Below are 287,100 nucleotides of genomic sequence, written 5' to 3' on the forward strand. Positions count from 1 at the left end.
AGATTTACCTCACTATTCTACATTAGTAAATTGTATTTTACCGATGCAAAGACGTTAGAAATGATGTATTCCGAGTTTATTCCAGATTGTATCTGGCGCACACTTTATTAAATCGGGGCAGTCACATCGTGAGCCTTTATAACGCCGCACCGGCGCGAATCGGTGAATCTTACCATCCCTAATTTCTATGGTATTTTTTAAACGTTATTTCTTACAGACTCAATCCATCCATCCACTCACCCTTTCATCTTACAGTCACATATTACTGCGGGGTTTCTCTGCATCATGTCCGCAGGTCATCTGCGGCTTCTTTCCGGAACAATGACCAACTGTTAATATTTTCATTAATAAATGGAAGAGTGGATTGACCATTACTTTCCGACTGAGGAGCTGATCTTTGACTCTGAGTGTTGACCGTAGCAAATTATACATTTCAGTCAGATTCCATTACGACATAGAAAGGTTTTTAATGGATTTGGAATGTTAAAACTGGTGACAGCATCACTTTATTAAATAGTAAAACAAACAATAAAACATTGTTCCTTTACCACTATATATTAGCTCGTATGAATATGTTCTTAAGGGATTAATCAAGTGTGACTGTTGTGTTTATTCTGGTTTTAATGCATTTAAATTGACACTTGCTATTATTTGCCTAAAAAGGATTACAAGAGAGGAAACACCACCACTTTAAGAGACGAATGTCAGGAAACTTGATCTCGTTCTCATGCACTGCCAGACAAATGGGTACAGCCCTGGTACAATTTTGTTCCCCAAGGTACAAACAACATTAATGTGCCGCCTATGGTAAAAAAAAATGTTCCTCAGAGTCTATTTCTGTACCTTAAAAGGTACATTGACCCACAGCTACAGCACACAAGTGATTGTACCCTCAAAGGTACAAATTGGTACTTTTTCCCTGATAGTATGACGTTGCATTATCATAAGACTAAAACAAAAACGACCTGTGCATTAAAAAAAAAAGTTTGCTCCTCTGTGTGACTCCCATTGGCTGATTATTAAACTTTAAATAAGCGACAGCAAATACGCAGGACGGTTTCTGGCCTGCTTGGCATTTCATATGAGTGCACATTGCAGTCTATTTAAAGCTCTGCTGCAACTAAGAGCTGGCTAATGACTGTAAACAGTCTGCGATGCGTCAGGAAAGTTTTAAGCGCTGTTCTCCATTGCTCCATTGCCGTACGTAAATAAATGCGATGCCTCCTTCGTCCAACAAAGACTGAATGACCACGAAAACAAAGGAAAGGCTGGTAGGGTATGCTTTATGTCCCGCTCACCTCACTGAAGCATGCTTGTAGTGCCATACTTTATGTTCTTATGCCTCTTACTTTAACATAGAACGTGCCAGGATTCACCTCCCCTGAATTGCCTGGACCAGCTCCTAACACAGAGGGACACTTCAGTTCCATGCTTTGTTTGGGGGCTTTGTCTGGCATTCGTTAAAGGGGCCACTGAGATCAGACCCCCATCAAGAACTAAATAAAGCATTGAGAAGCTAACGATGACATAACGTTACTAAAATACTCTTTTTGTGTCGCTAGATTTGCTGACAGTCTTACACTGACCTTGTTCTCTTGCAGGCCTCAAAATAGGAAATTCTGTATTGCTTGGTCTAAACAACTTGCAAGACTGGTATGTCCTTCAGGCATACGTTAGTGACATTTGGATCATAAATTATTTGTTTACATTCTAGCACATTGACAGTGAAAAAGCTGTTAGATATTAAGTGTAGAAAACAGAAGAGATCAGACAGTTGCTTCTCTACAGGCAGTTCTTAATGATCGGTGAAGTTGGGGATGTTTATAATAAACCATAAAGTGACCTCAATTTGACCTGGTTTTAGATTTCCCTAAAGAGGAGCCGATCTCATTAGGTGACCGAGCTGTGTAGAGAATGTGCTCAATTGTTTATTTTGTTTATTTCAGATTTTTGAGTATTTTTTTTGCTGCCGTGAGCCATGGATCCCAAAAACAAGCACGGCCTGGCGCTTCTGGAGCAGCTGTGGACGATGCGCGAGATGGGCGAGCTGACCGATGTGGTCCTGGTGGTCGAAGATGTCTATTTCCCTTGCCATCGTGTGGTCCTGTGTGCCTTCAGCCCCTACTTCCGGGTCATGTTCACCTGCGGCTTGAGCGAGTGCAGCCAGCGTGAGGTGGTGCTGAGGGACACACCCGCCGAGAGCCTGGGCCTCCTGCTCGACTACATGTACCTGGCAGAGCTGCCCCTCACCAACACCAACGTGCAGGGCGTCTCCACCGCCGCCTTCCTGCTGCAGATGGACGATGTGTTCAAGCAGTGCCAGCAGCATATGATCGACCACATGGACGCCTCCAACTGCCTGGGTGTGTATTACTATGCGCGGGAGCTGGGCGCTGAGGAGCTGGCTGATCTGGCGCAGCGTTATCTGCGGCAACACTTTGCCGAGGTCTGCCTGCAAGAGGAGGTGATGGAGCTGGAGGCGCACCAGCTGCTGCCACTGGTCGGCTCAGATGACCTCAACATCACACGCGAGGAGAGCATCCTGGACATGGTGCTGCGCTGGGTGGACCACCGGCGGGCAGAGAGGGCCACGCACCTCGCTGAGCTTCTGCGCCGCGTGCGGCTCCCTCTAGTGGCACCCGACTTCCTGCGAGAGGCAAGGCGGAGGAGCACGGTGCTGCTGGGGGATGCTGAGTGCCTGGAGATGGTGGAGCAGGCCCTGGAGGCGGCCCGGCAGCATCCTGCCGCGGCACCGCGGCGTCTGAAGCTGCGATACGGCATGGAGACCACTGACGTGCTGCTCTGTATTGGAAATGACGGCCAGGGCATCAGGTCACGGCAGGGCAGCTACTGCGACTACAGCTTCTGCTACGCCGCCAGCACTGGGCGCACCCTCTTCATCACCTCTCCCCGCTACGGCGAAGTGCTGGGCTGTGTGTGCGCCGGCGTGGTGACTGAGGACAACCAGATTGTGGTGGCTGGGGAGGCAGGGGCCCGCAGAATGGCCCGGCAGAAGAACAGAACCGTGGATATCTGCAGGTAAGAGTGAGCGCCCCGGCAGACAGGAGGTGTGACCGACATACTGAGCGAGAAGGTGACAGCGACAAGTAATGAAGGCAACAAAAGGACCAATTCGGATGAATTAGTGTCCAATTCAGGAATGGACTTGCTTATGAGACAATCATGCTGATAGTGAATTGTCACAATCGCTCATGGTTAGAGATACTTGGACAACGAAGGTCTAAACAATTCAATGAATGAATGAAGTAATTACACCCACTGTCACATTTACTTGCCATCGCAGGTACAAGGCATCGGCACAGGGCACCTGGGAGAAGCTCTGCTCAGTGGAGTATCGGGATATGTACGCTCTTGGCACTTTGGGTGACACTCTCTACCTGTTGGGGGGCCAGATGAAGCTGAAGAACCACTACCTCATAACCAATAGCGTGGAGCGCTGGTCCCTGAAAGGCGGGCCCTGGAGAAACTCCGCCCCACTGCCAATGCCATTGGCGTGTCACTGTGTTGTCAGCTTGAAAGGCTGTCTTTATGTACTGGGAGGCAGGACACCACAGGTAATGGCTTGAAATGGAACACTCGGTTTATTTAGTTATATCTGTGGTACCTGATTTGAACTTTTATTATCTGAATGAAAAATATCAATCCTTTGGGTAAATTAGATGAAACCCGGTTAATTTCATTTGTTAATGCCAATTCCAGGCTTCATAATTGCTTATATCAAATCAGAAGTTCTATAATTAACTGTAACATGAATTATATAAGATGAATATAAAATGAAGCAATGATATGGAATCATATTGTGTATTATATTGTGTGCATGTTTTTCCAGCTTTGTTTAAATGTGTTCGTTAATTTAGAATCTGTGCTTTTAACTGTGCTGAGAAATAAGTACACAGATTTTTGGAGCATAACTATAGATCCATTGAAACATTATTGAGATGAATCTGCATTCAAGGCTGACTCTATTCAGACCCTAATCAAGCCCCCCCAACCCCCTTCCTGTTCCACACCTGGTTATCCCCGTCACTGCCCCGTTCCGGTCCTGTCCCTGCAGTGTGACAGGCCGGATGACGAGCCCGACCGCTTGAGCAATCGTATGTTCCAGTATGACCCCGAGGCAAACAAGTGGGAGGAGCGTGGGTCCATGAAGTTCTCCAAGTACCGCTGCAGCGCGGTGGTGCTGAACGGGGAGATTTACGTACTGGGTGAGGAGGAGGACTGGGGGCTACAGTGATAAACGTCTGAACTTAACAGAGTGAAGATTATTTTGAAGTGTTTTGCATGAAGATATACAGCTTGTGTATATTCCATTAGCCAACTTCCATTTGCACATCTTTTTTTGTACTATTTCACCATAGTGGTACACCGCGTTGCATGGTTTTGCTTGTTTATTTATTGATTTAGTGCCTTTTCCCTTGCATATTTATCATCTTTTTACATACGTTATCTTGCTGTATTTATTTCCTACGTACTTTATTCATTGTTGTATTTCTTTCTGTGCTATTGGACAAAGAAATTTCCCCCATCTATCAATGAAGTTCAATCCTATTTTACAGTTCACTCTGAAAACGGGTCGTTAGATATCAATAACTGAGGGGTTTGATCCCTCTCCAGAATCACAATCTTTTTTGCCATGGCTTTAGCTTTGAGAAAGACATCTAGGTCCTACAGCTTCTACATTTTATTTATTGATCATATGTTGTTACCCAGAGTGACGCACAATTGATTTAGTAGGGTCAGAAAGTCTCTGGAGCAGTTGGGGGGGATTAAGGGTTTTGCTCAGGGGCCTGATGGTAACATCAATCTGCTGACAGAGGGATTTGAAACAGCGATCTTCCAATCACAGGCTAGAGAATCCTAGCTCACTGAGTCGCACACCACCCCCAGTTTCTCTGGCAAGAACACCTGAATGACAACCAACCCCTATTGTGCTGTTGCCCCTGTAGGGGGCATTGGCTGTGAAGGAGCTGACCGTGGACAATCACGCCGCTGCCTTGATGTCGTGGAGATTTACAACCCAGATGGGGGCTTCTGGAGGGAGGGACCCCGGCTGCCCTATCCGCTCCTCTCCCTGCGCAGTGGGGCATCCAATGCAGGGGCTGCAGGAGGCAAACTCTACGTGTGTGGCTTTTACAGGGGGGCTGGTAAGCACCGTGCCATACAATCACCACATGACCCCAGGCACCACCTCCATTGTGAGCATATCCTTGATAGTCTAACACCCCAGTGCTGCAGACTAAATATTGATCATTTCACCTGCTGTGGAACAAGATTTTACTAATAATCAACTTGATAAGTATCAACGAAAGACATAAAATGCATGTCTATACATGGGATTAGATTTTTTAAATGATAAATTATAATTGTATTAGCTCAGTTCAAAATAAACAATTCTCCAGTGTCATAAAGGTCAATGTCACAAGGTCTTGATGCCCAAATAGGATGTTGGGTTACATCTCTAAGTGTGTGCAGTTTAAGTCAAGGGAGGTGATGCTACAATTATAGAATTGTACAATCCCTTGGTAAAACCCCACTTAGAATATTGTGTGTAGGTTTGGTCATCATACTTTAAAAAGGACTTTACTGCCTTGGAAAGGGTGCAATGTAGGGCTACGAGAATGATTCCTGGTTTTAGAGGAATGTCTTATGAGGAGGTTAGCTGAGTTGAATCTGTTTAGCCTCGAGCAAAGGAGACTAAGGGGGGGACATGATCCAGGTATATAAGATTCTAACAGGTTTGGATGCTGTTCAGCCAAATAGTTACCTCAATATTAGTTTAAACATTAGAACTCGAGGCCATAGGTGGAAATTAGCAATAGAACATTTTAAAATAGATTTGAGGAAGCACTTCTTTACACAGCGTGTAGTTAGAGTATGGAATAGTCTCCCTGCTAGTGTAGTGCAAACTAAAACCCTGGGTTCCTTTAAATCAGAGCTAGATAAGATTTAAACAACTCTGAGCTATTAGTTAAATTTTCCCCAAATGAGCTTAACGGGCCGAATGGCCTCCTCTCGTTTGTAAATTTCTTCTGTTCTTATGATGTTCAGTTTTAGTGCTGGAAATCTACATTTTGGGGAAGTTTGATATCGTACAGAGTGTACAGTGAAATAGGGAAATATTTACTTTAGTCAAGTCTAATACAGCCCTTAGTGCTGAGGTTGCTGAAGCTTTGGTCAGACAGTATTCCAAACCTTTCCTCTTAGATCGGCATGACGCCATCATCAAGGACATCATAGAACTCGATCCATGGGAGAAAGTGTGGACTATGGTGGCACGGCGTGTCCTGATGCACGACAACTATGACGTGTGCCTGGTGGCCAACCTCAACCCTCGCAATCTTGTGGCCCCACCCTCGGATGCTTCAGATGAGTGATGCACCTAAGAGTCAATCTGAACTAGCATAAAGGCGCCCTTGTTATACCAAAGCTGGCACCGTGTGCAACATCCATCTGGACAATCGACATTGCTTTGGCTCTGTGCACCCATTAGCTTAACGTATCCATCCATCCATCATTCATCAGAGCATGGAAGCAGCAAGAGTACATGGCATGCAATGAGTACTTGTACCGGATTTAGAGGTTTGTTACGTTACTAACACTCATTGCTCAGTGCTGCATAATGTAGTTAATGGTAGTTTAGTGTTAAAAGTCATGATTTTTTATGGAGGTCCATTCACTGGATTCCTCATTGTGAAAGCAGCATAAGGATTTCTGGTTGCAGTGAATCCCACACTGCACCCTCAAGATTTCTTTGCAAAGACTTTTTTAGGTAGAACTGGCTATACATGTACATGGACTGGGCTGCCCAATTTTGGCAATTTAAAATGTACTGTTGACTGAGGGGACAATTAAATTATTATGCTGTTTTGTGTAAAACATGCTTGGAAAAAAAATCTTTGCTCACAAATTTTAGTTCTAGTGATTAATCTCAATGATGAAAGTGCCCTTATAATGTAGGCACATCTTGTTGATGTCTAGTTTGTCCTTGGCCCAGAGGTCTCAGAAATGAAGAAAGTAATATTTCACAAATGAGAGAATGTCTTCTTGACAGAACTTCAAATTCAGTGCTGATAAAAGTTTACTGAGTTTAATGAGTAAGGTTGATATAATACTGTTTTTATCCTGCCATTGCGGCTTTAAAATCAAATATTTTCAATTTTTTAAACTCGCAAAAGAATCATTTTTACCAATCTTTGATTTAGCTGAAAAATAACCTTTCATGTCACAAAAATCTTCACTTGAATAATACAGATTTAGCAAAACTTCATTGGACATAAACTCTGCCCATTAGCTTTTTCATTTAAGTGCAGGTTATGAAAAGAGAAATGTTCCCCTAAGAGGATATGGCTGATACTATACAGTTGAGTAATTGCATGGTGTACATTCTTAAGTTTTTTTAAGGAACATTTATAGTCAAGACTCCTATCTAATTTTTCATATCTACGTCTTGAAAACCTTCTGCATCCATTCTAGTTTGGCCACCGCAACATAGGAGCCACTGATAATCAATGGTCATAATGGTGGATTAACCTAAAATGAAGTATTAACAAAAAAGAAGTTAGTTCTCGTTTCATAGTTATACGTGTTCATGTATTTATACACGCACACACAAACGCTGTTCTCTACTAACACTCACTATTAAGGATTGCTTTTATAAAGTTATCTGTGATTTCACAAACATGATTTTGGAAGCCTATAACAAAACTTTGCTTTTCTTTGCTAGTTTGTTTTGACGTTTAAAGAAATCCAGTGCACCTGTTAGGCAAGATGTGCATCTTGTAAATGTTGATTTATACTTCGGTGTTGAGCCTAAACAGAGCTTATGCCATGTTCTCAGTCTCCACACCAGCACCAGTGTGACTATGAGGTAGGCTATGGCGTTGGGTCTACGCCATACCTACATCCTATTGACAGTGTAGAGGGAAGCAGCCTGTTCTAACAGCACATTGCTGCACCCACCACACAACAAACCACCTCAGGGATGAGAACCAAAGTGAAAGTAACTTTTTTTTTCTGGTGATTGAATTGCCAATCCTGCCACCAACACAAAATTTTCCTGTAAGTTTGGGGACTGCTTTGCATGGCTGGATGTAGATTAACATCATACCCAGTACAAAGCAACTGCAAGTTAAGGGCCTTGCTCAAGGGCTCAACAGAGTAGGATCACCTGACATTCTCAGGATTGGAACCAGTGACCATCCAGTTGCTGGCACAGATCCCTAGCCTCAGAGCCACCACAAAAGTATAAATCAGCCTTATGTCCTCACTGATTGTAATGTTTTAATAAAACCTTACTGTTCAGTGGTAAACTTTAGTGTTCCTATGTAAAATTTTGGGAATTTCAGAAACCGAGACTGAGAAACAATTTCTGTCTTTTAAAGATTAATTTTTAATACCAATAAATGACATTTTCCATTAGATTTGTAGTAACTGTGGCCACATTTTTGTATTGTTTGCACACTTTATACTTAACATACTTAATTCTGCAACTTTTACCAGCAGAGAGCTAAAAACCTTACCAGTACATTTCTGAGTGTATACAGAAGCAACACATAGTGGCGTCAATAAGTATTAAGTACTGAGACTGTAACAATCACTGTCTAACTGGTGACTCGTATTGAGATTGAATATCAGATCTCCACCTAAATCAATCAGAATCATCGCTGATGCTAAACAGCTGCCAGAGACCTTTATTTTGCGGTGATGTCTGTAGAGTGTGTGGTTTTCCTGTGACCCAAGTTGCCGTCGCCATTGAGTACCCAGCATGGCCTTGTACCGCGTTCCCTTTTTTCGGCTGAACACCCCCCTCGCCAGCACCTTGGCACAGGCCCACAGGCTGTGTGGTAGGCAGAGTCCATGTCATTTCTGTCTCAGAAGGGGTGGCTCTGGGGCTTCTCCTCAGGGCTCGCTTAGGTCTGTTTGCCTTTATATGTCCACGTCCCATCTTGTGGACACCTGCTTGTTCATCCTTGCAGCTAAAGCCCTGTGGACTCTTCTTTTCACTTGGGGGGGCATTCTCCTTACAACATCTCGGGATACTGCCGGACCTGTGCTTGTTCTTCCTTTGTGCACTGGCAGAACGGGTACAGTAGAATTTCTGCAAGGGTTCCTTGCTTGCCCCAACTGCCAACGTGTTGGCCAAACACTCTGTGGGTATCTCTGCCTCGACAGCTTTTGACACCTTCTCTGGGTCTTCCATATCCCCCAGAGCAAATGGTTCAGGACCCCAGAAACGCATACCCTCCTGGTACTTGGTCTTCTTCGTTACTACATTTTCAAACGGGCAGGGTGAGGTCTGCATTGCTCTGTCTGTCACCTGCTCTGCAAGCCTGTGAGAGGAGACCAGGGTGCAGAGTTGCGATAGGATGTCTCCCATCATGCACTGTTCTTTGCCATGCTCTGCTCTCAGGCTCTCTAGGTCACGATGGAGGATCTCCACAGAAGAATGCAGGGCACTCACCTCCACACTGATCTGGGACACAAAACACATTTAAACATACTTTACTGCACACTGATTTTTGTGTCACCCTAACACAGTAAATGGACAGTTTGATGTTTCTGTTCCCACGCTTTCCTCCTTTAAGTGAATTAGATTCATTGTTCATTATTCTTCTTGACTATCAATGATTCATACAGTATCCTAATTTAAGTGGAATGCTGATAATCTTGATTTTTTTTTAAATGTAATTTCTTCTCCCACCTGGAATTCTTTGGTACCACAGGACGAATATAATAAGAATTATTTCTTGAAGTGACATATCTATGTTGGTTGACTAACTTTCATGAACACGTTAACAAAAGTAATTTAACACAGCAAGAATCTTCTAAAATGCAGGTTTATCTTCCTTCAGAAACATTACCCTTCTAACCCGGCTCGGACAGCACCATGTTCCCTCTCCCCCAAGATTTCCAATCTAGACCTTTATAACAGGCCTTGTGTAGACCAATAGCAGCAACACCCCACTGGTAGTTATTTCCACAGACTTTTTCAGCTTGCCTGTTAGAATCTACACACCTTTGTCTCTCTGTCCTCCACGTCTCTGAGCTTTTGTGCCAGGGAGGCCAGTTCATTAAGAAATGATTCCAGAGGTGACACCACACTCTTTTGCACCATTGTTGCATGGTCTTGAACTAAAGCAAAGAGCCCAACATGATCTGTTATTTAGGTTGAAGGTTGGACACATCAGGGAGAGCTATCACCATTGTCTGTATATTGACCCATCCCCCACTGCTCTATCTTATGCGTCACTTATGTTCTTGCTGCATCATTGCAGTTAAAATGTGAGAACTACACATACTGCAGAACTGAGACTTAATTTTGCAGAAACCTTACTTTTACAACTGGTCAACCAGCACAATAGCACCACCTACTGGACAGAACAAGTCATTGCTGAGAGACCGAGTTATCAATAGGAGGCAGGGAGCAGGAAGGCAGTACCCAAGCAATGAACCTTGATGTTCACTTATTTACCAAGCAAAGAAAATCTACTTTTCAAATAGCAACAAGTGAATAATTTTGAATGTCCCGCCCATTCACCCCTCTATTATGGGGATAAAAAATTAATATTTTGAGAGAGAATGTCTGATTCCATCCCACAACCCCAGGCCGGGCAGGAGCCAGAAGAAGGGTTGATGAATGGATGAATTGATGTCTGTCAGTAAATCAGTAGAAAAGCTACACACCTAAGAGTGAAACATTCCAGTACGCATGGAGTATTTCTTACATCACCAAAAACAGATTTTGTACACCATCATGGATCAAGTCTTCCAGTGAAACCTACTTGTTGTTGTCAGACTATCTAAATGCTCTAGAATAACTCTCTTGGCAGATTCTATGCTTCCATCAATGCTATGAAGAGTAAGCTTCATCTGAGAAAAAAAACAGAAGCAACCCATTAAGTTTCTTCCAAAGAACATGTGTTGCATCAAGCTGAAACCCTCACAAGCCACAGGGCTTTCTGGTTGTTGTTTCAGGGCGGTGAGGACATATGTGAAACGGAGTTTCACATATGTGAAGAAAATTCTTTCTGTTTTGCTGCCCTACAGCACTTACATTTTCCATAGTGTTTCCCAGTTGAAGTACACGGTCTGCCAACATGCTAAAAAAAAAAACAGGATCAAATGAAATTTGTTTTTCAGTGAACAAAATCACATGCATCCAAAAGTTCAAACAAATTAAAGACATCAATGTATTGAAGTTTGTCAAAAGTCAGTTTAATATTCAGTTACTGCTTTGACACTTGATATATTCCTTATTAGCGATTCAAAAGGAGTACTACAAAAAATCCAATAAACAAGAACAATCTCAAATTTAAAGATATAAGCCCTCCTGAACCTTTCGGACACCACAAATCTAGATCAAAGCTAAGTTTAGTTTTACCTCTCATCCCTCTCTTTTGCTTTCCTCTTATCTGCCTCAAACATCTCCAGTATCCCTTTGTTTGTACTATCTGTGAGAGTCGGCACTTTGGTTTTGTCCTGAGAATCTCCCCCAAACAGGTATGGCTTGATCTGATAGCTTGTAGAAACTCTACATTCATTAACCTAGAAGCATGTAAGTGTCAAACAGCACAAACAGATGGTGTTTAGCAATAACTATTAGTCTAATAATGTTTATGCTTCTCAAACTTCCCTCCACCAGGCCTGTAACCCGAAATAAATTTCATGGGGTGTCTGGCAACCCTACTGACAAAACTCCCTCGAATGACAGTGCAGATGTAAGGGGGAGGGACCCTCAGCAGATTATGATTCAAACACGTGATTTTGCCAGCTGGCTACGTGCCTGCCATAAAATAACCAAACAAAAGCACCTGCAAAATAAGGCAAAAACAATGCACACTGGCCAGAAAAACCCAAGGAACGGGACACTGGAAAACCTCTGAGTTCTGCTGTGAGGTTCTGGATGGGAAACTCATCTCTACGGACAAGCCCTGCGACTGATCGGGCCAGAACTGTGATCCAAAGAGAAACTGGGAGTCTGTCAGGCTGGAGTAATCGCTGGCAGCAGGGATTACACTGGATAACTTCTGAGGAACCCTGTGAGAACAGTGATTGACAATAAGACCCAAATAACATCACTGCTGTATATGGTCACCAAACTATACAGCACTGTACTCACCGACAGACCTCAGGAATAGGTTAAACACGTGACCTCTACGTCCTAATACCTATGAAACCTACTTAGTCCCCGTTATTCAGCATGCTGCCTTTTCAAAGCACCCGTCATAGTAAATACAGCAATAGTATCTGAAAATTGCTTCATATAATTTATTTATTACAGGTAAGATATTAGGGTATTTTAAATGATATTTAAATATGTATGTTTAGGACTACTTACCCAGATGCGGGCGGAATGCTTAAAATCTCTTTTATGTTCCACGTGTTAGGATTCATTTTTGAAAATCGGTTCTAATAAAATAAAGTAGCCGACTTGGTATTTTCTATATACAATACACGGGTGAAGAATAAACAACGTTAATTATTAATACACCGGAGTATTACAGCAGCTAGCTGGCTAGCTAATTATATCTCTGAGCAAATACAACATTTGGGCGGGGACCTTTGTGAAAAACGACGTTTTCAAAACAAAATTAGACGGATTCCTTTACATTTCCCGTACTTAGCTTTGCGCACCATGCTTTAATAATAAGTTTTTAAATGGTAAACCTTTCGTTTTGGTTCTGAGGCCAGGTAATTGCACGTGAGATCGGCGAGTTGTCACGTGGGGCTTATCGTAGGCGGGAATTTTAGCCGTAACTCCTCAAATACCCGGAGTGAGTGCGACCATGCTGCAAAGCTTACTGCCCTTTTTACACTTAGCCGACAGCAATCAGCACTGTTCGCTTTCTCCATTTCACGTATTTTTTCGACAGCCATTTGTACATTAACATGCAATATGTTATGGATAGTCTGGCTTTAAAATGAGAACATCATTTATTATAAAAATGTAATGAAGGTTCGTAATAGCTTGATGTAGTAATCTTGATGGACCTGAATGGACATTCGTTAACAATTTTAAATGTCGTAATACTTTATTACATTATTAAAATATTAATTCAGCTAAGTTCTTTTTTACATATAATCATATTGCTTCAAAGATGTAAGAAATTTGCCCGACTCATGTGAAGTAACTAATCTGTTACAAAATATCTGCTTAAGCTCTGCTACATTTAACCCGTGTATGCACTAGATTGCTATCAGTAACAATTCAGAATAACAGAACGCGATTAGTACTGCTTACTGTTTAAGTACATGAAGGGGTTCTGGTTTTCTTGTCCTGTCGGTTTCCAAACAATTTCCACGGGCATTTCCGCTCCAAATTCCGGAATGACTTCCTGCATATCCTACCGCCATGCAGTCTGCTGCAGAGGCTTAAGGTGAGCCTAGATCAGTGATTCCCAACCGGGGGTACGCGTACCCCTAGTGGTACGCGAGCACATTACAGGGGGTACGTGGAAAAAAAAATTATATTTAATTTCCCTGATGATGGGTAAATATTATCAGCCATTCCATTAGCTGTGCCCTGGTATAGAAAGAAAATCTATCTGGGATGTGTTGCTTAATGAATTAAATGTTCAAGTTATGGAGATTTAATAAAATGTTTTAAATTTGATAATCAGTTGTACGTTCTACTTTTATTGAATCATCAACACATTTGACAAAGGGGGTACTTGTGGTATGAGAAAATCTCTCAGGGGGTACACAATTCAAAAAAGGTTGGGAAACACTGGCCTAGATCATCCAATAGCCTCACTGTCCACCGACCTTATCTCCACAGTTATCATACAGGATGTTGCCCATAAGAAAGTTTATGAAAGTATGCAACTGAATTGGTGTTTACAAGAGCATTCAGTGTCTGCATATGTGAATCATTACCTAGACTATTCATGCAATTCAACATAAAATGCTACCCACTGTAGAGTAAAAGGCTACATTTTGTGCATTGTGAAATGCATGTGTGTTTAATTTTCATGTGTTCTCTAAATAATTTACAAAACTATATATTGGTGAAGTTTCATACATGACACATGCTGCCTGTTTCAGGAGGGCCCAACGGAAATGGCATCCTCAGATGAGACTACAGTGCTGCTAAGAGCCAATCAACACCCCAAGGTAAACCTCCAGCGTTCCAGCTCCTAGGCAAGACCCCTGACTGTCTGACTGCCCTGAGTGGACACAAAACAGCACAATGACAAAATATCCCTAATTGGGACTTGGTGTTTGTTAGAGACTGGGTTTGGCTAATTTGATATTCCCTTACCATTCATTCCTTGCAGTGTTTACTCAAAAATCAAACAGTATGTCAGTTTCAACACCAACCTTTTGGTTTGATTTATTCTGTACCATTAACATCATGCCAGTATGTCAGTCATTTTGTGTCTTGGTTACCATTATTATTAAATTTATAACAATTGTAATTTCAATATTTACAGGCACAACTTTACAGGTGATAAAATGTTAAATCTACTGAAAGGAGATATTAAAGGGGAACACACCCCAGCCCCCCCCCCCCCCCCCCCAAAAAAAAAGAAACAAAGATTGAATGAAATATGCATAATTCTCTTGCCCCTGTTCTGTCCTGGAATGTCTGTGAAGAGCCCAGACATGCAGATCATATAGACTGGTAGCTGGTGTTTGCCTGGTTACCACCTGTGGGTATGCATTAGTGGGGGTGTAGGAGAAGCTTTTGAATATGCATAAATTACAGCTATAAATTATCACTCGAATACAGTTCAAAACACAGGGCAATACGATGTTAAATCCTTACTCTTCAAATACTGTATTTGCATGAGTTCAAAGGCATGTTATAAAACTGTAATCTTAAGTATACAAAATTTCTCTTCTGTTTGAGAAGGATTATAGAATAACGTGACATTCTCCTGAAAGGTTCATAATCCTGCCAGGTTCAGTAGTATTCAGCTTGGCTTTACAATTTGACTTCAAAGGAGATGCAGCACCTTTTCTGTAAATTAGGAGCCTAAATCAGGACCCCTTTGACACCACAGACACTTTGTGATAAGGCTTCTTTTGCCATGTGACTTGTGGAAAAAGACTGCGGTGAAGTCTTGAGGCCATTTAAGCACAGCAATATAATACTTCCTTGGGTCACAAGTTCTTCACATGACATTTTATTGGTTTTACTTTAATCTGGCAGCTTTTTTCTAATACACAGGCGTTCAGCACGTAGGTCTAATACCTTACTGTGTTGGTGTTTATTATACTGTGGTTTAATTTATCTGGGCCTGCCCAGAATTTGTTTCATTTATTAAACATGAAGACTTTTTTTTCCCCCAGACTAAAGACCTTGAATATGGGAGCATTTACTAAAATGCATTAAAACAGTACATCAGAGTTAATTTTATTTCAGCCTACAGCAATATTCAAGAAAAGTAACTACTCTAAGTGATGAAAGTTCAGAATCTGATATGTAGCTCCTGAAAATTCTCCTGCAGAAGGAAGATACTAGCATTAAATCTAATGTCAGTCAACTTTATTTCCCCCCATAAAAACAGTTCATGGCATTATGTGTGTACTATTTTGGCAACCAATTCAATGGCTAATTACATATATACCCAAAGTATGGTGACAGATCGATTCCATAACTGAGCGGCTATAAACATATTGTAGAGGTAGACTAATGACTACAACTAATTTACAGTGAGAGTTTATTTTCACAGTAAACTTGTAGGCACATGACCGTGGAAGCAATTGATATAAAAACTGGTTAAATATTCAGTCCCAAATTCTCCATTTTTTTTCCAGTGTCAGCACATGCATCAGCACCATAGATACATAGTTAAAGTCCAATGTCTTGTGTATACCAAAAGAAAGCCCTCGTTTACATCTGGCTAATAATTTCGGAGTCCTCCTCTATGTACCACTGTATGGGCCTTCCGTCTGAAGGTCTGTGGATGATTCTTGCCTGAGGGACCTGCAGGAGAGAGGAGACAGATGATCATTCTTGATCCTATAAAAGGACACTTGCATGATAGAATAGGCTTCTATGTCAGATCTGACAATCATATACAGGCAATAGCTTGTCACATGGCTCTTCCTGTTGTGTCAAGTGCAGCAATGGGGCAGTGTAGCAATAATGCAGCCGGACATTGTGTTGGTTTTGGTGTCTGACTGACCTGGGCAGCCCAGGTTAATAGAACCCTTGAGCAAAAGTGAGTTCCTGAAGAATTCATGTATACCTCACAACATGCAAGTAGGAATCCATCTACTGGCCCTGATTACAGACAGAGAGAGCAAAGCGAAGCCTCCAGGAGCAGAGCAGATACATACATCCACCACTTCTGCAGATAAGACCGTTCAGCAAGAAACTCATGGGTCATGGTGTTTAAAGTTCACAGATCTGCAGCCGTTGAGATGGGGTGAACTGAGCGATACAGCCAGTACATTTCATGACATTGCATTACATGATAATACTTGCTTAGCTAATGCTTCGTTCTAAGGCAACTTCACACAGTACGTGTTACACTTCTAGGTACTTATTCAGAGTGACATTGAGAACACCGCTCACAGATACAACCGCACCACCAGCCCCTAAGTCCCAGGTGGGGCTTGCTGACGAATGGGAAAAGCTGTTGGGTGACTCAGTGAATGACTTTCTGCAATGTCTCGTTTTCACAAGTTATTTTGTAAAAGGTGGGATTGGGAAATGCCAGGTTTTGGCCAGGTGTGTCGTGCAGGAAGCCAAGGTGAGATTCCCACGATACCTTGGCACCGGCTTCTGCCCATCCTCCTCATTTCTCCCTCCTATCACCACGTCATTTCTATAGTTTTGTCCTGACAGGACCAGGCGAGGAGAAAGATCTGCAGTAGATGGAGCAAGCAGATTCCAGCCAATTTACCCAACACTGCAGCACTTTGACAATGGCAAGTGCATCCCTCTCAGTAACTTTACACACAGCCTGTCTCCATCCAGGATAATGAGAGAGAACGGCGGCTGGCCACCAAGATAAGTCACTTCTGCAACAAGGAGTGCACTCTGACACTACTACACTGGCTTTCCTTGTGCTAATAAACTGACATGTCCAAGACAATGTGGCGATTATAGTGGTACGCATTACCCACATGGGCATCATCGTGTAATTACACTGGTATACATTTCTCCAGTTTCCTGACAAATACCAGATGTGTCTCAACAGACCCCTTGATAAGCATCAAATAGACGATGTGGAAAAAACCAATGGCTCAAAACAGCTTTGGTGAATGGAAATGATGCCTTGCAGCAGTTATGTCATAAACACAGACAACTTGGTGACAGATACAGACACACAAGATGTAACGGAGTAGCACTTTAGGGGGAAAAGTTCACTGTCTCCACAAATGCATGTCATTTCACTGACTTCATCAGGTATTGTTAATCATATTACTCATGCACATAGATATCATCCTTTAAAAACACAAAATGTCATTTAATTCAGAAGACGAAGGTCAAATGTACTATGTAGAACTTATTAGCATTTTAAGAAAGAAATATTTCTATTCTAACAAGAAGATTAATAATGTAGTTTCCATTTCTTGACTTGACTGGCACCATAATCGGTCCAGTGAAGACTGCAAAGCCTAGTTATTCCATTCCAATTCATCACATTTAGTTTTTGGTTTGGTTTTTGCCAAATGGACAAATAACTAAGCTGATCACATCCATGATGGAGAACATAACTGATTTACTGCTTTTAACTGGGTGGAGATTTTTTTAAGCCCTACATTTTAACTGTAGTGCTGTGACACTTGCACCATGTGGTGTCATCATGAGTAGCTCCCAACCCTTCCTGTACAATTTTCTAATGAATATGGCAAAATACTGGCAATTTATCCAAAGGCAGAATTAACACTTTCACACTTACTCTGGCTGTAGCCTGTTTTGAACAGACTGCCAACCTGGATTTCCACATTCCAGGAGTTCCTAGTACGTGGTTCATTAAGTACCTATTTAGTGTACAATGTGTCGATGCTTTTACCGTAATAAATCGAAAGCATTTCTAAGCATTCTTCTGCTTCTCTAAATGGTCCTTTCTGCTTTTCTTTTTTAGAAACCCTGGAAGCACAATGATTCATATAGAGGAAATTAAAATGGCTCCGAGGACTGTATTGCGAAATACAGAAACATTTATAGTTCTCCAGGAACAAGGTAATAAAACTCCATAAAATGTACCTGAACCACAACGAACTCCCCCTTCACTGGCAGAAGCTGAAACTGTAGATCATGAAGTTGGTTAGGCCTGGCCCAATGGGGCGCTGTCAGGACACGACTGACAAGGAACTGCCTTCCCTGACATGCGCACATAAACGCAAGCCTCCTACACCCTTATGAGATGAGTCTGCAGGCAACCTGCAGGCATCACAACAATGCAATAGATATTTACTTAAGGAGCCTAACCCTGGAAACGCAGGATACAAGGCAGGGAGAGCATTAGGTGGGGGCTTGCGGTTCAGTTCCTGTGGTTGGCAGAGTAATTTCACCCTTGGACCCTAAAGCAAAGCCCTTAACCACCACCCCCCAAATAACCCAGGGACAAAAAAAACTTTTAATTTCTTTGGGAAAAAAACTAAATGTGCTCCTAAATGTGCTAAATAAATAATAATAGTTCCATGTCATTCCTATGGGGTATGATGCATCAACTTCTCGCATTTCTAACACTTAAAAACTTAATTCATCACTGTCATGGCAAAGTTCAGTAAGCAAGTACTGTTGGATGAAACCATGCAACATTTTTATATAACAATCAAAATTATAATAAAGCCTATTGCCCTCCCATAAACATTTAAAAGCAATGCCTTTTTTTTAGCAGTATCCCCAAGCCGGACTGCAGCCTTCCCACTCTGCCAATCACAGTTCTTCCATGGCCTGTTACTTGTAACACTGTTCAAACATGGTATATTACAATCTGACAGGCCAGGACATGCCAGTATAAAGAAACCAGACAGTCTTGCTTCACACCTCAACAAGTAAAAACATCTTCCAGCAGAAACCATCCAATAGCAGGGCCTCTTCTTTTTTTTTTTTTTTTACTTAAAGGAGCCCAAGTGAAGATCTGACCGCAGGTAGAGCAATACCTAAAACATCATGTACACTGATATACGAGCCCTACTGCTGTGATGCCCCACAAGAACGCCACTACAGATTAGTTGTGTACGTGTTGTTGGTTGTTAGGCAGATTAAGCTCCATGGCCATGGGTGGATTTGGACGTGAAACCCTGTGACGCATTCTAACAGTATGTCCTCAGGTGTGCCTGAGCTCCACCTAACTTCCATCCTGTATAAATATCACAATAGCTGCGATGTGTCAGTTCTCAACATGTCTGTTTATTTGTTGGGCAGTTCATAGCAGATTTACTGGGATATATTTAACTACCTTTAATGACCTTGAAGTATGCTGAAGCGGAACTGTAACTCTCTTGGAAGCCGTTATGAAAGTTCTTTACCTGCTCAGGGAGCTGGTGCGTCATTGGGGTCAGCGGAGACTCCCGGCCCTGATACGTCCTGATACGGACTGCGCCCTGCCGGTCCAGTGAGTGAGGCCGAGGCACAAGCATCTGGTTCCGCTGGTGCCAGAAGCGTAGCTCGTCTGATACAGCCTCCTGGGGATGGCTCATGTGGTAGTGGTAGGAGGAATAATCCCTGAGCGAGGGAGTCCGTGCCAGTCTGGCATTCGCAGGGCGGGAATGCAGCACCCACTGCTGAGGGGGGTCCTCATACTCATGCCAGAATTCGTAGCGGCTGCGCCCATTTGAGTGGGGCACATACGCAACATCCATCTCGGCTGGGTAGCCAATCCTCTCCTCCACGAAGCCCCGGTAGAAGCTCGGGGTGGAGTGGGGGTGTTGGGTCTTGTAGAGGCTAGGCCCACTGAAAGCCAGTTGCCTGGGGTAGCCCAGTGGTGGGCTGCTGGTGTGGGGGGCATAGCGATGCCCGTTTGGCTGCAGTGTCTCTGCCTGGGCCTCACGGCGGGGTGAGCCGGTGTGGGAGGAAGCCGAACACTCCGAGCCGCTGTCCTCGGAGTTGTACTGGTACACTGGGCCCCCAGAGGTCCCCCTCAAGGCCAGGTACTCGGAAGCTGCCCTGGCTAGGTCGCCCCTGTCAGTGAGCCGCCTGTGCGCTAACGGGGAGCGTCTGCGATCTTGATCCAAGTCGTGGGGCGGCACGGCACTGGGGGCTCTGTAGGGAGAACAGAACGTAAATGAAGCAGTACTGGCTGATACTAATTCCTCATATGATTTTGTAAAATTTGTTTGTTCGTCAAAGACCTTTATCCAAAGCGAAGTACTTTTTTTTTTCCAGGAAGCAAGTTACAGGACTTGATCTGAAGCTCAATGCTGAAATCAGTCTACAGACCATAGGATTCGAACCGGCAACCTTCCAGTCACAGGTCAGAGTCCTAACCTGCTGAGCTACACAACGCCTGTATCGCATGTTTCTGTGCTATTTTCCTCATTTTTTAGCCATTTCCCATAAGCCAATTAACCTCAATGTATGTGGGGTAAGGAAGGGGTGAACAAGCACAAATTCTCTCCTATCGGTGCCTTAGTAGCCACAGGATTTTGTTTTCACTCGCTATCAAGTGGTAAAAGACGTGCTGAGGGGGGTCACCCTACCCACAGCCCGAGACCCACCACACCAAAACCACACTGATGTTTGTATGAAACTAACCTATGTCAACCACATCCTAGGTTAACCAAATGTGAATTTCCAGAATTAGTAATGGCACCACTCAAAACGTGCATTTGCGTGGAGCCCCTGAAGTTTGGAGCTTTACAATGGGGCCCCAGAAAAAAATAATCCCTACATAAACCTCCAATAATAAAGCCGTGAAGTTCTGATCTTATAATGCTTTACAAGTGGCGACCGCATGCTGGCAAGACCAACCTGAGGGAGTGGCGACGACGCGGGTGTAAATCTGGTGTCGAGGGGGCGCTAGTGACCTGGATCTGAGGCACTGGCAAGTTCTTGACTGGGGTGAACTGGGGTGGGAGGGGGGCTTCTCCCAACCTGGGCTCCACTGGGTTCGAAAGAGCGCTGATGGCTGAACTACTAGAGAAAGAGAGATATATTATTGATGAAGCAGTCATGTTACCCAGGGGGTAATGCAAAATGTAAACAAGGAGCACAGACAATGGGTCCTGTCAGGACAACACTATAGAAACTGCAACTCTAGTTTTGCATGAAGTGCTATCACCGAAACTATAGAAAATAAAAATGGCTCTGTGAAAAGAAGGCTACTCCCTCTCAGCATGTGCAAGCTGCTATTCATAAGGAATTAGCTCATAATAAATAACTTAAAAGGGATTAATTTCCATGCTTTGATAATGACCCTGGCCAGGATGGGCATTTCAAAGATGGATGGATGGATTTATTTACCATGACTGGCTACTGCTAGACCAATGAGACCTTTTGGCCTTCTCGTAGGGCTGGTCCAGGCTAGACTCCTTCCAGGGGGAGTTCTGAATAGGAGAGCGCTCGTAGGCGGGGACCACATGACAGCCCGGTTTCAGTCCCTCCAGGGTCTGCGGGGGCTGAGGGCGCGAGAGCTCTGAGGGTGGGTGGAGCTCCATGGTCTGGTGGGAAGAATCTGTGACTCCCTCCTCTGGAGAAAACAATGACATCAGCCACCTGGCACTGAGTTTTCACTGTCTGTCATCTGCTGCCGAGGGGGCTTTTGGGTAAATGTGCAACACTATACACACACGATCATGGCGGGAGGGAAAGGGGCAGTGGGGGGGGGGAGGACTACCCTCACCTTCATCCAGCACCCCAGCATCTGACAACGAGCTGTCATCTGAAATGGTGGCCAGTTCTGCAAACACAGAGCGAATTCAGAGTTAGCAGCCATGCAAGTCCATACGCCCAACATATGCAGTCAACGGTCACACGCTTCATTCATCATTCAGTCCCATGACCAGCCAGTCAGTCAGTCAGGGATGGGTTAGTTGCTTCCCACTCAAAAAGCCCCCCAGACATTTTAATCTAAATAAACAGCAATCGAATAGAATCAGAAGATGCTAGCCAGCTAACTGCTTAGCAAAACACGCTGCTTCAACAACTCCTAAAATTTAACCTTGTTGAGTAGCGAGTTTGTGGCCAACAAGGAACCCCCATACAAATGTGTACTTTGAGTGGTGGTAAACAGCACAGCTGCGGCAGGCCTAACGGGGGCAGGGTGGTCACCTTTCTGCCCAGGCGCAGAGCGGGGCCGGGGCGAATTGCGGCCCATCTTGAGGCGCAGCTGAAAGAGCGACTCCTGCAGCTCCTTCATCTTCCTCTCCTGCAGCTTGCAGTGCTGTATGCGGCTCCTTCGCACCTGTCTGCTCAGGTGCTGCTCCCGGGAAAGCCGACGGGCCGCCTCATAGATCTGCGTCTGCAAGGCCAGGTCGGCCTCCAGGGCGTGCAGCTCTGAGTCCTGCGGGGGTAGGGGGGTAGGGGCATGATGCTGGTCCCATTCCGGCAGGCCAGACCCAGGGCTGATTAATTATTACAAGACAACCACCATCTGCACTCTGCTCAACTCCCCCTTTCTAAATCTGATTCCTCCTTGGTCCAACCCCTCTGCTTTCTATTGCCTGGACTATTACTTTAAAAAAAAAACCTCACCTCAAAAATACAGATTTTCATCACATAAAAAAGTTGCTATAATTTTCTCATGTTGCTATGCTGATGACTCTATCCAAAAGAATCTTTGTACAGGATATGGTAACATATTTGTGGGGGCTTGTTGAGTAGTTCTGGGATATCCTTCCCAGCATGCCAGGCTCTGAGATATCCTACCCACCAGGGTTTTGCAGTGCATAATTCTGCCCGCTGTTAACTTGATCTGTTATAGTCTTTATTGGGTTCATCTTAGGGTTTATTACAATATTTTACTATACATTTATAATATTTTGCTATATATTTAATATCCATCCATCCATCCATTTTCCAAACCACTTATCCTACTGGGTCGTGGGGGGTCCGGAGCCTATTCCGGAAGCAATGGGCACGAGGCAGGGAACAACCCAGGACGGGGGCCAGCCCATCACAGGGCACACTCACACACCATTCACTCACACATGCACACCTACGGGCAATTTCGCAACTCCAATTAGCCTCTATATTATCCATATATTACAATATTTTACTATAGTACTCTAATACTCAATGAAAATCCAAGTACCTCACTGAGACCAAACACCCCCAGGAAACAGCAGCACAGCCCCTCCCAGGACCTGAACTTAGCTTTTTTTATTTTAACTCCAGAGACTAGCTAGGGCAACAATGGAGGGCACTTCTCCATCTCCACCCGTCTCCCCAACACCGTACCTCTCCATTTTTCCGCAGGCTCTCCTCGTCCAACTTGAAAGCGGCTCCGATCCTTCTGCGAATGCGAGGAGGCTTCTCCCCGGGCAACAGCGGGTAGTCTGAGGACAGCTCTCCAGTCAACTCCTGCGCAGGGAGCAAGACGAAACAAGATTAAAGCTGTACGTGCTTGGGACATTTCACGACAAGAGACGGCAGCATATTTATGTACCTGTCTAGTAATTTTTTAACCAGAGTACATAATTACCAATTTCAACAAATCAATATTTTTATTAATCTTCAGCAGGAACTACTTAGCAAAAGGAGACTTAGGCACACCTCCAGCTCTGAAAAGGGCGATTTAACCAAGAACGGACAAGTTCATATCAGCCAAGACTCATAAGCCAGTTAATCTTTACAAGACAGCCATAGCAGGTTAGGCGTGACCCTGTGCTCTGGTCTCAAAATTTCACTATAACCTCTATTTGTGTGTAAGGAGAGAAAACGGGATGAGAAAAAAAAAACCCGTTCCAATGTACCTGTACTTGTACAAAAGGCAAAAAACTAGCAATGGGCACCAGCACGGGTCACAGAGGGTGCCTTTCTGGTACATTTCTTTGGTACAATTCAGTCCTTCCCAGCAACTATGTCAGTTCATTTTACCAGAAGTATCTCTGGGACACATAGCAGCTCTGTAGCCTGTGAGTAACATGTCAGGGCAGGGCTCTCTCTCACAGCAGTTTCTATTGAGCAACGTTACGATAGCCTCTCAACCTTGGTTCCTTTCCCACCTCCTACTCCATGACATAAGCCCTCTATCGTTGAGGTTTAACTGAGGTTTAACCCTTAATCATTAAGACACTGGATCTGAATCCAGTGGAAGCAATGTAATCACAGCCCACCTCCGGCATGGCAGGATGAGTTCCGGCGAGCAGGAAGCAACCACTAAGAGATCCAGTTTGGCAACCTGATATCTCACTCAAAGTTCAACCATTGTTGCTATGACACCAAAGAATGTCCATTAAGATCAGTACAGGTTGAACCCCTGACCGGCTATGAGGTGGCTATAGGAAGATCTTACCGCCTCTCGGATGCACAGCTTCTTCAACTCAAGCAGACACAGCTCCAAGCGGTCCTGCAGGGACTGCTGTTTCAGCTTCACTGCCCGTGTGTGTGTGGTCACGTCCTTGATGGGGGGTGTCGGGCTATCAGGGACTTAAAAGAGCAAGACAAGAAATGGCTCTAAATAGGCAGATGTGTGTCACATACAAGCATGCTGTTTTGGGGCACCCTAGGATGGGTTTTAGACAATATCATTGAGGCATATGGCATATGGTGCCATCTGTGGAGTCTTGCGTCATCCTCAATACCAGGAATTACCTCCAGGGTCCTAAATGTGACCCACTAATGATGCTAAAGCGGGGTCATCAGAGACTGGGAAAGGGTCATGCGCATAAAAGTGTTGTCCATTTTATTTTTTTTCTCACCATTGGCAAGGCCAGTCATTCATCTCTTTTGGTGGACATGCATGTCTATGTGACAAGAAAGTTCAAATGTTTGTGAGCTGCTGCCAGTGCCGTCACCATGAAACTCAAGCCCCCTGGCCAGGTGCGATATGCTAAATGTCACCGAGAGGCAGCCGGGAGGGAAGGTGTCCTGTAACCATAAATGTCGTGGAATAAAAACACTTGGGTTCAACTCCGGAACTAGTTATACCTGCAGGCAAATTGCCGGTGTACTAAATATTTCTGAAGTAACCTGTAGCATCCTTTCAGCCATAGGTGTGTCTGGGGACAAAGGGGCTGGTTGTTAGACAAGTAAATTCAAGGTTAATGGCTGTCTGGGTCAACCGTGACAATGACAAACCGTCAGGAGAGAATGACATTACACTTAAGCTTACCGACATTGGCAAGAACGGATCGGGTGACATTTGTAATAGCTGTTTTGGTGTTAACAACAACAAAACATGTGTGGTGTTAGCCTAACTCAAAATAGCATAGAGATCGGGGTAAGAGTAAAATCCTTAACCAGTTGTACTTGAGTGTGCACATAAATTTCACCGGTGATTATTTAGACAGGAATCTAGGCCTTACTGGAATGCAGGATAATCCCGCTGTCTGTATCGCTGAATTCTTCTCTGCTGCCCATGTCAGCGATTAAGGAGTTATTCCACAAGTCCGCAACAGTTGTGCTCATGCAGGACGATAGGGGGGTGGGGGGGGCAATCATCCGTCAGGATAACCTAAGAACAGAAGCAGTTGTTATCACTCATCTGATGCATTCCCTTACTTTGCGGTCACCCTCGTGAAGCTTAAGCATTAAAGTTTACATCCAGAATGGGTGAAACGGGGGCACTGGCTGAGGCCGACCGATGCAGAACAAGCAAGATCTGTCACTCACCAAAAACAAGGAGCAAAACATGTAAACAGCAGCTCACATAGCCCAGTCTGCCTCAGCAAGTCACCCAACCCCTCCCTGTGACAACCAGTCTATTCACTCACATTAGCACCACTCTCCATTGCAGCCCGTTTACTCATTTATCACATACATTCATCCAATGCAACATACAACTGAGAAAGTAGGGTCAGACAGTCACTGGAACAACTGGGGTTAAGGGCCTTGCTCAAGGGCTCGATGGTTACATCGCTCTGCCAACCCTGGTATTACAATCAGTGTCCTAACCCGCTGAGTGACGCAGCATGCCCATCCTATTATATTCACCTTAGCTGTCTCAATACCTAAGAAATAGGAGCATATCAGAAAAATTCAGTCCGTGGCTCATAGATGGACTAAAATGATTAATGAAACTGTTATCAACAATACAATCCAGAAGTAAATCTATTGTGACATTCGGTATCAGCTGCATCAACGGAAATAACTGGAAGTAGGAAAAGTACAATAAGGGCATGTAAAATTACAATGAACCTCAGTGCATGGGCGTCGCCGCCATTAAATCAGAGGGACGTGTCCCCCTCACATTTCATAATTATTTGTTTGCCCCCCCCCACATTTAACATAAAATATTAGTTTTATGCCAGTATGCCCCCCCCCCCCCCCACACACACACACACACACACTCAAAATGCTTCTGACGCCCCTGCTTAGTGACAAATGCATTCTTCCTGATGGATGCATTCAAGCAAGAACCACTGCGAAGAGCCGGAGAGAAACATAAAGCAAACTCAAAACAACAATTGTGAATTAAAGTCCTATACAGAAACATTGTTAAACCCAGCTGATTTCCTGGCGAACTAAACTCCCAAGAACTGTAAGGCAAAACGAATTACTGCAATATCACTGAGACACGAAGCAAGAATATGTTTTGTTTCCATTTCGAAGGAGCCGATCGTTTGCTCAGGTCAGAATACTTTTAATCCTTTGCTAATGCAGTCTGTGTGGGTCCAATACCTGATTCACAGATATTATGGAAATGGAAGAAACAAAATACTCCTAGTATGGTTAATTTACTGCTTGGAATCTATTGCAATAACCACAATGTAATGCAATATCTGATACAACTGAAATAAATATAATACAATATTTTATATACCAAACCTACATTTCCACACAAGCGGGTTGGTTACCAATTAGTCACATATTAACAAATCCAGGCTCATGGGGAGTGTGAGTTTCCCGAATCAATCACATTTAACCACCTGTATAATTAAAGTGGGTTTAACTGAAACCTTATTCCTGATCCCGAAGGATATGACCCAGCAGTTATTCATAACACCAATTTTACACCATCATCCAGACAAACACAATCATCATCATCATCATCATCATCGTCGTCGTCATCATCGTCATAATCACATGCACACGGTGGTGAGGCATTCTGACACAAAGCAATCCCTACAGGCTATCCCCGCGGTCTGCAACGTTTCCTATTTATCAGAGTACACTCACTATGCACTCAGCCCCACCTGGGAGGGTCCATAAAAGCAATCTTTGCCCGTGAACCGGTCCACTAGTACGGCAGAAAACGAAATTGTGATGCAATACTTAGTTTTGGGTGTGTTTGCCAGGCCAACTTTAATTACACCAAAACTTAAACATAGCCCACATATGATTATAGCCGTAATAGTTACTCAGGTTTCTGTTTACCGACTGTCTTCTGATTACGGCAAACAGTCGTAAGTGCTTACGATACAATGAATTTCACTGTGCTGACTTTAAACACTTGACTGAATGTGCAATACTAATCAAATAAGTCGATTAGGAGACTGTTTTCTCCATAAGTAATAATAATGGGTCGCTGATTAACCAGGTCCAGGTAAAGCAACCCTGCAAAAACTTGAGTTCTAGCGACAAAAACCTTCCATCACAGCCCGAACACAGTAGGGTGCCCGGGACTCGGATACCCCCCACAAAATACCACCATTCTTGTCGGGGAATGAAGCAATTTAATGCCAAAATGCTCCGCTTGATTCATCTAATTGTCCTCTGCAGTTTCAGCGTCTTGGGCTTTTTAGTGCGTTAATATTTTATTAAAATGTTAAGAACGATTAATACTTAAAGTACTTAAAAGTAAAAATCTTTTCCATTATTCATGGTTTGAATCGCGGAAAAGTAATTAAAAATAAATATTTAGCTTACTATTATTCGTCGCTTTAAATACAAATAAATCAAGGGGAAACATTTTAAATAAACTCACTTACATGTGACTGTGTTGCTTCGGTATTATTACGCGGCACCCCAGAAACCTGCTCCTTCCCCCGACCGAAGCGTACTGTGGACTGGCGCCCAGTGCAGGGAGGAGCGACTGAGTTTACCCAGGGAGGGGGACAGGCGAGGCTGCGGTGACTCCTTCAAGGTGGCGGGACGGAACAATAGGCTTCCCATTTTAATTCAAATTTTCTTTCCAGATTGAAAAAACAAACAAACAAAGATGATTGATGGAGATTTAAATAACGAAAACGAAACTGTGACGAAGCTAAAAACAATAGCAAAATCTGCTTTTAAAAATAATTATTTTAAAGTTTACTAGCGATCTTCATCCAAACTTGTATTGTATATGTGACCCTCCAGCACAAAACCGTACGGAAGTCGCATGGCCGTATTTTTAGTGCTCTTTCATTTAATACCATAATCCTAATTAATCATTTTTGACCCACGTGTACAGTTTTGTGCCGGAGGGTCACATATGTCATTGGAAAAGTAGGTTTTTTTAAATGTTTTATTTGTGGTTATATCTTACTACAATTAATTTAAGATGCCGGGCACGTACAGTTCAGTTGCCTCACCTGCATACGCCTTTAGAAAGCTGCAAAGTTGCTTAGCAATGTTGAATTGCTGACGTGAGACCAGCGTTATATTTAAACAAAATAATTTATTCCAAGTATTGTTGTTCTCTGTTTTGAAGTTTTGAGGGCGCGGCGGCCAACAGTACGTCACTTCACCAGCCTGTCAGTCTTGCGTTCAAGTAGTAGGCCTACTTTTCGGCGCTTGATCTACGTATAAAGTCTGGTTTTCCGCTTTAGTTTTACATTTGTAGGGTGCATTGTATTCCTGTTCACTGAGGATATCTACTGAGCAAATCTAGCCTTTCGTTTATCAGCATCAACTATTGGTAGACTATGATTAAGAATTGTGCACTCCACAGCTGGGATGCTTCAATGGAGTCAAATGTTGGTCTCTGTTCAATGATTTAAAACTGCCTTTTGGCAAGCATCAATGGCGATTATTCATTGTTAGTCACAGCCACGACAGTCGGGTAATCTCATCAAGTATTTTAAGACTACCTTTCTTTTATATGCCACCTATATGATCACCCGGACATATTTTCAATCAGATATTAATCTAATGCTTGTCTCTGTTATTGTGGAAAGATTTTTTACTTGCCCACATAAGTGGGCTGGGTTGGAATGATCGGTGAACCATATTTAATAAGTTTGCCTGTTTCTCTTTTTTTTCCTCCAGATGCGATCAGAGCAAGCAAAAGTCAGTGGCCATTTATTTTCGGGAATCAATCAACCCTTCCTCTAAACCCCCCCCCCCCCCCCAGCTGAATACTCTCCGCAGAGCAGCAAATGGGATGTGAGCCCCTGCTGCAGGGCATGGAGCTGGTAGAGCAGTGAGCCCCAGAATGGGTCAAAAGCTGGTGGGGTGTCTCCACAAACCCCAGGGCTCACATTTACGAGGAATTCATGGAGCCACTGAGGGTCCTCTGACGCAGCAGGGAAACCTGCGTGGGGGTTTGCAGTGCGCAGTGTCTCCTGGGTCACACCAGCTAACCCTCTAGTAAACGTAGGTGTTAAACGCCACAACACAACAGAAAACCAGCCATTTGCCTTTGTCCCTTCCAGTCATAGAAATATTGGTTCCTTACTAGCAATACTAACTGCCTGACACGCAACAGTAATACAATTGGTCCACCAGAAGAGGGCGCCTTATACATAGGCCGAATACAAAATGAGCCTGTATAAACCAAGGGATTTATGATGAGATAAAATGCGCAAAAGCTTCAAGCCCCACAGTTCCTGCTTCATCCTGATTTTCTATAGCAGGCTACAGTTTTGCCTCAGCCCTGTTCCTGGGTGACAGGGGAGCGGATGTGAGCTTGACCACGAGAAACCACATAATGTTGTTTCAGGCACGACCCAAGCAGCTCTCCCATTCAGCCAGGCAGCTCATGTGCAGTAGCCCAACACAAAGGAGCGGAGATCCTTTCCGCACCGAGTCAACACTAACTCAAAATAGGCAGCAAAAACACAGTGGGGCACAGACACCCCCAGGCCCGGTCTTCCCCATAGACCTTCTGATCAGGACAGTCTCTACTCACGGTTCTGATTTTGCTTCTGAATGCCATGTGGACGGATGAGACCTTTGTATAGACATTAAATCTGAAAGGGGAAGGGGGGGTGCATGAGAAATCAACAAAAATCTTCAGTCCGAAATCTGATCAATATTACATTAATTTAGCGGTGTGTGACTGAGTGGGTTAAGAGGACCCAAGGCCCTTAACCCCCACCTGCTCTGGGGACTGCAGGACACTGTTCTCTCATGTGTATATCTCTTTTGATAAAAGCTTATAACTAAGCTAGTGATTTTATCAGCATCCAGCTCAAGTTAGTCTAGTACAGCTTAGCCTATAAATAATTCAGGTAGCAGTAATTTCAAGGTCCATGGAAAATATTTTTGGAAAATGTGTTAGGAATCTGTGCTCCCTGCAATAATCTGATTGGCACAAGTCGCAAATGCAGAACAATAACCAGAGGTGGAGATTTCAGTTCCACAGAGTACAAATCCAGACCAGGATTTTGTTTCAACCAACCGGTTGAGTATAAAGAGTCATAGTCACAGAGTACTCAACTGGTTGGTTGAAACAAAATCCTGGTCTGGATTTGTACTCTCTGGTCCTGAAATCTCCACCTCTAATGATAACTGGATAATTTGTCATGTTTTTTCCTAACTTGCAACAGATGCAAAGCATGCTGGGTATCACAGTCCTCCTCTGCCTCACTTCTGTATGACTCTTATTGCACAAAAGATTCCCGCTTAAACTGTAAGCGACATGTTGCCTCCTCATTCCTGTCATCACCTGACCCACAGAGCCTCACTCATCCATCCCCAGTTGTAATTTCGCTAAATTCCTTTTCCCAAAATACTCAGCTGTGCTCCTTAACATGACATGTATTTATCAGATGCTTTTAAAGCAGCATACATTTTTGAGAAAACGGGGTCAGATAGTCCCTGGAGCTGCTGGGGTTAAACGCCTTACTCTCCGGCTCAACAGTAAATTCATTCAGCCAAGCATGAGACTTGAACCCACGCCCTTCCCTCATAGGCATAGTGCCCTAACCTGCTGAGCCGCTGCTGTTTCCCGTACTAGCTGTCATTATTTAATTCGCCTTGATTAAGATGTTGGATAATGTAATATTAGATACAAATGGATGTGTCATTTAGGCAGAGTCATGAGTTTCATTTACTCAACAGCTTATTCAGGGCTGAAATGAAGCATAATGACCTCAGTAGTTCATGGGCAAATCCCAGGAGAACAATGTTTTACATTTTTGTCTCCGCCTAACTTGTAATTGCCCCAAATTATTTCTAATTTAGAACTGGGTATTTAGAAGACACTTCCTCTACCCTCTTCCAGGAGCATGGACATGCAAGCCTTGGCCTCGAAACAAAGATATGAAAGAAACCCCTCAGTGAACCAAAATGAAAAGAAGTTCAGACAGTAAGTCTCTGGCAATGAGTCGATCAGCCTCTCCACTGTCCCCAATCTATACCCCCACCCCCACACTTGGAATTGCATATCCCCTTCCAGAATCTCTCCTATCAGATCCACCAAAGAGGGCCAAACATCTTAGTAAGAAGTACATGACACGAGACCTTTCACTGGGTCAGCATTTAACATTCCAAGAAAAGGCTGATAGGCGGGTTCAAAGCGAACTGCTTTAAGGAGTAGGTCTGATTTAAGAGTCTGGTAAGCAGCCAAAATGCATTTGGTCACACAGATCCACATGCACACACATCAAACGGCAGCAGTGAGATAATTTGCTAAAAAAAATCTATGAAAAAAACCTATTGAAAATTCCTGTTAACCATCACTGCATCATTACATTGTCTACATTCAGTAAATTCTTCAAAAAAAGCCATAAAGCACAGAAAGAAAAATGAGGGCATGCAAAATTACAATAAAATCCTAAAGCACAAAGTAATTGCAATTGATATGAAAGATGTTTAGTGTAAGAGTAAATTACGTTACTAAATATATCCTCATCATTTCATTCTCATTACCGTAACACATAGATAATGTCCTTGATATCTCCCCTTTCTGGTCTGTGAAAATAACAGTACATCACAGCCAGAAGACAGTCTGGTGTTGGCTGTTCCTGTTTAGTCTAGATGGCTGCAAAAAAATAAGTCATATGATGGCCAATTACATCAATGCAGGAGCCAAGAAAAATGATGTCATCTTGGTAAAAGACATTTAGCTAAATTACTACTGCAGATGGGTTATAGGATGGAAGGGGAATGAAGAGGCAAAGTATCACTTAGAATTGAAGAGAATAGATAGTGGAGTGAAACAGCCGTGGTGGGAAGCTAAAAGCTAGCTAAGAGCTGCAACTCAAGCAGGAATTTAGCAATAAGAGTCATACAGAAGTGAGGCAGGGGAGGATTGTGATACCCAACGTGCTTTGCATCTGCCATCAGGTAGGATTAGAAAAAAGCAAATTATCCAATTATAATTCTGCAGTTGCAAATTTTGGCAGGGAGCATAAATTACTAACAGATTTTCTTAGAAAAAAATATTTTTCCGATGGACCTTGAAATTACTGCTAACTGAATTATTTATAGGAAAAACTAGACCAGGGTTCCCCAATTCCAGTCCTGGAGGGCCAGAATCCAACACAGTTTGCAGGTTTCACACCTAAAAAACCGCAGCAATTAGCTGAATAAGATCTGAGCAGGGAAATTGTGTTGGAGTCTGACCCTCCAGCACCAGAACTGGGGAACCCTGAGCTGGCGTTTGTCACTTTTCCCCGTCTGATCTATTCATTACTAACTACTAACAATTTTCAACATCAGGCACTTTTTATTCTTGACTGCACTTCACACAGCTTTATCCCACTCGGAACAACCAAAGACATATGCGACAACCTAGTTCTGCCTTTAACGCTGTTATCCTTCACAAACTGGTCAATAAACTAAGCAGCTTCTCTCTTCTCCTGGGTGTTGGATTTTCCCACAAACAGACCACTGAGTCTCAGGACTGGAATGCACACGTCATCCACTCTAATCCTGAACACAGGTTGCCTACAGGACTGTGCTGAGCCCAATGCTCTTTACCCCCCCCCCCCCCCATGACTATACCCCTACGCACCCATCAAAAGCCATTGTGAAGTTTTCTGATGACACAACCGGAGTCAGACTGATCTCTGATGGTGATGAGGTGGCTTACAGGATGGAAGTCACACACCTGGGTGAGTGGGGCTGTGACTTGACTATAAACGCCAGCCAGACACAGGAAATCGCTGTAGACTTCAGGAAAACAAAGACAAATGAACTCCCCCTCCACAATCATGGTGATGAAGTGGAATGTATGAAGAGGGTCAAGTTCCTGGGAGTCTACATAAGAAAGGATCTCACCAGGTTTCCTAACACCACTCACCTGGTGAGAAAAGCCCAACAATCGCCGTCGTTTCTCAGGCCCACTGATCAACTACCGCAGTACCGCTGAATTTATCTCCTCCTATGGCTCGCGTCTCTCGACTGCCAGCTGCAGAGCGTCTGACCGAAGAGGAAGGCTTGCAGCATCATCAGAGACACAACTCACCCACGACATCATCTCTTTGACCCGCTTCTGTCTGGAAAGCAGTTCAGGACAATCAGATCTCAGACTAACAGATTGAGAAACAGCTTTTCCCCCAAATCCGTGGCCTTCACTACCCCCTCCCAAATAAAGCACCTTCTTGTTCCCCAAGGACTGTCACCCACCCCCCCCCCCCCCCCCCGAACATTTTATCACACAGTACCTTGGTGTTTCCCACATCCAGGCATGGTACGCATTTTATACAAAATAATAAAGTTTGTATTATATTTAGCTGTTTTGCCTTGTGTATAATGTAGAATTCTCAGGTACAGCACCCTAACCTGCTGATCCACACACTGCCCTGCAAAAAGCAATACATTTATATTTCAGATATTCAGGACTATCTACGGATTATTTAACTCTTTCAAAACTAAAAAATCTGAATGTTAGCAGAGCATGAATCCAAGTCCTTTCTATTGAGGATAAATCAATCCTGCCTGTAATATAATGTGAGATTTGTGCAAAGACAATGCACACAAAAGAAAAGACGTAAATGAAAATGGCAAATTAAGCAGTTTTGCTCCCCTGAATGTCACTGGGGCCATAACTAAAAACAATTTGCACATCTTTGCATCTCTGTGATGTCGATACACACAAAGAAAGATGGAGGTAAAAGCCCGGTACACTTCTCAACAAGCGAAAATTAGCATAGCAATTACAGGCCAAACATTCAATGAATAGAAAACTGGTTCCCATGAGTCCCCGGGGAGGGGGGTACTTTGAACCCGTACACATTCACTCTGTAATGATGGAAAAATAACATTTGCAGGCATCAGCTAAGTCACACATAAAAATAGTCACGCTTGTGAAGACTGACTGTCCATATTCCCAGACATATTTGGGTGGGTAAATCAAAGGAGATTCCTGCCACCTGTACATAAGCCCCAAACAATGGCCATCCACAACATCTCAATGCATACCAACCATTGTCATGCTCCTAAAAGGGGTTGGATTACCCACTAAGACGCAAATATCTCTAAGGTCAAAGGATGCTCTACATTCCTCCCAGTGTCTCCTGCTGAAATGCTGAATTCCAAGAAACCACCAAGAATTGTGTTAATGGCTACAATTTACAAATGTCATGCATAACAATTATATCAGAGGCTGTACAGTAAACCTGTTTATTGTCCGTGGGCCAACCTGAATCAGATTTTAGTAAGAATTACTAAAAAATATAGTACTAGAATTACTATAAAACTATATTTAATGTCACAGAATAAATACTAATAGTTAATTCCTATGTGCCTTTTCCCGTTCTGATGTGTTACTTTTTTCCGTCTAATAATTTCTTTATTGGTCGTGCAGCTGAATGCTTGGTGTTGCCGGTGTTAGCAACATCAATTGCTTGCGAGGATTAAAAAATATATCTAAATGTTAATCCATCCATCCATCTACGATAAACGAAATTTGAAGACGAGGAACAGTGAACCAGTAACTAAATTATAGCATTATTACACAGTTACTTGGTTTTTATTTCATTCTATGCCGTGTTGCTTTATGCTCCATAACAATTTAATTATTTCATATGCATTTCTTCGTGTGTGATTTGAACTGTCTACAAAATACTATGCCGTAGCAATTATCGGAATTAATAAATACTTACTTAATTCGTGAAACTCGTAAACTCTAATCCTAATAGAATGGCATTAATCAATTAATCATTAATCAACTGCAAAAGAAAAACGCATATCAGCAGTTCTGCTCCTGCGAACTCAGCTATACCTCTTAATTATTATAATTAGTTAACATTATAAGTTGACATTAAAAACGGCATCCGACAGAGCAGGCTGCGAAGTTTTTTGCTTGGCAACCTTAAGTTTTTAAAAAGAATATATATGGAAATATCATCATCGAAATGAACAGGAAAAACAAAGGAGCAATGCCACCTTTCTCATTATTAAGAATTAATATTATAATATTAATCCAACATCTGTTAATTTATTTAATCTTAACATCCGCTCATTGAAATATGCATTAATACAAGTTTTCCAAATGGCACGTCTGTATTTTTCTCTTTCATGGGCTCCATACTTTGAACGTCTTTACGACTAAGGAATAACCGATAACTTACCCACTTCTGTTTTGATTTAACAATCTGGACGAAATCAAGAGTAATACGGATATTTTTTGTTAATCACCATCTCTGGAGTAATACAATATTCATCCACGTTTTCTGGTTGAGAGGATCCAGACTGGGACGTTTGCTTATGGGTCATACCATTCTCGACGTGAAAGGGGAGTCTAATGACTAAATTCAACAATAATTTCGGAATATTTTTATTATTACAATGAAAGGCGATAATTTTGAAAAGAAATTGGAGTTAAATCGTATTAGTTCATGTCAAAAGCGGACTGAGATCCGAGATATATACGAGTACACATAGTTGTCAGTCGGTTTCCCCTGCGTTGCAGTTGTGAGAAATTTCGTCCCTGTTCGAGCAGAATGCGACGTGATCTCAGAAAATCAAGTATTGCTGACTCGAGTTTAGCAGTAAAGTCGTTTTAGATGAAATAAAGAAATACGCATCAAAAATCAAAAGCTTGTGTTCTGCATGCTTGGCGATTAAATATTTTAAAACCCTACAAGCCTTTGCGGCGATCGGAGATTTTAATTTGCTTTCCCAGCATGATAACGCAAATAGTCGTTGGCACATATATACATTTACTGTGATTTAAAGATGTCTGCTGGTGATTTAGGGTACCTATAAACAACGTCAAGATATATAAACGAAAACTTAGCTGGGTGTGTATTTATTACTATTTTAAAAGCTTTATCTTTATTTTACGTGAAGTATTTGAAAATAGCAAGTAATCAGTCTGGGAAGTAACTTAGTTTCATTCTTAAGTAAAAGTTCAGATACCACACCAAAATGCTTCTTAGTTGAAAGTCATTCAGTGAAATACTACTCAAGTAAAACTAAAAAGTGCCTGGTTATGAAAGTACATATGTGTGAAAAGTAGAAAGTACTGCACATATATTGATCTTACTAAAACCAATGTACCTATCCTTTTAAATTATATCAAGACAGGTTCGAATACAGCGTTGTGAGAGACAGTGCAGCATAGTAAAATGCAAGAAGATTTTTTTCTTTTATTTACTAAATAGGATGTTTGTAGATAAATTGGATTAAATCTCGAAAACTGGTTGTTCAAAAGAAATAAAGCATTCTGAAGTCAGATTAGATCATGTAATTCAGTCTTGGTTTTGAGTTTGTGTTGTTCAAAAAGTTTTAGTAGGATTGGGAAACATAAATTTGATCCAAGCGATCAGGATTCCTGGTGGATTCATGGTGGATTTCGGGAACAAAATGTAGGCCTAATAAAACTTTAAAACTGGTAAAATAAATAAAAATGCTTCTAAGGTGAAAGTCATGCAGTGAAAGCGTTGGATCGTGTATTGAATACATTTATTTATATTTGGCCCTTGAGCCATTGCAGTGATGGAGTAGACCTGAGGCTGCTTCTTAAGATCAGTACATTAAAGATAAAAAGGGGATTTTGTCCCCATAAAGTAGTCCCCCAAACAGCCATCAGTATCAAACAAAACTAATATATTTCATTGTAACTGTCATTTATCATGTATATTAATTACAAAGACACAATCAGAGATGAACCAATCAAAAGTAGTTTCTAACAATTACATGCTTTATTATTGCTAACAATTGGACATTTATCCTTTTTATGATTTAAATCAGGGGTTCAAAATATTTCTGAATAATGCGTATTTGTTTTTATTTATTTATTGTGGGTCACAAGAGTGGTCTAACAGTTTAAAAGAAATTGAAAATAAAAGGGGATGTTTGTATTATTTTGTTGTGCTATTGTCTGTCTCTTGAAATGACAAGACTTAAAGTCACCTCACACCTGCAATTCTATCTTTTGTTCTTTATTTAGCTAGTAGCCTGCATTGTAATATGTCGTCCCATTTAGAACACTGGTAATTCGGATTTGGTAATCCTGAAAAGTTTGTATCTGGATCAGGGTGATCCAATCCAGTGTTTCTTTGAAAAAATGGCATAATAGTAAGATGGATTACCTGATCGAGGATAGTAAATCATGGGATTTCCAAACCAACAAACAACTGGGCCTTTGAACAACTGGGCCTTGGTCATAGTTGGAGGCCATTGCAGTGCCACATGATGATATTAGCCTTCAAGCAGAAAGAAAAACACACACACTGATATTTTCTTAGCTACTCATATGATACGTGCAGGTGGGCCTATTAATGTATGTAAACATTGGTCATGATGATGGTGCGTGGCTTACAGTCACCACCCATGACAACTTCTTCACACACATAATGCTTCTGAGGTGCTACACAGTGTGAAATTTCTTTCATGTTACCCTTTGATCATTTTTCCATTTTTTTACTCTGTAACAGAGTACAATTCCCCAAATGAATTATACTTAAGTAAAAGTACTGTACGGCTATTTAAAATACTTAAAAGGTTCTATTTCAGAACAAGTATTAAGGGAAAATTTACTTTCCACACCTGCAACTAACCTTTTAATTGTTGGCAACTAATAGTTCACCTCTGACCATGTCTTGCAAGAAACAACAACTCCATTTTATTTCTTTATTTCTAATACTGGTATTGTAACTGTGCAAGATTGTAACAATACTGGACTCGTTTTTATATATAACTGTCACTGCTTCCAGATAGCATTTGCCAACATGATCCACTTCACAAAAACATTGAGTTTGTTTAGTAGCCTACGTCATTTCCTGGAAAATTGTGAAGGTTAAAGATGTCATAACTCCCTCTTGCATTTTATCTTAAATCATGAATTCCATTAAAAGGTGAAATTTATTAAATGATGAACAAATATGTAATACTGGCAATCAGGTGCTGCTGAATCGCCAGACCGAACGTCTTATAATCTCTATCAGCACAGTCTGTCAAACAGGCCTCTATGTTGGTGGTGTTGCCATATTATGCCGACATAAAGTTGTGTTGACAGTCACTTGCAGTGACTTGCACTCAATATTTCCTCTATGGAATCCAAAATATTTCCATATAGTGGAAGACGAATATCTGTTTGTTGACCAGTTCTTGAGTGATTTTCTACTCCTCCTAACTCATCATTGTAAAAGTTCTCACAAACACATCTCACTGACAGTAAGGATGAAACTGATTATGATTATATATCCATAATTCCATTGAAAGGCAAGATACAATCACGTGATTAACAAATATGTAATACCCCCAATCCTGATCAAGACAAGTAGTTGCAAGATCAATGGATGGATGGATGGATATATAATGTGAAATTGGAAAATAAACATTAAATGGTAGTTTTAAAATATATTTAACTGCAGTTCGTTATACTGCTTATTTCATGCATGTTTAATTTAAAACAAAAAGAAAAAATGTCTGTAAACATCTATACAGTGTAAACAAGCTTCTACCCAATTTCTCTAGTTTTTTTCCTATTTTAGACGCTAGGTGTCAGTAGAGTGAATAAAATAAGTTGGGTTAGTTTTAGGAGATGTGCATTTTCTTTCCCCATACGTGTTTCTCACCATTCAAACCACAGATTTGCGTGGGGGCCGCGAGTTTGGCAATAATGTTATGGAAACACTTGCGGAACTAAGTTGCAGATCAACGGATACAGTTGATCTATACAGTAAATTCTAAGAAGTCTATTATTATAGCTTCCCTGAGCCTTGAAAATAATAATAAAAACATGGCTTCTGTTGACATGGTGAAGCTTGGATTTGGCCCCCAAAGAGAATCATTGCACAGACCTGATACAGAACTTTAAGATTTATTTGTTATTGTTTCCGAACTAAAATATATGTGATTATTTGTATGCATTTGTATAAGTTGAAAATTTTCATCCCGGTACTGCACTTCTTTTCACACTCACTCATTTATTTATTAACATCTGTACACATTTGCCATTTATTTTTATGTGGAAATTGTTGTGTTTAGCAGTGGTTAATGTCTTTGTTTTTTATCAGCACCGGACAGTCCGTAACTACAAACGATTTCCTCTGGTATAATAAACGTATTCTGATTCTGATACCGCAGGGCAATGGATGCAAAGTAGTTAATGAAACTAATGTATGGTTCATCCACCTTTGCTAGAGCCTATCCCAGGCAGTATACAGCATAAGGCTGGGGAACTCCCTGGACAGGATGCCAGTCCATCACAGGACCCATGCATGCACACACATAATTATAAACTCCAAACAATTTAGAGAAGCAAGTTGGCCTAAGTGCATGTAATCTGGAAATCGGAGAACACATGTACGGAACATTTGTGAGATTCAAATCTCAAACACCAAAGGTCTGAGGCAACCCCAGGGCCACCATGATGTAAAGTTGTGTTATATAATATTTTTGCATATATTAATTAACCTGATTTCCGTTGATCTGCCAAACATGTATCCTGGGCTGGATCACAAGGTTAGCGTGATTTATAAATACAATATATATAAAGAAAACTTAAAATCGCTCCCGCATACACATTTGACTGTATTTAATATATGTATTGACCGATGTTCAATATATGCAGTTTAATATACAGGTGAGTATTAGTGACAGGCAATGAGACGCATGAAAATTGTATGAAGGGATATAGTGCACTTTCTATGTCTTTCAAAAGACAATGGGGGATTCACAGCTCTGTTAACACTTCTATATGTTATCTGGCTCAGTGCCAGCCTGAGCTTCTCACACAGACTTTTTCATGGGGGCCACAGAGGATGATGGGAAGGATGTGGGTGCACGTCCAGTCACGTAGCACCATATACATTTTTTTTTCCACACACTCCAGCCTGGCTCTTCCTTGCTTCTCACTGATGAAGGAATCCTACCTTGCCTTATGGGTCTTCAGTCACGCCTGCACTTAATGTTTCTCATTCTTTTTGAAGGTCACTCTAGATCAACCTCCAATTTGACAATTATCTCTAGCATTAGAAAGTCACTTCTGCCCTTTACCTGGCTGGTTTCTTTCCAGTGTCTCCTGCTTTACTTTCTTCTTGTGTACTGCTGTCGTAGAAACATTGAGTCTGGAAGCAGCCTGCCTCGCAGTGTCCTTCTGCCAGCACAATCACTGGTGCTAACTTGAGCATAATGTAGAAAAGAGATAGAAGTTATGCTGCAAAAAATTGAGCAGATGGAATTATTTTGTATCTCAATCAATGAATACCATTTTTGCTTACATGACCATATTTCTGAATCAGAAAATTCAGTAAACGAACCTAACATCACAGGTGCTGGCGATGAAACCTGCCAGTGCTTATTGGTGGAATAACACTGCGTGATTTTTTATACTCTCGTAAAAGAAAAGTTTGATCTGCTGGTCAGATCAAATAAAATATAAATAAAATGCTATGGCTGGTTGCGAACCAATATGGGACGTGATATGCCCTGTATTTTCAGACTGTGCAATCAATGCCCCAATAACTAACAAAATGACTTGTTCAACTTCTGTTGTTTTAGGGTTGCAGTGTAGCTTTGTATGAAATTGTCACTCCCGGCTTGTCCGCTCCTCGTGTGTGCCACGCCCCCTGGTTACCCACGTGTGATCCCCTGATCGTCTCCAGCTTTTGTCCTCTTATTTTGATTAGTCTTGTCTTATTTAAGCCTTGGTCTTACCCGTTTCCGGTGTCCATCGTGTGGATTCTCTGTTTGTCCCTGTCAGATGTTCCCCAACCCTCGTTACCCCAATAAATCCCCTTTATTTCCCGTACCTGGTTTGCCGACCCGATTTCCTGCCCGATCGCCGCTACCGCCGATCGACGGTCCTGACAGAAATTGTGTGAAGTGCAGTTAACCTATGAGCAGTTTGCACCTGTGCAAACGTGTGCTTATTTAGCATAAAGGTCACAATTCCCGTTGTGCAGTAGCACGTGAAAGTGGCCAGAAATTACAACAGATCCAGGAACTAGGTTCCTAAACTTCTATGGGAAAGCGTCTATTGAGCAGTTGGCTGATTATCAAAGTGTCATACACAGTTACACATGATTTAGCATAATTTAGATAACAAGCACCTGGCTCCACAGCCGTGGCCAAAAGTTTTGAGAATGACACAAATATTAATTTTCACAAAGTCTGCTGCCTCAGATTTTATGATGGCAATTTGCATAAACTCCAGAATGTTATCAAGAGTGATCAGATTAATTGAAATTAACTGCAAAGTCCCTCTTTGCCATGAAAATGAACTTACTCCCAAAAAAAAAAAACATTTCCACTGCATTTCAGCCCTGCCACAAAAGGACATCCTGACATCATTTCAGTGATTCTCTCATTAACACAGGAGAGAGTGTTAACGAGGACAAGGCTGGAGATCACTCTGTCATGTTGACTGAGTTAGAATAGCAGACTGAATGCTTTATAAGGACGGTGGTGCTTGGAATCATTATTCTTCCTCTGTTAACCATGGTTACCGGCAAGGAAAATGTGCAGTTATCACTGATTTGCGCAAAAAGGGCTTCATAGGCATCTAAATCAACCATTTATCAGATCATCAAGAACTTAATGGAGAGAGTTTCAATTGTTGTGAAGAAGGCTTCATGGTGCCCAAAACAGTCCAGCAAGCACCAGGACCGTCTCCTAAGGTTGATTCAGCTGCGGGATCAGGGCACCACCAGTGCAGAGCTTGCTAAGGAATAGCAGCAGGCAGGTGTGACTGCATCTGCAGGCACAATGAGGCGAAGGCTTTTGGAGGATGGCCTGGTGTCAAGAAGGGCGGCAAAGAAGCCACTTCTATCCAAGAAAAACATCAGGGACAGACTGATATTCTGAAAAAGGTACCGGGATTGGACTGCAGAGGACTGGGGTAAAGTCATTTTCTCTGAGGGTCCCCTTACATTTGTTTGGGGCATCCGGAAGAAAGATTGTCTGGAGAAGAAAAGGTGAGCGCTACCATCAGTCCTGTGTCATGGCAACAGTAAAGCATCCTGAGAACATTCATGTGCTTCTCAGCCAAGGGAGTGGGCTCATTCACACGCAGCCATGAATGAAGAATGGTACCAAAACATCCTCCGAGAGCAACTTCTCCCAACCTATCCAAGCCTATCACAGACCAATGAGCTTAATTTTTTTTTCTAAATGAATTGGCCTCCAAACCTTCCATCTACTAGAGCACCACATTTAAATTATAATCTGTTATAAGAGTTATGCAGCTTTAATGCCTATGACATGAGGTTATCTGGCCAAGAAACCCCATCTATTTCCTGGCAAAATGTCTACAACCTCAGTGGCAGATTCTGTTTGGCCCAGGGATTGGAATGTTTGGAGCTTATGCTCCTGGACACAGAGTGGGAGAAATATTATTTTCCTGGTAAATGTGTCTATTCCAATAGCTGACATCTAGGACTGAAAAAATAATTCCTTAGGTCCCAAAGGACAGTTGGTTGGACAGGAAAGAAGCCAGACAATAACTAAATAGTTAAGTATGCAAAGGAAAAAGCAGCATCCTCACACAAAATCAACTTTAGGGCAGGTGCCTCAAAGCAACCCTGCATTTCCGTCAAGCCAAAAATGTTTCCATCAGCCTGTTATAATCAGAACTGCAGATGGTATGGTGCTGTGGCATAAACACTATAAATCAACCTCTCTGATAACACAGAGAATAAAAGTATGGACCTCTCAGTTTGGTGAGTAAAGAAAATCTCTTTTATTCCAGCAATCCAGCAAAGCGCTCCCATCACACTCTGGCACTTGGTACCAAGTCACACGGAGCTCACAGAGCAACCAGTTGATAAACCATAACCCCCAATTCCCTATAAGGACTTCTAAGTCCTGATTGGTCACAAAACACCAACAAACCAAGCTCAAATGTATAACAAACACAATTCTCCTGCTCTATTGGTTCACCTTGGTGGCAAGATAAAATCCACCCATCTAGCTCAGTTTACCGGAATCTGTCTCGGCTTCTAGACTCTACTTATGATCAATATCTATATACATATCTTATTACATTGAATCATATTAATGTTTGGGTGTTCCATTGATTAATGATTAACACATTGAGGTATTGTCATTGAATCACTGCAAATACATGGTTAACATACGATTTGTATGACGAACATAATTACTTATACATTTGCACTACCGAGTAACATTAAAACAATGTCACTGCGACTATTTTATAAAGCCATAGTTCTGATTGTGCACCAGTTGGGGCATCTTCGAATCTCTTCCTGCAGGTGGTCTCTCCCCCCCTTTTGCTCCGCTGTCTGCCTCTCCAAGGTCCGAAATCTCTTCGGATTGATAACAAGATTTTTATCTCCACTCTGTGACAAAGAGCTGCCCAGTAGAACCAATCATATAAACAATCATAGAACCATTTCTTTAATGTTGCATATATGTGAGGGCTATAACACAGAATTTACACTGACATATATATTGACAAATTCACTATAAAAATTATATGAAAATTACATTTCAGGTTAATATTCTGGAGCTTTTGTATTTGCTAAAGTTTCCCACATATTTCAACGACAAAAGCAAGGCTACCTCAACCTGGTACTTTCCCAGCTAACAGTTTTTTGTTCTTGGAACTTATATCTAACATCACAATCACAGTATGGAAATGTTCCCAGAATGTTACTACAACTACCATTACGGCAGCTAAGAATAGTAATGCTCAAATGAATCAAGGGTGAGGTAGAGCAAGAGGTCACACTGTTGTTTGCACCCCAAAGCTCATAGGCTCAAGGCTGGATGGTCTGTTATTCAGGTCCTGGTGTACAGCTATTATAAAACAATATTTTTCAACATTAAATGAAAAGGCTGTTTAGGTGAGTGGCATGGTGGTGCAGTGGTTGGCACTGACCCTCTGGGACCTGGGTTCTAGTCTCTGGCAGGGTTCTATGTGTGTGGAGTTTGCATGTTCTCCCCATATCATTGTGGGTTTCCTCCAGGTACTCCCATTTCTCTCTCCCCCCCCCCCCCCCCCCCCCACTGCAAAAACACGCTGAGGCTATTTGGAGTTACCAAACTGCCCGTAGGTGTGGTGTGTCCATGTGAGTGTGTTCCGCAATGGAATAGCACTCCATCCTGCGTCGTTCCCTGCTTTGTGCCCGTAGCCTCTGGGATAGGCAAACTATTGGGCTAACATTGATAGAACTTTTGTTAAATAGGAAGCAGTGGAAACAGTCCAGTCCAGTCCAGTCCAGTCCAGTCCAGTCCAGTCCAGTCCAGTCCTGTCCTGTCCTGTCCTGTCCTGTCCTGTCCTGTCCTGTCCTGTCCTGTCCTGTCCTGTCCTGTCCTGTCCTGTCCTGAATCCCCAATTTCCCCCCACTTTCCCCTGCCTGCCTAATCCTTCCTCCCAGCCTGCCCGTTCGCTTACCCGCACCTCTGACACAGCTATATTTCTTATTTTATTTCTTTGGACGCTTATTGGTGAGCACTGTTGCTTCACACCTCTGCTTGGCAGGTTCTCTCTGTCTCAAATGCATGTCTTCTAAGTTCTTACTACTTTACAAAAACATTCAGTTAGGCTATAAATTGCCCATAGAGTATATTTATGTGTTTGAATGTGTACATGCCCTGCGACGGACACTTCATTCAGGGAGTACCCCTACCTTGTGTCTTATGCTACCCTCGATCAGTTCCAGCTCCCCTTGAGACCTTGACCAAGATGGATGAATGCATTTCTGACCGTAGCACTGGATACCAACTTGCAAAAAACTTTCCATTCTCTACACTCAATATTCTACTGCGCATTCTGTAAATGACTTTATGCCTGACATCCCACACTGTTGCAACATCGGCGCAAAAAAGGTCAAGGGTAAGTCGCGTAATATTTCACTTTATATCAACATCGAATCAAGCTTTTGCCGCCATCAGTTTTTCAATATTGAAAATCGTACCAAAACTCAATTCAGTTTCAACGTTGATAATTAAAAACTGACCATAATTCAACGCATTTAACTAATTAAACGTTGAAAGAACAACAGGATGCTATCTGTGACATAATTATCGCTGTTTTCTATCAGTTTCAGTTCTGGGATTTTTACGATGAAAAAAATAGCTTCTGGGGCATGAGAACGCCACTTTGCCCTTATTCTCATCAAAGTGAACTTGTTTTACGAAACTTTTCGTACTTTGCGTTATAAACTTTAAAACTGCTGGGACCTACTGTATGACGTGCGCGCCCGTTGTGGTCAAGCGTTTTGACTGTTATTTATGTTGTACTAGTGTATTTTTTTTCATCAACCCTTACTAAGTACTTCTAACGTTATAGCGTAATCCATCGCAAAAAAATGCCAAAAATAATGGATATTGAAAAGAAACACACCTCGAAGCAGCCGTCACTTCTGTTTCCGGCCACACCGACTTATAACTCAAATTCTTGCAAAATAGGTGGGTAAACCACAGTCTGTATTGAGACGATTTCGAAGAATTCCGTATTTCCCGTCATTTTCTTCAATCATAAATTAAGACGACGTAGCCTATAAGCGCTATTATTTTTATTCTGGTACCCCGAGTACTGCTATGTGTTCAGGTCGTCCTGTCGGCTTCGCAACAGCACTTCATTCATATCTAGGGTGGGAATGCATTACATACTCAAAATCGGGGTCACTTTCAAGTGCACTCCATTTGCAGTTTAGTGATCGACAGATGTTTAATAAAGAAATTATTTTTTATTTTTATTTATTTATTTATTTATAATTATATTTTTGCACACATGTACACTGAGTCACAACCGGGGCAGACGATGGGGGGACACCACAGGCACCCATGAGTATGACCGGCCTCTGCATAGGACTCCAGTGCGTAACAATAGATCACGCAGGTTTCTTTTTCTTAGCCTGGACAGGAAACGTTTGCTAAAATTGGAATACGATAGCTCGAGGTCATGCGTGCTATTTTCGGATACAACTAAAAACTCAGGATAATATTATAATTGTCCAGATGTCTTCTCAGCTCTAAAATTATTAAACGTTGTTTGATAATTATAGTAATTTTGCGTTCTTTTACTTTGCCATGTGCGAAGTCTACCATGTTAAATTTTGCGGTGAATATCCTCGACTGATTAATTTCAGCTAGAATGAGAGTGAATACGAATAGAATAGATTATCTCCATTTCGTTTAACCTGGAACCACTCCTCTCCATTAAATGATTTGGTTATTTTCTGTATTTGTCTGTTGTTGTTTTTTTTTTTTTTGTCTTATGATTATTTGTACGCCTTATGTTGTGGCGCAACATACTCACGTTTGTGGTCGTGTGCATGTAAATCCTATAAATAGTATAAAGGTTTAGCGTGGTTTATACAACCCTATACAATAACCAACAACCATGTTATTGGTTTATGCATTTGCGCTACTGTGCTTTTTATCATTATTTCAGAGTCTACTTATGAAGAGGTTTACTGTAACCAAAGTGTGTAGAAAGCTCTGCGTAAGGACACACCAACGACAATATCTAAGGACACAATTCTCATGAGGCGTCCACGTCTTTAGGTGACGCGTGAATGTAATATAGCGTTTAAGAAAAAAAGAAAAGCCTTCATAGGCTTCGAGACATGCTTCCATAGTACTGCGGTGTCTGGCGGACTGAGGTATCGGGGGAGCAGAAAGAGACACGGGAACTCGCTTGTCGGGGAAACACGCTCTTTATTAGCAGTTCTGAAAAGGACTGTCAGGCACCCAAAGAGCATCGAACACATTACAGACAGAAAACACAAGGTTGTCAGAGGTGGAACCGCATGCACGGTGGGAGATTTCTGTAAGCTACATACACAGGAGGATCGGACAAGGTGCATGCAAGACACAGGTAAACACACACGCAACAATAAGGAAATGTAACCATAACCATTAAGTTTAACAAGAACAACAACAATGAAAGGGCTATTTACAACTGCATGCGGGGCATGCTGGGATATGCCCCCCGCCAGTGATATACTATATTTAAGTTCTCTGATCTAGGTCTGTCAGATAATGAAAGCAGAGTTTGCATGTTCTCCCCCGAGTCACACGGGTCTATCCGAGTTCTCTGGTTTCCTCCCCACAGTCCGACAACGAGCGGTTAGACAAATGCCATCGTGTGTGAGCGTGTGTGTGCGTCTGTGTGACCTGCTCTGCATAAGTGTTCGCAGGACGGATGGGTTAACTATAGACATTAAATTGCATCATACCCCATCTGAAATTGTTCGAGAAATACTGAGTCGTTTAAACAAGTCCATTTCACACCCGATCTCTTCTGTCTACCCGGAGCGAGAATACAATGATTCATTTCAAAAGGGCCCACATGTGAACCCTTGAACTTTCATTTTGATTAGACATCTGCTTATTTTCCCACGTGAAAAGATTTGGTCTATTTGGTCGGTCTCATATTTGTAAGGTTTTATGTCAGACGATCGTTCAAGAGATCATGTGTATTCGGATTTTTGTATTTCTCAGCCGTTTTGAAGGTAGGCCTAAGTCTTGGCTCATCGTTTAAAAAAAACATGTAAATTTGATTTAAAAAATGTGTAAATATATTGAAATATGTATGTTCCACAAAATTTTCTGGTTTACTTTGTGTCTGATAGCACTATGATTCCAACATGCTAAAAATACCGATAGACCGACGTTCAACCAGGAATTAATAAATGAGACTTGAACTTTGTAATTTAAATGTTTTGGATCTGAAGGAATTTTAAATGTTTCAGTTTTTTTACATTTATATTAGTTTCTGATTATCCTGTTACCTGTTTCAATATAACAACTGCAGTTACAGACAAATGGAAAGATGATTTTCCGCCAATAGTACTTCCGCCAATGCTAACAGCTCCAGTTATTGGCGAAAGTCAATATCAACTGAGATGATACAATCACACTTTAGAGCGGAGTACGTTTCAAATCAATTCTAAAGATAAAACTGAACTGCAGTTGGGTTTTTAAACGTTTATTTAGATCGACAAATGAAATGCAAAGTGATGGGGAATATAAATCAAAATTTAACGCATAAATGTATGAATTAAAGCATATTCATCTGCAATGACAGTAACAAGTAATTAACATATATATTGCATTTATAACAAAATGAAAAAACATGTGAAACAAACATTTTTTATTACAGTTACATACTGTTGGATAAAACCTCATATTAAATTTGTCAGTTAATGCAAAACATGTTTTGTAGATGAATCTGAATTAAGATTAGACTATTAGAATGGCTTTTTAGTCTATATCCTGCATAGTAAATGACTAATATAGTGATTATTGCACTTAAAATTTAACGTAATGTCAATATTATTTTAACACAAGGGCTACAAAGGATAACACAAAATAAATGTTTATAGTAAGCAAATTTCATATATTTATAAATTTGAGAATAAGCTGAACATTTAACATATTTGCAAAATCAGAATTTGCTTAAAGCAGGCTGTGGACCATTTCCCTGAGAAGATAAGTATGGGCTTAATAATGTGAAGGCTTATAATGCTACCCTGACTGCTGCTTGACTTGGTGACCAGAGGAGATAGGCTTGGTCGCTTCCAGCTGTGACGTTTTGCTGATGGACCTGGTGCGGTTGCGTGCAAGGCTGAGCCAGGAGATACTATCGGAGAAACTGTTGGAGGAATGGCCCCCAACAGTGTGTCCGTTCTGCTCACCTGGGCAGCCCTGCAGCAGCGCCTTGACGCGTTCCCTGAAGCTGTGGTCCAGGAAGATGTAGATGATCGGGTTGGCGCAGCTGTTGAGGAAAGCGAGGCAGGAGGACAGGATGAGCCCCCGGGCCAGTAACGTCTCGGTTTCACAGGACAGGAGCACAGGCCACAGCTTGGAGATAATCAGGACGTTCTTGAAGAAATTGAAGGGAACCCAGGAGACCACAAAGACAGCGATGATGGTGAAGACCATTTTGACGGAGTGTCGACGCCGCGCTTCATTGCGGGACCCGCCCACCCCATTGTGCTTCTGCAGCCGGCTGAGGATGGAGCCGTAGCAGAAGAGGATGAACGACACAGGCAAGATGAAGGTGAGGAAGAGGGTCACGAGGCTCAAGCCCTTGAACATGGCCGACTCCATGTCTTCCACGCAAAGCATGGGGTACTCCTCGTCGGGCACTCTGCGGTAGACCAGTGAAGGGACGCCCAGGATCAAGGAGGATGCCCACACCATCCCACAGACGACTCGGATCAACTGACCCCTCTTCAGGTAGCGTGAGTCCATCATGCGCACCACCACCAGGTAGCGGTCGACGCTCATGCAGGTGAGGAAGAAAATGTTGGACAAGCGGTTGACTGCAATGATGTAGCTGCTCAGCTTGCACATGTTGTCGCCGAAGGGCCAGTGGTGGTTCATTGCAGCTGAGACGGCCCACAGCGGCACCGTGACCACGAAGACCAGGTCAGCCACTGCCAGATTCACGATGAAGGTGTCCACCAGCCGTCTTTTTCTGTGCTTCCCACACATGACCCAGATCACAAAGAAGTTGCCAGAGACCCCGACGAAGAATATGATGAAGTAGAACGCAGGCAGGTAGATGTCAGAGAAGGGGAGCTGGACAGCTGGACAGCCTGTTACATTTTCCAGGTCGTACATCATGTACGTGGACGTCGTGTGATCATACTCGTATAGGTTGCTGTCTTCCATTGTGAGACACAAAATCTGTGATGAAATGTGCCACCTTCAGCACTGTGCCGTACGCAGTGCCATCCAGGAGGTGCAGTGTACCATTTAAAACGTACCATCTTCTGTGGTCATGTGCTTAACTAACCACAAACTGTCAACTTCTCTATTTTGCAGACTGCCTTCCTGTATCTTTCTAAATCAGTATGCATGTTTGTCACATTGCCATTTTTGGTCTCATTCTGAAACGTTTCAAGAGCAACTTTAAATAAAAGAAATCTACAAAAATGACCTTTGAGCGTCACAGATATTTTTCAGCTGTGTGTATAATTTTAAGTATGCAATAATACTACTTAATAATGATACTTCATTATAACTCATAAGGCATCCATCCATCCATCCATCCATCCAGCCACCTGTAATTGCTTGCAAAGTAGTGGTCAGCTTGCAGCCTGGAACCTGTTTCCTAGTTGAGGCGCCAGTCTCAGTTACAGGGGACACGCACGCCCATATAACTACACAATTAACTGATATAATTGTATCAAAACACTTCAAAAGCACAAATTTTATTTGTAGTTCTGCTCACCATTAGCATTTGAATTTGTTGTGCTTATTACACTAACAAGTATGTCGTGTGTCATTTGCCAAATTGTTCCTTGTTTCATATAGTGTGTCGCATGCCTCAGATTTGCTATGCGGTCTCCGCTTATTTGTGCCGTAGTTCACCGCAGCTCCACTGCAGGTGCTACCTGTGCTGCTAGCCCTACAAACAGCCTCCATCCTGCAACTCTCTTGCTGTACGCGCAGGTCGTCCTGGCTCGACAAGCACAGTGATGCTCACTGGTGTCACCTCACACAGGAAACCTCTGGGTCTGGCTGTGAACAGACTTGTGTTAAAGCAGCTCCAGAAAATCTTACCGGGGTCACATGCATTGTTTGTCATATAGGTCAATCCAAAAGAAATTAAAATACCATACAAATGTAATGTTCTTTTGATACTGTACTGGAATTTAGTTTGACTGTTTCAGTCTTGGAGTCAATAGCAGGAATGTAAACTTCCATCCATCCATCCATCCATCCATCTTCCAAACTTTAAGTTTAAGGTTCCAGAGGTTGAAGCCTGTCCCAGGCAGCACTGGACAGAACACCAGTACACTGCACGCACAGTGCTCACACAGAAATACAATCACACTTTAGAGCGCTGTTTCTAACAGACTGACTGTATATTTACACTGAACTGCTCCTGACCATAAGCGCATATAAGGTACCTTCAATCATGCATCTATTTGTCATCCACTTTGGCTGCTGATGCAACATTTGCACAATTTCTGAATTTTAATTTAGATATCTTTTGCACTTTATACTGCACTTTACACACAAACTCTGCTACAAGCATTTTTGCACTTCTGCCACTTATTTGCACATTTTCCATACATAACTATTATAACCTCCTCTACCTCTATCTCCAAGTATAGTATATTTTTTTGTATACCTTATATTTATTTACTTTGTTTACCACGTGCTGATTTGTTACATGTCTTTCTCTCGTCTGCACTGAAAAAAAACTGGAGCCACGTCATCTCGTCTCTCTATGTACCTGTACAGTATATAGCAGAGATGACAATAAAGTTTACTTTGACTTTGACTTTGACTTTGACTTTTGTAATAAATTGCGCAGCTTTTCTTCTTCTGCAGAGTGTATATGTACAGTTTATGTGCCTTTTTGGGAAACTAAAAACTGGAGCCATGTCTTCTTGATTTACTGTATATGTGTATATAGCTCAGATGACAATAAAGTTTGACTTTGACTCAACTGGTTGGTTGCAACCCAATAGTGGATCTCAGGCCCATTGTCACTTTTCCAATATCAGCCTTTTTTTTAACCACCAGCAACCCCTCCCCCCCTTCCATAATGTGCATGGCTCAAAATTTTGGATTGTGACTTAATGGCCAAGAGGAAAAATCTAAGTACTGAGGCTAAAGCAGTTGAAAAGCATTGCTTTAGAGAGGCAAAAGATGATACCTTGTTGCACTGTCCGGAGAGGTTTCCCATAGGCTGCATAATACAACGCAGCCAGCAACAGGCTCCCAGCTTGTCCTGCAATAGTTACACGGCTATGATATTATCTGTATGAATTTAGGCAAGCAAATAACCGAGTGGCTCATCATTGTTGCTGCAACTCATCATTCTTGTTTCCGTAGGATAATAAGTGTCAACGGAAAATTACACTTCGTGAGCGCATCTGGGGGGGAGGGGTGTGCTCCACTTTAGAGTTACGTCTTCCCCTTGTCTCTCGTTCAAGACAAATTACGCAGGTAGGAGTGTTAAGTTCTTCATGGTAAGATGTGCTAAACCTGACTAGACTGTGATGACCCTCTTTGTTTCAGTTCTTCTATATTCTGCTTCACAAATGCCTAAATGTAGTTTCATTTGTGTTTTGCCAAAACGCTTCTTTTTCTCTTTTTATTTGTGTCACATCTGTACCCCATCTCCAAAAAACCATCATAAAGCAAAACCCGCAGGCAAGAAGCCATGATTCCCCGGCGCGTCTGTAGTCACACGGCCCGCTCTCCGTAAACCAAAATGACACACGCAGGCTTAAAGCAAACGTTCCTCTGAAACATTCTGAATCGGCAAAAATTCTAAATTTGCCTCTTGAATCTGGTGAACATAGATCAAGCAGGCCTGTTCAGATGCTAGTTTCCAGCCATAGCCCAACAGCTTAGTTTATGTGGGACAATTATTGTGTACAGCTGGACCTAATGCTTAAAGTTTCCTTTTTTATTCAATTTCTATGAAGGTCAAGGCTATGATGCACCCTAAATGGGATGCCATTACATCACAGGGCACAAATATATAGCCTGGGCAGTTAGATGCACCACTTAGCCTAATTGCATGTCACTGGACTGCAGAAAGGAAGCTGCACAATATGGGCAAATGCTACACGGACCCATATACGCAGGAGATGGGATTCAGAACAGCAGCCCTGGGGGAGAGAGACGCCATCGCAACCCACCGTATCAAGCCACGCTCATCTGTTTGAAATACTGGCTGCGGTTACCAAATGCTGACTGCAGTTTTTTAGCTCTGTGATTACTTAAGAATTGGTTCCTCAGTACACGTATTGATTATGCAGTATGATTGTATAATGAATGCCGCATTACTTAAATTAACAACATGCAACATCAGGAAAGAGGTATAACATTTGAGACATATGAACATATGCTACAAATATTTATAGCTGTGAGAGTAGAGTTGGTAGCTTGCAAGTGCAGTTTTGAGTGTTAAAGGCTACGTTCGTGAAAGAAAACCGAGAACCTTCTTTCGTGGTATATTTTTTCCCAAGCTGTATTCGTTGTTCTCCTGAACCCTGCCTAAAATGTTCTGCTAGTATTTAATGTGCTAAGAAAAAAACTCCAAAATGCTGTGTGCCTGGTGCAGCAATAAAGCCAAATTCACAGCTCAGTGGCAGTGGGTCAGCATGCTGAGCAAGACGTGTGCTTTGTCGCCCACTTCATTTGAGCTTCGTTACTACCTGAGGAAAGCATAACTGATATATGTGTGTGTGTGTCTGAACACTATGAACAGTTTATAAACTGAATTATTTACAGCTTCCTAGGGCTTCACCTCACCCTGTGTCTTGGTTGTAAGGCTGACACTTTTCTCTGATGGGTCCAGATCCTGCGATATACCGGGTGGGTGTCTGCGAGCCATCGGTGACTCCATCGGGTCCATGTCTTTGAACAGTGCACATATAGCAACTGAGCGCTGAGCTGCCAGTGCCGATTGTACACCGATTTGCCACTGATCTGGGGCTTTTGTCGGTGAGCAGAAAATCGGGGCTAAAATCATGTAGTGTGAACTTCAGCAGTTTCAGGCCAGACTGACTCATCGACGATTTCTCCAAGTGGAAGATCTTGTAGCGTGTGACCCCCTGTCACTGATTAGTGGTGTAGTGTGTAAACCACAGTGACTTCAAGACTCACAGTTACAAGACAACAAGTTGTGTAGTATGAACAGTACCCCGGTCTGGCGGCTTTGAAAGTCAGGTAGTGTGAACTTGGGCCTAAATCAGTTGAAAAGCACTGTGTTAGTTTATATCATTCAGTTCAGTTTAGTTCAGTTCAGTTCGATTTCTAAGATTAAGAGGAATTTTAGGGCAATCAGGGGGAATTCTGGTGCAGCAAGGTATGCAAAGTGTAGAAAAAACTAATAGAGTACAAAATAAGACAACGTGCTCAGACAGGACACATTCTAAAATGGAAGCACAGTAAATAAACAGAACATCCTAAAAAAGAATATTAATGAAATAAATAAAACTAAAAATAATGTAATGACCAGTAGACGGATGGTAATGGAAGGTTCATCTGCAGTTATATGTGCAAAGAGATACAACTCTGAAAAAAATTGAGAGACCACAGCAAAATTGTTAGTTTCACTCATTGCACATGAGTAAAAATTTTTTTTTTTGCAGACTTGCAGCCTGACTCTTCTCTGTTTATGGATGAAGGGCTTCTTCCCTGCTTTATGGGTCTTCAGTCCTGCTTCTAGTTGCCTGTTATGAACTGTCCTGGAACTGCACTTCACACCACTTAATGTTTCCCATTCTCTTTGAAGGTCCCTTGATGTTACGCTCTGATTTATGAGGCACTGCTGGATAAGTCGACAGTCTGACATTAGAAAGTTACTTCCATCCGTTACCCTGCTGGCTTTTGGTTATTGCCAGTGTCTTGCGCTTCGCCTTGTTCTTAGAAACACTACGAAGGGAAGCAGCCTGTGTCACAGTGTAGCCTTCTGCCAGCAGAACCATGATTAAACCAGGATTTAAAAATGCATGATTTTTGTAAAAAATATGTAGGGGTCTCAATTTTTTCCAAAGCTGTAGTACCAGACTTCTAGGACAGCAGAGACGGGATGCTGATCGATGTATTATGGCTTTGACAACAAAAAAGCATCATCTCAAAGCACATCATAAGACCCGAGAATTTGAGAGTGAACCTTTCCACGAAAGCAATGTGGCAAGCTCTGCCGTGCTGAGGCCATTCAGAGCTCCGTAGTAAAGTAGCTTGAAATCAAAATAAACCTTAACAGGAAACTTCGCCCTGATAAATTCATCTACCATGATTCAGAGACTCTTCCGTTTGATAAAGGTCTTGTCACATTGTCGGAGACAAAGAACTCAGGGGAAGGCATTTTTCGAACAAAAAAGGTTTTTTTTTTGAAGAACTAACCAAAGAAGGCATATGAAACAAACCAGACCTCAAGGAGACAAAAGATGAGCACTACAACGGGGAAGCCCACGAACTAGCAAGAGGAGCAATGTTAATGACAAGACTGAGGAACACAAGACTGGGAAGCACTTTTATACACGACTAATGAGGAAGCAAACAAGTGGCAGCTGAAGTAAATAACACATGGGCAGGAACGGGAGGTAAGAAAAATGAATGCCGGGCAAGGCTTGTTTAGGCCATTCCTGGGAGGAGACAGGAGGGTCAGGCAGATGTGACAGGCAGGACAGAACAGATCTCAATGGTAATTATATCAAGAGTGAAACTAAATCCGCAAAACGGTATTTGTTATTAATCGTGATTATTATTACTATTAATTATTAGCTGCTGTACATATTGTCTTGTATATCTGGTCTTGTGTTTGGTGCTATGGTCTAAGGAGGTATGCAAATGAAAATTTCACTAAGCACACATGGCAGTAATCAAAACCTTGAACCACAATACTGTTCTCATGTTATAATAATAATGACAATGATCAACATTGATTGTGATCATGTACCGGTACTGACACAGAGCTTGTGTGCGCTGATATCCTCAGTGAGATCCGATTTTATCATTTTTTTCAAGTGATACAGAGGCATACTCTACTGTACGTACTGTTTAACCACCAATGAAAAGGTGCAGCTCTTGAAGACTCTGACATAAGATTGGTCACCTTCCATGGCCGAATGCTGACATGTTGAATCTTGGTATTACTGGCCAAATGTTCTTTTTTGCATTCTGCATATCAATATACCTACTAAGCACACAAGGAGAACACTGTCTCTCTCATATCTGAAATCTCAATAATCAGGAAACCTCAGTTGGAAAGACTCTTGGAAAAAGACACATTCATGGAATATTACTAACCACGACAGAGGGAGCAAAAATACCTAATGTACTGTGAATAATTTTTTTTCCCACTGCAGAAACTGCAACAAGGGACATAAAAAATTATGCAAAGCTGCTGTGAACAATTCTGATTCACAGGCTGTGACACATTTCTTTACCGTCCCCCCTAAGCATTCATTCTGATGTGTCCTTCTTCTCAGCCACTTGTGATCTGAGGTTTCAGACTGAATCAAGAAATCGCAAAAGGTAATTGGTACAAAAGATGTATGACTTTCGCTGAAAGAGAAAGCATAACAGACTAAATATATCCTGAGTACAGTAGTAGAGTGACATGCCAGCACAGGACATATTAAAGCAGGAAAGCAAAGAGGACACTACTGAGTTCAGAAAACTCATCCTTTGTGAGAATATCTACTCCTAAGAAGATGACAGACAGCAGTGTGTGATTTCACTGCTGGGCCCTTGAGCAAGACCCTTAAAAAGGGACTGGCTGACCCTCCTTACTCAAATGATGCTATAATTAAGAGTCTGCTAAACAAACAAATAAATGATTTGCTAAATGCTGCTAGATTAAGTCACTGTATTGTCTGTGGCTCAGAAAAAAATGAGGCGGCCATCCTCCATCATCAAGGTTTACTTCTGACTCAAATACTGGGTGACTGGAAAGGTACTTAAATTAGTAACAAATAGTAATAAGTTAGCCTGGGAACTTTCCTCAGGTAAGAAATCCCCTCTCTAAGTCAGCAAAATATATGACAACAAAAGGCCGTCACCCTGAAACCACACTGAGCAGCGGCAGCACATCTTCACAGTGATTACGCTTTGGCTCTGTCAGTAGCTTGAAAACCATCCTTCCAAACAGAGAACATTTCTGGTATTAATTAAATTGTTGAGTTCAGTTAGGAATTGTTTGATTTTAGTTAACTTCCATATATGTCCGTTGACAATGTGATAAATAATCCCAACATAAAATGGCATAGAGCAGCCATCCTTATTGATCACATTTGCCTCTAGAATGTAACTTTTCATGAAATTCCTGGGCAAGTCTGAAGTCAATAAGACCTACTACTATGAACACTCATTGGTCGTAGGTGCATTAAGCGCTGCAGATTCATTGTCTAACCCAACAGCACACTGATGATCAATGTCTGGAAAAAAAATGTGCCTAGAAACCTGACCTGTTAAAGTAATTTTGCTAAACGTTGCACCTGCTCACCCCTGGACAGCCTCCTGAAATACTTAAATTATCCAAACAACATTGTGTTGTCTCCATCACTGGGAAGAACAGTCCTACATCCATCTACATGAATGTACTGACAGACAAACTGGAAACTCGTTTTAGTCTCACTGTGTGTCATCAAAATGTGTGCCATTGTGTGAACTGTGCTCCCCCTTGTGTTTCTCCATTTCAGCTGCTATGACCAGGACGCCTCTTCGTGTTGCAGTAGCTCTGTCCTGCCTGAGAACGGCCGCCTACGTGATCCTACGTGATTACTGCTCCACGCTGCCCCACGGCTCCACGCTGGATTACCAGCAATACAGAATAAAGATTTTTTTTGAAGGTTTTTTTTTTGCATTAAATACTGGAAACTATTTGAAAAGTGCAAAACACACTTTTATCTTGTCAGTCTTCCATTTTAATATTTCTAAAACGTTAACTGTGTAGCTTGCAGTGTAGGCAAATTTATATTGGTCTGTGTGTATACTTTATTGAATAAAAATGTCCATAAAAGTGTATTAACTTAGTATTTAAAAATATTTTTAAGTTAATTTGGATTAAGTTTTAATTCTATAACTTTATATGAAAACTTGAAAATACATATTTTTAAATCCAGGAATAAGGTGATTGAAATATTTTATGAACAACTTAATTTACAAAAGATTCCATTTTGTGTGACATCACAAAATTGTTTTCCGCAAAAGGAATAAATTGCTGTTCTTTCCGCCTATGTACTTTATATGAGATGTGTACACCTAAATTTATGTCCCTTGCAGAAACCGAACAACTATACACTGGGGGCAAAAATAGACCATGCTCCCCCCTTTCCAAACTCACACCTAGAACGTAAAGTTTAAGTAGCCTCCAAATATCATACCCATCATGCACTGCAGTAGTTAAATTCCAAAAACATGCTTTTTTTTATAAAGTTTTGAACAACATAGTTTGACTAAAGAATATTACAAACTATAACATTTCAAATTTATTTTAAGTATCTACCAAATATTTTTTGTTATGACTCCCACCATAATGAGACTGTATACATATCAATGAGAGATATAAATATAGCTTGTCAGACACCTGCATAAAATGTATCTATAACATCAAAACGTTCACGTTTTCCACACATTTTGCGTACATGCAAGATATGTAGTCGGAGGGGGCCCTTTATGTCGCTGGGCGGGCACAGGCCCTGGGGCAGCTGGCCTGGCTGCTCTACCTATAAATCCACCCGTAGTTCCTTCTGCTAAAAGTTTATTTATTTATTATCCACACTAGTGTCATATCCGGCAGGACAAAGGACGCGGGAGCAAACATGGTTGACGTACAAAAGGGTTTTTTTTTTTATCAAACTCAAATGAACAATGCCTGAAAATAAACAAGATCACAAGGGATCTAAAACGGGAAGACCAGAAGAAGGCGGGGAACATACAATAAAGGGTTACGACATCAATAACAGACCTGGGACCAGTTTTATGAAGCAGGATTTCTTGCTTAGCCAGATAACTTGTCAGATTTAAGGTAGCCATTTTCATTGACATTTAGCCCAGACTACCTTAAAATCGGTTAAAATCAACAGTTATCCAGCTAAGCAAGAAATCGGCTTTGTGAAACAGATCTGGGAAGCACTGAAAAACACAGCAATTGAAGCCGCAAACAAGCAGCAACCGGAAGCGATTAATACAGGGGCAAGAATGAGAGGTTAAAGGAATAAGCACCAGGCATGGCTCTTGCTAGCCACGCCAGGTAAAAGACAAGACACACCATTGATTTATACACCTTGCCTATGTATAACTATTACCAAACCTTATGGAGTTTCATTTATAAGCTGTGCCATGAACAACTGATCACAAATAAAAATCTTTATAAAAAATAATTAATCAGAAATAACTAGTTTCCCTCTGGAGTAAAATATGAGCATTTATCCATGTGTATGTAAATGTTCATGTACAACTAGGTCTCGGTTACAATCCGTTCCGTTTTTTTTAGATTATTTTCAAAGAAATTAAGCAATACATTTTCATGTAGTTTTTTCACAAGCACCTAGTTACTCGCTGATGTCCCTTGAGGCTCTCTTCTGCATTCAATGAACTCAAGTGTCACACTTGATCTGTTTCAGCATTGTACTGCATGCATTGTTGTAAATCTGCCCGTTCACAAGTGGGCATAAAACAAATCAACCCTTTGTCTTAAAAGGTGCAATCCAACGTTTCCACCCTTAGCGATTCATATCCATTTTCATTTTAACATGGAGGTTATTTGCAGTGCCTAAAATATGGGGTCTATGTCTGAGAACAGTGGAACCTCGTTCATGTAAGCAATAAAATATCAATGTTCTTAATTGGGGGGGGGGGGGGGGGATGTGTGGCATGGTGGTGCAGTGGTTAGCACTGTTGCCTCACACCTCTGGGACCCAGGTTCAAGTCTCCGCCTAGGTCACATGTATGCGGAGTTTGCATGTTCTTCCTATGTCGTCGTGGGGTTTCGTCCGGGTACTCCGGTTTCCCCCCACAGCTAACGGATTATGGATAAACAATATTATCTTTCACCGAGTTTTAGAATGGAAAACTTTAACAAAAGGCACAAACACAACATTGTAATCACAATTTAAGCATAAATACCTCGTTCCCGCTCCTGGGTCCTTTCACCAACTCTAGTCACGCCGAAATAAATCAATTTACCCACCTATGGGTGATTTATTGATCAATAAGAAGTATCAAAATAAACGTGCTGTATTCCTTGCAGGCTCTTTCAAATTAAAAAATAAAATCAGAGAAAATGTGCAAATAAAAAATCACCTTATATAAAACAAAAATACCACATTCCAAGATTATATTAATTTAAGTGTCAGCTACAGGCCTGTCAGGGCAGGAGTCCTGGGTCGATTTTTAATCCCAGTCCATGCCTGAAGTAAACCCCCATAACTCCGAATTTCTGAATTAGTAGAAGAAAAAGAAACTGCCTCCTTAGCAAGAAAATATTTTGCAGTAACAACTTTTAAACGCGGGAGGGAGCCAGCAATCCGTGTTTTATGAAGCTACCTTCCGTTTTTCGAAAACTTCAGATATTTCCTCTAGCAGATTATAAATAATTGAGATTCACTTGTAAAAAAAGCATTCTGAGAAAATGAAGAGTAGCATTATAAATGGTCCTATAAAACGGTAATTCTATGCGACTTTTTAACATACCTCTGCTTTTACTTTGATCTACAGCCGTACCGTATAAACTTGCTGTTTATGGTTGAAATATAGGTTTATGTATCCAGAAAGAAATCATTAATTTATACGTTTTCATCATGCTGGCCCATGTTAAAGCAATAGGATAATATGATTAATTTCATGTTATCTTCACTGGCAATGAATTTCTGGCACAATTTTTCATTAAATATCTACGTTTGAAATCGCTTGACTTGAAAGCAATACTTAAAGGTGAACATTAATATCCTGCAGAAAATCACATTAGATCATTAGATAACTCATATTTTGCAGTGGCTTTCATGCATAAGGGAGAACGAACTTAGTGATATAGATTGTTAGCCAGTTCCATTTGGAGATCAAAAGTAATTACAGTGACTGTAAATAAAATTGAAAGGTAGAGATATCTGGAAGAAATGAACGTCAGCCGCTGATTCCAGAAGGTCCTCTGCAACTCCAAAGATTCATCAAGCCACGGATACTACTTATGTGGACTGTTACTGTCAAGCAAACGCTACAGGTCCATCCGCACCCGCACAACAAGGCTAAAAAACAGTTTTTTCCCCCCAAAGCGGTTGACTGTCCTTTCTCAACCCCCTCCCCATGCCGCAACCACCTCTTTGTAAATGTTTGCAAACTACCCCAAAGATTTTTATGTAGCTAATTTTGGTATTATAATGGCATAATATATATTTGCCGTAAGATTGTTTATGTGAGTTTGAAATCGTGTCACGCCCAACGCCTGAGTTGGCAACGCTGGCAATGCGCAACAAGATCCATGTATTCCATTATAATTCATGTTGCCATTTGCACCTCTTTGTGTGCGAGTTCTATATATTGTCTTTGTCGGTACGTGTTGTATATTTTGTGCTGCTGACTGATGAGCTGCTGAATGAGATTTTAGTGCTCTATGCGAAGTCAGTGACAGTTTTTGAATGTTATATGATGTCGAGGTCTGCCCCAGCTGCAGCTGAGGTTACGTTCTGTAGTACACCTTGCAGTTTGGAGGGCAATTTCTGACTTTATAAACAATAAAAAAAAACATTTGGGATACAGTTAAATGAAATTCACTTTATTCAAAATGCAAATTTAGACATACTATCCACTTGTTCTGTGTTGTGCAGAATACAGGCCTATTGAAAGAGATAGTAGAAGCACATGCATTTTTATGTGTTTTTGAAGCGTTTTGGGCGTTAAAAGCCTGCTTGAACTTGTGCTCTGAAATTTACAATGGATTTGTAAAGTGCATTCTTACCACGCCTACTTAGGCTGCAAGATGCAATACATAACACCGACTTAATACTTCATCGATAACCATTGTTCTGTCTTTTTTTCCTTAAGATTAACATTAATTGTTATTGTACGTTATACTGTATGTATGTATGTATGTATGTATGTATGTATATACAGTGAAATGCAGCTCAGTGATATTTTAAAAAAGTTCTAAATTTTAACTGAATTCTGAAGAAAAATAATAATCTGATACAGCATTTTCAGTGTTCCACTGATTTACGGGATGAGAGAATCTGGTGTGACATAATGTATGGGCTACAGAAAGTGTTCAGGGAGAGTTGCATCCCCAACGTAATCTCTTGTTTTATGCTCGGATGCAACTTTGGATTTTTTATGTTCGGATTTTTTAGACACAATCCAAATTTCAAACAAGATCAAACAATTTACAAGACCACACCACTAGATTTACAAACCTGATTATTTAAATTTGATAAGGCAATCGCATGAGCATCAAATTTCTCTTGTGCATATAAAATGATTTAATATCCTTATGTGTGTGGGGGAGATAATTTATTGCATTACTAGCGTTCATACCTAAAAAGTTCTTAATAGGAAGTGGACGACGAATTCTCGCCAGCCGGACTAGGTCACGTTTAATTGCGTGCAGCTCGCGCGAGACGTGGTGCTTGGAGCGCGCTGTGACGATCCGGACACGCCATGCAGGACTGATTCCGCGTCGGGGGATTCACGCTGGATGCGGCTCGATCGGGGATTTGCTCACCTCGGAGGAGTCGCACATTTGCCGGCAGATAGTCGGCTGTACCTATTAATCCTGTCTCACGTTCGATTAACCCGCGATAGAAAGTTTTCCGTTTTGTTTTGTCGGTGAACTTTTTTTTTGCACTATTTTGCGTGCTCGTGTACCGAGGGAGTGTGCTTGATTTAAGGGATCTCAGAAGTTAAAGTTGCCTGTTGTTGTCGTGGGGCTGAGTCTTCTGCAGGAATGTCGCAGAAAGAGAGACCCACTTTCTACCGACAGGATCTCAACAAAACCGAATGGGAGGTCCCACAGCGCTACCAGAATCTGTTCCCAGTCGGTTCTGGTGCTTATGGATCTGTATGGTAATGCACCCACTTTTGCATTTAATATAACACGATTGCAGAATTGTCGCGGAGCAAAATTGAGCTGAATCAAGTGTAAACCGCGGGCCTGGATTGTACATATATACTCCAAATAGTAAATGCAGCCCCGCGTTGGCGTGGAGGGCAGTCAGCTTGTTATCGTTATAAACTCGGCTCATTTTATATTGTGCTTTATAGTGTTTTGTTAACAGGTTGCTTAATTAAACCACTTGCATCGCAATGTGATTTCCTGTCGCTTCCGACAAGATCAGTCGTTCGATTAGTTAATACTTCCGATCTCCCTGTTTTTGACATGCTATGCTAGTGTTTATAGGTATTAAAGTTTTCTTCATATTGAGCTGACTGACTTACCAGAGCTTGGTTTGCGGTGGTAGCTGTTTCTGGGCAGGCATGTGGTTAAGCCCCTGCCCGGCGCAAGAGAAACCAGGAAGCTAATGGCAAATAAACATACTTGGAGGAAGTATTTTTAGGAGTAATGAGATGGAAATGGTGCTTTACTGGGACGTTTGGGCATTGGGACTGGCCGCGATCCTTGCCTGAGCTCAAGTGCCCATGTCGCCTGCTATCGGTGCCATTTATGGGACATAATGTTCCGTTTTGTCCCGCTAACTGACGATTTCATGCTTATCTGCACAGGAATACGCTTTCCCGTTTGGAGATGTCCGTTTCGAGTAAGGCTTTTTTAGTTCCAAAGTGAACAGTATAAAATGTCAGTTGGAGGACTTTAGGGGGAATCAGTCTTAATCGGTGGTGAGGTTTTCTTTTCGGAATGTCAAGTGGCGGTTAAAGATATCACTTCTCGTTTTTGAGTTGCCTGATTTGTCACCGTGGATGCATTGATTTAAAAAATACACAAAACTACATTTTCCTACCAGATTTGTCAAAGGTCTATAATTAGGCTTAACGATTAAGGCATCGTCCGTGTTTGTTTAGTGAATGTGGTTTCTCAACACTCCTTTTCCTCAACACTTGTCCTTTCGTGTTCACCTTTGATAAGCCTACGTTAGTCGTTTCCTCGATGCATTTTATTATTTTCCACGGTAACAGGATATATGGCAGCTTTGTAAACGGAGCCCGTCCTTATTGTGCATGCCGTAAGCGTGTGTTGATGTAAGACTGCACAATGATGTAACCCTAGTTTGCCCGCAATGAATCATTGCTTCACATTTAGGTAGCTTACAGAACCGCCTTCTTCAGTCATGCTCTTATAATGACATGCATTTTGCAAAGATTTGGGGGCTTTTTCCTATGAATCTTGGCAGTTTAGAGAGTTTCCCAAGAAAGCACTGACTTGAACGGGTGCACGTTTGTGTTTATCACTCCGACGAAAAGGGGAGCCTTTCCTGTAAACACAAGGCAGCAATTGCGACACAGCCAGAATCCATTTTTATATGACAGATCAGTTCCCTTTCTTCTGTTCTTCTGAAAGCGGGACGACTTCTGAGAACAATTTGTGCAAGAGTCTGTTGTGAGGTTTGAGATGTGAATTGTAGCACAAAATGTTATGTATCTTTTTAATAATCCCTCCCCCCCAATCATTTTTCATGATCTGGGGACAAATCCCCCTTGCCCCCATTGAGGGAGTATCTTGTCTGTTCAGTGTTACAGAGGCAGTTATAGAGAGAACCCTGGGATCAAGCACTGCAGTGGACAGACTGGTGTCTCTTCTCTTAAACCTCCTGGACAGTTCTTCAATACTGCACTCTGACCATGCTGCACACTGAGCGCAGTGTAATCGGCTGCTTCTCCCTCTGAATGCTTGGTCTAAACTGGTCTGATGGATCTCTGTTTGCTGGTAATAGTTTGCAGACTCTCTTCTGGGGGAAAATGCCAACTTTCCGGCTATGCCTCGACGCTCGTTGGTCCAGGTGTAATGGTAGCTAAGCAGTGGTTGCGAGTGGTCATATTAAGCACGCGGTCTTGAATCTGTGCAGCATGTTTTTCAGTGTCAAGCAAAGCACTCCCTCTTGTTTAACGAGGGAGGCAGGGCAGGCATCATAAATATCACAGCAGGAAAACCACGCTGATGGTGGGCGCAGCAAGTTCTGCCTTGTCCCGTCCAAACGGTGGTGGGGAGTTTTCAGCGTTGGCTGTAGGTGACTCATTTTGTGTGGAGTTTAATCTCTCTCTGTGGGGTGGGGCTTAGCCTTTGTAGGCTGAGGGAGTCTTTAGCCATGATCCCTTATACATATCCTAGGAGCCATCCTGGGTGTCACACAGGTGGGTGTCCTTCGAGCTGTTTCCTGGAAAGACGAGCTTTGACTTTAAAACAATCGGCGATTATTTTGAGGGTGCAGTCGGCCACAGCCGGCGATCTCGGAGACGCCATAACGTTAATGATTCTCCTACTAATTTCCTTTCTCTGTTTTAACTCAACCGGTGAAGCAAATATAAGGTAATGAAGGGGCTGTAATATCGTGCTAGGCAACCTTATTAGCCGGGCTGCGTTTCGGATCCACCCCGGTGCTTACCAGCTTTGCCGCTTAATTGGTTGGCTTGTTCTTTATCTGTTTTCCTTCCCTTGGGTGCCATCCGGCGTTTAGTTGATGACTTCCCCTCTCCCCCAAACCATTCTGAACTATTTTTCAACGGGAAGCTGTGAGTGGAGGTTTGTTCCACCTGAATGTTTCCACCACGCATGCTGCTGCCGTTCAGTGGAAGATACTCATTGCAACCACTTGGGAAGCGCAGCATATCTTGGGTTCTGGATCGCAGGTTGTGACAATGACATCACACTGTCCAGCCTTTACCACCTGCAGGATTTTTTCCCCTACATACGCGTTTGCGTCTTGCAGGCTTTCTGAAGGCACATCGAGTCATCCTCTCCCACAGGAGATCCCAGGACAATGTTCTGCTTTTCCTTCTGCCTTTTGTCGTTGTGGGATTGTCAGTCAAGCTTTTTTTTTTTTGGAGGTGGGGGGCTGCTTTGTGGCTCAACAGGTTATGGTGCTGTAATCGAAAGTTTCCTGGTTCAAATATCGTGAGAGATTCCGGGTCGTGAAGGTCATGTGGGCCGTTGGTGAGGTTGTAAGGAGGCATAAATCCATTTTTTTTCTGTCTGAGTGTAAAGTGGTATGTTTCCTTGTTTCCGCTGTGCTATAAATCATTTGGTAAGAGGCACTTGAAAGCATTTTAGAGCTGAGCTGCGGGTTGTTTACCGAAATAAGCATGTTCAGTAGAGCAGCTGCTCCCTTAATGTAGCTGTGTTTATGCTCTGTTGGGCACAGGAACAGTTTAATCACTGCAGCTCCTGCCCTCAAATACTCTGCATTGTATTGCCTCTCCTTTGGCTTTGCCCCTCCCTACTGTCGCTGTTTTGGTTTTGATTCATGCTTCATTTGAAGGTTTCTCAGAGTTAATATCTGTGGAATTTCAAAGGTATCTTTGAACAATATCTCTGGGCCTTAAATCTCAATCAGGACTCTGCGTGTTTGAATATCGAAAACCGATCTAAAATGCATAACAAATGAGCCCCTCCCCCCAATCTAGACACATGCCTCAGTAGTGGTAATACTCCAAGTCTAGTGTCCTTGATCATTTTATTCCTCTGCATTTGAAGTTAAATAATTCAGGATTTGCAGAAGAGTATGAGCAGTCTGTTTTATCTTCTAGGCACAGTGTTGTCTCTGTTAATTAAATTTGCCTTTTTAAATATTATCATATGATAATATTTTAACTGTATACAGAATATATACAAGCCTTTATAGATAAATATAATAGTAGCTAGTATGAAATTTCTCATTGGATGAACTTTTGGCGCCTATTTCCCATGACTTTGTGTGAGCACACTGCCCCAGAGTGTCAGGATATGCTGCTGGTCCGTGTAGTGGGTGATGGTGCCAGCCAGCTGTGCAATTTCGATGCCGTTCACCTTTTTTCCTCTGCTTGCCTTTGGCTTGGGCTGTCTGTCGCTCCTCCAGGGCACTGGCCAAGTTGTGAAGTTTTTGCTGTGTGATTCAGGCTGCAGTAATCCAGCCCTGAACTCTGTGTACGTGCCCTGACAGGTAGCACACTGCAGTGCCTTTGTGAGACATGGGTACCTTCAGGCTTTAGGTGTTTAAGCCTGCGGCGTGGGAGTTGCTGCAAGCGACTGGGTTTGGAGGGTTGTCCTCCCTGCTCTCTTGTGCCAGGAGCCCCGGTTACTGCCCCCTGCTCTCTTGTGCCAGGAGCCCCGGTTACTGCCCCCTGCTCTCTCGTGCCTGGGGCCCCGGTTACTGCCCCCTGCTCTCTTGTGCCTGGGGCCCCGATTACTGCCCCCTGCTCTCTTGTGCCAGGAGCCCCGGTTACTGCCCCCTGCTCTCTTGTGCCTGGGGCCCCGTTTACTGCCCCCTGCTTTCGTGCCTGGGGCCCCGGTTACTGCCCCCTGCTCTCTCGTGCCTGGGGCCCCGGTTACTGCCCCCTGCTCTCTTGTGCCAGGATCCCCGGTTACTGCCCCCTGCTCTCTTGTGCCAGAAGCCCCGCTTACTGCCCCCTGCTCTCTCGTGCCTGGGGCCCCGGTTACTGCCCCCTGCTCTCTCGTGCCTGGGGCCCCGGTTACTGCCCCCTGCTCTCTTGTGCCTGGGGCCCCGCTTACTGCCCCCTGCTCGTACTGGATCAGTACTTCCTAATGAGGGTCTTGACTCCTGAAGATGCGGGTGCCCCATCTGGGTTTATATCACTTTCACTTTGGTTGGGATGCCGGCAGTGAGGGCCGGCCGCCTTTGAGAGGCTGCTCATTCTTTTCTCAGAGGCGCTGCCCAAGGCGTCCTTTTCATGCTTTCTGGGAATGTCATGTGACACAAAAAGAAACTGGTCGGCCAGTATCAGTATAACCCATCTGAAGCAAAATTAGCTGCTGTCCGCTGACCTGAATTAGATGGCTGCACCCACGGGGCTTAAGCGTAGCAGCCTTTTAAATACTTAAAGACGTCTGAACTTGTCACCCTTCCGATAATGACAGTCTGCCGTCCCTGTCTCACCACTGCAATACCTTGAAGTCGCCCGGGCGTCTGGGGAAAAACAGCCTCCCCCATCATCCCTGACGGCTTTGCTCGCCGTCTCCAGTTTTTCCCCCTGTTGCTTCTGTGCATCAGGCCGGTGATGTTGTCTCAGAGTTATTTGAAGTATTTCCTCACAGTGCACTTCTGAAACTAGCGCGATGCCTTCCTGAAAATGCTGTGCGAAAGGCATTTGTTAAGGGGCTTTCCCCGGACGTTCTGTGGTCAGGTGTGCAGGGTGGTCTGGGTGACCCTGTAAAAATGCCGCTTGTCGGATATTCCAACCTTTTGCGGCTTGTTGGTTTGTTTGCTAAAACGCTAAGGCATAGCACAAAGTGAGCCAGGTACCTCCACCGGCCAGCTCGACCTGTAATGACCGCACCCCCCCCCCCTTTCCTCCAGCTCAGCCTTTGACGTGAAGATGGACCTGAAGGTCGCTGTGAAGAAGCTGTCCCGCCCCTTCCAGTCTATCGTCCACGCCAAGCGGACCTATCGGGAGTTGCGGCTCCTCAAGCACATGAAGCACGAAAATGTGAGTCGAAGGCCTGTGTCACATGACTGCGCATGACCTCACACTCTTCTGTTTGCCAATTCCTGTGCTGAACTGCGCCCCTGGTGGCACGTGGAGGAAATACTCTGAAAAAATTCTCAGGCTTTTCCCTTTTGATCTTTTGTCGTGCTTAGATGGATTGCAAAGGGTCCACAGGCATCCTTCATTATTCCATCATATTTACTCACCTAGTTGTTATATCCTAACAGTTTTTATCTCTTTTTTTTTTTTAATTCTTGAACCAGATTCGTGTAAAATGACTGGTTAGGATTATATTTTGGGGAGATGGTGATCACAAGGGGGCCAGCTGGCGACTGTGTCTCCTCTGCAGTTTCCCCCCGCAAACAGTTCCTCTTCTAACTTCCCTAGTGCCATGTAACAAGGGATGGCATCATTGTACCCAGCGCACTGTCTGGCAAGGTCAAGCAGGGGTGCCTGCATGCAGAACTGCTCACTGTGGCTGTCCCCCCCCCCCCCGCGCACACACACACACACACACACACACACACACACACACACACACACACACACACACACACACACACACACACACACACACACACACACAGTCACTTTTTCAAGGGACGGTTTTCTGTAGAACACGGAGTTCGACTCGATCGGCCGTTTTATAACCATTCCCACGCACAGGAGATGACCTCGTTGCTTGGGTGGAAACTGCAGGCTGGGATTGTCCAAATACCGCACCCCCCCCCCCCCCATTCCAGTTTACATAAAGCTCTCCCTCTGTGGGGGTGTTCAGTCTGAAACATATTTGTGACGAGACATTTTCCTGGCAGAGTGTTTGAATAGCAAAGCAGAGCCAACCAGGAGAATCCGAAATGGGAGGGTCTATTTTTACCATTCGTGTTTCATTAGCTGATGTGTTTTATGTGGTAGAGGTATTTTTCTGAGGTTAATGTGGCTCCAGCTTTATAGTGTTCAGGAAGGTTCTCCATCTCGCGTCGCAGTTGTGCTGCCTGGTTTCGGTCCCACAGCTTTCCTGCACCCTTCCGCCTAATTGCCGCGGTCTCTCAGGAATGTGGGAAACGGTCCTGTGGGAGGTGCTGCCGCTCTTTATCTCCCAGCGCTGCTCTCTGTGTATCAACAACTCGGCGGAACCCGAAGTCAAATTTATCGCGATTTAGATGCCGCCGCAGCACCCCTGCCCCGTAACTTCATTCACGTATGTTGTTAAAACAAGGTAGTCCAGTGTAAAGTGAGACCGCATTGACGTGAAGTGAGTGCATCACTTACCCCGGTGTGTCCTGTTTTCTGTTTGGAAGTTACACCCGAATGGCGGAGCTCGCAGTGTGTGGCGTTGCTTTTGGGCACTTTCCAGTTCCCTGACGACGAGATAATGAAATGACGTTTTATTTACCCCTTGTACAAGTACTTTTAAATGTGGTAGTTTTTGCATAATCCATCTTGTTCTCCTTTGAGAGGCACACACACACACACACACACACACACACACACACACACACACACACACACACACACACACACACACACACACACACACACACACACACACACACACAGAGCTGTGGAAAAAATTGAGACCACAACAAAATGTTCAGTTTCATTTCTCAGTTTATGGGTTTGGTTCTGTGTAAGATTTTTTTTGTGAACTCAAATCGGGCTCTTCCCTGCTTCTCATTAATGAAGGACCTCACACTTAAATGTTCCATTGCTTTTGTAGGTCACTTCATGTCACCCTCCGATTCCTGAGGCACCGTTGAATACGCTGATGGTCATCTCTGCCATTAGAAAGTCGCTTCTGCCAGCAGAACCATGATCAAACCAGTATTTAAAGATGCAGATTTAAAAAAAAAAAAAATTGAGTGATCTCTTAATTGTTTCTGGAGTTCCGCTGGTTGGGGATTTGTGTGGGACATCTTAGGTTCAGATGCCATGTCATGCCTTTAACCCCCAAGTTCTCCAGGGATTCTGAATGGCCGCTTCAGACCAGAACTCATCAAATTCTGACAGACTTGCAGCTTTGCTATGGGCATATTATTTTAAAGCGTATATAGATTTTTTTTCTTTCTGAAAGGGACTCTTGATGAGTCTTGGCACAGACAAAGGTGTCCACTAAATAAGTAAATGACCCGTGTAATGCTGTGTGACACGGAACTCCGGCTTTCATGGCGCCTTTAACGCCTGCGGCGTCTGTGTGTTACAGGTCATTGGCCTGCTGGACGTCTTCACTCCCAGCACCAGCCTCGAGGAGTTCAATGACGTGTGAGTATCACAGAAGGAGGCAGTGGCGACAGTCCAGCCCCTTTCATGGCGGGAAGCCTGCCATCGCAGAGAGTGTGCCAGGGGGAATCTGGCCAGAGCCTGCGGGCAGAGGGTGGAAATCGCTGGGAGGGGGTTTCTGGGCAGTGGGGCGAGAATAAGGCGGGGGGGGGGGGGGGGTGATAACCTGGAGTGATGACTCAGCCACTGGCTACTTCCTGCTCCAAGCCTCTGTCTCCCCCTCGGTCTGTCTCTCCACAGTGTGGTAAATACAATGTCCCCACTTTTTAGCTTGTGATATGTATCTGGTGCCCACTATATAAGCCTCAGTTTTATAAAAATCCATGAATACAATCAAAAAACTATAATAGTCAAAAATCCTGTGTTTTGTTTAGCTACTTATGGTTAAGATCAGGGCTGGTTAGAGGTTAAGGTTTCTTACGTAGGAGAGTTGCCACAATGACAGGAGTCTCTGTGCCTCTGTCTGTCTGTCATTCTCCGGAGCCTGGCCCCGTGGGCACTGCACATTTGTAGTGAGCATCCTCTAAAGCAGAATCAGCACTCCCCATATGCGTCCCTAGGGCTGGCCCCCGTCTCTAGGGTATCCTGGGCCTGATTCCTGTCCCGAGGGTGGGGTGGTTTATTTGGGTGTCTGACAGGTACTCTGGCCTCCTCCCAGAGGGTGTGGATGTGGGTGTGTGTGTGTGTGTGTGTGTGTTCCGTGCTTCCGGGGATAGGCGTCAGGTTTGTAATGTGATGCATGTAAGCATGCCGTGCTGAGTCGTTGCCAGGCAGCAAGTTGTGCCCAGTTCCTGTTTCCATGGTGACCACATCACCATCCTGTCTTTTCATGAAGAGTCAGAATTACCTTCAGGTGTGTCATTTGAATATCGCTAGCATCCTCTCATGACAGCGGGTGAGGAGGAGACGGTCCCTGGACTGCACAGGGGTGGTAGGGGGGAGGGGAGGGCTGGGACCTTGGTAGCTGGGGGGGTGGTTCTGACTTATCTGCCTGTGGAACATCCCTCTCATGGTAATGATTTTGAGATGGGGCTGGTGGAGAATACAGCTGATTTCACTGTATGGGAATGAAAGGAATCTGGACAGGGAGGAAGTGCAAGGTATCCCGTAGGATAGGCCAGCGAAGAACCGGTTTCACCTGGCTGCTGTCCGCGCAGGGCGAGGGCCGTGACACACGCATCTACCTGCACACGAGACCGCAAGCTCACATGCTTGGGATTTCACCATCTGGAATGGGCGCATACCGCAGTAAATTCGCGGTACAGCTGCTCGCCGGTGTGCATATACCGCCCACGCCCAGAGCTGCGTGCGTGCGTGCATCCCGGCAGGAGAGGGTTCGGCCTGCCTCGCAGGAGGCTGCTTCCGTGATCTCCGTCACCCTGACTCAGCAGGTGCCTCCTGTCCCTCCCCCCAGACTGTACCCCTGGACTATACGATCACTTTTTAAGGAGTCCGTGTGCAGCGCATGACCCCAATACCGCAGTTCAAGTGGGATTCTCTGCAGTTTCTGTCCTCTTTTCATTTGGAACCCAGATGAGATCCCATGTCCCATCTGAGGGCAGCTTGGCTTTTAACCCCAATTTCACACTTACTGACCGGCTGCTGCTGCTTAATTTGTATGAGAATTTAATACGAGAAGTCTGGGGAAAGGACCTATGATCAGGGTACATCTGATCATCTGAAATGAATGGGTTTTTTTTTTTTTTTTTAATAACTTTGATAATCACTCCGTACTCTTGGTTCAGCCCCCCCTGTATTTTGCACTGTGCTGTGTTTTGCACTCTGATTACCGTGAAACCCTCCCCTCGTCATTCGCTATCTATATGTTATCTCGCCACTGTATTACCTGTAAATGGTGTGATGATGCTGTCCGGTAAATCGCAGTGCAAGCCCATGATTTTTATTACCCCCTGGAAACCTTACGTGTCTCCTCATTTGATTGGCTGGCAGGTACCTGGTGACCCACCTGATGGGGGCTGATCTGAACAACATTGTCAAGTGTCAGAAGCTCACCGACGACCACGTCCAGTTCCTCATCTATCAGATACTGCGGGGATTAAAGGTGTGGGACCGTGTGCGGTCACGCCGCCCCCTGTCTGTCACCCGCAGCATTCGCCGCTCACCCCTCTAGCTGTCGAATTTGTGCACGAACATCTGATGCTGTCGCTTTCTAAGTGATCTGTTCTGTCCTTTTGATCTGCTCTCTCTCTCCCTTGCAGTACATCCACTCAGCGGACATCATTCACAGAGTAAGTTGGTGATATATTGTTGTCTTCTTTGGAGAAACCCACAGAAAACAGAGGTGGTATTTTTTTTTTTAGTCCTTTGTTGCGGGTTGATTCACTCGCTGTGAGGTTTGCCTGCGCTCTGCCGTTATTAATAGCTGATTCTCCTCCTCGTGTGAAGGACGTGTGACACATTTAACAGATTTAACTTTTTTGAGAAAGTGGGGTCAGATAGTCCCACTTGGGGGGTTATGTGAAATGGTGAAATGGTTTAGGATTTGAACCGACAAACTTCTGATCATTCGCACGTCATCCTAACCCGCTGAGTCACGCAGCACTCCTTCCCCGACCCCCCCCCCCCCCCCCGCAGCGTGCCTTTAAACAGGAGTAGCTGGCAGTGTGTTGGTGGTGGGGTGGAGAGGTGGGGGTGTTCATGGTGCGGAAGGCTATGACGGGGCTCTTAAAGGCCGAGGGGCCTGATCTCACGTTGCATCTCCGTCATCTTTCAGGACCTGAAGCCCAGCAACCTGGCTGTGAACGAGGACTGTGAGCTGAAGGTAGGTGGGCCCCGGGCCGTGCCGGGCTGCGTTTCCACGGCACCTTATCAGCAGCACCACCTGGCCCCATCTTCTCATTTTCCTATCTGTGCTACTCGCCTCCGCTGCAGATCCTGGACTTTGGTCTGGCTCGACAGACTGACGACGAGATGACCGGCTACGTGGCTACCAGGTGGTACCGGGCTCCAGAGATCATGCTCAACTGGATGCACTACAACATGACAGGTGGGGGGTGGAGGGGCGAGGGGGGGTGCTGAACTGCTTGGTCGATACAAAACCATGGTCTGGATTTGTACTTTCTAGAACTGTCCACTTCTGCAGATTTGTGGCTTGAGTAAACATCACTGCTGTGTACATTGAATCTTAATATAGCTGCATTGTATTATCTGATTTGTGTGCAGTGCTGACAGGGCAGGGTAGGGTTAAGTGACCTCATGCCCAGAAGCTGGCAGAGGGTTTGTTTGTTTGACTTTGGTTTGGTCCGTAAAACTCCTGTGTAAACATGCCGCTTCGGATCGGACCTGCAGTGTCGCCCTGTGATCTGACGACTTTCTGTTCCTCTCCCGCTGGCAGTGGATATCTGGTCAGTGGGTTGCATCATGGCTGAGCTGCTCACCGGCCGGGCGCTCTTCCCTGGAACAGACCGTATCCTTTCTCAGACTGTGTGCTGCCTGGATTCCCCACCCCGCATTCCCTCCTGCTGTCCCCGCTGCCGTCAGTGAAGGCACAGACCCACCTCCTCAGGTCCTTCAACACCAGCATTGTTCACGTCACGCATCATGTGACCTTCCAGGCTGGAAGATTTGCAGATATGAGGCTGTTTGGGGAGTTTTTTACGTTGAAATTTGCATATACCCAAAGCATTTTTAAGACTATTCAGTGTACAAATCCATAGAAGGTTATTGTGTTTTTCCTACACTGCGTTAATAACATGATTCCAGTATGACGCATTCATTTATTCATTGATATTAAAAATGTGCATCCGAAATGGCCTTGGAAGGTTTCCACCAAAAAAAAGTTGAGTCAGAATGCCCCAGGAACATGAAGATGATTGAAAGTGATCCTTTCTTCCCTTTTCTTGTTTTCTGTCATACTGCTCTCCCACGATTAAGGGGGAAAGGTACTATTAAGTTACATGGGCAGGCGAGGCAGCCTGCTCTCCTCTGTCATGTCATTTACTTTTCCTGATGGCTGCAAAGTTACATGGGCAAGTGACTGCTCACTCCTGTCACGTGATGTGGGTGTTTGCTTTATGGCTGGATGCTTTCAAGCACCTGGCCTCAGGACATGGTGTATGTTTGCTCATGGGAGGGGGGTGAAGGCCTGTCACCAAGGAGGGCGTTACACCTCCCTTTCCTGTGCCTGTTGCCAACCCCCCCCAACCCCCACCCTTTTACTAATGGCTACTTGTTGACTAACCCCACTCCCAGCACATTACTGACCAGCACCCCCTTAGCTCTGATAACGCCTGCCCCACCAGCTCAGACACGCTGTCATACTAACCAGCTCTGTTCATGTCCTGCCTCTGGGTAATATGGCGTTTACGGTTGAGATGCTCCAGCCGTTTTTAATTAACTTTTTTTGATGCATGGTGTCGCGGCTGTGCGAAGGGGCTGCACTGTTAGCTGTCGTCCTTCGGAAGGCCGTGTGTGGGGTCCCGAGCCCATTCTAAAGCGCAGACTCTGTCCTGCTTTGCTAACGCTCTCAGCCTTTGGCTGCCATTGACATGTACGTGTTTATGACAGCCATGCCCCCTCCCCCGCATCCAACGCCACTGAGAAGCATCTCGATGCCTTTTAAAGCGCATGCTTCTCTGTAGTCGCCCGTATTCCTCCTCTTCAGCCATCAGGCCCCTCTGTCCAGGGTATCCATCCCTTTACATTAACAGATGTTACTGTCGCTCAGTGGCTGGGCTGTTCTGCTTGTCATTGCATCACTCCATTACCTACCCCCCCCCCCACACACACACCCCTCAGCACCTCCAAGAGTCTTTTTAACCCTTATAACCCTGATATCCATCTTGCTGCCATGGGGACCTGCTTCGCCGTACCCTTTTGTTGTACTCGCATGCACATGCATAAGTTTTGGAAAAGCTGGGCTGCATTTTTCAGGGATTTTTCTTGGTTTAATTTTTTTTTAATTGCGCGTGTCGTCATCCGCATGACTTTTTTTTTCTTTGCCTCATTCATAAAATCCATCAGTGTCGCCCCACCCTCGTCAGAGGCCGTGCCTCCGGCCTAGGCCCTGGCTTTGATGTCCGGGACGTCGCTGAGTTCGTGTCCCCCCCCCCCCCTTCCCCATCATTTCCTCCCGTGCATTTTCCTTTATGTTGTCCTGATAGATATTGATCAGTTGAAGCTAATTATGCTGCTCGTCGGAACACCAGGGCCTGAGCTCTTGATGAAAATATCTTCAGACTCTGTGAGTCCAGTCTCGCCTCATTATTGTTCTGTTCCACTGTCACTGGATCTCCTGAATCCTGGTGCTTTCCTGCCATCCTCTGCTTGCTGGCTGCTCACGTTTGTGCTCGGCAAGCATGCTCTCCATCTCCCCCCTGCTCTTCTCCGTCTTCCTGCATGGAGGTTCCGCCGCCGTGTCCGTGGGACATGGGGCCAGGTGCTGCGACACGATTGTAAAGTGTTGAGTAGCGTTTTGGGAGGGTTGGGGGTTTCTGAGGGGAAGCCGGTCCAGGGACCCAGATCTCAGGGGTAACATGGCGAATGGTGTGTTTAGACTGGGTTGGGTCAGTAGGGACAGCGGATGCTCTGTGTGGAGGTGTGGAGTTCCTTGTTCCACGCCTCCATGCTAATGAAGCATTTCTTAATGAAGCCCATCTTAAAGACGCTCATGCTAATTGCATCTTGATCTAGTTGGCGTTCTCCTGTCACTCCTCCTTTGGCCCTGATATTTGACCCTGTGGTTTTTACACCCCGCTTCCCCCCCCCTCGGTCCGTGGCAGGTGGTGGGTTGCTCTGGCCACGCCCCCGTGCGGACTTCAGCGTGTTTAACGTTGCGTATTGTAATCCCTTGACCTGGAGACGCAAAGATATAAACCAGCTGCAGCAGATAATGCGGCTGACGGGGACGCCGCCGGCCTCGCTAATAAGCAGGATGCCGAGCTACGAGGTGAGGAGGACCCTGCCCTTAACACTGCGGGGGCCACGCGTCACCCTGTCCATGCTGCCACCCGCCAGCGCCCCCCCAAAGCCAGTCGCCTGCTTCACTGCCCCTCAGGCTCCCATCCTTGGGTGCTGTTACCCCGCTGCCCATCCTGCTGGTGTGTGAGTCAAGGTGGTAGCCCAAAGCTAATGCGTTGACACGCTAGGTCACCCCGACGCGGTGCCTGCTCGCACATCCAGCGTGGACCCCTGCGTTTCTTTGATAAAGCCTGTAATGACTCCTTTAAAATGGAGGCTGCTTTCTTTATTAACAGCCAGTTTTGGTTTAATGCTAGCAGTGGCACAGACAGGAAAGCCGAAGCAATATACATGGTCCTCTTGGTTACACGCTATCGAAACACCCACGTTCCATGGCAAACGTTATACATCTACGACATTCGTTATTAACAAATAAACAGACACCTCGATTTTACGATATTTAAAGTGCATGATTCGTCCTGCTGGCTGGTCCCATGACGTCATAGGCATGTCAGCCGATCGTGGGCAGCGGGGGGATCGGACCGAGCTGAAAAGTCCACCTCAGGTGGCGCTCCGAAACGGTGGCCGCCACAGTGGTTACGTCGCATATGACGTCGTATTGCTAAAACTTTATATTGGCGCCTTAAAGCACTTTATGAAAGATGAACCGGGTTTAAGGAACTTGTTGCGCCGAAGTTTCCCTTCCTGATGTAGTTCTGTGACATCGTTCTGAAGGCCCCCAGAGTGCAATGGTAACCTTTTCATTCGTTCCCAAGTGGTGCATGGCTGACTTTGGGGAAAACTCGTCCCAGCCAGGGGTTGCTGGGCAGTAGCACAGCAGTATGGCAGCAGTAAACCCAATTTGGTCGGATAGAGTTCCTGCTCCTTTGAGCCTCCAGTATCACTGTTTCCTCTTGACCTTCCTTACTTTCTCCTCCTTGCACCCTCCCTGACAAGTCTGTCTGCTCGGCCTGCTGCTGCTTCACTGTGAAGGACCAGCACAACTTCCTGCCTTCTCAGAGGCCTGCATTTTGTATTGAAGCCTGGGAATCGCTTACACCACCAGTGAGCGTGTAGGGCAGGGGGATTTCCAGCACATGGGGGCCACAAGCCTCCCTGTGCTCCTCAAATAGACCCTGCACTGAGCAGTGTGGCTTAATTATGTGAAGAAAATAAATGTGTTTATGTAAATGAACTTCTCGCATACTGCTGTTTCCAAACTTAAAATCTGGAAATTGTATAGGAGATTGATTGGCCGTTTGGCGATTTTTAGAAAGGTTGCAGACCTTTGCTTGTTCCTTGCTTGATCTAGTCATCTCTGAACTGTTTGGTGCTTGCTTTTTTTTTATTATAGGCCAGAAATTACATCAACTCCCTACCTTACATGCCCAAGAGGAACTTTGCTGACGTGTTTATCGGGGCCAATCCCCAGGGTAAGCGCTCAGTGGGATCTGAGCTTCAGCTGTCAAATACCGTGTCTCTCTGCTCTGTTCCGTGATCATTTCATGTGCCCACAGCTGTGGACCTGCTGGAGAAGATGCTGGTCTTGGACACGGACAAGCGCATCACAGCGGCAGAGGCTCTGGCACATCCGTACTTCACCCAGTACCACGATCCAGAGGATGAACCCGACGCTGAGGCCTATGACCAGAGCTTCGAGAGCCGCGACCTGCTCATTGATGAATGGAAACGTGAGTGTAGGCGTATGCTAGCATGCTAACGTGCTAGCATGCTAACGTGCTAGTGGCGCCTAGCTTGGCCTACCCTGCATTGTAAATGGTTCAGTTCGCCTTCCCCAGTAAACAGCCACCATTCTGAATAGTAATACCTGGTAAAGTCTATGCTGTTCTATGTCATGTCTTGAATGGGTATGATATTTAAAACCTTTTGTTTTAGGTATGACTCTGCTCAGTGCGCTTCCAGAGTCTTGCTTGCGACACTCACTAAATCTTGTAGCTTGCGACCAGGCTGGGTCCCAAACTTCTGTACTTTTGTGGTACCGACTGAAATACTCCAATCCTGTCGAGGATCGAAAAAAATTAATTTTCTTTTGGTGCCAAATTCTGATACCCACACAGTATATCTCAGCATCTGTGAACTAATAAGCATGCAGCATACTTTATGTAATGATCTAAAGTCACTGCTGATTGGCTGTATAACATAACGTTTGCCAAACACATCATATAGGCCAGTGGAAAAACATATGCCCAGAGACAAACTTGTGAACTGGTTCACGTCTGTGTTGTTTTTGTTTGTCATGTAGTGTAAAAAAAAAGTCAAAAGTATGGCCACACAATGATTCCAGGCTGCGACCATTTTTGGAGATAAAATTTTCTAACAAGGAGAACTAGTGTGACTTGCAAATATGCCCCTCATTTATACCTTGCCTTGATGCATTTTGAAGACTTTTGTCTTACCTGCCTTACGGGAGTCCATTTGGAGCAAATCTACCGTCAACACAGAGCTTTGTGATTCGGACGTTCTCCTGTTTAGAAGATTTGTGCAGGGGTTTGAAATAACACGTCTAACCAGGATTAAAAAGTTACGTTACGTGGTGTGATATTAAGAAGATTCCCATTTGTCCTCTTAATTCCGCTTTGATTCTGACCCCGCAGAGTTGACCTACGAGGAGGTATTGAGCTTCGTGCCCCCAGTGTTCGATGAGGACGACGTGATGGAGGCATGAGTACCGAAGATGATTTCTCCACAGATGGGCGTTGTTCAATACCCCAGTCCCGCCCACGCTCCCTCTCCAGCCCCACACACACCCAGTGGCAGAGGGCCTGTTCCTCATTGGACCTTTTCAGGGTGATACATTCAAGTGCCTGTCGTCATTAATTCTTTTATTCTTCCATGAGTTCCTGGGGCAGACGCAACTCTTTCCGCAAATTCTTGATTCTGCTCATAACACACCTTGGACAAAATGCTCCTATCTGCCTCAAGACAGAGACTGGTGACAGGAATCCATCACAATACCTTCATGACATCGGCATAACGTATAATAATGTTTCCCTGAATCTGTTGAGAGCCTGATACCTTGTGAATCTGATCATGTTTTACTTGGAAAGATAACTGGTCTGACTTATGATGTAATTTACGTGGTGTTATTTGGGCATTACGATGATTGCGTCAAACTCGCAAAAAAAAAAATACTGCTTTACAACTTCATCGCTTTTGAAATGACACCTTTCACCTCCAGAATCAGCTGAATATTAGGATGTAATTCAGTATACAGAGCCGCCGTTTCTGTTCCAGGGGATTTAGGAACACCTCCCTGAATAGTGTACATTACGAGGATTTGTCTGAAGCAAGACCCATATCACTTGTGTCCTCGATCTACTACAATGATTGAGGATTGGAAGAATATTCTGGTGGTGAAAGCATCGTTATTCTCACCGTTGTAAAGCATGCCTTAGAATCCAAATTGATACTTTTAACTCACTGGTCACAAGCCATATATATATATATATATATGGTACATATTGAACTTTTGAATTCTTGATGAGTATTGGTGATGGTGCTGGTTGGTTGGGTGGGGAATCATGTTTTGTTTCTTGTTTAGTTTGGATTTCAGGTATTAAGTCCAGGTATTATGGAGCAGTTATTTATCCTCCTACTACAAATATTGTGAAACGCTCATTACCTGGTTCAGCCTTGCTCACAATGAATGTGTTCTCTTTGTCTGGTGTTGACCAGTGACCCCCCCCCCCCCCCCCCCCCCAGTGGTGGGGAGGAGCTCTTTGCCCCTTATGACCTGTTATATTGTCCTCTCTGCTCTGTGATGGGACATTACTGCGTCTCTGACATGGGTTAAGTAACTTTTAACCAAGGTTGCCGCTCTGGTTCTTATACCATATCGCGAGGACCGTTTCACTTGTGGCTTGAGTTTGCTTTTTTTTCTCCTTTATCTTCGTTCTTTTTGACCCACAGTTGTTTATGTAGTTAGAACATTAATGACTTGGGTTAGTTTCCTCCTCCATAATGCAGAGCCATGCAGAGCCCTGCTGCCCTTTGTCTGAGCAGAAGGCTGACTTCTGTAATTCTGTTCCTCTCCGCAGTTGTACTTCCTCTATTTAGAAAACAATCAGGGTACAGCTGTTGAGAAACTCGCCAAACTGAGCCACTGCCCTTTATTCTGAAAGAGCTGATTAATTTGCGTTTTCGTGTCGTCGAAGCGCGAGGCACTCACCCAAGACTCGGCCCCACAAGTGTGACAATAGGTTCCGAATGTACATAGGTATCCGTTAAAGCCTTTAAAAACGTTTTATTCTATTGGCTGTGTGTTGATGATGTGATATTACTTGATTCCAAGTAATACTGTATTGCATGTGTCTTTGTGTGTTTTGCCTGTGTGTTTGTGTGAGCCTGTTTTCAGGATACCAGGTGGTAATGGTATCAAATGTAATATGATATGAACAGTAAAATTAATTACAATATTTATAGCCTTAAACAGAATGGACAGGTCTAGACATTTTTTTCTTTCTCTGTTAGAACCTGCTATATCAGATGGTAAGACTACGTTTTGCATTCATAATTCCTCTGTACACTGAGAATAGTGACCTGTAAATAGCACTGTCAAGAAAAATATAAAGACATATTTTTTAAAACTCGAATTTGCAGTTGTCCGTGTAATTTTTCCAGGCAATAACTATATTTAAAGATTACGCCAGCACACCCCAACCCATCCCAGTTCAATGATTAAAGTCGTACCGAACACGTTGTTGAAATATTTTAAGACTTGTAATATTTCTAACGTTTATATCTATCTCCTTTGTCAGAAAAATATGTCTTGGTTTATTGACATCAGCAGCTTGCACTGATAGGTAGTATCCGGAAACAGTATTTGGGAAGACGGTTCGTGCAGCTGCACTGCGCCTCCTAGAGGCCACCGACGATTATGGACCTGAACGCCTGGGGGACGTTCGGCGTTCCGTTATCTAATGCGGGAGCCTTCTCGAATAATGTTTTATCATTAATTTTCTAATTCTTATATGAATCAGAACCATTCTCACATTAATACGAATTAGCCAAAAACTCTTGACACCCCAAATCAATCGGTCTTAACTGAGCTAAAGCATGCTCTTCGGTTTACTTAGCGATATTATTAGGGGAATTTGAGTTCTCCATTTTCACACAACTGAATGTCTGAATGACAAATAAAACCTGCTAAAGGACACGAAAACGACTAAAAGGCTTCCCAGGTAAAATGTTAGTGTTATTTACGTTGGGGAATAAGTGAATAGCTAAATATTGTAATAGCGCTAAACCAAGCCATTAACATATATACGTGTAATTAATTATAAAGGTTAAAGTCTCATTATTTGTAAAAACTTAATACGTTTTGTGATTTTGCACTGTGATTAAACATGGCTGAGGACGCGAAATTAGTATTAATCTGAAAGTGGAAATACATTTTCCGGGGTAAATGCTGAACTGAGATTAAAAACCGGCCCTGGACTTTTGCCCTGTCAGGCTTTTTGATGACAGTGAGTCATGAGGAAGGTGGGGTCTTCTTAAACTTGCCCATTATTATTATTATTATTATTATTATTATTATTATTATATAACAATAACTCGGGCCGACGTACTGGAGGCGTTACACAGGGTGGCCACTATGTGGCGCCGCATGCATTAACATGGCCGTGTCCCGTTGAATCGACAGATAGTTCGGACTCGAGAAGCCGGATTCGGGGCGGCCCGGAAAGGGAAGGGGGTGGGACATCGTTGAGCTTTGTGGGGCTTTGCCGGAGCACGCCTGCGCACTACCGGGGCCCATTCAACAGCCGCTGCACGCTGGCCGGTTCAGCATGGAGAGGAAAGGTAAGGTGGGCGAAAGAGAGAAATATTACTCCTCTTTCTGTTTTTACACGTGCTGTTTTTTTACTCTCCTCTTTTAAAAAAAATAAGAAAAACGTCTCCTTTGGTTATGTGATGTTTTAAACTAGATTTCTCTACATTTTGATGCCAGCTGTACAGAATGTGGTTGACTATGTTCCCTGTTCCCTTTGATCGAATTGGTGAAAAATCAAAATATTAAATATATAGGGAAAAACTACATTAGCGCTAGTGTGTTTTCCCGCCAGAATTCAAATTCACGTTAAATCTAGACAGAAGGCATTAAACTAATGTAACTCGATAACCTGGTGATATCGCGGTGTAATGTGTCAGCATAGCAAATTACCCATCCTTGCAAAGGGGGTGTAAAAGAAATCCGATATACTGTTTCGATAGTCATCATTTTATCATTTATAATTTCTCCTTTCTGTACACGTTAGCCTTTGAATGTTTTTGCATGAGTTTTTTGCGTGTAATATGGTGATCTTTCATGTCGCCACAGTGCTTGCGATCCAGGCACGAAAGAAAAGGACGAAGACGAAGAAAACCAGCAAGAAGTAAGTAAGCAGCCCGACATGGGTCCCTCCTGACTAGGCCATCCCCACGTGTGTTAAGCCGGAAGTGAATATGTTTACGAATATAACTTAAAGCGTCATCGAGTGCACTATTACAATCAGAGTTCCTTTTGTTCTGTCGGCACGTTTGTTCCCTTGACCCCACTAAATGTGCCGGCGCTTTCTTTACTCTTATTTGAATCTTGAAGCTATAAACCATGAGCTGCTGCGGGTATAATGAAGCCTGATCTTACTCCTGTAAAGTGTCGATGATATGACAGTGACCGTGAAGCCGGATCGACGCCTGGAAATAACCTTCGTGGTTAAACTTTTAGTGCTATAAATGTTTTAAGCGTGGATTTTGCAGATCCGAAGTGTCTGTCTGTAGTTTCGTGTGCAGTGTGTTTGCCGGGCTGTCAGACATGCAAATACGTGCCTCTGGGTCGCGTTAATTAGTATGCAATCGGCGGTAAGTCGCCGGTTCCTGGTGGCGGAGCTGCGCTGAGTCTCGGGAGCTGCTTCCTCGATCGGGTTATTCGGGATCACGTCCCCTGTCATTTCCCCAAAGGGGTAAGGCCGTGATAGGGGGGCGCTCCCCCAGCACCTTCCCCCTTTCTCCACTTACTTGTCAAGTGTGGTACTTCCAACGATTTTCACAAAGATTTTAATAGTTAAGACATTTACGCGATACGTATTATTCAGGGGCGTTGGAGCCTGGGGTCGTGTACCCCCCAGTATTTTGAATATTTAATTAGGTTTCATTCTTCCAGTACTCAAAAGTAGACCTTTTTATGCTAATAGTCAACGCCCCCACCCTTGGTAGCAGTGACAATTTGATTACAAACATATATCTTTGTTTGTTTGTTTATTGGGCACATACTTATTTCAGGTACATAGTTCCCAAATGTGAAACTATAAGTGTGTGAATGAGGATTATCTCTTCAGATCCTCTGTGTTTATTCCACTATATTTTGCTGCTGTATTATTTATCGCTTACATACACATTGCACTGTGCACAGGATACGTTCCTTACGTTACGTTAAGTGAGTCAGTCAGCACATATTTTGATCATTATAGGGGGTGGTTAAATATAGTGTACAATTTAAGATTCAATATCACATACATTTAGCTAGAGAATCAGGATCTCGGTGCTACATCTCATCTGAAGGACGGCACCATTTTCACAGCACAGTGTCCCCATCGCTGCACTGGGGTCCACACAGACCACAGGATGGGCTAACCTGCTGGCCACACCAACACCTCTTCCGGCAGCAACCCAGCTTTCCTAGTTGGTGTCCCATCCAAGTACTGGCCAGGCCCAAACCTGCTTAGCTTTAGGTAGATTACCTAGCCTACTGCTGGTGCTAGGGCTGCTTACAATCGGAGTCCTGGGGACCTGCAGACAGTCCACGGTTTTGGTCCCTCCCAGCTCCCGGTAGGCAGGTAGCAAGAATGTGGACTGTTCAGTAGGGAGCAAAAATTTGGACTGTTTGGTAGGGAGCTAAAATGTGGTCTGCTTGGTAGGGAGCTGAGTGGGAGCAAAAATGTGGTCTCTCTGTGGCTTCCCGATGACCGGGTTCGGAAACACTGCTTATACGGGTAGTATGAAAGTAAAGGCCTCTTGACTTTAATTTTATTCTGCAGTGTAGTAGGTTTTACTGTATAGCTTGTAGTGGAACTGCTTCTGCCATTTTATGTGTTTCCCATTCATTAGTCACTTTTGCGGCAAAGGCAAAGCTCACCTGTTGCTGTAGAAGAATGCCGAACTAGTTATTGTTGCATTATTATTAGCATTTAGTCAATGGTATTACTTGAGCTGAATGTGGAAATACTAGCATGCATGTTTTTGCTTGTGCTCCTGTACCAGCAGTGGACTTTTCCCAACCTGTTTTGCTGAGCATCTTGTAGCTTCTATGAAGTCTGTGGTTTAATTTGCAGCGCGATTCAGGCTGCTAAAGGGGCATGTGGTGAGATACAGATGGACCTGCGATGCCTCTCTGAAGATTTCCAAGCCTGGTCACCCTCAATTGCGTTTTTTTGGATGGGGGTGTGTGTACAACCACTGGTGGGGGAAAAAGAATAAGGTGTAGCTATGTATGTGTTTCTGGGCATTTGTGTGTATTGATACATAGTGTACATATCCAATGTGTGTGCTGGCTGAGTGTTACCTTGGACAGAGGTCGTTTGCCTGCCCCCCTGATGTTTGTGGCACTCTGTTTATCACTGTGTTTGTGCAGATATACAGGCATTTGGTTTCCTTATCCAGCACCCCCCCGCAGCTTTCTCTCATTCCCTAAGGGGTTTCCCCCGGATGTTAGCCAGTAGACACGGCCCCCTGGTTGACTGGACCATTCCTCTGCTCCTGTTCGCTCTCCGGAACCCAGCGTGGTCACCTGGCCTGTCTGAAGTCTCTCCTTCTATGTGACGAATCCACTCACAGGCGGCGCCCTGCTTATACGTGTGAAATCCTGTAATTCCGATGTGTTCCGGATGACGATCAGTTCTGTGTTGGAGTCCTTGTTTCCATCTTGATCCTGTTCCGCATCTGCGAATCCTCCTGCTCTTTTTACAACCTCAGCTTTCCTGCGATCGTACTCTTCCTGCACACGCCCCCCCCATACACACACACGCTCTCACCACCCCCTCCCTCCCTCCTCCTCCCGCCGCCGCGCTCCCTCGCCACTTCAGTCGTGCTGAGCCGCCGTGGAGTTGGCAGCGATTACCGAGCCGCACGGACCGTACAGTCAAAGCCCTGTCGCAGTGCCATGTGGCTGCTCGACTGGATCGTCTCGCTGAACGGCGCCGTGGCGAAGCTCGCCAGTGGCCTGCGGTGCAAGTGAGTAACGTGCCCGGTCTTGGCAGGCTGGCAGAGCATGGGGCCGGCAGCAGGGGGGCACTTTGGTAAGCTCTCTAATTTATTAATGACTCGATTCATTTTTAATTTGTCGCTTGTGCGGGGAGAAGGGGCTGAATTCTCCACACATATCGGCCATCAGAGGAGCGCTGGACGCCTTATGATCTCTGCGTGTTTTATTTCGCTTGATCATGGCGAATGAGGCTCGGGCCGCTGCTCCCTCACTGACATCCAGGGCAAGGAGAAGCAAACTAATTAGGTTTCCAGCGTTGCTGCAAAGTTGATGAGCTCCAAACCTCTGCCCACCCCTCCCTTCACAGCTGCAGTGGCTAGTTATGTAAGGAGTGCGGTTTATCCACATCTTTCTGCTCCAGTCCCTCTGCTGCCGGACCCCTGGACCCCATCCCATCTGCTGTGGCTCCTTGCTGGGTTTCTATCTTAGCGCAACCTCCAGGCCACCCTGTCCGATGTAGCATGGGACCAGTTGGGATCAGGAGGTTTTACCTGAGCTCCTCCCTCCCCTTCCTCTCCTCTTTTGTCCTCTCCTCTCCATGGATGAGTGCATTGCTTCTTCTGCTGTGTCTGCAGGGGCCCCCCGCTGACGCTCGGGTCCCAGGTGCAGAGAGCTGATCTGTGGCCTTGCTGACATACCGCTGTGGAGCATGGAGGGGTGTAAAGGGGGGCCGGTGGGCTGCGTTTGCTGGCTTTATTGGTTCTCATCCTGAAGGCAGGCCATGTGGAAGCTGCGATGCACAGCGGGTTGCCTGTTCACCGCTCTGCTGAGTGGAGGAGGATGCAGTCAGATGTTTGAAGGTGTATCTATACCTGGGTCCGTAACACTGCTCGTCACTATTAGTGTCTCTAGTTTGAGTTTTGAAAAGTCTCATTTACGGTGATTTGGACATGGTGTTAAAATCTCTGAACATTAACTTAGACTGACGCAGTACTGACACAAAATGGCGCTGCTCTTAGCTGGCGTGCTCAGTGTCACCTGTAGTCCTGGTGTCCCCTTTCATCCAGTCTACAAGTCGCACGTGGGATGTAGTCTATTACGGGATTAAATCCCACTTGTATGTAATGGTAGTACTTAGGAATAGTATATTTAGGTTTAGAAGTTACAACTACAGCTATGCCAGTGCTTTGGGTGCAGTGACTCTAACTAGTCCCAGTCTAGTCCCAGGCCGTCTTGGAAAGCACTGTAACAGTGACAGCTGGCTTGGTGCACTTTGGTTTGTATTTTAAAGCTCTGTACTGTAATCTTTCGGGTTGTACAGTGTATGTTTAGTTAGTCATTAAATGTTCTTTTTCTATTTATAAAGTATTGTCCTGTACGTTCCTGAGTGCCCTTCTTATGAGGACTTTTCCAAAGTGTTCCCTTATATTTACGTCTTAGTACTTTTATCCAAAGCGACACTTTGATAGAGAGAGAGCAGGGTCACCCAGTCCCTGGATCCACTGGGGGTTAAGGGTCTTGCTCAAATAGCATGTTGTGAAATCTGGCCTTTAACCCGACAACCATCAGATCGGAATACCATATAATTTAATATATGTAGCCTAATTGTCCCTCCACTCACAGCAGAAGGCCTGTCAGCTGTTTGTAAGCCACTGTTACTCCAGTGGGCACCCTGCAGACTAGAACATCTCCTCCTGTTCAGCCTGGTCATGTGACCCTTCCCAATGCCCAAGGACAGCCTGTTGAGGAGGTGTGAAATGGGCACCATCTCACCTCCAGCCTTGCTGCTGTTTTATGTTTTGGGATCCTGTCAGTGTGTGCTGTGGGTGTTGGTACCTCATGTGCGTGCCGAGATGTGCTAACGTGGCACCTTGACGCCACATACCATCTATGGACCCTCGCGTGTGAACGTTGCCCTGTCCAGAAAGTACATGCTACTAGGTCTTATTCTCCACTCTGCTCGCTGGCTCCCGTATTGCACTGGCCTCTCCAAGTTTCTTGGTCTTTTAAACGAAACGAATGGAGGTTCTCTTCTGATGAAGTGTTCCGAGCTTTTGACACCTTACCTCGTGGTATTTTGAGATTGTGATAATCCACAACCACCCTAATAACCCTACCTTCCAGAGGGTTTGTCGACCTGCTCCACACTGTTGCCTTCGCTCTCAGAGCCAAGTAGAGCGTCAAATGTGTTGCACTTTACTTGACGTAGTGGGCCTGGTAAAATACTGGTGAAGTAGAAAGGTAAACTTTTAGAAAGTCACCTGAGGAAAAACATTGAACTGGGGAATGAGGTTTGGGCTGCCATGACCAGTCATACCACGGCTAGTGCTTCTGAATGTATTTTATATAGTCATCTCTTAAAATTGATTTTTTTTTCTTACTTTCTCCTGTTCATTGATATGTGGCTGAAATTGCATGTGTTTTCCACTTAGTGCATTTTATGCTGAGGTTGCATTAGGTTTTAGTCAGGACCCAATTCACTGTTAAATGCAGTTTATATGTTTTGGTAACATGGTGCTGACAGACTCCCTCATCTGGAGAAGAAGGGTAATGACTTTCTTTGGGTTTAGGCCTTTTGCTCTGTCTGTTCCCAGTATCAGCAGCAGACCAGTGCCGTTCCTCTAAATTCCCCTTCAGTGAGCGATATATGAGATGAGGTACTGTCATTTATAAGAAATGTGGGAATATGTTACCAACCTGAACCATTTATTCAGGATCTAGCACCAATGGCTAGAATGGCTTGGTAGCAGAGATGGAAAGTTCAGGTCCAGAAAGTACAAATCCAGACCAAGATTTTGTTTCAACCAGCCAGTTGAGCCTGGTCTGGATTTGTACTTTCTGGATCTGCACTTTCCGTCTCTGCTTGGTATTGACTGATTGTCCTGAAACAGGACACACTCTCCGCACTACTTCTGTGCTATGTTAGAAAAGCACTGGCATCATTTGGTCACCTGGGGTGCTGTAAGGCTCGGCCTGCTCTAGATCATGCTTGGGTGGGTGCCTCTTTGGATCGCCACCATTAAGAATTTAGTGGGTTTATTGCAGTCCTGTGAAAACAGAAATTACAAAAGCTTTTGCCATTTGTACAAGTAGCTGTGGAAAATGTGGCCATTCTGCTGAGAAGAGGATTCAAACCTGTGACCTTCCGATCAGAGGCACAGAGTAGACCTGCACAGTATTGGGGAAAAAAAATTATTGTGGTATTTGAAATTTTTATGATTTAAATAATTTGAATTTGAAAATTTTCCCCAAATAAACGCCAGTTAGAACAGCCAAATAGAACTCATTTAGGGATGTCACTATCGATTATATTAGTAATCAAGTAATCTACCAAATAAATCAATTCGAGTAATCGCTTATAATAGATTATATACTACATTATATTTTATATCTATCCATCCATTATCCTCTTCTTATCCGAGGTCGGGGTGCGGGGGCAGCAGCCTCAGCAGGGAAACCCTGACTTCCCTCTCCCCAGCCACTTCATCCAGCTCCTCCGGGGGAATCCAAGGCATTCCCTGGCCAGCCGAGAGACATAGTCCCTCCAGCGTGTCCTGGGTCTTCCCCGGGACCTCCTCCCAGTGGGACATGCCCGGAACACCTCATCAGGGAGACGTCCAGGAGGCATCCTGATCAGATGCCCGAGCCACCTCATCTGGCTCCTCTCAATGCGGAGGAGCAGCGGCTCTGCGGAGGAAACTCATTTCGGCCGCTTATACTCGCAGTCTCGTTCTTTCAGTCACTACCCACAGCTCATAACCATAGGTGAGGGTAGGAACGGAGATCGACTGGTAAATCGAGAGCTTTGCTGCTATATATTGCTCAGCACTTTTTTCACCATGACAGGCCGATGCAGCGTCCGCATCACTGCTGACGCCGCACAAGGTGTAGTACAGGGGTCTCAAACTCCAGTCCTAGACAGGTACTATCCAGTAGATTTTCTGTCCCACTTGGCTTCTGATGAGCCACACCTGTTCCTGGTATTTACCTGAGAACAGGTGTTGATCACCAGAAGCCAGGTAGGATAGAAAACCTACTTGGCGGTAGCCCTCCAGGACTGGAGTTGGAGACCCCTGGTGTAGTGCACAATATACATTGCAATTGGTGTTGGCACTGAAAATGCGTTTATCAATAATTGAAATTGATTCATTGTTTTTAAAAATTATTTAAATGAAATTACCTTTTTGATTTAGAAAACGGTTCACTTGATTATAACAATTTTTACTTGAATATCACTTGGTAATTATGGGACTGGTTCAAATTATGACAAAACTGAAAGGTGGTTTGTACACTGTGCAGTGTCAATGGCATTCCACTGCGGCACTAGCACGAGTACCTGAAGAGGAAATGCAGAGGAGCTATTCTGGATGGTGGACCGCCAAAGAAGGCAGAACCGCCTTAAACGTTTATTCATATTTATTAAATTACCATTAGTATGAAGAGTAGGCATGTAACAATGAATCGCGAATTGGGTAAAATTCAATGTAAATGTATGACGATTTTACTCCTTTAGGAGTACTTCACGGTACTTTAGCAGGAAAAACTGGTGTAATTTTACATTTGGTTTCACAACGTGACTTCGACGTCAGGTGATGTGCACGTCGGTTTTTGGTTTTGACCGAATGCAAGATGACGAGCGAATTTGAAATTGAAGACGCCCTGCCTAGCAGTGGCGCAGTGGTTCGCGCTGCTGCCTCACAGTAAGGAGGTTCGTTCTGGCTTCGGTCCCGGGTCCTTTCTTTGTGGAGTTCGCACACTCTCTGCCTGCTACCTTAGAATTTCCATCAAATAGATGTTTGAGAAAATGTTTAGGCTAAAATCTGAGCTTATTCAACGTTGATGTACGGTGCCAGTTTGTGTGTTCATGTGCTTTGGGCTTGTTGGGACCAGTTTTGTTGTCATAAACTAAAATTGTAACAAAAAAGGACACAAAATAAAAAATAATAGTTTGTGAACTGAAAATATTAATATAGTTTTCATTTCGGTTCACGGGGACATTTTTGCAGCTTAAAGTCATGCACATATTTTGGTAAATTTGGAAAATAAATCGAGCAAAATAATTTGAGTCAAAGTCATGAGAAAGACAGACTAGTCCGAGAGGCTACATGGCACGAGTCTATGGCTGAGTCTCAAACCTGAATGTCTTCTTTAAAGATGTATTTGCATTGCAGTCGTACTCTGGTGTTAGTTCTGTTTTGCAATACTGAAGATGACTGATGATGAAGCTGAAGTGTTTCCTAATACTTCTGCTCTTTATTTGGACTGTCATGTGCTATTCACAGTCTTTCTTCCACCATATTGTAGAGTAATCGATTTAGGAAATTTTTGATCAATTTTAAATAATCAAGTTTAATTGGGTATTCACAGTAATTCACATTCTGGTCTAACATCTTACTCTGAGACTAACCCTTAAAGTCCCTGCTGATACGCCGAAAACACACACTTTCTTATTTAACATATCATTTAGAACGAAGTTCAAAGAACATGAATTTCAGTAACATTGTTAAAATTAGCAGCAGCGGTAAAAATAGCTTCTGTCCCACGTGCCAACAGTCAGAAAGCAGTGCCGAGAAACACTTGGTCAACCGTATCTCTGGAATCCAAAATGGCAGAAGATGAATATCATTCAGTAACCAGTTCGTTCACTGTTCTCCTCTTCACTCACTTTTAAGTTTTTCATGAATGCACTGCATGATCTATGAGTGAGCAGCAAGGATGGGAATGATTATGATTGGCTCGGAGCGCGCATGCAGAGGTAAAGCAGTGGTGAACAATACACCTTTTTTAAAAAAATTAAAAAAATACATGCTAGATAATATTGAAAAAGAACAATTATTAAAATTGCAAAGCTGTGATGGTATAAAAATATTTTTACTATCGTGGTTCTTGTGATGTAAAAAAAAAAAATCCAAAAATTATTTGTAAAGCACTTTTAGAATTCAACAACAGTTCGCCAAAGCACTGTAAAATCAAAATGGCAAAAGCCATAAAAACAAAAGGACCAATTTAAATGATGAAAAGACAATAAAATAAAAAGAGCAATAAGACTGTAACAAAACAAACGCGAAACGCAACTCGTACAGAGTTAAAAGCCAAGGAATAAAAATGTGTCTTAAGATGGGGATAAAAAACCCAGCAGTGTAGGCGCAGCCTAACATGTAAAGGCCGCAGCTCTGCATGCGACGGTTGCATGTGCATTACATGCAATGGCACATTGTGCAGCTTTAATGTAGAGGCCTGACCTGCTGAGCCGAACACTGTCTCACTGGAAAAATGGCTAAGCTTGCAGTCTAACCCTCAGCTTCTCTCTCGTGTGTGTGTGTGTGTGTGTAAACGGAGAGCATGATGGGAAATGTGAGATGCTTATGTACCCGTATTCATAAATGTACAAATGGCTTATAAACTATCATTTTGCATGCATTCAGAGGGGTGGATGCGCAAAATGGCCCTGTTCAGTTCTTCAAGTGGAAAGGCATGATTTTTGGGGTTCGTCTTCAAGGTCTCGGCTCAGTGCTGATATAATTATTAAATGGGACTGTTGAAAGTACATTTCTGTATTCCTAGCTCTGTTGCAGTCTTGCATTTTGTTAATAAACCATGAGGTTTCACTTACATCTTACATATAGTAGATGTCCGGATCTGTGACAGTACAGTAACTGCAGGGAAGACTACAGTCTGCCTGTCTGTTGAATAGTGTTGGTACAGTATCAGTACAGCACGGGGCTGGGAGATAAAATACCAATAATTTTTCCTTTGTCAATATAACACATGCTTGATATATAAATTATATAATATAATTTAATGCCCAACGTGTTGCCTCTTTACATGTTTTGCATCACAATGAAATGGCATCACTTTCTGTGTGATAGCTTGTAAGGGCTGGCAATGGAGCACAAGCACACAGACAGCTCTTAAAACACAAACTGCAGATTTATTGAACAAATAAGAGAACGCAATAGGGCAGGCTGGGAGACAAAAGACAACGCAGTCAAAACAGCAGGGCAACTCATCGGGGGAGCAATTCTCAGGCAAACTGTCCAATAAGGGTAATCCAGCGAAATCCAAAATGAAGTCCATGACAAATCCACACAGTGATAATCTATAGAGAATTCAGAAATGCTAGGAAGAATGCTAGAGGTGGTGTGTTGACGGCAACGACGAAAATAACCTGCTTATCATATACCTCAGATTTGTGGAATCCTGTTTTGCAAGTGTTTATCTCGTTCTGACGATCAACAATAGTTTAAAATCACAATTAACCGTTTCGTTTCTTCAATTTTCAGCCTGGTGCAAAAATCAGCCTTTAAACTGGAAAAAAAATGTGATTGGACATTTATCTCGATAATTGTCGATACTGACACGGCAATTTTTTATTGTGATAGCATTTTTGGCTCTGTCCTAGCATAGGATTAGCCAGCACCCTGACAGTATTGCTGGTGTGGGGTAAAGGAAAACTATATGAACTATTGGTAACATTTCTTCATAAATGTCCTCCTCACTCGTTGTTCCTGTCACTATCTTGGTGTCTGCTCAGCATGTTCAATGTGGAGAAATGCCTTAATTTATTACAATGACCTTTTAAATTTGACGCTGACCAACTCGGCTCTGCTCAGTTTCGAGAAGTTCTCCGCGAGAGCCCCGGAAATGGTGGGATTGAAGGGCTGTGGTGCGAAAAACCTCGCTGACGCACGGCCTGCAACACCACACCTGCATTCCAGCTATTTCCTCCCCGTGACATTTCCGCAGGCAGATGACTCTGCTATTGACTCATTGCTCATCATGTCGATAAGCTTGTATTTGAACAGAAATGTGTAAACAAGGACAATTAAGGCAGGTCATCCCCTGTTCCCTGTTGCGTGTTACATTTTAATGATCACCGCCCGGAGCCTTGCGGATGGTGGTTGCCTGTTATTTACATCACTAATTTTCATGAATTAAATCTTTCTCAGTACCTCATTAACGCAGTGTGTCATTTGGAATCGGTTAGCGTTTGCGAAGCTTGTGGTATGATTGGCAGGACATGGGCGTGTGATCCTTGAGTCTGTGTTGTAGGAGGGGTTTTAAAACAAGGTCTCTGGCCTCAATCTGGGTTTTAGCTCAGACCTCCAGGGTTATGGGAACCGCTTTAACTGACCAACTTTTAAAATGAAGTTTTGGTGACAGACAGAACAAACAGTGTCATCCTTCACCGGGACACGAGGGTGTGAAGTGGAGGCTGGGTTACTGAGAAGCTGGGGGGGGGCAGCCCCTGTAGGAACTTCATCCCTGAATCCCCGGCAGGTTGGGTCTCGTACTCAAGACAGGTTTATACTTGAGGGCCCCCTCCCCCTGTTGATACGTGGGTATCTTTTGTGTGCTTTTGTTTGTCACTTGTAGTTTGCTGGAAACCCTTGTTTGGCACATGAGTAGGGGTGCATTAAACACAAGGTGTCAGAGAGGGTTTGAAGTGTTGCACCGCTAATGGCTCCCCCTTGGGGATGGGGCTGCTAACGGCACCCACCCTCACCGCTGTACTGGCACACTGCGCGATCCCATTAATGAGCGACCGCGCCTGGCTCTCCCTCCCTTCTGCACTCTAATTTATATTTCACACTGAGCGTGTGGGGGGGGGATCTGTGTTCTCTTGTTTTGAAGGCGGCTGCACTTTTACCTGCAATGCAGTGGCCAGCCGCTGCAGCCATTCAGAGCAGGGCTCTGGAGGAGGGGGGAGGGCCAGCGCTGACGACAGCGGGTGGGGGGGGGGGATCTTGCTGGCGAGCGGCAGTGCTGCTGACTTCACGGCACTCTGCCTGCCTGCACTGCCACAGGCGCATGGGCTGCGTCTCTCCCGGCCGGCTTTGCACGGCTGCTGCTCGCGCTCCCTCTGCCGTCACCCACGCCCCCTCCCATGGGCATCCGCGCTTCCTGCAGGTAAGCGTGCGGGCAGATGGGGGGGGGGCGGGGGCGTGTGTGTCCATGTGTGGGTTCAGCTCTATGCGTGTCTCTGTGAGTTTCGTCACTCTGCTGTTTTCCGTGTGTGTGTGTGTGTGTGTGTGTGTGTGTGTGTGTGTGTGTGTGTGTGTGTCACCCTCACCTTTCCCTTCAAAACCCTTAGGGAGTTTTTTAATCTGACAACTCCAAGAAAATAGATGGGGGCTGCATCCCCCTGGATGGATGGATGTGTAGAAGAGAGGTGGTGGATGTAGCAGGCAAACTCACAAAACACCCGTTTAAAATGTCACATCATTAGCGATTAATGTGCTTATTACAGAGATTAGCTGCTGTGTCCCTTGTGAACTGGGGCTGTGCTGTTTCCATCAGAGGGGAGGCGGGGAGCTGAGACCCCCCCCCCCCAAGTCCATCTGACGAGGTGAACGTGAGCAGGGACCCCTTCATAAACGACCATTTGGGTACAAAGGGGGGGGGGGTATCTGAGTCACGTACACAAAGGGGCTGGCCTCTTGCAGGACGATGTTAAAAGGGTGTTATGATGGCTGGGGGTCAGGCAGTGTCGGCTGCAGGTGTTGGGGGAGTCTCCCCAGGTTATTCCCCCCGCGCCGCCTAAAGTCCAGTCACTTTGTGCTGTGGTTGGCGTCTGGAGTTCAGTTTCTGGGACAGTAAGGCACTGCTGCTGCCTGTATCCCATCTGGGGGTCGCAGAGAAACGGAGGCCACGTCGGTGGCAGTTAAGCACTAATGGTGGTTTTTCGTGTTTGTGTGTGGGGGGGGGGGGGGGTGCAGTTAAAAAAAATAAAATAAAAATCCATTGCCCTGGGAAAGGCTGCTGACCGGGGGCTGTGGTGAAAGTGGGGGGGTTTCAGTGAAAGGCAAGCTTGTGTGTGTCGGAGTGGGGGAGGAGTGCGGGTGGGCTTGTTTTCTGTCCATGCTGCGCCATGTGTGGGTTGGTTCTAGAGTTCTAGAAGATTCCTTTGCCTTATCTAAGTTAACCCTGTCTGTGCTGGAAGGCGAGTCCTCTTGTGTTCGACCCCTGCTGGAGGCTTTCATGTTTTGACCTGGGAACGTGTTGCTCGCTGCCCCACATCGTCCGAATTACGCTTGGCCCCGGCCACGACCCGCCCATCAGCATTCGGCAGGAGAACACTGCCGGTCTGTTCCTGGGTGTGTCCCCCACACATCTGGCTCATGGAATCAAACAGGTTGTCTGTTTGCAGAGTCGGGCGACTGTGTGAGTCACCGACGCAGCGCGTTTAGAAACGGCGTCAGGCGCAGCCTGTGTGGAATTGCCTGGCAGCCTCTGCAGTAGGGTTAGGGAATGGGGCTCATTCATGGTGATCTGTTTGCTCAATAAACGTGAGGTGATCGCAACCTTTACTATGTATGTTGGCTGGAATCGACTGCTGGAAAAAGCGGTTTTAAAATAATAAACCCTGTTGCAGGAATGCTGATTTACATCATTATAGGGAGACTAATTGCTATCACAGTTTAAATCAACACTGTAGAATTGCTAGCTATTCTAAAGTGCTGATTTTAGCTCTCTTGTCCTGAACGTTTCAGCAATACAAATGTTGTGAAGAAGTGACGTTAACTGTCTTCGAAAGAATCCAGACCTTTCTCGGTCTACACGAATTGTTCACTGCTTAAGTGATTAATTTTCCTGTAGATCACCCTGGCAACGATTTCATCTGTGAGGCTAAAGCATACATGCAATATTTAGGTAGTCTCCGATATTAAACCTTTTTTGCGGACACTAAACTAGCCATTGTGATAAACATTGGGCATCTGATTAAAGTAAATGCACATTGTAATTGAGCTGCAAACACGCTTATTGTGATTAGGAGACTTTGTCATTATGTGCATTATGACGATGCTGCTGTCATTCAGCTAGTTTAACGTTCACAGATTTAAGCCATATTTGGAGAATATCAGGCTAAAATAGACACATGAGCCCCTTGTCCACTTGGGCCTCATGGTGTCCTAGTGGGCAACCTTGTAGGTTTGATTGTTGCCCCCAACCCTGTGTGTGTGCAGTTTGCACGTTCTGTCCATAGTGCGTGGGTTTCGTCTGGGTATGTTTGTTTCCTCCTGCAGCCAAAACTTAACTGATTTCTCCGAATTGCCCATCGATGTGTGTGAGCTTATGCCCTGTGATGAGCTGGCATCCCTGTACTGATTAAGATAAGATAAGATAAAATAAGAAAAAACTTTATTTATCCCGAGGGAAATTCTTTTGTCCTTTACATGCTCAGTGCAACAATAGGAATAAAGGTAAGGTAAAGAAAATAATAGTGCAAATAACTATGAGTAATACTTTGTATTATATATTATAAAAAAAACCCTGTAAGCTATAACAAATATAAAATAACAGATTATTAGTGCACGTGGTAATGAAAAGTGTCTTAGTGTAGTGCCTTGAATACCATTATGATGGTATGGTGGATGGGTTTTATTTGCTAGATCGTGGAGTATCGTAAAAAATGCTCCACAACCCATAGCAATCATGTTTGCTCCAGTACATGGCTGTATGTAACACCAGCAATATACCTGCAAAGAATGCATTGTAATATCAGTAATTTACAGTTTGTCAGAGCTTGTTCTGATTGCTATCATCCCTGTTTTCTATATATTTGAAATGTTTAAATGGTGTTTATTTAATTCATGAACATATTATGTTTTTAGTGGTTATATGTGTAGCATGCAGCATAAATTATCACAAAGATGCCTTTTTATATGACAATGTTGCGTATTTTGTGCTACATGGTTAAGATTTCAAAAAATCTCGTGTCATTTGCAGTTCTTGACAATGCTCAGAATTTAAGCAGAATTCTGGAGCTTCCTGCCAATTTATTTCATACGTTTTTGCCAGCTCTTGGGTGCTAAATCTCTCTGGTGTCTGGTAATCAGTTTTAAAGTAGCTAGAAAAGTCTTTTTCAGAAATTCCTGAATGTGTAATGGTTTCCCAGGAGAACTGAGGCTGTCTGTGAATTTCTTGCTTATCACATGCAAGCTGATTTATGCAGCGTTCATTGCTTTTGGGTTAACATCTCTGTAGGCATTTTCTTGATTTATTTATTTTTTTGTTATCCATTTGCCATCTGTCCATCCAGTTTTGCACCTCTTGTCCCAGTTGAGGGCTGGACTTGGAAGACTGAATATTTTATCAGCTCTATTCTTAAAATGTATTAAGTGTTTCTGTTCACTAAAAATGTTGATACTTTTTTCTCTGATAACTTGTGCATAATTTAAAACATTAGCTGTCTGTGAGTTTTAGCACGTAAATAGTAGTATTGTAATAATTTTGAGGATGTATAAATATGGTTCTGTAACTTTTTTTTATTAATGTTTCGGTTTAATAACATTTTCTCTAGCCATTCATTTTGTCTGGCAGGTTTTCCCATATACCTGTATATATTTACTTACTGTGTAACCTTACTGTGGAGATTTTGTACCATACCAGGGGTATAAAAAGATAAAAGTTTAAACTTTTTCTTATTTTAAGTGGATTGTTAATATAGTTCTGGCAAAACTATATTATGTCATGAACTATATTAACTGAGCTCAAGTAGACGGGAAGAAAATTGCTATCTGTCACCTTACAATAGCTTATAAATGGTCTCTGAAAACCAGGACATTTTCCTGTCCTATTTTACTAGTTTTACTGAAGTTTCCTCCAAAACTACCTGGAGTTCTGTTGTGCAGAGTTTTTTTTCTAAGGGATGTTTTTTTTTTTTCTTCAAAAAGAAAGGGAGCTTTTCCCTCCTCCATTTTAAAGCTATGTCATTTGCTGGCCCATATGCAAGCCCTACATGCAATGACCGATGACAGGACTTTGGAGTTATGTAAATTCTCTCGAGGTCTGCGATGACTTTGAAACTAACCGTAGAAATGAGCAAGAGAGGAAGGACGACAGAGACAGCAGGCCTTTTCTTTGCAGTATTAATCTCCCACATGTCTGGCATTTAGCATCTCGCTCTGTCTGTCACTTTCCTCGCTGTTAGAACTAGAATTTTTCATTGCCTGCATCCTGCGTGTCAAACTTCCTAATCAGTGTAGAGACTTGTCAGAAGGTTGAATAGTGAAACTGCATTTAGAAGAACATGAGCCCTGAAGAAATAGTAAAATGAAAGCTAGATTTGGATTAGGGGCGGCATGGTGGTGCAGTGGTTACCTCTGGGACCTGGGTTCGAGTCTCCTTGAGTGTGGAGTTTCCATGCTCTCCCCATGTTGTCATGGGGTTACCTCCAGGTACTCCGGTTTCCCCCCACAGTCCAAAAACATGCCCAGGTTAATTGAAGTTACCAAACTGCCTCTGTGTGTGTGTTTGTGTGAATGAGTGGTGTGTGATCTGTGCCCAGGGATGAGTTGGCACCCCATCCTAGGTTGTGCCATGCCTTGCGCCTGTAGCTTCCGGAATAGACTCTGAACCCCCCATGACCCTGAACAGGATAAGCAGTTTCAGAAAATGGATAGATGGATTCAGATCTACCTATTCAAAAATTTTCTGTAAGCCAAAAACGTTTGGAGACGCTTCAGTTGTCTTGGTCTCCTCTTGTAACACAGATGAGGAACGAGGAACTTCTACTTGTCATCTCTTAGGAGTTCCTGAGAAGTGCTTTATCGATTTTTTTTATTTTTTTTTATTATTTTTTTTTTATTATAATTTTTTTATTATTATTTTCCAGGCCAGAGCCCCATCCCAGGGGCACCTCCCAGCAAGCAGAGTCCCCGCTCCAAGAGAATGATGAGGAGATACTGGGGTCTGATGATGAGGAACAAGAGGACCCCAATGACTACTGCAAGGGTGCGTTCTCACTTGGGTCCCTTTTGATGGGTCTGTTGGTGATCGAATTGCCTTTAGCTTTTCGTTTTTTGGTTCTGGCACAGGGGGCTATCACCACGTGAAGATCGGCGACCTCTTTAATGGACGCTACCATGTGATCCGCAAGTTGGGCTGGGGACACTTCTCCACTGTGTGGCTGGCCTGGGACATCCAGTGAGTACCCACTGGAATCTGGCACCCATTCCTCTTGCCCTTTCCCTTGTATGTCTGCTAAGGCCAGTTTGTGGTGCAGGGGGAAACGATTTGTTGCCATGAAGGTGGTGAAGAGTGCAGAGCACTACACTGAGACGGCCCTGGATGAGATCAAGCTACTGCGATCGGTAGGAAGATATGGCCTACTGCACGTGGCAGCGGATGGCCGTCTTCCAGTGTACTTCTCTTACTGCCATTTCTCTGAAAGTTCTTGTTCTTGGCTTTTTGTATGATAAAGTTGCTTGAATTATTCTCATCTTCATTCTCGAGGCTGGGAAATTTTGTACAATGTAACGCTTGTGTGATTCAGTATTGTTGACTGAACCGGTTGACTTGCTTGCATTGAGCCTTCGGGGAAATTTATGCAAAAAATGTCTAATCATTAAAATTCATGCTGTGTATTTGTGAAATTAATTCTTTGTTTTAACAGACTGCTCACTTTCCGCTTCCACTAGGTTCGGAACACAGACCCTATTGACCCCAACAAGGAGATGGTGGTGCAGCTTCTGGATGATTTCAAGATCTCTGGCGTGAACGGCACTCGTATCCTGAAAGATTCATGTTCCTTCCAGAGCCTCGGAGGCCGTGTAGCTTTTCTCTGGTTTCTTCTTTTGTTTTCCAGACAATATTGCACAAAAATTGAGTTAAATGGGCTTTGAAATCATCATTTCTCCCTCCTGATGGAGGTTTTCCCTGGTTTGCTTGTCCACATGGTATACCTGGACACTTTCCACTGGGCTACAGTCTTTGCGGAGGTGCTAAGGAGTTTAAGTCAGAATGTGTTTATGTCAATAAACAAAGGGTTTAGGGTAATGGTGCGGTTACCGTTAGCCCTCGTTTTGTCCTTGACACATCTCCCCGTAAGATGTGTGTATGGTGTTTGAGGTCCTGGGCCATCACCTGCTCAAGTGGATAATAAAATCCAACTACCGGGGGCTCCCCGTGCTTTGTGTGAAGAGCATTATCCGTCAGGTAAGCCTCTGCGTATTCAGCAGGGTCTCGGAAGCGTGTGGAGCACTCAGATGGTTGCTGGTTACTCATGCCTCCTCCCCTGTAGGTGCTGCAAGGCCTCGACTACCTGCACTCAAAATGTAAAATAATTCACACTGACATCAAGCCGGAGAACATCCTGTTGAGCGTGGATGAGCTGTACGTTCGGAGGCTTGCAGCTGAGGCCACCGAATGGCAACGGAATGGAGCGCCTCCCCCCTCAGGATCTGCCGGTAACCCCCAGCTTCTCCACACAAGGCTTATCTTTGGGGGTTGTGCCTTATCCAACACCTCGCCATGAGTATTACACATGGGTGATGGATTGTTTGCATGCTGCTTAATTCAGATGGTACCTCTCAGCATTATAGCTGAACAACCCGACAGTTTGGAAGTTATCTCGGGGCGACCCTCCCCAGTGTTTCAGTCTCAGCTGGTGATCTGAGTGATGGTGGTTGATATGTATGTTTGCATCTTCTTTGCAGTGAGCACGGCCCCAGCACCAAAACACGTAAGTCCCTCCTCCCCACCCAGGGAAATGCTTAAAATGTTCATTTCAGATGGGTGGGACAGTTTGCCTCCTTCAAAACCAGGCCGGCAAGATGTCCAAGAACAAGAAAAAGAAGTTGAAGAAGAAGCAGAGGCGGCACGCAGAACTCCTGGAGAAGCGTATCCTGGAGCTGGGGGACCTGGAGCGGGGACCTGACCTCGGCGAGGAAGGCGAAGTGGACGAGGCACTGACATCCCCGAGCGGCCAAACTGCTCCCCCCAAGTCGACGGCTCTGCAGGACGTGGCCAGCAATAGCACAGGGGGTGAGCATAACTGTGAAATATCATAGGAACTAAATTGTCATTTGGTTGACTAGCTTGTGATGTAGACAATGAAAAGCAGTAGGACCCGGATGGCTGGACTTCAGTTATGATGATTATATAACACAAGTACAGGTACTTAGAAATTCTTCAGTGTTCACACATTCCATCTTGTTCTTTTATGGGAGCGAAGTTGGGATCAGAGTGCATTGTCGGCCATTTGCCTGGCATCCCCAGGGCAGTATTCTGGGGTTAATGACCCAGAATTGATATGATTACGCTGCTGGGTGTGGGATTTGAACTGGTTACCCTCTGCACATGTGCTTAGACTCCTTATCATGTCTGCTTCCTAGCAGAACATACTGTGATGATGTAGCTACTATATATAGAAGTTCTGCAGCTGAGGCTTATAAATACAACGGCCGAAATCCCTGGGTGGTTGATTCATCACCATGGGTTGAGTTACAGTTCTGTTTTTTTTTCTGCTTCTTTGCCCAGATGGCAGTATGGAGCGACTCGGGCCAGAGAACATTGTGGATCTGAACTGTAACGGGCACGCTCATCAAGTGGCTGAGGAAAACGAGGAGACCAGGAGGCTCCTTATGATAGAGGAGGATCTTCGCAATGCTAATGGTGGCGTGGAAGGGGAGGAGCTACAACTTAACGCCGCCTACCAGGCCTGCAACAGCGCGTTGACCTATGGCCCCACCCAGCCGGATCTCAGCAGTGACGGTAATGCTCACCCTGATCAGTGTCTCGCGTTTTCCTGGGGCTGGGGGTGCAGAGCAGCTATATCCATAACCAGGGGCAGGGGGGGCTGGCTCCAAGAACAGCTTCAGCTTGGCATTTGCACTTCTTTGTTCTATAGAGCAGTAACACCTATAATTTTCTTTGTTTCTAGCGCCTTCCATTCACTTAGTCATTAATGGACAGTCATGGTTATAAAACCTGTACTTATCTGTTTTTTAACATTCGGTCTTATAATAATTTTAAACGTGTTTACAAGCTAAACCTCTGCCTCACAAGTGTACATTTTAACTGGCTCTTTAGTGGTCTGGTATACCCTGTAGTACCCTCCCCAAAGACATGTTCTGGTGGATTGGTGTTTGTAAAATCTTCGTAGTGCACACATGTAAGCGAGTGTTCGTGTCGTCCTCTCTGACAGCCTGCCCTTCTGTGCTGTGTGTACCTGTGCTTCCTGGGATAAGCCTCAGATGCAGGGCGACACCTGCATCTGATAAGAGAATAGGCATGAGTGCTACCATCTTGTACATTTCATATTTGCAGAATATATCTGCATATTTATTTTTTTTTGATGAGTCCTTTGTTTTTTGACTTGTACACCTTGCGAGTTCTTTGGCCTTAAAAACGCGACTCGGTCCTGGTCTTGCATAAGCTTCCACTCATTACTACCTTCAGCGGAAATATTTATAGATAAATGTGCCCTCAGTGTGAGTTTTTATTTAGACCGTCTTATTTTTTCTTATCAGCTGTGACCTGTTTTGCATGAACACACTTACCAGTAGTTATAGGAAGTATCTCTTTGTAGCTGGTGGATGCTGGTGGATCCCTGTAATTGCATTAATTACAGGGATCACCTGCGTGACTTGCGGCCCTTTTCCATTGCGGCCAAGAACTCGAGCCATACCGCACAGAGGCTTGGTATCTAAGCTGTACCCGTCCTGATATGACCCTGCATACTAGCAGGGCCTAAAGCATGACTCAAGCCAGCTCGCTGAGTCGCCACTACCTGATTGGTCAAAATGCTGTGAGATATCTGTGACCTGCGTCAATACGCATAGATTACCTGAAGGAAAAAAGGGTACGTTCTATCCATTTTTAGTAGTATTGCACATTGCGATGTACTGCTGCATTCCCGATAACTCCGAACTTGAAAATTTCCAACCTCCTACTTAAAAAAAACATACTATAGAACAGATGAACAGAATGGATTTGTAATGCAAATTTACGCAAGCTAATGCTAATTCCGTTTACATTAAATGCTAACATATGATGCCGATTCTCACAGACGTGTTAGCAGCAATTAGCACATAGTAAATCATGTACAGCGTGTGAACTGTAAATGAGCATTCCTTCAGTTTTACGTGACTGTCACTCTGCAAACCTTTGCTAGGCCGACCCTTCTGCGGTGGAAGATCAATGCGAGCCGGAAGCCCACCGTAAAGCTGTGGGGGTGGGGTACAGCCCGGCTCCTGTGTGCCACTGGAAAAGCTCCATTAGTCCTATAGTCATCTCACCCCGTGAACCCAGCTACGAACAAGCTTTGCGTTTTTCTGCTATGAGAGAAAGGGTAGAGGGTTCTGCCTGTTGACTTAGTTGGCTACTGCGTAAGCAGCTGTTTCCAGTTGGTTGCCAACCTGTAGATTGGAGGCTGCCATTGGTGAGATAAGTGTTGCTCTTCCAATGAGAGCAGCTGTTCTGTTTTGTGCTGTGTGTGTGTGTGAAAGCAGTTGTTTTACTGGAAAGTGCATCCTGAGATTATAAACCGTTGTTAATGAATACAGACAATAGTTTGGTGTGCGACCCAGGCCCCGTGGGAGCTGGAGTATTTCAGGGATTCCTTCTTTTGCACTTGGTTGAACTCCCTAATGGACGCTTCTCAAGACCAGAATTAGATGCTTTCAGCTTAATCTCCAGTCCTCTGGACAGCTCATCACAGCGTAACGCAAGCTGTCCTAGAGGCCTGGTGTATGTATCAGTTTTACTTCTAGCCCAGGGCTCAGTTAATTTAATACCATAATTGAACTAATTTTACCCTCTTCTCAGCTGAGGTTGTTGCTGGCTTAAAGAAATTTGGCTGCTGCCATTTTGATCCCCTGTCACTTGCGATTATACAGCCAGGCAAGCAGCAGGCGCCCTACTGATCAACCCTCTGGACCCCCTGAATGCAGAGAAGATCAAGGTCAAGATTGCTGACCTCGGCAATGCCTGCTGGGTGGTGAGTCGCGTTCGTCGCTTTCCACCCTCATTCCTTCATGCTTTTTGCCCCCCAGGGTTGCTGCCATGTTGGTCCTCCTGCTCCTTTATTTATAGGCCAGTGTCTAGACTAGGGAACAAGTTTTACAATTAAAAATAGAGATGTTGCGCAGATCTATGTGTATTTTTGTCCAAAGGTATTCAAGCTTATGCCATGGCCTAATTTAAGCCCGTGAATTTATTGACCGGCTCCTTATTGCTGATCGGTACTACTTGTTTTTGTTTTTCATTGTTAAATATTAAAATCTGAAATTTTACATGAGAGATTCAAACTATACACAAGGTCAGGGATGCTTGAGGGACCTGAGCAGTCATCCTGTTAAAACCACCTGCCCTGCCGCTAGCATTCGGGTTGCTGGCCTCACCATTTCAATGGCTTTCCCTGCAGCACAAACACTTCACAGATGACATCCAGACGAGGCAGTACCGTGCCCTGGAGGTCCTGATCGGGGCCGGCTATGGCACGCCAGCTGACATCTGGAGCACGGCTTGCATGGTAGGTTGTGCAGACTGCAAGGGCGTGTCTTATTACTCATGCAAATTCATAATTTTCGTCTTCTGCTGTTTAGTAAATGTCACCAAACAGGCGGCTCCTCTGACCATTCATTGAGCCACAATGCCCCCCCCATCCAGTTAACAATAACCCCTTGCTGAGGAATGCAGGCACGAGACCAGCATCCCACGGCCGCATAGGGAGGCTCACCGTCCCCAGACGGGACCGTTCCCTTTTAGCGTGAAAGGCACGGCACCCTTCTGACCTTTGCAGCCTCGTGGGGCTGGAAGACAGTGTGTGGGAGCTTCTGTCTGGGCATGAGGCCTCCAGCAGCGTAGAGAAAGTGCGTGTCTGTGTGTGTCACTAAGCCGCGTTGTGTCACTGTCCCTGCAGGCGTTTGAGCTGGCCACCGGAGACTACCTGTTCGAACCGCACTCCGGAGAAGATTATTCCAGAGATGAAGGTAGGGTACCCCCCCTACCCCCCCACTCCTCAAGAGTGGTTGGTTGGTTGGTTGTTGCTGCAGCCTGGCAGTCCATATTTCTCATGCTCTACAAACCCTGTATCTGTTAAAGTTCAGTCCTTGGTTCTTTAAAGTTATGTCAGCCATTTAAATGGAGAACCTGCGGCCGTAATCCCTCTAAAACGTGCTCACCAAAATTTCCAGAGCTGGCCAATCTCTCTAGTTCACATGGTGGCTTTATTCCATTTGGTCAAAGGGATGTATGTAAGAAAGACTCACAGCGTCGGGTATCAGGGCTGAGTGTAAATAGGCTTGCACTCCCATTTCCTCATCTGCAGGGAATTGTTTAGCAAGTTGTGGGGGGGGGTAGGGTAGTGGTTCTCAGCTGCTGATGAAGTTGGTATTTAAGCTGCTTCAACAGGTTTATGCACAACAGGTTTTTACTCATTTATACGGCTGGAGCAGTTTCCAGCTCCAGGTTATAAGACCGCATCCTTAACACCCGCTGTTGTCATAAGACCCGGAATCCTGTTGCCGTCGCCCAGTTACCCTCGATCCCTGTGCCTTGCCTGTGTGAACACTGAAGCCTGGTTAAATATTAAAGCTTCCCGGGTCATATAACATGCCTTAATCAGCTCTCCAGAGGGGAGGGGGGCCATCAATGTTTCATAGCAACAGCAGTACCTGCATTTTTGGTTGCCCAGAATTAGAGGATTGGTCTTCCTGCATTGGTGGCTCCAGCTTATGTCCTTCGCTGCTGAGTCTAGGACATCACCTTCACACCCAGGAGAGTCCCTTGTACTGTTATGTTTGTACTGTTCACAGAGCCTCCCTCCGTCTGCTCAGGCCTGCTGTTGAGCCCCCTAGTGGCAGCCTTGCATAGATGCTCATTACAAATGGGGGTGTTTTGGAGAAATGCCATAAATTTAGTGCATTTCTGTAAAACTGAATACTGAAGAGATTTTTTTTTTGCATTTGAGATTACATCATCTTAGTCCACACTGATGTTTCACAAACAATCTGTTCTTATCATTTTGTAAAACCTTAGCTAGGTTTTATGTGCTTGAAACCTCATTCTTTTTGTAAAACTTTGACACCTGTAGCCTGGATGCTGGAGACATCATTATATTATCATGATGTCATCATGAAGTCATCACCTCCTTGGTTTTCTTTTCTTCTTTTTTTTTGTCTGCATAATCATTTGGTTCTCAGATGCTGCCACCTGCTGGTGGGTGTCTAGAAAGTACAACTCTTTACTGTTTGTGTAAACCTGTGCCAGGTTTACTGTTTACCACCATAGTAACCATAGGCGCTACCCTACCTGCGTTTAATCAGTTTGTCCTCTTTGCTCCATCGTTCACAGACCACATCGCACTGATTATTGAGTTACTTGGGAAAATTCCTCGCAAGCTCATTTTGGCTGGCAGATATTCCAAAGATTTCTTCACAAAGAAAGGTAAAGGCATTATGCATTTCCCTCTTCTCATGCACACATACATACATAAAAAAATCACACAAAATATTAGCAGTAGTTTATCAATACTCAAATTGTATAGTGTTTTCCCAGTAAATACAGAATATCACAAGAATTACAGTTGCTAACTAACATACAGCCCGATGACGATTTGTTTTCTCATCGTTACCGAAGGACGAGTGAATCTTGCCGTATTTGCCCCAGGTGATGCAGGTCCCCTGTGAGCGAACGTCTCTGCACACCTCATGTCGCTTCTGCTAATCACTACTCTCTCTGCAAAAGGGGACCTGAGGCACATCACCAAACTGAAGCCCTGGGGCCTCCTCGACGTCCTGGTGGACAAGTACGAGTGGGAGCACCAGGAGGCGCAGACCTTTGTTGACTTTCTACTGCCCATGCTGGACCTGGTGCCCGAGAAGAGGGCCACTGCCGCGGAATGCCTCCGCCACCCCTGGATCGCCACCTAGTGGTCAAAGCCGGAAAGTACATACTAATGTGCACAGTAGACTGGGCAGCTGCCCCCTTTGCACCCACTGAGGCCACTTGGCATGTTGCGGAAGGGGTGCCAGCACGGCGTAAGGACACAATCTAGTTTGGTCGACTCACAATTTTTATTTTTAATTTTTTTGCTCTTTAAATCCCCCTCCTCCGACACTAATTAATTGACTTCGTCCTAAGTCTTTCATTGACAGTATTACTGCATTTTATCAACACTTCACTGGTTTGTCAAGGCAAGAGGAACCTGATTTATTTGAAGATGATATTTAAACTATTGGTGTGTACAGTATTGGGGTGGTCGCTCCACTTTTAAAGGTAACGGACTTGCGTCACGGCTTGGTGATCCCCGGTTGCGGGACGCCCAGCCCCGTCCCGGGGCCGCTGTCACTCACTGTCACCGGCTCTCCCGTCAGCCTTCTTTGCTGCCTTCCGCTTACGACCTCAAGGCTTGAACTTTTATCCTAAGTGAGGAATCCTGGCGTGTTCTCACCGGCATCTCGGCCGCCGACACGTGCCGAGGGCGAGGTGTGCACCAAAGAGCTGGCTGTCTGTGTATTACTGTGCGGTATATAAGTAATACTGACGTTAGCTGAGGTCCAGCTGAATACCAGCTGAAGTCGGGTTGTTAAGTTAATAAGGGAATTCCGATATGTCTTGGCATGTGTCTGGTTTTAGATGAATTTGTCCTTGTGTTCTTAGCTTGACTTTTATTCGCTCCACACTGTTTGCTGTGCTGGAGGCCCGGGCTGCTCCTTGTGGGGGGGGGGGGGGGGGTTCTGCTCGCCACCTCCTCGGGGAGCCTCTTCTCTCACACTTGGGTTGTGCCCTTTTTTTGTTCCCATCCTCGGTTCTCGCTTATTCTTTACCTTGGTGCATTTTGGATTGTTCACTGTTTATAGGGGATATACGTTTTCTGTTGATACTAAAGGACATTAAAGATTTGAAAATGAAATCTGCCTGGAGTCTCTACCTCTTTCTTACTTTTCAGGGTCGAGTGCTGTCTGCTTCTGTCTGCTCTTAAGCTCCGCGACTTTCCAGAGTTTGCTCGTATCCATAGAAAAATAGCCTCGCTTATGCAATGGAATTAATTGCTGGGCCCAAGACTGTCTGCTTTTGTCTGGCTGGGTCATTATTCATCAGTCCTGCTTTTGGGGGCTTTTCTGCTTCTACTCTGTTATTTTATTACTCTGGCTCATCCAAAGGATTTTTCTATTTTTCCCTTTACATATAACCGGGGCAATCTGGGCTTTCAGGCGTACAGCGGCACAGTCGTTTCTAAAAATTGATTCTGCAGACTTTGTCCATCTTGAATGCCACCCCACCTGTCACTTGGCAAGTTTAATTTGATCAGATTTCTTCATGCATCACCAGGACTCAAAACAGCAATTTTCTGATCTCCAATCAAGTATTCTACCAGTAAAAACTGGCATTTTATTGGTGCCATTGTAGTACAAGTGTCTCTGGAAACTAAAACTTACCCGCAGCTTCCCTGGGGAATTCTTAGTGTTGTTAGGGAGAGTTGTTAATCTAAGAGTTTTTTTTTTTTTTTTTTTTTTGCTGGCTGCAGGGAGAAATGAGACACTAACTGTTACATGCAGTACATCAGTCTTTGTGGGAAGAGAACACATGTTAATTCTTACAGTGTAGGAGTCACTCAATGGGCTTATTCTCTATATTTAAATTGCCAGCTATGCTATGAATTCTCTACTAACCCACACAACAATCCAAATGCACATATTTAGCTTAATTTATATTTGCGCTGTGCCGCCTTTTGCTGTTGGTGTTTCACGTTTCAACTTCACACTGCAGTTGCAGTTCATCATCGATGTGGATGTCCCATCTCATGTCGGCCTACTCCATATCGGCATCTAATGGCAAGATCAGTGTCATGACTAATGTGGCCATGTGCCATATTTCCAGACGAAAGACTGTTTGTCATTACTGGTTTCTGCAGAAATAGCGAAACAAGTCTGCATGTGCATCGTTTGTGGAATCCATATCTGAAGCGTTTTCTCCTTTCTCTCAGCAATCTTCCTTCAACTGCAAAGGTCATAACTATCCATCTAAGTGATTTACCTGGTGTGATAACGCAAGTAGTTTTTACAAGGGTTGGTAAGTGAATGTATGCTGAGAGTCCCTGCACATGATAAGAAGCACATCCTGAAAGACAGAAGAATTAGGGCTGACTGATTGAGAAATCAAGATGGCCAGGGGTAATGGGTATAAATGTCACCGCCAAGCCCTCCGTCACCTGTGTGGTGAAGGCTGTGCATATTCGTACACTGATATCCCACATCCTTGTGAAGCGCAGAAAGATCTCTGAAGAATGTAGAATTCATGCAGTGGTGGGTTGGACATCCCCAGCGCTGCAAATGGCTCTTGAGATCTTCTCTCGTCATTAAATTCTTTCAGGCCTCACCTGAAGCGACATGGCATAGCTCTCAAAATGATGCACTTTTAAGACTGGATGCTGCTGGACCGCAGACCAAGCAGGCTTTCAGTTATCAAAGCATCGTCTTTTCACCGAATAACTGCTCAATTAGTGTTTACATGAAGCCCATCTTTTATACCATTTTGTTGGAATGATACTGTTAAAGATGCCATTTAATTCCCTTTTCTCTGTGTTTTTTGCGCACTGTCAGGCAGCTCGGTTGGGTAATTTTTGTGTTTTTGACACTAGCTCAAGAAAAACCCTACAGATGTATCATTTAGGAGAAGGGTAGGGAACCTGTTCCATGGAGGGCTGCTGTAGGATGACCTCTCAATTAGCCAATAATTAAACAGTGGTTCTCAACTCCTGTCCTGGTGACCCTCTCCTTGGCTGATCAAGACGCCATCCCAAAAACCTGCGCCCACACCGGCCCTCCACCGAATCTGGTTCCTCACCCTTGATTGACCTTGATCCTAACTCAGCAAAGTTCAACACCACCAAAGTCACACATTTGCATTGGGCCCCAGAGGTTTGGGCTTTGTTGGCTTTGGGCCCCTTGTTAGCTAATAAAACCATACACTGTATATATAATTGTGTTCCTTATTTAGGAGACGCTGAAGCAGCATGTTCTGCTAACCAGCTCGCTAGCTACCATCTTCTGACTGTACTTGCAAATTATTTAGTTTTTGAGACGTCAAGCAAGGAGTTGGTTCCAGAAAGAACAAACCAGCCCCTGTTTAGCTCCCTTCATTATCGTCTCCTCATTCTTCATCTTGTAGAATCTCTCTTTTGCAGTTTGGTCATTTTTTCTATTAGACAAGTTGATTAAATTTGCCCGGCAGTCAGATTGATGCAGGACTTCCACATTGATAGACTAATAATCAATGTTACATCTACTCTTTGAGACAATGTACTAATAATAAACCTGCAAATGTCTATTTATTGTTGGAGGTGAATGAAGCTGAATTAAATATTGTCTCCTGTGGCTCGTATACCATTATCTGTACGGCTAATTTCCTAACAGTGAAATTAAATCTGACCAGTTGTGATGCTGTCACTTTGGTCATTGACGATGGTCTTGAACTCTCTACTAATCGTTGACTTCTACCCAAGTGTGACACATGTTCATATCTCCAAATGGGAGGTCTCACCTTTCTCCTCCACTTCGAAGTCTTCAGGCAACAGCTTGTCCTGCCGGTTTCCCAGCACGAAGGCCAAGAAGGAGAGGATGAGGGAATCCAGGATGCTGATGATGGCCAGGATGTAGGCCCAGCGCACCGTGCAGTTCCCTATTGTGTACTTGTCTGTCCGATTTCCACACATGCGTTTCACCTCTGAGGAGTCCCAGCCGTCGGGGTAAATCATGCAGCCCAGGACCATACAGACAGCTGGGAACGAGAGCTGGTAAATGTCAGCTAAACTTCTGGAATATTCCTGGCAATCCGCATATCTTCATCATTAAGGAAACAGCTACAAAGCAGGGTTAAGATGTTTTACTGTCACATGTTCCAAGTAAAGTGAGCAACATGTCTGCTAACCCACATACTCAACTAAAGACATGTGGAGAACAGATAACAATAACAAGACAGTAGGCAGCACAGACTGAGATAAATTGGCAAGTGACTGAAGCGGCTGTAGCTTATGTAACAGTGACAGTATCACTATTAAAGCACGATCAGTGCCTGTTGAGTCGTTATATCACTGTTGGGTAAAAACTGTCCTTGAATCTTGACGTCTGGTCCTAAATTGCTTGGCAGAGGGAGAAAAGTGTCCATGCAGGGCCATCAAACCACCAAATCTCTGCTGCTTAATGAAGCTGTAGAGTTGTCATTTTCTTGACCCCAAACACATAGCTAGTTCCTATAACAGCTTGTGCCGTCGAGCTACTTTGCTATGTGGTATCCTCACACTTCCTGGATTTTGAGTCTGAATGTGGAGAATGTGCACGTTTTTTCAGTTTGTCTCTCCTTTGAAGCAGTTCAGGAGAGCCAACGAGTGGTAAATTACTCTGTGATGCACCAGGCCTGTCCATGGTTTACTCTGCCTCCCAAGGCTCTACTTTCCAGGATTCGCTCCTTGTTGTTGACATGATATACGGTTACATGCTAACACTTGTGGATTGTGGACCACTTGTGGACCTTCAGCACCTGGTGAAAACCCAGGGGAGGAGTGGGGGACTGCAGCCTCAGAAAGAGCTGGAACACCATTTTTTATTTTTATTTTTATTTATCTTCACTGCGTTGTACACTGATGTCTAATCTCTGGAGTGCACGTGCACTTTGGCAGGAAACAGGAGTGCACTGCAAAAGCTGAAGAGCCAGTTTTATTAATTAGATCATTTTCAATCTACACAAGGTTAATGATAGTTATTTTTCATTTGTTAACTAGAGATCGCTCCATCTTTTACCTCTAAGATGGTTCTGCCGTTGTGCTTTTATAAAATTACATATTTTGTGTTGTCAAATCCCATTACTTCGAGCAGGAAATCCAGTCAGCCGCTTCATCTATACAGAAGCCCGAGGTTATTCATTTGACAGGCCAAACATATCCCGTTCTAAACAGGCTGTAAATTTTGGAAGACAGTGGTGCGTTTCCATGGTGACTCCCAACAGGCCGTTTTGATGTTAGAACCGTCTATGAAAACCAGCCGCCGTTTCTCTGGAATTGCATTCTGCCCTTGTGCTATTGATTTACACAATGTCTCAGCTCCTTGTTCACGTTACACTCAGGTTTGCAGTGTTTTGGCTCACGGTGGGCATTGAACACAGATTTCATACCCAACTTTTTAACTTGTTTACCATCCCTTGTGCCTTTCTTGTATAAAACACGATCTGTGTTGCATTGTGTTTATTGCTATACAGGCAGATCTCGCCTTACGCAAAACCGACGTAAATCCAGATTATGCGAGACAAACAAGCAGGATATATAGAGTTTATGCAAAAAGGCGACATGCACTTGTGAGTATATTTACGCTCTATCTTTTTATTTATTTAATATTTGTTGTTTAGTGTATAATACTACTATATTTTTGACGTGCTTTTTTGTTATACGGTATGTTGAATGGAATGGGAATGTAATTCCGACTTTCTACTCCATTCTAGGAACCCGTATGTAAGTAGCATTGGCTGAGAACTGCCTATGTAAAGACAAGTAGGAGCAGACAAGTAATCCTCCAGGGATTAATGGTAAGCGTACTGCTGATATTCTTTAAATCTCCGTCTATGAGGTCACAATCAGTCCCTGATTTAATCTTAAATCCTTCTCCCTCTGCTCCAAAGCAGCCTGGAACAGGTTACCCAGTGCCTGCGCAGCCCTAACACCCAACTCCAATCTATCATGATCCCCAACTGCTATCCCTCTTATCCACCCTCGCATCCCCCAGTTTTACCCCCAGGAATGAGGAAGTTTGTTCTCCTTCATCCCACAGATTCGGCGGCACATGGATTTACTCACAAGATGATGGCCGTTTTTACGCTGTCCTTACACTGCAGTCCATGCCATAACTTTAATATGATTGCATGTCTTTGACCAATCATCATACTCCATGACCATGTGTCCAGTGCAGCGACGTGGTGAACCCTGAGCCCAGTTCATGTCTCACAAGGTACTTCCTGGACTGGATCCACTGGGCATGGGCCCACTGGGAAATTTAGATACACCAACGCCATCAATTCACCAAAACCACATGCCTGTGAATTGCAACAGGAAAGCAGAGTGGCCTAGAGAAAATTCTAACAATCACAGGAAGAACATTCAAACTCCATGCATATCACAAAGCCTACCTATTTCCACAAAACTGCACGAGACCACAGTACTCCCCCCCCCAAAAAAAAAAAAATGTGTAGTTTAATTTTCACTGGTGTACATGGCATGTCCCCTATCCTGTACTTTCTAGGATAAACAGGCTCACTGCAACCCTGTACTGAGTAAGTAGTTAAGGAAGATGGATAGATGACTGATCAATGCATGTTATCTGATAAAATGTTTCTTGCAAAATGTAGGTCATATTGTCACTGTTCTCAAAATTTTTAGCAATTTGACATGGATTTTTTTTTGGCTGTGGATTTACTTTAACTCTCCGAATTGATTGCCTCCAATAATAATAGATGGTTAAAACATTCTTGAAAGTGAAAACAAGATGCAGTAGCATGTAGCAGTCCACCCACGGCATGGAGAAAGGGGGAACACTATTCTGCAGGTAAATAACGGGACGAGGTCTCAGCAGGCTAAAACTGTGCCGCTTTAAGGTCGGGAGTTGCTAGGTGACTGCCTTTGGAGCTACACAATCCCCTTGATCAGATTTCAGAGAACTTTCTCCAGAAAGTCCTCTGTGACCGGTCTGCAGCTGCCACCGTTGTTAGTGAGGTGTGCGCACCCTGAACTGGGAGGGCATGTCCTGTCAAGTCAGGAAAGTGATGAGAGATATAAGCCAGGGATAGATTTCAAGCGAAAGGCAAGACATTTATTTACGAGAGATAAGTGACTCACAAGCAAGTGTAGATACGCAGGCATGAAACTCAAGTCACGGTTTTTCATATTAATTAACTGCGAACTTTAGAAGGCTTGTGTTAGTCTAGCATCACCAGCAGATATTGTGACATTTTCCTGTGAGGCGAACATATACAAATTCCAGTGATGAGACTTTCTAGAGAAGAGCAGGAACAAGATGCTAATGATGCAGGAATTGTGAGAACATTTTTCCTGGAAAGTTCTAAATGCGTTTTGGGCTGACAGTTCGGAAGCTGTATGAGCCACTAGCACTGGGGGCGATTTATGAGGTTGAGAAGCTGCTCTTTCCAGGTGCAGAACATGCACTGCTCACAGATTAGTCTTGGGACGTGCTTAATGTAGTACAAGTATTGCAAATTTATTGGTTTTACAAGAAAAATCATTACTTCATTCATTTGTTTACAAAAAATATATATCCCATTAAAAATAACTGAAATTTATAAAGTACAGTAAAACATTAATTTCAAGTACTAATAAATTGAAACTCAGATTGCAGTTCCTATAGAGCTGTTCATTGACAAGCATCATTGGGTTCTTCTTAATTAGTATCACCTTTGCAATAAGCACCAACCGTTTGTGTTTCGTGTCTCTTTGGGAGTCAATGACTACAACTGCAATTAACAGAAAAATGGCAAGAACTGATGTGAAAGAGTCACTTAATAAAAAGAAGATGTCTGTGTCAAAGACGCTTGTCAATGGGCTTTTATTTTTTGGAAAACAAGTGCATCTGCAGCATTATTACAGAATTAAGCAAGCGTCCGAAGACTGTCTGTGAGCACTGTTTGGTTAGACTTTGAAAGTGGTATATTCTGTAATATTAAAGCACTTGGAATGAAACAGATCCTTTAATTTAAGGTTTCAGTAATACTATTGTATTATGTAAGGAATAATTGACGACGGGCCGTTGAATTATTAGAAAATAATGCACACCCGAGGTGGTAATGCGGCCACGACGCGAAGCGGAGTGGCCGTTACACCTCGGGTGTGCATTATTTTCTAATAATTCAACGGTCCGGAGTCAATTATTCCGCTTATACTACGGTTGCCACACCGCAAGACATCGATCAGATGTTATATTTCAAGGGATTCGTCCGGTTTTTCTACTTAAATCGCTATTGTGAGTAGGATTATTTCTTCCGCATCTCATCCAACGACTCTTTTGCTAGTTCCAAAACGTCATTTTAAAGATGGCAATGGAGGCTTGAGCCGTTGATAGCAGACTAATGCAGTTAATAATGAAGTTATTAGAAAGAGAGCGAGAGAGAAAGAGAAACAGAGAGAGAGAGAGAGCTTGTATGAATTAGGCTACCTCTGTGTGTCCCTCAACAGTGTTCTGAAGCACCGTCTCTAAACTGTAAGTCTGCTTTAAGATGCAGCGCTGTTATTACCTCGCTAGTGAGAAATGTCATGTGTAGCCTTTAAGTTGGTACACTAGGCTAACTAATACTGCTGCAGCCCAGTTGTTGAAAGTTTCATATTCACCGTAAATATTAAAATTTACTTTCGGAAAATCGTATGTCATGTTGTTGTTTTTGTTAGTCCTGCGTGCTGTATAGGTACTGTATGCTAATTTCCGTTATTACAGTTAACTATGCGAAGTGATATGGAACTGTAATGCGGTCAAGAGAGCTGCCTGGAACTACGTTCGCCGTGCGGTTATCTGAAAATAATTGCACACCTCAGAACGTTCGTCAGCCAATCAGATTCAAGCATTCAACGGTCCCGTAGTATAAAAACTAACATTTGCAAAGCTTATGGTAGGTAAACTGCACTTTGACCTTCCATACGTCATATCAGTGGTTCTATAAACAGTCACAGACTGTGCACACTGGCAATATGACAAAGGTTCATTCCCTACCTAGCAGCCCAGATCACCTTCTAAATGACCATATCAAGCTATTTAACATAACCTAGGTGTGGTTTCATTGACTCTGCTACCTGTAGGTCCTGGAGTTGTGATCAGTCACCATGGTAATGCAAACAATACTCCAACCTTACCTATTTCTTAGTAGTTGTTTGTTTTCCTCGTCGTAAATTATTCCAATTTATAACATGGCTGTAGGTCTGTAGTCATTGGAAGGGAAATTAGTTTTTATTCCATAGTTAGGTAGAAGAACATCTGTGGATTTTTGGTTAAAAAAAAAAAGACAGAATCTATAAGGTGAAGGAAGAGCTTCATATTTGCATGTTGTTTGATTGCCCCCCTCCACCACCCCCCCCCCACCAAGTCATGACTGAGCTCAGCCAGTACAGCTTTCACCTGCGTTTTATACGTGTTTATGAATGCTGATTTTGTTAAGTCTTTTACTTCATTGTCACTGGTATACGCTTTATAATCAAATATATGCCGTATGGTTTAGAAATTATTTACTTTGCAGGAATTACTACAATTACTCAACAGAGGAGTGGGTGTAATGTATGGAATCCAGGGAATATAATATCCTAATCGATACACAGAAAGCACCCCTTCAGCATTATCTGGGTCTATGATTATGGGTATATTGCACATTACCGTATCGTTTGTAAAATAAAATGTACTCTGATCATTCCAAGCCGAACAGAGAGGCTTCCACATCTTTCCTCTGAAGTTGTATCACCCTCAGACTTTGGGGTCTTTCCTCTAAAGCTGATTAAGCACTCAGGTTTTGGCATCTTTCCTTTGAAGGTATATTAGCATTCAGAGATTTTGGGGTCTTTCCTCTGAAGCTGTATTACCACTCAGGCTTTATTTTCTTTCTTCTGAAGCTGTATTAACTCTCAGGGGCTTTGGCAACTTTCCTCTGAAGCTGTATCAGCATTTAGATTTGGGGTCTTTCTTCTGAAGCTGTATCAGCCTTTAGATTTGGGGTCTTTCTTCTGAAGCTGTATTACCACTCAGGCTTTATCTTTCTTCTGAAGCTGTATTAACTCTCAGGGGCTTTGGCAACTTTCCTCTGAAGCTGTATCAGCATTTAGATTTGGGGTCTTTCTTCTGAAGCTGTATCAGCGTTTAGATTTGGGGTCTTTCTTCTGAAGCTGTATTACCACTCAGGCTTTGACTTATTTCTTCTGAAGCTGTATTAACTCTCAGGTTTTGGCATCTTTGCTCTGAAGATATATTAGCATTCAGAGATTTTGGGGTCTTTCTTCTGAAGCTGTATTACCACTCAGGCTTTATCATCTTTCTTCTGAAGCTGTATTAGCGCTCAGACATTTTTCACTCATTTTTCATCTGAAGCTCACTGCAGCTCACAGTTTCCTGAGTTGCACTGCTTAAGGAGCTCCAACTTTTTGGTACATAATCTACATAATGTAGAGAAATAGACAGACATGATTGTATGTCGAAGTAAAAAATGCAGAATGTAACGTAGCTACGCGCATGAGAAATTGATCATCATATGTATATTCCACATAAAAAAGAGCCACGTGCTGAGTGCGTTTTCATATAAATTTAAGTCATTAAGGTATCAGTGTAATTGGCTACATGTGACTTCAAAATGTAAAGAACTGCATTTTAAACTAAGCGCCTTAACGTTGTTTTTTGCTTTCCGAGATTCCAGTTTGGCGCCAGTGTGTTATATTAGTTATTTTCTGAAATAAGATAATTAACTACATTTAAGCCTTCCTACATATACTAAAACAACAAAACAGCTGTTCGCTGAATCTGTTTCTTCTCATTCTGACAGTTGAAATATATTAGTTTGTTCATTTAAACAACTTTCTTATTTATGTTTATGGTCGAACCTATTTTTGTAAAGGTTAAATTGAAAAAAATCCAAGCAACTTCAACAACTCTTGCGATCGATCAGTTCAAATATAAATGAAAGTTACTTACAGGAGGCGAGCTGCATCCAAGCGCAGATCTTGTAGACGCTACCGGCGTTGCAGAAGAAGAAGAGGCTGAAGCACACCATGCTGCCCACCACTAGCAGCACGGAGATGCCCACGAAGAACATGGCGGTCTTGAAGGCCCCCGATGGTATGGAACCGAAGTCCAGTGCGCTGCCCTTGCAAGTCAGCTCGGAGGTCAGCGCGTTGCCGATGCAATAGTGGAAGAGGCCGAAGTAGCCCGCCTGAGGGGTATTCACGCTGTCCCCGATCCAGTACGGTTGGATGAACACTACCACCGTTATGATGGCGAAGCAGATGGTGAAGATCGCCCACAGTACACCAATGGCTCTGGCGTTCCTCACGTAATTGGTGTGGTATATTTTGGCCGCCTCTTGGGCTGGTAGCATTTCCCCCATCTTGAGGAGAGATCGCACTAAACCCACAGCGAGATGCCACACAGTCCAATCTCAGTGTAATGCCGGGATCGAGGAGTGAGGAGCTCCACACCACTTGAAGCTCACCGATTCCACATTGATAGCAGCGGCTGGCTTGACTCCTTTGAAACAGATATAGCACCTCAGAGTAATGTTAGATGCTCTATTCCACCTGTGTTAGGCTATGTATTCATAGCTCTTGTACTTACAGTTGTATCTTCTGTATGTTTACTTAGAGACGTCGTTAAGTCCTGCTCCACATTTTCATTTATCATTAACGAGGAGTTAATGCTATTAGTTTTGTCCGTGGTTTGTCCAGTGTCCCCTGTTCAATGCCTTGGCGTTGCCCGCATCTCAGTCGTCAGCTTAGTCTCCGATCGCCTGGTATCTGATATCTAGCCATAAATTCAGGACCACGGAGAGCGATTCTCCATCAGCGATCACGCCCCCCGCCCCCACCCCGACTCGTGTGCTTTATTGTGGCGATAAGGGAGCAGGCAGGATAATGTGCACTTGCTATTATACCGTGGTAAGGCTCGTAAGTGAATACGAGTTCGCTGTAACAGAAAACTCAGTGAATAGGTAGCAAACCATATGCTTAAAACTGTGCCATACTTCCGTCAATTACATGAGCCTTTAACTGGTTATAATTAACACATTAAAATTGTTCAAAAATTGAACAAAATTAGTGTCAACATGAAGAAAAATATTCTTTTATATAATTATTGACATGACTACATGCATTTCTATTTTCTTTTTATATATTATTTATACAATTTAAAATATCAGTAAGAAGTAAGAGTAGGCTATGCTGTAATCTACATGTGTGAAACGATCGTGTGCATGAAAATCCTCCTTCCAAACGCAATTTTGTGTTCCGCAGCATTTTCTGCCAGGATGGATTTTATTACTACGCATGCGCTTCTCCAGCACAAGAATAAGTTGTCTCCCAATACGAAAAACTTACAGCTAAGAATTTCAGGAGTAATGCACTGTGATACTTTTAACCAGATGGGTTCAGGTTTCCGTAGGATAACTCACACTAATAAGATCCTTAAACAAAGATCATTTGCTAAAAGGTCATTTTTGTGGAACCGTTTCTGGTTTCTGTGGCAATTCAAATCATTGAAATGTGCATAACATTCATTACGTCCAGATGTGGGATAATACGAACGTTTGTATCTCGGTCTGACTATAATGTAATCCTGAAACAATTCAAAGATTTCCAGGAATTCTGAGTTGTTTTGTTCCATTTGCAGATGTTTTTACCCAACATAAATGTTTTCTTTTAATGTTACATAAATTATGTTTTCGTTTCAGTTTAGTTGAATATTTTTTAGATCTTTAGATTCACCGATGTGTAAAAATTAATTTATGTATTACTATTTCTTGCAATTTCAACAGCGACGTCTTGCGGCTTATTGTGACCTAGTAACAGTGCAAACCTATCACTGAAAGGTACAAATAATTTAATGCATTTTTTGTTTATATTATTTTAATGGCAAGTTAGGGGTGTTTATGAACTTCATATAATTACTTAAGCATTTGGGTTTTGTACATTTATTTAGTTATATGTTAATTCATCGCTATATACTATGTATACCAATCCTATACAGGTAAAGTCTATTTTTGTGCTACTCGGCTTCTCTGAGGAAGGAAGCTGTTACACAGCTTTAAAAATTGATATGAGTTAACGTTGTTGCAGACACGAGAACAATACAGTCACCCTCGGGATTAGGTAGTTCAATAATTATGTAAATCAATAAATGTCGCAACTGTTCTCTTTGACTGTTTGTCGACAAAAGCTGCCATCTGTTATATTTGAAAACCCACAGAATAAGATTGAAACATGAGATATACTACAGATGAATTTCTGTCAATATATCATTTTTGTTGTACGGACAACGGTATTAAATTAAATATTTATTAAGTGTTCTAAGCTAACATTCATTTAGAAACATTAACCTTTTTATAACAGCTCCACAGCAGAAACAAAACACTTTCTAAACGTTTATAAAATGTTCCCTAGGGAAATGATCTGTGCAACAAGAAGATGTATTGCCCTGTACCATGGGACCACCATTAACTTTGGCGTCCTGGGACGTTTTTTGCAGTATCACATAACCTCAAGTGAGCATGGCGTTGAAAGGAAATTTGCGATGTGGTAACTAAATATTTCCCATTCCCAGGACTCCAGGGACAGCGTCACAGTCAGTGTGATCGGCCGGTTAAATTTCTGTTACGTTTTTAAAAATTAACGACGGATGATCAAATTATAAGAATAATTTAGCGTCTATGGAAATGACTAACGTGCCATAAAAAAAAAACAAGGCTCAGGGACTAAAACAGTCACTACACAACCATGTGTACGTTTGTATTTCTGTAATTTAATTTAAATGTAATACAGGCTTATTTGCTTCTCCTGCATCGTCGATACTGTTCCCGTTCAAATGAATGAATCTAATTGTCCAACCGACAGAGGGCGCCAGAGTGTTTGCTGTTCTTATTCAACTGTATTTCGGCCATCCAACCGTCCATTTTCTGTTCGCGCTTGTCCTATTCAGCGATTCGAGGGTCTGGAGCCAGTCCCAGAAGCTACAGATGCAAGGCAGGGAATAACCCAGGATGAGTCTGCAGCCCATCTCATTACGTATTTCAATCATATAAGGGTTCTCAACTCTCGCCCCCCCCCCCCCCACCCTCTCCAGCCAACACAGCACCACCGAATTAACTTCTAAGAAAAGATCTCCCTTTTGTATTTTAATGGAAAGTTACCTTACTATGACCACACAGTTCTTTACAGTGTTCATAAATGCAACGTCGCTCTATTTTAAAAGCATCACCATTTCAAAATAAATATTCAAAAAGGCTCTAATGGTGTAGCATATGATGGGGCAAAGAAAAGGCTGTATTCAGGCGGACAAAGAGGTCGTTATGTTGATGGGCCAGAGGGGTAAAGCAAGACACCCTCTTTATTACCCTGTTTCCAATGGTCTTCTTTCAAGGCCCTGCAGAAACGGCCTTCCCTTGTGATGGGCTGCAGTACACAAGTCTTCACATCCACTGTATAAATATGTGAATGGGATGAAGAAGCATTTCATTGAACTTCGGACTGCATCCATACATACATATTCAACTGTGCTAATTACCACCACTCAAACCACGCATTTGGGGCCCCAGGTTTTGGGGGTGCCCTGTTGACCGCAAACAGTCGCTACACTACATTTTAAATAAACACGATCCTTATTTAGGAGATTCAGAAGCAGCATGTTCTGCTGACCATCCAGCTCACTATGATCTGCTGGCTTACTAGCTATTTAGTTTCTGAAACATCTGCGAGGGGTGTAACTTTTTTGAATGAGGCCCCAGTCGTAACAAATCCTCCTTGGCACATATGCAGAATCACAGTCGTGTTATCTGATCTTCAGGGTTTGCACGTCTGAGTCAGAGTGCTTCTGCAGGTTATGTACCATCTTCTCATGTTCGCCACACATCACACATGTCCCCTAACCAAGGGCCCGCAGATCCTGACTCTGTGTACAGTAGCCAATCCTTTAAAAGAGTGACTCACCTTGATTATGCTACAACCTTTAATGGCAGACAGTCACGCACCATTAACTAGGTAACACACAATCCCTTTATTTCATAGCAAGTAAATTCACCTCTCATCTGCAGAGCAAATAATGTGTTCAGTCATTACAGAAAAAGGTCTGTCTAAGCTACTCTTTGGGGTCTGCATGAAGTCCTCTGATTATTATGTTCTTTAAGGGCAGCAGGTAATTTTGTGATTGAGGGAACTAAAATTATGCCAAGTTGCAAACCTTGGAAGGACCTCTGCTGTTGTGCCATTGAGGAAGGCACTTAACTGCTTCTCCAAAACATCTTTTTGTATCATCTTGCTGAACCAAATACAGGATACATAAGTCACTTTGGATAAAACATGGATCAGAATAAATAATTATTAAAAATTGTTGCAAGAAATTGCTGTGGTGGGCTGGTGCCCAATCCTGGGTCATTCCATGCCTTGTGCCCATACCTTCCAGGATAGGCCCTGGACCCCTGCAACCCTGAATACGACAAGCGGGTACAGATGGATGGATGGATGTAAAAAATAGTTGTGATTGCCATTTAAAAATCCATATCTTTTCTTCCGGCGATAGACAGAGCTGTCTGTTGATTTTAAATATTCAATATATAGGCCTTTAAAAACCTTTGGTGATATGGGTAAAATTACCCAAAGGGGCTGAATGTTACATTGCCTCATTCTCTGCTTCCTGGGCGAGAAAACCCAGCGTCCCCTTGGCTTTGTCCCATTTATAAGCATCCTGTTTGTCACATGACTGAATCGTTTTTGCTGTCTCAGCCTAGTCTCCCTGCCACCCATCTTTGGGTCTGTTTCCATAGAAACGAGTAGCTGAGTGCCTTTGCAGAGGAGCACACGTCCACACCCAAAGCCTGGCTGAAGGAGTGCAAGAACCAGTATTTGGAACAATGTCCTTCTTGACCTTATTGTTACCTACCAAAGCTGTAAATCTGACCCGGTCTGCCATGTTTTCTCGTAGCTTTAAATGAAATGTATCAAATAGCAGATAAAAGACATGGAGGTGTTCCAGTGCACAGAGACATTGTCTCAAAGGACTTTTAATTTACAATCGGGGTCATTTATTGACAAGGGATGGATTTGTCACATGATGATGTCGTCAACATCATCCCAGGTCTCCCAGCTTATGTGGCTTACTTCAGCTCCCCAGCTCCCCGTATAGTTTGGTTTGGGTTGAATCCTGAGCCTTTCAGCCATACCAACTAACCCCCCCCCCATCAAAACCACTATGTCCTCCACAATTAGTCATTGTGGCCAAATACATCCAACTTGAATGTCAACAGGACATGTGGGTTTTGCTATTGAGAGCCCAGAACCTACTGTGGTCCTCCCCCTCCCCCCTTGCCCTCATCGCAGGCTGGCCCAGCGTGAAATCGAGCGGCCGGGGCCAAGCGAATCAGGGTGAAATAGCATGAGATGTACAACTGGGGGGTCTTCGACAGCCATCTGAGCTTCACTGTTTAAGCCTGTAGATGCTGAAATGGAGCACTCACAGAGCAGAGTCTTACTGTTATGTCTCAATGATCAATAGGCATGCAGGGTCCGACCGCCAATCAGCCGTCAGAGCCAGCCGTCTTTGTGTCTCAGCCTAGGGAACCGTCGTCTGAGGCGGCCGGCGAGCTGCACCGCCCGAACTCACTTTGTCGGAAGGTGCACGCTGAGGGAGGGGGGCAGCAGTGAAGCTTGCCTGGGGGGCCAGGCGGCCCAGCCCTCGGCTGTCACTGATCAGAAGCTAAATGCAGACTGGCTGAGATACTGGTGGAAAATTCATGGGAAATTAACTCTTTCTTTGTCAGTCAGTCAGTCATGTGCTAAATGAGGCCTGTCCTTATGGGGACTTTCGTCTTGTGAATAATAAAGCTGGCTGTTCTGAAGTGTGCATTCTCTTTGGGGGGCGGGGGGATGTTCATTGGGTCTGACAGGATGTCAACGAATCCAGCCTGGATTTCGGACAGGAACCAGTACGAAAGGGCTGCTGTTACAGAAATCTGACAGCCCGTGGTCTCCTCCACATTAGAAAACGCAGGTAGACCGTTGATTCTTACGAAGTAAAACCTGAAATAAAACAACAAAATTAAATGCCGCCAATATCTGCCGTTTCCTGCTCAGGAATTGAGCGAACAAAAAAATGATTACATAACATTATTCTCTTCATTTCAGAATCGCAGGCAATATTTATGGAAGAGAGAGAATCAGCTTAGGGCTTCTGAGTTAAATTTAGAAAATGTACTGAAGGGATTTTTGAAACATCAAAAGATGTTTCATCGCCTGCTTACCGCGACAGGCCTTTGGGGCTGATCGGCGATAGTGTTGCACAAGTCAGATGTGTGGATGTGAAGCATTCATGTTTGTGCTGTTCTGGAACGATTTGATATTTATTGCTCTTGTCCAAGTCTTGCAAAAAAGCACCAATCACAGGTTTATTAGCAGAGCCGATATGTATGGTGACAGACAGCTTTTGTGCACAGAGTATTTTTTTTTAACATTACCTTAATTTATCAGACACTTTTATTCAAAGCAGCATACAATTCAGAACGCAGGCTCAGTCTCTGGAGCAATTCGCCCCCGGACCCAATACTGAGTAACTGTGCTGTTCCTGGGATTTGAGCTGGTGACCTTCTGATCACAAGCACAGCAGCCCAAGCCGGCGAGACACACACTGCCCCTGTCGTATACCGTACACTGTGCTTATACTTGCTCCAATTCAACCAGCAGCCCCTTGTCATTGTGTTATAGATTCGCGATATGATCTGGTTGTGCTTCTCAGTGTTTTCCTTCTGAATATTTCATGCAATTTGGTGCTTTTGTTCAAAATCACTCGTATAAACGTACCGAGCAGCTTCCTCTAGCAGCGTCACTATCCTTAGTGGACACCGAATGTACATATACCATGTCCGCAATGGCCGTTTTGTCCTATTTATACCAAAATGGAACATTTCTTCACACAATCCTCATCTATTGATTAAATTGATTATGTTTATGCTTTTTTTTTTTAATTTTCACTCTTTTTCCTTTACAAATTTGTCAGCATTTATCGTCTAATTTTACTCATGTTATTCTGTCATTGTATTTATTTGTATTTTTTATTTATTGTATGTTACATATTCAGGCAGGCATGCAGTGCTTTCCTCGCTTGCACCCGCTACTGCGCACTGACCCGCTGGAAGCCTTTTTTGTTCCAAGAGGATTTGCGAGAGCAAAGCCGGCTCTGAACTGTCAATACGCTCACGCAGCATGTCTGTAGACAGACACAGGATGCACCACAGTGGGGTAGCACAGCTGTGCAGTGGGCAGTGCAGATTTAAGGCCCCTGGCTCTCACACCAGGATAAATCCATAACACTGCACTCTTGAATTGGATATCCATCCATCCATCCATTTTCCAACTCACTTATCCTACTGGGTTGCGGGGGGTCCGGAGCCTACCCCAGAAGCAACGGGCATGAGGCAGGGAACAACCCAGGATGGGGGGCCAGACCATCGCAGGGCACACTCACACACCAGTCACTCACACACGCACTCCTACGGGCAATTTTAGTAACTCCAATTAACCTCACCATGCTTTTGGACTGTGGGGGGAAACCGGAGTACCTGGAGGAAACCCCACGACGACATGGGGAGAACATGCAAACTCCACACACATGTGACCCAGGCGGAGACTCAAACCCGGGTCCCAGAGGTGTGAGGCAACAGTGCTAACATATAATGTACTGGATATATAATGCAAATTACTTCAATAAAAAAATAAGCTAATAAGCTGTCAAGTCAAGTGGACTTTATTATCATACCATCCGCATCAGGGGCGTCATAAGCATTTTGACAGTGGGGGGGACACATTGGCATAAAACTAATATATTATGTTAAATGTGGGGGGGTCCAAACGAATACTTATGAAATGTGAGGGGGACAGGTCCCTCTCAGATTTAATGGCGGTGACACCCATGGTCCACATACAGGTATACAGTGTCATGAAATAATGTTCTCCCAGGATCAGGAAGCAACATACAACAGCACTGACAGGGACAGAACTTAAATTGCAAAACACAGGACAGTACGAAGCAGGGGGTTGAACACAGGAGTTTACACAACCAGCAAAATAATAATGTTCCAATCTGCGACTCCTAAGTTTCAGTGTAAAACTGGCGTGGCGCCTCTTTTCGCAGGTTGTACTTAGATAACCATGAAGGTAATCTTCTGTATTTGATTATGCACGGGAATGGTGGCGGGGATGCGCATGGACGCCTCACAGCGAGCTGAACAGCTTCCGTTAAAGGCGGAGGACACCGCCCGTGGTGCCTAAGGAACCTGCAGACCGGCCTGCGTGCGTGTCAAGTCCTCACACGCTGTGCGCAACACAGACACCGGCATCAGAAAGCGACCCAGGATCTGGAGAACAACGGCTGACAGTGGCGGCTCCTTGCTTATTGTCACAAACTGCTGTTCAGGCCCTAAAAAGTAACGCATTTTATTAATTAGAGTGAACACACACTTTTCAGCATCTATATTAAGACACTCGTCTGTCTAGTAAAGGCCTTTATTTCAGTTAACTTCAAAGGCTGTCACTGTATAACATTTCAATATATAAGATCATAGCGCATTAAAAAGGACCACGTTTATTGAAATAAGTTAATAACCTTTAATCAAGACGTTGGTCTTAAAACTTAAGACTCCGTAATATTTAACTATTTTCATATAATTCTGGTTTTACTGTAACGTTCACACATCATTCAATGATTTATAGTTGACAGAGTACGGTTAACAGAATCTAAGACGCAATAAATCAGGCACAACTTTCATTTGCATTAAAATGACTCGCTCAGCACAGCAGCGAAACTCCCCTGGTATTATGCACCCTTCGACCCTTCGTTGCTAAATGGTCGCCCTTTGGCCCCCTGCACGCCTGTTATGGCCGCACGATGCCTTTCAGACGTCGCTGCCAGCTTCTCGCACCCCTCCAGCGAGGTATCATCCCTAAGCGTTTCTCCATACACCTACAGTACGACCTCTTCTGCTCTAATTGGCCAATTACGCGGAAAGGGGCGGGTCTTTTGACTCTGTATGGCCCAGACGCCCATCAATCAAGTGGGGATTTACTCGTCCCTTCACTTTTCAGGTCTCTAGAACAGGCAATGTGGGTAAAAAAAAGCCGCTGGTCTGTGTGGGTTTAGATGAATGCCGGAACATCGCGCACACGTATGACAGGATGTAGCAGCAGTGCAGAAAGAAAGCAGTAGTATCGCGGGGCGCCGTTTTGATTTGAAACGGCGTGCGATTTTATAATGACAGCAGCTATGCGTGATGTGGGATCGGGGCGAAGGTATCCAGAGATGCCGAGCTGCAGGGATCGCTTATGCTTTAACCTGATCGCCAATTGATTGCTGTGCTTTTGTTATGTGCCACTTCTCAGTCCCCTGTTTTCGAGGGGCTTAGCAAACGTAGTTAATATAGGCAAAAGGTAAGGCGTGATCGGAGGCACAATGGCTGCACTAAACGACTGTTGTGTCAAGGTCTCTTTAAGGTAAGCCTCCTCCAAATATTATAATATCTCTTAATATTCACTGTTAGCGGGGAGGGTACGTAAAAGGATTGTTTCTGTCTTTGCACAGTGTGTCTGACGCCTGGATACAGCTTGTTTCCTGTTTCGTTCCTTCTTATAACAAAGTAACATGGTTGTCTTTTATAAGCGCTATTGCTATTAATACAAGTAAGCATAGCAGGTTATATTACCAACACAGGAGGTATATTTAATGACAGTTTATATTTATATTGATATTTGTGTATTGATAGACTGGAAAGCAAGTTGCTTCCTTGAAGTCACAGTAAATGGCCATATCTACGCCTCTGGTCCAACTCCGTTTATTAATTGTCTGTTTTCTGCGGCACAGGTGCGGCGGACACCCTTCTCATACTAACTTAACATTCAGGGCAGATCAGAGGGTGTGTTTTGTGCGTGCCCTGTGCCTTGATTGCCACGCCAGTACTTCTTTATTTTTATGCTGCGAGCGTTTTCACTTCTCTTTCTTCATAATTGCGCACTCCGGAGCCAGTGTCACTAAATAGCGGTAGTTGCAGTAACAAAGAGGAAAGCACTGGGTCGCCCATCGGACTCTTTGTTAGACGTGCAGACGCACGGATCGCCTCCTGGGAAGACCAGTGATTAACACTGATCGTTATCCTTAACATGTCCGTTCGAGGGAGACCTAAACTGTCATAGTGTCCGTGATTGCATGTGATCGTTTTACTGCGTACGTTTTTTTTGAGTTTCCTGATCATGACCTTACTTGCAGATTTAACCCTGCTGCGTTGCGGCAGTCTGCTTATTGCATTACAGCCGATATAAAATACTTCACTGAAAGCAAGCTTGTTTTTTGGAAGGTTTAAGGTGTGATCGCAGTCATGTCTGCAGTTATACCGTCACATGTAAATTACTCTGTTTTCCCCGAGGCTAAAGCACGTTGTTGCACCCGGATCCGTATTTGGCTCCCTAATGCAGCAAAGAGGCAGATGCTGAAGGGGAGATGTTTTTGGGACGGCCACTCCTCGTGGCGCCAATGCTCGTTTTTTAACCAGCATAAGGGAAAGTGGCCTCCCCTAGTGTATCTTCTTGTGCGAAGTGTGGAGGCCAGACTGTTTAACTGTGATGTGAGTGATTGTCAGGACCCCTCCCTTGACTTCCTCCGTCTTTAGTTATCTCCAGCTGAATAACCTTGAGAGCTCAATTAGTGACAGGATATAATGCTCTGAAAACAACCAGATGGAGTAATTATTGCAAGCTATAGCAAACCAGCCCTGTTTTTCAGCGATGCTGATCTTTATGGGAACTCCATGTATAAGAGTAGTAATTGCTTTCAGATTTTAGTAATTGATTTGCAGCTGACTTATTTGCATTTTTCCAACAGGGGTTTTGTTTGGGGATGATGACAGTCATAAAAGCCTGAATATCCCTGATCCGTACTCATAAATTTCGGGTCCGTTTCCTGTTTTTTCCACTGCGTTTAACCCTCGAACCATGACCGTCCTTTATCTTTGCGCTGTCCGTAAACTATTCAAGAGCGCGAACCCAGGACCTACTGCGTGTCGCATGCCGCCTGATTGCGGTATTTGTTTCCTGTGCTGTAGAGATGGCTGTGGTTCCCACCCAGCTCTCCCACCCGACGCGGTTCCCGCCCTTCTCTTTGGGCTTACCCCCCTCGTGTTTCCTGGTTGGTCGGTCGGTGTGATCTGAACGACGGCTAGCCAAGCCGCCAAGTCAGGCAGGAGGCAGGACCTGGACTGTCTCCCGTGATGCTCTCACACCCTCACCTATCCTGTTTCCCAGACAGAACAGCGGCCATTTACTACAGAGGCGTATTATTGGAGAAGGACTGGTAAATAGATACAAAGGATAGTGTTGTTGGTTGGTAGTGACCGTTCCTGTTTGGGAGCCGTGATTGGGGATTTCACGCATGTAACGGTGCCTCTGTTTCAGACCCCATGAGCACAGTCACCCTGAGGAGTTTGTCATGACAGAGATCAGGTTGTTTCTTATATTTTTGGGAGTGCTTTGCCAAGAATCTTTGTGATCTTCAAAAAAATATCACCCATTATGCAGTTAGTCTTAACCAGAGGTGAACTGAGTGGATGCGCTTCATACAGTCGCAACGCATATGGCCGACAATCTAAAAAAAACATGTATTTTAAGTGTAACCTTTCCAATCACAGGTGATGCTTCTGGAAGGTATTTATATCTGCGTGAGATTTTCTGGCAGGACATAGTGCTGAACGCTTGTGTCTGTGACGAAACCAAAAGCCCTTCTGTGTTCACTCATGTTCTTTGGCACATTTTGTCACTTAAACATTGTAATATAGATGAATTTTCTATGATCCGTTTGAGTCTTAGTTTCATTTCTTGGGGAAAAAGTATCGAACTATTTGTCTAAGTGAAGTGTTAAGCTGATTCCTAACAAACGCTGCTTGGAGATGCTGGTGCCCCAGGTGTGTGTCATAAGCCCCTGATTGACTTTCATTTTCAATTTTTTTGGAGGCCATAAATGGGCCGTACCATTATAACATGGATTGGGGGGGAGTCGTTTGAAGCTCTTTGTTATTAATGGGGAGTTTCACTCTATAATGGAGCTGCAGACCTTCTGCCTGCAGTTGATTGCTTCCTGTTGGGCCCCCATAGGCCGCATGAAGCTTCCTGTCCTTGCAGTGTGACGTCGTGTCTCGGAAACCGTTGTGACAGGAAGGGGCCCTGCTACCGCCGCCCGAACTGTCACATTCTGCGCTAACGGTTCCACGTGCGCTAAATCGCTGACACACAAAGGGGTGGCTGATCGCAGCCAGCCGTCATGCCACATTGAAGCGAGACGCTAACATCCAGAGATATTTTTTCCAGTACTTTCGCTGTCATTGTTTTTTTTTTTATTTTTACTTCTACAAAATGCCCAGCACTTAAGATGCTCAATACTGCCGTGTCATTCATACAGTTCGAAGAATATGATTGGCAGTCTTTACTGTAAAGGAACTTCGCATTCCCAAAGTTTTCTGCATCACTGATTTACCAAACAAATGTTGCCAATACTACAGCTACGCTGTAGTACCAGGAAGCCCTACTGGGGGCTGTTAAAGCACCCCCCCCCCTCACCACGTCATTGCAGATACCCCTTGCTGTTGAGCCCACATTCCAAGCGGGGGCTTGAGAGACCCTTCGCATCACTTCCTATCTGTGAATCCTGTTTTTTTTTTTTTTTTTGTAGTGAAAGAAAGACTGGTTGTACTGGAGAGAAGGGGGGGGGTAAATTTGGGACGTGAAAGGGGGCGTGGAACAGGAAGTGTTTCTTATTCTCCCTCGGTGCTAAAGGGCCGCCATAGAAAATAAACATAGGCCCTCAGAGGGCCCCAACAAAGAGGAGCATTTATTAATTATTAGCGTGGGGTGTAAGGTCGCCGTGTGCGTGCTTGGGGGTGCGGGTGGGTGGATGGGGGGTCACAGCTGTGCTCTTTTCAGATCCTCCTGCTTAAGGGTACAGGCAGACCCTCACACATACCCCTTTAGGGGACAGTAGTCTGTGGCTCAGCGGGTTACGATGCTGTGCCTGTGATCAGAAGGCTGCTGGTTCAAATCCCAGGCTCCTCCGAGTCATGTGACCTTTGTGCCCTTCAGCGAGGCTCTTAACCCCCAATTGCTTTAGGGAGCGACTGACCCTGCTTTCTCAAAAAAAAAGTATGTCTGCTAAATAAATACATAAATGAATAAAAGTATTAGAGTTATCTTAGGTTCAGCAAGCATGACTGGATGCACTCTGCTTTGCATAAGAGTATCTGCTACGTAAATGTGTAGGCCTGTGTTTGTGGGTTATGTATATATTACATTCTGGGGACCAAATGTCCCCACAGTCATGTATTTTGTTTGGCCACTTGTGTGTGTGTGTGTGTGTGTGTGTGTGTGTGTGTGTGTGTGTGTGTGTGTGTGTGTGTGTGTGTGTGTGTATAGCCTGTTATGGGATGTTGTAAGCTGGCCATTTAGGTTGTGTGTTAGCTTCTCCTTTGACCTAATGTGCTCCTAAGTGGCATGGATGTGGAGACCATAACCTTGAAGAATTGGAGGAGGACGGGTGAGTAAGTGTAGAGGACGTTGCCCTTCGCAGAGCCTGACACTGACAGTTCTGGCCTCTCAGATTCCCAGAACAGCAGGAATGACGGAGCTGGTTAAGCGCTTCTGTTTTGCATATGGTGTTCAAACCCCCCCCCCCCCCCCCCCCGCATCCCATGCGACACGCTCTCTGTATTATTCAAATGGCCGAGCATCCACAGAGCCAGTATTCTTCTTGCGATAAGCACTCACTGTTGCATGGCCCATGCTTGTGACACTGCTCCCTGCTGGGTGGTGTGTGGCCCAGTGGGTTAAGCCTCTGTCATTAGAAGGTCTTGCTAGTTTGAATCCTGTGGTCAACAGGGCATCTCCCGTTGGCCCTTGAGCAAGGCCCTTAGCCTCCTGAAGACCCAGGGCTGCTGAGCCTGAGCTTCTGTCTCAATTCCGTATGCTTGAGTGTCTTAAAAAGGAGACCAAGGTTGGATATGTGCAAAGTAACACATTCTAATGTACAAATGGCGAATAAAGCTTCACTAGCTCCCCTTAAAATCTCTGTAGGTTTCTATGCCAGGTTCTCAGTGGAACATGGAGAATCACACTCCTGGCCGGAAAGCAGAGCTTACCTGCCACCACCTCATTTTTACTGACGTGTGATTGGAGGAGCAGATGGATGAGCTGTAACCAATGACGGTGGCCGCCTAAGGGCTTCATTCCAGCCCAGTGTCAGAGCCTGTGTCGGGAAGGGCGTAGCGGAGCCTTATTCCCCTCTGGCTGGTAGGTGGAGGTATGGAGGAAGAGGCCCTCCTGTGTCATATATGGCTGCAGCCCAGGTTAGCTGGCGATTAAACGGATTACCAGGCCGGGCTTGGTGCCTCGCCTAAGCCAGATCGTGCAGGGAGGAAGGAGGTGCCACAGATTGCTGAGAAGTAGCCAAATGGATCTGCGACAAAGGGAGGAACACGTGCTCCGGGACAGAGACAAAGGGGGCATCTCTGTCTGTTAGTCTGACCCTGACCTCTGACCGCTGACCCCTACCCCTGTTTGGCCACTTTCAGGAGCAGCAGACCGCCCTTTTATTGTGTTTCATACCTTTCGTCTTATAGACGGTGGGCGTGTGTATGTTTGTGACATGTAGTGTTGAGGTGTGTGTGCCCTCTGGCGCTGTTTGGTGTGAGGGTGCCTGCTCTCACCATGGTGTGGCTGTATTCTTTAAGAGTATATCCTGGATTTACTTCTACATTTCAGACCCGGAGAGTGTGAAGCTGCAGCTGTGATTAGCTGTGGATAGACTGAGGACCGCCCACCTGTGATTTGGTGCCGGGGGGGTTGTCTTTCTGGCATTCAAAAGGTTACATCCGGTTAATCCTACATCCCCGGTCTGTACTGACAGGCTCCTCTGGAAGCTTCGGCCAGCTGGTGGTCAGGGAAGGTCAGCTTTGCACATGGGAGTCTGGAGCTGTGCAGCACTCTGCTATAATGTAATTGGTGGTAACAGTATCAAAGGCTATGGGGTCACGTAACTGCCAAGAAGTGACCGGCTTACTAGACATGAGCAAAACACGCAATTTGTAGTCTTAAGCAGAGCACACGGGATTTCGGAAGGTGCAGTTAGCATCAGCATCTGCGGCCGGTGCTGTTAGGATTAGCATTAGCATCTGCCGCCTGGCAGTTTGCTGGTGGTGGGTGTGTGCTTTTCTATCTCCCCCGAGGTGAGGTGGTGGAGCGTGCATGTGCAGGGAGGGGTCTGTTGGCTGTATCGCTGCCGAGCCGGAGGTAGCCTGACCTTGAGCGTCCTAGCCTGGAATGGAAACTGAACCAGGACCTGTGGGATGCTGATGAGCTATGGCGTGGCTTGCGGCTAGCTTCTGCTTCTCTTTGTGTGGGGGGTGGTGGGCGGTGCGCAGGCACGGCTTAAGTATTGGCTGCTTCTGCTATGCGGGGATTCAGCTTTTCTGAGTAGGTTAGTCCAGAGCAATAGGCAGGGGTCAGACCGAAAAGGAGCATGGGATGCGAGAGGGGCAGAAAGTGAGGGCTGGAGGTGGATTTGTGAGGCCGCTGATGAGTAACCGTCTTGCACGGGGAGTTGCATCAGAGACAAGCCTTCACAGTAGGGGAGTCAAACTCCAGTCCTGGGGGGCCGGAACCTTGTGTAGCTTAGTTCCTTCCCTGTTCCTCCACAAATGATTCAGCTCAAGAGCTGTGTGGTAATTACGTGTGTTAAATAATGGGAAACCCAAAAATGTGCAGGGCTCTGACCCTGCAGGAGTGTGTGCTCTGCTGGGGTCAGCGCATCGAGTGGCAGCCTCACAACAAGGCCGAAGACGGAGGACGCTGACGGCTACGCAAGGCCGCCTGGGCTTCGGCTCTTGTCTATATGGTGGTGTCTGCCTGTTGTACCTGTTCCTTAGGTTAATGTGGGGGCTCTTTGTGACTCGGCTGGTTAGGACGCTTTGATCGGAAGGTCATTGATTCAAATCCCAAGGTCGGCACAGGTGTGTCACCATTAGGCCCTTGAGCAAACTCAAGATACAAGGGTTTGCTGAATAAATAAATGGATCCCACCTCACCTGATGTCCTGGGTTACTTGTCAGCATTTCAGTCATTGGTGATCGCATGATGATCAGGGTCACGTGACTGTATGCTGAGCCAATCCCCTTCCCTTGCCCTGTGTAGGCTAACCAATCCCTTAAGGACCCCCCAATACAGTTGTTGTTAGCAATGGAGGATGGCATTACCAGTAACTGCTACTTAAATTCCTAGCTGGTGCTTTGCCCCATGGGGAGGTTGTGGCACACGTGATGATGTGGAGAGCGCTGTGTGCTGGCTGGGTTTGGGTGGTCCGTGGGCATGCTGGGTGAGCTCGCATCGTATCATATCACATCATATCACATCACATAACGTGCCGGTCTGATGCTTCTATATAAACCAGTGGTGCACATACCTAGTGTAGCTGTAACTGTGGGTTTTACTTACTTTTTTTAGAAATAAGTTTTATTTTTCGTGTGTTGTTTCACTCGAATTTTGTGAAATATGCTAAGCTCTGGATTGTGTTGACCTGGAGGTGCCATAATTTGAGATGTTCAGCTGCTTGGTGCTGAGATACCAGCACGAAGGCTCCTGTTCTGTTATTAGTCTCCGCGTTTCTGGGAAGGTGGTCACTGGGAATGGGCCGTTAATTCATGGAGGACTGGCCAAATTGGTAGAGTGCTTGTTATTTTGGAAGCAGTGTGGGCAGGTACTGATTGAGGATTTTGGGAGGGTGCAGGGTAACAACAGATGTGCTCTGCAAAAGCTGCCATCCATCTTGCAGCCTGGGATAGGTTACTGCAGCGGGAGCTGGCAGGGATCTGGACAGCTTTGTGGGGGAGTGCGGGTGTCCCCATGGCAACGGAATGAAGCAGGACGGAGGACCGTCAGTGTGTGTGCCACCCCACCTCTCTCTCTCTGCCTTCCTGCCACCTGCGCTTCCCTCTGACTGGCAGCCGCGTCTGGCTGCAGACTTAACCGCTGTCCTGCCTATTTGATAGAGGCACAGGAAAAGATGGGAATGAATAGCCGACCTTTCTAGAAACTTCTTTCTCCCTCTGCGGCCGAGGCTTGCCTGCGGGACGCCGGTGGTGACAGACGTCCCCCTGCCAAGCGAGCTGCTGTTATGCACTTTCCAGATCCCGTTTTCCTTGACTGAGCACAGCCCCTTTGTGTGCGTATGAGGAGCACAGCCGCTCCTAGGGAAGCCATTTCCACTCCATCGTTATTACGGCAGACTGTGGAGTTTGGGGTCGGGTTTAACACAGGACAGCATCACTCTAATGACTGACAGCTTCTACATTAGGGTGAACACTTAAATAGGTTGGAGGAAGGGTATGAAAAAATCCGGAAGTTTGCAGCGGAATGGCAGAGACGTACACACACGGGGGGGGGGGTTTAGATACTTACGCTGTGCCTGAACTGCATGGCTTTGGAAGCAGTCCAGAGTCTCATTTGAGGAGCACATAAAAATTTCACACGCTGTCCATCTTCCTTAGAATTACGACATTTTAATGTACATTTCTGTTCTGCCGTTCCATAACTCCACCTGAGCTGTAACAAATGTGCCAAGTCAACTCCAGTGCGATTTATTGTCAAACCATTCATATATGAGTATACAGTGGAATGAGATAATGGCCCCCCAGGACCACAGTGTTGGGGGGGGGTGGGGTGGGGTGGGGTAAGGTTCGAAGTACTTAAGGTGCAAAATGCATGACAGTGCAAAACTGGTCTGAATACAAAGGCTTACATACAGTATATGATGAAATGTGTATGTATACGATAAGTAATATTGCAATAGGCTGAAATAAGCATAGTGATTGATCATAGTTAAAGTGACCAGTGCTAGTTTGGAGGGGAGGAGCCGGGCTCGGATGCTCCTGTACCTTCTGCCAGGCGGGGGCAGGACAAAGAGCCCATGAGTGTGCCCCCCCAGCCTCCACTGGCCACTAAATGCCATATCTGGGCGTGGCGGTGGCACCACTAGGGGACGTGCCCGCATACCTCCTGTCTGGGCTTTGGCATGGAATAACGAACAGGACTGCGACATGGTAATTATCACAGGAACGTCGGCAGATGCCATGAGGAGTCTCTGCCCGCCAAGGCCAGTCAGCCGGCCAGACATTACAGCGCTTTACTGCACTCATTTAAAAGCCTTTCACAAGCAAACTGATGTTTCATTATTTATTCTCTTCCTTTTATCATTGTTGTGTAAGTGATAGGTGGATGGGGGCAATTCGATCAACAATCGGTTAATTGATTTTTTTGTATGATGACCTCTCACAGGCGCTGTTTTACCCTGTTGCATTGAGAGTCGTGCTCCGATGCATTGCTGAACTGGAGCTAATTGTCACTTTTGTGGGCTTAACGAGTCCTTTGCAGTTCCCTGTGGAACAGCCTGAGGAGGCCCCCCCAGGCTGATACGAATCACATATTGAATATTTAGAGGAACGGTGAATTCGATCTGGTCATACATGAGATATTCACTTGGGTTCCATATTCTCACGAGGCCGTGTAACGCACTATCAAATCTGCTCTCCTTACCTGGGGATGGGAAGGGGGTGGAGGGGTGGGTGGCAGCATGGAGAAACAGAGAAGAGCAATGAGGAACACAGCCAGTAGGAAAACAGGATTCCAGTGATACCTGCTCTATTACTGCCTACCAAGCCTCACCTGCAGCACTGCTGTTGGGAAGCATCCATCCATGCAGCCAGCATCCATCCATCCAGCCAGTACAGTGTCCTGGTGCAGGAAAGGCCATGAGCTGGGGGGCACCCTGGGCAGGATGCCAGCCCATCCAGCATGCATTCTCACACGCCGTCAGCGAACCGTGGTTTTGGTCTGGGGTTGGAATTAGAGCACATGGAGGAAGCCCAATAAGACACGAGGAGACCTTCACGCACAAAGCTGAGGGTGCGAATGAAAGGCACACCCCAGGAGCTCAGAGGCAGCAGTGTTGGCCTGGAGCTGCCCTCACTCTGTGTAAGCAGGAATCAGCCACCTGACCTCTGAGGGTAACACCTACAGACACCATTACCTTACTGGTTAACCTGCTGGGGGAGGTGACCGTCCAGCTGGACCTGGCTTTGATCCTGGTACCAGATCCACTTTTCAGCAAGCGTGTGGCTAATTGTAGTGATGGCATCGGTAGCCAGCTGGTGGTGCTGACCTTCTGCCCGCGGATGGGTCTTCCAGAGCTTCAGATACCATCACAGGGTCAGGGAGCCGGCGGCAGGATGAGGGCCGGGCAGCAACTCATAAGGCACCTGCATTGGTGATGGGTCGAGGAGAACCGCAGATTGATGCCCTATCGTGGTAACTTTCAGAAAGGTCGGAGTGTATCTTGACTGAGACACTGAGATTCAATGGATGGATGGGTAGCCGGACACTTTATTAATCTTAAAGGAAATTGCAGGTTTATGGAACTACAACATTGCAATTTAGCTCCTCATTGGTCATTGGTGCAAAGAAGTGATAAATAGATCTATTGAAGAACCGTGGAATATGAGTATGTAAGCTATAAAAGAATGATCAAAATCTAGACTTAAAACAAGAAATATATCACTAAACAGCTCATTGGGTGGGAGGACTGGAATTGAATGAGTAGATGGGTGTGAGTGTAATGAATAGATAAGAGATCTGAGATTCAATGTGCTGGGTATGAGGTGGTTTGAGTGTGAGTCCAGTCAAGAGCTGGGGGCAGATATCAGACTTGGGAGAGGCCAGAGTTTTCAGCAGTTGACCAGCTTGGGGATAGAAGCTGTTTTGTTTGTGTCAAAGTGAGAAGTAGTGTCTGCTAAGTAGCTCATATCCATTGTGTAGGGACTTTGGGCCGGTGGCTGATGGTGATCAGGTCGTTGTGGAGAGTGCGAGGGCGATGGTGTGTTTGTGGCTGGAGCTGTGTGTGTGATTGGGGGGTGAAGGTCTCACACACACACATACCCCACACAGACGGCCACACGTGGTGAGCTACAGACGCTCGTCTGCCACCCTGACTTCCTCAGGAGGACGACTCCAGCAGCCCCCCTCCCCCTGCAGAGACCAGCCCATATCTAAGGAAGTCCCCCAGGGTCACGCTAAAAGGACGAGGCTGACTCATGTCAAAGCTGTGTATCTTCCCATCTGGTAGCCCTGTCCCGTCCGGAAGTGACTGATACGTTTTTTTATTGCGATGCTTGGAGCTTCCCAGAGGGTGCAGATAAGAGACGGCCCTTTGGGGCAGAAAAAAAGTGGAGAACTGAGTGGACAGTGTCCCCATATTTACCCCTTAAACCTGACCTTAAATACAGTGAGTAGTATTTCAATATGGGGTCACCTCAAGGCCCCAGGAGAGAAGCTCGGTCCTCCATACACATGCCTGCTTAGACTTCTGTGTCTTTGTTGTCCACAGATCTGTGAAAAAGCCCCCCCCCCACTGATTTTATTGTGGTGGTGTTCCTATTACACCACCGTTTGTTCTCTGAAGAAATGGCCAAGGATGTGGATCACGCTGTTTCCCGGTGCCTGCTCCCCTCTCCGTGAAAACCTCTCCCCACAGGCAATTTTCCCTCCCCGGAGCGTCTTTGGCAAGGACACAAGTCTGTTTTCCTGAGCAGAGGGACAATTCGCAGGGGTTGGCAGGAAATCCTCTATTTGCCTCTTGCTCTTCCACGCCTCAGGATTGATGATATTTCCTTTTTTGGTTTGTGTCTGTGTACGGGGGTTGGGGGGGGGGACGGTGGTGTTGGGGTGTTTGATGTGGGGGATGTAGTTTGCATCAAGCTGAGTCCCACGGTGCTGGATGGGCTTTCGAGTGATAGGGAGGTGATGAAAGGGAAGGCCTAGCGTGTGCATGATGGGAAGCCGGCGAACTCACAGATAACCTTCCCATGGGTTTGTTTGGCCGAGTATCTGTAGGCCGGGCCTTATGTCTGTCAGCACGGGGCAGAAAAGATGCCTTCTGGTCCGGTTACTGCCCTATCACCAATCAGAATGTTGATTTTAAAAGCCGGCACATCAACAAAGTCAACAGTACGGCCATTAAGCACCCCTGGAACGGGCTGCTGGAAGTGTTGGAAGGTGTTGGCTTGTTTGACATGTCAAATAGTAACTTCTGTGGAAAGATTCCTTCCTGTTTCTACATGCGTGTAAGAGTATCCCCTCTGTGTGCCTCTGAGTGCGTCAGCCAATGATATCTTCCGCCGTGTGTGCATGTGAGTGCATCAGCCAATTAGATTTCCCCCCTTCACCCTTGCTCATCTTGTTGGATGTGAACCGGGTCAAAACAAAGAAAGACCTTCGTTGCGATTCCTGTTCTGGCGATGACAGTTTGCGCTGCCCAGGATGGTGACGGGGATCTAGAGCAGAGCCAGTCAGAGGAAGCCTCCCAGGTTGACCCCTGACTCCACGGGAAGCAGTTTCCTCTGGCACCCCTCCCCCGTGACCCACTGAACTGTTTTCTCAGGCACTGGGCGTGGGTGGGAGGTTTGGGCGAGCAGGGGGGGGCAAGTCGCAGTGGAAGAGCGGTTGTAAAAACAGAAGCCTGGCCGCTGTTAGCATGCTAGCCGTGTTAAGGGAGAACCCAGTCTCACCAGGACCACTGGCATGCCAGGGAATAAACAATGAGCTAGTATCTTTTAATACAGTGCTCACTTTCCAACAGATTCAAACATGACCTTGCAAATGGCCCATAATTTGGTTGGAGTGTATAAATGCAGTAGGGGGGACGTTGGTATCTCTCCGGTAACTTGAGAGTGAATTGCCTGAAATGTCTTGTTTTTAATAGCCATTCAGAATGAACAGGGAGATCGCCAAGTCTCCAGAAGAGGGGAGAGATAATATACAGAGGCTGTTTTTTTGTCCTCTTAGGGCTTATTCGAAACAAACTGGGGCTTTGGAGCTGGTCCCAGTTGAGGTCTCCCATCTAAATGTTGGCTTGTGATTGTCGGACCTTCACAAGCCACCCTTTGTCTCTCCGGCCAGAGTTGCGACGGGGGATTGGAGGGGATATTTCCAGAATTGCACTGGGGTAGTGACGGTGCTCTCGCCTTATTGGGTGACGGGGCGTTCTTTGAGGCTGGACATGTTACCATGGCAACCAGCCCTGCTGACCTTTGACTGCCACTTTGGGACTTCAGAGGACCGGGTGGGCTTGGCGACATTAAAAAAAAGATGATAAAAAAAAAATAAAAAATTTGGATGGCTCTGCCTTTGCTAGGTACTAGGTCCTTCCTCACAGCTCAGAGCCATGCAGTGAAAGCTGGTCTTAGACTTATTGTTGCATAAATTTAGACTGTCTATTCCATTCTGAAGGCGGGTGCAGGTTCAGGTTAAAGAGATGCTTCTGTCTGTTTTGTGCTCTTTGTCTCCGCTGTATGTCCCCCCCCCCCCCCCCCCCCCCCCCTTTAAAGCGAGGGGGTAACGGTCAGTCCAGCCCGCTGTCCAAAGTTAAGGCTGAGTAATATTTCATGTTTGCTGTGTCCCGTGCCATGTCTAGTAGGAGAGGATTTGTTCACCCTAAAAGCAGGTGATTGTCTGAGGGGGTGAATGTCTCTGTTTGTGCCCTGGTCCAAATTTCACAGCTTGGTGCCATGATGGGCGGAGCTACGAGTTACTGGCTGCCATCTTACGGGCCACAGGCCACAGGGGTCCAGGGGCGGTGCCCCGTCCGGTTCTGCCCCCTCCAAAGCAGCGACCCGGTTTATCTTTCGGGTGGAGTCTATGAGTCACTGGTGGATGGGATGTTTTCCTCTGGGCTGGGGGAGTGACTGAGTAACTGTGTAGGCTGGAAATGCTCGTTTTACCTACAGCTTACAGGAAGCAAATTTAACACCCACCCGGGATACATTAGCGATCGGACTCAATGCTGTCTGCCACGCTGCGAAGGAACAACTGTGAGGCACCAGCTGCAGCTTAATGGTATACTGGGGGGGTGGGACGGAGTGGGGGCGGGGCACAGCAGAGAGTGACTCTTTGGTAATGGTGGGGGGTCCCTGCGAAAGACGGGTGTGGGGCTAAAGCCAATCCCATAAAGCCTCTTCCCATTTAAGGTGCCCTTTGGGCCTTTGACCTGTGCAGATCCACACGGACAGCAGCCCCCCGCCCCCCTCCCCGCATTCTTAGGGATCCTCTCACACTGTCTGTAGTTCTTATTGACTTTCCTTTTGCCTTATTAAGCTCGATATGATAAATCAAACTTAGCTACTGTTTACTTAAGATAGTACTGAGTATATAAGTGCAATATAGTACATCTATCAATAACTTATTGCATTTCTATGTGATGAAAGAGAGACAAATGCAAGTAATGTGATTGTGGCTGCTTACATGAGTCAGTCACTCATGTGAAGTTTTCAATCCGGAGGATAATATGATCTGATTGGATAAGGCTTTGCATGTCCTTGGGTTGGGGGTGGGGGGTGTCAGATGTTGGTTGTTAAGCCGCTTCCCCCACACCTGAGTGTGTGTGTTTGAGTATGTGTTTACGCATGTGTTTACACGTGTGATTAGGGGCACAGAGGATGCTACACGCCCTTTAGCTAAGCTCCCTCGTGTGTGCTGACCATACTCTTTGTAGGATATTTGAAGCTAAATCAATGAGATGTTATGATGCGTCTAGCTTCGTCTTTTTAAAATCTTCTTTTGAATTCTGTCCTTAAAAATGTTTCAGTACAGAGAAAAGCTGTAGAAAAAGCTGAGGATTTGGGCACCACAACAACTGACCATGTGTGTTTGGGACTGTTCCTTCTCTCAGATTTATTTTCTCAGATTATAATTATGAGTACTGGGCAACCTTGCCAGAAGTACTTTTTTGTATCAGACTTTCTTGCAAGACAGCAGATCTTGTTTGCTAATTTTCTAGCATTTCAGCCTAAGCCTGATTACCCATAATCAACAAGATAATACTCATTACAACGAGGCAACTTGATTTTATTATGATAGTATAAATATAGTCTAAATAGGTAAATTGAAATCAATTCACAAGCCATCTAGAACTGTGTACAAGTGTATGGGGCCATTTCACACATTATTACTGTGTCACACTACTTAGGTAGTGATGTCAGCAACTGGGATGAGTCTGTTACTGTGTCACACAGCACAGGAAATGATGTTAGCAACTGGGATGAGTCTGTTACTGTGTCACACAGCACAGGAAATGATGTCAGCAACTGGAATGAGTCTGTTACTATGTCACACAGCACAGGAAATGATGTCAGCAACCGGAATGAGTCTGTTACTGTGTCACACAGCAGAGGAAATGATGTCAGCAACTGGGATGAGTCTGTTACTATGTCACACAGTACAGGAAATGATGTCAGCAACTGGGATGAGTCTGTTACTGTGTCACACAGCACAGGAAATGATGTCAGCAAAAGTGAGTCTGGCCAAATTTGGTTGCTTTAGATTGGCTATTTTTCAGCAGTTGTGTTTTTTTGTCTTGGTAGGATTCGGCCCCAGATGGCCAAGGAGAAGATTGAGGGTTGCCATGTCTGCACCTCAGTGACACCTGGAGAGCCCCAGGTGCTTCTGGGAAAGGACAAGGCCTTCACCTACGACTTTGTGTTTGACATAGAAGCGCAGCAGCAGGAGATCTACTCTAGCTGCGTCCACAAGCTGATTGAGGGCTGCTTCGAGGGTTACAACGCCACCGTCTTCGCATATGGACAGGTTTGCTTTCTCTGGGGGACTTGGGACACGCACAGCCACATTTTGGAGAAGTGAAACACAAGGAATGTCTAGGTTTTGAAACCATGGACCATCCAAGAGGAAGCTGTGGTAGTCAAGCTGCAATGCCCTGATCAGGAGCTGAATGGACGCGAATCAGGAGGCAGAGGTGGTTGCTATAGCGACAGGATTCGGTTGCTGATGCTGTGCTCTGGCAGAGGTTGAAGTTCTAACTCTGCTTTAAACATAGTGCTAAATGATGCTGATGGCTGTTGGAGGGCACCCTGACAAGGCAGCAGGTGTGCATGATTCGTATTGGGAAGCAAGTACATTCAATGTAGCAATTTAAGGCACGTGATCAGTTTTGCTGTATGAGTCACTTGACTCATCACTGGAATGCACTGGAGTCGCATAACGCTGTAAGGGATTTCTGGGGGAGGGCGGGGTCCCCCGCTGCTCACTCATGGTGTCCGCTGCTGTATCCTGCTCACAGACCGGCTCGGGGAAGACCTACACCATGGGCACAGGGTTTGATGTCAGTGTTGCCGAAGATGAGCAGGGCATCATCCCACGGGCGGTACACCAGCTCTTCCAAGGCATCGAGCGACAGCAGGCAGAGGCCAGGGAGTCTGGCATTCACCCCCCCAAATTCAAAGTCAGCGCACAGTTTCTGGAGGTAGGTAGGGGTTAAGCAAGAGGGGTGTTAACTTCAGGCTGAACTTATATAACTTATATACTACACATATACTACACGTTTACTACACGTATACTATACTATACATACATACATACATACATACATACATACATACATAAATACTTGCATACACATTATAGAACTTGCTTATACATACACATTTAAATGTCAGAAATATTTTGATAGAGGTGTACCTTTCTCTTTTTGTTGCATAGGATAACTGATAAGTTGATAGGGTGTTTAAGAAAATTTGGTTCAAGATTTAAAAATGCGTAGTTTTTATTTAAGCTAATGTTGTTATACATGCCGGACAAACTACTTGACGATAAGTAGAGCTTGTTTGTTGAACCCTGAGTGTTAACAGGTTATTTATTTGATAGATTTAATTTCCCCTGAGTGTTCTCAATGGGAACCCGCAAGTCGATGTTTGAGTCTGTGGCGTATTTGGGAGAAGGTGGTTTTAATTAATCAATGATACACAGACGCTCTCTCTCTCTCTCTCTCTCTACTGATTACTTAATGAAATGGACTGAGAAACATAAAAATGAAACGTAGGTTTAATGCACCATCACAGATAATTTATATGGTGCGACGGTCATCAATGTAAATCGGATGATGGGTTGATTGAATCAGGAGATGACAAGGTGATGGCCAACGAGTGAGATTCAGCCAATGACTGTTCACCTTACGTCCTGTGGTGTTCACCACCACTCAAACCATGCATTCGCGTGTCCCTCCTCCCTTTATTTCAATAAAATTTAATTGAATATTAAATAAATGCACACCTTATGTAGGAGATGCGGAAGCGGCATGTTCTGCTACCATATCTAGCTAGCTACGCTCTTCTGACTCTGCTTACTGGCTATATATTTTGTTTTTGGAACAACAAGCTCACCCTTCCTCTCGTTGTCCATTCACATTAACCTAACTTCAAGTAGAAAAGGGGGGGGGGGTAGTGATTTGCGTTGCCCATGCCCCGAGGTCTGGAGAGTGGTACTCAGAGTGCTCCCTGCTCAGCCACCATTAAGGAGCAATAATTACCTCAATTTTTCCAAGCCTTCTTAGCCACTGTGAATTAGCGTCCCAGGGGAACGACTATGGTCCATTACAGGCTGTCAGGGGAGCCTCTTCCAGGCAGGACTGCAGCTTGACTGTTTGGTTCAGTGGTCTTTCTTCTTGATTGCTGCCTCCATCCTCGAACCTGTGATTGTTTCTACAGCTGTTTCTATGTTCTTTGGTCTCAATGATCTTGGGCTGGCAGCTGGGGTGGTCCGACCCCAGGATCTGGACCAAATCAGAACCTCAGTTCTGTGCCGGCGATGTCATCTCCTTGAGTAAATATGCGAGCGTTTGTACGTCTCCCCCAGCTGTACAACGAGGAGATCCTGGACCTGTTCGACACCACCCGGGACCCAGATGCACGGGGCAGGAAGTCCAACATCCGAATTCATGAGGACGCCAATGGTGGCATCTACACCACTGGGGTGACTTCCCAGCTGGTCACCTCTGAGGAGGAGGTGAGAAGTTCCTTTCAGACCTTTTCCTGAGTTTCCCGAGTAATAAATCCAGTCCAGACTGACCATCAATGAGCACAGCAACGCATATGTTAGAATCTGAAACACAGTAACATCAAAGTCTTAGGCCCTACCCTGTATAAGAAGCATCAGCTGATACTTTGGTTTTGCTTGTAATCCTGCCTTATTTATTGCCAAATGTTTTGGTTAATATCTTCAGTGATCAATACTGTCTTGTGAAAGCTTGCACTGTGTGTCCTGCTAAGGGTGTTTTGGTGCAGCTTTGATTTATAACCTGGGGAATGGAAAGCTGAGAAGAACGTAGCATGTTTTCATGATCCATCTTCTCCTTTATGGTGCTGCAATATGGTTTAATCAAATGGGGGTCAAGCTGATTGATTGACGGGCAGCCGGCATAAATACGCGCAGTGTGTGTGCTCATTGACATTGGAAAAAACAGGGAAGTGTGTGTATTCTAGACCCGATGACATGGTGGTTCAGTGGGCAACGGTGCTGGGTCACGCCTCCAGGATTGGGGAATCGCAGCGTGTGTGTGGTGGTTATTCTCTCAAAGGGAACTCCACTTTCTGCCCTCAGTCCTTAGACATTAGCAGTTAGGCTAACTGGCTTTTTTAGTTTGCCGCCAATGCGTGTGTCCTATGATGTTTCTAAATTATTCTGTATAAATGGTGCGGGAATGTATCACAACACACCCATGTAATGTGCCTTGGGGCGACTCAGTTGTGAAAGGAGCTACATGAAAATATATTGAATTGAACTGAATGATGGACTGGACTAGCATCTCGTGCAGGTTGTTCCCCTGCCTACTGCCCTGCCCTGCCCTTTCTGAGACAGGCCTTCCGTGTCCCTGTATGAGTGGCGGGAAATAGGTTAGATTGATATAATTTCCATGGATTTCAAAAGCAAGTCTTCATACGAATTATGAGGCATAGGTGTTGTCCTCCACTTCAGATAGAGGTAGTTTTTGGGGTTACGGTCATTTTCGGTGGGATTTGTGGTTGTCATTCAGCCCAGGACCTGGCTATATGGTACCGTCGCACTTCTGTTCACGGTTTCGTATGCTTCCGCTGCATGCCGTAATCTGCCACGTGCCGATGATCCTTGGTCGTCCGCAGCTGCTGCAGTGCCTGAAGCTGGGGGCCCTCTCACGCACCACGGCCAGCACGCAGATGAACGCCCAGAGCTCCCGCTCCCATGCCATCTTCACCATCCACCTCTGCCAGATGCGGCTGTGCCAGTCCAACCAGCTGGTAGGGCTACGGACGTGACCAAAAAAGCGAATATCATCATCAGCCTCTTTTAGTCTTTGATAACCGTCCCGCTATTAGCTCAAAAACGCCAAAATAAAAATTCTTTACCCAACAAAACAAAAATTCTGTTTGATTATAATTTATGATGGATAGTGAAGCACCTAAGATGTTTTGGGTAGTCAAACTCTACTATAGACTATACAAAACAACAACTTCAACCTCTAACTTAATCGTTCTTTTTCCCCAGATGAATGGCGACATGAGTGAGGAACTGGAGGATGTGTCTCAGAGGTCCATCACACAGCCTGAGTACGAGACGCTGACGGCCAAGTTTCACTTCGTGGACCTGGCTGGTTCGGAGCGGCTGAAGCGTACCGGCGCCACGGGCGAGCGAGCCCGCGAGGGCATCTCCATCAACTGCGGACTGGTACTGATGCTGTAGTTGTCAGAGGCAACTGCCTTGTATGCTAGCCTCACAATGCTTGTTTATAACCTTGGGATCAATAAAGTCTGTCTGTCTGTATCTATTGATCTATCTAAACTAGAAGAACGTGAAACCATGAACTGCCTGCGTCTGAAAGGCTAACAGCTAACCTTCATTGATGGTCCGTAGTGCATGCTTTTAGTCGCTCGTTAAGGGTAATTGTGTTTATGCGTGTTTGGCAGCTGGCCCTGGGCAACGTCATCAGTGCCCTGGGAGATCAGAGTAAAAAGAGCAGCCACGTGCCTTATCGGGATTCCAAACTTACCCGGTTGCTGCAGGATTCACTTGGGGGAAACAGGTGAGGCAGCATCCATGTCGAGTGCATAGCACAGCATGTTATTACGGGCTGCTCACCAACGGGTGAGGTTTGGTTTTAACATTGATAGGGACCAGATCAGCCCTGAACCCGCCGCCCTAAGCAGACATGGTACTCCCACCGTATTGGTCGGGACATACTCATCCACGCCCTGGCTGCTTACTAACCACTCCCCCCACGTTCCGATCCCAGTCGAACCCTGATGATCGCCTGCATCAGTCCATCCGACCGGGATTTCATGGAGACCCTCAACACGCTCAAGTACGCCAACCGCGCCCGAAACATCAAGAACAAGGTGGTGGTGAACCAGGACAAGACGAGCCAGCAGATCAGTGCCCTGCGTGCCGAGATCGCCCGTCTGCAGATGGAGCTTATGGAGTACAAAGCGGTGAGGGAACCGCATGGCACCCAGCTGAGGAGCAGCCTGTGGGACGACCACGGCTATTGGATTGTTGTTCTTGCAAGATTGGGTCTTCGTATCCTAGGGGCTCTGTAAAGCACAGCTGCTGTATCGGAATACCAACAGAGCCAGCAAAAGCAACGGTGTTTAAGGAACCATACTGGCCTTGAGATTCATTTGCTAAAGTGATGCTGGTTTCAGAAATTTTGCCTGTGCCGGTTCATGCTTTTCTTTGTGAAGAATGTTTCTTGTCATGGTTGCTGAGTATTTGGTTTAGTGTGATGCCTGAATGGTGCAATGAAGGGGTGGTCGTTGCTCTCTGGTGCCCCCTACAGGGCAAGCGTGTAGTTGGTGAAGATGGAGCGGAGGGCTTCAGCGACCTCTTCCAGGAAAACTCCATGCTACAGAAAGAGAATGCTACCCTGCGCATGAGGGTGAAGGCCATGCAGGAGACCATAGACCGCCTTAATAATCGTGTCACCCAGCTGCTCTCCAGTGAGGTTAATGCCTTGCTGGCAAAGTCAGGTAAGCACCGACTGTTGACAGGTTCTCCCAATAGTCCTTAGTCTCCCAAATAATGAATTGTTACTTGCAATGCTTCCCCCTTGCGTGCCCTTGCCTCTTTGGTTCAATGTTTGCTCCATTTAGTTGTCAGTATTACTATCGTTTTTTAAACTATCTTTTATTGTGTTTTTACCGTTGCTGCAGGTGACGGTAATGAGGAGATCGGTACATTAATCCAGAACTACATCAGAGAGATTGAGGAGATCAGGTATGTCCCTCTTTTTGGTTGGCTGGAAGATGATTAACCTGCTGTGTTGGAGGCTGTGAGCTTCGGTGATGGTTTCTGACCCCCTCTGTTTTCATGTTCTTCCCACCGCAGGTCAAAGCTACTGGAGAGCGAGGCCATGAACGAGTCACTCCGCCGCAACCTCTCCCGCCTCTCCTCCAGATCCCAGTACCCCACCTCACAGGGCCCCGTCCAGGGCCACCCTCCTGGCTCCTCCCCCTCCATCTCCATGGAGGCCGAGATGACTGATGTGATTCGCCGAGCCAAGCTGGATATCGAGAGGCTGAAAAAGAAGGAGAGGAAGCAGCGGAGGAAGAGGTGAGTCAGCAGCCAGGACGCCCTCCCGTAATTCTCAGGACGGCTGCTCATAATTACCTCAAATACAGCGGAAAGAATGTAAGTCCCTCTGTGGGTAGAATAAGTACTCCATGCCCTGGAAGATATCGGAATGTTGTGATTAAGGTGGTAATTCAAGCTATGGTGGAAATGGAAAATGCAGTCTGACCTTGTAATATTTTTGATGTAAAACCATCTGTAGCAGAAATAAACAGAAAATTTGTTGTACATTTTAAAATGCTTGACCTTGGGTCAGGGGCATCTCTGCTTGTTCTGTGTCCCAATTCCAGATAAATAATTTCACTTTTGCTTGCATCTGTCAAGCCATTTTGGACATTGTGGCACTGACTATGTTTAACTAGTGCTAAGTGAGGCGGTCAGTTCATTATCTGAAGCATATATAGCTGGTGCTGCATGTCTGGCCCTGCAGTTGCCTGCTACACGCAGGATCTGTGACCATCTGCATGATGGGGGCCCCATTCAGGAGATGCCCCTTCAGCCTCTCTTCTTACAATCGGCCCCTTTGTCTGGGAGGAGCAGACGGCAGCCTGGGACGATTTTTAATGGTGATCCGTAGCTCTTTCCAGACGGAGAAGCATAAACCTGCCTGAGTTTCAAATTAATACCCCAGCCCTGTGCCACCTGGGACCCTGCCAGTCAGGATGTGATGTGCCCAGATGGCGTGTCGTCAGACGGGTCACTGTGTATCTGACCGGCGTACTCGGGGAAAAGAGGACGTGAAAGTTGTGTGATGTGAAACAGCTTTATTACGGACGATTTGACATTAATAGGTTCTTGGAACTGCCCCATGTAAGGGGTGCTATAAATAGCATGGCTCTAGGGTTATTAGAGATGGACAAGGTGAAGGAAGCACACTGTGCTGATACTTCACTAGAAGTCGTACCGCTGCCTGATTGAACAAGTAGTTTGGGGGGTGGGGTGTGTCCTCAGAAAAATAATCACAGCTCCTTTGGGCCCTTGACCAAGCATTTGATACCCATATATAAAAATGCTCTAAGTGCACTGGATAAATGGCTGACCCTGTGCTCGGGGTCCAGGTTGCATTCTCACCTGTGTATGTGTGCATATCCCAGAAGGAGAGCCAGATATTCTTGTGTAAATGGCAGTTAATGCACCCATTCATTTCAGTCCTGGGAAGGAGAAGGGACTGAAGAAAAGAGCCAAGATCCAAAATGGAGAGACCATGGAGAACGGGGAGAGGGTAGAACTTCGAGAGCACAGAGAGGCTGACTCGGATGGCAATGATGCTGAGGTAGGGTGACCTAGGTTCACCTTCTGCGTATTGGATACGTGTCTCATGGAAGCCAACAGTTGAGTTGGCCATCAGTCCTGGGAGTTATCATAAATTAAATTTGTCATCTGTTGTTGAGCTTGACATGTTTGTTTGCATTTGTCTTCCTTCAGGAGGAAGACCAGGAAGAGAGTGGCTGCGATGAAGATGAAGAGGAAGAAGAGGGGGAGGAAGAGGGTGGTCGAGAGGAGGAGGAGTTCGAGAGCGATGAGAGCCTGGTTGACTCTGATTCTGACTCGGATGAGAAAGGTTAGAGATTAAGAGAGCAGATGTGAGCCTGATTGGGTGTGATAACTGAATCTTCAATGAAAAGAATTACTGCGGAACCTGTTTCACATAAATGTTACTTAAGACCATTAGTCATGTTTGTGCCTCACAGATGTCAATATCTGTCGCACAAGTAGCTGTATTAGTAATTGTAATTTTTCCGTTCAGCTATTCGTTTTTTGAGCAAACTTTTAGGCAGAAATACACAATGTGACCTCCGCTGTCTTGGGTCCTTCATCCTCTTTGAATTCCAGCAGACTTCCAAGCGGACCTGGCGGACCTGATGTGTGAGATAGAGATTAAGCAGAAGCTGATCGATGAGCTGGAGAACAGCCAACGGCGGCTGCTGATGCTGAAGCTGCAGTACGAGGAGAAGCTGATCCTGCTGCAGAACAAGATCCGTGACACTCAGCTGGAGAGGGACCGCGTGCTGCACAACCTCAGTGAGTCCTGCTGCTCACCTTGATCAGCGGTTCATTGCTGGAGTCTAACCCTTATCACCAATCAGCCTCAACTCCAAATACATTGTGTGTGTGTATAATGAAACCCAAATATTATACACATGTAGCTAATGCAAAGTTTTTCTTCTGCATAATCTACCATAGACAGAAGATGCAGTAGATGAAGACATTTGCTTAGCCATGAAATCAAATAAGTATTCATTTGGATGGTGCCGGTAGCGGTTTATTTGCATTAAATGGGTATAAACTCACTGTTTACCTAGAGGCACTGTGTACTGTTGATAATTGAACTATGAGTGTGAAAGCTAGTAAGACGGTATTGTCTTTCTCAGTTAATTTGCATCCTTTTCCTCCAGTGGGGCTTCCCAAGTCTCTGGAGACCGTGATATTGACTGGGCAGAGATCACATTACATTACACCGATTTAATACTGTCCATTTGAGGTTATAACCAAATTAGCTCTAACCAGGGATTTCAATACGTAGATGGAGGAGACCCCGCAGCTGCGGTCTTGGTTATGTAGAGCTTATCCTGTCTCTGTAGTGTCCATGGAGAACTACACGGAAGAGAAGGCCAACAAGATCAAGGCGGACTATGAGAAACGGCTGAAGGAGATGAACAGAGACCTGCTGAAGCTGCAGGCGGCCCAGAAGGAGCACGCCCGTCTGCTGAAGAACCAGAGCCGTTACGAGCGCGAGCTGAAGAAGCTGCAGGGCGAGGTGGCCGAGATGAAGAAGGCAAAGGTGACTGTCGCACGTAGGAAGTGTCGCACAATTTGGCTGGTGGATGGATATTATTCCGGAACTGTGTGGTTTATCTTGGAGAACTTCTTAGCAGGTTGCTGAGTGGTCTTCCCACCACAGGTGGCGCTAATGAAACAGATGAAGGAAGAGCAGCAGAGGCAGAGGATGATTGAAGCTAAGCGAAACCGTGAGATTGCACAGCTCAAGAAAGAACAGAGGCGGCAAGAGGTGAGCTTGAGGCTTCCAGGAAAGCAACGCCATGGGGATAAGAGCAGTGTTTTTCAAAACCAGTGCTTGGGGACCCCATGACAGGCAGGGAGCTGGGGGGGGGAGCTAAAATGTGAACTGTCTGGGGGTCCCTGAGGACCAGGTTAAGATACAGTGGTTTAGGGAATGTGCTTGGTTTACAGATTCCGCTTCCCTGATGTCTTTTGGGGGTGATTTTTTTCCCCCCATTTCTCTGCGTGATGTAGTACCAGATCCGGGCCCTGGAGTCCCAGAAGCGGCAGCAGGAGCTGGTGCTTCGGAGGAAGACCCAGGAGGTGACAGCGCTGCGCCGGTTGGCCAAACCCATGTCAGAGCGTGTAGCTGGGCGTGTTGGGCGCCGCCTGCATCCTCTGGACTCGGGTGCTGAGCCCTCCGGCAGTACCGCCTCCTCCGAACAGGAGTCGAGCCGCTCCGTCTCCAGCATTGTGCGCCAGTGGAACACCAAGCTCAACGGGGACTTGGCTGAAGGCGACGGCCCCCTCAGCGGAGCCCGTACCATCAGGTTTGTGCCACGCTTGTGTCTCTCCATCTGGGCTCTGCTGGGTACCACGAAAATATTATTTTCCCCTTTACATTGCTGAAAACTTTCACTGAAGCAATTGAGGGTAAGGGTGTAGAAGAAGGGTCAGCGCTTCTGGATGAACATAGGTGTTAGTCTGGCCTTGTGCCAGACCTGCTCCAGTGTTAGACACTGAAGGTCAGGTGATGCTGCGTCTCTTGGGGAAAAACCTGTAGTCAAATGGAAAGACAACTGACTGCACTGACATCCATGCAGCAGCAGGAAGAAGTTTCCCAGGAAGGTGGTCGGCAGCGGATTGTCCAAGGCAGCTCGGCAGAAGTGGCAGGCCCTGGAGCGGAGGGTGATGGACATCGTCATGCAGAGGATGACCATTTCCAACGTGGAGGCAGATATGGACCGGCTCATTAAGGTGCGCCCTCTGGTGGCAGCTGGGTGGAAAGGCAGAACAGCATAGCCATATAACTGCACTGGTTGCTATTAGAGATCCATTGTGTTTATAAACACATTGCATCTGAAAATCCCCTCTGATATTTTTGGTATCAGGTTGTGGTGCCCAACTCTAGTGATTTTGCATTTTCAGGTTGATTTAGTTTTCATTTTTCATTGTTGCTTTATTGTTTGCTAGTTGCTTTTACCAACCTGCTTGGAATCTCGGGTGATAATCTGTAGTTAATTGAAAATTTAGAGCCTGAAATTGCTGTTTTACTTGAAGCAGTTTAGCCAAGGAGTCTTTCTCAAGGGTTCAAGAGAAGGACTCCTCCAGAGATTTAATGGGACTTTATGCCTTAACTGCTTGCCCCCCCGATTCTTAAGCATGCCATGTATTATCGCCATGCAAAAATTCTCTTCCTCCCTCTGCAGAAACGCGAGGAACTGTCAGTGCAGCAGGAGGCGCTCCTGCGTCGGCGGGAGAAGCTGCTGGCGGAGTCTCCGGAGGAGGGGGCGCGCCTCCTGCAGGAAATGAACGAGGAAATCGAGGTGTTCAACGCCAACATTGACTACATCAACGACAGCCTGTCTGATTGCCAGGCCACCATCGTACAGATCGAGGAGACCAAGGCAAGGGCACATGGTGACCAGGCACCTCACATGCTCACGAGCCACGTATCAGATAACCTTCAACCTTTGATAATTTGTCGCTACTCTTACATTCCAGTTGCATAATGGACACATATTCAAGGCCGATATTAGCAAAGCTTCCTTTCTGGAACGCGGGACGCCTTTATCCTTTCAGATAGGTGTTTTTTTTTTTAAACATTGATGTCAGGCTAACAAAGCAGGACTGGGACTGGAACACGCAACCTGCTGGTCACACATGAGAACCAGCATGATGCTGACGGCTGCTGACAAAGGCTTTGAGTGTGACAATGCATTAGACAGGAAGTCGCTGTATGTGGGGGGCACTGCACTGAGGGAACTGCCCCAGCTATGTAACCCATGTCCATATTTCCAAAAATGGTGTAGGTCAATATGCAGAACTGGACAGCACATCAATATGCTTAAATAGTATTGATGACTTTCTCTCTGCATTGCAGTACTTAGTGAAATTATTCATGCAGTAGAAAAGGGAAGTTCTGCACTGTAAGTGGAAGTTTTGCCAAAAGGAAGTGACTGGGCTAGCGTGGTGAGGTTGTTTGCTTGTTGGGGAGGGCTCAGGGTCTGACACGTGCCTGGTTGCGGTATGCAGGACGAGCTGGACTCAGTGGACACCTCCGTGGTCATCAGCTCCTGCTCCTTGGCTGAAGCTCGCCACCTGCTGGACTACTTCCTGAAAGCCTCTATCGAGAAGGTGAGTCCGAATGGACGCAGATTAGCTTCAGTTCTTCATTACAGCTAACTCATCTGCTGCCGAGTCAAACGGTTAGTGGCTCGTGGAGGGGCTGATTTACAGCAGCCCACCAGATATGGATGGCATAAGGGGCCTCTGAGCAGGTTGAGGATATTGGTAAATGCTATGGACTGGATATGACGTAGCAAAGGCTTCCACCTTGTGGCACTTACAGGGACTGCAGGTGGCTCAGAAGGAGGCACAGATCCGCCTTCTAGAGGGCCAGCTGCGGCAGACGGACATGATGGGTTCGGCCCACAACCACGTGATCTTGGATGCCCTGAGGGAAAAAGCTGAGTGCATCCCGGAACTGCAAGCCCTCATTCAGAACGTTCAGCAAGGTAGGTGCCATATTTCTCAGCATTTTCTCACCTTCTGTCCATCCCCAGACACTCCTCACGTTACTTAATGGCCCCTGACCTGGTCCCATGATCCTAGGTGACCTTCCTGTACTTCTGGTCTTTGAATAATCACTCTACATGGTCAGAGGTGTTATTTGTCTCTGCCCATGATTACCTTCTAATCCATGACCTGAGACAGGTTATGCGCATTGGTTGCGGTACGATGCCAGGGGTGAGCGTCACTAGTTTGCAGTGTCTCAGCTGTCAGGTCTCTGCATCTCTTGACGCAACTGCTCACCATAAATACCACAACTATCCTCCACACTCTCGTGGTTGACCTCTGCTCTGTGAAAATTGGTGCAGCCACCTCTTGGTGCCCTTGCTAATCAATTATCTTGCACATGCGTAGTTGATGCCCATGAACTCCCAGGATCCCCCATGATTGCTACACACACGCCGTCCACAGCAATCCGTTGCAAACCCATCCATCCATCCATCCATTTTCCAAACCGCTTATCCTACTGGATCGCGGGGGGTCCGGAGCCTATCCCGGAAGCAATGGGCACAAGGCAGGGAACAACCCAGGATGGGGGGCCAGCCCATCGCAGGGCACACTCACACACCATTCACTCACGCATGAACTCCTATGGGCAATTTAGCAAGTCCAATTAGCCTCAGCATGTTTTTGGACTGTGGGGGGAAACCGGAGTACCCGGAGGAAACCCCACGACGACATGGGGAGAACATGCAAACTCCGCACACATGTGACCCAGGCGGAGACTCGAACCCGGGCCCCAGAGGTGTGAGGCAACAGTGCTAACCACTGATCACAAAATTCACGTCACCTCTGTGACGTGACTGAAAGGGCGCATGGAAAAGTAAAGTATGAATCGGCCTTTAGATCAATGAATACTAGTGGTACCGGAGTTTTCTGCAGCCTTTTATGAAGAGAGTTAACCTTGGATTGCCATGTGTGAACCAAGACCATGACTGATCGGCACTGATCATTATACTGGATCCAGTCAGTGCAAGTGCTGCCTTTCATCACTAATGACATCATAGCTGATGAACCTTATGACATCGTGATCGGGATGGTGCAGGCGATTCTGTGACTAAGAGTCATATGCGTTACCGTACCTCCATAGCTCCATGGAACAAATTTATTCAGTCTAATTAGTATGTCAGCCATTCAGTTATTTAATTATTCAACAGTTAACTCTGAAAGTAATCTATTTAATGATTAATCAGAATTTGTACTGTTTAATTACATTAACATTACTTTTTCAACTGTTTACTCGTACAAGCCCACAAAAATCTATGATTAAATCACGCTTAGAATTTAATCAGGTAATTAGCTAATCAGGACCAGAAGCCTGTATACAAAGGGTCCCAAGATGCTACGTTTTCAGCCCTGGAGACCACAGAGCAGAACGGTGCCACCTGAGTGAAGAAAGTTTCCTAAATCAGGTGGCTTTACCACTGAAATGAAATGATTTTGCTGCTTGCACAAGCACATATCCCATCATGCTCTCCTTTGACACGCACACACAGGTGAGGACAAAGCCTGGTGTCTGCATGCAGGCTCAGCAATTTATCCAGCACCCCTGGGATGTTTGTTTGTGGTGGGGTGGGGAGGTGGAGTTAAGGGCTTTTCTACCAACTATGGAATATGAACCGGTGACTTTCTGATCACAGACACAGAGACCTACCGTGCTGTACTACGCCCCCTTCCCCCTACCATTCTTATTTAAATATTTACCCATATGTTTTGAACGGGAGGTCTGCCCGCCCTGTTGAGTATCTGCAGGATTCATGGTGAATACGCCCGATAACCGTGTCCCCGCAGAGAACGGCTACGCCAGCACTGACGAGGAGGCCTCGGAGTTCAGTCAGGCGTCCGAGGGCAGGTGAGCCTCCGCTTCCCGCACGACCAAACCGGACGGCCCAGCGCCGGCAGGGAAAGCCGGAAATCCGTCATCCCTTCTGACTTTTTTTTGTCCCGCAGTTTCTCCCACTCGTTCCACATGAAGGTGTCGACCAGCCAGGATGACTTCAAGCTCAAGGTAAGGGGCAAGGTCCCTTCTATGTCCATCCAGAACGCAGAGAACCCTCGTCAACGTTGGTGTTCCTGGTTCTGCCCAGCGTGATGTAATATGCTATCAGCCACAGGCAGGGGCTGTTTATTTTGGAGAGTGGGCTTCATTCGGCGAAATAACTGTAATATCTAATAGTGTGCATGCTATAGTCGGTAAGTCCGCACTGTGTCCGGAAGCTTCCGTCCGGTGCCTGATCTCGCGCCCCGCCCTTTGCAGACCGAGCCCCGGCTGTCTGCGCAGCTTAAGGCCGTGTCTGCAGAACATCTGGGACCCATGCTGGACGTGGGCAGCAAGAACATCACCAAGTCGCTGGCTTCCCTAACGGAGATCCAGGAGAACGGCCTTGCCTTCTCGCCGAGGGACTCCTACTACCGGGACAGGGTCTCTCGCACCATCAGCCTGCCTGTCCGCGGACATACATTGTGAGTTAGCATGGGGGCGTCCATATTTACATTGCTGTTTGTAAGCCAATGGCAGGGCCTACACTTTGTCAGTCCATTAAGGCAGGGCGTCCTGGATTTTAATGACCTGCATGCGAAGTACAAAAACTTCTCAGTGGTTGGCATGCTTGTTGAACGTTTGGGGATGGGGAGCGTCAGAGTCAATAAGTTTAGCCTTTTCCATTTTTCCTGATGTGATCGGCGTCAGAGGTCGAAAAGGTGTGGCTGGAAAGTATGTCGTCCTTTTTTTTCGGAAGTTATCTATCCCCTCTTCCGAACCCACAGCATTTTGGGACCTGGAAACTTCCGCACTAAGTTTAGTCACTATGTGTAACACTGCATCTTACATGATCCCGTCTAAGTAAGTCCACAGATCACCCGTTTTAACCCGTACAGTGAGACTTGTCTGCCCCTTTTGCAGTCCCAGGCAGTCCCGGGGCCCGGATACGTCTCCGCTGATGCGCAGGAAGTCATATGACCGGGGGCAGCCATACAGGTAGCCCCAGTGTGTGGGGAGAACTGTCACTCAACAGACGGAAAATCTGATTGGCCGAGCAGGTAATCTCCACGCCTCCTTTTGTCCTCAGGCCCCCGGAAACAGGCTACACCCCACCATCCTCCCCGCCACTTCGCCCTCGGAATGACCGCAATGTTTTCTCCCGCCTGACCAGCAACCAAAGTCAAGGCTCGGCGCTGGACAAGTAAGCCGACACCCGTGGGGCCTGTGTAAACATCACTGCAGTGTTTTATCCCTGTCAGCAGGGGATGCTGTTGCTCTTTGCTGAACAAATCACACAGTGAGCTTGCTTTTTGTACTGATATCTGTGGAGAAAACCATTTGTGGTTTTAATTACTTTAGTGGTCTCTTGCTGGTTGCATGTACACAGATATTCTTTAATCTCTTACATTTTAAGCAGATACTTCTCCTTGAAGGTTCACTGTCTTATTTTCTTTCGAACATTTGTTTTTCAAGATTTCCACCCAATCATTTCTCATTATTTCACCAGAAAAGCATGTCAAAGTTTTACAATCGGTTCATGCTCTTCTATGTACTCAACTGGGTCGCTTTTGTTGTGTTTCCTAAGTGCTTCGTTCATCGTTATTAGTTCAGACTCTTGCGTAGTGACCTCTCACTTGCATCAGCTAAATCTGATGCCCCATGTGACCAGAGGGTTGTTACGTAGAAGCGTGATGTTTGTAATTTTGCTAATGGGTGTCAGCAGGCTTATTCAATGAGAGATCACTCCGTGTTTTAATTACATATATAACACTTGGATTAAGGGTTTTGGGGGTTTGGGAACTATCACAATTTAAGAAAACCAATCAACGGTCCCAGATGATCCTCCATAGACTATGACAGATTTAAAATGCCTTACATCAGGGTTTTAGACCTGATATCCGCACAATAAAGCCTATACTGTCAGACATCTGCTCCTGGGATTTTGGGAATAAGTAGCTACTTTAATGTGAGTCAGTGAGGCCATTAAGAAACGCTAACATGTGTGTGTATAAATGTTCACGTCGCTCTTTGTTGTATTAGAATTTTTTGTGAGGCTTAATATCGACACCTCGGGATGGACCTGAAGCCAGGCTCTCTATCACACGGTAGATACCGTAGGTCTCACCGCAGTAACTGCCACTGCAGTCATAAGAAGAGCACAGACAAAAGCTGTCTGCTTATGTTCTTGATCACCCAATAGAGAATTACCCACAAAACAGCAGGCGCTGGTGTTTGTGGTCTGAATGACTTACCACCCCAATTACCTTTTATTGCCAGTAGGGAGGGCTGCCTGTTTGCCCCCCCTGTTGTGATTTTTTTTGCTCTTTCACTCAGAACTGCCAGGAGGCTAATGTGCCACCCTGTTTGTTACTTAGCCTTTCCTTTGATGGTGCTGTACTGGGGTGAAGAGCCCAGTATGAAGTTTTCCAGCTTCAATCAGCACAAAAAACTTTGTCAAGGGATATTAGAGCACGAAGTGATAAGCGCTGGTGCGGAGCAGGGCTTGGGAGCTCCGGAAACCTGGGTCTTCCATTTCCACCCCAGCCAGAGAGCCCCCGAGCAGGAAGCAGAGCGCGTCCTCTTGCTGGGAACGGCCTCGTACCTGACTCTCCCATAGGCCCCAGCCTATCAGCTCGCTTGTAATACGTGACGAGTGCGGTCACAGAAGGAAGTTAGGTATAGAAGACGTGGCAATGTATCGATGGCCAATCATATCAGCCTGGATCCCAAACCTATAAAAGAGACACTTCAGGGCCCTAGTTCTCCCAGCATTAATCACAGAGCAGAGTTAACCAAGTGGCTTCTGGTTCATTTTAGTATTCCCTTAACGTGGTGTTTCAAGCACAACTTTACACTGACCCAGTTTAAGCGATTACTGCTATTGCATCAGAGTCATTTCGCAGGTGGAATTGTGGGACCGAATGCATATTGTTAGCAGAGGAATAATCGTCTCATGTTTTACCAGTTTGGAATAATGTTGGGTTAGATTCAAAAGCCATTTCAGTTTCATACCTATGAAATGTATTGATTGGTCGGTCATCACCTGCGGGGCAGGATAGTTATACAGAAGCTCCTGTAATGTTCAGTCTTATCTTTCTAAACTTGGCATCCTCTTTCCTGCTAACCTGGTCTACCTTCCTCGTCTGCTGCCTGCAATCGAGACTGCCATTTTCCTTACCCTTGCCCACCCATCTCTTCAAGTACCCCCCCCCCCCCCCCCCCCCGTTCCCTCCCGCCCCCCTAACCCTGCTGCTGTTCTGTCTTTAGGTCGGATGACAGCGACTCCTCTCTCTCGGAGGTGCTCAGGTAGAGATCTCTCAGTCTCTGTCATTCTCTCGCCTGGTTGGTCAGCCTCAGGCCCCGCCCTCATGGGGGTGGGGCTTCTATGTATGCATGTTTAACCTGTGTGTTTACCCTCACCCCATCTTTCTTCTGTGTGTGCTGTGTTCCTCAGACAGAATGAACCTTGAAAGCCTTTAAGATGACATCGGTGACACACAAAACACACAAACAAGTGTAATAACTCCTGGTCACCACTAGATGGCTATGGATTAAGTCGCATAAATGTCACAGACCCGGATCATACTATGCCTTTCATTCTACTATAAGAAGATAAAATCTAGAACAGAAGATAAAATCCAGATTTTATTCTGATTTCGACTGCAATACTTATAATTTAGCAGACAATTCTGGGAATATTATCAGCTGTTTGCGGTACCACGCACTCCCTGGCTTGGCAACTCAGAGTTAGTACCCAGCCCTGTTCACCATGGAAGTTACACTGATACTGCTGTAGTGTCTCTGTGCTTCTTTTGCATAGGAATTCCCATGAAATATTACCAATTAGCAGGCACCAAACACAACACCACAGTCAGGGTTACAGCTACACGCTGCTAATCTTCTGTCAGCTTCAGCCGTGGTGTAGCTGAAGCTATCTACAGCCCCACCCCAGGCTTGTCATGTGACTTTCAGGTGATTCATTCATATGAGTCCCCCCCCATCCCACTCCTACCCATTTTCTTTGAAGCACTAAAAGCTGCCACATTTGCCCCACTCTCCCCCCACCCGCATCAAAATGAGACCAAGGGTTTTCTTCAATCCTGGCCGCTGGGGGGACAGGGTGTGAATCTGGCGGCGCCGTGTGTGTCCGCACGGGCCCCCATGTGCCTCTGCGGGTGGGCGGGGCCACCACGCACCTTGCTTTTGGTTAAAATGCTGCATGACACGTAGTCTTCTGCTATTTCTTTGTGAGTTGGGGTTCAGATCCTGCAGTTCCATGGCTGTCGCTGTCTCTATGGCTTTATTTTCTCTCCATTTTTGGGCTCTGGCAAATATGCATGCCGCTTCTTTTTGCACTTGGGTTTCAGTTCGAGGGTGGGGCGTGCTTTGTGAGAGTACATGTCGGCAGGCTGACTGTGGGGGTGCCGTGAACTGCAGGAGGGGTGTCACCACGTGCAGGCGCTGTTTCCCCATTTTGCACTAGCACGTTCTCCTGTGGGTAAGTGGGCCTTCCTGTACGGATTTTGTGGAATTCTGGGTAATGCTCCTGCTTTGGGGAGGCGCACAACTCAGGGGGAAAAAAATGTGTCCAGCCCCTGCGATGAACCCAAGAAGTTTGCATTAAATGCGTGGAGATCCAACCTGGCGTCTCTGCTCGCTGATATGTGGAACACCAGATCTCATTAAAACTTCTTCTAAGAGGTCTCTCAGCCGTGCTGTTTCTGCTGGAAACTATTCCAGCGAATCCTCGAATTCCATTTCTATTTCAGTCGGCTGCAAGAGATGTACTCTTGGCTACTTGAAATGGAACTTAATTAAAGGAGCTGGGCAGGAGCACTGGGCCACAGCTCAGGGGGAGATTTTGTGATATCAGTGACTACCTTAAAGTCATGCAGACATCATGTAGTCCCCTGTCCTGAGGAATGGACTATTCCATTCTGTCTGTTAGCCACTCCTACCAGAATTCCTCTCTTCTAAGGTGTCCTGTATCGATTTACGTGTAGCTACCTGCCCCCTCTTCCTGGGCATTACCTCTGCTCCTCTGTGGTCTGCTGGCTGGCTACGCTGGATCTTGCTGCTGCTGGCCTATTAGGACCTCTTTGGCCCACAGAGACCAATTTTTGCCAGTTCTGCTTTTGTCTTGCTCTGCTGGTTCCTTCTCTACCCGCGAGGCTGACTGCTCGGGGACCACCACGTTATTTCTGATGGAGGATGAGGAAAAAACGCTTTTTTTTCTTGCTAAGTTGTAGAGGATTTTTAAAGGCAGTTTGAAGGAACTTCCTGGGGCAAATGGTAATGGATGTGGGTTTAGCGGGGGAAAAAAATCACAGACCAACAACTAAACCAGGGTAATGTTAAATAAAACGGTAATAGCATCTCCACCTGCCTGAAAGTAGGCTATTCCCGGTGGGTCATTCTGACAAAGCGTCCTTTCCTGCTTCACCACCAGAGGGCACTATGTAACCACTGTGCATAAACTAAAAACAGACTTGTTCATTTTCCTTTTAAAACCTAGGGAATAGAAACAGGACTGAAAGAGGTGAACAAACGCCTGCATACAGTATGCAAGTTTATTGTTTTATGACTTTGGGGTATGGAGACTAACTAGCCCAGTCATCGTCTCCCCCGCTCATGTGCCAACTCTGAGCTATTCCAGAATACATCAGAAACAAGTCTGCGCATTCAGTAGCATTTCCCATGATGAGAAGGCAGTAGGTTAAACGTCTGCTTTTTTGATGCTTTTTCCGTCAGGATGGTCTCTCAAAGGAATCGCTGACCTCGCTGCAGTCGTATGTTGAGGGTGGCGTTTTATGGCGTGCTCTTTAAACGTGTAATCAGTTACCCTGTTCTAGGGTGGAGATCTTCCCGGGGAGATGGAGGTGCGGGAGGCTCTCCGGGTTTAACTGATGATACGCCTGTTCTGTGCGATCGTTTGAGCTCCGTTGTATCGGCGTCGCGGAACGCTCGGGGCCTGCGCGCGTGCGTGCGCACAAACATCAGTCATTCGTGCCGAGACTTTTTATTACTCTGTTCTTTAGAATGTTTGCCAGGAAAATAAATAAGCGTCGTTCTTAAAGATCTGGGTTTGGTTTTATTTTGACAGTAATGACCGCAGCTGGCCAGGCGTAACCACGCTGCGCGGGCGTGATCGTTTTATAGCCGTAATTTTATCGTGGTCACAGCAAATTACAGCACTAGGGTTCACTTCGTATTTGGGATTACTGCAAACTGAGGGCCTGAACTTGTTGACGTTTGGCTCGCATTAACACAGGTTCTCCCGTATAAAAACGTTACCCCGCCTTTATCAAATTAATTCAAGAATTGAAACCACTTCAAATAGCCAGGCTGCCGCCCCAGTTAAGCTGCACGGTCCAGTAGACCCTTCGCGAGCCCTACGACTCCGACTTGCTGCATTTATTCGGCTAGTTCCCCTCCGCTGGAATGACCTGTCAGGTTTGTCGACCGTAAATCCGATTATAATTACTCAGTGATTTGTGGTATTTTTTAGCCAGGCACACTTATGGACCCTAATTCGAAGTTAGAGACAAAGGTGTGATGTTCAGTGCAGATAATAGGATGAGCCATTCTAATAACATAACCATTACATGATTATCAACTAAGGCTTGGAAAGCTGGCTGGACTATGATACAGCAGTGGAACATTTAGAGAATCTTTGTGATAGTCTTTGCAGGATATGTGATCTCGGATGTATCACTGTCTCACATTATTCTCAGGCCTAATAAGGATCTCTGTGGTGGTTCCACTTACTTTGATTGGAGGATTCAATGAGTATGTGTGTTCCTGACAGGGGGGTGATCAGCCCCATGGGGGGTGTGAAGGGTGGCAGGACAGCACCCCTGCAGTGTGTGTCGGTGGCTGAGGGACACTCCAAACCTGTGCTGTGCCTGGATGCCACCGATGAGCTGCTCTTCACTGGATCCAAAGGTATTTGCGCTTAATTGTGCACAGGAAGATTTTCACAATTAGCACCAGTACCACTATTAATATATATGTAGGGACAGTCAAGGCTTGACTGGAATTAAAATCTGCGTGTGTGTGTATGTGTGTGTGTGTGTGTGTGTGTGTGTGTGTGTATGTGTGTGTATATATATATATATATATATATATATATATATATATATACAAACACCCAAAACCTTTTGTATATGCAAAGAAATAGGCCCAAAACAGGCCACTTTAGCATACAGATCATTCTGCTGGCATTCAGGATAGTGAATTGACAAGCCAATGCACAAGCCAAATCACAGTCAGATTTTTATTTTATTTTTTTGCCAGGGTCACTATGTGTCTGAGGAATTTGCTGTGGCGAATTGGTTACAAAGAAGATAGTTGACAAATACCAGGACACTACACTACATTATCATAAGGGGATGTATGATATACAAAGAGCCAGACTATGCAATATGCTATATGCTATACAATGCATAATACAGTATATACAGTATACAATATGCCGCAGGTTATATAGCCTTTATAGACTTACTGTTCTCGCAGCTGTTATTTGTTTGTTTATGTGAGTTTATCCACTTGGTTCCCTTTGCAGATCGAACTTGTAAGATGTGGAACTTGGTGACTGGCCAGGAGATTGTCACGCTGAAGGGCCACCCCAACAACGTGGTGTCTGTGAAGTACTGCAGCAGCACATGCCTGGTGTTCACCGTCTCCACCTCCTACATCAAAGTGTGGGACATCCGCGACTCTGCCCGATGCGTGCGCACGTTCACGTGAGTGCACTCCCCAATGGCCGCTTACTGGCTCGCCTTCGGAAGTCCGCCGATGCGATGAACAATCGGCAGTTAGTACGGCATCAAGAAAAACTGCCACTCTTATTGTGATTTTTCTAACACTGAATTCTTTTAGATCTTCGGATAAAATATATTATTGAAGGGAACCTGACTCAGGTAGCACATGGTTTTTAGTTATTTCGTCTATTTGATGAGGGCCATTATCCTGTTATCCAACAGCCGTGTGGGGAAAAAAAGTAATTAGATAAATCAGCGAATCAGTGAAAGGGGTAGAGTCAGCTGATTGGAGCCAACTAGGCTTCCTTAGACAGCCATGATCTTTGTCCATTTCACATAATTATTTTCCCTCCTGCCACAAGAGTGAAGATACTAGTACAAAGCTGGAAGAAGCAGGTTAAGGCATGATCAAAGGCAGTTTCTCTAGAATTCTGAAAATGCTTCTTCAGAGCTATCAGACTGGAAAGGGTTAAAATGCCATTTCCAAGCTCTGGGGCCACATTGAGCCACACCGAGAGCCGTAAATGTGTAGGACGGCAGTGAATCTTCCCCAGAGTGCCCAGCGTGTCCGAATTTCTCTAAGGGTGCACTGTGAAAGCTGCAGAGACTTACAAAACAACATCCAGAGAGGTGCAGTCTTCTCATGCTTCGGCTTAGGTGAATGTTTATGGCTCCACAAGCTGAAAGAGATGGGACGTAAATGAGATTCAAGGGAGGGTAGCAAGGACAACATGCCACTAAGAAGAACATGCAACATCTCAAGTTGGCCGAGAAGCACCCAGATGATCCATAGAATGTTCTAGGGACAAATGAGTCAAAATGAAACTTTTTGACATGCTGCTACTTATGCCTGGTGAAAAGCAAACGGTGTCACTCGGAACGATCTTTATAGCAGCAATCAAACTTAGTGATGATGGTTTGAGGATGTCTTGCTGCCTCAGGACCTGAGTAGCTTGCCTCCGTTGAAGGAACAGTCTTCGGCATCTACTGCCAGAGAATTGTGAAGAAGAAGGTTGTCTATCAGCGAGAAAACAGTTGGATTAAGTGCAAGACAATGGTGCAAGACAAGCAAGCCTACATCACAATGGTTAGAAAAAAAATTCCGCTAAGATGTGGTTCGGGAAACACACAAACGTTGCTGATTTTAAGCAGTTCGACGTGGAGGAAGGAACAAAAATTCCTTCATGTAAAAGACTAATAATGAATTGTAGATGGTGTTTGGTTGCAGCTATGTCAGATAAAGACGGTGCAGCCAGTTATTGCCAATGGGTGTTTGACAACTTTTATTCAATGAATCAAAGTAAATATTTGTTCACTCTGGTTTCCTTAAATATTACATCTTCCTGGAGCATTCAATGTCAAAAATATACAATAATAGCAAAATCAGAAATTGGGAAAATGTTTTTCATAGCACTGTAAAGAAAAGTAAAAACTTATTCATAAAGTGACTTTCACAGACAGAGGCACAAAGCACTGTGTATAATAGGCAAACATGAAAACAAACACTGCAAACTGAAGATTAAAACCTAGAAGATTAACACTCCAATGGACAGTATACAGTGAAAAGAAAAACAGAAAGAGCACATGGTTACCCATAGGCTAGACTAAACAAATATGTCTTCAGCTGTTTTTTGAAACTGTCAATAGTATCATTAGCCCAGAAAGCAGGAGGAAGGTTGTTTCACCATGTTGGCCCAACAAACTGGAAGGCATGATTCGCATGTGTCTCTAGCCTTGTACAAAGAACAGGGACCGTATGCAGGACAGTGGTTGTCAAACTGGGTCCTCGGGACCCACTGCCCTGCCTGTTTTCCTGCTATCCCTGCCCCGCACACAAGTCCCAGCTGTCTTTCAGCTTCAGATTGACTGAACACACCTGATCCAGGTAATCAGCAGTGTGTAGGGCAGGGATAGCTGGAACACAAGCAGGGCAGTGGGGCCTGAGGACCGAGTTTGAGAACCACTGATGTAGGAGAAGAGTCTGTCATTTACAGTACATTTTATACTGAATTTGGGGATGGAGCTGACAGGCTTTGAGTGTACTCTCTCCTGCTCTGCCGCAGACCCTAACCTCCATTTTGGCCTTATCCCCAAAGGTCATCTGGCCAGGTTGTCTCTGGGGATGCCTGTGTTGGTACCACCACTCGTACCATCACCACAGCCCAGGGCGAGTACCAGATCAACCAGATAGCTCTTAACCCAGCTGGGTCGGTTCTGTACGCCGCTGCTGGAAACACAGTGCGGACTTGGGACTTGAACAGGTGATTCTTTGCTTTCCAGATCTCTCGTCTTCCTCATTGCTCTCCACCTGTATTGTCTGTACTGTTCTTTTGGAGTAACCTATGGCCTGTCGCATCCAGAATGCAGGCAGCAGGTAAACTGACAGGTCACATTGGACCGGTGATGTGCCTGACAGCGGGCCAGTCTGTGGGCGGCAAGGACCGGGTCATCACAGGGTCAAAGGACCACTATGTTAAGGTGAGGATGTGAGTGTGAAGTTCTGCAGAATAGACTCCCTCTCTGCCTGTGTGATGACTGACTCTGGCTTTTTCCCATGTACTTTCTGTTGGACTCAGGTGTTTCATGTGGCAGAGGGCACACTGGGGAACGTTGGACCATCTCACAACTTTGAGCCGCCGCACTATGATGGCATCGAATGCCTCGCTACCTACGGGGAGGTGCTCTTTAGTGGCTCCCGAGACAATGGGATTAAGAAGTGGGATCTGGAGCAGCAGGAATTAATCCAGGTATTTGATCTGTGCTTAGCAACTGCTACATCAAGGGTTCAAATCAAATTCAAATTTTGTCACATACGCAGTCATACATGAAATGCATTTGCAGTACCCAGCCTATTAAGAATAAAATATAATATAAAAATAGAAGATAAGAATGAAATGTAGTGAAATAAAATGTAAAGATATAAAATATAAACTGTAATAATAAAGAGATAAAAAATATAGAATATGAAGAAAATTAAGAATAAAAATAGAAATATGTACAAATAGAATAAAATGTGAGATTAGCAGCAAATTATTATTATGGTGTAAAGTGCAGTGTAGTGCAGTTATGGCCTTTGGCTTAAAGTAGACTTGCCAGCAAGCACACTGTCCTCGCTGATTAGCAACTTCTCCAAGGGTGGTGACCATTAGTCCAAGGACCATACTTTCCAAGAAACACGCTGTCCTCTCCATTTTTGTGTTGACCAGCTGCTTTTTATGAATTAATCTTCTTACCTGACTCAGTTGTGTGCAAAATCAGATTTCTTAGTTTCTTGAAAGATGAGACAAGATAAACTATAACTTGTTTCCAGGAGGATGGTGTGTTCGTCTTCCCAAACCAAAATGGTTGCTTTCAGCTCTAACTGTATCAGCAGCCTTGCGGGTGCTATGGGACGCTCCCTCTAATTTAAACGGCTTGTGCCTTTGTCTGTTTGTCTATTTCCTAACACAACTATGCTCCGCTTCTTCTCTTGATGGGATATCATTCTCCGTGCTGATTTTTATTTACTGCTCACCCAGCTGGGTCAAGAGTGAGAACAGAGAACAAGATCATACTAGGTTTCAACTCGCCCCCGGATGATGTCTGACATTTCTCAGTTAATTCTGTTCCAAAACACGGAAATGCTGAATTCTACTTGGCTTCAAGTGATAGGTTTTTCCATGGCACTGGGGCCTGACTGGGGACAGATTTGCACGTCGTGATTGGCTTCCTCGGAGCCTGTGTGTTGGTGACACTTTCCCTGACAGGTTTTTATTTTCTGCTTCGTTAAAGAAGTCTTGAACCCAGCTGGAGGCTTAGTGGAGGTATTGTGGACCAGGTCTCTGAGGCAGGGAGTTTTTCCCCAAGATGCTCGCTCTGCTGCTCCCGGTGGGAGGGGGGGGACCAAAAGACCTGATCTAACATGATGTCACAGCATATCTGTAATAAGCATGAATATGCTCTCTTCCTGGGGTGGCATAAAAGTCTGCACTGGTGTTCTTGCAGACTTCTAACCTGTGCCTTTCCAGTTGTCAGGTCAAATGTGTTGAAACAGGAACAGTGAATGTGCAGATCGGACCGTCGCCGCGTTTGCCTTTTGAGAGCACAGAGGACACGAAGGACATATTTGGTGTGACTGGAACATCTGCACCTGCTTGTCCTGTCGTGTCCTAAGTATACCAGAGGAAAATAGCATGTTATCCAGTGGATATGAGTACTTTATGTGGGAGGTTACACAGATTGGCTACCAGGGGAATGGAAGCAATTCTGCTGGATGAAATTCAGCTCTATCCCAAGCTAGAAGCTCTTCCTGCTGTGACACCTTTGGAGGCAGGAGCTGTTTTTTTTAACCAAAGTGTCTGACCTGAAAATTGGATAAAATATCAGTAAATATGATAGTGGCTCCACTTGCATAATTTTCTGATGTCTTCGAACAGCGAATGTACGCCACACCAGGAAGGTGTGTGATTCTGTGGGTTCGGACTCTGTGACCATGATCAGAAGGTCACCAGTTCAAATTCTGCGGCTGGCTGAGCAGTGTTCCTATTGGACCCTTAAGCAAGTCTCCCGAAGCCAGTCGCTACATGATGACACTGGTCTAGCATGCTAACTTGCGTATTGCTTTGGACAAAAGCAATTACTAAATAAATGTAATATCTACTCTCACTGAGTACAGAAACTAATAAAGTAAGACTCTGCCCGGTGGTTTTAACTGGCAGTACATGTGATAACAGTATCCAGATAACAGTAACTGGCATTTTGTTCGCTGGAGTCCTAATGGAGGACAGAAGTTCAGTGATATGCTCAATACTGGGCAGTACTGTATAACCCAGATGCAGTAAACCCATTGCTTGAGCCAAAATGAAGGCCACTGGTGCAGTAGTAATTTTAACTAGTTGCAGTACAAGCTGATTTCATTCAGTTCAAGCTCATTTCCTCAACACATGCTGACACTTGTCAGTGTGGCTCGAGCAGCGTATCGGGTTCTGAAAGTGCGTCTCAAACACCTTCCTCACAGCTGTCGCAGTGCTTCAACAAGATAAGTGGGGGGCACCGCAGGCTTTCAGGGGGGCTTGGTTTTTATTTCCCAGGGTGCTTGTAGAGGATCTCCAGGCATGCAGATTAAGCGTGGCTCCGCTTTGCCTCCCGTCCCGGCTCCCCGCGGCGATCGTTGACTCATGCTCCATATTATCTTTTATTGCTTGGGCCTCAGATTCCAGCAGCTTTGGAGGCAAGCTCTGATGGCAGCCTGTGTTGCCCTCAGCTGAACTGCCCCCTGCACTCCTCTGTGTCTTCCAGCAAATCCCCAATGCCCACAAGGACTGGGTATGTGCCCTGGCCTATGTCCCTGGTCGGCCCATGCTCCTCAGCGCCTGCAGGGGGGGCATGATGAAGGTCTGGAATGTGGACAACTTCACCCCCATTGGGGAGATCAAAGGTCACGACAGCCCTATCAACGCCATCTGCACCAACTCCAAGCAGATCTTTACAGCCTCCAGGTATGCAAGGGAGCGGGGGGGGGAGGTGGGTGGTGAGAGGTTGTAGACGACAAAATGGCTGTTTTCCGGCGCATGCAGTTGAACTTCTTTGAAGGTACCAGCATTTCTGGTGGCAGGAATGACTGTGACTCACCCTTTGGAATATATTGCTTGAAGCAGTAGTTGAGGCGAAAAAGTGCTTAATGACCAGCATGGAGACTGCAGTCATTTCTGCCAGGCTTGACAAGGTTCCTTGTTGCCAGTGATGCTCCAAAGGAATAACAGTGAGTTGTATCTGCAGGAAACAAACAAAATTACTGTAATAACCACGGCAGTGTGTGGCGAGTCGTACAGTAAGCGGGTTCAGGGGCTGTTTGCACACGTTATGGATGGGGGCCGTCTGCACGGCGAGGTCGCTACTGGCCTGCTTCAGACCCGGTCCTCTGGATTACTCATGGATGTGGCATGTTGTTCTCGTGCAGATGCGTTGGCTAGGTAGGCTTTATTAGTGTTATTTTAAACACACGCCCTTGCCAGCTTTTTACTAACATGTTTCTTGGATTCGAACCCCTCTCTCCTTCTTTTCCTTCCTCCTCTTTCTCCTCCTCCTCCTCCTCCTGACCGTCTGGTCCGCCTTCCTGGCGCACTCAGCGACTGCCGGGTAAAGCTGTGGAGCTACATCCCAGGGCTAACCCCCTGCCTGCCCCGCCGGGTTCTGGCTATCAAGGGCCGGGCCACCAGCCTCCCATGAGACTACACTAACACTGCCTGCCCCAGTTGCCCTCCGGTACGGCTTCTTACTCCCCCCCCCCCCCCCCCCCCCCTTTGCGGTCAGATGTTACTCCTGTGCTTCTCCTTCCCCTCCTTTCACTCAGATCACTGGCTGTCCAAAACCTTTCCCAATGCACTAAGAAATAAGGTGCTTTGCACTCACTGAACCAAGTCCAGAACCAAGTATCACCAAGTCTAAGAGTAACGGTGAATTTAATTTACAAACACTGCAATATAAAATCCTTTTAATTACAGCCTGGCTGTAGATTTAGCAAATAAGGTGACAGCATCTTGTCAGTGTGATTTAAAAAAAAAAAAATTTTTTTTTTATTTTTTTTACTTCCCACACCCCAGTTATAATCGGATGGCCTCTAGACATAATATGATTAACTGCTGCTCTTAGCACCATCTATCTTGACCATTTCGAAGGATTAGGATTAAGTTTACTTTTGGGAGGTACTGGAAAAATCCGCTCAGGGAGTGTGTCACATCAGCTTTGTTTACCTCACATTTTAATCAAGTCTCCCTCTTGGCAATATTTGAAAACTTTGGGACAGTTTGTTGTGCTAGAAAGGAGGAAAGTGCGCCCAAATCTAGCAGTTTGAATGGATATTTTCAGATTAGGTTTTTGGATCTTAGTTCTCGTGGCTTTTAATTTGGGCTCTGTTGTCATCTTTGGGCATCAGTACGGTGTTGATGTGTAGCCGCCTGCCCTTGTGTGGGCGTTTCCTTGAAGCATTTGAAGATGCAGATGGTTGAGTAGTTCTCTGTACCCGAGTTTTCTATTTTTCTCCGTTCACTCCTCCCTTGTCCCCCCTCTTGTATCCCCTCTTCTCTCTACAGTGACATGTCTGTGAAGATTTGGTTGGCAAAAGTGGGCAAGAGGAGATGACGATCTGACTAGCGGAGATATGGACGATGCACAGAGATTTAACTATTCTTCTGGCCCCGTCGGAGGACGTCATGTCGATGCCTCGGATATAAAGCACCTTCCTGGGAAATCTGGCTTCAGGAAAGAAAGTCCCAGTCCCCAGACTTGCGGAGGCAGACGAAGTGTCAAAGTTCCGCAAATGTGAAGTTTCAGTCCTGCTGACAATGTCGATCTGCAATACTGTGCTATTTTTCATCACGACTTCTACTTTAAAAGAGAGTCAAAGTTGTGTACACATTCGCAGCATGGTTGCAGATGATCAGTAAGTGTTATTCAGAGAGACACCCTGTCTAAGCCAAAGCTGATGAAGTCAATAATTTCATGCTGGCACAAGACACATTTCATCCATGACTTTTGGCTGGTTTGAAAAGAAGAATTCAAAGGTAGCAGACTTTTGGACCTTGATTTGTTTTTCAAAAAACATTTTTACATGTAGCTGCTCTCGGTCTTATTGGTTATTTATTTATTTATTCGCTTGTGAAAAATGCTGGGACCCCTTACTGAACTTTTGGGAACCCCAAATCGAGGAGGGACGAGGAAACCTTCGACGTATCAGCTGTTCTATAAATATAACTGGTGCTTCCACAGGGTTACTAGGGAAGCGAATCGGACTGAAACGTGGGATGTGAGAGTGCTGGACACCATGATGCCCTCAAAACTTGTGGGCGAGCGATTCGCATCTTTGCAGTCTCGCATTCCGCTGTATTTTCGTTCTGCGTGCGGTTACCTGAGTTACCTGCCTGACAGCACACAAATGAAGACCATCCTCATTCCGCTGACTAATTTATTTCCTTGTTATGCACTTGTCTTTTTGTTGTGTTGTGGGTTTATTTTTTTCATTTCCTACCTCAAGCAACCAGAGAAGGTACCTGTCCTAATGTCTTGAATGCTTTCAACAACGCACTTTGTCTCGCCTGCCTCCGAGGCTCTGGCTCCCATAACTGTCATGTCCGTGACTTTGCTACCATCTTCTTAGTGCCCCTGCATAGCTGAGTTTGCTCTTTGAAACTCCAGGACGACTAACGGAGAGGATAAAGCCAGCTGTGTCCTTATGGAAGTAGAATTGCTTAGCTGTGCAGAAATGAGACGTCAGTTTATAGGGCCGATGGGGGCAATGCGGTTTTTAATGTGCCAGTGTGCAAAGCCTGCAATCATTATCTCCAACTATGGTTGGGTATGAGTCTGAAGCCTCATGCACATCTATATAGGAAGGAGGAGGTATTTAAATAGCTCCTTTAGGGTTACTGTGAAAGAGTATATGCTGTATAAAATTACCCAAACCTAACTGGGAAATCCAGACATTTAAGCAGGAGATTGAAACGAATTGAGCCATTTGCCATCCTGATCATGGGCTTCTTTTGTTTAAGGATGATAGTTACGTTGATGCATCTTTACCGATGGGTGTGGATTAACTCCGGCTCTTTGCAGATGGTCTACTGTGTATTTATAGTTTATGTATTTTCGAGAGAGTCCAGCTTCCCTCAGCCCTTGGGCGTACTGTGCTTTTAATGAAACGTATTCATCACACCAATCAAAGTGTTTTTCAGTAATTCACTGGCTAGGAGATATCTGCAGATGCCAGAAATCTCCGCGAGTCCCGAGGGATGGGACCTTAGTTAGACGCCTAAAAATGACTCTGCCTCTGAACCTCTTGGGGCCTTTCTGAATAATTTATCTTAGCTTTACAAATATCTCTGCAGCCAGCGGATTAAAGTGCTTAAGTCTATGGAGGAGTCGAACCATGTATATTTCACACTTCACACACCCTGAACCCAGTGCCCCTGCCCTCACCCTAGAGCAGTATTTATGAGACCATGTGGTCTTTCGGAAAATGGCTCAAGAAATGAAGGAAGCATAGGGTCTTGTCAGAATGCAAGTGTGGGAGCCAAAATTTTCAATCATGCCAAAAATGTTTTTTTTTTTTTATGTATTTCAATAAATAATGGGGGTAGTCTCTGGCTGTATTCCTTGTGCACATTTTGGTTTCAGTTAATGAAGGACGTTCTCTCGTTTGTTGGGGTTTAACTATAATCATCAGATTCCTTTGCATCATTACACCGAGTGCTGTAATGGTGAACCAGACCATGTTTACCGATATGTAGATGTTATCTTCTCTCTGCGTTATGTTAAGTGTAATAATTTAGACTTTTGGTTGATAATAGGATACATTTCACCTGAAAGTGACTGTCGTCACAAAATATCTCCTTGCACCTTGTGTTGAGAAAAGCACATTTTCAATGGTGACTGTAGCACCATTATTCCTCTTTATCAATGTAGCCAGTCCTCTTCAGGTGAATTGTTGGTCTTTAAAAAAGAAAAAAAAGGTCAGTGATGATAAGGTTTGGTACTGTCTGACTGATCTACCACCTATAGGAGTCTTCTTAATGTGCACTGGCGGGCAGGAACCACTAGGGGGCGTAGAGGAGTACTTAGACTTGTCTGTAACCTAAATGCCTACTTTAATAGCTGTGCCAATAAATTTGTCTTTAGGTGCTTTTGGAACATAGCCTTTGCTATACTTGAAATGCTTTTGTGCGCATTCGTGTTTTCTATTGCTCAGCCAGCTCATCGATACCATAAGGAAAGCCTGGTAGTAGCTTTAATGTGGACCTGCTCGACATACGCTAAGTGTAGGATGATGCTGTAGCGTTTCATCTAAGTCCGGTAAATGGAGGTGTGTGTGTGTGTTCCAGCCATCTTTGCTGCGGTCAAGTTGTATCCATCCTCGACCATGAGCCCATGGGTTAGCAGACCCATGGCAACTGTGCTGTGTGGTCGTCAGCTGACCCTCGGTGACCATGCGGTCGTCAGCTGATCCTCGGTGACCATGCGGTCGTAAGCTGACCCTCGGTGACCATGCGGTCGTCAGCTGATCCTCGGTGACCATGCGGTCGTCAGCTGACCCTCGGTGACCATGTGGTCGTCAGCTGATCCTCGGTGACCATGCGGTCGCCAGCTTGCTGTTTTCCTCAGCGCCCGCTGGATGCCTTGCCAATCGTAGGCCCCTCTCTTATCGGCCATTTCACGGCACACACCCTGAGCCAGGTCATGCCCTGTTTGCATGATGCTCACCCCCTGGTCACCACAGGGGGGCAGTGATTCAGCCGAGGAGTGTAAAGCACAGCCCCAATGCCCGTGGAGACGTATGCCAGTCGATCCCGGAGTGCCAGGGTGCTGATGGGAGGGGAGGTGGTCGCATCAGAGGTGCGGCACGGACACGGGACCCCGGAAACGTCTCTGCTGCACACCTTCATTTCAAGGAATGTACATGTCTGTAAAGTCCCCCCCCCCCCTCTTTTTTTACATGTGCATGAAACCAAACTGTACAATATTTGATTGTAAATACTGTAACTATGTTTTATTTAATGATAATCCATTGTTCCTCCTGTGAAATAAAAACTGAAATGATGACATGAACAGAGTTTTTCGTGTAGTGGCCACTAATCGTGAAAGAACCTGCAAAGTTCCATCCGCCCACCCATCTTCACATCGCCAATCCAGTGCATGCTCAAGAGGAGCCTGGAAGCTGTCCCAAGAAGCAGTTCCCTGGATGAAATGCTGCAGAGATCCCACCCGGTATTTTAACCCTCCCATCACTTGGCCGTCAGGCCTGCTCTTTAATTGTATTTTATCTGTCTCTGTTTGAACAGTTCAGTAACTCGGTGCTTAAGCGACGGTCGCCTTGCTCGAAATCCAATATTCCATTTCCAGCTCTCCCGTTGAGGGCACCGTACAATGACGGGGCCCCTTAACAAAGGATAATTTAGTTGAAATGACTATGAAACAAAAGGGAATCGAATTTCTTCTCGTTGAAGGCTTTCCTCAGAATGAGCTGGGCGGGGGTGGGTTTGTGCTATTAGCCATGTTCCTGGGTGATAGAAACACCTATTGCAGGCAAAGTTCCCTTGTCATGAACCCTCCCAAGTGTGTCCCTCTGCTACCGTTCTGCTGTTGATCAGTGTCTGCTAACCCATTAGGAGACATAGTACGCCATCGTCTGAGGGGCTGCTGATTTAGCAAGTCGATTTCATGTTGCCTCAGATGGGGGGCACTAGGCTCTACGTGCTCCTCACACTGGGGGGGACAGTGGTGAAGTTTGCCAGGAGGGGGTGGCAGAGGTGAAACCTGCCTAGGGATGGTCATGAGTTTCTCCCGGCACTGCCAGTATTGGCTACTGCAAATAGTGAGCCTTGTCACTGTATCCAGTTGTTTCGAGTGCCGTGTTTAATGCAGACATTGCTCAGTGCTGGCTTACTGTCTTCTGAGTTCTGAACTTGACACTCGGAGTTGATGCTTGGGCAGGAAAGGGCATGTTGGTTTGATATTTACATGCCTGATGGCAACAAATGACTGCAGTGCTACCGAACGGGAGCTGATTGCATGCACTCCTTCCCAAGCTCAGTTCACAAAATGATTCTTAAATGCCAAGATGAAGCTTCTCTCTCTCCCTCCAGCATCAAGGGTGGAAGGGAATGTAGCTGCGCTAGGAAACACGATTCAGCAGATTGTACAGAGGTGCGAAAGGCAACAGCTCTTTCTCTCATGGGACTTGACGCAGAACTAGACACCTGAAGTGTACCTCTGCATTGGCTTTTTTGTGTTTTCACAGCACGTTTGTGAGAGACCAGTGTTTTTTTGGGAGAGATCTTGTCACTTTATGTACCAGTGACCATGCTAATGTGTGCTGAATTCATGTAGACTCGCCACTTGCCTTGAGGAAATGAAGCCTTATGCATCAGCTAGAGGTGAAAACCACACAATTGGCAGTGGTTTCGGGGGGAGGTAGGGGGCTAACCGTTGTTTCTAATTCCTGGCACTCCATATGAGGAATTGGATCCTTCTGGAGACAATATCTCCCTGTCCCTCAAGAGATGCCCTTATCCCCTCAGTCCTGTCTGGTTCCTTATAGGTTTCTATTTCAGTAACTGCTGGCTGGCATCATTGCTGGGGTAGGCAGACCCTGGCTAGAGATCACAGAAGGATCACAGTAGCGGGTTGGTTCGTAAAATGCTTCACACACCAATCACGTGCCGGTTCTCGAAGCCTATGAACCGTCAGTGGATGCTGGCCAGAAATATCAGTCCCTTATCAGAGTTACCATACCACCTCCCCCACACACATGCTCCTGTTTCTTACTTTGATCTCCTGCGGTCTGGATTAGGCTAAAATGAGGCTACATACTAATTTGTTTCAAGCAAATAAGTACAGAAGCCATTTCATGTTCATCAGAAAAGCACAGTCATTTCTTAAAAACATCATTCATTCTGCAGGAGACAGGATCTGCTGTGACTTTGGACAAGGGAGTGGCTTGTAATCAAAGGGTAGTCAGAAAGCTGAGTAATTTGCTGCACATTGCAGGTATCTGTTTATGAAATAATTCAGGATGCGTCATTAACAGAATTGTAAAATGTGTGACAATGAATGTCTTTACTCACAATCCCCTTGTCGTTAAAACAATGATATTTAATACATTTTATTTTAGACATAGCTGTCTGATCTATTCATACATTTCAGTACAGCAAAGATAAACCACAGAATGAGGCTGAACAACGAAGAAAGGCATAACATATAGCATGACATTGCCTTGAGAGTCATAAAGAGCAGATATGACGGACCTAGCAGAAGGCCGCAGGACCTCTTTGTCACATCAAAGCATTGTGCTTTTCATTTCTCCGTTTCTTTTCATCTTCCCAGGTCAGATGTAGAGAAAACACGCATCATTAATCCATCTTGTTCCTGACTCGCAGGTGTTCCTCAAGGACCTCGGAAGGATTCCTGGGCTTTGTTCCTGGTGCAAGTTCTACGACACCCGAAGTTCCTCACTGATTCTTCTCCTTTTTCTTCTGGCTTTGCTGCTGCCCTTGCTGGCTCTTCCTCACCTTCTTCCAAGGCAGGAAGTTGTAGGAGACGAAGGCGGTGATCAGGTAGGTAGCCATACCGGTGTAGCCGCCCAGAACCAGACACAGCGGCTGAATGAAGACGAACAGACAGAACACGTTGATGGAGGCTCCGTCGGACAGCTCCAGGCGCTCTTCTTTGCTGGCCTGCATCACTCCGAAAAAGTACACCAGGGCCACGGCTGGATAGAATGCCAAATCCGCCATCCCTGAGGGTCCGCATGGAATGAATGCTTGCTTACTCTCTCCCTCGGTCAGCAAGGGGAGATGTGGACTATCGCGTCTAATCCACCTCCCTCAACCTTTCATCTCTCTGGTTAAACATTACCTACGGTGCTAAGGAAGTCTTATCGGACGCCAGGAGTACATTGCCCTTAAATCTACCTGTGGATACCTGATGGAGCTCATAAAGGAGATAGTCTGCTCGAGGTGTTATCGTGAATACATTATGGAGACCATGACTGCATCCCTCCTTTGCCTGGCCCGGCATGGTGCTAAGAGATTAGGCCCCAAGCACCTGTGTCTTTGAAAGTGTTTCAACCACTATCTCCCAGCCGGGTCCGGCAAAGTAAGACGCACACATGGCCAGCTAGATGGTTTCCTTTCAGTGCCTCGGGCTGTTCACACGGATGTTTCATACTCACGCTGAGCCCAAATCTCCTTTTTTTTCCCTCATCCACCAAGTATTTTTCTGCTTCTACACCTCAGGCTACATCAGAAAGTTAATATTGCACCACAAGCTAGAACAACATCTTTTGCCTTCCAAATGAAAACAGTGGGCAGCCAACCGGAGGGGGAAAAAAACGTGTTGCCACAACAAACTTGTCTGAGAAGAGTTACCAGAATATTCCAATAAATTTGATTGAATTAATAGTGCAGCGGTGTGTCCCAATTATATATATAGTAAGTAATCCAAAAAGCAGATAATTCTAGTCATCAACATCCCAGAATAATCCTGAAATAACATGCATTGGCTGTTCAGAGGCCACAGTGGAAGACGGCAAACTACACCACAAACAGCTATAGATCATGACCAGGAGGGCAGATGGGCTACAGTGTCACAGCAAATGCTTTGCAGGTATTTTTCCGCCAGGGAACTAATTTGTTATCTCCCCCCCAAGAGCTGTGACTCGTGTAGAAGGAGGGGGGGCTCCCTTCACCCTTACACAGGTTGGGCCTTTGAGATAATAGTATTATATACATTTATTTCCAAAATCTGTTTGCTGGGGGGAAACTCTTCTGCGTTCTTCCTGGGGAGCAAAAGGTCTAGAGGTAGCGTCTACTTTATGGACATGCACACAAATGCAGGCATGTACTGTCATGTCTCATACACACACACACTCTTCCACATAAGGATTCCAAAGGTATACATTGGCCACTGCTGGTTACTGTCCCCTGATTGGCTGAACTTTGCAATGTTGTCGGACATATGAGACTTCAGAAGCATCGGGGCAAAGTCAGCATGCTTACTTGATGAATACTCCCTCACGCACGAGGAGGCTCTGATCCTGCCCTCATGCTCCTCATGTCTCATACTGGTGTCCTCCTCTCATCCAAAGACTTGGTGAATGTTGCTTCTTATAGTGTGTGACTTCTTGTTAGCATCCCCCCCCCCCCACGACGCTGCCCAGGGTCAGTGCTTAGAAGATGAAAAAAGGAAGATGAATTTAATACTTCAAGTGTTAGGGGATTAGCAGGATGTGCACCTCAGATTAGCAGATGGTTTCTGATCAGAGGCTACAGGCTGGCATTTGCTGCAGCTCGTGGGATTGAAAAAAATGCTGTGTGAAGTTTTCTATAAACTCGGCCATCCTTGCACATGGGCTCATCATCCCATCTCCCAGTTTATATTTGAATAAAATGTGAGAAGCTGGAACTGTTATCTTCAGCTGTTCTGTTAACCAAACGCGTTTTAAAACCTCGAAACTTCTGGCAGCTGTACGGAAATAGCACCCCTTAGAATACGCCACACACACACACACAAACGTGTTAATACAGTTTGGAAAGCATTTTCATGTACATTGAATAAGTAAAGAAAAAAGTCTGAAACACCGTGTTATTTTAAGCCGTTTTCACGAAAATGGGTTCCCAAACATCATATCACATTCAACAGATCTGCCACTTTCCCATCGTTCTTTTGTTGTGCTCGTCTCTGAGTTTCGTTCCTTTTTTCCTTCATATGCTACTTATCCTTTAATCACTCTACTCAATATCATCCGTCCGTCTTGCCTTATAGCGGGTCAGGGTGCAGCTGGAGCTTATCCTTGGAAGCACAGGGCAGGGGTACACCCTGGGCAGGATGCCAGTCGATCGCACTGAGCACCCTTACACACACTGAAGGCAATTACGAGGTATGGCTTCACCTGCGGTTTTCTGGACTGTGAGAGGAAACAAAGGGAAAAAAGCAAAATCCAACTCAAAGTCCCCGATGTCCACATCACTAACTAAAACGAATAATAGGTATCATGCTATTGGTTTGCTAGCAGTAATTTCTACACCAGAAGACGCTACAACGGAATGAACGAATGTATAGTGATTAAAGCAGCATCGCGATAAACATCCTATTTTACTTCGGGGAGCCAGAACCATATATAGACTGAGGAAATGTTTTCACTGTTGCAAATACATCACAGCCTCTTCCCTGCACACGTACACCCTTCGTCCCCGCTCGCTTTTTGTTGTAATCTTCAAGAGTGGAAACCATTTTTTCAATGAGGGCTTGAGGTGTAAATGAACCTGTTTCTCGGAGGTCTTTTAAATGGTGCAGTAAAAGATACAATTGAGCTTAAATTTACAAGCAGGGGGTTCGCAATTTTGTCTTCAGCTGCGCTATGAATGTTACATGAATGTGCAGTCCTGTCGGTATTCTTAATTAACGCGTAGGTATTATGAGGAGGAATGGATGCTCTTAAGGTACTCCGGGTGTCGGTTTTACTCAATATACTTATAAATCGTCACCCAACATTATTATATTATCCTTATATTTGGCAGAATATCTTCAAGAAAATAAACAGGTAGACTATTAGAATTATACTTCTTAACTTTTGATTTAATTTAATTTCAAAATAGTTTAATTTTTTCATTTTTGTAGGCCTACTATAGGCTACTGCCATAACATGAGAATGCAGTTAATTGGAATAGGCATACTTTACTAACGCCATATTAGCTTCATTACACGTGCTGAACATGATGTACTTTACGTTAAATGTCGAGTGAAACGTCTTATTCCGAGATATAACTTTATTGTAATGTGGGGCAGTAGTAGCTGTCCATTTAATAGGTGCTGAACAGATGCAGTGAAATACTCCACATAGCCTACTCCAAATATTGTGTTGGGATTGACTCTGGATTAAAACTATTTTGTGTTCGATCAGTGCAACAATTTCCGTCGCTCACACAAAACGTGTGATATAATTATGTTGTTGTATAGGGTAATTTATAATACCCGGCACGTTAAGAGCAGAGCAATGAACCGAAAAAATATCACGTATCGCATGTTGATTAGAGTTATTAAATGAACGTCATTTCCAAAAAAGAAGTGCAGTGAAATATCGAGCCTTTCAGCAAAATTACCAAGTAAACAATCAGACAAGATAATTAGACACAATTACTAAAGTAAACAAAAATAAATTCACACATGAGCGAATGACATATCTAGATACGGATGCACGGCTAATGAGAAATAGATTACCTTTAAGTGACTCATTAATCAATGGGATTTGCCAAAGAAAGTAAAAAACTCGTGATTAAGGCAGATTGATTAAATGCTGAACCTAATCAGCCGGGCGGCTACATGAACTGACTGGAGCCGTCGGTGTGTAGGAGAATGCAGAGGGGGGTGGAGCCGCAGCCCTCACTTCTCCAGCTGCTATGGTGGACCATCCTTCTCATAAAGGGCTCTGACAGTCCCTCCGATCTTCACTTGCGTTTGACAATAAGCCACCGGGCTACATTCGCCGCAGGTTTCTGACTGTCGGAGCTTGGCTTAGGAGCGTGCCGTAGTGGCCCCGGCAGCGCCCCTTTCGCCTGGGGCTCAGAGATCGCTTCCGAAGGCGTCCAGTTTGTGGATCTGTGTTGAGGGGACTTCGTAGGGGGGCCAAGCTGTGCGAATCACAGAGCATCCCGGAGCCCCGGCTGCTCATGGCGGGAGACGTTAGGGACAAATTGGAAGACATGGCTTCCGTCTACGAGTTCGACCCCATCACGGGCAATATTCCGGCAACTAAAGTGGAAATTACAGTTTCTTGCAGGTAAGCTTTAAGGTGATGGCACTTGTCTTTTGGCACAAGCATATATGCGCACCCTCCCTGTGCGCTGTATCTCTCGCATAAACCTGCAGCTTGAGGAAAGCAAACGGGATTCAAAGCGTATTATTTGTGCGTGAATTTATGTGTCATGTTAGGTTGTGATGTTGAAATAATTAAGTGTCCAAGAAGAGATCTTCAATGCTCATTTTAGCGGAAGGATTTAAAACCTCGGAGGAAAAACTGAAGTTTGGAGTGTGCTGCATGGGTGGGGACGCATGTTTTATTTATTATTTCTACTAACATAAATCCATGAATATATTAGCTTACGCCGACGATTTGCGGCATTGATGCACCGCCTAGATAGACATATGAAATTTGGTCTTCTGAATTGGATCGCAGCCCCCGGTCCCCGTCCCCACGCCCGCCCAGGTCTTGTTCGTGGTGTGAAACGACATTAGTTGCATAAAAATCTTTACATTTTATATCTTTTGAATCAACTCGTGATATTTGTGCAGTTTTTTTTGTATTTTTACAGTCGATGTTGGCATCGGAAAGATGGGTATTAGATGGGTTTTTGCGCCGTTTGAAGTCAGTTTTATACCAGCCCTAAATTGATGCTGTTGTACTTATTACTTAGTACTTAGTAGCCCACGAATTATCTTTCTAAACTGGAAAACGTATCCAAGATCCTTAAGTCATCCATCCGCATTAGACCTTACCAGCGTTTTAAAAAACATAGCGCTTGATTGTCTGAAAACAAAGTGATTATATTAATTGCAGTGCCTGCAGTGACAGAACTCAGCAAATTCGGTTATTGGACATGCGTAGTTATTGATGTAGCGCACACTGCTTTTGATCAACTTTAATTCGTTGCGTGAAGTTATCGAAGTGCATTTCCGTGTGTAGAGTATATGCTAATATAACCTATCATAGTTCATGGATGAGGTGTCATGGATGAGGACTAAAATCTGGGAAACATGCATGGTGAAACAACACCGGAACGAAATAAAATTCCTCATTTACGTACACCTGCATGTGTGCAAGTGATTATACTGAAAAAGCGTGCATGATCGCAGGTAATTGTGTAAAGGAGTAAATCCCAGTGTTGACTGTCTATGGGAAACAACACTGTGAATTACTTCTTTCTGCATATCCGCGTCAATCTCATTTATGCGCCGTATATTCAGTTGTTATAAGACATCGTGTCAGTTTTATTTGCGGAAAGTGAGCGCGTCGCGCAGTATCCGGGTCCAGTGGCATTAACTTTGGCTGCTGTAAAAGCATTTTTGTTGATCTGAGGAAATTTCAATGTACTGAATCTATCGTAGCCTATATCGGCAACACGTAACTTACCCAAGAGCTGCCACCACTTTATACCTTTGCAGATCAAATGTAACTACTGAAATACCACTACAATGTATCAATTTCCTGCTGCGCAGAAACCGAAATGGTGATGTCTCTTACAGTAACAATATCCTAAATTACGACTGATGCAAACACTGACTGTTTCTTGTTAAGACACGCAACTGCAATGCAAATCCCGGTATCCAAGTAATTTCTTTTCCCTGTGAATATACCACTGACTGCTTGACATTTCGGTGCTAACGGGCGCGGTATGTTAGGTGTAAAATTGCCTGGTCTAACCAGCCATTAGCTTCTGCCTTGTACTTATTTTTAATCCATCACTGAAGTCGCGGACTCTAAAATATTGAATAAGACAAAAAGAGCCCGTGTACGTTTGGAACGTTGGAACGTATATGTTTTACGTAAAGAACTATAAATGATGTAGTCAATAGCCGTCTCATATTTATTTAAACAATCATTTAATTAACCTGAGATCTTTAAAACATGGGTTATAGAATATGACTGGGGATGGCATGGTGGTGCAGTGGTTAGTACCGTTGCCTTGTACTGCTGGGACCAGCGTTCGAGTCTTTGCCTGGGTGTGGAGTTTGCATGTTCTCCCCATGTCGTTGTGGGTTTTTTTTCTAGGTACTCCAGTCCCCCCCCCACAGTCCAAAGACATGCTGAGGCTAATTGGAATTACAAAAAATTGCCCATAGGTGTGCATGTGTGAGTGTTCACTGCAATGGGCTGGCCCCCTATCCTGGGTTGTTCCTTGCCTCATTCCCGTAGATTCTGGGATAGGCTACGGACCCCCTTCAACCCAAAAGGATACACAGCTTGGAAAATGGATTCATGGAATATAACCATTGATATATATTTGGCATAAATGTCTGGCAGTGCGATTCAGCTTTATAGTGATTTACGGTGTCCTCACGCTTCCAGGGTTGTGGGTTCAAGTCCCACTTCCTGCTCTGTCTAGAACACGAGTTTGCATGTTCTTTCTATGTTGCTAAAGGTGTTCTGTAGGTCCACCTGCTGTCCAAAAGCATGCAGCTAGGCTAATCAGTGTCCAAGTTGCCCACAGTGTGTGCACATGTGCCCTGTGGTTGTCTTCAGGGATTTACTTCAGGCACATTGTAAACCCTGTACTAAGTCATATAAAAAATGTATATGTCTGTTTTAATCAGGCTACATCTGGTTTTGTTAAATGTTCTTCCTGTGATGTCAGTTTAATCTAAATTCTTAGCCATTGCATCTTATTTTGTGTGCATTTGTTTTGTGTAAGAGAGGCTTTACTACTTGTGTGTGTCCTCAGTGAGCTTAGTAGTTGGCATGCGTGTTGTTTCATTGGCCAGGTGTCTCATTCTGTGCATATGTGAGTGTGGGGGCTGTCTTTCAAAACAGCAACAGAAGATTGCCCAGTAGGTATGCTTAATTAGGTGGTAATTGCCAGAAAATTAGAACTACCCAGTACAACACTGTACATGGCCTCTCTGCCGCTACGCATCTGTGCCAGATCTGGGCCATGGAATCTGGGATTGCACCAGGGACGACGGATCTGTTATCCACACTCATGTGCAGCTGCAGGGGTCTCTTGTTTAACAGCATGGAGGAAACGACATTTTGTTCTTTTGGTTCATATTCTCGGTAACCAAAAAGCTTGCACTCTTGCTCTGTCGGTCTCTCGCTGTCTTGCACTCTCTCACTCACATCCACAGCAACCAGGGGTAGTGAGTGAACATTAAACTGTGAATTTACTGAGTGCCAGCCAGCTTCACTCAAATTTTAACTGAAATCTCCACAGCTGTGATTTGGGGTCAAAACGGGGCATTGGCATTTCTTTCCATGAAGTAAATTCAGCTCAGTGTAAATTATGTTATAGTCTTAACTTGATTTGAGGTTGTGTTCAGCTTGTGCACTGTGTATTTGTGTGTGTGTGTGTGTGTGTGTGTGTGTGTGTGGTAGCTTCACACTGAAAGCTGTATTTATGCTTTCTTAGGCATATAGAGGGCATACATTGGTCAGAGTATCTGGGCTGGCTCCCAAGTGAGTGCCTGCTTCAGACGTTTCACTGAGAGAAACATTGCATCTGCAGCCTCTCTACATTTTTACTGTCTATGACCCGTGTTGTGGATGTAAACACCGCACTCCCTCACAGCACATTTAAGCATAAATACATTCAGAAGGCACAGCAGATTTATAGTATATGCCAATACATTTCATGATATATACAACATGGACAAAAATTTTGGAACACTTGGCCATTACACCTACAGGAACTTTTATGACATGCCATTCTAAATCTATAGGAAACGATACGGAGTTGGTCCCCCCTTTGCAGCTATAACAGCTGCCACTCTTCTGGGAAGCTTTATCACAGGTTCATGGAGGGTGTCTGTGGGAATTTTTTCCCCATTCATCCAGAAGAGCATTTGTGAGGTCAGGCACTGATTTTGGACATGAAAGCCTGGCTTGCGATCTGTGTCTGATTCTAGTTCATGTTCAATGGGGTTGAGGTCAGGGCTTTTTGTGGGCCAGTCAAGTTCTTCCACTCAACACTCACCCAACCATGTCTTTATGGACCTTGCTTTGTGCACTGGGGCACAGTCATGCTGGATCAGGAAAGGACCTTCCCCAAACTGTTCACACAAAGCTGGAAGCATAGAATTGTCCAAAATGTCTTAGTATGCTGAAGCATTAGGAGTTCTTGTCTTGTGCAACCTCTGAAAAACAGCACTCTGCACCATTATACTTTACAGTTAGCACAATGCAGTCAGGTAGGTAACATTCTCCTGGCATCTGCCAAACCCGGACTCATCCATCAGACTGTCAGACAGAGAAGGGTATTTCATCACTCCACAGGAGATATTTCCTCTGCTCCGGAGTCCAATGGCGGTGTGCTTCACACCACTCCATCTGACGCTTGGCATTGCGCTTGGTGATGTGAGGCTTGCATGCAGCTGCTCGGCCATGGATGCCCACTCCATGAAGCTCCCGGCACACAATTTTTGTGCCGGAGTTAATGCCAGAGGAATTCTACAGTTATTGAGTCAACAGAGCATTAGCGACTTTTACGCCCTGTGTGCCTCGGTGACCCCGCTGTGTTACTTTACGTGGTCTGCCACTTCGAGGCTGAGTTTCTACTGTTCCTAAATGATTTCACTTTGCAATAATACCTCTAACAATTGACTGTGGAAGAAATTTCACAAACTGACTGCAAAGGTGGCACCCTATCGCGGTACCACACTTAAATTCACCGAGCTCTTCAGAATGATCCATTCTTTCCCAAAGTTTTGTGAACTTGACTGCATGCCTAGGTGCTTGATTTTATACACCTGTGGCAGTGGGTCTCAATGAAACACCTGAATTCAACGATTAAGAGGTGTGTCCCAATACCTTTGTCCATATAGTGTATGTGTTGTCATGGAAGCTGACGTGACATCATCCACTTGTTTCCTATACTATATATAGTCCCAGGGGCCCGGTGTCCCAAGAAGCACAGGCCACACCCTCGACATGATGCTAGTTCACTATTGGCCACTTGCGGGTAATATAGAGACAGTAATGGCCGTGTCTTTGCATTGTGGGAAGAAATTTGAGTCCCAGCAGGATACCTACGCAAAGGGGGAAGAATATGTATTCTCCACACATGCAGATACTGGTTGGGAATCAGCCTTACATTCCTGGAGTATGAACCCCTGTGGCACCCCATAATATTATCCGATAAATGCAATGCCTACATAAAATGCAACAAAATCGGAGACCTGTGATAATTTTTACTAATAGACTAAAGCGTTGTTTTCTCTTCTACTGAACTCCTCCTTATTCAAAAGGCTAATCAGCTTTTACTGCTGATAGTAAATATGTGTGTCTATTTATTACAGCATACATGGGATCATTAGTAAGGAAATACCAAGATGTTCTGCAGTATTCGATACATTGCAGTCAGCTCTCGTTGTCTTTATTTAGCATCCGTCTGGAAACCGTCTGAATCCGTCAGCCATTTGTACTATAGCACTGCAATGAATTTGCATACAGAATGGACCCAAATCACTAGGTAGCGTTTTTTTTTCTTTCTTTAATTGGGATGTTTTGTCCGAGCAAAACACACAGTTTGTCTTCAGGTGAATGTTCCTGTCTTCTAAGGACAATGCAGCTGATTGAACAGGGAATGTTCATTATTTTGTTGTTATGTAACAGTGCCACCAATGGGACTGACAAAAAGGACAAGGATACACTCAGACATTCATTACTGTAGGGGATGAAGGCTCTGCCTGATTGTAAGGGGATTTGGTTGTTTTAAATTGTATGGAATTCTAAGGCCTAATTTGCTCCAGCCGGTAGTTCCTGTTGGTTGGTTTGAGTGCTGACTGAACGTTTTGGGTGCCTACTGAGTGATGTACTTCACATGCTATCCTCAAGCTATGTGCAAATCTCGGCTCTCTCCCACCAGTGCTGTTCAACCCATCAGGCAACGTAGGGGGCCCCCCTGGGGGACCACCTAATTAGCCAGTTGATTTGACTTTTTATCGGACGTGGAGGGAGGGTGGTGGAGCTCGCTTAGGCCACCGCATGAGTTGCTACCACTACTGTCCCCACTTTGGATGGGGCTACATGGTCAGGCTGGGGAGATGGAAGGTGAAGCTGGGTGTAAGATTATGTATTTCCACACAGACTGCAAAATCTGAGGAGTTTTTGTCTTGGGGGAGAAAGAAGTTCATTTAATTAATTTTAATTTATGTATATTTTTTTATAACAGTCACACAAAGGCACTTAACAAGAATGTGTGGTCAGCCATTATTATATTGCTCATGCAAAAAAAGTAAGAATGAAGATGTCCAGGCTTCCTGTCAAAGGGAAGGGCCTCGTCCCACCTCAGTGCCGACTGAGTGCATTGTGCACCTTTCGGAGTCCATGGATACTGATAGGTGTCAGTGTGACAGGTTCCCGCAGATCAGGCAGGACGCTGGCTCACTGTGACCCAAATCCAGCCCCCAGCCTGTCTGTCACTTCCCGGGGCGGAAAACTGACATTTTCCCAACAGCTGACAGAGTATGACTGTGTGTAAGTCACGCTCCCCCCAGTGCCGTGATGTTCCAATGGGGGGGGGGGGTTAAAAAATATTATTAGAAATCAGTTATGTGTCATCTTTTCTCAGTCCCACTGAGTAAAAAAAAAAGACTTTCCATTTTCTGTAATTACTGTAATTTAGCGGCAATTACTGTTCCATTCATTAAAATCCCTGTCACTGTGATAAGGGACCCAAATCCAGTCGATACCTCGTCAAGAAGCCATTATCCCCGGAGGAAAGGGGGATAACAAAGGGATTAAGCGAGATCCACGGGCTGCTGAATGAGGCGAACATTGTGCTCCATGGATTCTCAGCTCCACTGACAGCCATAGTGTGGGCAGTGATGTTTGTGAGATTGTCACCACTCCGTTTTAGATCCATATCTGGGGTGGATTCACTATGCAGGATGTCTGTAATCAGTATCTGCTTATTGTTACTTGTAAGTACAACCGCAGCTACGTTTTGAAGGCTCTGTAAGAATGGAGAGAAGCATTCCTTGGAAACTCGCAGGGGATTCACGTTTGGCTGTACATCTTGTATATTCACACATGTAGGATTTTTTCTTTGCAGGGATAAGGAAGCTGGATTAAGGGTCACGTATCTTTCCTCTCATTGGCTCAAATTAGCCTTGGATGCTATCCAGTGGTACCAGGTAAATGAACTGTAGGCTTACTGGGATCTTCGCCTTTTAGATCTACAGCTGAATGCCATCTGGAGCCTAGGGCAAGAGGTTCTGCTGTGCTAAGCTATTCTTTCTTTCAACAAACACACCTCCATTTGTTAGCTATTTAGCATTCCGCAGTATACACAGAGTAGAGTATTGTCATTTATTGTCATTGTAGAAACATATAACACTTGAATGCAAGTTCCCTTTGCCTGAAAAATCATGCAGTTATTTATCTATCTTTTGAAGTCCACAGTAAGGAAACCTGTCCAGAGAAAAGACAGATATAGATACAATATAGACATGGTTCTTGTCTTCTGCCGGCTCGCCCCTGCTCCAGCACAGCTCCGATGGATGCTTGACTGTATCACGTCACATGTTTCATCCAGCGGCACATTGACAATTCAGGCTTTATTTGGAGATGTTTGGACAGGGACCTGCGTGATCCAACAACATGGCTTCTCATTACCCTGGTTGCTCTCCACCTCCCTGGGTCCGCTGCTTCTGACCGCCTTCTGAGACCGCCACCGCCTTGCTGAGCTACGTGCAAATGCCGTTCGCCTCCACACCCATTCCAGCCAGACTCTTATTTACATCCCGCACACTGGCTCTAATCCACAGCTGCCTGTGACTTGCGCTAATGACCCTCTTCCTTCTGCAGCGCTGAGCGTGACATGAATTATCATGACGTGTTTTTGTTGTTTTTTTTGCATTCGTTTGCCCCGGAATTTGACATTTTGCAGCCGAATAGTGAATACAAGAAAAACAAGCTTTTTTCGATGCTTCCCTGGTCTGGGAAATGGGACCTCAGCATGAAGGATGACCTCAGGTGGAAGTTAAACGCGATGTTACCGTCCTTTGATTTGACCATGTGACGGGCGGGGGCTGTAAGCTTTGCCATTGGTGCGGTTTACGTGTGCTGACCAAACCCCCTGTGGAGCTACATGCAAGCTTCCCCACCCAGTTTCACATTGTCCTGGACACTCTGCATGTTCCTCATGTGGTGGAGGCCGAGGCGGTGAAGTTATTTGGGGCAGGTGTGCCAATGGCTGCGGAGTCAGAGACCCTTTAGAAGATGGCTGGGTGGCCACCCTTGCTGCCTAATGGATGCGACCCTGGGTAGTGTGACTTCGACTGTGACTTTGCAGCTATTATAATATAATTGATTCTTTACTGATCCCTGCGGGGACATTCTTTTTACCTCCACTATCCTACTCCCTGTGGATGAGAGCAAGCTGTCTGAGAGGGGCAGCGACTTGTTGCAATTCCTAGGGGGCTGGGGGTTAAGGGTCTTACTCAAGGACCCGCAGATGTGCCAAGGTCAGGCTCGAACCAATGACGACCTGATCACAGGCACAGAGGCTTAGACCACTGAGAAACATGCTGCCCTCTAACTATAAGTCATGAAGAACCTAAAGTACGTCTTGACTGTGACAGAGCCTGGGTGGTGGGCTGGCTCTTAAGGGTGTCTCTTCAAATCGCCTACCTGCTTGTTTCCTGAGGGTACCTGTCCCTTCTCCCATCTCTCACTCCTCACATCTCATGGATCAGTTTGTTACCCCAAAGACTGAGTTTCCACAGCAGTTTTATTAAAGGGAGGCTTTAGATCATCATCAGTCTCTCTGTCATTCTAGCTGAAGGCCCAGTGAAACTTCAGCCATTTCGAAACAGGTTGACACTGGAGAAGCCCGAGCAGAGGTAGATTATTTTATCTGGGCGCCCAAGGCTAACATCGGTATGGACACTCAGATCTTGCTGGTTTAACTAATCGTTCCATTATTCTCGAGGCAGGACGGGGCCCTGAGGTTTACCGGTGCCCTAAGGTATAACCTAGGATCGCCTATGACTTAATCTGCTACTGGGCCAGAGATCCAGGTTTGGTATAGTTGGCACAAGCACCCTGGGATGCTGTTCCCTTTTGAGGTAATTATTGAAGGTTCACTGAGGGGCTGATCGGTCCCGGTGAGTGTAATTGCTTCGTAATTAAACAGCAGTTGCGGAGGTTATGTGTTACTATGTGCAGGGATGGAGGTGTGTAGTACACAGGGACGCAATGCTGTGGTACGGTAGCTGCAGACCCAGCAGTAGCGACAGACACTAAGACGTGAGACAGGTGGGTGCTGTGGGGGCAGGTTGACATCTTATCATATGGCTGTGGGGCTGATGATGCTTTCAGAGCCGAGGTGTGTGACAGAGACAGGGGGAGATCAAGACGACAGGAGATGGTGGGAGAGTGCGTGTTATGGAGGGGGAAGATCGAGAGGACAGGAGATGGAGGGAGTGCGTGTTATGGAGGGGGAAGATCGAGAGGACAGGAGATGGTGGGAGTGCGTGTTATGGAGGGGGAAGATCGAGAGGACAGGAGATGGAGGGAGTGCGTGTTATGGAGGGGGAAGATCGAGAGGACAGGAGATGGAGGGAGTGCGTGTTATGGAGGGGGAAGATCGAGAGGACAGGAGATGGAGGGAGGTCCTTCGACAGAGATGGGGGAGATTGAAAGGATAGGCGATGGAGGGAGTATGTGTGACGGAGAGGAGGATATGAGGATGACAGGAGATGGAGGGAGAAAGGGAAGGAAGAGCAAGGCGGAAGGCACGTGAGAGAATCATGAATGCATGTGACAAGATGGAAAGTAGCAGCCATTGAAACATGCAAGAAACATAGAAATTTGTCCTCAAACTACCAAAAACTTTGTGTAACCATCCAGTAGCTCTCCTCTTACATTGTTTTTGGACAGGTGATGTTATTTATATTTTATTTATTTTTTGTTTGCTGTCATTTCCTTTTAATCGACGCTTCATTCAGTGGGAGGTTTGCTTGTGTTGGCCAGGATGGATCCTCTCTTGCTTTTATGAAGGTTGGTCTGAGTCGTGGGGAAGCTTTTCATCTCAGGCTGATGCGGCTCGAGCCGAACAGCTTCTCCTCCAGTTTCTCCATGTCTTCTTCACAGAGCGAAAACCTGACTGAGCTTTTCTCAGACCAAAGGACATTATGGGGAAACAGAAGGATCCTGTCAACACAACGACTTGCATTAAGAGCACCTTATTCCCCTGTGTGTGATCGACAGCTTCACGCCGCGCTGGTGAGCTGGCTTGATGGTGAATGGACTAGGAGGGATTGCAGTTTTACTTTGATTTTCTCACCCAGAAACCTGATATTGTCTGTCTTTTATGCCCCCCCTTGCTAACACTTGGTCCTGCCTCTTTAGAAATAAAAAAATATTTTTTGCTAACATGTTTTGTAGCCTGTACTGCAGGAGACCGTGATGTGAGTCCCTATTTAACCTGACTGGTATTGTCGGATCGAACATGCACTGGGGTGGCAATAGCTGGGCTGAATAATTAAACAGATAGTGGGGAAAAAAGATAGCAGGTCATCATCGATCACCGCTGGGGGTGGGGGGTTCAGTGTCAAGCCTGGTTCGTGCAGGAGTCTGGGGGTTTGGCTAAAAGAGAGGCAGCAAAAACATCCCCCCAGTATGTGACAACCAGCCAGCTCCTGTCACGTGTCCCCCGCAGTCCAAGGTGAGCTTCCTAATGGGGACGCCCCAGGCATGCGCTGACAGACCTGGGAGCGAGGGAAGGGACTTTACTGGGGCAGGACAAACGGATATTTGGGGATCCCTTAGTGGACCTGTGTGACGAAGGCAGGAATAATTAGATAAGATCCTCATTTTTGTTGGAGGAATGGAGCTTGTCATTCACACACACATACTTGGTGGAAAAAAAAATTCTGCCAGAATTATACCAGGGCTGAATATATTGACTCCGATCAAATTGAAAATCAGGCATGTTTGCACTAGCTTCAGGATACTGGAGGTTCTGTTGAATCAGCATTGCGCTGTATAATGACTGTAAGATGGCTTTAAGGTGTGGAAATAATTCATTCCTGCCCACACACACTATAGCTAAATTGCATCCACGACACTTAAATAAAGAATGAGGCAGAAATAGATGCAAATCTGCTACCAACCCTGTCATGATGATTTACAATCCCTGCCCAGTTGGGAATAACATAACAGCATTGGCTTAGGAAGGAGTATTCCAGAAGGATATGTGGGAGGAACGTTACTTTCGTGCTGTTTCTGTTTCATAGGTGTAGAAATATGAAGCTTCTTAAATTAGGTGAGCCTGTACAGTGCTCCCACATCCTACGTGGTTCCTCAACCTACCAAAAACAATGAACGTTCAAGATCATTATATAAATGTATTTACTTTGCATGTACACCTGTTGTATACTTTAATTCATGCCTAGATTACAGAACCCTACCTATACAATATAAATTCTATGTAAAAACAGTACAGTAGTTGTTATGATGTTTAGGGAAAAATTACTGGCCATGTATTGTACTGTACCATGTTTTTTCCCTAAGCAATACAGTATAAACCTATCAAAGCACGTTATGGTACACTAAACATTTTTTTCCCACTGCTGAATCCTTTAGTAATGTAAAAGCATTACGTACAGATCTAACTAAACCAGATCTAACTAAACCAGATCTAACTAAACCTTTGATAGTTCAAAACCGCACATTCAGAAGCCACGTGAGATGCGGGCTGACTGTACATGGCATCCGCTACACAACTAGGAAGTGATAAAAATCTAAATATACTCCACTTCGTTTGTTTGTCTACGTAGCGTGTGGCTCAAGGGTAGGACCTTTGAGCCGGTGTCCCACACTCACGCAGCAAAGTCCAAACATAGCTGCTTAAGTGTGAAGACTTTGCAAAGAGCTTTTACCAAGCTCCCAGGTTGGGGTCTTGTGGTTTTATTCTTCAGCATGGATCAATAAGCTTCACACTCGCATGAATACTCCGGCGATTACGTTAGGCATCTTCTGGTACTGCTCCTCCAGACCATCAGTCCTCAAAGCTCAGCCCCGGCACTAAATTAGCCGTCTGTGCAGATGCGCATTTCCTGTGTAACGCCATGGTAACAGAATGCCGATCCATCCCCAGCCCATCCTTTAAAATAATCAGTAGCATATCATGTGAGTGGCTCTTAGCTGGCAGATTAGATGGATCGAAGGACACTAGCTTCTTCTTCCTGAAGCTGCAGAGAAAGCAGGAATTCCTATAATACTCCTAACAAGTCGCCAATTATCTCAAGGTATGGGCAAACTTCCTCAGATCCACAGCGCCGGATCGGTGCTAAGTGTGGCAGGTGGGCACCGCCTACTTAGCAGGACCCTATTAGAACTGCTTATATAAAAAGCATCTCAAAGGAACTTGTTATCCTCGTGTTCTGTCTGTCTTCCAAAGAGTGCTTTCAAGTCTCAAAGTTTTAAAAGGACCATGAACTTCAAGAGAAGCCAGTCTGACTCATCACTGAGGCATAGCTGAGGGAGAATCTGCAGTCCTGTGTTGGCGATTGTGGACATCGCTGTCCTTTAAGGGACATGGACCAGTTTCCGTCCTCCTGATATCAGTTATTATTCAGCCAAGAGGCCAAATCCTGGTTGATACAGTAAATATCCATAATAACATTACTGTCTGCTGTGGGATTTCTTTCAGTCTTCAGGCCTCTTCCTACCCTACAGGTTCCTCAGCCATTTGTATGAATGTTCCATCTCTGGGTTTTCATAAGGGATACAGTTAGGGTTATTGGGTTAGGCTTACGTATAGTGGGTTAGGGTTAGTGGGTGGGGCAGCTTCTTTATGATCACTGTACCCCTTAGTCTCAGCTCTCATTGCCAGAGCTGTTTCTTAAATAACTCACTTACCTGATGTTTGGGGCTTTGGCTCAGGCTGGAGTTGGTATTTTTATCCCAGATTTGCAGAGGAGTGTAGCTCTGAATAAAAAAGAATTCCCATTGTTCTGAGGGAAGGCGTCTGTGTGTCTCCTAACACCTTCTCGCCGCTGTCAGAGGAGCCTTGGAGAACCTGTGGTGTTTCCGCTGAAGCATGTGAGCAGTGATACGGGGGGGGGGACATGTGTTATGTGACAGGGTGTGATGTTTTCAGCATAAACATTGACGGATGCACATAGTGGCCCAAACCTGAAACGATCCGTTGGGCTGCAGCCGTTTTCCTTTGCTCAGAACTGCGATGCGTAGTGTCCGGACCTTTGCTGCCCCTTCGTAACAGGAAACGGGCCCTGTCATCAGTGTGAGCAGGGGCCCGGCATCCCCTCTCAGAGGCCTAACCAGACCCCCCTAGTGCCTGACCTGCTCAACACCCCCTGCCGTCTCTCTCTCTGTTCCTTTCCACATACTCACCTATGTGCTCTGAATTCATACGCCTGTCAAATGAATAAACAGTAATAACAGAAAGGAGGGAGCTGAGGGTGTGTGTGCAGGGGGGGGGGAGTATGGGGTCAGGTTTTTAATACATTTTGGCCGAGGGAGAATTCCAAATGAAGCGAGTTTTTCAGTTATTTCTGGGAGAGGTACATTTTAAATGAGTATTGATTCTCCCGCTCGACCGTGTACCGTATTTCAGTCAGTCTGCAAGGGATCATATTTTCATATTTCGTGTAATGTTCATTATTAATAGATTAATAGAGTTTTAGCTGTGTAATTAGCTTTGTTTATGTATGGGTGCATTTGCAATCATGCTAGGGGGTGGTGTGTAGTTCAGGACACTGTGCCTGTGATCAGAAGGTTGCTGGTTCAAATCACTGTGTACTTTCACTGTTGGACCCCTTCAACAAGGCTGTTAGCCCTCATCTGCTCCTGGGATCCAATTTTGTTTTCTTGAAAAACATGCGTCGCTTTAGATAAACGTGTGCAATAAATAAAATGCTATGCTCCTTTTTGCTGGGGGTGCTCAAGGCCAGAATGATTAAATTGCACTTAAGAGCAGGTGAATCTGGGCTGGCTATGGTGTTTTCTCTGTCTGTTCCTCTGCTGGGAGGGAGTTGCCCTCCGTAGATCTTTCCGGGAGCTGGCTTCTGTCCAGTGCTTTGTGTCAGCAGCTGATTAATGGCTTGACAGGATACTGCTTAGATGTGAAAGGGTTTATACCGACTGATGGTGTCTGTAATCTAAATTTAATGGCAGCGGCTGGGGGGTTAACAGCCATGGCTGCCGTTCCAGAGGGCAGAGTCACAGCGGCTAATGTGTGGGACTACACCCCCGCTGAGCAACCGTGGCTTTGGATCCCCGGGTCAAAATGGCCGCCGTGTCTGCGACTGGGTGGCTGATGGGAAGAGTCCGGCCCAGTTCTGTGACACCCTATGGGGGGGGTGGATGTATGCGACTGTGTGCCGGTTAGCACTGGATCAGATCTCCACTTCCTCTCTGCCTTCCTCTCCTCCTTTCCATCCCCGTTTATTTTGGACCTCGTTTTCAGATTGATTTCAGGCTAAATGTCGTCAGAAAGGGCAAATAAACCTGTGTATCATTCTGATATATCTTCACCTCTACGCCTCTCATATTCTCTCCGCCACTCGGTCCCTCTGCTCTCTGCTGTGTCTCTCACTACCGACAACTCGACAGCCGTACCGGAGGGCTCTGGACAGGCCCTGCCGCCATTTATAATTAAGAGCGATTCGGCACGCTTGTCATCGCCGAGAATCCCGATTTACAGGCCCGTTCTACGCCGTGGCAGTGCGTCATTTATCACTGGGTCAGAAGTGTGCAGAGAATTGAGCAGAAGTCTCCTTACATCTCCTGTAATCAAATGGATCTGTCGTTGGTAAACCCCTTCGGCTGGTGATGGCTGAGTGATGGGCCCTGATAGGACGAGAACAAACATTGACCAGTAGCCACAGGGGCCTTTACACAGTTCGGTCCTCATGTTCAGTTCAGTTCCTTTTTTGTGAGGAACAAAGCGGTTAAACAGCCTTCATTTCTAACTGGGAAAATACTGGATGAAAAATCAGATCCATCCATCTGCTGGCCACTTAATTTAGAGACACCAGTTAGCCTGACTGTGCACCTTTTGGACTGCAGGAGGAACTCGGAGGCCCTGGATGGCATTCCACATGACACAGGGAGAAATCGCATTCATCCTTGCTGCGTGAAGACCATTCAAAACCAAAGGCTCTTAAAGTCCGACTTTGAGAAACTTGAAAACAACGACTTGGATTTATCAGGTCGTCCTCCCAGAAATAAGGGTGTGTGATCAAAAGAAGAAGCAGAAACAAATATAATCATCCGATATTTTAGGTCATTTCCTGTTTGTTGCATCCACGACTTGAATGATTTTGACTTGGCCGTGTTTTCCTACTACAAACTCGTTATCATACAGGGATCGAGACGACACAGATTGCTTTGATGGGCTGATTCTGAGACTCTCCTCAAAGGTCCAATGTGGTGAACATCAGCGCTGGGCGTATAGACAAATTAAGGCGTCCCGAGGCATCGATTTAGCACTGGGGGGTATCAAAGTGGAGAGAGCTGTTTGACACTGGGGGGTGGGGGGTTGCAGGCAGGGCTGGGGGTGGACGCGTCTGTAACCGCAACACAGACAAAAGTGGTGACACATTCCAATTCATGCGGAGGAGCTCTAGAAATATCAGCCCTACTGTCATGGCTTCGCCTTTCTCTGTGCTTTTGTTTGGGGAAAAAAGGTTTTAATTTATTTATGAACCAGCAAATATGAGTTCTGAATATTAGCATCTTCCTCCATTGCTCAGGTTTTTTGGAAAAAGTTTTTTGTAACTTCAGCTTGTCATACTATAGACAGGAAAATTGTGTCTTTGTAATACTGCCTTCGTTCATGAATTCTCTATCCAACCATCTTCTAACCACTTTTCTGATTTGACAATGATCAGAAAATAATAGAAACAAACAGCTTTTGACTTATGTCCAGAAAGGGCTGTTGAATATGTGGCTTTTCTCTGCATCTCCCTGATTAGATTACTAATTAGAGGACTGATTGGCTGAAGAGTCCTCACACCTGGGTTTTAACAGCTGACCTAAAAGCTATTCCAAAAACCAGCACACACACCAGCCCTTTGCAGATAAGGTTGACCACTCCTGACTTAAGTAAAACCGGCTTAAATTAATCTGGACTTATGCACGAAAAATCCAAGATGCAAAGATTACGGAAGCGCTGATGCAAAAAGGCGTCATATGCCTGTCAGTAAATTTACACGCTCTCTTTTCATTTAATTAATCTGTTCTTTAATACATATTACTGTTATATTTTTGGCTTATGTGTTTTTTGCCAAAAGTAATTGTATTGAATGGTAAATCCAACTTAAAAATCCGATCTTAAAATTTGACTTATGTAAAGTATTGTGGATAGATAATTTACATCAGCTGAAAAGTGCTCTCAGGGTGTCCTGTATCTTCAATATGCTTTCATTTTCCAGCCCCATGCCTAAGACACTATGGTCTCGATAATTATCACATGATATGTGTATGTCTTAGAAGCTCGGGTTTCCATGGTGAACTGTCATGTTAAATGGGAGAGTGACCACAGCACTGGGCTGGGGGTGTGGATGGGCTGGCGATGGGTGGCTCCATTTGCCAAACCCTTCATTAGCAGACAGAGAAAATGCAGATTTCGAGCGATAATTAGGCTGAAATGTGGTGCTTTCCACAGTTCCGTTTCCTTCTATATTTATCCCACCTCCAGTTCATCCCGGTTTCTGAATAGCTGCCATTAAACTCCGGTGCAAGACGTCAAGCTTCAGAAAGAAATAAAGGAATTATTCTGAATAACATAAAAGAATTTAATTAACTTTTGGTAGCATTTCCAGTCTTTTGCCCACTAAATTTGCATGGTCTTGGTCACATTTTTGTGATTTTCTCACAAGTACTCTGGCTGTTTCAATAATCCAAAGGCATTCAGTGGAGCTGGTGAGTCTAAATTACCCTTATTGTGTAACTGCAGGGGGGTGTGAATCCAAACACCCCCAGGTGCACTCCGCCCTGGCCCATGTCTCTCATTCCTGGGACACGAACCTGACCCATAGAAAGGTTAATTTGTATTATTCTCCACAGTTTAGAATTACGACATCAAAACCATAATATAATATATATGTAATTATGTACTGATTGAAAAAGCATTAAACAAAAAAAAATGTTGGGGGAAGGCAGCTCTGTGGGCTGGTACTTGGAAGGTAACCCCTTGGAAGGCAACCCCCACTCACTAGCCACTTTGCCTTCACTGTCTGGTCAAACTTCCAAAACCATTTATACAGTGTTTAGGTCAGGTGGCCAGGTCATGTGATGCGACACTGTCACTCTCCTATGTAGGCGGCTTGGCATGTCCAAGCTTTTGACAGGTACTGTCTGTAGTGAGAGGCAGTGTGTGGCTCGATGGGTTAGGGTGCTGTCTCTGTGATCGGAAGGTTGTCGGTTCCAATCCCACAGTCAGTTGAATGGTTTCACTGGTGGGTCCTTGAGCAAGGTCCTTAACCCCAGGTTAAAGACTGACTGACCCTGCTTTCTTAATTGTTAGTTACTCTGGATAAAAGTGTCTGTTAAATAATTGCAGTATTAATAAAAACCACCACCACCATACTGTAGGTTCTAAAGCACTAATGCAAGTAATTAAAAATTAGCAACACAGGAGAGCATTTGTGTTCATTTACTAACCTTGTATGGGTGATATCTATCTAATAATTAAATTCAGAGCTTTAAAGAATGAATAGCCAAGCATAACTTTGATAATCCTTACAAAGGCAAGCATGTAATTCATCACTCTAATCAGTCACGGTCATTCATGTTACCTTTGCAAGCACTGTTCCGTAGCCTACTTGTCAGTTAACTCAGCGATAATTATATTATAATGTCCAAATATCCTTGATAGGATTATTATTTCTAATTTTAAAACCGTGCCTTTCATATATGATGAAAAACATCTTAATAGTCGTGTCTGAAAAAAAATCAATGTACACATATAGTCATTGTTGGCATTTGATCAGTGCTTGCAATTATGTACACATTTACGGATAGCTTCTCATCGGTCCGGATATGTAAATTGTTTAACGTGAAAATGTAACACTGTGATGAGAGCGGGAGCCAGCTAGCTACGTGTGTTACCACAGGTGTTAATTAACTGTGGTGTGAGTAGGGCTGATTCTGGGGTGGCGTCTCACACAGATTTTTCCCAAATCGAGGGCAATCGGCAGAGGATTTGAACTTCAAAGACCGATTCGCAGGCAGTGGGAACAGAGGAGAGGGACTAGTATGTTCCGAATCCCTCCAACAGGGACTAAATTATCCAGAATTTATGACTGGAAGTATAAATAGCTATATAAAAAGCTGTAATCAGGCTAACATTGTTTCTTCGCATCACACCCTACACTCTCGTTGCTGATACTCTGACGGCGTTAAGATCTTCATTTCGGGCTACATTACTAATCACACCTGACACCCCTTTCCTCGGTCTGTCTGATTGCTCTGTCTGTCAAATCCCGTGACGATCCAATTAAGGAATGGATGTAAATACTACTGAGAGAATATTTACTGCCCTCACAGTGTTGCTAGCTGCCCTGTACAGAAGATACAGTGAAGTTTTACCCCATAATCACTGCACTGTACACAGTGGACACAGTGGTACAACGAAACCATGTCAGTCATCTGGGGTCACTCTGCCTGTAGGAAAATAGAAAGCTTACGTGTTCCAGAGTCCACGGTGTGAACCTTCAGGTCATCATTCCTGGAATTTGCTAAGGTTGCTCCAGTCCGGCTCACTCATATCAGGGCAGGTGACGTGCTGATCGGTATAAAAATGATGCCATGGGTCCTCCGATGCCTGCAGTGAGTCACGCCCTTCCTTTTACTGTTTCCTTCAAGAACTGGGGCATCTTCCTTTCTGCCAGTGGAGATGTTCTCAGGCCTCCAGGATGTTAATCATCTTGGGACCCATCAGCTTACCTTTATCAGCATTAACTAGGTTACTGGTCTAGTTGTTCAGGCCCAAAGATCCAACATGTTATCCACAACATAGTGCTACAGTAATAACATCCCCCTGGACTACAATAATTCACCCACACGCATCCATCCTATCAGATCCTCAGTTAACATTCAATGGTCAAAGCAAAGGGTTTGGTCACCAGTATGTCACTCTCAGATGGTGTGACACAACTCGCATTTCCTCAGATTGGTTAGATAGTTCGGTCTTCCTGCTTTGTCAATGTGAATTGCGGTGACATCCAAGCCTGTAGAGCAAAGGTGTGGATGGCTGATGGCTCATACATTAGTGCTTCTCTTCTCCACTTCTGAATCGGCATGAACCTTGTCTGTTGAGAACGAGGCACTTGTGAGGTTAAAAATAGCAAATAAATGGAACTGGACAAAAATCTTGATGGAAGGACATTCGGTATGTTATAATTCAGCTTGGATCATGCCAATTTGTGGCATGCAGATAAATAGTTCTCACACTAGATGATGGATTTTCATTCTTCTGGGGGTGGACAAAATAAAATAATGGAAATACCCATCAATATGTTACTAACAAGAATCCAATAAGGAGTCAGGCCAACCTTTGTCTCCAGAACAGCTGCACTTCTTCTCAGAATGCTGCCATATAAGTTCCGCACTGTGCGTCGTGAGATTGTGGAGCATTCCTCAAGGGCAAAAGCCTCCAGGTCTTTGGGGGATGAAGAAGGTGGAAATATACTTTCTCCGGCTCTCTGGAACTTCCCATAAAGGTCCATTGGGTAGATCTGGTGCCATGGGAGGACATGGAAGGTGTTTGACTTCATCCAGGTGTTTATCCAGATACTCTTGAATTGAAAAATACGCTTCAAAAAGATGTACGTGGTAACAAAGAAAGGGAGCTGAGAAAGAAGATGCCGCCTAAAGCCGCAATGAAATGTTTTATTGTACAGTACAGTAAGATTCTTTTTACGTGATAAAATATTTAATACTGTGGTGGAAGTTACTCTATTGGACGTAATCCTACGGATACCTGTATATAATATGGAACATGAGAACATTAGGAGGAAGTGTTTGCACCTTAGCAAGTACATGGTGCTGTAAAATGGCCGTACGAATCTTGCCCGTTATCTGACAATGCCGAGCAAACACTGGATTGAGGGATTTCCACAAGATGGCTGCCCATACCAAGGTGCATTTTGGGTAGAATGCATACTTGGCTTGCTTTGCGCATAAATACAACCTAATGTAGAAAAAAGGAGTGAAAGATGACCCCTCAGATCATATTACTTTTTTCCATTGCTCATAGGTCCAGGTTTTGTGCTCTCGTCATCAGGTATCCTTGTGCATTGGCCTTGGATATATGTGGTTTCCGAATAGCTGCCCTGCCATAAATTACAGCTTTATGATGCTCACAATGTTCAGCTTTTCTTGATACTCTGCTTCGGAGGTCCTGGTTCAGTTGTATGGTCATTTTTGAGGCTGTACTGCGATTCTCCTGTTACGTGTCCATCTGTCCCTGTCTACAAGCTCCCACTTGCCACCACTGTTCCTCTTTGCCACTGAATTCTGTCCCGGTTTGCTATCATAATTTTTAGACCAATAATGTGGGCTGATATTTGTGCCACTAGAAACGGAATATGAATAGTGCATATTTGAATCTGCAGTTCTTGCATTAAAAAACTGAATCTGAATTTCAATTAACTTGAAACTTCATTTATCCTACCCGGAAAATGTGACACTCAATACTTACAAATTCACTTCTCCCAGTTCAATTTCAGTTCGCAAATTCAATTTCAATTTATTGAGGCGCACAATACAGGTACATGAGGAAAAGTAATCGACCGCAGGTTCACAACGCAACTCATTTCCACGTTTATACACATTTATACACCTATACTCATTACACCTATTTTATAGGTGAGATTTACCGTTAATTGGCATTAAAAAGACCCATTTGCAGCTCCGTTTCTAATTAGAATTTAGGTACTTCATATTAAAAGTCCTATGTAGTGTTTTTATTTTGTCTACTTACTGTATATGCAGCCGATTTCCTTATCAGTTACAGATTTATGTTGTTTTAATAATCTTAATATTTGTCTTAATTTCCGTTCACAAATTCACAGGTAAAATCTAACTGCTAAACTCTGGTACACTGATCATGTTGTTTTTCCTTCTCTGCAGGAATCTTTTAGACAAAGACACCTTCTCGAAATCGGACCCATGTAAGTACTGGATTACTGCGCTCACAAGTTTTCCCGCCAGAATTTCCGGGCATGTCGGTGTACTGAACTTAATATATAATGTTACGCTCATTTGTGCATCAGATGCTACCAGTTTCACATAATAAGAAGTTGGTTTGCCAGATAAAGGCTTAGCAAACGATGAACGCTAATCTTATCACCCGGGTCAATGTCCAATGTGCTATTATATGAAATTAATTTTAAAAAGATAAGATATGATTTTATATTTTTACCCACTGCAATAACTTTATTGCCACTTTTTGGAAACATTTCGTTGGCCAGGTTTATCTCGGTAGTCGTCTGCTACTGCCGTCCTCTGAAACACGCATCACACTGTCATGGCAAACTGTGAGGCTTCGTCCTCTGGTTTGTATTATTAGCATTACAGTAATCCGTTCGCATTAGTGAGATTTAAGGGCGGAAGATCCGTGCAAATGTGACAATTCGCGAATAATACTTATAAATGAAGGCACCCAACCTTAACTGCTACTCATAACAGTCTTCTAGCGTGAATGATAGCATGAAAAGTCTATTTATTATCAGATTCTAAAGAAGCAGCACTGTATTTGTACACATTGATTTTCTGCTCTAGACATTTTATATAATGCTCAAACCACCTAAATTATGCCCTTTTTCGTACAAAGTTACTATACTTTACGCACTACATATTACACTCATTATTAAAAATGCCAAATTAACTGCCTTCATAAGTTTAAAAGCTACTGCGAGAAAGGCGAGATTCCACGGCCACAAACAGTGAGGCTATTTGACAAAAATGCAGGGTGTACCCAAGCCAAGATTTTAATATTAAACATGTAATATGCGCTTACATTGACAAATATTATGTGTCACTAATATTTGTGTATTGTGTGATTGTATATGATCCAAGTTATTTTCAGTGTTGTCTTTGGTTGTTTGTGAGTTTCTGTGATCTTTCAGCAAGCTCCAAAAACGTTACAGTTTAATTGTTCACAGGCAACTTGCGCCTAACCAAAACTGTGAATGTCAAGTTGGGGGGGGGGGGGGGGGGGTGCTCATTCATCCTCTATCCAAACCGGCAAAAGCGAGCTCATCATTGATTGCAGTGATTGTTTGCCTCAATTAGTGTCAGAATGTTACCTGTATGGGTATATCTGTACTGTTTGAGAGGTTCTGCTGGTGAAGCAGTCGCGTTTGACATTTGTGCTTCTCCTCTTCTCTCCAGTGTGCGTCCTGTACACCCAGGGGGTGGAGTCTAAGCAGTGGAGAGAGGTGAGCTTTGAATCAATGCACGAACTGCTATGAATCGTCTACTCAGTAAAAGCCAGTGAAAAGCCTTTGAAGAGGATGATCTCTGCCCTTTTGGAGTCTAGGGTTACTGCTTTTAGCACATGCTCTCAAGCTAAATGCTGCTCTATTGAGATTACTGAGCCTTGTACTTGCTGCCCCCCCCCTACACATCACACCCCCCACACTGTCAGGTCCCCTGGGGGTCCCCAGTGTCATCCCTGCCAATGGGAGCCGCACAGTCCTACAGATGCAGGGCTGACTGGCCGTCTCGCTTCATGTGACATCAGTGAAACTCATCCTTAATGAACAAGGGCCCAGGGTTTCTCCACCTACGTCCAGGCTATGTGACGAAATCGTGTCGCAAGAGGAGTCATGCTGTGCGGTGCTGATAAAATCGCCCCCTCCCGTGCTCCTTCTTTTCTAGAACTTTCCTGCTCTTTTTAAGATATGAGGTCAGTATGCAACCAAAAAGCATCAGTAATTCAGTTAGTATCTTGGGGATTCGTCTGCACTGGCTTGCAGAGGTTTTTTTCTTCATGTTTGCTTACATTTCCTGGCCTCCCACGGCTGAGATTACCGAGGAGTTTATTGTGTTCTGTGTGTAATGTAAGGCAGATTTTACAGCCGTACGATATTAATCCTAGCCATCCTAAAATGCTTTCCTTGCCTCTGATAAAACTCCAAATATCTCAGCATCCTATCATCTCAACTCCCCCGCCCCAACCTGAGTTAAATTTCAGTTTGATGGATTTTAGTGCCTCACCGTCATTGTGATAAATGCTGGGCACAGCCCATGTGGGGGGCCCTAGGCAAGCATTAGCGCTGGCAGCCCCTCTCCCCCCTCTGCGGCAAACTTCAACACTATCAGTGGAGGCTGCTGGTGCTGGCCGGGGAGTTGTGGTGCCCCCTCAACACAGGGGGCCCTAGCCAGCTGCCAGTGTCGCATAATTGGTTGACCAGCCCTGATTGAGATTGTCCTGCTCGAGGGTGGTTGAATCACTGCACATTCTCCAGTGAGTGAGAGAGTGCGTGATCTTCACCATGAGCCCCTCAAATACCCATGCCCTGGTTTTTGTGCAACATGACATTAAAGACTCGCAACAGTCATGAGAACGACTCAGGATATACGCAGCTTCATTAGATCTCTTTGGGTGGAGTAAGCACACCTTGGCAAAGGATGTGAGTTGACACTTGACAGATTGAGATCGCAGACAGGGAGTCGCATGGGGTATCCCTTCAGCAGCTAAATCACAAGATATCCAATGTATGGTGAATGAAAGTTGCTGTTCTTGTTTGAAAATGAGAAAGCAGTAAACAATGTGCTGGGTTTACATTTTATTTATTTAGCCGATGCTTTCCTCCATGTTTTTTTGGAAAGCAGGATTAGACACTTTATGGAGTAATTAGGGGTTAAGGGCCTTGCTCAGGGACCCAATGGTGACATCACTCTGCCAACACTGGGATTTGAACTAGCAACCATCCAACAAAAGACCGCAGTCTTAGCCTGCTGATTTTTTTTTTCTTAGATGAATACCACATTTGCTGCCTATATGATCAGCATAGTGAATGTTCAAGTCAAAGAGAGCGGCAAACCCTTTCTAATAGTGCCATGGAAACTGTTTACAACATTGTGGCTTAATATGGTCTTGAGTTCCCTGTTATTGCTTTCAAAGTTCAGGAAGTGTGACATTTCCTTCTCCCTCTAATTCCGTGTCTCTTCACGGGCATCAGACTCCTCTGTCTTGCTCGTCACAGACATCAAACTGCTGCTGGCCGGCGTCGATTTCCAGCCGAGTAGCTTTTACCTTTCCCGAGTGCTGCTGTTGATACCTAATGCCAGATAACGCAATATCCTCGGAGCCTGAAAGCACCACCGGAGCCGCAGAGTTCCCCTCTGTTCACTCGTTGCTTGACAGCTGCCCACTCACTCTCATTACCCTGGTGCCACCATTGCGACGCAGAGCTCTGATTGGCACGTGTTTTTTTTTTTTTTTTGTGGGAGAGGGAGAGGCGTGCGATCTTGGGAACTCTGGGAATGATACAGAGGGAAAAAAATTACCTAATTAACTCATCAGCTGCAATCATCAGTCATTTACATTGGCGTGTCAGGTATTGGGGCTGCCGTAGGACTCAAGGCCAAATGCTATGCGTCCGAAGAGACGTCAAGTGGTATACTATATATGTACATCAGTGGTCCAAAGGGGCTCGAAATAGCGGCAATGATCCGCATGTCACAGTCTGTAAAAACAAATGGCGTGGAACAGATGGGAACGACGAGGGCTGGCCAGACTGCTTTCGCAGCCCACGCTATGGTGACATGTGGGTAGGGCCGCTTGCCGGCAGCCACGCGGTGACAGGGAGCTGCGGCTGTCACCGGAGGACCCGCTACAGGTCTGCACTGGCAGGTACAGCTGGGTTGGGTATTTTCTTGGCTTTGGCTTTTGTTCGTGTGTGAAGGCTGAGCCAAGGATTCCACGGCATCATTATACTGCCCCGCTGCTTGTTGCTGCCTAATGAACTCCTAATCTAATGTATCCAGTCCGCTGTCCTGCGGCCAGAGCACAGAGCAGCATCAAACCTGCCCCCACCCTCCGACGGGCATCTCGGAATCTTTCAATCGACTCGGCGTCAGTGTCTTAGCGAATTTGTAATCTTGCACGGTCATCCCCACAGTGATGGAATAGCGGGTCGGCATGAAGTGCCTCAAGTTGGCGGTTTTTTTTTAAAATTATTTTTAAATGCAGAGAAAGAACAGTGGTAGAAGACAAACCATGTTGTATTTAAAATAATAAAGAAGAGTAATGAGTGAGAAATGCAGCCTTTTGTAGGCATTTCAGCCTCGACCCTAAGATGTTCGCAGCAAGAGCATAAACCCAAGGAAATGCACTCTATTGGTTCATAGTGTCAAAATGTTTTTTGGGGAGATCTCTGCAGGTAGTGGGGTATTTAATTTGCTTCAATTGACTTGGTTGGTTGAAATCAATAACTCATTAAGTTTGACTTTATGGTATGATGGATAATGCTTGTCTGGCCACCTTGACGCAGAGCTGATCTTCGGGCTGTTAGCAATGTCACGCGCTGCCTGGCGCTTTCGGTTTCTTTGAGTCATCAAAGCATAAGACCCCCAATAAGTGTCAGTTACGTGTGAAATAATTAGCTGGATTTTATTTTACAAGGTCAGCCTTGTTTTCCCGCAAATGCAATTACAGAATGTCTCTGCATATAAAAATAAGCATGAACAGGCAGACATTTTCATTTTTTTTTGTTGTAATTTTTGTTTGCACAGACCTTGTGCCCATTTTTTTAAATTAAATGGATGCATAGTTAAAACCAAGCATTTCATGCCCATAAAATATTGCACAATTAGAAAAGAATATCAAGAAGTAACAACAATGTGGATCAGTTATTACAGATTATTAAAAATCCTGACAGCCTAGGGTTGCAGTAGGATCTAGTGGCCAGCTTGTTTCTTGTCAAGGAACAATGTGAACACCTCTGGGTTTTATTAAACCAGTAAAATGGACACATTTGGGGTTCTAACATGGTTGTGGTGCCTGTCAGAGTCTCTTCTCAGGATCAGCAGTTGTATTCCCTTTGCCTGGAAGCCCAGACTTGATTCACCCATTTGTTTTTGAACTCCGTATGTTTTCTGTGCTGAATAATTAATCATCAACTCGAGTGCAAAAGCAAAGGCTAACACACTGATAGGAGTGTCCCATCGATGAGATCATGGGCCTGCTCTGGCCAGCGGTGTGAATGTTGGGATTGCTGACTGCGTTGTGCTGCGTGGTTCGGGGGCGCTAATGACATCATCTTCTCAAAATGGAGGACGGATGAGTAAGCAGCACGCGCTCTGCGGGCCTCGGACCGCCTGTGCACACGATTAAGGGAGAAATCCCATTAGTTCTGTAGTGTTGCGATGATAGAGTGTGTCACCCAGCCTATAGGCCCCTGTAGGGTGCGGATGCTCAGCTGGAATTAGAAGACGGGCCCTGGGGCCCTCGTGCTCCGCCGGCCTGTTAAGCGGCCGCACGTCCACCTCCGCTGGGCTGAGCTGAAGCATTGAGCTGGAGGGGGGAGGGGCTGGCGGGCTGCATTGCTTCACTCTCTCGCCGTTTTATCAGCGCACTGTAACACAGAATGCGATCCCGCGCGACATCAACCGGCAGAGTCGCCCGATTTGATGAACGGGCCGGTTTATGAGTGTGTAATGAGGCCTCTTCCTCCCTCTTTTTCACATGCACACGTTCTCTTAATGACTCATCTCTTTTTTTCCTGTCAAACCATTCAGTTCGGGAGAACAGAAGTGATCGACAACACACTGAACCCCGACTTCGTCCGGAAGTACATCCTGGACTACTTCTTTGAGGAGAAGCAGAATCTTCGCTTTGACTTGTGAGTTAATCCCGTTACTGAGTTTTCTTTCTCTCTCCCATTGAGTGTGTTGGATGGTCGGTGGTGTTTGGAAACCACTAAAACAGCCTGCAGCCCATTCATGCTCAACCACAGTCCATTTACATCAGCTAATGCTGAAGGGACGAGTGCAAAAATGTACTGCAGAGATCCTGTTTGGAAGCTATAAATCAGACCTTGACAGGGAAGTGAACTCTATGCTCATATCTGTCATGTTCCGGTAGACTGGTGCCTTCTGTGGCATAGTTAACATTTATTTAAATATTACACTCCAGACAGACAGCAGACAGCAGTTCTTCTGGGGTGTGTGACCCAAAAATAGTATTACAGCTAAATCAATCAACTGAACAAATTAATCAAAGCTAACTGGCAAGATGAGAGAATGCCTACTCTTGTATTGTTCTGACTATGTACTTCTGCATAGGCACTAATCCATCCATCCATCCATCCATTTTCTAAACCGCTTATCCTACTGGGTTGCGGGTGGTCTGGAGCCTATCCCAGAAGCAATGGGCACGAGGCAGGGAACAACCCAGGATGGGGGGCCAGCCCATCGCAGGGCACACTCACACACCATTCACTCACGCATGCATTCCTATGGGCAATTTAGCAACTCCAGTAAGCCTCAGCATGTTTTTGGACTGTGGGGGGAAACCGGAGTACCCGGAGGAAACCCCACGACGACATGGGGAGAACATGCAAACTCTGTACACATGTGATCCAGGCGGAGACTTGAACCCAGGTCTCAGAGGTGTGAGGCAACAGTGCTAACCACTGCACCACCATGCCGCCCCTTACAGTGCTAACCACTGCACCACCATGCCGCCCCTTACAGTGCTAACCACTGCACCACCATGCCGCCCCTTACAGTGCTAACCACTGCACCACCATGCCGCCCCTTACAGTGCTAACCACTGCACCACCATGCTGCCCCCTAGGCAGTAATCATTGTTTTTAATGATGATGCTTTATTAATGGACAAAACTCATTGCTCTGGTCATGTGACTTACTGACTTTTAGAATCATTCGCCGTGTTCCTTAGTCTTTCTGCAAAGAAATAAAGGCTTGAGCCCTTTGAAGCCTAGTAAGCTTTCAGGCCTTGTGAAACTGTGTGTCTCTCTCTCTCCTTAAAGGTACGATGTGGACTCCAAAAGTCCGGATCTGTCAAAACATGTGAGTTTGGGCCTGCAAAGGCTGCCTGAGGGAAACCCTTCTGATTAGCAACTTTTCCTTTGAAATGCATGCTGATCCTGGTCTGGATCTGTGCAAACCAAAGCTATTGCATCTTTCTCAATATTTGCCACCTTACCCAATATATTTCAAAATGGAAATACACTCAGTGGCCACTTTATTAGGCACATCTAGCTATTACTGGGTAGAACCCACTATTTCCTCCGGAACCATTTCAAGGGTAGATGAGTTATCTGTTCAGAGAAGCCTTTCTGCACACCACTGCTGTACAGAGTTTTTTACACTCGTGTCCTTCCTGTTAGCTTTAACGAGTCGGGCCATCCTGCTGTGACCTCTCTCGTTAACAAGGTGTCTCTTTGGCCACAGAGATGCCATTGACTGGATGTACTTTGTGCATCACACCTTAATCTGCAAACTCTGGGCTCTGTGGTGTGTGAAAATCCCTGACAGGTGGCTTTTTCTGTGATGCTGTGACAGCATGTATGGCACCATCAATTGTACTGATTTCAAAATAGCTTTGATCACACATCTTACCCATTCTGATGCTCAGTTGAGAGATATGTAAACGTCCTGACCTTGTCTTGCGCTGTATGTATTCAGTTACAGCCACGTGATTGGCTGCTCAGAGAAGCAGCCTGTTTGCATTAGCAGGCAGGTGGACCTAATAAACTGAACACTGAGTGTCATGGCGCTTGGTTAAATAAGTCCTCTTTTGGTAATGGATGTTTGTATTGGATTTTTGAACTCATGTCTTTTAGAATATTGTGTTAGTAGACTGATTTCACAGGCATTTCCTGTGAGATGCCTCACGCCACATCTCTCATTTAGCTTAGTTTGGAAGCGCTTTATTCTGTTTATCAGAGCTTGTCGAATGGCGTACAGATGTACAGCTAAATGACAAATCACTATATATGTGCCAAAACTATCAGCAATGTATTCTAACATTTTGACGCACAAAGCTTTGATAAAGAGACATATTCGTATTATACTTTCAAATGAAAAAAGAAATATATTTGGGTGTAATCAAAGCTTTGCACACATCCATAACTGGGCTGTTCCTGTGGTGTGAGCTCCTGTAAATGTGTCTTGTCTTACTAACGCTCATCGTCTATGGAACACGCAAGCCTTCCCTCTGCCTCTCTTGCCCTCCTATGATTGCCGTTCCGTATTTATGTCTCGTGCTTCCTGTCACATGACGTGTTCTGTTGTGTTACCGCTGCTGCCCGCCTCTCCTCCGGAAGCCCCACGAATTCAACGTACGTCTTTGCTCTTGTAATCTTCATTACCGTTCGCCGGGCTGTGGGCCGCCCTGCCATGCTCTGACCGCGCCTCTGTCCCGTCTCCCCGCTCCTTCCGGACCCCGCGGTCCCGTGGCTGCCCGGCCCTCTCCTGTTCCCAGGACTTCCTGGGCCAGATGTTCTGCACCCTGGGTGAGATTGTGGGGTCGCCAGCCAGTCGGCTAGAAAAGCCTCTTGGGTGAGTATAGCCCCGCCCATTCTTTAATGACATCACTGCAATCTTTTGCAAAAGCATGGAAAAAAGACATTTTCTTAGTGACCACTTTACAAATAAAGGTGAAACAATGTAACGCCTTAGCATCACAAATATAAAATTATCTTTACACTGTGGTCAGTGAGTGGTTTAATGTTTAAAAATGGACTTATGTGGATTGTTTTCAGTGAGGAGAATATGTGTGCATCTACAAGGAACAAACTAATCTAAAAAACTAAACTAAGCTTTATAGCCACAGTTAACAATGATACTATTTAGCTAGCAGTCAATGTTAAGCTGTTGAAATATGTGAAATAAAATCTATGTAAACAACCATCATGGATATAAATCGTAAGCAGTATGATTATTTCTCAGCAAAAGAATTGAGCAGAGACATATGGCTTGGTCTGTAATGGGCCGTATCACTCATGTGAACCTGATTCCCCCCCGGTAAAATTTCCTGGTTGGTGAAATTTATAATTATAATGATACATATCAACATATAAATTTTGCATGATAAGAAAATGAAAATCTGTCAGCAAAGCGTATATCTTTGATAGCACACAACCAATCACATTAGAGAAACAAACGCAGTTTGAAACGATCTCATGGTCATCTTTTAAACCTGGACAACCTATGACCAGCAAACACGTGGCAAGGTTGATTGAGTTAGCGGAGCACGACGTATACCACTGTTTAGGTCATGTCATGGAAGAAGTGCTTCCTTAGAGGAAGCTACAGCGAAGAAAGTGAGAGCTCAGCAGCCACAACGTCTTGGAGATATTGTGGATAAACAAGGTGAACAGGTGTTGGTGGTACGGTGGTAATTTTAGTAGTTTAAAGTCAGACACGCAACAGACTGCTGCTGTGTATTGGAATCTCTGCCGAAACCTTGAGCCTGAAAATATTACGAACTTATTTCACCCCTTGAAACATCCAGGAGGACATACGGAATACAAGTGCTTATAGTCACCAGCAATTAGAATTTCCACTTTCAATCTGAAGAAATACAGGACAAATCGAGGCCCAGATTGGTTATAAACAGGACACAGCATTTTATTTTTCATTATGTCATGGATGGTAACTCTACGAGTGATGTGAAACCCGTTATCTGGAAGGAGCAGCAAAGCAACATATCATACTGTTGATTTTTCGTTTTTTATGATTTATTTATTAAAATTTGATTTCAGCTTTACTTTTTCAGGTTGTGAATCTGTTTAACTGAACTTTAAGCAAAAATTGAGCCTTGAAGTAAAGAAATGAAGACTTGAATTATATCAAGATAATTGTCCATCCGTCCATCCATTTTCCAAACCGCTTATCCTACTGGGTCGTGGGGTGTCTGGAGCCTATCCCGGAAGCAATGGGCACGAGGCAGGGAACAACTCAGGATGGGGGGCCAACCCATCGCAGGGCACACTCACACACCATTCACTCACACACCATTCACTCACACATGCACACCTATGGGCAATTTAGCAAGTCCAATTAGCCTTAGCATGTTTTTGGACTATGGGGGGAAACCGGAGTACCTGGAGGAAACCCCACGACGACATGGGGAGAACATGCAAACTCCACACACATGTGACCCAGGTGGAGACTCGAACCTGGGTCCTAGAGGTGTGAGGCAACAGTGCTAACCACTGCACCACCATGCCGCCCCTAAGATAATTATTGATATTGACTAATAAGAAAAAAAATTTACAGGCAAAATCTACCAAGGTGACCTCCCTGGTCGGCAAATTTGAATAATGCAATTAAATTCTATTTATTTTTATGTATTGTAGCGCCTTTGTCCCAAGGTGCTTTACATGGGTATGTTGTAATACATTACAACATCATTAAAAGAGAATAATGCAAAAATGAGAATGGGTGTATGCCTTGCGATGGGCTGCCCCCCCCCCCCCATCCTGGGTTGTTCCCTGCCTCGTGCCCATTGCTTCCAGGATAGGCTCCAGACCCCCCCCCCCCCCCGCGACCCAGTAGGATAAGCGGGTTGGAAAATGGATGGATGGATGGAGATTGGGTGTATGCCATTTATAGTAAAAAGTCACAGTCATCAAAAAATGGACCATTTTCATCAGACAGCTGTGATATATTTTAGCACAGTGTTTATTAAACCAGTCCTGGGGGGGGGCCCAGATAGTCCACATTTTTGCTCCCTCCCGGCTCTCAGTGTTTGGGGGTCCCCGAGGACTGAGCTGATAAACACGCATACACTGATAATAGGTTGGCAATATATTTTCATCATGTTTCTTTCTAAGACAGTTATTTATGTGAAATCCCCATTTGTTACACGCAAAGACGCTTCCTTCATTCACTGCGTGTGGTGTAATACATGAAAGTCAATCGCTAAACCCTGTGCATTTCCGCGTGAGAGCAGATCGGTATGCCTAGTATGTCTGTGTTAAATTGGCAGCGTAAGTATGGCTCTCCTGTACTGTATCATTTTCTCACACGCACGCACACACACACACACACACGCACACACACACACACAGACAGACGCACGCACACACACACACACGCATCCATCTTAGTGAGTCACACTCGTTGAATAAATCCCAGCAGATATTTTTTGCACTGTAATCACTGTCATCAGGGAAGTGTGTCATTTCTGTGGAATGACAGAATGTCGCACTGATTATTCTAAGAAAAGGGCACCGGACACCGATTTCCTAGCATGCATCAGGCCCAACAATGTAGTCACAGTCATTCATTTTTTTAGTTTCCTTCTCATTAAAACCAGGCATGAGATTTGCCTTCCTCTCTCAGAGATGTTTCTCTTCTGGATGAGTGAGAAGAGGGGAGATGCTCGACATGGTTTAATTTAATTCAGATCAGATGTATACATGTAGGGTCTGCCAGCAGCAACTCATGAGGCTGTTAGTAAGGTAGAGATTTTAATCAAGAACGACCTGTCAGCGGGCGTTTAACTGACAGCCTCCATTCTCATCAGATCGGGTCGTTCTCTCTCATTTATGTCACGGGTGACGCGGCAAGTTACAGATTTTTTTTTTTACCCGTTTCAAAGAAATATTGATGTACAGGGGGGAAAAAAAGCAATCGAATTTGACATATATTCTCGCAGTTCTCTACATCTACCCACATCTAACAGACTACAGTGGTAAAATGGCCTGTTTAAGACAGTTTAAGAGGTAATGAATGAATGAGCAGTGATAATGGAATAACAGTGTACGGCAAAATAAGTACTATTTGAAATACTCCATCTTAAGTGTTGCGGAGATTACCAAGAAGTAATTTGTCTGCTCACAAACAGACACGCAGCCATGCTTAGCAGGGGCCCTAGCTAGAAGTGCTGGCCCCCCTTACCATAATGGGGGGGTCTCTCATGGATATATAATGTATAAAGTGCCGGGCCCCAGGGTATCCATGCCCCTCCGACGCTCCTGCACACCAGACAAAATAACCACGGGTATATGCCCACACATTGGCGCCCACGTTCAGTTTTTTTTTCCTACAATCCATCCATCCACTGTGTTTTTGCACTATTCCTCTAATCTGCAGGAGAAGAGGGTTTGTGTTACTCGCAGACACAAAGCCAACGTAAGCCGTGAGGCAGAGGTAGAAAATGCAGCCCTTGCTTTGGCCCCGCAAACACAATGTCCCCCGTGGCGGGGGGTGCAGGAATAACGAGGGCATGGGAACCTCTTCTGATGTACCATGAAAGAGTGCAATGCCATAGCCGCTCCATTGTGGAATCATTCATTTCCTTGATGCCTTTGATGTCCAATCCTGCCACAGAGAGTCTCTGAGGGGAAAGTGGGGGTGGGGGCAGGCTGTCGACCTGATTAGGTGAGCTAATGAGATGCAGAGTCAATTAGACAAGCTTTGCACTGCTTTGTTTACCATTTCGGTGGGAATAAATAAGCAAAAGCGCTCGCTTAGAGTAAGGGAATCTGTCAGGAGTCGTGTCAGACGTCCGGTGTGAGTATCCAACATGGTCAGGAAGCCGGCTCATCTCTCTCTCTCTTCACGAGGAGGGTCTGATTTAAGTACTGTGAGAAAGTCGGTCTTTTCAGTTCAACGCCAGGCAGGGTTCTGACCATCTGGTGGGTCAATACAGTAAAGGAGTGAATGATTAGTTTTTAAAAGCAACTCTAAACATTTGTCAAGATCAATGGGGCTGGGGGGGGGAGGGGTGGTGTGGGACAGGATCATCGACTTTCCGCTCCAGCTGAGCTGAATCATTGCCGCGGGCGAAGCTGAGCTTCTATCTAGATGCCAGCAGGCTGTTTCGACTGCAGATAGTGTCATTTAGCCATAAAGAACAGCAGCAGGCTGACTGACGTCGCCATAGAGCGAGAGATGAATACAAGGGAATTCAAGCACGGCCCGTGAAGCTGTTTCATATCATCTGCCCATGGAAGCGGCTGAAATTTATTGCTGTCCGACGTGTACCATGGCAGCCTTGATGCTGGGGGCTGTTAGTATGTTTTGCAGATGAGATTTCGCTTCTTCTCCCTGGTAGAAATTGTGACACAGAAATATGGACAAAATATGGACCAAGAGGTATCCGACATGGGGATCGCAGGCAGCAAAGAGCTGCTTCTCCCAGGCCAGGCGTGCTGTGTGCCTCAGTGGATAAGGACCGTGTCTGTGATCGGAACGCTGCTGGTTTAAATCCCAGGGTTGGCAAAGTCTGTTCACCTCGAAGGCCCTTAATCCCAGTTGCTCTAGGGACTGTGTGACCCTGCTTTCTCAACAGTATGTTGCTTTGGATAAAAGCATGTACTAAACGAACGAAATGTAAATGGACGGCTCTGATTACACTGACCAAGCGAAACCATCTGTTTACTCAACAGTTTGGTGGGCCAGAGGTCCGCTGGGGTTTGGTCACATGCTGCAGACGAGCTGATGAGCTACCTGTTACTGTGTCTGCGTGGCCGCAGGCACTCTGCATATCCAAAGGGGACAGCCTTTGCTCCCAACCCAATCAAGGCGTCTATGCTTAATGCACTCAACTAATTTGAGCTGGAAGCCATTACGGCAGAATTTTAAGAGCCTTGGGTATCTTTAAGACATTTAGTTCAGGAAGTGATATGACCACGCCACAGTTAATGCCCCTGACGAATGTGCATTTGCTTGAGTAATTAAAGGTGTAAAAGCACGTATAGTAATGGACACCAGTAAGATGATTTCAGATCCTCCAAACACAAATCCTTTATTTGTTTATTTGGTGTTTATTTGACCAAAGCAGGGCTTCTCAGCTAAGTTGATTCCTCTGTGCCAGCTCAGAATTGTTGGTAATTCGTCGTGATGGAACTACATAGCTCAACCAACCAGCTACCACCAGGGGAAATAAAGAAATTAATTAAGATTAGAAAAGGAAGCTGCGAAACGGGAGAGAGACACTTTCAGTACTTACAATTTCATGATTTGGAAAAAATGTCTGAGTGGATTTCCGGGGCAGTCCAGCATGTGGGAGCTGGGTGCAGACCTGAGACATACGAAAGCAGGCCACCTGCTGATGACTGCCGTCCACATTGTCCAGTTAACATTCCATTGACCTGAATAGTTACACAGTGTAATGGTACCAAGCCATGTAAAAAAAAAAAAAAAACGCATGAAAAGGGGAAGGTTCATCCCTAAACAAGCTTGCTAACGACACCAATATGGGACCAGCTGGAAAGGGAAATTATGGAATAGGAAGATCATTTACAAAGCAGGTAATGGGTGTTTGCCTCTTTTCAACTGTTAAACATTGAATTCATATTCGTCGGGGGTGGAGTCTAACCCGAGACAAGATGCCAGTCCATCATAGGATAGGCCTACATACATGCTCACACACACAATCGTATATGGGGAGGATATGGAACACACACACACACACACACACACACACACACGCAGGTGGGGATCAGTCCTCCAACCCTGGGGGTGTGAGGCAACGGCGCTAAATGCTCCCTTTTTTTCCATTTCACGACGGGGTTATTATTTCACGGGGTGGCATGGTGGTGCAGTGGTTAGCACTGTTGCCTCACACCTCTGACCCGGGTTCGAGTCTCCGACTGGGTCACATGTATGCGAAGTTTGCATGTTCTCCCCATGTCGTCGTGGGGTTTCCTCCGGGTACTCCAGTTTCCCCCCACAGCCAAAAAACATGCTGAGGCTAATTGGAGTTGCTAAATTGCCCGTAGGTGTGCATGTGTGAGTGAATGGTGTGTGAGTGTGCCCTGCGATGGGCTGGCCCCCCATCCTGGGTTGTTCCCTGCCTCGTGCCCATTGCTTCTGGGATAGGCTCCGGACCCCCCGCGACTCAGTAGAATAAGCGGTTTGGAAAATGGATGGATGGATGGGTTATTAGTTCACATAAACAATTCATATAAGTGAAACTGAAGCAGACACCCGCTTATGATATTGTATAATTTCCGGCAAACTGCCAGTAGTCAGTGCTGGATTTAGGGTTCAGGTGGCATGGAGTTTTCCCAGGGTGCCGTACCAGCTTGACACCGCATTGGCAGTCTTGCGTCGCTACTCTCGATTGCGTTGTTTCTCTGGGCAGAAGTTCCTGAGCAGGTTGGGAACGTTTTTGCTTGTTTCGGGTTGCAATGGAAGATCATTGGAGTTTTCGTTGGGTTGGGCAAAGGAGTACAGAGTGGAACTCTTCGGTGACACTGTGTCTGTCATGTCTGCCGCAAAATGGTCACAGATGCTTCCGGTATGATCAGTATGTTCTGTTGATTGTATAATCGGTCTCGTAACTTTCAGGTTGAAATGCTGAAACGCCATGAGGGTGGAGCTGTACGGACAAGGTTTCCAGGCTGCTTGCTAATGCTTTAGCACTGCAGTGGACCGTGAAGTGCAGGGAACCGGGACCCATCAAGAGGGGCTGTAAGCAGGAAGCGGCAGCTATATTTTGCAGGTGTTCATTCAACCACAGGGAATGCATCACATTAGCACAGGGGTCACCACACTGTACAAACACGGCGAACTGACAAACCACACGTGACAATTAGCGGATTCATTAGTAAAGTATGAAATGACATTTTAAAGCAGCTCAGTTTCTTAGACCGTATCGTGGGGCTTGGTGAATCGCTGCACTTCCCAGAGTTCCCGGGTTTTGCTGGACGTATGTGTGATGAATCTCACTGTCCAGCTCTGGAGGAGAAGTCTTCTCCATTTTTCATACTTATCCCATGAACTGATCAGTGACAGCCTCGGCCTTGCTGTACACATGCGAGTCCCGCGTGACATTGTTAGCCTCTCTATCTTTATTCCATCACGCACTGCCACTATTGTGTTATTGCCGATTAACGCCCACTACTTAAGGAACTGTAGGAGAATGTGTCCATCTTCTTATATTCTCTCCCTGACATCAAGCCATTTGCTTTTTTAAAAAGTGTTGATAGTTGGACAGGAGCATCTCATGCATTCAGATTCCTGGTCAGCATTCAGGTCATCAAAAACAATTTCTGATGTATGTAGCTTGGCTGGGGGAGAGTGATATTTATTGCCCAGCCAGAGATGTGCCGCTTGTCTGTGCAGGCCTTCCGGTCAGATTTATACACTGTTGTGTGATTGATTTCTTTCATTAGCTTTGCATGCATGGTCGCAATAATGTTTTCTTGGTGGATTATACAACAGTTGTATAATTTGGTTTTTGGAAAATTTCATTTTAAAAAGTTTTCTTTGGTTAACTGAAGCATCTATCAAACTGGTTTATTCCTGCGTTCCCAGCTGCTGTATCTGTCATTATATGGGCTTCAGCCTGAATATGCGCCTTCGATGGTGAGTCCATGTTGGTCAGCAGAAATATGCAAACCTTCACCCCGTCTCTGGTCCCCAGAACCTTGACAATGTCATAAACTGCTGCAGAGACACTGCAAGTTAAACCAATTATGCACTTAATCTGAATTTCTAATTCATATTTCTTTTTAATTATGCTATTCTGCAAAGAATACGGTTGCATATTAATGGCAATAAATGGTCTATTCATTCTCCTCTGCTGTGGATGATTTCCACAGTTTTAATTTTAAATTTATTTTTAGTGTAGATAATGATTTGTCCGCATGTACTGCGGTACTGTCTGTCTTTAATGTGCCTTAAAAATCAAACAGTTTTTATATAATTATATAATTCATTAGATAAATTATATATGTATATATGAATATACATGAAATCGGCACATAATTGCGATCTTAGAAGAGGTGGTTGTTTTCCCCACGATCTGTAATTATGATTACGATCGTAAGCATCTCCCTCGAAAATACGCATCCGAAAGGCGCTCAGTCCTTTTAAAGTTTTATATAGCTCTCTACTCAGTGCAGTAAATGCTTAGCAAGGGATCCGCAAGAAAATTAGGCCGAGATGAGAAGCCATTAAAGTGAATAAGAATGCGGATGGATGTTAAAGTATCCCGGGGGCGGTGGGGGGTTTCTGCCATGCCCCCGTCATCGAGCTGCTTTGGAAAAACATCCTTTTGCCACAGTAACTCTTGCCATGAGACCCGTCAGTCTGGGAGCAGGCCTTCGTATTGCAGACTGCTTTCCCGCGTTGAGCGTGTGACCAGCCGGAGGATGCCCATTTTTGGCCATTGCCATGACATCACCGCTCGCCGGGGGCTTGGTGACCTCCCATGACACTAAGCACCAGCTTTGGTCCCTCTCGCCTCCTCGTCTTCCCCACCCTCACGGCGCCCCGGTCCCGGCCCGGATCCACGTCTCCTCCTCTCCGCTGTCAGAAAGACGCACATCTTTCCGTTGGTATGGCTACGAGGTTATTTCTGCGTGAGGCTTAGGTCTGTGGCAGCTTGTCATTATGTTGCTCTTATATGTAGTGGTGCAGAGAGGCAGGCGCTCGCCAGCTTCTGGCTGTCGGGCTTTTACAAGCTGACATTTGCAGACGATAAGGGCCTTATTTTTAGCTTCTGTGAGGAACGGCATTTTGTTATCCGCCCAAAACACTCTTGGGGGCTTAGGTCTCTATTAATCTGCTTTGTTCTTGGCATGTTTACTCCGACTGTGTGTGGGGCGGGGGGGCTCCTGTATGTTAAAGATGGCCTACCTACATGGAATTATAGAAAGAGCTTGGCCGTATTGAGCCTGTGTGAAACGCCTCTTAGAGGTGAACGCTGTGCTTTTAAACAGGGTGAGGCAAACACATCGGAGTCATTTTTCATGTGTGGGGATTGAGATCATGGGTGCTGGGGAAGGGGTCCTTCACACACCTCCCTTATTGAATGCTGATGTGCGAAGATGTGCTTCATGGGTGGCAACACGAGAGACAAATCGAGGCCAAGGAGGCGGAGCATCCCCTGTTGAGAACGGCGTACCCTCTCCTGGTTCTCTCCACATGTGTGCGCACTCCAGGCTGCCTAGCTTTAGGGCTGATGGATCAGGTCAAAGGTCATGGGTGGCATCGTCACCGACAGCAGATCGGGTTGTGGGTGGGGTCATCGCTGGCCCCATTACCTCATTAATGTTTTATTCATTTATTGTGCAAACCTTTTTATCTAAAGCAATGTAATTTTTTTTTTTTATGAAAGCAAGGTCAGACACTCCCTGGAGTAAAGGGCGGCTAGGGGCCACGCAGGGGTCTAATGGTGAAATCACTGTGCCCGGATCCATCATCACCACATCACAATTGCTGAGCAATTGAGCAATTAAGATTAAGAGTAACATAAAGATTAAGGTGAACTTAATTGATCCCAGGAGGAAAGCTCTTGTCTACAGGGGCACTACGTCCGGCCCCTTCAAATCTCTCTAACATAATTATTTGCATGAATTCCCTCACTCTCTGGCTGGACCCCAGAAAGGGCAGGTGGGGGTATATGTGGGGATGGGGGCAGCTTTGGCTGGGCTCTTCGGACCCTGCTTATGGAAGAAAAGTAATGGCTCTGTGTGTAATGGTCGCTTTGGGCCTGGCTGCAGCCAGGGTTAATGAACTTTGATGCATGGCTTGTGGTTTCTTTAGATAAATTTGCCCCCCTGATCTGCACAGTTGTGAGAAAAACCCAGCAGTTATTTATCATCTTGGATTTAATGGGTATAATGGCCACCCCGTGTTATAAGGACTCTCTTAGGTTGGTCATTCTCACTGACCCTTAGCGAGGTGTTCCAGCAGCTTGGCAAGAAGGTTAACATTCGGGGCACTGGGCCACCTGTGTGGGGCTGCTGAAGTTGGGCCCCCCTGGTGGCTATAAGCAGTCACTACACTAAGGGGCGCCCCAAAGCAACTGTTTAAGTGGTTTCCCAGAAACAATTAACACCCCACCCCCCACCCCCCCCCCCGGCTGCAAAGATGTCTTCCTGCCTGCATAATTTTTCAGGGTCTGTCGTTCAGCATACACAGGGTCGGGGTGGTGTTAGGGTTAGGGTGGGGGGTCACTTATGGTGGAATCTCAGGGTTGCAGGGAACAGCTCTGCCACTGAAGTCGAGGGATGACTCTCTTGCTTCTGTGTAAAGCTGTGGTGGTTTTCTTTCAAAAAAACGGTGAGCACTGATGTGACCTGGATTCGGAAGAAGCTTATGGGCGCGGACGGCTCTCGGGGGGCGTAAGCAAGTCCGGGGCTGGGGGGGGGGGTTCCCCTTTGCCTCCTCACTGTGGGCGAGGGGAGCAGCTTTCACTGTATAATCTGTGGCCTGATGGTGTCCTGCAGAGATTCCAGGGGGTCGCGTGGGACACCGAGGAACCAATGAGACCGGGAGGCTTCCACATTCGACACGTAAACAAATCGATAAATAATTAAGGCCGTGTTTTTATTTCTATTCCCAAATAACAGAAGTGTTTGTGTTCAGCAGATGGCGGATTCTAATTTTCATGAGCCGAACCTCAAAGTCTGCAGCTTCATGCAAGAAAACATGAAGAGAAGAGTATATGAAAACAACAACAGTTGGTATTAGTCTGGGTGCTTAGCTAATGAAGAGAGACATGGCAGAAATGCATCCATTATAAAGACACGGATTTAAAAGTCAAGAAAAGCAGGTATTTAAAGTCACAAATGAAAGAGTGTTGTAACATGGCCTAAAAATATGTATTAAAGCGTTATACTGAACTGGAGGGAAAGAAAAGGAGAGAATGTTCAAAAATGGGCAACTAAAAGCAAGAAAAACGACTCAGTGCCTCAAAGAAAAATATCTTTCAGCGATATGTCATTTAGCAAACCTCCACTCAGGAAATCCTGTGTTGTTTATTAAAACAGTTTGGAATAAATCCACTGTCAAGCTGGAGAAACATGCAAAGTGTTTCTCTAAAGGGAAAGGAGACAAAGAAGAGTTAACTGGCTTAGACTTCATTACTGCGATAATTCTGGAGTGGAGCCGGGTTAGATTGCACTGTTCAGGTCCCAGCAGCTCTCCACTGAAAAGGCGCAATTAGTAAAAACTTCTTGTAGTGCAGTAATTGGAATTTTAATGAAATGAGCCAGAACAGGACCAAAGAAATTTCTTTTGAAGGAAATCCTAAAGTCCAGGATCTGAGTTGGGGGTGGTTGATGGGATAAACGGGAGCTGATGCAAAAAAATTTGGTGTAGTTTTTTTTTGTGGTATCACCGAAAGTGTCACCGAATCCTCTGCCATGTAAGGATTTGCATGGTGGCTGGTAAAATGACTGACCAATCATGACCTCTGAGGCTGAGCACGTGGGCATGCATCTCCCTGCATGTGTGCCGCGCGATCTGACGATGATGCAGCCCACATGGATAGATCACATCGTTTCATTCCCTCAATCATTAAAGCGACTCTTATGGGTTGGGCATGTAATCACTTGGCTCTGCAGTTTGGGGTCCTTACCTCTATGAAAATAAACGGCGATTTTGAAGAGCATTGAGATATTTATAATTACAGTTTGAAAGGAGGCTGAAAGGGGCCCGTATGTGGGACTTGGTCTTTTCTGGGGGCATGGTTAGCTTACCGAGAGGTGGACAATAAAGAATGAGTCACAGTGACAGGCTTGTCACATCCGGGGGCCGTGGAGACCACCCAGCGGAGCGTGCTGGGGGGGAGGGGGGGGTCCATCAGTCACTCCCCAGCTGAGATTGGGGACCCTGCCGGATTGACTGCTGTTATTTTTCCAGCAGGCAAAAGCCAGTTCATCAGCGGAGTGCCTGGGTGACAAGGCATAATTTATCACATCCGGAGACAAAAGGCTGTCGCCAGGGAGGTTCCCGCTGAGATTATCACATGGACTTTCTCCCTCGTTCTTTCGCCAGTGAAAGACCTGCCGTGGTTAAACAGATGAAACGCATAGGCGTCTATTTTCAACACTGAAGAGCAAAACATAAAATATTGAGATTTTGAACTAAATGGAAGACATAAATAAGGCCCGGAAATCTTTATCACTTCTCATCGATTTATCTTTCAAATGTGCATCAGAGACCAAGCCGAAAAGAATTGGCTTGTTGTTGGAAAATGCATCTATAGCATCTATGTTTTATTTTACTTGAGGTTCTGAGATGCTGGTTTTCCAAGGGTGATGTTTGGAGACAATTAATCATTCATTCTGTCCATGGGTACAGTGAACATCCCCTTGCATCTTTCCGGTGTCACAAATCCCATAACTCTCGCAAGTCAAGACAAGCAAGACAAACGATGGTGTCACATGCTGTCTTCTGGGTAGGATGGCCAACCAAGTGACATGGGGATGCACCCCTTACTGAAAGTAATCTGTTTACTTGTGAAGACAACATAGCATCATATTGCGAGCATTAATGAGAATTCCTGGCTCCTAGTTGTTAAACTTCATCCAGCAAGGGCCAGAAATACATCATCTGTGGAGAATTGTGTTCTTCGTTTGGTGGAATAAACCCCGTGGTTTCATCTCATTTAGGGAGCACGAGTTCAAACTTGTGCCTGGCATCAGGCAATTATGGTGTTACCTCAATTAATGCATAATAACTTGAAAGTACTTCTTTAAGGCTGACCTTTGACCCTCTAAAAGTACATGCACATTTGTGATGGACGTGCGAGGGGCGAGCGGTCAATCGTAGGACCATTCGTCATTTCCTGCGATCATTATTTTAGCATTTTCACTACCTTTCAGTGAATCATCTTGCCTCAGTGTAGCAGCCTATTAAAGACACAGAATTCTTAGCCTTTTAAAATATGCATAATTTGGGGAAAAAAAATTACAGCCTTTGTAGTGATAGCAAAATGGTGCAATAAAACACAGGCTCCATTCTCACTAGGGTGTCAGCCTAGATTTGTTTATTTTTATTTATTGCATTTTCTCTCGGGTTTTGCGTAATAGATTTTAATTAATTTTAAAATAATGCTGGACTTCTGTTCGACTTTGTGAGGTGGTACACACCACTGCTGCCACTTTGCTTCCTCATTTGTGCCAGCATATGGCTTAGGAGCACATTACGAAATGCTTGAAATCACACCACACCACTTGACAGTAGTCCTAGTGTAATGGGTTGCATGTCATTCCCATGCAGAGGGAACCAGTATGGGGTCATGGAATTTTTTAGGTCAAAATACACCTTCAGGCAAAGTCTTCAGATGTGCAAAGAGGGTCATAAATATAGTTATATTAGTGCATGATGAGCATGAGATTGCGGATCAGGATCAGGCGTCTTTATATACATATACAGTGTGTGTCTAAGTGAGTTAGATCTCTGTGCCTGTATTTAGAAGGTTGTAGGTTCAAATCCTAGACAGAATATTACATCCCTGTTACACCCTTGGGCGAGGCCCTTAACCCCCAGGCTGTTGCATAAATGACTACCTTACCCAGAGTTAGTTTAGAGCTTGTTTACACTGTATATGTGTGTTTGTGTGTTCCAAGGAGAGCATCATGGGATATGCAAAAAGAAGAATTCCAGTGTACCTGTGCTGGTGGAAATGGCACGTAAAAGCATAATTTCCAGAGTCCAGCAGGGAGTTCCTTAGTTTCTGAGCCGGGCAGGTTGTCCTCCAGGACACTTGATTCTGTTTTGGCCGGGACTGTTCCAGTTGCACAGTTCTGCGTTCCATCTATGATGATGCTGAATGGAGCGCTGTCCTCGTGCTGCGTTCCCATCCATGTGGGATGGCCTCAGAGCCCACATCCTACAGGACCCTACCCTAATCTCTGACCCCCAACATCTTCTCACTTGCATGTTGCTCTGGACAGAAGTGTCTGTTACATAAATAAACATAAGAAATGGCCGCAGATGCACTCCTTTCTGTCTTTCTGTCGTTTTCGCTCGGTTTTGTTGTCAGAGAAGCTTGAGGGGGGTGTAATTATTTGCTTTGTTGTCCTTGAGAGAACTATTGTACTTAAAAGCAAATTAGATAATGACATCAATTAATTCCCTATCAAGCAATTAATTCTGTAGTTTTCATAGCAACCAATCTGCTTTGCTATGTATTGAGAATTTGGAAACAGATGTGTAACTAATATCCTTATGAATATCGAGGGAAGGCTTACCGTAGGATCATATTTACAAACGGGAATTTAGGAAAGCTATCTAATGGCTAATTTTTATGCTGTTATACTATCCCCTTAGATGCAAATAAATAAATAAAAATCAATATTGTAGGACAGTGCTGACAGACTCCTTCTCTTCTATATGACATAAAGGTGTTTGATTGGTTGGGAATGAAGCAGGAAATCAGTGCCAGTATTCCAGGCATGTTTCCAGATGGATTCCGCCCGTGTCGCTCTGTATCTGGGGCCACAGCTGGGAGGCTTTGCTGGTGGACCCCGCTGAACTTAGTACATCTTCTCAGGGGGGGTGGTATTCACACACGATTTAGGGATGAATGATTCTGGAAGATCGTGGCTTGTCTGGATGCTGAATCAAAGCGAGGCTTTTTCTCTTCGCTGCATCTGTTGATTTTACCTTCCAGTCCCAGGCCTAGCTGGTGTGAGGAAACTGTCTCTCTGAGATTGGCGGCCCCTGATTAGCTAGTGGCCCCTAGCTTGAGCAGCAGCCTCATCTGGCTCTTAAAGACACTTTTCTCCTTAGATTCCACAGCCGCAGCATCTTCTTGGACCAGGATCCCCTGATCTGTTTTGGGCATGAGTTCAGGTACTTTAGGCTGCTCGAGGGTTTGGGGAGACAAAACAGCATATTAAAATCCCGTTAGTGAGACGGATTGCATTGCCTAGCAGCCTCGGTTATTTTGCATGCGCTATGTCCGCGTGTGCTCTGCTTGTGCAGGAATGAGCTCTACCTAGTTTGATCTCCAAGACCTGACTTGTTTACGCGAATGACAGCGTACATCTGATGTGCTGCTTAGTTTGGTTATACTGTGTTCTTGTGTTCTGCTTGGTAATTGCATGCGTAGAACCTTCCATACTTACATGTGTGCATTAAATTTTTTACACAGGCTATTCTTGACTGATGTACATAATCAGTTCCGCAATCCCCTACGTCGGTCATGTTTCACATTAGTCAGAGTTAGTCAGACACCTTATAGCAAAACACACATAAGCCCAAGATATACCAATAAAACGAATAAGAGATATTAAATAAATGAAAAATAGTATAAGTTTAAATTTACTTACAGGTGTATGTTGCCTTTTTGTAGCAGTGTCATAGTCTGGATTTACTTAGGTCAGTTTTACGCCAGTCAGGAGCTGTCTGTATGTATTTGTACACTGTATTTATGCAGCTTGCGTATTGATGTGTCCTTCCTGCCGTGTTTATTTGTCAGACCTGGCGTCTCTGTGCTACCAGCTGTGTATATGCACCAGTGTGCTGCCTGGCCTGTGAGGATCCTTGCATTTTCGGCGGCGTTCTGTAAATCGATCTCTCCTGACGAACATGGCTCCAGTCTGCCATTTCTGAACTCCTTCGCTGCGCCGCGTTCCGTGGCAGGAAGCCTCCTTCCCCTGTGCTGTGGAAACCGGCGTGGGGGAGGGGAACGACGAGCTGGATACGTGGTGATACTCTCTGGGGAGAAAATAAGGAAAGCTTGGAGTCAGATATGTCAGCGCGGCGGCGTATGTGGTGGACGGGGCCGGTTGGCGAGGGCAGAGCACAGCCGGCTCTCTCCCTGCGCGTTATTCGGCAAACAAAAGGCCACGCGGCGATCAAAGCCGGACAGGGATGCCGAGCTTAAAGGGGCCGCTGTCCCTTCGCAGCCCACGCTGTCTTGGTGACAATGGAGAGCTGAAGGGGACTTAATCACCCCCCACTTAAGGTGTGTCTTCCTGCATCTTATGCTCAATCCAGTGATATTTATCCATCAGAAACTTCTGGAACCCCCCCCCCCCCCCCCCCCCCCCCCCCCCCTATTACATTTCCTTTCCCATTTTCCCAGATGCCCTTTTCAGAAACATCCCTCATTTATCACACTCCCCCCCCCCCACCCCTGTAACAGGCTGTTTGATAGTGTGCAGCTTTGCAGCTCGCGGAAGGGAGGGTTAGGGTTAGGGTCTGATCTCGTTATGGTGTGAAATCGCTCAGGGTTCAGGGGAAACTGCGCTGTGGCCCTGAACCCGGCCAAAAACCCATCAGAGTGTCTGACTTAGAACACGCTGAAAACTCTCCTGCAATAAGTGCACAGGGTTGACTGCCCCCCCCCCCCACCTGCCCACCTCTTTCCATTGCCTGTTTTTTAGTTAGCATTTTAATTAAGCAGTCTATCAATAATCATTTCAAAAGCTTCCTGATGGGCACCGACACTTTGAAGTTCCATAAACAGTTATGTAATGCATGCAGCACAATTGGGGAAATTCGAGAAAATTGACAATTCGCAATAATGGAAGGGCCTTTGATGACGGTTAAGGGATGTGCCCCTGACCATTAACCTCCGCAGGAACAAAACCCCCACTCTCTCACCTGAAAGCCTCATCTCCACACGGGCGGTGTTCTATAGACGTCTGTCGGTTAGGGTCTACCTTCCACACGTTGTTTCCCCCCTTAGCTGGGAGCTGAAGGAGTGATGATTGGACTCTGAGGCAGGTGTAACCCAGCTAACCATCAAAGCGACCGTCACTGTCACAGTGCAGTGTCACAGTGCAGTGTCACAGTGCACCCCGAAGCTAGCTGCGTCTATGCTGTAATCGGAAGGTCGCCAGTTTGAATCCCACAGTTGGCAGTGTGAAATCACCATTAGGCTCTTGAGCAGGACCTAAATGAATAACATGTAAAATTCAAAACCAGGAGTTAGACACAGTGCTACTTATCAGCACAGATAAGTGTAAACAGAATTCGAGTATAGTCCAATGAACGGGGGTGGGGGGTTTAATTTAAAAGACGAATAAAGAATGATAGCAGTGTGTTTATAATGTCTGGGTGTATGTAGACCAGAGCTATTTAATGTTGAACTTTATGCATTTAAACCCTGTTATTCTGTATGAATGCCCTGTGTGGGCAGGAAAGCATCAATACTGAGTTTGAAAAGGTTTATTTTAACAAAACTTTCATATGAATTAAGCACAGTGTGCCAACATTGTTGATTGATGAGCCAAGCTTTTAATGACATGGTATTCATATTTGTTTAATATTATGCATAATTCCCACAGAAGCTCACCAAACTCCCTTACATAAAACTTTCCTTGATCATAGAATGCTCTAGAAGTGATAGATGTATTTAGACGACGTGCACCTTTCGGGTCAGAGCGTGATGGAGAGACATTAAACTCCTGTGGCTGTAGCACGAGAGGGTGCGTCCTGAAGAGATCATGTCGCTAATGCATAGCAACAGCGCTCTCGAGATTCTGTCTTTTGCAGGAACATCTTAACTGACTCGTCGTACCACTGACCAGCTGTCTGTCTTCATTGGCTATTCCTCGGTTATGGTCTCCTGGCAACCCAGGATGCTCTTTCCTTGAATTTTGCACTTGTCCTCATGGGGTTTTTGGGTTGACAGATTTTTTTGATGTTAGGTTCTAACGGTGTTTTTGTGTAGCTCTCGCTCCTCTGCTAACTCGCACCTGTTCCTGGTTTCTCACTGGAAGCTCAGCCTAGCTGCACTTGTACCTAAATTGACTCCCTCACAGCAGTATGCCTGCGATGAATTATCTGTCTCACAACAAAGCATCTGCTAAATAAATAAATGTAAATGCTTTGTACAGCAAGAGGGAATTTATGCATATTTGATTGGCACAGTGGTACCTCTGCTGTATCGAATTGCATAGCTTACTGAAGTTGGATTCATTGCTAATCACCAGATTTGTGTTCAGTGCTTGATATGTGTGTGTAGTTCAGTGAGAATTCATGTATCTGTTATCAAAGAAAGATAAGATTGGTTGCTTGCATGCATGCAAAGCTTATGCTCCTGGTGAGGCTCGAACTCACAACCTCGGCATCGCTCCACCCGGCACTGCCATATAAGTACCGCGCGCTAACCGATTGCGCCACAGGAGCCCCTACGGGGAACAGGAGACGATCACGACACAGGAAGCGAGCTTGGAGTCTCTGGTTTGAAGCAATCAATTCACATCAAGCTTCAGCTCCCAGGAAACGTGGAAGTGGATCTGTTTCTAAATCCTTGCTATGAAAATTCCGGTGACTTTCAGTGAGTGCTGGTAGCTTTGGGTACTTGCAGGGTCACTCTGGTTACTGTGTCTGCACCAGGAGGGTGTAGATATCTGTGCAGGGAAGGTGGATGTCCTGGTCGTCCTTGCTCCTGCCACTTGGCGTTCTTTTGCTCTGCACCCCCCACCCCCAAGTTGTCAGCCAGCCAGAGCCCCCCCGCATCCCCCTCGACGCGCGTGTCCGCTTCCTGCCGGTGGGGGCAGGGGTTTTCCCTTTGGGAAGCTCAGATCCTCACACCCTCTTCCACACGGGCCAGGCATCGAAATCTATATCTGCTGCCTTATTTTTGCCTAAAGACTTGGGCGCAGGGTGCAATGGTGGTGTTTGCCATCGCTCAAGCTGAGCATCTGTGTGGGGTCCTCTGGGCTTGGGGCCCCTCTTGTCCACAAACAGTCAGGGGACCCCAAAGTCACTTTTTTCTTGGGATCCCAGAAACAACACACCTCCCCCTGGTCAGGTGGGACCATTCAATGGCACACGTGTTAAATAAAGGTTCAGCTTGAGTGTGAACATGAGAGCCCCCCTGGTTGAAGGGTGGGGGGGGGGGGGGCTGCTTTGTTGTCAAGGGTAAGGAAACATGCTTTTCGCTGATTGGCAGGGACACCCAACTCGATTGCCTTATATAGCCGCAGAAATGCTTCTCTGTTTCTTGCTCATAAATGGCTCACCAGTGAAAACCTGATACTGAAATACTGCAATCCCTATGGAAACCCCATCAGGAGGGCGGCCTGAGCCCCATTCAGGGGAGGAAGAGACGCAGGCGGGGACAATTAGAGCATCGCCTGGCATGCAAATTACCAGAGAGCCCATCGCTTTGCTCATATCTTGCGTATTTCTAAAAAAATGGCTTTTACCTACGTGGTTTAAACTGGCACTTGGAGAAGTCTAATCAATGTTTCAATTAAAAACTCCTCAATATTAATCCCTTAATAACGTGAATTTAACGTGCATTTCTGACATCCATCTATCCATCCATCCATCTCCTGATTGCTTACCTCGAGCAGAATCGGGGCAGGAGCCCATTTCTGACAGCATGGCGGAAGGCTGGGGTACATCCCCCCCATGGTGGTACTGTGCAGTATAAAATTGCATAATGACGTCCACAGTCTGGCAGCCATTGGGACACCTTTATTTTCTAAGTGCCCTGCGACGGTCACGCTGAGGAAAGGTCTTTGAGAAATGAAGGTCTGATGGAAATGAAGTGAAGCCTTCAGATGAGGCTTTAATAGAAGCTACGAGCAGGACGAGCGGATCAGGGGTCACTGTGAACGGCGGCTCAGTGGCTGCAATAGGCCAAGAGGCCGGGAACCAACGGGAGGATTTCTTGGTTTAACTTGATGCAAGAAAAAGGCACTACAGCTTAGTGAGTGGATTTCCATAGAGAAACGGCTCACGCATCAAATAGAACCACTGAGTGCTAAGGGGGAGGGGGGCTAAATTTCACCTGCCATTATGTGACGCTACTTCGGGGGTGGGGCTTTCTGGTCTGGTGCGTCAGCTGAGGATGTTCCACATAATTATTAGGAGGAAACTGGCAGCAAAATCTCAGGCAAAAATGGAAGTTATTCACTGACCCCCTCACTTCACAGAATACTGAATATGATGTGTATGAATACAGAAATGTCCCTATATTTCTAGACCTCGTCTATGCGTATGGTATATGCTTTACTGCTGGCTGGTGAGCTGCTCAATGATATTTTGCTGCTCTGCATCAAACCGTCTGATCACATGTATTTAAAACATGCTGTTATTGTTCTTTATATTTTTTTGTATGTAACCCCCTGTTCACTGAGCTCTATTCCTTTTCTGTTACTCTTATATGTACTGATGACCAGCATTGGGTCTATCTGCTGGTTTTGAATATTACGTCTTAGTTATATAACAAAGGCTTCCTTGGAATCACTGTGCATTTTTGAGAACACAGGGACAGTCAATCCCTGGAGCAATCGGGCCTTGCTCAGGGGCTCAATGGTGAACTCACTTTGCCATCACGGGGACTTAAACTAGCAACCATCTGATCACAGACACAGTGGGATAACCCACTGAACCACACACTGCTCCCATGTTTTTAATATCTGCCTCCGGCACAGAAGAGCATCAGTGCGAATGATTAGCAGAGAGAAACGATTCTGAGACATACTGTAACCAAGGAGGTGGGGGTGGGGGGGGGGTATCTGATTCAAACTGATGACCTGCTGATCACAGGCAGAGAGGCCTAATCCAGTACTACCCCGCCCTCATGGGAACCGAGTGTGTGTGTGTGTTTGCTGGATCAGAGCTCCTCCTCCTTGCCACCCAAGTCCCTAGCACCTTGTGGCAGGAGGGCCTCATTGGCTGAGAGCCCCCTGTCCCCCACGGCCATGGTCCGCGACCTGCAGCCCTTCCGTAACACCATTAGGTGGCTGTGCTCTCACCGGCCCTCTGCGCTTCCTTTCAGGGGCATTGCGGGGAAGAAGTGCGGAACGATCATCCTGTCTGCCGAGGAGCTGAGCAACTGCAGGGTGAGTGGGGCCAGCTGCACGGCCCTGTCTGTGCAGTGACTCAACGCAGCCCTGAAGACGGGCTGGCAGCTGTGGGCTAGTGTGACAGCTACGGCCGCACCTCTCAATACCTTTGCTAGTGACCAGCTATGCGTGTCTGTCTGAATCTCTGTCTGTCTACCTGTGTGTCTGTGTATATCTGTGTTTGCCTGAATCTGTGTCTGTCTATCTCTGTCTGTGTATCTGTGTTTCTTTGTGTTTATCTGTGTGTAAATCTGGGTGTGTCTGCGTTTATCTGTGCGTGAATCTGGGTGTGTCTTGTTTGTGTGTGTATCCGAGTGTGTCTGGGCGTGGCTGCTTTCTGGTGACTCAGCATATTTCTTGGCGCTGCCTTTCATACCTGGCCAATGCTGTGCTCCTGTCCTTCCCATAGATTACATTATTTTCTGCCCTTTGATCTGCTGGCTGATTAATTATTGACTCATTGAGCTCTGCACTCGTACACTTTGGGTAAGCAAGAGCACATGAAAATTCATTCAAGCTAAACAAAAATTTCCAATATATCCTCTATTTTAATGTTACGGAACATCTTTATACTTGCACTATTAATGACGCATATTAAGTATACATTATATAATTGAGCTTATACATCCTACAGTTTTACATTCTGAATCACATGCATTAGTAGGTGTGAGATAATTTTGTTGTTATGTGTTGAATTGCCTCCTCTGTCTCTAATAGCTTTTATTTTTCTGTATGGTTGTAAAGGATTTAATTTGAAAAAGTTCGCTAGTCAGCCGTAATTGCTTAATTGAAGTACCTTTCCAACATCCGGTGTTGTAGTGATTTTTAAGAAAAACCTGCTGGACATCTGGCAAGGGACTCGTCAGGCCAAATGTCACGGAATCTGGTAATGAGTGAATTTGCCGTGTCAGGGATCCTGAGGTTCTGGGGGCAGACAGAGGCTTCACAGAGTGTTTCTGTTCTCAGTTTTTTTTTGGAAAAAGGAGATGAAACAAGAGGAGCAGAGCAGGTGACAGCACCTTCGCAGCGATGTAAGAACACTCTTGCGCGAGCTGTGGCCCCAGCCTCGCCTGCCAGATGGCGGCTTGTGTAAGCGGTCGGGTCCTGGGGGGGCGCTTTGAGGCTAGATGAGGCTGCCACTGATGCTTTGCTTTTCCTGTCTCTGTTTCCCACGAACAATAATCTGCTTCCCCCAAAAATCTCAGGCTTTCCTACACAAAACCTCAAAAGCCTACATTGGTGCTCTTCGCCCACCTTCGTGGTCTTCTGAACGCTGTTCCCCCCAGAAGATTACACATCATTTGTTTACAGCAGCTGGCCGGGGGTGTCGTCTTAGGCCCCAGTCCAGCCAGAACCCAAATGTTACTCCACAGTACTACAAATTCTACTGTAACTCTACAACTAACTTCTGCGGCATGGACCCCAATATTTTCCATCCCCTTCACAGCAAACTGCCCAGTACCTGGAAGTTTTATGCTGTTTTTGATTAAGGTCCGTTTTACCCCTTCTGGCGTGATGCAGTTCTGTACCTGTAAGTCCTTTGTCCTATTTCCAAACGTTTGCTTATATTCTCTAGGAAGTATGTTGTTATATTGCTCTGTTGCTGAAGGAATTGAGGGGATTGGCATACAACTGAGTAGCGACAGTTCTGAAATACCAGATAGCAGGGAGGTAGTATTTTCCAAGGCAAACATCAGGTTATTGGTTTGAATTCTAGGCACAAAAACGGAATAATGCGTAATATGTAGCTATATAGTGAACATGAATAATGGCATACAGTAGATATAGTGCTTGATGACCACTTAATGGGTTTAGATGCTGTGCCTGTGATCAAAAGACTGCTGGTTCAGTCTCTGGGTTGGTAGAGAGATTTCACTGTCGGGCCCCTGAGCAAGGCCCTTAACGCCCATTTGCTCCAGAGTCTGTTTGACCCTGCTTTATATAAGAGGTCTTAGCAGGTCACAAAGGCTGAGGTACGTGTGTGTAATTGTATCAGAGCTTTGTTTGGATGATACCTTGGGTGACAGACTGCAATCGCTGTATGTGGGCGCCATGTCTGCTTCTCTTTTTCCCCCTGGCGAAATGACAATCCTTTGTTTTCCCCGGTGTCCTGCCGGTCTGCTGGAAATCCCCCGAGTCGCGTGGTTCTGTTCCCGGAATCTCCCACGCTTTTCCACGTAGTACTACCTAAATACAGCGATTTCCCATGCGACAAATCCCTGCCTTTATTCAGAATTATTTGAATGTATAAGAACGGTGACACCGGAGGCATCGCCGTGAAATTTCCAGAAATTTCCCAACCTCATAAAGCAGCATGTTTCCCTGGGTGGTGTCTGATGTGGCGTTTAAAGCCGGTGAGCATGTGGGATCAGTGCTCTGTGAGCCAGGGCTGAACAGTTCATCCCTCTATAGCCCACGGCTTTAAGAGTACAGTACAGAGCATCAGACAGCCTGCTACCCGGCCCACCCTTGTGACTGCAGGAGTCTGGGTAATTCCCCATAAGGCCGTAATAAATGCGCAAAAAAAAAAAAATAAAAGTAGCACCTTCCGGGTTGTAAATGACTGATGATTAAGCGTGGAGATGTAACATGTACGTGTAACATGCCTCAGTGAATCCAGGCTTGGGTATATATGAGGAATGCTGTGTCTTAACATGACCAGGATGCATCTACATGTACAGCATGTCCACACGTGTGAATCCACACACATGCACGCCTTTTTCTGTACATGTGTTTTCTCTGACGAGCGACGTGATGTTCCTCATCCGATCAGATCAAAGTTCCTCCCTTGTTGGTATGCCCCCATCCTCCCCCTCCCCCATGAAATGGAGGGGTTTGTGAGGCTCCGTCTCTCTGTCAGTCTCTAATCTGCTCTCATCCGTGCGTTGCCTTCTCTTCCTCCCACTTCCGCCTGTGTCTGTTCTCCGCTAACGAGGTCTGACTTCCCGAATGTGGGGCAGCGGAGAGTCTAGAGACTGTAACTTCATGTCTAAAGTTTTAAGATAAGATAGGATAAACTTTATTGATCCCTTGGGGAAATTCGGTATAGATTTGCCCAAGCTGAGGCTCAAACACAGGTCCTTTGGCACATCGGCGGCTGATCTCTAAGCAGTTGAGTTCTCCAGCAGATTTTTTTTTTGCCTCTCTTCACTGTTTCCCTGTAATACTTTTCGAATCTTTGACCTTCTCTTCAATAATTTGCATGTTAATTTACCGTATAAACTATCAGTCCCCAATTTAAATGTTTTTACTGCAGTGTAATGCGATGACTGATTGTCAGGCATTTTGGCAGGACGCCTCATAGGACCCCAACCTCATGGCAGGAAGCTGCTGGATTTGCTCTAGCAGCTCAGCCTCCTTTTAAAGCACGTGTCTGCTTCAGCTTCGTATGACATTGGGGTGTGACCCGCATGCTGGGATATCGATGTAGCTCGCCCTGGGGAGAGCGGCCGTCCCATGTGGAGCTACAGAGAGCCTGCTGTGAAAAAGTCAGGCGAGGGCTGTCAGAGCCAACAGCCAGTCTGCAGGTGTGCGTTCGAGCCCTCTGTGTCGCAGTCTTGTCTGTGTCCGATAAAGCACCAGGAGCCATTATACAGCCCCCACAGCACCCCCCAAGCTCCATTAATGTCCCTTTAATCGTTTAATCTCTGGGCCCTTCGCCCGCGGTCCTGAAACGCTCGAGGCACTGGCTAAGTGCCCACCCTGCACAACCGTAGGACATCCGCTTCAGCGAGATTAGCTGTGCCGAAATCACTGTGGTGCTAGCAAGCCGCCAACCTGTGTGTCCTGCTACCTCCAAGTGTGATGGAGTGTTCTGTAGGACACACAGCAGGCGGCAAGTGTCCATGCACCTGATATACCCCGGACGGCCTGCACAGGCGATATGTGGACTCGAGACTAACAACTGGTAGCACCAGGCAGGAGGAATTCTGCAGTATCATTAGCAACAGTTACGTGATGCTTCGTGAGATATACCGCCACGTCTTGTGGTATCATTAGCGACAGTCACGTGACGCTTCGTGAGATATACCGCCACGTCTTGCGGTATCATTAGCGACAGTTACGTGACGCTTCGTGAGATATACCGCCACGTCTTGCGGTATCATTAGCGACAGTTACTTAAGGCTCCGTGAGATATACCGCCACGTCTTGCGGTATCATTAGCGACAGTTACGTAATGCTCCGTGAGATATACCGCCACGTCTTGCGGTATCATTAGCGACAGTTACATAACGCTCCGTGAGATATACCGCCACCTCTTGCGGTATCATTAGCGACAGTTACGTAATGCTCCGTGAGATATACCGCCACCTCTTGCGGTATCATTAGCGACAGTTACGTAACGCTCCGTGAGATATACCGCCACCTCTTGCGGTATCATTAGCGACAGTTACGTAACGCTCTGTGAGATATACCGCCACCTCTTGCGGTATCATTAGCGACAGTTACGTGACGCTTCGTGAGATATACCGCCACCTCTTGCGGTATCATTAGCGACAGTTATGTGACGCTTCGTGAGATATACCGCCACCTCTTGCGGTATCATTAGCGACAGTTATGTGACGCTTCGTGAGATATGCCGCCACCTCTTGCGGTATCATTAGCGACAGTTACGTGTTTTTTTCGAGAGACATCGCCACCTCTTGCGGTATCATTAGCGACAGTTACGTGACGCTTCGTGAGATATACCGCCACCTCTTGCGGTATCATTAGCGACAGTTACGTGACGCTTCGTGAGATATACCGCCACCTCTTGCGGTATCATTAGCGACAGTTACGTGTTTTTTTCGAGAGACATCGCCACCTCTTGCGGTATCATTAGCGACAGTTACGTGACGCTTCGTGAGATATACCGCCACCATTTGCGGTATCATTAGCGACAGTTACGTGACGCTTCGTGAGATATACCGCCACCTCTTGCTGTATCATTAGCGACAATTACGTGACGCATCGTGAGATATACCGCCACCTCTTGCGGTATCAGTAGCGACAGTTACGTGACGCTTCATGATATATACCTCCACCTCTTGCAGTATCATTAGCGACAGTTACGTAACGCTTCGTGAGATATACCGCCACCTCTTGCGGTATCATTAGCGACAGTTACGTGACGCTTCGTGAGATATACCGCCACCTCTTGCGGTATCATTAGCGACAGTTACGTGTTTTTTTCGAGAGACATCGCCACCTCTTGCGGTATCATTAGCGACAGTTACGTGACGCTTCGTGAGATATACCGCCACCATTTGCGGTATCATTAGCGACAGTTACGTGACGCTTCGTGAGATATACCTCCACCTCTTGCAGTATCATTAGCGACAGTTACGTAACGCTTCGTGAGATATACCGCCACCTCTTGCGGTATCATTAGCGACAGTTACGTGACGCTTCGTGAGATATACCGCCACCTCTTGCGGTATCATTAGCGACAGTTACGTGTTTTTTTCGAGAGACATCGCCACCTCTTGCGGTATCATTAGCGACAGTTACGTGACGCTTCGTGAGATATACCGCCACCATTTGCGGTATCATTAGCGACAGTTACGTGACGCTTCGTGAGATATACCGCCACCTCTTGCTGTATCATTAGCGACAATTACGTGACGCATCGTGAGATATACCGCCACCTCTTGCGGTATCAGTAGCGACAGTTACGTGACGCTTCATGATATATACCTCCACCTCTTGCAGTATCATTAGCGACAGTTACGTGACGCATCGTGAGATATACCGCCACCTCTTGCGGTATCAGTAGCGACAGTTACGTGACGCTTCATGATATATACCTCCACCTCTTGCAGTATCATTAGCGACAGTTACGTAACGCTTCGTGAGATATACCGCCATCTCTGCTCTAAAGTAACTACACTGCCGGCTTCAAATGAACACGTAGATGCTCACACATGCAAACACACACACTTTGACACACATATGCAAACACAGACACAAACGCACATACACGCACACATGCACAGATGCACACACACACACACAGACACACATGCAGACACAGACGCACACATATACATACACACACACATGAACAGACACACACACCCCTTGTTTAATCATTCCTGGTCACGGTGTAATAAATCACAGCCGGCATCGCTGCAACTTGTATGTCATGCTTGACCGTCTTCTGAAGTCTGAAATCAGCAATATGGCGTGTGTGTTTTCAGTCATACAAGTGCTTTATTTACGTATAACTGTATTATGGGGTAGATTGGGATTAAAATTGATGTGATAGAAAGCATCAGCTCTTCAAAAAGGCTGTAAACAAGCCAGGGATATAATTTGTAATGGTATTTGCTTTTTTCAAAAAAATGAATAAAAAATGTTTTATAGATCCAATGAAAGAATTAATATAAATATTTACAGTGAGATATTTATACAAACAATTCAGGTCTGTTGAAGATCTGACAGATGTTTCCCCTTGTAAATATATAAATTTGCCACACTTTAATATTGAGTGGCACTGGGAAGGGAAATCACATCAACAAGATCCCCCCTCTCTGGTTGTTAAGAGCTTTCAGTAGCATACCGCTTATGTAGTGGGTTACATGTTAGTGAAATGTCGCTGGTTTAACTCCGCCGGTCTGGTGACGGTTTTCCTGGAGCAGTTCGAGCTGTGAATCATGCAAGCCGCCTGGAATTCCTCCTGGCTTTACGCTCCTAGAAAAATGTCCGAGCGGGGTGAAGTGGGACACCGATGCGCGTGGAGTCACTCTGTAACCGGCATTGCTTGGGCTCCTGAGACGACACACAATAATCGCAAAGATATGAAAGCCGAGTGCCCGTTTCGAGGCTTCCCCAGCAGGAGGGCGATGTGGCTGTTGGCCATGTCGTGCATGTTCCTCACAGTGCTCAGGTGATGCTTCTTGGTGATGTCTTCGGTCAGCTATTTAGCAGGGCCATCGATGGGAGAGTTTGGTGATTGGAAGGTCACAGGTTCAAATCCTGTCCTTGGACAAATAGTCTCTTGGATCCTTACGCAACATCCTTAACCCTCTGGAAGCTTCCTCAAGGGCACCAGATAAATACTGTCCTCAGACCTCAAGCTTCATCTTTTCCTTTATTCACACCCTATGGGTGGTTTGTGTTTTTCCATCCTCAGACCACTCTGAGGGGGTGCTAGGTGCTGACCGTGAGCTACCCACAAGCCTGGCCGTTTCTGAGATTCACTGACCCAGTCATCCTCCCATAATAATCCGGACCTTGTCAAAGTCACTCAGATTCTTCTCCATTCAAGATGTCGGCTATGAGTCCTGAATGTTAGCTTATCATCTAATACATCCCAGACCTCGATACTCACTTCTTCCACATGTATACGAGACAGTCAACATTATTTGCTTCATGTGGGGGTCATAATGTTTTGGCTCATGGGTGTATATATAAACACATTCCAATGTACTTGTGCGAATGGCAAACAAAGGTTCACTTCGTCTTGCCGGTGATCGGTGTTTGGTAAAACCGCGAGAGGATGTCACGCTGCGGCAGGGCGACGTGGGAGGCAAACCGGCGCTGACGTTGAACGGATGTTTAGCTGAGGGTAGAGGATCCTGGGGGGGGCCACGCAATAGCGAACAACAATACGCTACTGATGAGCGGGGGCTCTTTTATTGTGTGGTTATTTTATTGGAACCACTGCTAGCTCCAATCAGTGCGGCTTTGACGGGTCGAGGGACTCGCCTCGGGTGAATACGGTTAATCATCCCTCCTCTGTCTCAGCTCCCCCGCGTCTCTCGCTCCCTCTCACACACACCAAGTTTGCTGCATTGTCAAGCATCCTCAAGGAAAGAGGCTGAAGTAAAGAGCTGCTTCAATCTCCAGATTTGCGGCTCCTGACTAAAGCTCAGTCTCCAGCACTGTGATGAAAAAACGCACCACAGACATCAGCTGATCTTGGTTTCCGTTCTGAAGCAACCCCAGGGTGTGATGGAGGCAAGGGCGAAACATTGTCTGCTAGCAGCATGGACAGCAAGTCTCCACACCCTCTCCAAAACATCTCCAAACATCTGAAACCAAGACCCTCGTGAGATGATGGGCTAAATGATTAAGACTGACCCTGAAATCAAGTGAATGATTCTTATGAAAAATGCAATTATGGATCAAATTGAATCGCTTGTATTTTGTCCTGCCCTTGACACAGCTAATTGCATGCCTGTGGACAGTGAGATGAGTATTTATCAAAAACCAGCCATCATCAAAATCCAGCCAGGCCCTTCAACAGACAGACAGGCAGGCAGACACGCAAGCAGGCAGAGCGGCAGGCAGATAAGCAGACAGACAGGTAGGCAGACAAGCAGACAGACAGACAGGTAGGCATACATGCAAGCAGACAGACAGGTAGGCAGACACGCAAGCACGCAGACTTGCAGGAAAACAAGCAGACAGACAGGTAGGCAGACACGCAGACAGACAGACAGGAAGGCAGACATGCAAACAGGCAGACAAGCAGACGGACAGGTAGGCAAACAGACAGACAGGCAAGCAGGCAAGGTTATTGAGATCAGATTTTACTGCTTAGGATTTCTTGTAGGACGAGAGTCTTGATAGATGCATTTGGTTTGATTTTATTAGTTATTTACATATATTTGATGGCCTCTATATTCTTTAACCACTAGACAGTGGGTTTGACTCTGTGTTCAGCCTTATTGTCATGTTGAAAAGTTAACTTGCTACTCGCTTGAAGCTTTCTTGCTGAGTTCAGCAAGTTTCGGTCAGGAATATCTGTATTTTGTTGCTGCCGATTCCCTCCACCCCCCACCCTGAGAAGGTCCTTGCTCCCCGCTGAGCAGAGTGATACCATCCCTTTGCTATTCAGTGAGGACGGGCTGCTTTGGCGATGTGTGCTATCGAATGCATACTGCATTCGGGCCGAAATGTTCCATCCTGAATTTATCAGACCACAAAATGCATCCACACAGCTTCAGCATCTCCACAGTGACCCCCCAGTGAGAGAGGATACATGCACTTCTTCTTTCTCCTTTCTGAAATCGTGGGTACTGTTGCCCACACAGTTACCAGTCATTGACAAATATCCCAAAATATATGTTGTGCTTCTGAAATTCATTCCATGACAGTATTTTTCGTCCCCCCCCATAGTTCATTCTTTATGCAAAATCTACTTCACTCTGTAAGAGTGAGGATGTACAACAGCTGATATTCATGTGCATCTCTGAACACAGGTTGGGAGAGAATTAGCTGACTGGGCAATTTCATAGGCAATTTGGAGCACAAAAGCTAATTTCTGCTATTAAGCAGCATGTACACTTATCCAAAAGATTTTCCATTTTTTTAATTCTTGGAATGTTCAAGAATATACTTTGTGCTCCATCTAAAGAGGAGAACCTGTGACGCATATTCCTTTCTGGCAGAAAAAATGGTGCATCTCAATGGGTGCGTAGACTCTGTGCACTATATGGACAAAGTCTATGTATACCTGAAGGTACATGCTACACCCATTTATCTTTTAGCTGATCATCCAGTGCAGTGTTACTGGGGTCCCGGAGCCTATCCCAGGAAGTATTTACAATAATATATTTAGCAGACACTTTTATTCAAAGTGACATAATTTCTTAAGAAAGAAGGATTAAACAGGGATCCTGATTAGGGGCCCAATCAGCCTAGGGTTTGAACCAATTACCTTCTGATTACAGACCCAGAATCTTAACCTGCTGAGCCACAGACCCCTCCAAAGCATTGCCCACACTCAGTCTATCCACAAGATGTGTGTACAGCCACACACACACACACACAGACACAAACACATGTGGCCATTTAGAGACATCAATTCATCCAGTAGCACGTCTTTAGACAGCGGGGGGAGAGTGGCGTCCTCAGAGGATGCCCGTGTGCCAACCCCACATGCTGAGCTGGAGTGGCATTTAAACAGTGCTGCCCGCTGTGTCTTAGTGTGCCATCCTGTACCCAGCACACACAAAGGTTACGGGGAACAAAGCCGGTGTTAAACTCTGTAGAGGATTAGTGCTGGATTAGTCCTCTGTCACTTTCTTCAGATGTTCCAGGCATTCAGGCAATGCAACGGATGACTGCAGCCCTGTGCATCTATGGAGAGTTTACATTTTAGTTGTAATATCACTTCAGAGTAAAAATAAAGATGGTTTCCTTTGTCCCTGATGGGCACAGAGGTGTGATATTGGGTTATTAAAATCAAAACACTGCCTGGAAGATCTGTCTACTTGTCAAAGACACTGAGCGAGAATCATCAGTGCCGTCCGCCCAAATCGAATGGCTATTGATAAAATAGGTTTCAATTAATGAAAACGTGCAATGAAAAAGTGGTTATTACTGATTGTTCGTGCGTCGCTGTCATTATTGGTCTCCCGCAAGGTTTCTTGGATCGTTTAACATTCAGCGGCCTTCAAAGCAATGTTTGGTTAGAGATATATGACATCAATCAAAGAAATCCAGAAAAACATGTTCGGTCCTCCTTATCAGATTTGTTTCCAATAGGATTTTAAAATGTAATAACTGTTAATTGAATTTGTGGCCTGCTGGGTAGCCCTGTTACATCTTGCCTCCGGGGCTGGGGGTTTGAATCCCATCTCTGCTCTGTGTGTGAGGTTTGCATCTCTTCCCTGTGCTGTGTGGCTTTCCTCAGGGTCCTTAACTAACCTTCAGTCTGCACAATGGAAGCCAAAAGCTTATTACTGTATATGATTTATTTAGAGCTCTGAGCTGCATTTCATAAACTTTCAATTAAAAACTGCATCTAAAGTAATATATGCATGTGAATACAGTGGAAACTACTGCCAAGTTGTGTGAGGTTGTCTTTGTTGGGTAACATCCATCTTCTGTAGCCACTTTTCCTATGTATGGTTGCAGGGAGTCTGGAACCTATGGGCACAAGGCAGGGAACAGCTCAGGATGGGGCACCAACCCATCGCAGGGCACAAAGCAGGGAACAACCCAGGATGGGGCACCAACCCATCACAGAGCTCACTCACATGCAGCTTGCTAACTCCAATTAACCTTAGTATGGTTTTAGACTGTCGGGGGAATCCAGAGTACCTGGGCAAACCCCACCATGACATGGGGAGAACATGCAAACTCCGCACACACAGAACCCTGGTCCCACAGGTGTGAGGCAATGGTGCTAACCGCCGTCCCATTGTGCCGCCCATGTCGGATAACATCCTTTAATCAAATGAAGGGTGTTATTTAAATTGCTCTGGGGTGAGGCTTCTTTAATGAGAGACTCCTGGGACAGTACAGACATTAATTGCATGTATATGTTTAGCAGACACTTTTGTGCAAAGTGCCATAGAAGTAAGCAGGCTGAGACAGTTCCTGGTGCGATTCTGGTTGTTTGCTCCCTGGTTCCGGGGCCCAACTGTGAAATCACTCTGCCAGCCATAGGATTTAAACCAACGCCCTTCTGATCACAGAATCTTAACTCTCAGAGTCACACGACGCCCATCAGGTAATGTCAGCAAAACGGCAATGAATTTCTGCACAAATTCCTAAGAGCGCGACTCCTCCCGCGCCTGCCTGGCCGGCAGTATCAGGAACTCAACGAGGCGATTGCTCCAATCTGGGAAAACTCACTTCCAGTAACTGAGGTACCTGTGGCCACAGGCTGATGAATAAACAAATAATGTTAGAAAAAAAAAAACACCCAAAGCAACCCAGACTTATTGAGGTGCCTCCCAGAGACTCGGTGTAGCTAATAGGAAAAGAATGTAATTTCAGGGGTTATAACCTCTGGTATTCTACGGCGAGTATGATAAAGTGCTGTTTGAATGCCGCCAGTCTTCTAATTAGCATAATTCATGGTTCTGGAGTCGTTAAGCTCTGACTAGCTGACGGATGCATCTTTGACCAAGCCGTTGACCTGCGGTTCCATCTTCCAGCTGCCTCGTCAAACCTGCCCACTTGAATGAAATTCTAAACCTCAGCTTCCAGACCTCGGCCCGCCCTGTCAAGGGTGTCATAGTCATGGTGACAGTGACACGTTCCTTCCACTCCTGGTTCGTTCCGCCGAAGAGACGCTGCGTAGGGTAGGCTTAAGCGGCAGCGATCGCTTTCGCGTGTGATACACGGCGGTGACTCACCCTCGCTAAAGGGCCTTCAGAGCCGGCAGTTCCGTTTGTATGCGCCTGAGTCGATACTTACCTTCTGTTGTATATTAATTGCTTATTACTTTGACCAAAGTGTTGATTGCATGGGGACGTTTGGTAGCAAAAGTGCCACTTTGCAATCATCACACTGATAGCAATGGTAAGACGCAATAGGCTAATTAGTGAGTGTCTACCCAGGCATCTCCCACAATTTTGATTTAGTAAGTCAATCTCTCACCGGCGACTCGCTGTTCCACAGAAAAGTGTATCTTTGTGCATGTAGACGTTTACGGATACGTGTGTGTCTCATGGGGGGGCAAGATGAAATATGTCAAAATGGAATTTCGTTCTGCTTGCTAGCTGTGCAAGGACAGTAACAGCATTCCATTCTATTTAAAAGTACTGATACATAAGGTCTCTGTTATTACCAATTTACTAAACTGTATCCTTCTGTTTATTTTGCAGCAAATGTGGTACTTAATTATGTTCATGTTCATGCTGTACATAATGTTTACAGGATATTTTTGGTTTATTTTGCATGTTAAGCATAAAGGTTAGTCATGGTGTACTGCTATGGCAGTGATATTCCAGTTGGCATTCGCTTTATATATTTAATATAGGTGTTTATTTTGTTTTTCTAGTGTTCTGACTCACAGCTGTAGCAAATCCATTTGAGTGATAATGGGAAGATATTTCCCAGTAATTTTTGCATCCCAGAAGGACGTAGCTTTAGGATCCATAACTCTGCCCGTCTCTCCTGCAGGACAGTGCCACAATGCAATTCTGTGCCAATAAGCTGGACAAGAAGGACTTTTTTGGCAAGTCCGACCCCTTCATGGTGTTCTTCAGGAGCAACGAGGATGGAACGTGAGTGTGGCTTTCTTGCTTTGGGTCGACCGTAAACAAAATGCACGTGTTATAGTAATTAAGCGTTTGACAGACGCTCTTTCCTGTGGCCGGGAAACACAGAAAACCCACAACCGCATCATTTGTTTATTTTTGTCTTCGGTTTATTCAGCATTGAATAATAATCAGCCTCACAAAGGCACCATGTTATTGTCAAATGAAAATTTGCGCCCCAGGCAGGCACAGCTGAGCTGTCCAAAATAGACACTGTGTTCCCACTGGCGATTAAAGTCCGTCTGGGTGACTCTGGATCTGCAAACCAGAAGCGTGAGTGATTTTAGCCATCAGGCTAATAGGGCACAAAACCGTAACCTCTCATGTCATCTTGCTGTGGTAAACAGCAAGAGACATAAACACACACTAAATGGTGCTAATCAAGCTTGTCTAATGGTACACTATTGAATAATGTCTCTCTGAACTAAGTGAGGAAACTTAAATTGCTCAAAAGCCGCATTAGTGATTAGCTGAGCTGTCAAATGCCTGTCAGCTCCTTGATCTCCTGAAAGCCAAAATGCATTTGCAAAGATATTTATTTTTTGCCTTGCAGAGGTGTGCGCTGTCTATATACAGTATGTCATGTATAAAATGGGACAAAGAGCACAGCACAGCAATGGTATACAGCAATGGTACACAGCAATGGTACACGCCATCCATCCCCAGCATCTACCTGCTCAGCGTCCAGGGACTGAGCTCCAGCCCTCTTAAGACGAGCGGATAAAGGGCAGACATCCTGCTGACAGGCATAAGCACAACGCGAGCTACCGTCTGCCTCTCGTTCGGTATCCATGGCTCTTCAGCGTTACATATCTCATTTGCGGTGCCATACTTAATGTTCTGAGTCTTTTTGTAATCTGTGTCTTTTTTGTGCTGAAAGATGGCAATAAATTCAGCATAATAAGTGTGTGTGTGTGTCTGTGCATGTATATTTATTAAAAGCGCCTTTTATGATAGCTTGTTATATACAAGTGGAACTTTTTATGGATTAAACACATCATTCCTAAAAGTGTTTAGAACAATGCATCGATTTGCAAAAAGGTTTCTATTAAGATTTTAAAGGCTTAGCTGAATTCATCCCTGAATATACAAAGTTACTGTAAGTATGGTCTTGTTAAGAGGCTGGAGTTTTAATGTAGGAACTATACAGAAAGCAATTTCTATGCACAATTCCATATTTAAAAAAAATACATTTTTACATCATAATGTTAATGTCATATTTAAAGGGTCAGATATTTTGGAATTTATTTTTTCAATCAGACTTTAGGGAACGATGTAAACTTTTTTTTACTGTATATACAAAATAACAATTTAGAGGACATGGAAGACAGCTCATGGGAAAAACATCTGTGCCGCGGTTGGAGTGATACATTTTCCTTACGTGGAACATTGGAAATGACAGAAACGCATTGGAGCTGATGTTACCATCTGTTTTCCCGTGTGTCACTAATCCGGCACGCCACCTTTTCAAATCTGCTTTATCGTTTTTTTTTACTTATAGATTCTGTCTCGATAAATTAAAATGTGACAGTGTTCACACCCCCTCATGGTTTACACCCACGATTCCCGTTGAGCCTGCTTAGTTAAACGCGGACTCGTCCTCTGCTCCTCCGCGGAGATGCGTACATGTGCTCGCCCAGCTGGAAACCCGTTTCTTACGGTACATTTAAAAACATAGGTGTCCCGATAAAATGCCCCTTGAATGTGTCTCATGTAGCCCCCAAACGAGGCCTCCAGCCGAGCGACAGCCTGCAAAATGTCATCCTAAAAAAGCACGAAACCGGACTCGTCACTGTTTAGAGACACTGATCACCTCTTATGGGCAGGAGTGAGAATGCAAGGTAGTTCGGAGTTTGGCGGGGGTCCAGCCTCTGATCATTTATATCAGTTGCCATAGGCAACTATGGAGCATAAAATAAGCCTCCGCTAAGGATTATGAAATAACGTGTTGCTGTGTGGTGTTTCTGAGCTGGGAGGCGGGTGGCAAAGAGCTCCGTCGCTCATAGCTGAAATAACCTACCTCTCGTGATTGTGATGTCCCCCCCCCCCCACCCCCGCACTCAGGTTCACCATCTGCCACAAGACGGAGGTGGTGAAGAACACGCTAAACCCCGTGTGGCAGCCCTTCACCATCCCGGTGCGGGCGCTCTGCAATGGCGACTACGACAGGTAGGGCCGGCCTTCCCTGTCCGGCAGGCGTGAAGCAGCGTGCAGCAGAAGCTTAGCTCATATGTAGCCAGGTAGCGGTTAGCCTGCGCTGACGAGCGAGGGGTTACTGTCAAATAGCTGCTGTGTCCATTTCCCAGAAGATCCCTCCTGTTGTGGCTACAGGCTGAACCTGAATCTGTTCAATTAATATATGCGGCTGTATAAATTGGGAAAATGTAAAACTGCCTGCTGAACGAGTTACTCTGAGATGGAAGTTGCCATGCAACTACCATGGTTAAAGATCTTCAGTACACAGCAGAACTACTAAGGAAATGGAGACTCTGGCCTTCAATCAGGCAGCATGATTTACCTTCTTGTGCGGGCAGGAGGACCCTGAGAGATGGTGTGAATAAGGCTGATCACCAGGGTGGCCCGTCGCTGATCTGACTGGGGATTGAATTTGTGGTGTGGATGAGCCGCTGATCTCTAGCCATGTGGATGTCATAATCCCCACCACCCCCGGGAGAAGCCTGACATAGGGCTGGGAGCGATTCCCTCAGCCGGGGAGGGGGGGGGGCATGGTTTTGGTGTTGCTTTACTAAACGAAAGTGATATCCTGATTACAAAAGCAAGTGGATACTCAGTTAAAACGTGAAAATGTTTTTCTCCACCGTGCACGATTAAAGGAAATTTTTACTTGGCTCAGCATTTTTCATTAGGCCTAGATTTTCATGTTTACATATAAAAGGCACAACTCTAAATACAAGGCTTTAAGACTGAAATGTGTTATAATAAATCCAGATAAACCTCTAGCATAAGTATTATTTAGAACTCAAAGCCATTAGTACTAATAAGGAGTGAAAGATCTGGACCTGCGTCATTTTGGCTTGACATTCTTTAGTAGCCAAGCAGCATCTCTGAGTCCCATTCGAGCTGCATGGATCCATCTGGTGCTTTTAGCTCAAACGAATCGATCTCTTTATATTCCTCATCAAAAGCTTTGTCTGGATGAGATTAATGTGAAACTGCGCTGACACAGACGGCTAGTCGCCATGGTGCTGTTAGGATACAGCCGAGAGTAAACATTGTGCCGAAAACCCGAAGCAGCCTTACCGGGGTCCAGCTGTGCCGTGGATCTGTTCCTTTGGCTGATGGGTAACTAGCCCTCGTTAAATGCTGCTTTTCCTGACAGCACGTCTCCAAAACGTCGGCAGAATGGCCTATTTGGTTTTCTTCCTGGAAAAAAGAGTTAGTGCTCAGAGCGCTGTTTTACAGGCCGACCGGCGAATCGTCTCATCTTTTGTATTTCTGGTCGAGAGTGGAAGCTGGTCCCAGGAAAGTGGCAGGAAATGAATTACAATTATTCCACCTATATGTTTTCTGGAATGAGATTATTTTAAAAAGCGGCTATTATAGACCTATGGTTGTAGAACTTATGCTTCTACAGCACCATCAAAGTAACAATAATTGAGAGAAAAACCTTTTACATAATGTAAAATCTCTTGGTGTCTTGGTGTCTTGACGTTATGCAGACAGATTCATGGAAAATGCCTTTGATCTCTTCCTTCCTTTTTTGGAAAGATTTTTATTTCAGTGATTTAAGTATAGCTATTGTTCTCTATTATTTTTTTAATTGACAAAAAAATTCCACTACATTAAATATCTTACTACTCAAAAACAACGGCCCTCACATGCCAGGGTGTTTGTTTTGTTGACGGTATTAAGTCCATGATCCAAGACATGAAAGCTTTTAACCTGTGTGTGAAGATTAAAGTATCAGAGGAAACCTTTCAGTTTATAAGGATACCATTAGACTTAAGTGCCTCATCATCATCCGAGAGACCAGCCTGAATGATTGTTCCCCTATCTCTTAAAGTGACGGCGTCTCAAAAACTCACTTGAGCCTTGAATTCCTGGAAGCGGTTGATGCTTCTCTTTCAGCTGGGTGAATTTGGACAGACTGAGCACAATTACCATAAAAGTGAAAGGCTACTCTGCAAATGCATTAGATATGAGAAGTTGATAGCTTGGAATAGATGGACAAAAGTTAGAGCAAAGTGTGTTTTAAAGGCATAAATGTGATCAAGTGTCAAGTCGTGAAGCCCATTGACCAATCCAGGTGTTTACGATTCCAAAGCGACACTACGTCATTTTCTCACTGCGTAGGGTCTGTAACCCCCAGGACGGCGGTTTCGGGGAGACCCGGTGGGAGAGTTCTGCCGGCTGCTTCGTCTTAATCCAGTGTTTGTCATCCCAGTCCTCAGTGGACTGTCTGGCGGTCTCCGAGGACTGATTTGAGAAACTCTAAAATGGTGTAAAAACTGTAAATGGTGGACGGTTTAGGGGCTCCACAGCTAAGGAAGCTGAGCTCCTTACCAGGAGTGGCTCCCCTAGCTGCCAGTTTCTGTACTGTACCGTATCTATTTTTGCTCTGCAGTTGGGAGAGATGAGTGACAAGAAGCCTGCAGCTATCTCGTCTCCTGTCGTCTCCTCTGCACTGCACCCCCTGCTGGTCCCCCCCCCCCCCCATACCCACGGGCCCCACCCTACGCGAGTGCCTGCCCGGGGGGGGCGGGTGAATCATGCCCTGAAAGAACTTGTCACCTTCTCCCTTTTTTTAAAGGAATGATATTGATTCCTACACTTCATATATGCTCTCATCCCAAGAGACTTATATCATATACTGTATAAGCAGTAAGCTCTCTCTTTCAAAGTGTCCTACATAGATTGCAAGTGTACATGTAACACATCTACTCAGCCGGATCGTTTACTGAAGGGATTCAGGCTGATCTGAGTGGTTTGATCTGACACACGATGAGCAGATGCGCTGATGCTCTTCTGGATGCCTTGCAGGACGATCAAGGTTGAGGTTTACGACTGGGATCGGGATGGCAGGTGAGTCAGGGGGCCAAAGAGCTGCTACATCTCAGGCTGGCCGGTTAGGAACCTGGGGCCTGGCTTGTTTACACAGGTGTCTTGTAGGTTTATCTGGTTAAAACTAGGTCCTTCTCTTTGTTATGCATGTTCCCTCAGCATGTATTGTGATGGTTTATGCCTGGGCTACAGGTTCTGCTGTTTGCTTCTGTCTGACTTGTAGTGATCATGCTTTGAGTGTGGTTGCCACCATTCAGCATTCATTACTTTGCCCTCTAGGATTATGTGGGAGCCCAAGTTACCCTTAGGGATAATTAGGCATCATTACATCGTTTCTATGAGCCGGCGCTCCCACAGCCTGCTAACCGATGGTGGCCTTTCTCTGCATGTCCAGATGTTCTTCTCTGGGAGACACTGATGTGTGTCTGTCTCTGCCCGCAGCCACGACTTCATTGGCGAATTCACAACGAGCTACCGGGAGCTAGCACGGGGCCAGAGCCAGTTCAACGTCTACGAGGTGAGTGGCACCGCGCCGCTTGTCAGATTCTGGCCGTCTCGGGGGTAGAGCAGCTGTTCCAGATGTGAAACGCGAGCCCACGCCTGTCTGACGTGCACCTTAACAGGCCCATTACCCAGCATGCAGCTGGCTCTGGATTTGCTCGCCTGTTTGTTACCCACGACTCCTGCAGCCTGAGCTCGTAAGCTAATGGTGTTGCTGATTGCCACGGAATTCAATCTCATGGCAGATTCCTCTTAACGTTGGGATTTAGACCTGTCGCTGATCTGCACGGCAATTTATTCCATGCATTACCAAATGAATTGTTTTAAAAGTACTTTTGTGTTTGTTTTCTCAGCATAAGCAAAAGGCTGTTTTGTTCTTTATTGCTCCCCTGCTCTGCCCCCCATGTCCTTTTGAGATGCCGATCAGCAGAACGAAATTAAGTTTTTCTGCGGGAACGTTTGTGATCAGAGATTAACAGGAGACCCAGGGAGGGAGGAATTATCAGATATATTTCCCAACGGTAGTCCTTCTCAGTATACCTGCGACCGATTCACGTGAGGAGAATAAAAACTGTGTTAGATTACATGGTGAAACCATAAAAATGTTTGCGAATGAGCCTCATGCTTCTTGTAGATGTTGGCGGCATCACAATGAGACGACGCTCGCATGTATTGATGAACGGACCTCGCTGCTTGGTAAACAGAGCCCCAATTTACCTCGGTGGGCTTCATAAGTGCTATCAATGACAATCCAGGTCATTTTCACCTGACGAGACGTTAAGTGCGTAATCATCCGAGCATGGTGATTCAATTACCGTATCTCACGATGCGTAGTGCAAGGAGCCACGGGGGCCAGCTACTATAAAGGAGACGAGAGCTTCCGTGTCTGACGGAATCCTCAAGTGGATTTAATCGGGAATGATCTGAAAAAAGTTCTTCCCTCCGCCGGCCACGGTGGCAGTGCGGCCAGGTTCTGGAGCAGATTAAACGCACTGGAGCGTGACAGGAGATTGGCTGGATGGAGTGGATCTCATGGGGTGTGAGGAGGGGAGGGTCCCCAAAGCTTCTGCCAGCTGCTGCCATTTCACGATGTGGCTCTCATTCAGATTCCCCGGTTGCCATGTCTTTGTGAAGACCAGGTTAGAAGTCATGCAGCCTCCGTATGCTTTTCTGTGTAATGTCCATCTCTTAATTCTTAGATTATTTTAATAGCTTTAGATTCTGTCTGACTAATTATGGTATGAACTGTTATTGTCACAAAGCGTAGGCCTGCAGTTCGCAACGAGCGTGAGAAAGAGGGATCCTCTGTGGGTTTGGATGCAGACAGGAGGCCTGGGACTGGTCTGGGGGCCTTGGTGTCACCTGCTAGGTTGGAGAAACATGGCGGTGTGACATGAATGTCAGATTTGACTGGCAGTCGGTATGAAATTCTGTATCTGTGTCACGGGAACAATGGCAGCTGGTATCTATAGACGTATCCCCCGACAACCCCTCCATCTGACACCTAGTAATTGGTTTCCGTGGAAACGAGCCACCCATCGCATCCTCGGATGCCAGCTCTGCCCCGAACATGGCACCTCCCCTCCTAGGTGCCCTGCCGTGTGCGGCATCTTCTCCTCGGTGCCCGTGAAAACTAGCAGGGTGTTGTTGTGGAGGGGGTGCCAGATATAAACAATCCCTCGCTTCCCCTGAGAGTGGTGCTGGTGGTAGTGCAGCGTATTTCGGGATGAAGCCTGGCTCTCTCACGTTAATTGCTACGCAGAGAGCATCCTCTGCAGGTGGGGGTCAATCGAGACAGTCGCAAACTTCGATGAAGGGTCAGCGTCCCGCTTCCCATGCTGTGCATCTTTCATGCTCGAGATGCAGGAGCGGATGCACAGTGGGGTGGTCAGCGCCGCTCTTATGCTCCACTGGGCACAGATGCGCTGCAGCGGTGCAGGTTTTCTGGGTGCTGATTGGCTGCCGCTTTCCTGCCCTCCAGGAGAATCGTATCCTCTGTCACACGGGCACCACCGTCGCTACCACCATCTCTGCCCGTGCCATCAGACAGGTGTGGGCGTGCCTTTCCACTGTTCTAATAATCTCCCTCTCCACAGCTTCTGTATTTTTAGTTCTTAATGTAGAGAGAGAGAGAGAGAGAGAGAGAGAGAAAGAGAAATTGACTATGAAGGAGTAAAGTTCTGACAGAAGACTGTGGTCAGCGTTGTTCTGCAGACAGCTGGAGGTTGTCCTGCCGCTTCACACGGCTGCATGGCCCTGTTATACCTGTTATTTCAAAAGCCGTCGAGGTTCCTACAAGGCCGCTGCTCCCCATTCGCTCTGGCCCTCTGCAAATGGAGGGTGGCTTGGTGTTAAATGGAGGCTACCTGCCTTTACTTCTCGTTCTGGGCTTTGGTGGCACTACGTCATGTACCCACTGTGTCTGTTTGGCTTCTAGGTGGTAAATCCGAAAAAGAAAATGAAGAAAAAGAAATATGTGAATTCGGGAACGGTGAGTGTGCACGCGTCGAATCTCGACCATCCCTCCACCCACTCTAAACCTCCTGAGAAGCCCCCATTCCTTCACCGTTGATTTCAGCGGTACAGTAAAATGACGTCCCCTCTGTGAATGAGCGCGTCATCGGCAGATTAGTCGTTATCCCTTTTCACACTTCAGGCTAATTTGCATAGATTTTAAAAGGAATGGATTGGTGTCGTTGTCTTGCGGTGTTTATCGGTTGTCCTTGTGTCTCGAAATATCCCTGCTTGGCAACTGAGTTGCCGAGGCGATCCAGCGGCCATCCGTCACCACGGTCGGCAGATGGTGAAGTAGCCATGGCCAGCAGCCAACTGCCAGTCCGCATTTAGAGTGTGGCAGAACGGTAACCGCTATCGATTGGTTGGGTCTGAAATCTCTCTCGGCTGCTACTGCGTTGGTCACCCAAAATGCTGTGACTTAAACCAGCCAACTAATCCCTGGCCTCACTGAGCTACCAAGATGGAACATATTATAGGTTTTATATTGTCATGTTTCATATTGTATTATAGTGTCATTTTCAACAAAGACAAACCAGTGCTGAAGAAAACCTGAGAATGGATCTGCCTGTGTGCAGTATGTGACTAGTTCGAGTCCCAGGGCCCGCAGATGTGACCCTTGAGCAGTGCCAATAACACTGTCTCGTCTCGCTTTCTGATCCTCGCTTGTTCGTTGCTTTGGACAAAATTGTCCGCTAAATTTCAATTTGGATATCCTGCCTTTCCCAACAAGACTGTGCAGAAGGCATTTCATAGAATATCCCAAAAAGAGAACGAATACAATTAGCAGCATGTTAATACGTGTAAGGTCTGCATTTCCTATTTGAGCGATATGTGATGCTTGAGATCGAATTGGCTCCTGCTTTCGCACCAATCATTAAGGAACACAACACTTGTCTCACTTTTATTAGAAGTGAAGTGAGATGAGTCAAAAATAACACTATGAGGAGATTTCAAAAATAAAATCTGTCATTAAAAAAGCGCTTTTATTGGCTGATAATAGAGGCATTCCCCTTAGTCCCCGGCAAATATTATCCGGCATCATCAGCGTAGGCGGGAGCAAGGATGAGCGGTAGCCGCTAACGGGAGTATCTGTGGTTTGCGAGGACTGATACTCATGGCGAAGCAATTAGATTGTTCTGGAATCATCCTGCCCACGCAACCAAGTCACGTTCTTTTTATGGCTTTACAGCTCAATTAGCGGAGTTATTAATCTTGTCTTGCCATCAATCTGCCAAGAGGCCCCATTACGTGTGCGAGGCCACGTCCACCGGCAGCTCTCTGCTGCTCTGACGGCTCCTACGTGTGCAGAGAACTGAACGCCGCCTCTTTCTCTGACCCCAAGGTGACGCTGCTGTCCTTCTCCGTGGAGTCAGAGTGCACCTTCCTGGACTACATCAAAGGGGGGTGAGTATGCAGGACAGGGCGTGCGCGCACACACACACACACACACACACACACACACACACACACACACACACACACACACACCCCACACAAATACGCACCTGTCGGGTATACCTATCCTTATGGGGCCCGCTCATTCATTTCTATGGGAAAAATGCTAACGCTAACTATGACGACCCTAACCATAACCATATATAACCAAGCAAAATACAAGAGTTTTTGCATTTTTAGTTTTTTTCATAGCGGTCACCAATTTTTATAAAATAGAGTTTTCCCTTATGGGGACCAGAAAACTGGCAGAAAACCGGTCCCCATAAGGAAAAAAAACGGATATTTATCACATTATGGGGACATTGTGTCCCCATAAGGATAGGTATACCCACTCACACACATGCGCACGCACACACACACACACAGATCCAGGTGTGTGGTAATACACAGGGAGAGGAGTGCACAGACACATGTGGAAATAACCATGTAGAGGAATGCATGGACATGTGCGTGGAAATATGCTTGTACAGGACACAAACATGCAAACTAACCACATCTACCAGTAGGTGAAGGTGCAGCTTAATTTATATTAATTTCCATCTTTTTATGGAGTTCAGACATTTCCCTCTTCTGAGAAAATTCTTCCTACAACAAAGGTGCCCTTTAATAATCATGTAACGTTTCTCCCAGCCAGGTAGCCTTAGCTGTCACTCTGCTTCGTGATGGTAGAGGAGCTGCCTTTACATTCGTTTTGTGAACTTATAATAATAAGCACGACAGCCATTTAATGGAAGGGAATTAAGGGGAAAAATATGGCAATTGTGATAATAATGGCTATTTAATAACGCAGGGGTGGCATAAAGGTTGCACATCAAGAGAATGGCATAAATAAAGCTAGCAGCTTCTGACGAATACATTTAGCTGCCGCCGAAGACACCTGTGGGGTTTTCTGGGATGTTTTTGGGACATTTGTAAAGATTTGAACTTGAAATGGCAGCTTAGCTGTCACTCTAACGGTCCCTCGCTGAGGACAGAGTTTAGCTCAACAAGGTCTCTTTCTTTCTGAGCTGGTATCAGTCAGACGACAGCTGGCGTTCTTAAGCGCAGCACAGGAAGTTTATCCCATTTTTTAAAAGTAATTTTCAGCAGGAAACTATATTATATCCTGCCCGATCGAGATATGTTCGGCCGGGTTTCGCTTTCTAGCAAAATGCGTCTGTGCGGTTTACAACAGCGTGCCAGCGTCTAATTTCAATTCAGACTTTCCTTTCCATTCCCTTTAAAGTGCAGATTCTGGCGTGAGCTTGTTAAAAAAAAAAAAAAAAACGGCAATGGCTGTCTTCCTGCATGCAAAGCAGATTCCTGGAGTGGACTGCGTTCGCCTGCTTCCTTCGGAGAGAGATGCGAATGTGTGACAAGAAGGGGCATACGTAAAACAAGTCATTCAGCTAGTAGAACGAAGGCTTGTTCCTGAAAAACAGCAGATGGTTAATTAAAAACTGTTTTAAATAGAATCTAACAGTCGTGGCCTTTATAGGGCTAAGAATTCACCTAATTGCTTTAAAATATACAAGTGTATCGACCTTTCTGGGAATTCCACCAGGTCTTTCATGTGGCCAAAGAGTAGATGTGTCCACCCACCCCTGCACACCGCGTGTGGCCCCTGGGTCATTAACGGCTCTTTGGGTGGGACGTCGAGAGCCGAGTGAGGAAGGAGAGTTCCAGGAAGAAGGGATGCGCCAGGGTTGTTTGTCTGGGGGGGCGAGTGAGCAGGAACAGGGGGCGCCGTGAACGTGGGAGGGAGGGAAGTCGCCAAGGCCTTCTGGAGGAAACACACCTCTGATTGTAACACGGCTTAGCATGTCTGTTAGCGTATGAAAAGATGATTAGGGTACAAGACAATCATTTCTATTACAGCAGAGATGAAAAGGCAGTCCTGCCAACTGCGGTCTCGTTTGATTGGAGGGGGTGGCAGCAGAGGAGCAGTGACAGACATACAGACATACAGTACAGCGCGGTGCTTTTACACTCCAGTCAGCCCTGTTGGCATTGGGGTGCAGCATGTATGTGTGTACAGCATGCCTGTGTGTTCATACCACATTGTCCATACACAGGTATACATTGGCATGGACGGAGAATATGGCTTCCTCTGGACCAGAGTGCAACATACAGGCAGAGAGAGACGGGGGATTTATAATGGTTTAAAAAGAGCAAAACGCAGGAAATGGTGAAACATGTAGGCTGGACTTAAGACACATACATAATCAGGGTTAGGGTATGTATTTTATTACTTATTAGATATTATGAGAAACAAATGGCACCTTCACGAACGATCGCAAAAAGCAGGCAGCTTCCTGACCTGATTTCTGTTAGAACCTGGTTAATATTTAATGTGCAGCAAAGTAAGTACCTATTTGCCATTTAATGAGTACTTCGTGAAACAGCAAAGCAAAGCAAGTTAAACTTCAAAACGCAACATTTGGCTGATGCAGCATGAATGGTGGGTGGGGGGGGTGGGGGTCGTGTCCCTCCCCACATCCCTCCAAAACTGTCTGTGAATCGTTGGCGAGCAGCTCTCTTCCTCCTCTGAAGGGGGCAGATGCTTAAGATATGCAATGGGTTAATTTTTCGGAGGTGGATATTTTACTCCGTTATTTTTATTGAATTTTCACAAATTGATTCCTTTGTTATAATTGCAACAGTGTTTAAGACCCAGAAATAATGGATTTTGAGAGAAATTGACAGGAGTATTTGATGAAAATATTACAGGTCAGAATGTGTCGTTGGCACGTAGCTCTGACGGTTCTGAGAGGTTAATGTAAAATATATCACCTTTTAATGAAAGTTTTTCCAAGTACAGTTTCTGACTGATGCCAGCTAAGAATATCAGCGTGTGTTAATTAACGGTTGAAATTTCACTCTTTTATACTTGCAAACTGACATGACACACTATTTATATTTGCAGGCTATATATATATATATGTGTGTGTGTGTGTGTGTGTGTGTGTGTGTATATATATATATATATATATATATATATAACCACAGAACCATTTCGGCATCAATAAGGGGAATATGCACAGAACACACAGTCAGACACGCATGCAGGAGGGGGCTCGGCACGTGACTTCTCCCTGCCCTAGGATGCCCCTCCCTCGTCACGCAGCTTCCATTTCAGTGGTATATGCAGTGACCCATCGAGTGACGTCCGGTCATACTTATGTCACATAAGAGCCTTCATAAAATTTATCGAGAGACGTCTGCCATAACGGCTGTACTTCATGCTGCATGTGGTAAGAACCAAAACTTATGTAATAGAGTGTATTTCACTTCTGCCCTATAATGATTGAGATACATCCATATTAAGGAAAGCCGGATGCAAATTGATGATACCTCTGTGTTTGTGTGTGTGTGGATGTGTGTATCCATAATTCGGACAATCAAGTGCAGTACAAATTTAACAGATGGACACCTGTCTGCTTGTGCCTCTCAGTGAAAAATCTAAGAAGTGTAATGTATAATAAATGAGTATTAGCTGTGCTAAAGTGTAGCTATACTAAACTTAGGGACTGACCCCCCCCCCCCCCCCCCCCCTTCCAGTGAGGTGGAGCTGTGCTTCTCTCTCCTCCAGGGATCCATCTCCTCTTGTGTTCGCACATTGGTGAATCAGGTCAAAATTAGCACATCTTCCCCTGCGATTTTACCATGTCCCAAAAACACTAGCGATCCACCCCGGCCCCTTCCAAGGCAGCACCAAGGTGGGGACTGCACTCAAAAACTCACATTAGCCCCCGCCCACTCCCACTCAGATATTAATGAAACGAATGAAAAAGTCAAATAAACAGCGCCCCCCCCCCCCCCCCCCCCACCCCAGATGTTTCAAAAACTAAATAAGAAGGTGGTAGTTAGCTAGCTTGTTAGCAGAACATGCTGCTTCAATATCCAAAATAAGGAATGCGATTATTTAATATTTAGACTATTTGTGGCCAACAGGGGGCTCAAACCTTGGGGGGACGGGCATGCAAATGTGTGGTTTGAGTGGTGGTAAACACGCAGGCAGTACAAATTAATTATGGGTGAGGAGGTGAGTTCGCCTGAGGCAGTTGGGGTCCGTAGAAGCGGAGACAAGTCGAGCGTGACCCCGGCTCGGGCCCCTGGGTGAGCGCGAGGTGCTGCTCCATTAGCTCGGCAAAGCGAACACAGTCTAATCACTCTTCCTGTTTACCCCAATTAGCCACTAGAGGAGGCCCTGCTGCTGACTCCTCCCCACCAGGGACCCGTCGTGTCAGCTGAACTCCTTTATTCTCATGTTCTTTGCTTGTTTTCTCCTTTCAGGACCCAGATCAATTTCACTGTAGCCATTGACTTCACTGCATCTAACGGTATGTGACTTTCCTGCCGGTACAGAACTTGGCCATCTGCTCATCCATTTGTATGTCAGTATATGCTAGTATTGTATGCGTTCGTATTGTACAGTATGTTATTATATGCTGTACTCTGTGCTTGCTTCTCGTGTAGTATATCGAGTGTCAGTAAGCTTGGTACAATTTTGAAATCACACTTGGAGGCATGGAGATTGGGGCAGTTCTTCTATTGAAGACACTGTTTGAAAAGCTTCACATCACTTTAAGTGGCATAATTATTTTTAATTGTGCTTAGAAGCTACTGTGCCCTCAAGGTGGGTCAGTGATTGAAACAGGGGCGATGTATAATATTTGAATTGCAGCTGCTGTCGGGGGGGGGGGTGCTTAGGGGGTGGTATTTAAGGAGAGTGCACAGGAATCTCCACCTCTGGTTTTCTGGGGCAGCTTTGTTGTGTGATACTTAACCTCCACCTTAATCAGCCATCTTTGTTTACCGCACGCCATAACAGCCACCCTTTGAAAGGCCAAACAGATGAGTCATTTCTGTGCTGAACATGGCGAACTCGCAGCCTGTCTTCCCACCCTCCTGACCAGCTAGAATGTAATAATGTGAAACTGTTGACCTTTCTCATTTAAAATGTACCGACATTCACCAGCCATGCGCTGATAAGATTTAAGTTCCTTCTCCATATTATTAGTGCTGATATATGTGTCATATCTGCTATGATGGGTTCATACCTCATTCTGTGAGTGCCATCTTCTTCCTCACCTCTTATGAAGTGGATGAAGATCCCTTAGATGATCGCTGGTTACCTTTAGGCTAAAACTCAAGGCCGACGCCTATACCAAGACCGCAGCAGTAAGAGAGCAGGTTTTTGGCTACCAGCCAGTGAATATCGAAAGGTAATTCCTGGCTTTTCCTGTGCTGTAGTGGTTATTCTGAGCCTTTGTCCCTGCCGCCCCCCCACAGGTAACCCCTCCCAGTCCACCTCACTGCACTACATGAACCCCTACCAGATGAACGCCTATGCCATGGCACTCAAGGCCGTGGGTGAAATCATCCAGGACTATGACAGCGACAAGATGTTTCCGGCCCTGGGCTTTGGTGCCAAGCTGCCCCCGGATGGACGGGTGTCCCACGAGTTTCCCCTGGTGATTAAAGCCCGGTGCCCTGACCACTTCTCCCAGTAAATCGATGACAATAGAACACCCTGTCCCCCATATTCACAGACCAGTTCACTCAGTTCCGGGTATCGACGGTAAATCCGAGGGCCGCACCTTCAGACAAATACGTCCGATTCTCCTGTTTGTGTGAGGCAGCCTTTAAGGATAAATGCTCTTTAAACATTAAGGGAAAATAAATCCACGTTAAACGAGTTTCGCGACGCAAATTGAGATCCTCGAGGTTGCGACAGTCCTCGTTTGTTCACTGGAGCTGGCACAGAGGTGTATTATTAACTAAAGATTTTCACTTAGGCCCTGTTCGGCAGCCCTGAAATACCCCCAGCCTCATCTCACTGGACTAATAAGCACCTGGCTGCGGAAATATGAAACACATCTCCTGCTATCATATTGATTGACAGTCTCACCTCCTTAAAATCACTTCAGATAGAGTTTTAGGGCCTCACCCAGTCAGTTGCTCCTGCCCTCAATTTCCAGCAGTAAAACCTTTTGACACTTTTGATGGTCAAAATTTCTTTTCAGCACCTTATGCTACCAGTTTTACACATTATCTACAGTAGGGAATTCAGTGGAATAATATTAATAATGCATAGGTATGAATAAAATTGAGAAAATATGAATTATGTATGGACTGTGTTTTTTTTTAGGCTATGATGTTCAGAATACAAGAAAACTGCTTAAACAGTCTCGGCTGATTGGCTGGATTTGTAATTCTTCCTCACGCTGTGATGGCATTTTTTACGGATATCGGAATATAATCCATAACTAAGTAAATTTTTACTCTGGTGTTTCTTTGCTAGAATGGTAATATAGAAAATCCATACTGCAATGGCATAGAGGGGATTTTAGAAGCCTACCACCAAAGCCTGAAGACAGTGCAGCTCTACGGACCCACCAACTTTGCCCCAGTTATTAATCATGTGGCCAGGTGAGTCCAGTCAGGTCTCTCCATGTAGCGCCGTCACTGGAATCCAGTAGCATGATGCAATGAATGTTTTTGGTCCCTTATATCTTTACCTGGGGGGTGTTATAGTGGTGTGACTTGAACTGACTTGTCCGGGAACAAACCACAATCCGCTGCAGATGTCTAAAACTGAATCAACATCTAGTGACTAGAATCAGAAGATGATTGCTAAAACCCAGCTGACTAGCAGAGCATCTCCTAAATAAGGAACATGTTTATGTAACGCTTAGTTTAGTGACTGTCTTTGGTCAATAGGGCCCCCCCAAAAATGCATACTTTTCAGTGGTGCGAAACATTACTGCTGGTTTCACGTTAAAACATGGTGCTTGTGGGTAAAAGGCTTTGAACGAGCTTGATAAACACGACCAAAATTAGAAAAAGGTCAATCAATTCGTATGATGACAAGGAATGAAAAGCCCCCCTCCCTTGCCCCTGCCAGAGTAAATTGTGCCCTGTCACATCAGGAATCCACCCCCCCTCTAATTAAGATGTCCATCCCAGTGCCCCTAACCTGCCAAACTCCTGCTTCATGCAGCTCACAGAACTGAGATAGAAATGGCACACGAGCACAACAGCAGTGCTTTAAAGATGAGAGAATAATCCAGGGGATTATTTATTTATATGGCTAGAATGGTATTCAAGTTGTTTGCTTAAGATATGAAAATATTGTTTTTTTTTGTTTTTTTTTTAATGCTCAATACTGTTGCGAATATGTCATGGTATGAACCTAATGGACACTGAGTTTGGCCATTTAATACACCAGTTTTAAACATTTTTGAATGTAAATCTACTAATATAGTAGCCTATAAACTATATATAGACTCCTATTCATGCATGCAGGCTTTTGAATTCACTGCCTGTTCTAGTTGTGCATGTGTGTGGTGTTTGCAAGTTCTCCTGGTGTCCTACAAACGAAAGACGTGTCAGATTAGGGTGTCTAAATAACCCCTTTGTGTGCCCTGTGATGATCTGGCATCCTGTGCAGGTTTTGCATGGGATAAGCTCATTGGATGACTTCCAGTATGGGATCATGCCTCTCAGTCGATAAGTAAATGGAGGTCCTCCTCTCCCCTGTTAGGTATGCAGCAGCCGTACAGGACGGGTCTCAGTACTTCGTCCTCCTCATCATCACAGATGGCGTCATATCAGACATGGCGCAGACCAAGGAAGCCATCGTCAACGTAAGTCACTGGTGAAACATCACCTCTCGTATCAGGGGGGTGCAGAGGATTGTCACCGCTGCGGTTTGATCTAGCATCCTTTCGCTCTCTTTTACACCACCGAATTTCATGCTGCAGATTCAATTTACAGATCCAGATGGTTGCTGCCCATATGTTTATATGTCCGTGGTCTGAGACTGTTGAGCAGTGATGTGAAGTATCATGACAGGTATTAAGCAAAACATTGTTAGTCTCTGACTCTCCAGCTGCAGTGCTTCCACAAACGCCGGAGGGTTGTTGGTCCTACACGCACAACCTCAGGCTCCTCGCCCACGGAGAACCGCAGAGAAGGAATGTGCCCGTCTTCATCGCCAGCGAGGTCAGGAGCCTTCCAGCAGACTGGATTTAAAGGGAATTTGCGACTGTTGGTCAATCTGAGCAGAACAGCCACACCTTCCTTTTAAGATCTTGCCTGCTGCTCAGTCTCTCCCTGACACGCCTCCTCTTCTGGCCCTTTGCTGGACAATTCATTTCACCATGCTTTCACTCAGTTTTACCATGTTTTTGTGCATCTCAAACGAATGGAAGGCTGTTCAGTTTTCAAGAGGTTGTACTCTGAAAGCTCACATGGAAGGACATATCAAGGTATTTCGACAAATGAAAAACTGGGTGGGGGTTGCAGGTTGTCGCTTGTTGACTTGTTTGAGTCCTGTAAAGACAGTCCCTCAAATGCCAATGAACACTTTTCTGTTTCCTGTAAAGACAGTCTTTCAAATGCCCATGAACACTTTTCCGTTTCCTGTGAAGACAGTCCTTCAAATGCCAATGAACACTTTTCCATTTCCTGTAAAGACAGTCTTTCAAATGCCCATGAACACTTTTCCGTTTCCTGTAAAGACAGTCTTTCAAATGCCCATGAACACTTTTCCGTTTCCTGTAAAGACAGTCTTTCAAATGCCCATGAACACTTTTCCGTTTCCCGTAAAGACAGTCTTTCAAATGCCCATGAACACTTTTCCATTTCCTGTAGATAGTCTTTCAAATGCTAGTGAACGTTTGTTGTCAGGACTGTCAGGCGCTCTAGTGAAAAACAAAGAAAAACAAGCTGTCACTCTTCTTCCAGTCCACCCCTTCCTTTGTTCCTGTTTATTAGGCGGCACGGTGAGGAAATGCCTCAGACCCATGATGCCTCAGTGAACCTCCCTGAGCTTACGACTTCCTGTCAGGGTTAGAAGTGAACTGGGCAGTGAGGTCCGTGTGCGGTGTAGGTTGCGTTATGGAAGCTGGTTGCTGTGGTGATGGGACATTCCAAGTTAGCTGGGAGGGGAGGTACCTATGGATTCTTAAAATGCATGTGTGTGTGAGTAGACTGCCTCATCAAAGCCTGCGTGGCCTGTCCCCCGCCTCCACTCCAGGGGGCCTTTTAACTCTCTGACCTACTTGACGCCTCAGCCCTGTTTTGCCCCCCTCCCTCACCCATGGCTCACCGATTGCCTTCTCTTCACCATCTTTTGATCAGACTCTCGTTCCTGTGCCTTTCCGGAACACACTGTTCTCATCGTAATTGCTGAGGTTATTTTTCCACACCGAAACGTCTAGGTAGAAATAGTCCCACTTCTTAACAGCCCTTTGACGCTCACACTCCATTAAAACACCTTACTCGCAATTTGTAAGTAACAGTTGTTGCCCGCCCACTCTAACTGGGGAATAACCCGAACATGAACAAAGCATCACGTTTTGTCCATATAGTTGTCGTTAGTCATCATTAGTTCACTGTACAACCCACTGTGCAAAACTGTTTTTTTCCTATTAACTTACTAGGGGTTCCATGCAATACCTCCCGTGACATTCTTTGCATTGTTGAGATTTATTGTCAATTTATCATTTACAGTACTGTTACTGTTTATTAGTGTAAATGTGTGTGTTATGCTGCTCTCAATGAGTAATTATCTGTTTGTCTCTCTATCTATCTGTCTCTCTATCTATCTAGCTGTATGAGCAATGGCAATGAAAATCAGGGAGGTACTTCCAGGAGTTCTGGAACTTTGCAAGTTTCGAGAGCTGAGCTTTGCTAACATGGGTGGGGGTTGGGGTGGTGACTCGTCGCCTCCATTCTGTCGAGTCTGACACACCCCAGGGTCATGTAAAAGACAGCAAGTTTGTCTGCGTTCCAGTGTCAGCTGTCAGCTTTCATGTGTGTCTGTCTGTCTAGGCAAGCAGTATTATTTTAGGTGGACACCGGAGGTCAGTTTGAAATAACAATAGTAATAATAATAATAATAATACCTAAAGGAATTTGGAGTTCAGCCCACTTAGGAACTCAATCTTGACCTGCTTTAGCATTCCAGACCATCCCCAGGGGACTGACAGATTCATACAGATCAACAGGACCTCCGGTTTTGGCCTGGTCTTCATCCGTCACAGAAAGATGGATGTCAAATGTAACCCTGTAGCTACGAGAACTTCACTTTGTTGGCCATTTCCTCCTGCTACGGTTGTTTGACCATCCGGCAAAACAGCTCGACAGGAGAGACATTAGTGCTGTTGGATGTCACTGATCTGGATGAAAGTCTGTGTGTTATATCATGATCTGTAACTGTTACATCAGTTATTGAAACTAGGCACTGGATGTTGCAGTATGGCACTGCGTGGAGGGCGGAAAATCAGTGTTGACACACTGGAATGATATCAGTAGCTGTATACACCTGCTTATATAAACGTGATGCCTTGTGTATTAATCTGGATTTCAGCTTTAGAAGTATAGTCATGCTTTTCCATCATGCACCTGTCACTGAGAGGGAGATGAATTTATGTTCCGCTGGTAGCTGAGTGCCAGGTGACAGATGCTGCTGGAGGACCGGTGGATTACCATCGTCACGCTGTATGAAGCAGCGCTCTGCGCTTCACCCCCTATGAAAAAGTTTAGGCTGGAAAACAAAACAAACACAGGGGGTGCTTGGAATTCCTCCTCTGGCGGTTTGGTGGTGGAGCCAGACTTGCAGAGGTGTGTTCGGCTGCCTAATTTAACTTTCAGTACTAATGTTGTCATCGGAACCTTTGTGGAAGATGCAGAGGAGGAGTTTTTTGCATTGAAATGTCTTGTGGAGAATGTGCTGCGGGTGATGCAATCCTGGGTCTGTCATGCGTGTCGCATGTTTCGCCTCTGTTATGCATATTATTGCGGCACTCCTGCGAGCCTGAGTGCGGGGGAAACGTGGGCTGTCGCTCACCCGGTAATGTAGTGCAGGGTGTGACACTATCTGAGTATTTATATCCTCACTGCCTCGGGTTCGATGAGAGAGATGCTGCAAAGGCACTGTAAGCTTTGCTGGGAAACACGGTGGCTTGTGTCTTTGATTCTGCTGAGACAGTAGCCATCTAAGATGACCCCACTCATGTACCAACAGGCACTCACTCGCTGGTCGGACTTGGAGACACCCCTTTGATGGGGGGTGGGGGGTGGTCTTTGGGGTGGTGAAGGGGGGTGGTTAGAGAGATGTAAATGACCGCATCCCATGTGTGGAACGTGTCCTTACTGTATGTGTCTACACCGACTCCCCTCCCAGCGAATGGGGACATGGTTGGGTGGGTGATTGGGTTGGGTGGTGCCAATTGAGTTAGCCCAACCCTGTCAGCCCCCCACATTTCCCCTTCAAGCACGTTTCATACTTGCTCCTGCATTCAACCTGCATCCAATTGCTAGAAACATACACAGCTGTGCACACAATCATAAACACTCTGCCCATACATGCATACACACATGTACACACTTACAAGCACAAAATCAATCTACATCCACTGACTAAGCTTTTAATAATAAGTCATCAGTTTCACATTTACATACTTTATCCAAAGCAACATGTTTTTTTAAGAAAACCAGTTCAGACAGTCCCTGGTGAAATTTGGGGTTAAGGGCCTTTCTCAGGGGCCCAATGGTGAAATGCCAACTCTACCTACCCTGGGATTTAAACTTGCAACCTCCCAGTCTTGGCCACAGTATCCTAATCTACTGAGCCACAGACTTAACAGGTAGTGCTTAATGTTCACGCCCCCATTACAGCCGGGTTACCCAACCGCGATTCCAACAAGCACCAGCAGGCTTATTCCTCCAGACCTCATCGACAAATCAACTGAACTTCATAGAGCAGATAATTGTGTTGCTCTAAACGTTAAAAATTGAACTGCTGCCATTTCAGATATGGAGGGTGTCCTTTGGATTTACAAAACTAGATCTTCAACTAATTCTTGCACATAGAAACAAAATGAATGACAGGATATGCACATTCACACTTGCTGTCTGAACGCGAAAAGATGTAGACTGACTCACAGACAAGTAGATCCACGCGCATATGGGATTGCTGCATCCATCGTGTAGATCTGGCCCCCTGACCGTTCCCCGCTTTCTAATTTCCCAGAAGATCATTGGTTAGTGCTCCCTCTACCCAAAGTGCTACTTCGCAAGGACCATGGCTTTTACAGTCGATTGAAAAGACTCTGGCTTTGTGGGGGAAACACTATCGCAAAAACTCAAGAATCATGTTCATCAATTTTGGAGGACGGTGTGTAACTTAGTAACGAGTAAGTCAAAGTGAGAACCTCGGGGCAGATCGACATACTGTATGTGGGCTGCTTCTGTTCCTCAGAGATGACACAAATGAGCACCTCGCTCTCTTCAAAAATTATTTATTAATAGCCCTACTTTGTACCTTTGCTGTGGTGCAGTGGGAGCCAACGGAATGCTTAACTTTCTTCGGAAAACTCAAATATTTGATGCGCATGTGCATTCCCTCATGTATTCTGGGGATTTGGCTTTTTGGGAGGTCTGGGTGCCATTGTCTGTGAGCCAATATATGCAGTACGATCTGTTGAGATTACATACAGAATCCACAGATCTGCCTGTAGACATATGGCATAGGTGTTTTAATCTAGTGCAAGCTGTCAGTGCAGACTTTCCATGTCTTTTGCACATAGTTTTTCTGTTTTGTGATTTCCACTCAGTCAATGTGGGTCAGCTTTGCTCCAGCTTGCATCAAATAAGTCAGGCTCATAATGTGTACAGCCTTTGGCTATTCAGTTCTTCAGACAACTTGCGGTGTGACTCAATGGCCTCTCAGCATTAATAAATTTTCCCATTTTTCTTTCAAGGCTGCTAAACTTCCAATGTCTATCATTATCGTTGGGGTGGGACAGGCCGAGTTTGACGGTAAGTACCGACTTTCACGTCCTCGGGTCAGTAAAACTGCCGCATGTGATAGAAATCAATATACACACAGTCATTACCTATAGTAAATCGCGCTTGCAGACAAACAGATGTTAGTCGATCTGCACTCGGATTTTGTTATCTCAGTGCTGCTAATACCTCTTCCCAAGGAACCCCAAGGTATTCCATAGATACAATCTTGTTTGTTGATTCCGCTAAGCACTTGTGATTAGCTGATTCATTAAATGAGATGATCTTGTGGTGGAAAGCAACAGATAAACTGGATGACCCATGATGAGAGGTTTTGTACAGCATTATCAGAAATATCCTCTCCATTCTCACATGACCTTTGGCTAAGATGCTAACTGAAAGGGTATACTGCTAGCACTCTTTGTGGTAAATAGATCTATGCCATCTTGGTGTACTAAAGATTACTGTCAACACAGAAACATTTTGGACACGCTATGTCTCACATCCCATTTTTCTTGCTTCCCCAGCTATGGTGGAGTTGGATGGTGATGACATCAGGATTTCTTCCCGTGGGAAGTTGGCAGAACGAGACATTGTCCAGGTGGATGCCACAGACGAGAGCTTGTCCATGAGTTGCCCAAGAAATTGCTGAAAATATATTAAGACGTAGGCCAGGGTGTGTTTAGCTGATAGAGGATCAGACATGAGGTGGTGCTCATCAGTCTTACAAGCAGAAACAGTTTTGAAAACAAATATAAAAAAAGTCTGTTAGTTCAGTGTGGACCACAGTTGCAGAACCTTGGAACAAACTTGCATTCAAAAGACTGGAGTTTTAAAATCTAACATTAACGGTTAGCAAGCAGTAAACTGGCCCAGATGAAAGAAAAAGAAAGCAAAAATCAATGAATTTAGCTATAAAGGCATCTTTAGATGTTACTGTGTAAAAGACTTTACCCTGATACTCCATGGTCATCCGACAGCTTTGAAGTACAGCTACTGTATCCCCGAGTCGTCAATCAACCCCGAGGGGGAAATGGCCGCCCTATTTACTGTTATTGATGCAGCATTTCTGCTCTTTAAAGCATAAAACAACCGCAACCGAAGAAGCATGTGCACATGATTTTAGGTGCTGCTAGCAGGAAGCATCGGGGCTGCCATAAAGGCAGAGGCAGTCAGGGAGATTCCAAGGGCCATTAATTGAGATGACAGGGGCCATAAAACATTTGGAACATAACTGGATTGGTCTGTGTTGGGGGCCAAATATGATATGCTTTCTTGGGGCCTATTGAACATGACATTGTTACGGACACAAGCTGAATCTTTACACACAGTATAAAGGGATGCTGTTCTTTTCGCCACACAGCACATCTCCTCAGTGCTTCCCAGTATCGCCCGTTGAAATATCAACACCTCTGCCTTGCTATGAATTTAAAGATGCTAGCTTGATATTAATAGATAAATACAGTTCAATTCCATAAGTAATTACGGTACAATAGGTGAAATCATACAGGTCCATTTTTAGCTCAGAAATTTTGATTAACATTTTTTAATTTACGGTCTGCGTATAGGCCTTTGTTTAAGTAGTGCATAGAGTATGTAATTAATACGAAATGAATAGCTAACAAAAGCACAATTGAAAATGTTTCCTAACCAGTTATAAGTGTATAATTTTCTGAGCGGCACAGCAAGTTACACTAACCTTTTCATTACCGGCCTGACTGTGTAAGCTAGCTGTGTGTTCTGTTACACTGTTAGCATGCAGGGTAGCCTGACCCACACCAGTGGGAGCAGACTGAAGATGGGTGGATGGATGGATGGATGGATGGATGGATGGGTGGATGGATGTTATTACTGTATACTTTATTTGTGGAATAGAACACATTAGTAAGCATTAGTAAGCACTGAATGTAGGTATATCATACATTTTTTATTAAAAATATTCAAAGTTTGTAGCATAAAGCCTTGTGATCAGGGAATGGATTATAAGAAGTTACAAAGTTACAGCAGCAAATTGTTGTGAGAGCCCAGGCAAATGAAAGGGATTAGACAACCCAGGCCAACATTACAGATAATTAGTCTGTTAAATTGTCCAAATTGTTAGGTACTGGCAGATAAATATTGAAAAGTTAGATTTAATAAGTCCGAATGTTTTATTTCAATGCCAAAATCATTCATTATAGGTTTTGGGGATATGACTATTGGGGTACACCCTGACCTGGTGAGTGGGGATTTCCACGACAGGTTCCCACAATTGATTGTGGATAATTTTAGTCTGATATTTGACAGAAATAACAAGAAGACATAGGGTGCAAAAAAAATAAATATCCTTTGTTTTGAATCTGAAGCAATGTGGGCCAGTTTTTTTTCACTTTCTGTTACCTAAAGCTGTGTTACATTCACCTCAGAGGTTGGAACTCGGAATTAGGAATGACGTCACAACCGAATAACCGCGTTCCAGGAAAGCAAGTCAGAAAGCCATTTAGCAATACCAGGAACCTCTTTCAAAAAGCAAAAATTCTTGCTTAGCTGGATAACTTATTAGATTTAATTTAAGCCAGTTTATATGGCCTTTATCTTTGTGCACTTACATTTAGCCCAGACTACCCTAACTCCGACAAGTTGTCCGGCTAAGCGAGAAATCCTGCTTACTGAAACAGGACCCAGTTCTAGCACGGTTAATTGTCAGCCATTGTTAGCTGTATCAGTTAATAACAACTCATTACCCTGTATTTTGCACATAAAAACATCGTAGGAACACATCCACTAAAGGAAGTTGAACAGTACTGTGTGTACGACTGATTTAATGAGCCAGGAATAAGAGGTAAGTGCTAATATGCAGCATAAAACTAAGGGCGCAGCCATCTTGAATTCTGAGCTCGGGGCTGTGTGGATTCCTTCGAGTTCATAAGTCGGTATTCCGACTTCAGTTGAAAGTTCCGATTAGGATCTTGGAATTTCCAAGTTTTGAGTTCAAATGAAATGCAGCATAATGTTATGGAATGCCTATTGTTGATGCTCTACTGGTTGGTCTTCACGCATGAATTTTGGCTTTCTCCGCCCCCAGTTCGTGCCCTTCCGTGACTATATGGACCGGACGGGTAACCACGTCCTGAGCATGGCCCGGCTGGCGAAGGACGTCCTGGCCGAGATCCCTGACCAGTTCATCTCCTACATGAAGTCGCGGGGCATCAAACCCAATCCGTCGCCACCCCCGTACACGCCGCCCGGACTTCTTCTCCACACACAGATCTGAGCTCACTTGCCAGGAGTGGCGGAGGCGGATCCCCACAGAACTTTGGGACGTCTGTGGACTTCAGCTGGACTTCCTTATGGAACAGAGACTTCGGAAGGGAGAGAGGTTTCTGTTGTTTGAGTTTATTTTTCTTGGAGGGATGGGACAGGTAGGACTTGGCAAAGTGATTTTTCGAAAATGTCGATCAGAATGATGGTGTTTCTGGATGTCTGGAACATCGAACAGCGTGCAGAGGAGCTGGAGAAGGAGTGGACTGTGTTAGTGGTTTAAACTTGTGCCGTGTGTGGTTATCTAAATGTTCTGGGGCGTTTCGCGCTCCTCTGGTCTGTGAAACCGCTCGCCATAACTGTTCTTCAGCATGTCTGTGGCTGCTATTCGTGGACACTTTTCTGAACTGTGTCTTTCGAAAATATCCACACAACGATTCCTTAAATTTCAGCTACTGAATATGGGGAATATGCATACGATGCTCAAAGTCTTGTTTTTACAGCTTGCTCTGGCATTTATCTATTATTTTTTTTACCAGGTCAGTGATCCATCTGACATTCCATGGAACACAGTACAGTTACAAAATGGAGTGTCAGGCTCCTCCAGCAGGGAGACTGTGGAGAACATACTGTTCATTATGCCCAAATGTGAAAAATGTTTGTTACTTTTTCAAGGATGAATAAGGCGCACCAATGTCTTTTGATAATGCACCATGGAATTTGAATAATGTCAGTAATTTAATCACAGTATGTTCCGAGTAATGGTCATAATATGTCTTAATGGACATGATGTTTTGGTCAGGCACCCTCCTGTACTGATATGGGATTTTTGGAAAGCATTTTCATAACTGCATTTTGTATTAGAGAGTTTCTAGAGCATCTGGTCTGCCATTGCTGTTCATGCCACCCGACATTTTGCCCACACGCCTCGAGGTTATATCACGGGGATGGGGTCGTGACCCTTGCTGGGTCTCCCGCCTTTTAGCGCCACTCAATGGTAGCGATAAATAGCTACTTGATAAGCCACGTTTTCCGAAGCATTTCTCCCGTCTGCAGCCGATACGGCAGGACATGCCGGAAGCTCTTTCTTCAGGAAACACTCCAGGGATTAAGCTCCTCTAGGCCTCAGCCGCTGACTCTCAGATGCTTATTTTCTTGTTAAGATTATAATATGGGAGGCAGTGTTTTGGATGCACATGGTGACAGGTATAGCCCGACCTCAGTTTTTTTACTGACAGAGATTCAGGACACTAACATCTTGGGGACGCATGTACCCAGAGTACTATGTTCACCATTGTTTAATAATTTTTTTCACTTTGCTCCTATTCTTTAGGGAAGGTTCCCTACAGCTTTTAATGAACTGTGGAGAACTCCTTGTCTCAATGGGATTCCAGTGAGAATTAATGAAGTATTCATCAAAATGAAAAATCCACTTCCCTTATAATCTGTAAAAATAAGACTTCCGACGAAGTGTTCCTCTACCTTATGGGGACAACACAGGTTCCATCAAGGCTAAAAACAGGATGAATGGATTTAGCGGCCAGGTTCCAGCTGCACTCTCAGTTGCATGTAGGAACCGGTAATTTTCGAAACATGAAGGTTAATTTGTAGGTGTTATTTTCCCTGCATGTCACACAATCATTGACGGCCACCTTTGTTGTTTGATTATTATTATTGTTATGGTGATTATTATGTGCCAGAGGTCTGTCACGGGGGCAGAGCCGCAAACAAATTCACAAGTACTCGGCACACAAAGACTTTTTCCGTGTTCCAGTGCTATTCCGGCGCTGCACTCAGCTGACCCCATTTACAGCTCTGCCCAGTTAATTAGCGCAGCCAACGGGATGTCATTAATTGTGGAGTCTGTGAGCAAGGTGCTGGTGAGCAACTACCATGGAAACGTGAAGGATCGACAGAACCCAGCCCTGTTCTATTCATGCATCCCAGTCAAATAAAGCACAGTATATGTTTTTTTTAAAAAAAAGAAAACATTTAAAAAGAGGGGGATTAATTAGCAATCGGAGCAATTTAGATGAAATGTGAGTTAATGATTTTTAACTAATGTGACTCACATTTGGAGTGTTGGGCTATTTAACAATATTTATGGCACCTGATTAGGCTCCCAGAATCACAAGCATATGAATTTACCTGCTGAGTTTCTGGAACAGAGGTTTTCTTTCTCCTGATCCACACACTCGTCTTTCACTGTCGCGACATTTCGCTGTGGAGCCGTGCGATTTGCGCAGCGGCTTCACTGTGGGACTAGATTTAAATGCGTCAGTTTTGTAAAAATGTTCCTTCTGGAAATGGAAACGAGGACAATACTAATGATGGTAGAGATGCTATCAGTATGGATGACCGGACTGGGTAACCCAATCAGATAATCTGTGGACAAACAGGTCTTTTGCCTGAGTGAACCAGAATCACATAAAACACAGACATCATCATTGTTTTGACGAATGGCATAAATACTTAATTTATCTGCTATGTTGCAAGTCATTAGGAAATTGATTAGAACAGTTAAGGTTGTCTTTGAATAGATCCACATTATTCAGTGTTAAACACAGAACATAATCATTTAACAAGTCATTAAATTTACGTTCGATACTTATATACAATTAGTAATAAATAGAGAGATTTTTATAGTTTTTCTGGACATACTGTATGTAGTGGGTGATTTTTTTGGAAGATTTAAAGTGTGATGTTAAGGTATTAGGGATGCGTTGATGCAAGAATACCAGTTGTTTCATTTTGTTTTGCATTCCCAACGTAGTGTTTTTCCCCATTAGGCAAAGTGTCACTCCGCGATCCTCTGGGGACAAAGCGGACTTTCAGCTGCTGGTGGGGTGACAGGCCCCGCCCACATTTGTAACATACTGTACCAAGCCAGGATATCTGGCAAACGTGCATGTTTGCGTTCAAAATGGCTGCACGTCCACTGAGTCGCTGCACTTCCTGTGTCTTGTGCTTGGCACTTCCTGTTTTTGACTTGTTTCTATGGCGATTATTCTAATGGAAAACTATAGCCGCCCAGCATGTCACAATTGTTATGGTTTTTCTTTTCTCCTTTTTTATTTATTATTTATTTCTTATTATTTTTTTTGCCATTCTAGTGCTTTATTGTTCTTGGTCTTTTATTAGCATGGTATTTTTGTTTTTTTTTTATTGTACATTATCGTTGACATTCAGTGGGGTGTGAAATGCTTTGTATTGGATTGCCTTAACTGAAAATTAATTAAACGAATGACTACTTTTATTACAACTGCAGGGGTTTGTTCCTTCCAGTGATCTGCGGGGGCTTTCTCCTCCGCACCACACAAACAGGGGCGGGCTTCTTGTATCTGGGACTCCGCTCAAAAAGTGCCTTTGCCGCCCCCTCAGCAAAGTTTCAAAATTTAAAGAAACAGCGAGTCAGTCTTGAGAAGATCATAGCTAGCCAGCTGGTTAGCGTGACATACTCCTTTAGTATCTCCTAAACAAGGAACATGTTTAATATGTAGTGTAGTGACTGTTTGTGGCCAACAGGGGGCTCCATAGAAATACGTGGTATGAGTGGTGGTCCACAAGCTCAACAAGCCCTGGATGTGATTCGATGCCCGTTACCCATCGTAGGAGTAGCAGATGCATGACGACAGTCGCTTTAGATACCTATCCGTCACCTACAATTAAGGGCGTCGTAGCTGTAGTTCCCCAATGGGATCATCTCCAGCATAGCGATGCCTACGAGCTCTGCTCTCGCACAGAACCCTGATACCGGAGCGTAATCTGCCTCAGACGTCAAAGGTAACGTGTGAGCCGGGCCGGAGTCCATGCCCTGAAAGTGAGACACTGCGTGGATCAGCATTAGCCAGCCTTGAGGATGCTCCCGCGGACAGACCCTGCACGATAATGGCAAGGCTAAATTAGAAGAAGACATCACTGATAAATGCCCTTTGCAATCTGTGTCTCCCTTTCCGTCAGCTTTAACCATTAGAGGCCCTGTTTTTCTCCAGGAAAGGCTGCATGCATCTTTAATCTGTGAAAGATTACGGCCTAGCATGTTACCGTAAATAGAAACTTCTTTAACACCTCAGTGGGGTGGATTGATTCGCTGCCTGTTATTTGGATGTAAAATGCCAATTTGGGTAATAAGGTTTAGTGTTTCTTTTGTCAATGTATTTTCACTGAAGTTTTACAACAGCACAAATACATCAGGGGAATGACACAGAGATGGATACCTGGGAAAACGAAGGAAAATATGGATAGTGTTTATAGGATGGCATTATGGCCAGATGGGTAGCCTTTGGCTGTGGGTTCGAATCCCATCTCCGCTGTGTGTGTATATATGGAGCTTGTATGTTTTCCCTGGTTTCCTCTGATTTCTTCCAGTCCAAAGACATGTATAGTTAAGCTAATTGATGCTTAATTTCCCGTAGTACATATGTGCCCTGTGACGGACAGGCATCTCGTCCAGGATGGAATTGTGCTCTAATGCTGCCCGACCTGGTCCAGGGTAAGTGATTGAATGGGGCATGGATCTTATTGTTTGTTTGCATTCTGTACAATGTAAACATGTCCACTTCTTTATTAATTTCAGGACCTCCATTAATGGCTTCCTTTGAGGTGAATGACCAGAGATCCTTTCTCTCTCTGTTCTGTTACTGTGAGTAAATGCTTTTTGTATCCATTTTTTTCCAACCCACCTGCCAGGGATTAATGTAGGATTGTTGCCTCCCCCCCCAACAGGAGGCCATTATTCCCCCATATAATCAGACTGCTTTCATCACAGTTTGGCCATGATCTAGTACCACAGATACAGACACTGGGAACCTTTACTGTGGATACCCTGCCTTTAGGGGTCAGTCTCCAATGAACCATGTCACCAAATAAACATACAGTCCTCCGTATGCTGTTTTATCTGGGGGATGCGTCTCACTTTGGAGCATTCAAGGGTTAGCGAGGTGTTGGCAAGCTGAACAGCAGAAGAAATATAAAACCATGCCGCCCTACATTATGCAGACAAATGCGGGCAATCAGCTTGTATCCATTAATGTATTTAATGTTGCACATCGTAGTGAAATTGCAGATTCATAACCAGGTACTTGGGGCGGCATGGTGGTGCAGTGGTTACACTGTTGCCTCACACCTCTGGGACCCAGGTTCGAGTCTCCGCCTGGGTCACATGTGTGCGGAGTTTGCATGTTCTCCCCATGTTGCCCAGGACTTGCTAAATTGCCCATAGGAGTGTATGCATGTGTGAGTGTGCCCTGCGATGGGCTGGCCCCCCCATCCTGGGTTGTTCCCTGCCTCGTGCCCATTGCTCCCGGGATAGGCTCCAGACCCCCGCGACCCAGTAGGATAAGCGGTTTGGAAAATGGATGGATGGATGGATGGATGGATAACCAGGTACTTTGCCAGATCCTCCTCCGGCCTGACAACAGCCGTTTAAAGGGTCAAGAGTTTCAACTGCTCGAAAAAGGCCTTTCTGATAATTTTGTATGGGGCTTTTTAATTTAAGGAACAATGCTCTTTTACTGAATGGTGGCTGTAGCTTAGATCTTCATTTAGTACCATCTATTGTAGTATATTGTGGCCATACAAAACACCCCTCATCTACTCACTCGTGAACGACATTAGTAAAAGTATTTAAATTAGCAAAAGCTGTATTGCAAAACAGTGACACAAAATGAACCCCTGTGATATTTTGAATGTATGTGTTTACTTTACATGCAATATCATGAAAAAATTCAAAAAACTTTTTACTAGCAAAACTTGTCGAGGGATGCAACGCTACAAAAATAAAAACTAAAAAATGAGAATAAACACCAAACCATTCCAGCAAGGGAGATGTTTGAAGCGTTCTTTATCTGAAGACTGAAAAAGTGGCATTTAATAGAAATATCATAACAGAACTAGTAAGCAACTGAAGAAAGGGATGATTGAAAATGAAACTGAAATGAGATGTCCCGGTACTGGAGGGGTTTTCAGTATAAATGTTAAAGATTTGTGTCAAAGTGTGAACTGCCATTTTAGAGAAAAAGCATTTCCCCTAAACCAGTAAGAGGACGGTTGAGCTTTCGGCAGATGCCAGTCACACAAAAGGCCCCGCTTGGATTAAAATGCCAGTCATTTTATTAGCAGCCTTAACATGTCCACTTAGAGTAGCACCCGGTACTTTGAGGGAACTGCAGTAATCTCACTAGAAAAGCTTTTCTCTTCCATCTAATGAGGTGATGGAGTTGGTAGCAGCATGCACTTGGGTGTCTCTGCTTGCCTCTGCACCCCCCTCCCCTTCCCCCCTCCCCCCCCCCCCAGGGACCTGTCATACTCCTGTGAAATGTCTGGATGTCTACGGCAAGAGATGCGCTACCCAGTATGCAGTGCAGCGTCATGTGACATGGTGAGAAGTGCATGCCTAGCGCTATCGGTAATGGCGTGGCGAGTTTAACATTTATCGGACTGCGCCTGATAGGACAGGCCAGTGGATTGCCTGATGATTAAATTACAAAGTCAAACAACAATCAGCCCATGTGATTTCCTGCAATGCAGATACTAGAAGCCATGACACCACTGAAATCAGTGGAAAGCAGCCTGCCAGAATTCTGCAGCTCGGCTGTGCTGCCGCACTGGCTGATTTCCCAGCAGGCTTCCCATTAGCGCCAGTTACTGCCATCTCAGGGCTCCAGTAGTGACGTAGCAGACAACTAGAACATCTTATAGTTAGGCTGCTGCGGTATCCATAGGCTGTCCGGCTCGGAGAGATCGAGCGGAGGCAGTAGAGAGACTCGGGTAGCAGCGTAAACACCGTGATTCCTCATCTGCTTCACTTCGCAGCTCCCTTAGTGAAAGATTCTCCTCCTCCAGTGTCGCTCGTACGGCTGTGGATCATCAGAGTCATGCCTGTTTCAGACAGAAGCAAAAGAGTCAAAAGCACAGAAAATAAATAAAGGGGATATCAATGCTTCTTAATGGCATTAGAACTGAATAAAATGTGAATCTGCAATAATAATAATGCAGCAAAGGACACATAAATCTTCCTTAAACCTCATAGTTTGCATCTACAGTTATAACTGCCTCATGCACAATGAACGTCTGCAATAAAAATGTTGGGGAATTGAATTTTAACCTCGTTTAAGTTGCAGGGCTATAAAACATGCATGCCTGAATTTTTTCTTTATAAATACTTTCAGTTAGGTGGGCGTAGAGCACAGTGATGCAAAGCGTTTTCTGACAACCACATACTGTCCTCAAATTTAATCATATACTATCAATTGGATTAATTTGGGAGCTTCTCCTCGGTGCCAAAACAGAATAATGGAAAAAGAAAAGTGGTGAAGCAAGGGAGGTCGCTACTGCATAATGATTTTTGTGGACAGTAGGCACTCGGCGACGAGAGGAGTTGACATTTAGAAAGGCGGAAAGCCTTACTAGGGAAGGGGGCACGCTGGGTTGTGCCCACGCTGATCACAAATGGCCGGTGACTGAAACAAACCTAAATTAGCACACTGGCAGCTTGGTGTCAAGGAGAGAGTGTCTTGTTTTCACTGGGACTTGACAACGCAACAGCGGACTTTTTTGCATGTCTACACCCGTGTGCAAATTAAAGAAACGTCTGTAATGTACAAACAGAAGATCTCACAGAAGGTAATCCTGTTTTCTCTTCATTCAAATAGAAGAATAAGCCATGAACAGTACGAGAATGTGTAATTTCAAAGCCAGGTGTGTATATGTCCAGGGGTCAGGCCCGAGTGCTACCCATCAGGGACCCCAAAACCAGGCAGAGCCAATATGTATTTTCCACTCAAATTCAAAACACGATGTTATGCCAGAAGTACATGCTGCGAAATGAAATATCAAATCCTACTTAAGGGGCTTTTCTATCTCAAAAGCACAACGCGCTCATGATATGGCAAAAAAAAATTTCCCTTACAAAAGTTTCATAATGCCATGTAAAAAATGCACCCCCGTTAAAAGAATACGTATTTTTCAGCAAAAAAAAAGCTTTCATTTACATAATTTTTACAAAGCTTTTTAAATGCAGCGGTTACAAAACAGTCATTAATGTTCAATTACAGTGAGTGCATGTACACTGCCGACAGCCTGCATTAAAATAGGCCTGACCTCATGCATTATAAACAGCTGACCTCCTTGCCTTACCTCCAGCTGGGCTTCTCCTATTAATATGCAGTGGCCTTGTACACTAGCCTGTACATCTACATGGTCTCTGCATGCTGCCTTTCAGTAAAGGTGCAGATGTTACCTGGATTAGTGTGCAAGCTGCACCGCAATACAGCAGCTTAATGAATTCATGGTTAATGGCTCGGTTTCAAGGCCGGAAGCTTCAGGAATGTTTGTTTTGATCAAGCTCTTCAGGGAGGGACAGCATACAGTGTGACCAGGTCACTCTTGCCCCTATGCTGTGGCAGCAATGTGCCGAGTACAAGCTGCACTGCTCTCCACTGGTGTTTTTCTGTTCCTGGCTTTCACTGCCCATTAGGCCATTAGAAATGATGCTTTATTTGGCATCGGCACAAGTACATTAAAATTCCTGAGTTTTCATGTATCCCATCTTGCTCTCCTTTGAAATATATACACACACTGTATATGCTGGTGAGAGCAAAGCTTGGGGTCTGAGCGTAGAGCTGTCTATCCCGCGGTCCTGGAGCATTTTTTTTGAGGGGAGTTACCAACCTTGCTCAAGGACCCAATGGCAATATCACTGTTCTGCTGACTACGAGATTCAAGCCAACAACCATCCAGTCACAGGCATAGAGGATTAACCACCTGACTCACACTGCACCCCATAAAGAGAGTCACGGTGCATCCAAAATCGCATACTTACACAGTATGCACTGAATTTCATTACAAACCCATTACTCGAACATTAATGCAGTATGTACTGTATATATGCATGAGCATAGTATGCCTGCAATAGGACGTCCTGCAGTCGGTGTCTTGCATATTACCTGACCCAGTTGTTTACCAGTGATGTAGCTTGACCCTTGTGAAAGCTAAAAACTATTAAAAACTATCAATAAAAAAATACATATTCAAGTCAACTTATCTAACTGGGTATTGCTTTCTACTTCAATTTGTACAGAGAGGGCACCTTCTCATCTTGTTTCAGACCAAGTGACATTCCACGCCTCTGGTTGTGGCTCCAGTGGCTGTGTGGGATAGTGTAGTGTCTATCAGTTGCATACATTTAGGAATTTTGCAGAATGTAATACATCATCCAAGTACTAGTCGCTTACTATTATCCATACTAAGGATGCAGACATACTGCTCACATTGCATACTATACTTCACCTACTACATAACAAACAAGTATGCGATTTCAGATGCCCCCCAACATGGTCTTCTTGTGTGTTTCCTCAACATGTGTCTCTTGAACACACACCCAAGGCCATCTTCTGCCTTTAGCAACACCTTCATGGCATGTCTTACTCCTTCAGCAAGAAGTGACCAGAAGAACTGATTGACCAGCACTGCGGAAGACCACTGGCAGCTGACCACCGTAACCATGAGTAATGCTTTCAATTGCGACTGGAATTAAACAGTCAGCCTTCAATAGTCAGAGGGTCCCAGAGACGTATGAAATGCTCAGGAAGTAACTGTCCTTCCTTTCTTTGTTTGGGTAAGGAGCATCCATCATGCGTGGTCACATGGCATTCTGAAACAAAAGGAGTGACAATGGTAAGAAAAGCCATTTAATGCTGTTAATGGTATAGACATGAGGTGTTGGATATAATGAAATGGATGAATGGAACAAAACGGCATGTAGAATCCTCCTTCATAGAGTAGCAGGAGAGCAGCCATCTCTGCTGCCTTCGTGCGAGTGAGAATTAATATTATGTTAGGGGAGACAATGAAAGCAGGAACCTTAAGTGGGGAAGGTCTTCTGGGTCAGAGGTCACCCACACTGTGCCTTTAGTCTAATGCTAAGCATTTCTTCTGTATAAACTCAATCCCAAGTGAATGTTTGCGGTATGTCTGTGAATATGGAAAAAGAAAAAGTTTGTGTTGTTTTTTTTTTGTTTACATAATAATGCAGCCCCGCTTTTAGAGAAATACTGTCGTTATTCTTGTTGAGGCAAAATATGAGATGACACATGGAGGCACAAATGCATTATGGGAAGAGACACGCAGTTGTCATGCTCTTGATGGCTGCCTACAGTCGGCAGCTAACGGAGGCTAATGCTATTTCTCTTTCGCCAACAACAGCTCAAACCCTGAAGGACCATCATCCAATGAGGGTGCAGATGGGAACAAACTTTCTCAAACTTTCTCTGGGGCCACATAGTCTCTGGATTAATGAATTCTTACCCTCAGTGGCATTAGAAAGATAGTCATTCTTGGATTGAAATCTTCAGGAATTACCCTCTCTTAAACACACACACACACACACACACACACACACACACACACACACACACACACACACACATACAGAGGTATGTAATTATATCTTTGTGGGGACTCTCCATTCATTTTTTTGGTAAAAACTCTAATCACAGATCTTTATGGGAACCTCGAAATAATATGTTCGAGCGTGCGCACACACTGCTGTTGCACTGGAGGTTGAATTTTTTTATATTTACATGATGCTGAAAGAATGTGAATCAGCTACATGTGCTCACACATACAGGGAATTTATCTCCAGTTGTCAATGACTCTCATATACAGACAGTTAAGAGAAGAAAAAAAGGCATCAGTTTAAATATGCATACTATACATTTAGCATGGAAGAACACCAAAAATTACACATAACGCTCCTGTTAACCAATACGAAAATGTCCCTGTTTTAGAGTTAAGGTTAACCCAGTACCGTTTCTGCAGAATGGATCGGAGCAGCCCAGAGTCACACTTAAAGGTCAGATTGTCTCATGCTAGTTTCTACTAGAGAGCACAGGCAAACCTGGGCCACATTCTGGCAGCCTGTGGTTGTGGTTGAGGTGATTTTCATGGGGACCACAAATCTTTCACTTCTATACAACTTTGAATTTAATAATTGGATGTTTGATCGTGTCATTTTGTGATTTTATTTTAAAGCTTAAAATCAAGATTCTGCAAATCTTTTACTTCTACAAAATGCTTCTATAAAACATTGTTTTACTTTGTTACTTTGAGTTTAATAATTGGATGTTTGATCATGTCATTTTGAGATTTTATTTTAAAGCTTAAAATCGAGATTCTCCCCGTGACCCTGTTCAAGATAAATGGTTATAAGATGGACGGCAAGATAGTGAATTGGGATTCTGCATCATTGTGCTTAAATTCTGAATACCAAGCAATATTTTTTCATTACAATGATAATAAAACACATTTTCCCCAACAATAAAATATATGAATAAATTTGTGCAAAACAACTTCTAGCCAGACGGCATTGTGGACGAGCATTTTGAAACAAACACAGCAAGTACCCTATTTCTGTCTCATTTGGCTTTGATAAATGTGTTTTTATTATGTATTCTGTCACTTTCGGCTCCAGGAAGGGGGAGATATTTCCCCAGTAATGGGAAAATGCTTCTTATCTCCAACCATTTCATTGTGTTCAGTCAATCACAAATGAACTTTCCATATTGCTATTAATACGGTGGTGAAGGTTTTGGAAATTATCATATAATTAAAAAACATAAACCTCACTTTACAGTTGACTGTTTGTACAGTGGTAGCTAAAGTATTCTGACCACAGGAGAAAAGGCCACTGCTGTCTTTGCGGGGAATAGATCCGCCGGTCACGTGGCAGCCGATACCACAATAGCTTTAAGTGCGTTGACATCAGCAACTACAATGAGCTACGTTTTCGGGAATCTGTGTTTCTGCATTCATTCTGAACATCACTAATTGGGTTGATATTCTAGGGGACACGGGGCAGAGTCAAGCATCCATATGACACACATACAATTTACAGTTGGTTTTATGGAAACAAATTAACCACATTCTTAATAACCGTCTTTGCATTTATAGCATGTTTTTGAACGTATTTGAGTAAATTTCTTGGAAAAGCTGCATTTCTAATTTTCTTAATTGCTTAATTATTTTCTATTTCTATCTTTTGTTTTGCGTTTAAATTCGTTAAGTATAACATGCTATTTCTGATAAACGTTGTCTTCTCTGGGTTACGTTTGACTAATGTTTTTACTTCACGTTCACAGCTACATGTGGAGTGCTACTCAAACACATTAGTTGTTTTAAATCAGTATCAGCATTTTTAGAAACATACCTAAGCACTCAGCAAATTCAGCCGACAAGTTTTAGTGGGTTTCCGCCATAAAACATCTTCATATTTTTGCAATATCATACCTTGACCACCAGTGTATGTCTAAGAAAACGATTTCTAAGGCTTTTCCTTTAGCAAACAAGGTCTTTGTCATGTATATTATCCTCCTTGCCTGAACTGAATGTATTTTTTAAAGTGCAGCTATGTCTCCTCTTAATGTGAGCGATGACATTTCGTTCTAAACTGATAAAGCCAGAGAAGCCGTATTGACTTACAATGCCAGTCAAAAGTTTGGACACAGTTACCCACAGAAGGGTTTATTTCTACTATTTCCCACATTTTAGAATAATTATAAAGGCATCAAAACTATATAATAACTGTGAATTATGCACTGACAAAAAAAGTATTTAAAAAAATTGTTGGGGGACAGGGGCAACTGTGTGGGTTGGGATTCAGTAGATTGCTGGTTCAAATCCCGTGGTTGGCAACATGATCCCACCATTGAGCCCCTGTTCAGCGTCCTTAACCAAAATTGTTCCAGGAAGTCAGTTATCCCCAAATCTACTTTGGGGTAGGTTTTTTATTATGCAACTTCACGTTGGTGGCCACCCAAGGGCGGGTTTATTGTTTCCGGGGCTTTCCGCCACGCGAAAGTTTGAGAGCGCCACACAAACAGATGGTTTCAGTGCTGGTAACCAACGCCGTTAGTGACAACCACAACTGAGTCCTGACACAAGGCTCACCTTGTTCCTGAGAAACTTTCACCCCTGGTGTGCAGGAAGTGGCTCAGGGGGAGGCAAAATTCAAACTTGGAAAATGCCCCTCCTGCCCACTTGGCGAAGGTGTGAGACGTGATGGATGAGCACGTAGGATCCATTTTAACTGGGGGGGGGTTAAAAGCTCTGAAGTCTCCCTGGGGTTTGCTGTGCAAGATCGGTAACCAGTCTGTTAGACGCGCTACAAACAGCAGCCATGGAAACTGTCTCTTTTCACTCCACTCATCATTTCCCTTTTTACTTTTATCTGTTTCTGTCATTTACTTTCTTGCCTCCTACAGTGTTCCACTCTCTCCTTGATCTGCACACACTCTCCGTGTCAGATTCCCCTCTCCTGGTGTGTTGCGGTGAGCAGAGTGTCAGGATTCCACCATGTACCTAGCGCTGGAGGGGGTGACGGCCTTTCTGAGACCCTGTACGCCTGTGATTAGGATGTTCCATCCCTACATGCTGTCTGTGAACCTCCAGAGGGAGGATAAATGAAGCCAACAGTAGCCATATGTTGACTTGATCACCATCTTGCTTTACTAATTTGGTCAGTTGGCCTCTAATCCTGGTTCTTGTTGCTCAAAATGTACTCAGGCAAAACCAGTTTTTATTGCTGCTGATTTGAATAGCTGTGTTATTAGTTTCTTGCTTTGGTTGGAAGATCTTGTGTAGCTCTTGCTAATTCTGCACCTACTTGTACCTGGAGATTCTTTGGAAGCTCAGCCTAGTTGCACTTATGCAAATTAACTCCTTGACACCTGCGTGTTTGCAATGTGCTCTTTGCCCCACTTACACGTCACTTTGGACAAACGGCAAACAAACAAATAAACGAAAAAATAATTCCACGTTCCTGGGAGATGTTTGGGAGAGCGGTATGAACAGGGTCCTGTTGCGTGTTTTTCGTGGCCTTCTGGTGCTTCCAAGCATGCACTCGGCAATTCTGGGTAGCGCTCAACATTAACTGCACCTTCATACTGCCTTTATGATGCATTCATAGCACTTTCAGTTCAGCTTCATAACACATTCATAAGCAGCATGTAAGTACACCTGAACATCCTAACATACCCTGCCGGTCAAAAATTTTTGCACATACTGAGATTTTCTACATTTGCATGTTAGTAAACTTATCATTTACTAAAAACACACTCAATATTCTTTGCATTTGCAATTTTACAGTATGTTCACCACTTGATGTCATATCTTTGCTTCATCAAAGTAAGCTCCTCTAGCAGTTATAATAGCACAGCAAATTTGAGGTGTTCTTTCTACAAGAGGCATTAAATACTGCTCTGTTTCATGGGAAGAACCAGCTGGCTAGTGCTTTTAAAGTTAAAGGACAGCCTAATTTGACTGCCATCACCACACAACCAGTTAATAGAATGTCAGACATGCACTGTTACAGACTCTTTCCATGTTATAAAGGAAACTTGTTTCATTTGATTTATATTTTCATTTTTAGTTGTTCACTTTCCAATGCTTAACAAAAAATAAAAAACTCAACAGTTTATGAAATAAATAAAAATATTGTAAAAGCCTGTGATGTACAAAGACTTTTGACTAGCAGTGTACCTTAACAGCTTTAATATTCAATACAATTCAGTTCAGTTCAAATCAATTCAATTCAATTCAGTTATATAGTGCATTTTCATCGTCTCAAAGTGCTTTACATGATCCTTGCCCAGTGCCCCCAGAGGCAACAGTGGCAAGAAAAAACTCCCAAGTAGGAAGAAACCTTGGGAGGAACCAGACTCAAGAGGGGAGCCAGCAGAGGAAGCCCAAAATAGCGAAGTCTCAATTTATGAAGTAAAATTGTGTACAATCCTGGTATAAATGTGAAAGGTCCTGCCGGTGTCAGGACAGGCAGGTGAGGAAGCTGCTTCCTTCACGGGATGGAGGGGTGGTGAGGTCCAGATGTGTGGTCAGGCTGGATGGCCAGGCAGGGAACTGCCCCCCCCAGTGCATAAATAAAAGTATGTCATGGATAGCTGAAACTCTGAGATATTTTGTAGTGCGTCATGGAGATAAGTTGGCAGGTCTAATTTACTGAGGCTGCTTAACTAGGCGGGAGAGGTGGGGGGAACGCAGGCATGGGGAATCCCCGAGCAACATCTCCCCAACAACACATGGCACTCGTGAAGCAAGAGTGACAGCACTGGACACCCAATTCATCCAAAATCAATGACACGGATCCCCAACTCTGCGCCACACACTATAACAATAGATGGGGGAGCTTTGTCACCATATGCTAGACTAAACAAATTTTCTTAGCCTTGCCTTAAATATCAGGAATGAATCTGAATCTTGGATTTTGCTGGTAGACTATTTCATAACTTTGGAGCTCTGCGACAGAATGCTCTGCGAACAAATGATGATCATTCCACTCTAGGCACTGCTGGAAGCTGGCCAATCTAGAGGTTATACTTTTCTGTATCCTGAAGTGACAGTGTTTTGCAATATTCCTCAAATGGAAGAATGCCGTTTTAACATCATTATTTTTCTTAGCATCCAGAGACAAGGCTGGCAATAGTGACATTAAGGCTTTTAACCACCATGCTAACATTGACTAAGCAGCCATTGAGCTTTATGCTATCAACAACACCCTGGGCTGCCCTAGGGCCCAGTAAAAATACCTCTGTTTTGTCTGGATATAGCAGAAGAAAGTTACTGGCCATCCAACTCCTAACTTCAGCCAAGCATTCCCCAGTCTTTACCAGCTGAGGCGGTTCATTAGTTTTAACAGATATATTCAGCTGTGTTGCCTGCATAACAATGAAAACTATACACTACATTTCCCAATAATATTACCAAGGAGCAGCATGTATAAGGTGAACAGTAGTGGGCCCAGGTGGAATAAAATAAATGTATTATATACATTATTGGGGGGCGGCATGGTGGTGCAGTGGTTAGCACTGTTGCCTCACACCTCTGGGACCCGGGTTCAAATCTTCGCCTGGGTCACATGTTTGCGGAGTTTGCATGTTCTCCCCATGTCGTTGTGGGGTTTCCTCCGGGTACTCTGTTTTCCCCCCACAGTCCAAAAACATGCTGAGGCTAATTGGCATGCTAAATTGCCCGTAGGTGTGCATGTGTGAGTGAATGGTGTGTGAGTGTGTCCTGCGATGAGCTGGCCCCCCATCCTAGGTTGTTCCCTTCCTCATGCCCATTGCTTCCGGGATAGGCTCCAGACCCCCCGCAACCCAGTAGGATAAGCAATTTGGAAAATGGATGGATGGATGTACATTAATAACAAACATTATATGATCATAACAATCATTATATTAATATAATCATATCCATCCATCCATCCATTTTCCAAACCGCTTATCCTACTGGGTCGCGGTCATATAATCATATAATGTTTGTTATTAATGTATATGAAAGCTGTTAATGAAAGTTTTAAGATTGCATTATAA

At 45.0% G+C, this 287,100-nt stretch overlaps 9 protein-coding genes, 1 long non-coding RNA gene and 1 other non-coding gene across 30 annotated transcripts; 6 read left to right on the forward strand and 5 right to left on the reverse strand.

Annotated features, from left to right (window-relative positions):
- Positions 1 to 1,115: 1,115 nt before the first annotated feature.
- Positions 1,116 to 8,330, forward strand: kbtbd12 (kelch repeat and BTB (POZ) domain containing 12). Of its 4 annotated transcripts, none has more exons than XM_049022009.1 (7): positions 1,116 to 1,276; positions 1,602 to 1,653; positions 1,947 to 3,039; positions 3,305 to 3,575; positions 4,076 to 4,226; positions 4,968 to 5,165; positions 6,226 to 8,330. In XM_049022009.1, exons 3-7 carry the CDS (start codon positions 1,979 to 1,981, stop codon positions 6,393 to 6,395), a joined length of 1,851 nt encoding a protein of 616 aa, XP_048877966.1. In that variant the 5' UTR covers positions 1,116 to 1,276; positions 1,602 to 1,653; positions 1,947 to 1,978; the 3' UTR covers positions 6,396 to 8,330. The 4 variants fall into 4 exon arrangements, with proteins under 4 accessions (XP_048877966.1, XP_048877964.1, XP_048877967.1 ...); XM_049022007.1 differs by having other exon boundaries at positions 1,116 to 1,271; XM_049022010.1 differs by lacking the exon at positions 1,602 to 1,653.
- A 112-nt stretch (positions 8,331 to 8,442) lies between these two features.
- LOC125747158 (interactor of HORMAD1 protein 1) lies at positions 8,443 to 13,374 on the reverse strand. 5 transcript variants are annotated; one of them, XM_049022012.1, is made up of 8 exons: positions 12,688 to 12,734; positions 12,359 to 12,429; positions 11,832 to 12,057; positions 11,402 to 11,565; positions 11,075 to 11,120; positions 10,803 to 10,890; positions 10,037 to 10,152; positions 8,443 to 9,493 (listed from the first exon to the last, which is right to left on the reverse strand). In XM_049022012.1, the coding sequence occupies exons 2-8, from the start codon at positions 12,412 to 12,414 to the stop codon at positions 8,669 to 8,671; spliced, it is 1,521 nt and encodes a 506-aa protein (XP_048877969.1). In that variant the 5' UTR covers positions 12,415 to 12,429; positions 12,688 to 12,734; the 3' UTR covers positions 8,443 to 8,668. The 5 variants fall into 5 exon arrangements, 4 of the variants coding, with proteins under 4 accessions (XP_048877969.1, XP_048877968.1, XP_048877971.1 ...); XM_049022011.1 differs by lacking the exons at positions 12,359 to 12,429; positions 12,688 to 12,734 and adding an exon at positions 13,262 to 13,374; XM_049022013.1 differs by lacking the exons at positions 12,359 to 12,429; positions 12,688 to 12,734 and adding an exon at positions 13,262 to 13,374 and having other exon boundaries at positions 8,445 to 9,493; positions 11,898 to 12,057.
- Positions 13,375 to 14,323: 949 nt separating this feature from the next.
- On the reverse strand, positions 14,324 to 35,794 carry LOC125747155 (innate immunity activator protein-like). 4 transcript variants are annotated; one of them, XM_049022005.1, is made up of 10 exons: positions 35,695 to 35,794; positions 25,396 to 25,544; positions 24,384 to 24,517; positions 23,327 to 23,449; positions 22,199 to 22,430; positions 21,771 to 21,827; positions 21,392 to 21,617; positions 20,900 to 21,064; positions 19,459 to 20,191; positions 14,324 to 15,952 (listed from the first exon to the last, which is right to left on the reverse strand). In XM_049022005.1, the coding sequence occupies exons 2-10, from the start codon at positions 25,529 to 25,531 to the stop codon at positions 15,860 to 15,862; spliced, it is 1,899 nt and encodes a 632-aa protein (XP_048877962.1). In that variant the 5' UTR covers positions 25,532 to 25,544; positions 35,695 to 35,794; the 3' UTR covers positions 14,324 to 15,859. The 4 variants fall into 4 exon arrangements, with proteins under 4 accessions (XP_048877962.1, XP_048877963.1, XP_048877960.1 ...); XM_049022006.1 differs by lacking the exon at positions 35,695 to 35,794 and adding an exon at positions 27,961 to 28,117 and having other exon boundaries at positions 20,900 to 21,061; XM_049022003.1 differs by lacking the exon at positions 35,695 to 35,794 and adding an exon at positions 27,961 to 28,116.
- A 12,663-nt stretch (positions 35,795 to 48,457) lies between these two features.
- gpr25 (G protein-coupled receptor 25) lies at positions 48,458 to 50,226 on the reverse strand. The gene has a single exon (XM_049021718.1). The coding sequence runs from the start codon at positions 50,162 to 50,164 to the stop codon at positions 49,013 to 49,015; it is 1,152 nt and encodes a 383-aa protein (XP_048877675.1). The 5' UTR covers positions 50,165 to 50,226; the 3' UTR covers positions 48,458 to 49,012.
- Positions 50,227 to 55,183: 4,957 nt separating this feature from the next.
- On the forward strand, positions 55,184 to 58,209 carry LOC125747043 (uncharacterized). Its single transcript, XR_007399162.1, has 3 exons — positions 55,184 to 55,572; positions 56,338 to 56,506; positions 57,673 to 58,209. It is a non-coding gene; the product is annotated as an uncharacterized LOC125747043 (long non-coding RNA).
- A 4,386-nt stretch (positions 58,210 to 62,595) lies between these two features.
- Positions 62,596 to 81,369, forward strand: LOC125747041 (mitogen-activated protein kinase 14A-like). Of its 2 annotated transcripts, none has more exons than XM_049021720.1 (12): positions 62,596 to 63,028; positions 68,428 to 68,557; positions 70,761 to 70,819; positions 72,788 to 72,899; positions 73,057 to 73,086; positions 73,572 to 73,619; positions 73,730 to 73,844; positions 74,193 to 74,264; positions 76,666 to 76,745; positions 78,111 to 78,189; positions 78,274 to 78,447; positions 79,372 to 81,369. In XM_049021720.1, the coding sequence occupies exons 1-12, from the start codon at positions 62,910 to 62,912 to the stop codon at positions 79,440 to 79,442; spliced, it is 1,089 nt and encodes a 362-aa protein (XP_048877677.1). In that variant the 5' UTR covers positions 62,596 to 62,909; the 3' UTR covers positions 79,443 to 81,369. The 2 variants fall into 2 exon arrangements, with proteins under 2 accessions (XP_048877677.1, XP_048877676.1); XM_049021719.1 differs by lacking the exon at positions 76,666 to 76,745 and adding an exon at positions 75,961 to 76,040 and having other exon boundaries at positions 62,599 to 63,028.
- Positions 81,370 to 81,491: 122 nt separating this feature from the next.
- Positions 81,492 to 108,598, forward strand: LOC125747038 (SRSF protein kinase 1-like). 3 transcript variants are annotated; one of them, XM_049021716.1, is made up of 17 exons: positions 81,492 to 81,957; positions 82,419 to 82,576; positions 83,094 to 83,148; positions 99,571 to 99,689; positions 99,773 to 99,881; positions 99,961 to 100,048; positions 100,376 to 100,463; positions 100,786 to 100,892; positions 100,978 to 101,143; positions 101,393 to 101,418; positions 101,501 to 101,720; positions 102,216 to 102,449; positions 104,576 to 104,676; positions 105,103 to 105,210; positions 105,601 to 105,670; positions 107,034 to 107,126; positions 107,427 to 108,598. In XM_049021716.1, the coding sequence occupies exons 2-17, from the start codon at positions 82,564 to 82,566 to the stop codon at positions 107,609 to 107,611; spliced, it is 1,782 nt and encodes a 593-aa protein (XP_048877673.1). In that variant the 5' UTR covers positions 81,492 to 81,957; positions 82,419 to 82,563; the 3' UTR covers positions 107,612 to 108,598. The 3 variants fall into 3 exon arrangements, with proteins under 3 accessions (XP_048877673.1, XP_048877672.1, XP_048877674.1); XM_049021715.1 differs by lacking the exons at positions 81,492 to 81,957; positions 82,419 to 82,576; positions 83,094 to 83,148 and adding an exon at positions 85,846 to 85,981; XM_049021717.1 differs by lacking the exons at positions 81,492 to 81,957; positions 82,419 to 82,576; positions 83,094 to 83,148 and adding an exon at positions 94,728 to 94,862.
- A 593-nt stretch (positions 108,599 to 109,191) lies between these two features.
- Positions 109,192 to 119,533, reverse strand: LOC125747042 (LHFPL tetraspan subfamily member 5 protein-like). Its single transcript, XM_049021722.1, has 3 exons — positions 118,397 to 119,533; positions 111,225 to 111,461; positions 109,192 to 110,061 (listed from the first exon to the last, which is right to left on the reverse strand). Exons 1-3 carry the CDS (start codon positions 118,806 to 118,808, stop codon positions 110,051 to 110,053), a joined length of 660 nt encoding a protein of 219 aa, XP_048877679.1. The 5' UTR covers positions 118,809 to 119,533; the 3' UTR covers positions 109,192 to 110,050.
- Positions 119,534 to 127,512: 7,979 nt separating this feature from the next.
- kif21b (kinesin family member 21B) lies at positions 127,513 to 175,086 on the forward strand. 6 transcript variants are annotated; one of them, XM_049023740.1, is made up of 35 exons: positions 127,513 to 127,944; positions 142,947 to 143,169; positions 143,660 to 143,842; positions 145,231 to 145,380; positions 146,514 to 146,648; positions 146,896 to 147,075; positions 147,315 to 147,430; positions 147,641 to 147,836; positions 148,184 to 148,373; positions 148,557 to 148,620; positions 148,732 to 148,956; positions 150,124 to 150,247; positions 150,400 to 150,535; positions 150,808 to 150,996; positions 151,557 to 151,756; positions 151,877 to 151,984; positions 152,230 to 152,525; positions 152,799 to 152,952; positions 153,405 to 153,602; positions 154,231 to 154,332; positions 154,547 to 154,712; positions 156,559 to 156,619; positions 156,718 to 156,775; positions 157,025 to 157,230; positions 157,670 to 157,744; positions 157,836 to 157,949; positions 160,016 to 160,054; positions 163,557 to 163,693; positions 164,313 to 164,493; positions 166,608 to 166,772; positions 166,872 to 166,989; positions 167,088 to 167,258; positions 169,789 to 169,988; positions 170,619 to 170,754; positions 171,582 to 175,086. In XM_049023740.1, exons 1-34 carry the CDS (start codon positions 127,904 to 127,906, stop codon positions 170,716 to 170,718), a joined length of 5,001 nt encoding a protein of 1,666 aa, XP_048879697.1. In that variant the 5' UTR covers positions 127,513 to 127,903; the 3' UTR covers positions 170,719 to 170,754; positions 171,582 to 175,086. The 6 variants fall into 6 exon arrangements, with proteins under 6 accessions (XP_048879697.1, XP_048879699.1, XP_048879700.1 ...); XM_049023742.1 differs by having other exon boundaries at positions 152,802 to 152,952; XM_049023743.1 differs by having other exon boundaries at positions 150,811 to 150,996.
- Positions 175,087 to 181,461: 6,375 nt separating this feature from the next.
- Positions 181,462 to 273,844, forward strand: LOC125748009 (copine-5). Of its 2 annotated transcripts, XM_049023791.1 has the most exons (21): positions 181,462 to 181,816; positions 202,859 to 202,899; positions 204,122 to 204,168; positions 208,478 to 208,581; positions 209,733 to 209,772; positions 211,032 to 211,046; positions 211,190 to 211,266; positions 232,157 to 232,220; positions 245,070 to 245,173; positions 247,271 to 247,375; positions 250,208 to 250,249; positions 250,670 to 250,745; positions 253,167 to 253,220; positions 254,589 to 254,650; positions 258,977 to 259,023; positions 259,976 to 260,157; positions 260,988 to 261,115; positions 262,230 to 262,332; positions 267,457 to 267,514; positions 268,009 to 268,082; positions 270,546 to 273,844. In XM_049023791.1, the coding sequence occupies exons 1-21, from the start codon at positions 181,707 to 181,709 to the stop codon at positions 270,732 to 270,734; spliced, it is 1,722 nt and encodes a 573-aa protein (XP_048879748.1). In that variant the 5' UTR covers positions 181,462 to 181,706; the 3' UTR covers positions 270,735 to 273,844. The 2 variants fall into 2 exon arrangements, with proteins under 2 accessions (XP_048879748.1, XP_048879749.1); XM_049023792.1 differs by lacking the exon at positions 211,032 to 211,046.
- On the reverse strand, positions 229,455 to 229,548 carry trnai-uau (transfer RNA isoleucine (anticodon UAU)). Its single transcript has 2 exons — positions 229,511 to 229,548; positions 229,455 to 229,490 (listed from the first exon to the last, which is right to left on the reverse strand). It is a non-coding gene; the product is annotated as a tRNA-Ile (tRNA).
- Positions 273,845 to 287,100: the final 13,256 nt, after the last annotated feature.

This window comes from Brienomyrus brachyistius, chromosome 8 (assembly GCF_023856365.1).
Source record: "Brienomyrus brachyistius isolate T26 chromosome 8, BBRACH_0.4, whole genome shotgun sequence".
Lineage (NCBI taxonomy): Eukaryota > Metazoa > Chordata > Actinopteri > Osteoglossiformes > Mormyridae > Brienomyrus > Brienomyrus brachyistius.

What these genes read in the sequence shown, in the direction of transcription:
- kbtbd12 (XM_049022009.1), top strand. Translation starts at nt 1,979, where the DNA reads ATGGATCCCAAAAACAAGCACGGCCTGGCGCTTCTGGAGCAGCTGTGG. An exon ending in AGAACCGTGGATATCTGCAG is followed by an intron (nt 3,040 to 3,304) that starts GTAAGAGTGAGC and finishes TTGCCATCGCAG; the next exon opens with GTACAAGGCATCGGCACAGG. An exon ending in TGGCTTTTACAGGGGGGCTG is followed by an intron (nt 5,166 to 6,225) that starts GTAAGCACCGTG and finishes CTTTCCTCTTAG; the next exon opens with ATCGGCATGACGCCATCATC.
- LOC125747155 (XM_049022005.1), bottom strand. Translation starts at nt 25,531, where the DNA reads ATGATTGCCCCCCCCACCCCCCTATCGTCCTGCATGAGCACAACTGTT. An exon ending in GCCTGCGGAAAAATGGAGAG is followed by an intron (nt 22,431 to 23,326) that starts GTACGGTGTTGG and finishes CTACCCCCGCAG; the next exon opens with GACTCAGAGCTGCACGCCCT. An exon ending in CGTCGTCGCCACTCCCTCAG is followed by an intron (nt 20,192 to 20,899) that starts GTTGGTCTTGCC and finishes TTCTCCCTACAG; the next exon opens with AGCCCCCAGTGCCGTGCCGC.
- LOC125747158 (XM_049022011.1), bottom strand. Translation starts at nt 13,374, where the DNA reads ATGGCGGTAGGATATGCAGGAAGTCATTCCGGAATTTGGAGCGGAAAT. An exon ending in TGGGAAACACTATGGAAAAT is followed by an intron (nt 10,891 to 11,074) that starts GTAAGTGCTGTA and finishes TTTTTTTCTCAG; the next exon opens with ATGAAGCTTACTCTTCATAG. An exon ending in TGGAGGACAGAGAGACAAAG is followed by an intron (nt 9,494 to 10,036) that starts GTGTGTAGATTC and finishes TTTGTGTCCCAG; the next exon opens with ATCAGTGTGGAGGTGAGTGC.
- kif21b (XM_049023740.1), top strand. Translation starts at nt 127,904, where the DNA reads ATGGCTGCACTAAACGACTGTTGTGTCAAGGTCTCTTTAAG. An exon ending in TGTGTCAAGGTCTCTTTAAG is followed by an intron (nt 127,945 to 142,946) that starts GTAAGCCTCCTC and finishes TTGTCTTGGTAG; the next exon opens with GATTCGGCCCCAGATGGCCA. An exon ending in CCTGTCCGCGGACATACATT is followed by an intron (nt 157,231 to 157,669) that starts GTGAGTTAGCAT and finishes CCCCTTTTGCAG; the next exon opens with TCCCAGGCAGTCCCGGGGCC.
- LOC125747038 (XM_049021715.1), top strand. Translation starts at nt 85,911, where the DNA reads ATGTGGCTGCTCGACTGGATCGTCTCGCTGAACGGCGCCGTGGCGAAG. An exon ending in GCCGGATCTCAGCAGTGACG is followed by an intron (nt 102,450 to 104,575) that starts GTAATGCTCACC and finishes GCGATTATACAG; the next exon opens with CCAGGCAAGCAGCAGGCGCC. An exon ending in AGATTTCTTCACAAAGAAAG is followed by an intron (nt 107,127 to 107,426) that starts GTAAAGGCATTA and finishes TCTCTGCAAAAG; the next exon opens with GGGACCTGAGGCACATCACC.
- LOC125748009 (XM_049023791.1), top strand. Translation starts at nt 181,707, where the DNA reads ATGGCGGGAGACGTTAGGGACAAATTGGAAGACATGGCTTCCGTCTAC. An exon ending in TGCAATGGCGACTACGACAG is followed by an intron (nt 247,376 to 250,207) that starts GTAGGGCCGGCC and finishes GATGCCTTGCAG; the next exon opens with GACGATCAAGGTTGAGGTTT. An exon ending in CTGGACTACATCAAAGGGGG is followed by an intron (nt 254,651 to 258,976) that starts GTGAGTATGCAG and finishes TTCTCCTTTCAG; the next exon opens with GACCCAGATCAATTTCACTG.
- LOC125747041 (XM_049021720.1), top strand. Translation starts at nt 62,910, where the DNA reads ATGTCGCAGAAAGAGAGACCCACTTTCTACCGACAGGATCTCAACAAA. An exon ending in CTCGAGGAGTTCAATGACGT is followed by an intron (nt 70,820 to 72,787) that starts GTGAGTATCACA and finishes ATTGGCTGGCAG; the next exon opens with GTACCTGGTGACCCACCTGA. An exon ending in ACGAGGACTGTGAGCTGAAG is followed by an intron (nt 73,620 to 73,729) that starts GTAGGTGGGCCC and finishes CCTCCGCTGCAG; the next exon opens with ATCCTGGACTTTGGTCTGGC.
- LOC125747042 (XM_049021722.1), bottom strand. Translation starts at nt 118,808, where the DNA reads ATGGGGGAAATGCTACCAGCCCAAGAGGCGGCCAAAATATACCACACC. An exon ending in TTGGATGCAGCTCGCCTCCT is followed by an intron (nt 111,462 to 118,396) that starts GTAAGTAACTTT and finishes TCTCGTTCCCAG; the next exon opens with CTGTCTGTATGGTCCTGGGC.
- gpr25 (XM_049021718.1), bottom strand. Translation starts at nt 50,164, where the DNA reads ATGGAAGACAGCAACCTATACGAGTATGATCACACGACGTCCACGTAC.